Raw genomic sequence first — 232,717 nt, 5'->3', positions numbered from 1 at the left:
TTTGGGTAATATGGTGTTAAGGGGAAAATGTGGTAGGTACGCACTCTAAGGTTTGAGACATGGCAAACGGGCATCTGGATGATACTAGTAGTAAGCATAATGCACTTGGGCCACATAAAAATAGAGCTGGAGGTCGGGGACTCCAAAGCGCCTCGCTCATAGGGGAGTGTGAGGACCTCCCAGCGAATACGAGGCAGACAACCAGCAATTATTATTCGAATGAGCAGCCCACATAGAGAGGCAAAGAAACTACTTGTGAGAGCAATAGGTATGTTTAAAAAAAAAAAAGGAAGCGGGGTAGCACTATCATTTTAATAACTGCTACACGCCCAGCCATGCCCAGCAGAAACCTAATCTACTTTTTCCACCTATGACTTGAATTTCACGAAAGCAGCAAGCCCGTAGTTGAAGTGGATTACTTCCGAGTGGTCCCTGTGAATAAGAATGCCCAGATATTTGACAAAGTCTGTGCACCATGGCAGGGATAAGTCAAGATCACACAGCACTGTGGCGTCCATGAGTGGAAATAACTCATACTTACTCCAGTTAATGCCCGATCTGAAAGAATAAGCCGAACCACTGCACCTCGCGCACTTGGTCTCCCTAAGCAGTGAGGCAACTGTTACATCTGGTTGTCCACCTATTGGCGCCGAGATGCTCCCTGGAGCGATTGTTAGCGCGGTACAAATGAGCCTTACATTTACATTTACACTAGAGGGGGTAAATTGGCCACAGAGTCACGAACAAACAAAAGTATGTCGTCTACATAAAGGGAAGCCAATAGTGTCCGATGGGAAAATCTAAGGCCCCTATGAAAATGTATATTCCAATCTGCTTCGAAATTGAATGCACCATGCATCCGACAGGTGAAATGTGTTAAGGAGGTCTGCGAGGGTCTGTAAAGAATGAGGTTTGGAAATAGCAACAGAGCTAGTGGAATGAAGCTCCGGCTGTCCAGTGAGATTCAGGTCACAGCCTATTAAAATATAATCAGGCTGGTATTGGCTGATCTGTGACCGTAAACCAGCGAGGAAATCGGGAGGGTCGGTGTTTGGTGCTAAACATTGATGAGCAAGACTGTACGGCTTGCCAACTCGCCCATCACCAACAGGTATCAACTGGTAGGGTCCCTGGCAGTCCGCATCAGACGGAAGGAGACACTGCTATGTAGCAGGATGCACACCTCACGCAAATAGGAACCATAATGAGAAAAACATTAACGAGTACCCCATGGAGCTGCGTAACTAAAGTCTGACCCAGATGTGTTTCCTGATGAAAAACCACCTGGATCCTATAGTGACGCAGGTAGGTGAGGACTTGCTTCCCTTTACGGGGATTTATTCAAACTTCTAATATTCCATGGCATGCAGGAGAGTGTGAAATCTTGGCATGGCACTGAAAGCTAATATTATATAAAAAGAGAGCATGTAAGGGCGAACTTAGAGGCCTATTAGGATGGTGGACGGAAACGTGTCCCATCCTCCATGGTCGCGGCAAAAACACTCCCGACCGCACCGCGGATAATCCGCGGTTGCGATTAGGATATTTCTGTCAAGAAACACCGACCGCGGCGGACGGATCACAGCAAACACCATCCACGGCGGACGGATCGCACCAAAGACCACCGTAAGCGGACGGTACCAAAGAAACACCCTCCGCCGCGGACGAATATGACCGCGGAAACAGGGCCAACCGCCGCAATACCTGCGGAGGTTACGTCCGCACGATTAGGATAACGCCGCCATTCCAACAGAACTCACCACCTCCCTCGACCGCAGCGGAAACAATGCTTCGACAAACGGAGCATGACTGCGGAAGGACCAAACGAACAACATCCCTGCTGTCAAACCGATTCCAAAATGGCTGATGGAAGTAAATAGAAAACACACTAAACAGGACACACACCCACCTGAAACACCCACCCCCAACAACTACACGCCCCAATGACACCCCCTCCCAAGCACCGAAAAATGCACCCAAGTCACCACACCCACAGAACACCTGACTGGCAACAACCATTGGGACACAACCACCACACAGAGTATAACATTAGTCCCTCCCATTACCACAATCCTTTGCATCACAGCATAGCAGCAAGAAAGAGGCAGAATACCACAAACAGCATACACACACAAACACACATACAACCTGCACACAAACACACCCACCACACAAACCCCCACAACACCATCCCTACACACCACACACCTGCACACCCCACCCCACCACACCAACACCTTGCACATCACACACCATGGCACCCAAGAAAAACCCCAAGTTCACAGACAGTGAGTTGAAGGTCATGGTGGAGGAAATCATCAGTGTCGAACCACATCTGTTCTGTACCCTAGTCCAGCAGACCACCTTGGCAACCAAAACAAACATGTGGGACAAGATAGTGACCAGAGTCAATGCGTCAGGGAACGTGCCACGCACCAAAATCGAGATCCAAAGGCGCTGGCACGACCTCAAGGCAAGGGTGAAAGGCATCAGGGCCAAGAACCACCTGCGGGCACACCACACTGGCGACAGCACTCCCCCGGAGCCTATACCATTTGCAGAATGGGAGGAGAAGGTGCTGGGCATACTGCACCCTGAGAGCCTGGAAGGAATCGAAGAGGGACTAGAGGCTGGTAAGTACAAACCAATGACCACTATCACACTGCCATGGTCTGCCTTGCACAACTGCCAAGACACATCTCCCAGGCTCCAATCCATGCATGTGGGCAACATAGTCACCCAAATGTGAAGTCCTGGGCTCAAATGCACCCACCATGACCAAACACAAATGTTGCATCCTACGTTCCCAGCCTTGCATGTTGTCAAAGCAGCCAGCACCACAACTCCCAACAGGCCCCCATGTCTACAGGGAGGGTGGTGGTGGGTAGGGGGTGTGAGAGAGGTGGGTGGGGTGTGTGAGAGACCAGCACTACAACTGCCAACAGTCCCCCATGTCTACAGGGAGGGTGGTGGTGGGTGGGGGGTGTGAGAGAGGATTATGGGGGGGTGTGAGAGGTGGGTGGAGGGTGTGAGAGAGGTGGGTGGGGGGTGTGAGAGAGGTGGGTGAGGGGTATGAGAGAGGTGGGTGGGGGTGTGAGAGACCAGCACTACAACTCCCAACAGGCCCCCATGTCTACAGGGAGGGGGGTGGTGGGTGGGAGTGTGAGAGACCAGCACTACAACTCCCAACACGCCCCCATGTCTACAGGGAGGGGGGTGTGAGAGACCAGCACTACAACTCTCAACAGGCCCCCATGTCGACAGGGAGGGTGGTGGTGGGTGGGGGTGTGAGAGAGGTGGGTGGGGTGTGTGAGAGACCAGCACTACAACTCCCAACAGTCCCCCATGTCGACAGGGAGGGTGGTGGTGGGTGGGGGTGTGAGAGAGGTGGGTGGGGGGTGTGAGAGACCAGCACTACAACTCCCAACAGGCCCCCATGTCTACAGGGAGGGTGGTGGTGGGTGGGGGTGTGAGATACCAGCACTACAACTCCCAACAGGCCCCCATGTCTCATCCCAGAGCAAGATGGAGTCCGACCAACATTTGCTGACCAGTGCATCTCCTCCTTCAAACTTACAGGTAGATAGATATCTTCACAGGGGCACCATCCAATAGCAGGACCGGACCACACATATCCAAGTATTGTCTCCCCACCTCCACGCCACCATATTGCCCTTTTCTGTCAACCACAACAACATGATGACAACAACAACCATGTCCTGATTCCATAGTGATTTGTAATGTTACAACCAAAAACCTGTCATGTCCACAGCATTGATTCTGAAATTCTTGTCCCTCAGGTGATCGCAACTTGACAGGCGAAAGCAGCAACCGCCAGCACCAGTCGCCCCCCTCACAGCCCGGACTCTCTGATGAGGATCCCATTGACACCTCAGGTGCAGAGGACAATGCTGGGCCAAGCACACTCCCAGTGCCATCAGGCTCCCAGGACATCCCGGCCTCCACCACCTTGGCCAGTGTCACAAGACCAACACCTGCCATTGTGAGCTGTGCAGCTACCACCACCACCACCACCACCACTCCTGCCTGTGCGACCCTGCCTGACCCATCGTCCGATGATGGGCCATCGACATCTTGTTATTGTTATTTTAGATTTATAGCGCGCCCAATCACCTACAGGTCTCTAAGCGCTTGGAAATCAATGTTATTACAATAACTTGGCTCACTCCTCAGAGAGACACAGCTACAAGGCTACATTGCGATCAGGGCTCTTCCGAACAGCAGAGTTTTCAGTGATTTCCTGAACCGTAGGAGATTCACCTCCCTGCGTAGCCCCTCAGGCAGCTTGTTCCATAACTGGGGGGCCAGAACAGAGAAGGCTCTCCCTCCCTTAGTCACTAATTTGTAGCGGGGGCAGACCAGTAGCTGAGAATCCGATGATCTAAGTATTCTCTTTGGGTTGTATACTTCCAGACGAGCTTTGATGTAGGCCGGAGCATGGCCGTAGATCGCCTTGTGCGCTATACAAAGGCTCTTAAACTCAACCCTCTCTTTAACAGGAAGCCAATGAAGGTTTTGAAGTAGAGGGGAGGCCTTTGTTCATCTGAGCAATCCGAAGATCAGTCGTGCGGCGTCATTCATTATGACCTGGAGTCTGTTGGTCAGTATTTTTGGGAGGCCAAGATACAGGGCATTCCCATAATCAATCCGTGAGATGACGGTTGCTGCTACAATTGAGCGCATCATAGAATGAGAGAGGAAGGGGACTAGCTTTCTTAGTTGTCTGATGATGTTCGTGCAGATTCCAACAACGGTGGAAATTTGGCTGCACATTGACAGATCACAATCTAGTTTGATCCCCAAGCTCTTTACGTTGGCACTAGGCTTTGGGGCTACTCCAAGCTCTGCAGGCCAATACAGATCACTCCACGGTGAGGTGGTAGATGGAATTACCAATACCTCGGTCTTATCCGGGTTGATCTTTAGTAGGTTTTCCGTCATCCACCCTACGGTATACCTCAGGATGTTTTGAGCTTGGATTTGTGCTGTCCCTGTGTTATCGATACTCAGCACAAGCTGAGTGTCGTCAGCATAGTTGAAGACTCCACAGCCCATCTCGGCCAAGGATGCAATCAGAGGCTGCAGGTAGAGATTAAACAGAAGTTGGGACAGTGCGGAGCCCTGTGGTACCCCGCACTCTAAGAACCCCACCTCAGATATCGAATCCCCCAGTTGTATCCTCTGTGTCCTTCCCGAAAGGAAGGATTGCAGCCACTTAAAGGCCAAGCCTTTGATCCCAAAGTCCTCCAGTCTTCCCAGGAGCAGGTCATGGCTGACGGTATCGAACGCAGCTGACAGGTCTAATAAGATCAGGGCGCTCGGTTTTTTGCTGTCAGCCATGCCTCTCAGTTTGTCTAACACCGAGAGCATCACTAGCTCGGTGCTATGGTGTGCTCGAAACCCCACCTGTCGCTCATGCAGTAAGCCATGGGATTCGAGGTACAGGGACAGGGACTTCAGCACGTGTTGCTCTAGGACCTTTGCAAGGAAAGGCAACTGGGAAATCGGCCTGTAGTTCTTCAGGACAGCCGGGTCTGCGCCTGGTTTCTTCAGCAGGGGTCTAACTCGCGCCTCCTTGAGATCACCTGGTAAATACCCTGTTTCTAGGGACCTATTGAGGAGAGAGATAATCCGAGCTTCCAGTAGCGGCCGTGCCACACGGAAAACATTTGGGGGACATGGGTCCGCTGGGAAGCCAGATTTGGTTTTACCCATTAGCTGCTCTAGGCTCAGCTCATCCAGCTCAGGGAACTGTACTATAGAGCAGTGAGCAGGATTATGGGCCTCAGAATGTATAGTGTCACTATTCACCATACTATTCTTGATTTCCAGGATGATAGTCTTTACTTTTTCTAAGAAATACCCCTGGAAGGTGTTACAGTTTATGGGAGACTCAGAATTCTCCTGTTTTTTACTCAACTCCGACAGGATTTGAAAAGTCTCCTTCTGGGTATTCCTAGCCTTCTGTAGGCGAGACTCATAGTACTCCGCCTTAGCTTGTGAGATAAGTTTTTTATACAGATGGAGTTAGTCTTTATATTGGTTCTTTGCTGTATCCTGTTTAGTTTTCCTCCAGATTCTCTCCCGAGCTCGAAGTTTTCTTTTTTGTTCTCTTAATAATGGGGTAAACCATGGTGCCTCTTTACCAGGTCCTTTTATTAACTAAGTTTTTTCCGGCGCTATCTGATCAATAGCTCTGTTCAGGCTCTGGGTTAAGTCCGCGTATTCTACATCCATGCTTTTATCTGTATTCGTCAGACAAGCCGTCTTCGGGAACACCGAGGTCAAGGTTTTTAAATCAACCTCGATCCATTTGCGGAACCTTCTAGTACCTCGGGGTAAGTGCTTTAAGTGGTCTTTAACATTTACCTCACAAATCACCAAGTAATGGTCAGTCCAGACACAGGGAACCACATCCCTAAGAAGAACATTTGGGTCTGTGGTCCATACTAAGTCAAGCGTATGACCCTTGATGTGTGTGGGTACTTCCACGAGTTGACTAAAACTCAAGGCGGACATGATAGTGTCCAATTGGCGTGTTGGCAAGTCCCTTTGAGGGCTATCCCAATGCAAATTAAAATCTCCTAATATCACGATTTTCTTGTATCTTGTAAATAGGTCCGATATGATGGGGGCAAATAAATCATTAAAAAGTGGGGATGAGTTGGGCGGACGATAAATCGACAGAATCACCCAGCAGGAGTTGTTTAGGGAAATCTTTACTCCTACTAGATCAGCTAGATCCACTGTTTCTGATAATAGTTTCTCCACAGATAGGGTTTTTTTTTATAGAATCGCTACTCCACCCCCCCGTGCCGACCCAGCGCGGTTCTGCCATATTGCGTCATAGCCATTAGGAAGGGCAGCAATGATGTCCGGCATGGAGTTTTCACCCATCCAGGTTTCTGAGAGTGTCAAGACATCCAGGTCTCTATCCTGAAGTAGGGTGTAGATCTCCACGTGATGGCTGTGAAGGGACCTAGTGTTCAGACTGGCTATCTTTAGTACCGGATATTGGGTTCTAGAACTTCTGTTGTAAGGCTGCAGTATGGCATAATTTTTTTGCCTAGCAATAGCACCTTGATCGAGTAACAACTGACCATTATCTAAACAATGAAGCTCTTCCGCCGTATAAGTATAGCGATAATCAGGAGTCCGAGCCCCCCAGCCCACCCGTACGCGGACGGGCGCAGACGGGCTGGACTCTGGCGTGACTCCGGCGATGCTCTGGCGATCCCGCAGCGCGTGACCGCTGCGCGTGAGCATGGTCGGTTTAAGTACCGGTCTAGCGTCCTTGTGACGACTAGACCGTGCAGAGCCTCAGCCCCCACCCAAGATGGCCGCCGCTATGGCCGTCAATCGTGTGAAACGAGTGAAATGAAGCTGCTAGCTTCTCAAGTGGCAGAAGGAGCCACCCCAACGCGGTGTTTATTATTTTTAGTGTGCAAGTAAGTGGCGCTTTAAAAACAGGGTAAACAAATCAAATCATTCACCTAACACAAATAAAAACGGGAATATTAAAAATCAAGCTGTAAAAGCTCCTAGTGAGCGTAATGCGCTCTCTGCTGTCTTCTGGCTTCAGGGTTTGCCAAAAGCGTGTTTGACATCTCAGGCTAGCAGGGAGAGTGGACGGGAGAGGACACAGGTGAGGCCACAGCTCACAAACAGGAGTGCAGGTGCTAGGCGAGGTCAGGAACAAGACCCACCCCATCCTGGGACGGAGACCCTGGATGCCATCACCAGAGTCAATGCCTCCTATGAGCGGTCGCAGGCGGATCGGGCCCACCAAGACTTGCTACAGAGCTGCCAGCTGTTGCGGTCGATGGACACTCGCATTGGCCAAATTGTTGACCTCATGGGACAGCATAATGCTCTTTGGAGGGAGTGGTTATCCCGCGCCACACCACCTCCCCCTCAACCAAGTGCCCAGCGGGACAGGTCACCAACACCACCGCCACCATCACCTGAGGCCACTGACAGGGAGGTGGTCCCTGACCAACCTGACCCCACAGCTGTCTCCGCTCCGGCTGCAAGACGGAGGGGCCGTCCGAGGCTGGATCCAGCTGAGAGCAGTGGCAATGCACCATCTACCTGCTCGAAGAGGGGTCACCACTGACTTCACCCTTCCTTGAGCCTGCCATTCACCCTGCCAACTATCCTGCCCCACAATGCCAAGCATTGGCACACGTCTGTTGGACTAGTTGTACATCACACAATGTGGTGTCCCCACGGTGTTTTCATCTGCCATAACCTTCAACTCTCACTTCCCCCAACACCTACTTGTAAATATGCATTAACATCAATCCACAACCTGTTAATAAACACCATGTAAACACTCAATGCTGTGTGACTTCCATGTTTTAATCACATGTTTGTCTTATAAGTTGTCATTACCAGGTGCAGGGATCAATGTTCTTGAGAATCATGCCTCTGTGGGAGTGACCTAGCGATAATGAGAGAACAACAAGCATGGGTCAGGAAACTGAATCACACCCTTCATACCACACCGTACTGCAACATCCCACAAACCACACTCATCACGAATTAAGCGGATCACAGGACACACATCAGGGAGCATTGCCTGTACACCATCTCACACACCCATTTGCAAACAGAACATACCAGAACTGGCAGCATTCACACACCACATCCACACATCACCAGCAAACATACATCACACATTGAGCAGAAGCACAAGAGGTAGTTACTCACATTCATGGAAAGTAGCGATCAATAATCTGACGCCACTGGTCCACACCTTCTTCCTCACCACTATCTTCATCAGTGGACATGGGTGGGATAGGAGGCGGAGCAACCTGTTGGTCTTTAGGGTCCATGATCAGTTCAATATTATTGCGTAAGGCCAGGTTGTGGAGCATGCAGCAGGCAACCACTATTTTGCATACTTTGCCTGGTGAGTATGGCAGGGCCCCTCCGGTTTTATCCAGGCAGCAAAACCTAGACTTCAGCAGTCCAAAAGTACGTTCCACCACTCGACGTGTCCTCCCATGGGCCTCATTATAACGTATTTCACCAGGGGTAGTAGGATTCTGTATGGGGCTCATCAGCCAGGGCCAGCTTGGGTACGCAGAGTCGCCTATGTGGGGGGATAATAGACACATACATCATTACCAGGATTGGTGGGAACACCATGGCACACATACAACACAATAGTCCTCACAGCACACTCACCTACAAGCCACGCACCTTCTGGACGCAGATTAGCCATCAGTTGGGGGACAATGCTGCTCCGCAGGATGTGGGAGTCATGTGCGGACCCGGGAAATCTGGCACACACATGGGAGATGATGTTGTCAGCCAGGCACACCACTTGCACATTGATCGAATTGAAGTGCTTCCGATTGTGATATACAGGTTCACGTGCCTGGGGTGGTATGAGACCAATATGTGTGCCATCAATGGAACCCACTACGTGTGGTATCCGGCCCAGGGCATAGAAGTCCCCTTTGACTGCTGCCAACTCTGCCGGCCGTGGGAAATGGATATAATCATCCTTGTAAGGCATCATGGCATTCAGAACATCCCGCAGCACCATGCTGAACATAGATTGTGACATCCCCCCGGCATGACCAACTGTGTACTGGAAAGTGCCTGTTGCGAAGAAGTGAAGTGCCGCCATCACCTTTGCTGTGGGTGTAATAGCTCCTGGATATGTCCTGCGTGGCTGCAGATGAGGTGCTAATTGGGCTACAAGCTCCTGCAATCTACGACGGTCAAGGCAGAATTTGCGGATCACCTCCTCGTTAACCATGGCCTCCAGCACAGTGTATGGTCGATGCACATTTGGAGCCCTCCTGTGTGGGAGTAAATGGGAGCAGATGTCAATTGACCAACACCGCATAGCTGTGCCACACTATCACATCTTGACCAACACAATACATATAATGCATGTTTCAGACACTGACTCTATGTGTGACGTGACCGATATATAAGGCACTACAGCTAACTACACACACAATGTTCACCCACAAATAACATCCTGTGTGCAAACATGTCCAATGTAACGTGCACACATGTTGAAAGAACTGCCACCAACACATGACTGAGGGCACAAGTGTGGACAAGCGTCCCCACAGACACACATGGACGTGCACACACAACACGAACATGGAACACACCCTCCTTGTCTTCATGCACCCATGACCCCACCTACAATGCTGGGCATCCTCACATGACATGCATGGGCACACAACAGGCGACACACATACGCATACACAGAATGCATGTATACCCCCATCATTGTTACTTGCACACACATACCACACACTCACAACAGCTTCTGAATTTGGGTACACAGCCTTGATGTACTGTGTAGATGTGTACAAAAGGAAACGTGTGTCCGGAAAAACAAGACGTCAACACATCGCCATGCACATCTGACGCAACTTGGGTGCACATCACTGGCCTTTGTTAACCACTGGCAAGGTCAATAGTATGACCACACATGCAACAAATGGACATGAATGACACACGTGGACACAGGCCATTGCTTTGACATCATGATTCTTGATGCACTCCGGACATGTCCTGACAAACATGTACAACTATGAACATTACATGTGTACGGAGATGTTGGAAAGGCGATCCCAGGGAGACAGAGGATGTCTGACTGCCTACCCCGAGACCCACCGCTCTGTATGGAATAGGCCGAGCGCCGTAGGGAGGCCTCCTTGGCGAGGCTCCTCTCCTACAATCATAACGGCGGAGTAATCCCACTACCACAGACGGACACCACATGAAGGGATATTCTCAAGAATCTTTATATAAGCAATGAAGGCACGTTTCTTGTGGTAGCATAACACAGGGATCGAGGGATCCGTAAAGTCTTGGTTTCGGGGAAAAGGGGGTAGCGGGACAGTCTTGGCACCAACGGGTGCGCGGATAGTTCAAGGAGTCAGGCCGCGACAGCGTCAGCAGGGCCTCGCAGATGGTTCGGGTTGGTCAGGCCGCGACAGCGTCAGCAGGGCCTCGCAGATGGTTCAGCTCGGTCAGGCCACGACAGCGTCAGCAGGGCCTCGAAGATGGTTCAGCTCGGTCAGGCGGCGACAGCGTCAGCAGGGCCTTGAAGGTGGTTCAGCTTGGTCAGGCCGCGACAGAGTCAGCAGGGCCTTGAAGGTGGTTCAGCTTGGTCAGGCCGCGACAGCGTCAGTAGGGCCTTGAAGGTGGTTCAGCTTGGTCAGGCCGCGACAGCGTCAGCAGGCCCTTGAAGGTGGTTCAGCTTGGTCAGGCCGCGACAGCGTCAGCAGGGCCTCGAAGGTTCCAGGTGCAAGAGTTCGGATCAGGATCAGCCGCGACGAGGTCAGCAGGGCTTCGACTCCCAGATACAACTGGACTCCTAATCCAGGGCAGGCCCAGATATAGGACTGGAGGCCTTTGATGTCCGGACCCTGGTGCCTGGGGGTCAGAGGGGCCGGGATGAAGGTGTCCAGACACCCAGCAGGGGGGTGGAGCCAGCACCCAGGGAGGCTGGAGGGCGATCGATACCAGGCGTCCGGGGACGGCTGGAGGGCCATCGAAACTCCCCTCCTCCGGGATCCGCCAAGTGGCCACTTTACCACCTGGGAGGATCTTGGTGCCTCGATGTCGGGGCTTTGCTGGGGCCGGGGCCAGGGCGGCTATGGCCACGTGCTCAGGACGTGAGGGCCCAAGATGGAGTCGGGCCGGAAATGGTGGCCTGGCATGGTCGCCGGACCGGCAGGGTTGGCGAGCAGGGTCCGCCGGGGTCCCAGGGAGGGGGAGAGCCATAGGTTGCCAGGGGGGCTGCTCTCGTCGAGGTTTCGTGAAGGTTCGTGTCAGGGGGGTCGGCAGCAGGCCGATGGAGGGCCGATGTCGTCCTGGGCCCGCCATGCGGGAGGAGTAGGACCACGCCACGAGGCCGGGTCCAACAGGAGACATGCAGTGTGTGTACACACGCCATCTGGGTACGCCTTCCCCCAACACAGAAGATGATCCTTGATACTGCAATGGTGCATGACATATGCTGCATGGTCAGGTACCATCACGGTCACACCCCGCCAAACGCATGAGCGCACTACCGCGACGGTGCATCTTTTGAAAATCATCACTCATTGGCAGCGCAATATGCAAGTGGAAATGGCAGTTGGTACCCCCTTACAGTCACATTGCAGCACCCACCGCAGACCGCCAGCCCTGGCCGCTCACCCACTGCCGGGTGCTGGCCGGTCACCCACCGCCGGGTGCCGGCCGGTCACCCACCACCGGCCCTGGCCGGTCACCCACCGCCGGCCCTGGCCGGTCACCCACCGCCAAGTGCTGCCCGGTCGCCCACCGCCGGGTGCTGGCGGTGGGTGACCGGGCAGGGCCGGCGGGGGGTGACCAGGCAGCACCCGGCAGTGGGTGATCGGGCAGCACCCGGCGGTCAGCGGTGGTTGCTGCAATATGACTGTAAGGGGGGTACCAACTGCCATTTCCACTTGCATATTCAAATGTATGTGTTAGCCTGCACCACCCCCGTGGAATGCGTGCTCCGCCATAGTGACGCCAGTGAGTGATTAATTTCAAATGATGCACCATCGCGGTAGCGCGCACATGCGGTTGCCGGTGTGTGACCGTGACGGTCCGTGCACATGTAGCCAATGGAAACAGGTAACGCGGGGCGCGTAAGCGCATTCAAAAATAGCAAAAGCCGTGCAGGGCCAGTCATTGGCTCATTTTGAATGAGGCATCCAGGGAAAACCAATTGCTGCAGACGTGTGCCACTGCTATGAGCTCAGGGCCCTATAAATGTGTGAATTTCTGCAGCTCACTGCTCCCAGCCACTGCTGCCTGCGATCATCACCTCGACCTGCTGCTGCTGATCTATCCAACAATTGCTGCCTGCGACCATCACCTTGACCTGCTGCTGCTGATCTATCCAACAACTGATGCCGGCGACCATCACCTCGACCTGCTGCTGCTGAGCTATTGAACAACTGCTGCCTGCGACCATCACCTCGACCTGCTGCTGCTGAGCTATACAACAACTGCTGCTGTAGTGCCACAGTCGTGGACCTTGCCATGCAGAGAGTGCGAGAGATCCGGTCTCGTCCCTTCACCGCCGTGGAGCTGGATGTCCTTGTGGACGGTGTGCTCTGCCACTATGAACGGCTCTACGGTGCCCCCGGACAGGTGGTAAGTGCAGTGGGGAACATGTTGGTGTGCATGAGGTGGTCACTGACTCCTGGCTTCTGCAAGCTTGGCGGTGTGCTGTGGGACCTTCACATGTGTTGTACTGAGCATGGCTGCTGAAAGATACGTGTTTCTACCATGTTTGTGAATGTCCAACTGTCCACTGACATTCCCCTCTTGTCTCCCATCATGGTAGGTCAAGCTTCACCTTTGCAAGGCCGTGTGGAGGACCATAGCACGTGATGTACGGGCAGTGGGGGTGTGCAATAGACGACACACACACTGCCACAAGCGCTGGGACGACATCTCCAGGCTCAGCAAGAATGTGGCGGAGATGACACTGGGGCAGATTCCAAGATCAACCCGGCTTGCACGATGCACCATGACCCCTCTAATGCACCGTATCATAGCTGTGACGCATCCTGATCTGTCCCCCCAGCTGAGAGGGGATCAACAGCAAACTAGCGGTAAGCAGACTGTATGTGTCTGTGACTTGTGATTGCATGCATGTATTGGTGCTCAGACACAGTAGTGACATCCGTGGTGCGTATGTTCTGCTGCAATTGCATGTTGGTGCCATTAGCGGAGTGAGCGTTAGCATCCATGTCCGCCAGGTGGACATACCATTTGCTTTGTAGTGGAGGGTCCCAGGACATGCCGTTGAGGTCTGTGGTCCCATGGCATCACATGTGTGGTGGTCTGCATGCACTTGCCCTGTTTGTTTGATGTACATGTTTCATAGGCACCCCCGGTTCTTTGACATGAGGATGTATGGTAGGGGTGTTCGTGTGCAGGATGGGTGCAACATGTTAGTCGACTGTAAGGAAAGTTGTGATTGTGTAACCTTCAGTACGTGAGTGTGGCACTTAGGTAAACATCTTATCTCTCTCTTTCTCTCTCTTTCAGATTTGGCTGAGGGCACTGACCCACAGACGACTGAGATGAGTGGTGGCAATGCATCCGGATCCGAGATCACACACACACCAGACTGACACTGAAGAGGGCAGCCCCGGAGAGGGGGACAGAACCGTCCCTGAGGACTCATGTGTGGAGACACCATCGTCCTCATCTTCAGACAGTGTGGGTGAGTCAGCACTGTTGTCACACACAGGGAGTGGGAAATCCACACCTTCAGTCGGTACACAGCACACAGGGCCCTCACTGCCACCAACTGCAACAAGTACTGCTCGTGCTCAGAGTAGGGGGAGCAGAGTTGTCTTCGGTGCAGGCACCGCTGCCCCTGCCACTGTGACACAAAGTGCACTTTGTGCTGAAGCTGTTGATCTGCTGCGACAGCTGTGTGTAGGGCAGACCAACATGATCAATGCATTCCAAGACTACGATAGGAAGTTGGGGCAGGTGGTAGCATTCATGGAGGGGATGCATGGCGATGTTGCTGGTCTCCACAGAACAGTTCAGTCATTAGCAAACAATGTGTCTTCCGCCATTCTATAGTCGCATGGACAAGTGAAGGACTGGACTTTTTCTAAGGTCCAGCGGTGCCAGGGAACAACACCTGAAACCTTCGTGGGATACCTGTTCAGCGCACAAATGACAGAGACACGGGACACTTCCTTCGGCGTCAAAGATCAGCGTTTATTACTGCAGGGAGGCAAAAGTCACAAGAAGTACAACAGAGTGTAGGTTCTGAGACTCTGCGTCAAATTGCAAATGTGGATCGCTCCTTTTATACACATTTTCGTCGTTGCACAACATACGAACAAAAGGTTACAACTCAGTTCCCACAATAAACTTCAAAAGGACTTCTTGAAACCCGGAACATAATTACAGTAACATTGCCGGTTCCCAACTGTAAAAGCACATCTTCTCACCGTTAGGCACATTCCACTCTAGTTGTAAACGGACGAAAGAAAGAGACAAGAACAGCTGCAAGGAAAACAGACAACAGTAGAGAAAAGAGTGTGAGGGTAATATCGGAAGCATGATCACAGGATCAAAGGATTCGATCCTAGCACATGCACGGCTGAAACAATAGACCGGCACAGCAAGATTACCCTCAAGCGGAGCCATCTGCCTTTGCAATGTCATTCCCCTGGTCATAAAAGACGCATGAAAGGAATATGCGTCTTCCGTAAGGCTTGGGAACTAAGGGTCATGACGCGGACAGTTGCCTGCTAACTAACTACGTGAGGGCAAGAAACAAAATGGATGCCGTATCTAAAATGGAACCCGAGGGTTCAGACGAAGAAACGCGTAAATAAGGCGAACCCTTCCAAGTAGTGTAACGAAAACGCGTACACTTACTAAACTCGTCATTTACGGTTCATAGATACCAAACTTGCCCATATTCGATCATGCCCAAAACATCATAGCGATTCTCACGGAACCTCAGACGCTCCTTTTGCCCTCATGTAGGCAAGCACTAGTCGAAATCAGAATCGATTTCAATATTCATCAGATCATTCAGGTGTTGCTGGAACATTATCCTATCCATCAATGCCTCTTTGGTAACAGATGGCCTTCTTATACACGTAGTAGCACAAAGGCCACATAAGGCAGGACCACACTGTACACAAAGACAAAACGTGAACAGAAACGTCACAACAATCCCTATAATCATCAGAATCTTCCAACCCCAGGTCAACATCAGGCCCCAAAACCATCCTAGAAGCGTCCAATCTCCCTCGTCCACGTGTATGGACTCTGAGATTTTATGCAACTTTGAGATGGCTTGATAGACAGTTGGAGCATTATCAGGTATAAAAATACAACAACTCGAATGGATGACCTTACACACACCACCTCTATCTGCTAGTACAACGTCTAGAACCATACGGTTCTGTAGCGTCATAAGTCTATCCGCTTGAAGCTCTGCTGTCAGGTTACCAAGGGCGCTTGCAGTGATATTAGCAGTCGATTCAACCACACGAGTCAGCTGTCTCAAGTTCCTACTATTAACCATAGGACCCCAAAACGGTAGAAAACCCTTAAAGAAGTCTCCTGCCTCTTGACCAGCAGTATCCTCTCTACTAATAACGCCTCTCACAACTCTAGTCTTGTGATAGTCTGAGGCAACGGTAAAAGTCGGTGGTAGAAGATTCGCGATATAACAGGTGCCTGAGAAATCACGAGGCAACCATGTATAAGCACGATCGTAACACACAAAATAAGTACCCTTGGCAGTCAGAAAGACAGGGGAAGAGAGCATCGGTAAGACATACGTCTCAGTACAAGCACTCTTCCCAAACTGAGCTCTCGGATTTTGACCAAGACCTTGCAGACAGAAGTGACCAAGGTGAGGTACGATCCAAATCGGAGACGAGCTCTTAAGTTGTCTATCACCCACTGATATACTATACTCAATCTCACTCAGATCCTTATATGCTCGCACCTCCTCCTCTGGGATAAGCGATGCATCAAAAATGTCTCTATCTAAATCAGCAATAGCTATCGCCAAAGACTTGTGGTACGGGCCAGGACCAAGGTTTACTGAGCGTGGTTCTCGATGGGGGTAGGAATCTAGTGCACTACGGAACATAGTTTGGAATGCTTGCGCTGACCTCTGGGGACTATAAGGAAGAACTAAATACGGAATACCCTTATCCATGGTATGTGGCATTAACCCACACACCCAACAATTAGTGGTATTCACCACCAACTGATGCTGATGTAGGAGTTGAACAAAGGAATTATTCATAAATTCCTCACGTCTAACCTGTTCATGTTGGGGTAGGAGATGGAAAGAATGTGGAGAAATAGTGGGAACAAAATTCAAATCATGAGAAGGAGAGGTAGGTGAAATGGTATCCAATAGTAACTGACTCCCAAAGTACACTCCACCCCCCAATTGCATAGAAACAGTTAGAAATAATATAAAAACCTGAAACAGAAAACATTTTGTGCGAAACACCTTATGCAATTTAGATCTTTGCACCAACATTTCCTCTCCTTTCGACAGCATAGTAAATTCCATCCTCTAAAAAACCGTCCGTGACGTTCTTGACGCACTTCGTTCTGAGTGGCGATTATCAATTCCCAGGAGTTCCCAGAAATCGACAAAAGAAATCGACCTAGTGTCAATAACCTGCTAAACAGAAGGAAGTACCCGCACGGCCCTACGGCCAACCCAGATGATAGGTTTTAAATGAATTGAGCATTCAATTTAATATAAGTCTCTTAGCTGCACGAAAAGGAAAGGGTACACACAATATAAAATGTCCACAATATTCAAGGCAAATGTAAGGGGGTAATGTAAAATCAAAAATAATAAAAGGAATTTATTTGTCCTTATTGCGTGGTCGAAGAAAATATCGACATCTCCCGGGTCGAGTCTGTTCTTCAAACAACGGTTCAGATGGCAAAGCAGTGTTCGATTGCTCAGGTAATAATCCAGGACTCGAACTCTCCACTAGTGATGACGTAGGTAAAGTTTCGGTTGATTCAACAGGGATGTCTGATTGCACTAAATCGGTCTTTACAAGCTGAGCATCACTGAATGGTATAAAACCCGGGACCGTACTGGTCTCTGTCGAGGCGACTCCTTTCTTGATCCATGCATCTGCTGGCAAAGGAAACGGAACTTTCTTGGTGTGGGTGGCATGCACCCAATGCTTTCTGCCTTCCAGTCGAACCGCCGTCCTTGTTGCCAGTAACACCTGGTGGGGTCCCTCGAACCTTGGCTCGAGATTGCGTTTTCGTCCAAAGTTCCGGGTAAGCACCCAGTCACCTGGTTGGAGCCGATGACCAGGTCCCTCAGTTTGTGCCGGTAAAGCTTCAAAGACCTGTTGATGAATCAAACTCAATTTAGCAGTCAGATCATAAAGATAGTCAATCAACATTGGATATTCAATTCTGTTAAACTCCTTAGGCCTCGGAACTCCCCAAATATTCGCAGGACGGCCGAACACAATCTCATATGGGCTAAGCCCTACTCGAGAGTGCACGGTTGCCTTTGTCGATAAGAGAGCTAAAGGCAAAGCATCCGGCCACGATAAACCAGTCGTTGCCTGGATTTTGGCAAGTTTCAGTTTCAGGGTGCCATTATATCCTTCCACCAAACCTGCCGACTGAGGATGATTAGCGCTATGAAATTTTTGGACTATGCCTAGGCCACGACACACACTCTTCATCACACTTCCCACAAACTCACTTCCGTTATCTGACCATACAATCCGTGGCATTCCATACCTAGGGAAATATTCCTTGAGCAGGATTTTTGCTGTTGACAGGGCAGTATTATCCTTAAGAGGGTAGGCCTCAATCCATCTGGAGAACGCACAAACCACAACTAGAACATATTTCAGATTATTGCATCTCTCCATATGGATGAAATCCAATTGGATAACTTCAAAGGGACATGTAGGGGGAGCAAAGTGACCAGGTGGAGTGGGGGTGCCCTTACCAGGATTATACATCAAACATACCATACAGTTCTTAACCACTCTCTCCGCACAGTTAGTAATCCCATCATTCTTCCATACAGGAGACAACAACTTGCATATGCCTTTCGCGCTAATATGGGCTGTGCCGTGGGCCATTGTAACAACAGCAAGCACATATGCATCCGGTAACATCCATCTCTGTTTTTCTGACAAGTCAACCCAACATCCATTCCCGTCTAACTTCCCCGTGCTTTCTTTCCACTTAGTCTTTTCCATCTCAGTGGCCTCGTTCTGTATTTCCTTCACACTTTCGATTGTGTCTTCACACATGCTAGTCTCCGCTGGCCATCTCACTGAACTCGTAACATACATTCGATTTGTCAGATCTCTGGCTGTCTCTTTAGCAGTCTCATCCGCAAACGCATTACCACGGCCCACATCATCTGTCACTTTCCGATGCGCACTACATTTAATTATGGCCACCTGCTTAGGCAATGTAAGTGCATCCAAAAGATCATTCACAAGCTGTCCATGCTGAATCTTCGTGCCATGCGACGTGAAAAATCCTCTTTCTCTCCACAATCGACCAAAACTATGCGCTACACCAAATGCATACTGACTATCGGTAAACACATTCACCCGCTTGCCTCTAGACAACACACGCTCTTGTCAACGCAATCAATTCGGCCGCTTGAGCCGAATTCTGACTCAATCTCGCAGATTCCACAACCGTACTCAATGTCACTACAGCATACGCAGTCGTAACTTCACCATTCGGCAACTTAAAGCATGAACCATCAACATACAAAGTACCATCGGGATCTACCAATGGAGTGTTTTTCAGGTCAATACGACCTTTCGTCTCTTCTTCAGTTCTTAAGTAGCAATCATGTGGTGCTACATCACCTGATTCCGTGCTGACCGGCAACAATGTTGCTGGGTTCAACACATTACAACGTTTTATTCGTATATGACTTGCCAAAAGTGTCAACTCATACCCAGACAACCTTGCACTCGTCAAGTGTTGAGTTTTTGTTCGATTCAAGAGAGTGTCAACTGCATGCGGAACCTTCACCGTAAGCACATTATCCATGACCAGACCTGCGGACTGTCGAATGGACACCGCAGCTGCCGCTGTTTCTCTTAAACAACTCGGCAATGCTCTAGCTACTGGGTCTAAGGTCGAGGAAAAATATGCACATGGACGCTGTTTGTCACCAAATTGTTGCGTCAAGACACTCAACGCACAACCATCCCTCTCGTGAACGTATAGTGTAAATGGCTTACTGTAATCAGGAGTGCCTAACACAGGAGCCGAACACAACGCATCACGTAATTCAGAAAAACTTTTCTGACACTCTTCAGTCCATGGTAAAGGAGTCGGAACATCCTTACACGTGAGGGCTAATAATGGTTTCGCTAATAATGAAAAATTCGGAATCCATTGTCTGCAGTATGACGTAATACCTAGAAAGGCACGTACATCTCTCTGAGTTCTTCGCACAGTCATTCGAGCAATCGCTGCAATTCGTTCTGGGGTCAACCTTCTCCCCTCTTTTGACAATAAGTGACCCAAATAGGTTACTTCTTGACAACAATATTGCAGCTTAGAAGGTGACACCTTGTGATGTAGGTCACATAGATGTTGCAACAATGATACTGTAGCAGATCTGCAAATATCCTCGGTATCGGCTGCCATCAACAAGTCGTCAACGTATTGAATCAAAGCCGCACCCGTCGGTAACACAAATGCATCAAGTTGACTTTTAAGGGCTTGGCTGTAGATCGATGGACTCTCACAGTAGCCTTGAGGTGCGCGTGTAAACCTAAAACTTCGACCTCCTAATGAAAATCCGAATAGATCTCTGCTTTCCTCAGCGATCGGAATACTAAAGAAAGCATTCTTTAGGTCAATCACCGTGAACCAGGAGGCAGAAGCTGAAATCAGGGTCAACAAGGCTGTAATGTCAGGCACCACAGGAAACTGTGGGATCACTATTTTATTTACCTCTCTTAAATCAATTACAAAACGATACACAGGAGGTTTAGTTGTATCGGTTCGTTTCAAAATGGGTAACACAGGACTATTACACACATTTCCCCGAGTTTCTTCAATGACATCCTTTTTAAACAGGTCATAAACGATCGCTAATAGCGCTCGCTCACCATCAAGAGAGATACGATACTGAGGTATACGTGGTAATCGAACATTCGTTTTCAACTGAACCACATAGAGTGGAATGTTTAACAGGCCCACATCATTGGGACCTGTTGCCCATAAAGACGCAGGAAGAGAACTCAATTCCGGTGGGAACTTATCCATTGATAGGTACATAGGAGAGATAACCCTCTGACCTAACGTAAGCTCCACTCCTTCAGGAGAGCAATACAAAGTCGCATATAACCGTTTTAACAAATCCAGACCCAAAAGATTCTTACCCCACCCAGTGGATAGAATCAATGGAGCCTCCAGCTCACGAGAACCAATCGCAAGGGACAAAGGGCTAGAGACAGGATTGCTAACAGGGGCGCCAGAGAATCCAATGGAAACATTCGTTAAGCCAGACAAAGGTGCGCCAGGGAGTTTGGAATGCATGATGGAACTTTTTGCTGCACCAGTGTCCAACAGAAAAGGCTCAACTACGCCAGATGTGGCAACCGCAACGTAAGGCCCTCTCTGATCAACCGGAACTGACACTACTCCCTCTCTTTGTCGATGGCTGTCCTAGTAACGGTCGTCTGTAACAATCCCATGCTCAACATAATAATCGTCCACATGGTACTGTGCAGATTTATCGGACCCCGCATTTCGCTGGTCGACACAATTATTCGCGTCCGAGGAAACAGTAGAGTGCTCATGATTTTGAACGAAACCTCGACCTCTACCTCGAGAGGCCTGTTGAGGACCACCACGACCTCCCCGAACCGAAACATTATTATAACGATCACGTAAAGCAGGACAATCAAATTTTATATGGCCCTCTCTCCTACAATATGCACACTGATTATACCCAAGCGTAGATCTAAAGTCAGAGGAGTCAGAGCGCGACTGCATCCTAGTGGACTGTGCTTGTGTTCGATACTGCTGTTGTAAATCATTTTGATTTGAACGTGGAGGATATGCCTGCTGCAACAAAACCTTTGTTTTGAGCTCCTTCGTTTTCTTGTCTGAACGATCACTTTCTTCTTTTTCCCTATTCTCATAATATTGAGCCGTCGCTAATATCTGTGCAGTGGTTGAAACAGCCCATGCACTTTCCGAGTTTTTCAATTTATTGCATAGCTCTGGCAACAAATTTAACACAAACATATCAACGAATAACCGTTGGCCTCCTTCGGTGCTCATGTCCTGACCACTATGATCGACAAATGCCTCCTCGAATCTAGTAAAGAAATCGGAGACACTCTCGTCTTTCTTTTGCTTGCAAGCCGATAATTTATCCCAATTCACCCTCATCGCTGGCATGAGTGTTTTCATAAGTGTAATGATTTTCTGGGGTAGATCCAAAATTAACTGCTCGGGCTTAGCCCCACCAATTTGTCGTCCATCAGCCGCTACTAGTGTAGCCCAGTCACCACCTAACTCAACTAAATGATTCTCTTGGCGCATTTTTGCCCAAATTGGTTGTGGTACGACATTTCCAAACAGCATATCGATGTCAGCAAGGTTCATAATAGAAGCATCCGCCAGTTGGGATAACTCCTTATAATAACCTGCCGGATTCTTGCGTGGATCAGGCAAGGATTGTTTCACCTGCAAAACTTCTGATCGCTTCCATGGGAGGTGTATCCAAACTCTTTGGAAGTATGGAAGAATCACAGGATTAGCATTAGCATCACCTGGCATCCATACTGGCGGAACCTCTCTCATAGGATACTGACCAGAGTTCGTTTTCGTATTATCGGTGTCATCATCAAATGACACACGAGAAGGCACTGTGGATCTAAAGGCTAGCAATCGCTCTAGTGCACGTCGTACATCTCCACCTACAATCATACCGTTCGAAAATTGACTCTGAAGTTCAGTCATATCGGGCGGTACATTATCTAAATCATCATTATACCATTCTTCTCTCAAAAAGTTACACATTTCTTCAAACACGAATCTCTGAGTGGGCTCATTAAACTGAGAGAATGTATCAAAAACCATGCGCGGAGGGTAGTTAGCAGGGTGTCTTATCCATCTACGCGCCATAGTTACCAACGTGGCACTCTCCCTTCCACCAGGGATTTGACTTCGTCTCTGAGGAGTTTCAGAGACATCGGATCGAAATAACGATCCAGAAAGTGGGGAGTAAAGGGTAGCAACAGTATTAGGGATACGATTACGAACAGAAGGAGAAAGAAGAACTGGAGCAACAACATTAGAAGTGAACGTAGGGACAGCAGAGGTAGTCAGGACAGTTGAGGTAACAGGAACAAAAGGCTGAGGAGGTACAGGCAAAGGAGCAGTAGAAGGGACAATTACAGGACCAACAACAGGCTGACCAGCAGCCGCTGGAACAATAGGAGGAACTATAGGAGGAACTACAGGGGCTGTGGCACCCTGTGCATAAGGAGGTGGCGATTTCAATAAATAGGCTAACAAGGGATCCTCCTTCACATCTTCTTCCTTTTTAACATGATTAGATGGTAAAACCGGATAACATTTATCTACCTGCATGTGATGCAGTCTAGTAGAAACTTCTATCTCTTTTTCTGCTTTATCTCGCTGATATTGTTCTGCACCTTGCATCATAGTAATGATACCTTCTTTTTTATTTTTCTTAAGCTGTTTGATTTCTTTCTGCTTGGCCTCTTTACGCCATAACCGAAAAGAATCAAACATAGCAGGCCTAGCTTTCTTTTTAAACAATTTAGCTTCAAGATTATCTAATATCGTAATTTCAAAACTTCCATGCGGTGGCCAACTAAGGTCACCATCGTTTTTCGTATAACGAACCCAATATTCATTATATATAATAGGGCCTACACCATGTCGACTATAGAGCGCATAAATTGGAGTTCCAACTGGAGGTATCGGACACGAGTCCTCCAACCGGGAATCAGTGTTATAACATTTAAAGAAACCAAAGAAACCACTACGGCTAGGCATCTTGCGCACTAACCAAGTATCAAACTTCAAGGGTTATCGAAGCGCTAATTCTTCGTGAAAGACAAAACCCTCGGTTTTTGGCAATTGCAACTGTCAAATAACAACTAAGAACCAACAACTAAGCACCACAAATGCAATGGAACCATGCAAAACAACTAAGCTTCAACAACAACCAAGGATACTGGGAGCGACCCACAAATACTTAACTGAGAGTACAATGGCGTCACCAGGAAGGCCCGTTTATCGTCTCGCCGTACAAAGGACTACGCCAGGCGCCAAAACAGGTCGACAGTCAGGGCATCGGTCCGTCGCAGCCGTCAGGAGGCGGGAATCTTCGCGGGGAAAATCTTCGGACCACTTATTTCGACAACAGGATCGATGAAGCGGGGTGCACCTTCCCTCGGAGATTTCACACGAAGTTCCTCACAATCGTCAAGCTTTGGACCGGTACTGCTGATGTCGCCCCACGTTGGGCGCCAACTGAAGGACTGGACTTTTTCTAAGGTCCAGCGGTGCCAGGGAACAACACCTGAAACCTTCGTGGGATACCTGTTTAGCGCACAAATGACGGAGACACGGGACACTTCCTTCGGCGTCAAAGATCAGCGTTTATTACTGCAGGGAGGCAAAAGTCACAAGAAGTACAACAGAGTGTAGGTTCTGAGAGTCTGCTTCAAATTGCAAATGTGGATCGCTCCTTTTATACACATTTTCGTCGTTGCACAACATACGAACAAAAGGTTACAACTCAGTTCCCACAATAAACTTCAAAAGGACTTCTTGAAACCCGGAACATAATTACAGTAACATTGCCGGTTCCCAACTGTAAAAGCACATCTTCTCACCGTTAGGCACATTCCACTCTAGTTGTAAACGGACGAAAGAAAGAGACAAGAACAGCTGCAAGGAAGACAGACAACAGTAGAGAAAAGAGTGTGAGGGTAATATCGGAAGCATGATCACAGGATCAAAGGATTCGATCCTAGCACATGCACGGCTGAAACAATAGACCGGCACAGCAAGATTACCCTCAAGCGGAGCCATCTGCCTTTGCAATGTCATTCCCCTGGTCATAAAAGACGCGTGAAAGGAATATGCGTCTTCCGTAAGGCTTGGGAACTAAGGGTCATGACGCGGACAGTTGCCTGCTAACTAACTACGTGAGGGCAAGAAACAAAATGGATGCCGTATCTAAAATGGAACCCGAGGGTTCAGACGAAGAAACGCGTAAATAAGGCGAACCCTTCCAAGTAGTGTAACGAAAACGCGTACACTTACTAAACTCGTCATTTACGGTTCATAGATACCAAACTTGCCCATATTCGATCATGCCCAAAACATCATAACGATTCTCACGGAACCTCACAAGGTTCTACTTCAGTTCAGGAAAACATAAAAACGTCCCACAGGTATACCCCAAAAGATGGGTAGGAGGTAGAGTAGTAATACTTCAGTTCACCCATCCACACCACTTGATGTCTCAGAGGAGAGTGACATTCCAGAACAGGCCTCATTTTCTGGGTATTGCACTAGAAGCAGCCACAGGCAGCAAGGCAGCGCACCGAGGACACAGACACCATCCCCTAGGACAAGGAAATCTTTCACCGAACACAACATCAGCTACCCTGGAGTTGACACACAGGATCCTCAAGGGGTGTTGGGGGACAGGGATTCACATGTAACATAGGCATACCCCTCAAAAGATACTCCCAAGGCCAGGGACATTCCCAAAGACAAGGACACTACAAAGGAAAGGGCACCTCCCAAGGCCAGGGACACTCCCAAGGACAAGGACACTACAAAGGAAAGGGCACCTCTCAAGGCCAGGGACACTCCCAAGGACAAGGACACTACAAAGGAAAGGGCAGCTCCCAAGGCCAGGGACACTCCCAAGGACAAGGACACTACTAAGGAAAGGGCAGCTCCCAAGGCCAGGGACACTCCCAAGGACAAGGACACTACTAAGGAAAGGGCAGCTCCCAAGGCCAGGGACACTCCCAAGGACAAGGACACTACAAAGGAAAGGGCAGCTCCCAAGGCCAGGGACACTCCCAAGGACAAGGAAACTACAAAGGAAAGGGCACATCCCAAGGCAAGGGACACTCCCATGGAAAAGGACACTACTAAGGAAAGGGCAGTTCCCAAGGCCAGGGACACTCCCAAGGACAAGGACACTACAAAGGAAAAGGCACCTCCCAAGGCAAGGGACACTCCCAAGGACAAGGACACTTCAAAGGATGGTACACTACAATGGACAGGGACACTACAAAGGACAAGCCTACTCCCAGGGACAGGTTACCGATCACGGATCAGGCACATTCCAGAGACAGTTTGCCTCCTATGGGCAAGGCACCTCCCGGGGCCAAGGGTTCTCCCACGTACACGAGCACCATCAAGGACAGGCATACATCACCCCTGCCTGCCCTGAGGCTGATGTTGGTGAAGGAACGTAAGACACATGTGTCTGCGGTGGAGTCCCCCCATACCTCTACTCCCATCCACACCCCGCAGAAGCAGAGGAAGCAGTACACTATTGTTGCATCCCCATTACACACGATGCAGAGGGCAGAAGGCAGGCCCAGAGCAAACATCAAGCAGGGTGCAGCACGTCCCCAGAGAACAGACCCCCACCAGCACATGATCCAGCTTTGATGGGTGATGTTTCTGATGAGGCCACGCCACTTACCACTCCAGTAATGTCCGGGGTGCCCCTGCATATCCCAAAGAAACGGAGACACACACCAGTGACACCTGCCCACACCAATGTTGCTCCAGTACAGCTGTCCCCAGCTCCCAGAGCCACCCTGCCTCCTGGCCCATACAGCCCTGTGGCTCAACATTTCACTGGTCCTAGTGGGTCAGCTGCAGTTCACTCTCATGTGTCAGATAGTGCCACAGTGTCTGTTGTTCGATGTCATGCCTCATGTAGTAGCACTGTGTCAGTTGTGCCCTCTCCTGTTTCAGGTACTGGCACTGTGTGTGTTTGCCACTCTCATGTCTCAGATGCTGGCATGGTATTTGTTGGTCACTGTACAGGGACATGTCCTGGCAGTGTGTCTGGGTCTATAGCTCATGTGTCAGTCACTAGAAGTGTGGCTGTGTCTCAAACTCCTGTATCTGGTGTTGGCAGTGTGTCTGGGTCTATGGCTCATGTGTCAGTCACTAGAGCTGTGGCTGTGTCTCAAACTCCTGTATCTGGTGCTGGCAGTGTGTCTGGGTCTATGGCTCATGTGTCAGTCACTAGAGCTGTGGCTGTGTCTCAAACTCCTGTATCTGGTTCTGGCAGTGTGTCTGGGTCTATGGCTCATGTGTCAGTCACTACATCCGTGGCTGTGTCTCACACTCCCGTTTCTTGTGCTAGCAGTGTGTCTGGGTCTATGGCTCATGTGTCAGTCACTAGATCTGTGGCTGTGTCTCACACTCCTGTTTCTGGTGCTGGCAGTGTGTCTGGGTCTATTGCTCATGTGTCAGTCACTAGAGCTGTGGCTGTGTCTCACACTTCTGTCTGGTGCTGGCAGTGTGTCCGAGGCGACTAGGTCAAGCAGTCCACCAGATTCTGTGCTGTGAGGTGTAGCTCCCATCACTCACATATCATTTGACTTGGTGTCTAGATTGTCAATTGTAATGACACTTGCATTATTAATGTCCATGGGACCGTGCGCTTGACCCACGTACCTTTGTTGCCTCAGATGTACCTGCTCTATTCTCTGCCATGGACTGTTGATGCACTTAGCCCCTCTCATGTGCTGCCTCAGATGTATCTGCTCTGTGCCATGGACTATTGATGCTCGATGCCCCTCTCATGTGCTGCCTCTGATGTACCTGCTCTGTTATGGACACTGCCCTATTGCTGTTCTGATACTGCATTGTGCCCTCTCATGTGCTGCCTTTGATGTACCTGTGCCTTGCCATGGACTGTTGATGCACTTAGCCCCTCTCATGTGCTGCCTCAGATGCACCTGCTCTGTTCTCTGCCATGGACTGTTGATGCACTTAGCCCCTCTCATGTGCTGCCTCAGATGTACCTGTGCCTTGCCAATGACTGTTGATGCACTTAGCCCCTCTCATGTGCTGCCTCTGATGTACCTGCTCTGTTATGGACACTGTCCTATTGCTGTTCTGATCCTGCATTGTGCCCTCTCATGTACTGCCTCTGATGTACCTGCTCTGTTATGGACACTGCCCTATTGCTGTTCTGATACTGCATTGTGCCCTATCATGTGCTGCCTCTGATGTACCTGTGCCTTGCCATGGACTGTTGATGCACTTAGCCCCACTCATGTGCTGCCTCAGATGTACCTGCTCTGTGCCATGGACTATTGATGCTCGTTGCCCCTCTCATGTGCTGCCTCTGATGTACCTGCTCTGTTATGGACACTGCCCTATTGCTGTCCTGATACTGCATTGTGCCCTCTGATGTGCTGCCACTGATGTACCTGTGCCTTGCCATGGACTGTTGATGCACTTAGCCCCTCTCATGTGCTGCCTCTGATGTACCTGCTCTGTTCTCTGCCATGGACTGTTGATGCACTTAGCCCCTCCCATGTGCTGCCTCTGATGTACCTGCTCTTTTCTCTGCCATGAACTGTTGATGCACTTAGCCCCTCTCATGTGCTGCCTCTGATGTACCTGCTCTGTTATGGACACTCTCCTATTGCTGTTCGGATACTGCATTGTGCCCTCTGATGTGCTGCCTCTGATGTACCTGTGCCTTGCCATGGACTGTTGATGCACTTAGCCCCTCTCATGTGCTGCCTCAGATGTACCTGCTCTGTTCTCTGCCATGGACTGGTGATGCACTGAGCCCCTCTTATCTGCTGCCTCTGATGTACCTGCTCTGTTACGGACACTGCTCTATTGCTGTTCTGATACTGCATTGTGCCCTCTGATGTGTTCCCACTGATGTACCTGTGCCTTGCCATGGACTGTTGATGCACTTAGCCCCTCTCATGTGCTGCCTCAGATGTACCTGCTCTGTGCCATGGACTATTGAAGCTCGTTGCCCCTCTCATGTGCTGCCTCTGATGTACCTGCTCTGTTATGGACACTGCCCTATTGCTGTTCTGATACTGCATTGTGCCCTCTCATGTGCAGCTTCAGATGTACCTGCTCTGTTCTACCCAGTGCCCATGCTCTTGGATACTCTCGGATTATACCACTATAATGTGCGTTAAAGCAAGTCAATCGTGTGTAGTGGTTTGTCTTTGTCATTTCTGGTTGTCTCCTTGCATTGTTGTTATATTGGTGCTATCGTAAATGCTGTTTCCCCAACATGACCCTCCACCTCCCCACGTCACTGCCCCCGAAGGTACTCCCCTTCCCTGAGCAATTGGTGTGTTGGCGTACCTGCGTCGTCGTCGGCGACGGTCCATGACTTGCTGGTGGTGAAGCACGAAGAGAATAGGGAATGCGTGGAGCGCTGGGTCCATGACGGCGATCTGCCTGTGGTGGGTATCCCTGCAATGTTGGGCCTCTCCGCTGTGGTGAATCCGCCGTGTTCCGGCAGGTTGTTTTTCCGTAGCGATTTGATGTGTGTTTTCTGCCATCATGATTTACAGGACGGTCGGAGACGTCATTCCGTACGGCGGTGTCTCTGGATTGGTTACGTCCGCCTCAGGGTCGGGTGTAGTTCCGCGGCGGTACGTGCTCTTCCGCGGCGTACGGACATTTGACAGTGCTTCCCATCCTAATATGGCGGACGGACTGGCCGCGGCTGGCGGACTGTAAAAAGGTATTTTCCACCTATTCCAGGACGGCGGTCGGCCTTCCATCCGCCATCGTAATCGACCCCATAGTGTGCACCACAACAGTGGAAAGGCTTCAACGCAACATAATTCAAAAAGGCAAACAAGAATTTCGCCACCCACTCCAGCCAAAATATACGCTGGAGAACCCAACTAACCAAAAAAGGAACTACATCTACAAACACAGTGGTGTACACCATAGGGGTATGACTCCGCCGTTAATAGCAAAGCCCGAAGGAAACAATAACTGCATATTAGTAACAAGTACTGAACAAATGAGCAATATACAATAGTTAGCATATCACAGGACTATATAATGCATAGTCCGACAATATGAGTCAATGGAGGGTTGACTTAATGGGCTGCAATGAAAAATGTAATGGCAATGAGCCATCACCAAAACACCGGGGGCAAATTACTATGTGTGTGTCTCAGGCAAAGCGGGCGCCGAACCCCCAGGAGCCGCCGCACCAGGTCTCGGGCCAAATGGACGAGAAACGACCTTGATAACGAATCCATACAGCGTGTGTACTAAACAACGAATCCGGAACAACGACCTTTCCAAGAACAACAACATCAACCACTACTTTACCTGAACTACGACTAATACGAACAACGACCTCCTTAACCACAACTTCAAGATATTTAACTTTGTGCTTGGCACCTGGGTTTGTAGTGTAGTTCCTATATTCCCAATAGGCTCTGCGCATTGGAATAATATATTCAGCAGTGTAGACTTAGGACTGAGGTCGACTAGGTCTCTACTGACTATATTAGACTTAAGGTTTGCCAGCTAGCTCAGAGGTCACTAGAAACTTTCTCGAATAAACGAGGAGGAGTTTAACCTCTCTGGATAGACAAGAAGGGATTAGCTTCTGACAACCATAAAACATGACAACTTTGCTCCCTCAGGGTAAGAGTGTATCTCTAGAGTCGTGTGAAAACAATAGACAGCTATTTCACCAAGTCACGTGTGCGTACTTCGTTTCACCAGAATGCAGAGAAAAGAAAGACGGGCGTTTTCAATAAAAGGTGTGATTTATTGAGCAGTCTTCTTTCTCATACAAGAGAAATGAATTGCCACAATTGCAATACTCATAGTAAAGTAAACTGCGTACAGTAAAAGGAGGATTATAAAATAATACTGTAAAAGCATTGATATGGTTTCTTAGCCATATGATACTTTAAAATAGATAAAATATATACATACATATATACATTGACTAAAGTACTCAGTGCTTCTAAATACGCCTATCCCGGTGTACCTGACCTAAGCCTAATACGTGGAAAGGAGTAAGTAAGTAGCAGTTTAAGTTAAGTTTTTTTGCCAAGAATCTGACTCAAGAATTCTCCTCAAGGTTTTAGTCAGCTCCGTACCTGGGTAATAGAAAGCAGGAGGTCTGGTATCTCTCTCTCAGGACTCGATATCCCAGTAACCCGCGAAGGTATCTGGAAACACCGGAGTTGGATTTCTCGGCAGGAGAAAAGACAGCATCTCTCTCAGTGTGTCAAAAGGGAGGGGCAGCGTCCATGGGCTCTCGCATCAGCTGGGCTCTCGGGCAAGTAGATAGCTGCTCTGCTCCAAAACCACCACCGTGTGTTTGCTTAAGGCAATGTTGGTATATTTATACCTGAAAGGTGCCGGGTTTGACGTAAGGTTGGACATAAGACGTCAATAAAGATGTGACTAAGAACTGGCCGTTCTTACAGTGTTTCACCGGAGTTCTAGGACGAAATCAAAACAAAAGCAAGGGGGATTTCCCAGGTTGCTGGAGGTTTGGTTTGTTTAGAGAACTCGTTGTGCTTTCCAGGGGTCCGGGGAAGTAGCCTTGCTTAATGTGACTGCATGGGCTGCGACTGAATAGGGATATGATTACTATGCCTTTATAGGGATATTATTGATTATAACCAAACAAGGGCATAAAATAGAAATATCGATTCAGGTTCCTAGATAAAAACACAATACCCACTCCACGATCTAATGTCCATCATTACTAAAACTAAGCAATAGTAAACATTTAAAGGTGCATGTGTATTCCAACCCACCCCAAAATAAAAATTTTGCATTTGAAATGGCGTATGCGAAATACATGAAAATGATTATTGGTACTGTACGCTTTTCAAGCAGTGTAATCATTCAGTTTAAACGATGCATATATATAATTAGCTGAACGATTTGCGAAATTTACACATGAAATGGCTCCTAATACAGAAAAGAAGGTCGAGACCATTCCATCACATATAAATATAGTTATTGTAAATGTGCTAGAGGCTGAGGTAATATATTGTCTCTAGAGTTTCCTAAAAATAGAAGCTCTGTTCTCTAAGAATAGTTCTACTTTAAGCAGAGTACAAGTGCCAGGAAAAAAGGTAAATATTTTGGAATTGGGAAAAAATAATTTTGTTTTCAGGGAAAAAAATAGTTCCAAATATTTTCAGTAGCGTTTGTTTATCAAATCCGAAGGCCAAATACAGAGTTCAGGGAACGATGTGTGCTTGTTGCTTAAAAAGTTATTCTTTTTGTTCAGGGGAGAACATCATTTCAGATAGACTCGCAAAAAAGTTGTCTACGGCTTCAGGTGAAAGTTCAACCAAATTTGAAAATGCCGCAACTGAGCAGTCTCGAGCATGATTGCTATCGTCGATGTCAGGATCAGCAATGCTCACAGAAGGTCGTACCTGGGTGATGTTGCTCTCATCTCGTACTTCACTACCACCTAATCGTAGTGGCGAAGTCTCAACGAATGCCGTCATCAGGATGGGTAGCCGCTGGGGACAACACGAAGCATGAGCCGTTACAGGACTTAGCAAAGTATCTGTATCCATTGGTACTGCTGATGGTAGTGTAAGACAGACGTCCAACACGTATTCTTCTCCGCATAGCATACATCGAAGCACAGGTAAGATGCAGTTCTGCCAGATGGGTCTGAATGAAAGAAACCAGGTCATATTCAGATCTCTTAGCCAAGGACTTTAGTTATGCGGTCCCGATAGCGTATAGCTAGGATCGTTTCTTCTATCGTTGCTGGAGTCTTGTCTGCGACTTGGCTTGCCATATCGGAGCAGAAGTATCAAAAATAAAATTCCTGCAACGAGTCCCAAAAGGAGTGGTAGGCCGCCAAAGACAGAATGGACAAAATTAGGAAAAATGCCCAGAACTGTTTTGAAGGGTGTTAACAGTCCCGAAAAAATTGTCTTAAATACATGTGGGATACCACTGGTATCAGACATATTTAGGATTTGGCTTAGCATTTCTGTGAAATGCACGGGGCAATTTGTTGATAAAAGGCTATGTATCTCTGCCGTTGTCCTTGCAACTTGCAGATCATACGTTTCTTTTGATGACGTCAAGGGCACAGTTGTCTGTAAAAGAACAGACTTCATTCTGCTTAAAGTATCAATTCGAATAGAAGAGATATTCAAAGAAGGACAAATTTTCGCCTTCGTGTCTGGAGTGCTGTTTGGATACAATACTTGCATACAGCAAGTGACCATGGAACTAACGCTCACGAGATAAGCTTTCCCTGGCACCATGCCACAACAGCTGTGGTCCACTATTAGAGTATAACTCCCATTAGAAAGCCGTCTAAAGAATGGCACTATTTGTGTTGCAGGTGTGCCGTGCTGGTGAAATGAAAGGGCATTTGAAGTTCCCTCACAGGCCCCATGCAGGTTAATACCTTGACACAGAAGTATACCGCTTAGTGATCGTTTACAATTGTTACCACTAAGAAATACATTCTGTTCCTTTTCACTGTAACATGTGTGTGTGTAAGGCAATTTCCATGATGACTTAATGTACCCTTTACCCAACCTTTCATACTGGCCCGCTGGTATATACTCCTGACAGTATTTAAATTGGAAAGTTGTTATCGGAATTGTTTTTATCCCGTGTATTATCCATTCAATGACAGGTCTTTCTGACATTGGCAATTGTAATCTCTCAAGTTTTTCAATGCTCAGAATCGTATAGCCTGCTCCTTTTTGTGCCAAACTGATTTGTTTATCAGTAAGGTTAAAGATAGAGAATAATGACGTTGTGTTGATTAAATGCCATGGTACGTAGCCTGAACGCAGATTTTGCAACGTCCAGCCAAGCTGTACAATAGAACGTAATTGGGACTGACCGTGTTGTAACATTAGTAAGTCCTGCTCTATTATATCAATAGCAGATGATACAATACTGTCCAGTGAATAAATTCTGGAGGACAGAGTCATTAACCCATTGTCCACAACAGAAAGTGATTTTTCCAAATTAATATGATCAATTTCTCGTATTTTTTCTGCTGTTTCAATTTGCGTTTCTTTCCAAGCTTCGTTGTACGCAGCGTATATACCGGCCGCTATGAAACGTTTTTGACGCTGTTTGCGTTGTCCCATTATGAAATCACGCAAGTCAGCACCGTCTTGAAGTAAAGTCAAGTGTTGCTTAATTTCTGCCATTGTGGATTTCTGTAGCCATTCGAGGCAGAGTTTTCCTACACTGTATGTTGTACCTATCCCTGGATGTTGTCTCTGGAAGTATCCAGGGTCTGGCCTGGTCAATTTGAAACCCTGTATTTTGTTCAGGAATCTATCTTGACAGTTATTTGTGTCTGTGGGCCAGATCAACCATTTTTTCCAATCTGGATTTGTTCTGTTTTGGTTAAAAATATGGGCTACGTCTAGCTCAACATCTGTAGTGCTATTACTGTCAGGTGTTGGCTTTGGAATAGACGGTTTGTTCAAGTCTTTAATTTTGGCTAAGCCAAGACAGGTTGTCTGTTGAATTGTGTCATTCAAGAATATAATTTGTTCTGGGATCATGCAGGCTCTAAATAATGCTTCTAAACCTTGCACCTGCCAATCTTTGGTACCCCAGCTGGTTTTTGTTTCAATGTTGTTTTTCCAAAAATCAAAACCAAATGTAGTCATTTTTTCATAAAATGTTTCCGAATAGATTAATTTAGTATTTGTCAGCATTGTTTTTACCCCTGTCTTATTTAACAGTTTGAAATAAAATGTTTCTGCTTCACTTGTGTTAAACCCTGAGAAGTATGGGAATTTCTCGTAAAATGTTTTTGAACTACCTTTTGGTGGAGTTGCACAATGTTCCCATTGATTATAACTAAAATAATTTCTAGGTTGAGCAGATTTATGCAAATAATGGTGTGCAAAGTGATTGTAGCAGTACATTTCTTCATAATTAGATGAACCCTGTAAGTAATCTTGTTCTGTAAATTTTGCTGACATAACTAAATCTGACATCATATCATTAATACTTTCAAAGTCCCAATCATCAGAGAATGTGCTCGGTTTTACAAAGTCACTTAATGAAACCTTAAACTGGTGTGGATATTTCAAGAGCTCAACCGGGCCATAGATTTTGTAATCCATTTTATCCCAAGCTACCCCACCGGGTATTGGATTAGCTGTGACATTCACTGATGATAGTTCTCTTTTCTCGATGTGAGATGACTTGTGTGGATTTAGGACCAAGTTGATGTTCTGACTTGCCGTGTGTCCATTGTACTGTATTTTCCCTCAATGAATTTTCCCAAACAAAGAACCATGATGAGCCAAAGCAGGAGGAAAAGTACACCTAACACTTTCCAAAATTCAATCCATGGAGAAATCAGATAGGTTTCTTTGAGTTGATGAAAGAGTTCAGTTACTTTGTCTTTAAAAGTTTTTGTTGTTGGCGTTTCTTCAGTCTCGCTTGGATCCTCAGAAAATTCATTGAAATTGATGAAGTAGCCAGATGCAGTTCTGTAAATTGTTGGAATCGCTTCCGGATTTTCATTTGCTTTGGAATTTTCTTTGTTTCATTAGCATAGTCTGAGGCTACATCGTTGTAGACAGGTGTTTCTTGACGAACTGTTGCAATTTGGGTTTTAAGAGGTATAAGTTCCATGGCTTTGTTGCATCATCTTTTTTCAATTACTGCAGGTTTATCAAATGTGATTAGTCTTTCAGTTTGAACCTCTTGTATTGTAGCAAGTTTTGGTACTCTGCTATTTCTTGGGAGTCCACTGGGCCTACTACTTATTATTGGCCACATGATGGTGGTTTTACCAGGTCGATGGATACAACTCGGTTCTCCTTTTTACCAGCAAGGGGCGGTAGTACAACTGATCTTGTTCCGCTGACAGCTAAGACAGGTACTGCTTTTCTGTAAGAAGGCCCAAATTCCTTCTTCACCGCAATCTTCTCTCTGACCAGATCCCCAATCTTTGGAATCCAGACAGGCCTTGCTGGGACAGGTGGTTTATCTTCAGTGGCTGTTGGCTGTTGTTTTAATTTACGTTGCTCAGGGATGTTCTTGTTTAATTTAAGTCCTGTAAAATAGCCAAACGATCTTTGATATCTAAGCATTTTTCTTCTACCACTGAAGTCTGACTATCTAAGTCCTGAATATGCATTCTAGTCCCGAACAATAGTTTGTACAGACGGAAACCTTTTAGAGAATTTCTTGGCAGATTGTTAAGACTATGTTGGACACTTGTTAAATGTTGGACCCACCCATCACCCGAACCTAATACCCTCGCCAATATAGATTGCTTTATGTCCCGGTTTTTTCTTTCCACAATCCCATTTCCCTCAGGATGGAAGGGACAAGAGTACCGCAATTCAATGCCCATGCTGGTCATGGCCTCCTTATAAGCTTGAGAGCTAAAAGCAGGATCCTGGTCAGAATGTAGCATGCCAATTGCGTATGTGCCGATATAGACTCGCAAATCTTTTATAACAGTTCTGGCGTCAGCCGAGCGCTGGTGTCTACATTTTAAGTGAATCTTAGTCTTTAAATGTTAATGTGACGCATTTTTCCTACTGGGTTTTGTGTATAGATAGCCTTATCCTATCTAAACGAAGAGCCATGGCAATACACAGGCCGGTTCGCCACTGCGATCTCTGTTGCAGTCTGGACAGCTTATTGCAAATTTGTGATGTTGCAGGCTCATTCCCGGCCACCAGTATTCTGATTGCAATTCTTTCAGAGATTCCTTGATCTTCAAGTGTCTTAGACCCTCACCCATGTGTGCGTCTGCTATTAACAAGACTCTCCTGTTCGTGTTTGGAATTACTCTATCCCCCACTCCAGGGATTCGAGCAAAAGGAACGGAGTTTGCATCGATTGTGTATGTATAATTGAGTGGATAGTTCACGGGTAGTGCTGCACAGTCGCCTTTTGAAGACGTTTTTACCGGCAGCATAGTTTCCCCGTCTATGTATTTTTCTGAACGCTTTTTTGTGGCTACGGAAGCTTGTTTAGTTGCTTCCGCTGTGGGTGTGTCAGCCAATGAATTCCGTGCAACGTGAACGCCATCACGCTGATGACTCAGTGAATGTATCACGTGAGTCTTTTGTAGTTCTTTCTGTAAAAGAACTATTTGTTCCCAAAGCGTTTTATGCTTGATTGTGGCACCTGTGTCATCTTTGTAACCGTTTTGAACCCAGTTCTGCAAGTCATTATTGTAGGATTTGACGCAGTAATGTGAATCGCACACTATTAGTGTCGGGAATTCGCGATCAGCAATATCGAGCGCCATTTTTAAAGCCAATAATTCAGTTCGTTGACCTGAATTGTCTTTTACAGATTGAGACATAGTTACCAGTGGTCTTAATTTACCTCCGTGCCACCGTCATTTAACAACCTCGCACGTAGCATTGTAAGCTTGCTTTCCCCAAACTGAGGGTTGTGCAGATCGGTCTGTATATATTACACAGGCGTAAAGTCGTAGGGGCAGAATTTCGATTGGCAGAGGATATTCTTTTTCATATGTTAGATCTTTCAGTTTTTTCATGTTCGGGTCAAAATAGTATTTCACTTTTTCTGTAGCAAGAGAATTTTCCCATTGCATCCATTTTGGATCTAATGCCACGGTGGTTAAATTGCGTGTTAATGCCTCAAAGGCTGATTCTGCTGTTAAAACAGTTATCCTTCTGCCTTGGGCTTGGGCTCGTTCTTTTGCTACAGCCTTTTGAACTGCATTTACAATGTTTTCCGCAAGACTGAATGATTTTTCAGCTTGTGTGTACAAATGTGATTTGTAAGCTATTGGTACCGTTTCTCCCTCATTAGAGGTCAGGTACGTGAATCCGCATCTTCCTGGGATGACTCGGATTACAAGGTTGCGTGTGTTATCGCGAGTTTGCAATTTTGTTTTAGCTAACATGTCTGTTTGCAATGATCTCAACATTTCTGTGTGTTTTTGAGTCCAATTGATTGGTTTAAAATCAGGTTTTATTAATTCATAGAGAGGTTTAACCCTCTCTGCATAATTTAGAATGTAAGTTCTTCCGAAATTCAGGAAACCTAGTATTGATTGTAAGTTCTTCAGCGTTTTTGGGGCTTGGAGTACAGCGCATTTCTCTAAGAAATTGTCCGCTAGGCTTTTGCCTTCACTTGATAATTCATATCCTAAAAACAGGACTGTTAGATGGGCAATTCGTGACTTTTTAAAGTTGAATTTGTAACCCTCTGCTGCGAACCCAAGTATTATGGTGTTCACTTTTTTCAAGTGAGTATCCAAGTCATCATCTGTTAGATAGATGTCATCGACATAAGATAATGCCTCCTCATCATATATTTGTAGTAACTCTGTTACTCTTGCCGAGAATAATCCTCGGCTATTCTTGAATCCCTGTGGGAGTCGACAGAAGTTTCCTGCGACCCCATTATTGAGAAAGCGGTCAAATACCTGCTTTCAGGTGCAATGTTTTGACAAAAGAATCCATTAGAGATGTCTAATGTTGTTTTGTATTTTTTGCGCACGATGTTATTCATTAGTGCTGCACTGTGTGAGTTTTGTACTGCAAATGTCTTGCAACATGAGTTAAGATGTCTGTAGTCCAAAACTAGACGATATGAATCGTCTGGCTTGGAGACAGGAAACACAGGATTGTTCATTTGTGAGGTGCATGTTTCAATCACCCCCTGGTATTCAAGTTGATCTAAGATCTCCCTGACTTGCTTTTTCGCTTCTTGCTTAATTGGGTACTGCCTTTGTGCAGTTGGTTGACATTTTAACTGGATTTTGTGAGGAGGAGAGTCCTCATCCCATCCTACATGGTTTTTATATAATGCAGGAGCTTGGGCTACTGCCCATTTTCTTGCATATAATGCTTTTTTATGAGTTGAAATATGATTTGAGAAGGCAGGCATAATCATTTCTTCGCCATGTGGGCACTTCCTGACAAACTCTGGTGGCCAGTCTTTTTCAGCTAAAAGGATGTCATAGCCTTTGGAAAGGTTATCCCAAAATAGACCCCTTACTTTCCTAGTCTTATCTCCCTCTATACGTAATGTTATTTCGTATATTTTATGAGGTTTGCTAACTCTGGTATCTGCAGTTTCCACCTGAATGTATTCATTCGTGTCCACTGTCTCCAGATGATTCATCAGGATCTTGCGAGCTATGGTCACTTCTGCTGCGCTGTCTAGCATTGTCTGGGCCCACTCTCCATTTTTCAGTTGTGTCCTCAGTATCCTCGGCATGTTTAATTATTTTAATACTGGCTACCTTCTTTTTGGGAAATTGTAATTTTCTACTTTGATGAGCAGGTTCCTTGTCTTTGGACTTGACGTGCTCTTCCCTGTGTTCTGACCGTCCTCTTCTTTCCGATTTCTGCGAGGAAGTCTGAAAAGATCGAGAGGGACGTGTATCAATATCTTGATATCTATCAGGTTTCTTCAGATTATCCCTATTTCTAAGGTTGTTTCTTTTCTCAGAGGGCTCCCTCTGGGGAGACTTGTGTCCTTGGTCCGGAGATCTTTCTCTCCGCCGAGGAGAATTTCCTCTGGACTGGAATCTTTTTTCTTTGGGAGTGGATTGTTTATTTCCATCCCAGCTCTTTTTTGGAGTGTTTAGATTATTTTTAATAAATATCTTTTCAGGATTTTCAGTTAGTTGGGGTTTTACTGGTTTCCCACCCAAACTATCTCTTCCTAGTTCTTCATAGGATTTTTCTATGATTCTGGCAAGTTCAAATGGCTGTTCTGCTATATCTGTTTCTTTCAATTTTTGGCGGATCGCCACAGATGCTGCTTCTCCTTTTATGTTGGCTAATAATATAGCCGAGACCTGCTTGAAGTCTTTCAGTAATTTCATACCCAGGGTTAAAGCAGGTTCTGTACCGTATTCGTTTTGAATCTGTCTTAGCACATCTGGTATTATCGCCATAGACGGAACACCATGTGTTTTTGTGTAGATTGAAGCAAAGACTGTACCCCAAGTATCACAGTCCTCCACATGTGGTGTGATCCCCATTGGAAGGCAGATAGTCAGAATTCTGTGTTTCTCAGTAGGGGTTGTATCCGGAAATACTGCCTCTATTTGAGTGATTTTTTGTGCTAACCAGAATGGAATTTGTTCCCGTTTTGCGGGTACTTTACCCAGACATGATTGTATGTTCTGTGGTGTAATTTTGTTGGTGTTCCCTTGATGAGGGGTCAGCTGTGGAATGTTAATAGGTGGTTGGACTGTTGAAGTCCGCATTACATATTGGACTAATTGTTTATGTTTTTTAATCAGTTGTTTTAGCTGTGCTAAAAGTTCCCGGTCTGACATTTTTTCTATGTCTGGATGTGGTGTGTAGCTGGCTAGAACCGGCTACTTCGCTCCTGGTCTACCTAGTGGACCGAGACTGGTGATATGATTATTATGTTTTAGGGCGCCTTTAAACCAGAGCAGGTGCTCTTGGTAATTTAATGGGATTTCCACCTCCTCGAAAGGGGTGTATTCATCCGGAGGTTCCTCTATTTTGTAATAGTGGAAGTCGTGTGTGACAGCGTTTGCTGCTGGAAAGTTTATCTATGAATAGAATACCTCTGTCTGCCGATATTCATGGGCCTCAATTACAAATATGACTGTACCACCTCGTGATGTCAGTCCATTTTCTATAAGTTTAAGAGTTATAGTTTTTCTTATGGTGACCGGAATGAGTATAGCATCCGGGTCATTCTGTTGGAGACTTGTGTCATCCGCTAGGAGTTGAGCTGCTATTCTAGCTGCCTCCCTTTCGTCGTCACTTTCTGACATTTTTACTGACAGAAAGGTTTTTGTTGCAGATCAGGTTTCAAGGAAACAAAGATTAGGTGCACAATATTTTGGAACACTGTATCCTTCAACGTTGACTAAACCAAAAACTATACATAGGAATCTCTTCCTACTAAGTTCCGGCGGATTTTAACCTTTTACCCACTCCAGACGTCTTTTGGAGTATTTACGGGAAAAAGGGTCTGTGTGAAAAAGCACAACTGAGTTACTCTAACATCTTGCGTTAGATTTATCGCCTTACCAAACGTTGGGCGCCATGTAGTGTAGTTCCTATATTCCCAATAGGCTCTGCGCATTGGAATAATATATTCAGCAGTGTAGACGTAGGACTGAGGTCGACTAGGTCTCTACTGACTATATTAGACTTAAAGTTTGCCAGCTAGCTCAGAGGTCACTAGAAACTTTCTCGAATAAACGAGGAGGAGTTTAACCTCCCTGGATAGACAAGAAGGGATTAGCTTCTGACAACCATAAAACATGACAACTTTGCTCCCTCAGAATAAGAGTGTATCTCTAGAGTCGTGTGAAAACAATAGACAGCTATTTCACTCAGTCACGTGTGCGTACTTAGTTTCACCAGAATGCAGAGAAAAGAAAGACGGGCGTTTTCAATAAAAGGTGTGATTTATTGAGCAGGCTTTTTTCTCATACAAGATAAATGAATTGCCACAATTGCAATACTCATAGTAAAGTAAAGTGCGTACAGTAAAAGGAGGATTATAAAATAATACTGTAAAAGCATTGATATGGTTTCTTAGCCATATGATACTTTAAAATAGATAAAATATATACATACATATATACATTGACTAACGTACTCAACTGGTCCTTTTAAATACGCCTACCCCGGTGTACCTGACCTAAGCCTAATACGTGGGAAGGAGTAAGTAAGTAGCAGTTTAAGTTAAGTTTGTTTTGCCAAGAATCTGACTCAAGAATTCTCTTCAAGGGTTTAGTCAGCTCCGTACCTGGGTAATAGAAAGCAGGAGGTCTGGTATCTCTCTCTCAGGACTCGATATCCCAGTAACCCGCGAAGGTATCTGGAAACACCGGAGCTGGATTTCTCGGCAGGAGAAAAGACAGCGTCTCTCTCAGTGTGTCAAAAGGGAGGGGCCGCGTCGTGGGCTCTCGCATCAGCTGGACTCTCGGGCAAGTAGATAGCTGCTCTGCTCCAAAACCACCACCATGTGTTTGCTTAAGGCAACATTGGTATATTTATACCTGAAAGGTGCCGGGTTTGACGTAAGGTTGGACATAAGACGTCAATGAAGATGTCACTAAGAACTGGCCGTTCTTACAGTGTTTCACCGGAGTTCTAGGACGAAATCAAAACAAAAGCAAGGGGGATTTCCCAGGTTGCTGGAGGTTTGGTTTGTTTAGAGAACTCGTTGTGCTTTCTAGGGGTCCGGGGAAGTAGCCTTGCCTAATGTGACTGCATGGGCTACGACTGAATAGGGATATGATTACTATGCCTTTATAGGGATAATATTGATTATAACCGAACAAGGGCATAAAATAGAAATATCGATTCAGGTTCCTAGATAAAAACACAATAGGTTAGTGAGTGCTTTCATTTCTAAATTTCCTTCAAGTGCTGGGTTCATATCACATAGCGGAACTCTTTCGTTTAGATATGTACTCTATCAGGCACACTTTGGGGCAGATTTACTGCAAAGTAACGCAGCACGGTGCAGCGAGTCATTTTGCTATCATTTTGTCTATCAGGCACAATATAATGTCTAGCTGAAAGCGTATTCCAACAAGAGAGAAAGCCGGAACTCCCCGTGCCTTTCAAGACACATTAACATTGCGTCTAGCACACGAGGTTCCATGGATGCGCTCCAGACTTTGAAACCAGGAAGCCTCTCGGTTTCTCAGTCTGGAGCGCAGAAAGCCAAAGAAGTATCCAAAGGCAAATAAGCAGCCTTGGTTCCCCCCCTAAAGTTTGTATTTGGAGGGGGTAGGTCCCTACAAGCAATCTCTTGAAGTATAAGGAGTGGCATCCATGGAACCTCGTGTGCTAGACCCTGCAGGATAGCTGTTGCCACAGATGTATTCCTATCAAGTGACCTGAAGGTATACGTCAGGATCAGGTCATCCATCCTCACATGAGTACAAGTTTCCGTGCTAAATATATATCAAGGTGGAACCTATTTTAAGGCCAGACACAGATTTTATACCTAGTCCTGAAGAAGACCCCACACTGACGAGTCAATATCACAAGTAAGCCCAGGGGTCGAAACGTCGATGCTCTAATGACTAGTGTTTTTGATCACCCAGATTTATTGAACAGTAACTGGAGTAACTAATTACTGGGTTGATACTTGCCCTCAAAAATTGTACACTGTGATTTTTGTTTTTGGAATATATGTTAATGTGTATTGTATATAATGTGTTGTGTTATGTAAATATATATGTCATTTGTTGTGTTCACTTCACGTCACCAACATTGTGATTATTATATATAATTTATCTGTGTGTGTACATATATGTGTCTAAATTGTTTACACAAACTTATAATAATTTTCTATAAAATCATAGGGCCAGATGTAGGTGAGGGACATTTACCGACTCATAAATACCGAATTTTACCGATTCGGTATTTATGAATCGGTAAATATGAAGGAGGGAGATGTAGCAAATTTTTAAATTAGAAATACCGAATCGGTAACATTCGGTATTTACAGATTCGGTATTTCCTATTGATTCCTATGGGCTGTGAAGCCCATAGGAATCAATGGGAAATACCGAATCAATATTTACCGAATCGGTAAATACCGAATGTTGCAAGGGTGCAGGGAGTGTCACTTTGACACCCTCTAGCACCCGAAGTAAAGGCATGTGTGACATGTGGCACACATACATGCCCTAATGGCATGTCTGTGTGTCACATTGCACAGTGTGCATGCACAGATGTGCATGCACACCTGGATTCGGTATTTTACCACACAATAGGATTGTGTGGTAAAATACTGACTCTTAAGGGCCTGTGACACTCTCAGGAGTGTCACCTACATTTGGATTGACCGAATCGGTAAAATTACTGGTTCGGTATTTTACAGAATCGGTAAATTTACCGAATTGGTAAATTTACCGATTCTGTAAATTAATGGCCCCTACATCTGAAAACCCAAATACCGGTCGGTAACGGCCGAATTCGGCCGTTACCGACCGGTATTTGCTCTCCTACACCTGGCCCATAGTGTGATATTAGAACACATGAGTTTTTTCCCAAGTTCTTTCTTTTCTTTTTTGGTTTGGATATAAGTAATAATTTATTATCATTAATTGGTGGTCTCATCTATAAAAGAGAGATAAACTTGATTGAATGATCCTATGCTTTATTTAAGCAAACTACTGGAAGAACCACTGTTCCCTTGAAGCATTAATCCCCAGGTTCTGCACATAAACTGGGTTACCCCATTATTCTATACTGCCATGCATGATAAAGCGTCCCAGTTTTTAGGGCTAGCTTTTGAAGAGAGTGTTCAACATGGTAAGTTTACTGCAGGGCTCCTGCACTACCCGAATATAGTCAGTGTATAGTGCAATTGCAGAGCCTTGATATTGTAGGGATCCCTGTTGCGGGCCATGCGTAAGGTAGTATCACAGTCTCGGAAGTTCAAGAGCCTGGCAATAAACAGCTGGGGAGGCGCCCCCGAAGCAGGCAAAGGTTCAAGTGTCCGGTGTGCTCTCTGAATTATAAAGGCATCTGAGATGGACTTTCTATCAAAAAGTTCTACTAGTAATCGTTCCACAAAAAACAATCCTGTCTGCAAAGGAGGCACCCTTGCACCATGGTGCAAGGGTGCCTGCATTGGCGCTAGGCAGCAAATTGTGCACCAGGGCAGGTGAAAATAAAGGAATGCACCATATTTCATAAATATGGTTCATTCCTGCCGTACGCCAATTACTCATCAATGAGGTATATGGTAGTCATCATGGTCACTAGAATGAGATCTTCTCAGAAGAAATGCCCATCCTCAAGAGAAGATCTCCCTGGGATCCCGTGAACAGCGGCCATCATGTGCAAGCCTCCCCATTGGCTACAAGTGATATTTTATGGCTCCGAAGTTGGAGGGACTAGAGTGGCACTGGGTTTGGCAATAAGGTCTTGTCTTGTGGGGTCGGGCTGCTGAATGTACCGTGAGTACATGGTTGTAGAGCCCCTTTTGGTGATGGGGCCCGAGAGGAAACATTGCCACAAATACAAAGTTGCTCCTTGCCGCTTCGTTGCTGTTCTGTCGCCTCCTCATCGCGCACATTGTGCCCACCACGCTTTACCCTCCTTGGCCAGGCGAACCCCTCGGGGAGCTGCTCCACTGCTCCACAACTCCACTGGCCCCCGTGGCCCTGCGGCTCCCGTGACCTCACTGACCCTCGCAGCCTGCTGGATGGACACTGCTCTGGCATACGACTCTTGGGCACCGGGTCTGCCGACGAAACCTGGAGCAGACTGGTAGCTGGTACCTGGACAGGTCGAGCAGGTGCACAGTGCAGGGGGACGGTGAATGGAAAAGAGCCAAGAGTCGGGAGCAAGGAGCCGAGCTGAGGAGGAGGAGGAGCAGAAGGACTGAGGAGCAGTGTGTTAAGGTGAGGGGGGCTGTACCAATCCCCCTGAAACAGCAACTACCCTGATACTGCTATCCCTGACAGCCCGACAGTCCAGAGCAAAGCCCATTGAATGTTCTTCGTTAGATTCCGCTCTACTGTGCGAAATGCCATCCGCCGCTTCCCGTAGACCAGCCCAGCCCTACGCCCGCACCAACACCATACGCCATAAGTCAGCGGCAGTGCAAGCGCCAGCACCACCATTTTCGCGCTGACACCAACGCCGACGAGGAAAAGGAGACAAGGAAGAAAAGCGTGCAGACCCGGTCGTCTGGCAGTGGCTGCAGAACGCCGTTTCGGCTTGGCAGCTCAAATTGCTGTACTTCGTGATTCAGGCAGGGGTTCAGGGCTCGGAAAATCCGGCGCGCATGGCAGAGGTAAGTGTAGAGTGTGAGAGAGCCTGAGAGTGCCTGGAGTATAGACCGCTGGACGGATAGCCAGCTGAATTACAGCCGTGCCCTCCCTGAGTCTTCAAAAGAGCAAGAGCTCTTCTTCAATATCGTGGGGGCGGGTACCCCAGGGCCAAGTAGCAGGGTTGGCCCCTAAAAAACCCTAAAAATATTCCGGGGCACAATTTGAGAACAAGAAAAATTCCAGCAAAGCCGGGGCTCTCTGAAGAAAGTGGAGGGAGCCCAGAGTTGAAACCAGAGAAGGGAATAAAGAAAAAAACAAAGAGAAATATGGCTGCCAGCAAAAAACAGGATAGCACTGCTGCAAAGTCAATAAAAGAATGTGTGGGAAAACACTTTAAAAAAGTCTTCTCACCTGCAAAAACCCTCGACATAGAGATAATAGAGGCAACACCACTAAATGAGAGCGTTAATGGGAATATCTCCTACCCTGCGATGTGCATATAACTGAATCTTACTAGACCATAGAGTGATATCATCACCGCGCTTGTCCTCCTCACCACGGGATATTTTCTCCAATGACCCGGAGACGGATCCTCGGGATGGTGCGGTCTCAGAGGAGGATACAAGGATGGAGGAAGATGGCTCACCAAGTAGTGAGTCAAGACTGAGTAGAAGTGAAAGGCAGCGCCCGCTTGAGAGCCAGAAAGCTGTGACAGAACTAAGCGAGAAACTGAATCTAACCCTGGAGTCAAACCTGGAACTTTCAGCAACGACCGCCTCATCAATGCTTGACTTAATGCTAATACTACAAAGAACTCTACAAGGACTTTTAGAAGTCACATTGACGAACAATTATATATTAAAAGCGCAAAAAACGCATTTAGCTAAGATAGAGGGAGATGCCAAACACCATCTATGGTAAGACGAGTCCCAGACCCTGATCCACAGCCTCTGTTAGAGGAACAGGCCAAAATAGCTGTCCTACCAAAGGAAATGCATAAGATATATATTTCAAAATGGCCAATGAGAGTAATAAGGAGAGGAGAGGCGTTCAGATTCGGGCAAATGAATAGAGCAAGGCAAGTAACAAGGAACACACAAAAAAAGGGGAGCGTTAAGACAGCGAAAAGACCAAAGGTGGCAAAAGTGAGTGGTGAGGAAAGGGTACAAAAATCAAAGGCACTCAACCCCACTAGGTGCATAACAAGGAAAAAAACAAAGAAGCAAGACATAAGCACGCATTTAGAGGGAAGTTTAGGTACGCAAAGAAACTAGTTAGAGACAAAACTCCAATACTCTCTAAAGAGCCCGGTAGTCAGCCAGGTCTCGGTTATGGAGACAGACTACAACCCAGGGTTACCTGGGAGGTAGGAACTAGTAGGCCAATTAATCAGAAAAATAAGGGCCCCATTAGACATTTGGCATTAAATGGGGTATGGAAGGATGGTAAAGAGAATAAGTGGCTATAATTTGACCAATCTCATTAGGTAAAGGGGGTAAGAAGTTAAGGAAGAGGTTGCCGCTAAATAGGTCACAGCTCCTGCAAGTATTCGCCAAGTGCCGAAATTTGAAAGGTATAGGATCAAACGACCTAAGACAAGTGGGATTTAGGCAAAATAAGGAAGGAAAGGATGTGACGAGAGTTTTGATGTACTCGGACCTGATGAAGACTATGATAGAGAAAGCAGCAAGTGAGATACAGAAAGAGGGGATACGGATAACATCTAAAGAGGAAATACATTTAGAAGTAGAAGGGATAGAGCAGCAACGAACAAACTTTTTAAGGTGTCATGCAGGTTTAAGTAAGATGCAGGTAAAGATAACTGACCCGGAAGAAGATCAAAAGGAAGTAGCTCCACTTGGAAAATTTCAAAATAGTAGCAAACAACTCAGATGTGGGAAATTGGTGGGGAAACTGAAGTAAGGATACAAGCCACGTAGGTCCCTCAAACAGATACATTGAGGGGCGTGGGAGGAAGGCTTGTTAGATGACGTGGAATAGGTAAAGGGTACGCCGCATGGCATAAGAATAGCTTCCTGGAATATAAATGGCCTCGGAGATGAATCTAAACAAAAAAATATAAGGGATCTGGGATTAAATAAGAGATTATTTGTATCCAGGAAACTTGGCTATGTGGCAAGACCCCGACATTCGACGGTTTCTGTCAGTTCAACCGCTTAGCAAAGAAGCAAAGATTTGGCCGCCCACTGGGGGGAATAGTGACAATGCTGTCAACTAAAAAAGGGAAAAGGTTGACGGAAATACCTGTAAAATGTTAATGGTTACTTGCATGTAGGGTAACTCTATCTAAGTAAAACAAAGAGAGGGGGGGACCACGAGCTAGTTGAGGTCCAGTGCCCGTGCTCTGGATTCTAGTATCAATACCAAGTAAAGGGATCACTGTTCCATCCGCATGTGTGCTGTAATTTACACGCTCGCATCAGATAAAGAACGAAGGAGAGATTGGAAGTCCTGGAGAAGGGCAAAGAAAAGAGAACTAGGAATCTTTTTGAGTGAAGCAAGGAGGGACAGAGGGAGACATCCTTTGTCTCTTGTTGCCCTCACACACCCCGAAGGATGCCATGCTTCATCATCGGGCGGTGCTCCTCGTCGGGCCGGCGCTGCAAAGCCCTACGGGTCCCCCGAAGGGTCACTTTTTCGGAGATCTTTTAAGAGAACAGCCGTTTGATGAGTGTGGGTATGTGGGGCGAGTCCTACTGTGGAGTGGTCGTGTAGGATGGGGAGTGAGTAAAAATGGCTAGGGGATACAAAAGGGCAATAACTTTATTAGTGAAGAATAGGCTCCCCTGTCATATTAAAAAACCCGAAGGTTGTGTGTTGCAAAGTGGGTAATAATGTACCCTGGGTAACATAAGGTGTGGTCAGGTCGACATGTTTCACGCTATCGTGGTCAACAAGATCTAGTGCGCTTCATCAGGACCAGTGCAAATCGTGTAAACTAAAAAAGTGAGTGAAGGGGGTTACTAGCCCCTGTGTGTTACTGGAGGTACACGCAGTACTAAGCCCCTATTAGAGTGCCCAGTCAGTTTGTCTTATTTGCAGTTGAACCTAGTACACAGAAAGAGAAAAGGACGAACAAAAAGGAATGCAGGAAGCAGTCAGTATAGGGTATTTCTGAAAAAAACCATAACCTGAGTCACTGGTGAGGGTTGACTACAGTCCTATGGTTTTGTCATTATGTATTAGGGTGGTGGACTAGCAATCGTTCCTCTTTGGGCCAGAACACACTGTACAAATGGCCTCGGGCGCAGCAGTATGCTGTCACCACGAAAGTCTGGTACAGTGAATCTGGCGTTGTTGCTTATATGATGTCAAATTCGGATTGGTCAGCCGTTTTGAAGAAATAGGATACTCTAGCTCCCAGTTGATCCAAATGTTTATGAATTGACTATCCAAAAGACATAGGGGGTTGTCTTTGTTTACGCATTTCTCCTGTATCTATGTTTACAAAGTTTACACATATGGGTTTTTATTAACTGTTTTTATATATATATATATGTGATGTACATTATGCACTAAATTAGTGTGATTTTATTGTCTTTTTCATTAATAAAACAGTCGTGTTTTATATAACTCTATGTTTTTGAGTTTATATGTCTACCTTTGCAAAAGTTTTGTTATAGTTGTTACCACTGGTGTCATGTGAGGTATGTATGATGAAAGTGTCAAAGATTTGAGTATTTGAATAATAAGTGCAACCTTTGTTGTTTACTTGCTTATATGATGTGCCAGTATTACTCCTGTCACCCCAACATAACATATCAGAGCCAAGAACGCCTTGGTAGCTTAACATGAAGTGTATGGTGTTGCCTCCGTCCCCATGAGAAGTAGAGATAGTGCAGACCACACAAGTCACTCCTGCGGTTACCTTAGCTAGCTGCTACCCTCATATCATTTGTAACTCCTGATGTGGTGAACCTCACCTAATTAGTAATGGAGTATTACTCCATGAGCGGCGGCGTTGGTATCACCGTCAGATCAAGGTCTAAAAAAGTGGGGGAAAGAGGGTGTTGATTTTTAGTAAGGCTGTGTGTGCCATCACAGCAAGGGTTAAAGAATCCCTCGTGCCACAACATTATCCCACAGAGCGTAAATTGACTCTCAGCATGCCCTTTAGTAAAAGCAGTGTGTGCTATCCATTGCGAAATTTTAAAGAGTCCCTTGTGGCACAACATTCCCTCATAGAACATACATTGGCTTTAATCATGCCCTTTAGTAAAAGCTGTATGAGCTATCCTTTGCGAAATTTAAGAGTCCCTTATCACACAACATGTTGCCCTAGGACCTTCATTAAATCTAATCATGCCCATAGTCATGTGTTTAAATCACACATCACACAGCACCCCCATCTCGGTTTACTCACGGTTCTGTTGATACAGAGACACAGTTCTGCACCTACCCACCATACGCCAGCCCAGATCTTGAGTGCCTGGTCCGGTGTTGCCGCCAGATATACTCTGCCACGGCGGCGGCCATTGCTGGAAAGGCTGAGTCATTGCTAGTAGTACCGCGCATGCGTCGGGAGTGAGTGTCTCCCTCTGGCGCAAGTGCGTTCTCCCAATGTGCGCATGCGTCCTCTAAATTCACCGGAATCTAGGCAAAACACTACTGGGAAATATGTGTATATGCTTTGTGCTACAAGTTCTGGTATGGTAATGTTGAACAAGCAGCATCAGAAACTATGGGGTCTCGGGGCACCAATTCGGGCGTGTGTGTTAACAGAAACGTGCCAGTGCATTGACATGTCTGTTAGTAGACAGTGGAACCTCCAAAGATTTAGATACAATAGAATACTATGTACATTACCTCTCAACAAAGTCTTATAATGATGTGTTGTTGAGAGTTCGTGGGGCCCAGAGGGGTAATGACTGGTACTAGTGGTGTAGGTCTAGACCATTTTCCTCACAGGGTTGCTCTTAGATGGTATGTAGTTGGCATTAGAGATTATCAGAAAGGTTTATATGGATAATTGTTATGTGTGTCTAAGAGGGCTGATTGGTGTGCACAGGTTTCTGCTAAGTGCGAGCTGTCCCCAAGAGCTTCATACTAAACTTAAACGAGCGGGTTTTACAGCTACGTCCAGGGTATATCATCATTGAGGCCATAGATATGGGTGCCAAGGTGGTGTACCCAGCGTTGTTCACGTCTCAGGAGTGTGGTGTTATCCCATGAGGGGTTGGCCTCTAGAATGGTCCATTCCATTTCCTCACAGGAGTGTCCTGGCTCAATGAAGTGGTTAGTCATTTTTGTGGATGTGCGTCCTCTGCGTATAGTGCTCCTGTGTTCACTCATTCTGGTCTTAACAGGTCTGGTAGTCATACCCACATATCTCATCTGGCAGGGGCAGGTGATGAGGTGGACACAGTTCTTAGTATTGCAATTCGTGTGGGTATGTTGTGTCCAAGAGAAATTTCCAACTTGGATGGTTTTGGTGTGTTTGGTCGTTAGACAGGCGGTGTTTGACCCACAGGGTTAGTGGCCACATACCGGGGGAAGGTTCCAGAGAGTATTATCTTTGGGTTTCCTCTTCAGCTGGGAGCGAGTGTGAACCAGCTGATCTCGTAGATTGCTAGTGCACTTAAATGCGAAACGTGGTTGTTGGATGTCTAGGGTTCCTGTGTTCAGGATCTTCCAATTGCGTTTGATGATCCCTTTGATCTGGTTGGATTGTGGCATAAAGGTGGTGATACAGGTAATGGCTTCATTGGTCTGTTGGGACTTGGTCTCCAGAAGGCCTTGATGGTGGTTGTTTCTTCTGGCACGCTTCCTTGCCTTACGAATGACTTCTGTAGGGTATGCTCTTTCGTGTAAGTTTTTGATGAGGCATTCCGCTTGTTCATCGTAGTCCTTTATCTCGCTACAGATGCGCCTAATCCTGAGGAATTAGCCATAGGGTAGATTCTCTCGTAGCACTTTTGGGTGATAGATCTTGAAACTCAATTTCACCAGGACTTCCAATCTCTCCTTCTTTCTTTATCTGATGTGACCGTGTAAATTACAGCACACATGCAGATGGAACAGTGATCCCTTTACTTGATCAACTCTATCTGCCATTGATAAAAAGAATATGATAATGCTTTTAAATGTGTATAAGCAATGGGGTACTACAGAGGAATACGACGCCGAAATGGGGCATTTTAAAGACGATATGGATATCATTTGTGAAAAGTATGGTATGGATCTGTTTATGTTAATGGGCGATTTCAATCATAAATTACTCCCCAAGAAAGTAGATTGTTGGTTCCAAGAATTGCTGGAAGCCTATGATGTAACACAAGCAACTTTCCCAGATTGTGTAGCCACTTCCAAGGTTATCCAGATGGGAAACTACTTGGGGTCTAACAGCCTATTTTGCTTAAACGGAAGATCAACCCTAGACTGCCCAGCAAAGAAAACGTTTAAATTGGGCTCACAAAATTGTCCAATTGATTACCTTTTTACGATACCATGGAGTTTCCAATATATGAAAGATTTTAGGATTTTCAATAGAGAAGGGAGTGATCATAACCTTTTAGAATTGGAACTTGCAGAGATATATTTGAGGCTCCGTACCAAAGTTATTGAACAACAGGTGGGATACCCCAGGCAAACCACAACTAGGCTAACGGAAGAATATATTGCCCGGCTAATAAAATTGCAACAGAATCTAGACCTGGGCATAGTAAGTGATCAGTGCCTAGATTGGTATGTGTGCAAAATTGAAGAAGCCGTCCAAACCGTCAGTGATGGACTGAGGAAGGATAAAAATAAATAATAAAATGAACCAAAGAAAGCCGGAGAGACAAAGAAGGTGGTTTACAAAAGAATGACTGGAAAATAAGAGAGAATTGAGGAGAATAGCATGTAGTCTAAGCATAAAGAACAATCAGGGCAGGGGTGAGGTGCTTGCGAAATTAAAAAGAGAATATACTATGCTAATCAGGAGGGCAAAAAGAGAGTATAAAAAAGACTGTTGGTCAAAATTGCTCGAGGCAATACAAACAAAGAACGTACAGCAGTTATGGAAACTAGTTCATTCGGCTGCGGACCATCCGGTGGCAAAAATGAACTGTGTGGTAGAAGAAGCAGTTTGGGAGGAGTATTTGTGGGACTTATATAGCCCAGGGAGAGATTCAGTAGAGGGTTTACAACCGGATTGGAGCGGTCTGGTTGCAGATTTAAAACATGACTTCTCTGTCTCAAAAGTGAAAAATACGATAAATGTCTGAACTTAGCAAAAGCAGCAGGCCCAGACAACCTCCCTGCACTGATAATCAAAACCCAGATGAACTGGTGGGCATAATTCTATGCTAAAATGTTCTGAGCTCTCTTAGATACTGGGAGAGTCCCTAACAACTGGAAGGGGGCAATAATAAGGCCCATACATAGGAAAGTCGATATGCAAACCCCAAAAAACTACAGATTAATTAATTTGATAGATATTGGGGAGACGATCTTTGCAAAAATAGTTCTAGGTAACTAAAACATTGGGCAGACCAGAACTCAGTTGTACCGGTTGAACAAGCGGATTTAAAAAAGGTCATTCCACCCTAGACCACAGTCTTGCCCTCTGGGCACTTGCCCGGAAATCGATGGAGCAAAGGCGGAAAATGTATTGTTGCTTCGTTGATTTTCGGGCAGCCTTTGATTTAGTGGACCGGAAGAGCTTATGGGAATGCTTGGCAAAGTATGATATACAGGAAGGCCTACTGGCTATTTTGAAGGAACTACATAGAGGGAATTGGGCCCAAGTAATTAAGGACACACGAGGGTCATTGACAAAGAAAATAGCGATGGGAAATGGGCTAAGACAGGGTTGTGTCCTGGCCCCCCTCCTTTTTTTCAATTTTCCTAGCCGACCTACCAGCAGCTCTGGAAGTTGAAAGAAGCGCGAGCCCCAGAATGAGCGGTAGGAAAGTAGCAAGTCTCTTATATGCTGATGACCTAGTGATAATTGATCAAATGGAACTTGGGCTACAAAGAAAATTAAATGCTTTTAGAGATTACTGCGAGGCAAAACTGTTAGTTTTAAATATGGACAAAACGAAGATTTTTGGCAAGAGAAATAAAACTTTTAGCTGGTAATTAGAAATCGTAAAAGAATATAAATACATGGGCCTATGGTTTGACAGCTCCTTAAAATGGTGTACTCACCTAGAAGCCCAAAAAGCAAAAGCTTTTTCTTCTGTCTGTGGGCTAAAAAAATGTAATAAGGATTATGGAGACATGTCGCATACGAAGCTATGATCCCACCTCAAGTATTTTATGGAGCTGAAGTGCTCCATTTAAGCGGTAAAAGAGAGTGGGATCGGGAGGAAGGCAAGGCCCTAAAAATGCTATTGTTCCTACCATAATCTGCAATGATACAGGCAATTAGAATTGAGTTAGGAACAATAGCATAGAGTTGCCAGGTTCAAATGTCCCTGGTATGATTTTGGAAACGTCAAAACCCAGGGAGCGCGCAGAAAGTCTTGCAGTGGTGTAGTGAGGAAATCCGGCACAGTAACCTAAAATGGGCAAAGGAAGCGAGAAGAAAAATTCAAGCTATAACAGGGAGCTTAAATGTGAGCACAAAACAGTACCCCCTGGAGGCAGATTTTACCAAGAGCTCGCTCAGGTACCAAGGCATGGAGCAGTCAAGGAACCAAGACCTAGAATACCTGAGAAAGAAAATATCTCCAATCCATGATAAAATCATGGGAAAATGGAGCATGGTATCCATATCTAGAAACGCTGCCAAACTATTGGCTTAGATATGAAATCTTAAAGATACGAATTGGCACTAACCCATGGCTAATTGAGGGGAAAATAAAAGCTGAAATGTTATATCCAGATGGAACATGCAAATGTGGGCTTGGGTCTAAGTCTGATGCACTGCACATATTGTTATATTGTCTTGTGTTTTTAGACCAGAGAAAATTGTTTTTATGCCCACTATTCTTAAAATATGGAATAAGGTCAGGAGACCAAGCTATTGTGTTACTGACAGAAATGACATGCTGTGACATCGTTATTGCACTAGGAAACTACATGAAAGGTATAAACTGTTTTGTAAGGGAAAAGTTAAGCAAGGGCAGCACCTTTACTCATCCTCAAAATCTCCCTGCTCCGTGCACATAATCACTTAAAACCAAAGAATAGTTTCAGATTCAATGGTTTTAAACTATTGCTGCTATTGAAGAATAATTGGGATAAAGTACTCTTTTTAATCAAGGTTCAATGATATTACTGCATAATCTGCTTTTTATGGCATATTACTTTTTTTATTGTTTATAAATTAAAAATGTAATGGCGGCTAGGGGAGAAGCTGTTTACTGACTCATTACATATGTACTAAGCTACGCTGGATTTTAGAAATTGTGTGGTTTTATCTGTTTATGAGAGTTTTTGTGTGAATGATTTTATGTATTTATGAGATTCTTGGAGTTTAAAGACAAAGGTCTAAATAAACAGAGTTCTCTCTCAAAAAACAAAACAAAAAAAATACAAAGTAAGGTTCTACTGGTGGCACTGAAAATACATGTACAGGACAGCAAGCCATGAATACATTTTAAAAAATCAAGACACAATGAAGAATGAGTGCAACCAGGGGATTGCATACTGAGGGGGAATAAGCTAGCTGCAGAGTTCACATTTTTTCAGATTTGCTGCCTTGTCTTGCAACAGTGAAAAAATGTGGCTGTGAGATCTGAGCCATGAATATTTTTTTGTACACCATGAACTAAATCTTTGGAGCTAGTCAACCAGCTTTACGACAAAGTAGTATCCGGGAAAATGTAACAGCTCTCACCCTCACTCTAAGAAAGCTTCAGTCATGGATGTCTCTTCTCCGCCTCAGATAAAGTCATCAAAATGCTGAATTCTTAGAAATTTCCTCTCAAAAATAAAGCACAACTGTGCAAACCTGGCTGACAGCAAAAATATTCAATGGCAAATCAACCTTTGTCGAGATCGCAAGGCTTCCTTCTGGTTAACCCCTTCGACGCTCATGACGAGCTGGGCTCGTCATGAGGTAGCCTCCTCGCACGCTCATGACGAGCCCAGCTAGTCATGTAAAGTGCGATATGAAAAATCTCAGCACAGGAGCGGAAATCATGCCGCACGCATGCGGTTAAGAACCTGAACCTGCATGCACATATCGATGCCTTAGCAAAGAGTGCCCCAAAACATACTCGGTTAAATAAAGTCCCTAATTCCAAATGAGGATATTAAAAGAATAGCGTAAGCGCTGGTCCTCCCAAAACTAGACTATGGAAAGACCATACTGGCTAGCATTTCAAAATCTATATGTCCCGTCGAAAGATAGCCTTTAATGCTGCAGAAAGGTTAGTAACATGTGCAAGAAAAACAGATCACATCACTCTCATTCAGATCACTCTTAAGTGACTTCTCACTAAAGCTACATGCTTTCTCAAGCTTGCCTGCATCGTGCACAGGGCATTTCTTGAAAGGTCAGCTAAATATGCTTTATTGAAACTTGTCATCTCTTGTAGATCCAGATTGCTCCAAAGCACTGGCTTTTTTCGCCTCAAAACTCCTTCATTCAAAAGAGTGAGCACCCTTAATCAATTTGTTCTCTTGTAATACCATCAAAGTTTGGAACCACACCCAACCCCCCAAAAAACTAACTCCTAATAGTCTCCATCAAGAAAGAACTCAAAGTACTGCTCTTCCAAAGACAATTCGTGATAAGTCAGCTCAACCACCAGCATAAAGTCTTGATGGAATTAAAGTTTAACACTTGCCTTGTTCACTGACTTAGTCTAGGATCCTGACCACAGCCAAGTTTAAATACTGCCAAACATACTTCATAGACCTCACTTCTAGGGAACCATCCTGACCTCATAAAATAGTTAGCTTGTAACAGTTGCCTGTTAGCGGGGATGTATACATTGTTTTCATACACCTCCTTTGTTACATCAACCTTTAACATTTGAGCTCCCAAGTGGTCTAGTTCACACCATATAAAACTGCATATACATAAATACATAAATGAAGTACCATTCACAAGAGGATAGCTAATCATTTGCTATTGGGGATGCTATTTTCTGACTCTAGAGAGGCATGTGAATGTGGTCAGCCAGTACTTCCATATGCAGCCGCACACTAGCCAACAGGGCCAGCAGATCAGTAGTGTCATCAGTGAGACATGGAAGAACATCTAGTACCCATTTGTAGTAGAATGCAGAGGAGCAGATGAATACATTGGAATCAGAGCAAATGTGGAAACCAAAAAACCTCAACATTTTGCCTTGTTCCAAGAGGTATTTTCGTTGTCTGGTCTCACTCGCACAAGATTGGTCTCACTCGCCCATCTGGTTTGCCAGCTTCACGCAGCTTCACGCTGGAAAACCAGATGAAGCACTTGGAAAAAAAGCCATCTTCTACCAAAGAGAAGCTACAATGATGGAATTAGAAGAGAAGAGGAGCCAGCTCCCTCAACCTACCACTCCTAGTAGGGAAGAACTGATGTCAAAGGGACAACTGTCACCGTTGCATTGCCATAGCGCAGGACAACCAAACTTGCCAAACCGGCCACAGTCACAACAAAAGAAGAGACAACAAGTGGGACTAAAGACAGTCACTGCCTATAAAAGCAGGAGGATGCTGACAACCTATTATAGTCAGGTAACAAAAAGAGGAAGCAGAAGTAAATAAACTAGAGAGGAGTGCAGCAAAGCCAATTGGGTGGGTTCCACCCAGGAGGTGCACAGTTGGTAGATTACAAACATATAAACCACAGTTTGGATTTGTCACCAAGTTCATCACCATAGAAAAGATTGTACCCATTTTTCTACGTGGGGAAAGAATGAATGAAAAAATGAAATTTTTATTGTTCAGTTAATAAAAACTTACAATATGACGCATTTATACACATTTCATACGTATTATCTTTTTTTTAATTAATATGTCTATTTGTATACTTCATAGACAGAAAATGAAAAATGCAAAAGCAGTGTAAATCTGTATATACATTAATACATTTCGTGGTGCCAATATTTCCAAACTTATAACTGATGAAATTCACACAACAAAAACAGTTTGCGGCCACAATCTCAAAACGCCATATGGTATGAGCCAAAGCAAAATAGAGAGCAATATCATTTGAGATACAACACCAATAAAAAAATGATAAGAAAAAAAAAATTAGCAGGCTGGGCCTCTAGTACATCCTATCGCGCAGCAGCCAGTAACATTATTGATCACAGTATACAGATTAGCCATCCTGGGCAAGCACATTATCCCAAGCAGTTAAGGGACCCCAAATATTCTTTCCTTTAATTCTCCCTTTTTTACCTCTCCGGTCATTGAGTACTTTTTCCAAATTGAATATGTGTAGTAAGCGGCATTTCCACTGCTGAAAAGTCGGGGGAGAGGGATCTAACCAGGCTGAGGCAACGCATAATCTTAGAACTGACATCGCTATAATTATAAGCTCTTCATCAGGTCACCCATCTTGTTCGGTTACCCCATATAGAATGAGCTGAGGTGTTAGCAAGACATCTTCCTTCAATACATGCCTGAGAAAGCCAGATATTTCTCGACCCAGTGGCTCTAAAGATATGGACCAAATCTGCCCCATATGTCTTACACCTAAAACACTGAGTCCCTTCTATTCCTCCCCACTTAACAATTTTAGCAGGCGTAATATACAAATCATACAGAGTTTAGGAATGTTGTGCCGGCAGATTGGCAGAGCATAATACAGAAGTACCAATTTCCATTGATTTCACAAAGTCCAAGTCAGAGATACCTAGCCTGTCCTGCCATTTCAGCCCATGCTTTTCTAGATCGTCAGTCACACCTTTCAACAAACAACTTACAATTGCGAAATTGAAGAGCCTGATGCCCTAATTAATACCTCAATCAGAGGCACCAGAGCAAAGTCCGCCGCACCCCCAGTTTTTCTAAGAAGGAAGTCCTTAATTTGTAATAATATTAAATAATCCCCATGACCTATGTTAAACCTAGCCCTAACTACCTCATAAGACGCAATATGATCCCCTATCCTGCAAAAAACACCTTTCTCCCATCTTGCCAGGCACTTATCTTGCAAACCCTTAGGAAGCTGAACATTACCAATCAGAGGAGTATATCTGCTAAACCTGCCATGCCCTAGTTTTCTCCGAATCCCCACCCAATTGCGGAATACCGCTATTAAAGTCTTGAACCGAGTTTGATTTAAGTAATTTGATTCATAGATTTTTAACAGGCAACCATTGACCCGTGAGCCGATCAGGTTCTCAAAAATTGATGGGACAAAACTAGGATCGCTTACTTTCCTTGTCCTAATACCAAAAAGAGGCCAATAATATTGGAGAGCCGCTGCTAAATAGTATAATTTAAAGTTAGGTAACCCAAGACCACCCCTGTCCCTTGGAAGAGATAAAATTGCATTGGAACTTCAAGTCCGCTTATAAGACCAGATGAACCTAGCAACCTCCCTCTCGGTTTGCCTAAACCAATCATGTATTTCGAGGGGGATCATGTGGAATATATATAGTAATTTGGGCAGAATCATCATTTTAATCAAATTACATCTACAAATTATTGACAATTTTAGATTGTCCCATCGCCACATATCATTCTTAATTTTACCCATTATAGTAGTAAGATTTATATCAACAATATATTCCAGCTATGCGCTAATAAGTATACCTAAATATGGGACTTTCTCCACAATCCTGCTATCAGAAGCAATGGTGTATCTATTTATTACAATCTGAGTTTTGCTCTATTTAGTGAAAAGTTTGATTGGATACCAAAGTTTTTTGGCAACAGCTTCTACTGCGGTCATCGCTCTGTCAGGATCAGGGCTAACGATCGCAATGTCATCTGCATAAGCCAATACCTTTGTGTCCCACCCCTGTAGTCTTAATGGTGGAATATACGGGGAGGCCTCCAAACATCTAAAAAAAGGGTCTATATATAAGCAAACAACAGGGGAGAGGAAGGGCATCCCTGCCTTATTCCCCTACCTATTGAGAATGCCAGGGACTCTTCTCCCACAATTTGCAAACGGGCTAGCGATTTAGTATACAAAACAGGTATAGCTCTAATAAACCCATCTACCTAGCCGTTAGCTTTGAAACACCTCCACAAATAGCTCCATGACACCCTTTCGAAAGCCTTCTCGGTGTCTAAGAAGGCAACCCCAATAGGCTTCCTAAGGGCCTCCAAAATGTATTATCATTATTAAACAATTTTAAAAAACACAGTTAAAATAAGGGTTAATCTCACAATAAGAAACACTCAATTCGTCTTCTTAAAAAAACACCCAAAAACCTACATACAGTCGTGGTCCACCTACTATTTCTTTTTTGCCTAAAGTGCCCTGTTTTCTCTGTTAGTTACTAACGTGCTACACCCTATGAGTAAACCCAATCATTCCCACGGTATGGCCTACAGGGGGTCTTAGCCGGCTTATTTTTGGCACCGAGCGTTACAGAACGAGCTTATCAGGTGTAAAGCTTTAAAGAGCAATGTGCCTTTTGTTATAATCCTCTCAAAGCTTGACAGTGCCAAGCCCTAATTATTTCATGTTGTTCCAGATGCTCATGTAATAAGGACGTGGCTACACTTGTACAATGTCTGTCTGCCTTTCTAGGCGATTTGTTCCTAAATTATTAGGATAATAACAGGGAAAGCCCTTTACTAAGCACAATTAGCCAGTTTCCCCTCTTCAATGTCTACAAACTTTAAGAATCTTCCTGTAAATTGCTAAATTTATCCCTGCAAGTCGGCTTTTACTACTTGACGGCATGAACATATAACTTGATTATTTAAAATCCTGTCTTCACAGACTTCTGCGTTTGGCTGTTAAAACTGGGCAACTGCAGACTATATGGCGAAAGTCTTCTCTCTTGTAGTTGCAGAGACAACATGACATCACACTATACGTTTTTTCCAAGCTGGTGTATCACTGAAAAATTGAAAATCGCCAAGCCAGAGTCTCAAGAATTTCAGCTTTGCATTTAGACCGTTAACACCTCACCCAATGATTCTTGGGTTTTAGCTGGCCATATGATGCAATTACCGTCCACACATGAGATCTTTTTGCCAATGTCTCCATATTCAGTAGTGATGGCATTTTTTTACTGCTCTTGTTAATAACTCTCTTAAATGCAGACTGAGAGAGGTAAGGCCCATAGTTGTTCTGCCCTACACATGGATATATTTACAACAAGGGGTGGTGAGGGACAGAGTCTCTGAATTAAGCAGAATACTCTCAGCCAGTCAAGAGATCAGGGCTAGATCCAACACCGTTTTTTAGCTCACTGCACCATCCCAGTCTACACATGGATATAGCCACATTAAAATATTCATGAGCCTTCGTATGTTTACGATCACCCATTGCCTCCCAAGCAACTGACATAAGAGTGGTTATTGTTGTTTCTAAGTTTATGACAGATTTCAAATATGCCCCCAAACTATTTAAGTACTGTCTTCTCAGCCCAAACTCTAATGGGATTTGTGCTGGAGAGGCGTGCTGAGGGAGATTGAACAGGCAATGGTAAGTTCCTGTTACAAACATATATATGATATTATCAGCCTTCCCTCTTAAAATCTCTGCACCATATGGCAGAAATGTAACATGTTTGGTTGACATAACCTGTAGTAATGGGTTGAGGGACAGACCTTTCAAGCTATTCCAGAGGGAAGCAAATGCTTCAATTAAAGAGTTATTCCTTGTTTTTAATGCAGCACACTAGTTCTTAAATGAGCCCCTTGCATCTAATACTACCCCCAAATATTTGTACTCCAGAGCTGACTCCAGCCTGGTCCCATCTATGCTGAATTTTGGGCAATCTGCTATGCCCTTTGTCACCAACATGGTTTTTGTATTACTTAAATTGACCTTTAATCCGTGGGACGAGGCTTACACAGCAGTTTCACTGATTCTCCGCTTCAGCCCCACCTTTCTGTAGCTGAGCAGGACAATATTGTCAGTATACAAAAGATGGGAGACCTTAAAACCGACCACTGTTGGGAAGTGCAAATTAATGTTATTCAAACCAGAAGAAATGTCAACAAGATACAAATTGAACAAGATAGGGGGCAACAAGTGAGGCCATTCATTACTGGTATTTTTGTGCCTTGGCCCAACCTAACTCTTGTCCAAGTATTTATATACAATAATTGAATCACTCTCAGGAGTATAGGTTAAATTCCCAATTTTGAAAGCCTGTCCCAGAGAATGTTTCTCTGCACCGCATCAAAGGCATATTGAAAATCAATAAAACAGAAATTAAGATTCAGAGAGCGAAGCCTGGCAAGTTCTACTATTAGTGCTAGCATTTGGATGTTGATAATTGTACCCATGCCTTTAATAAACCCAGTCTGATTTCTCAGCAACAGGTTTTTAGAGTTCACCCAAGACGTTACATCTGCCAGCAAACATTTGGTGAAAAACTTGGCCTCACAGTCCTTTAGGGCCGTCAATTGTCTATCAGCTGATAGTCCATTAGGGTTATCAGCTGGTAGACAATTGACGGGGTCCGTGGTTTGACCGGCTTTTTAAATCAGGGCCAGGATTGGGCCCCTTCTATTATCCAGTAGTTATTGCCTCTCCAGGATATAGTTAAAGAAAATTTTCGGTTTCTTTGCCCAGTGTTGAGGGTTCTCCTTCTAAAGTGCTTGAGGGAGGCTGTTTGGCCCCGGGGCGCCATCCCGATGGCTATTGCTGATAATTGTCTCAACTGTTTTAGAATGGATCACAATAGGAAGATTTTCCTTAGAATTTTTTCGGATGGCTTTTTCTAATGAACCAGTTGCCATATCTGTATCCCAGAACATGGTGCACAGGTGCTTTACACATGTTTCACTTTCTTCAGATATATTTAACGCTAATTGTTCAAATTTCCTACTGGTGGATTGGTTTACTAATTTCCAAAATTCTCTTGCATATTTGCATTTAGAAACATAGAGGATTTTGCTCCAGTACTGTTCAATCTCAGTTTTTGTTTAGCCCCAACTGCTTTTTTGTAGAGCATCCTTTGTTTTGGTAAAATTTCATGCCGAACACTAAATGACGGGTTCTTTCTCAAGACGCTCAGATCGTGGGGGAATAAATATGGCTTAGATAATTAGACTTCGAAATACAGCCAAAAATATGTAGGGAAATGATACTGACTATGGGATGAAGATTTCCTTAGTGAGAGAAATGGCATTGTGCTTCATGCTGTCACCATCATCCTGCCAGGGAAGATTACCTCAATGGTGGCTAAGAAACACGGGCACGCTGCCCATAAGTACAATCTATACAGGGCTGCGTGACAAACAGATCAAAACAAGTACCTAGAATTGAATCTGCCCCACCAGGCTCAGGAAAAGAGTTTCTGACATAAGAGTTTGTGCCTCTACGCTAAGTACAGAAAGAATGTTGAATAATTCTGACTGACACTTCGGAATACTGGGTGCCGTGGCCCCCCTTTGAGGAACTCCAACAATTTGATGAAATGTATAGGCACTAGGGTGCACATTCGCATTGAAAACCCTGGCCAGATAGCTTTTAAAAAAGCTATAAAAAAATGTGTGAGAATGACTTCCTGTCTCACTGATAAAGCACTTTTTCTGAAACGTAGCCATGCCTGGGCCATGATAAATTCCTACAGACATCCAGTCCCAGTCTGTTATCTGGCCAGCACATACCCATTATACCTGAAACTCGGCTTTATTGCCATCAGAATGGGCGACTGGCGTTTCTTGCAGGACTTACCATCAATGTGACGTACATCGGAAGATCTCTCCTGTAGAGGGTGTGGGAAAACAGAGGAAACCATGTTGCATGTAAGTTGCCTCTGCCCAGCCCTTAATACAGAACGTAGGTCCGGACTAAAATTAGAATGGAACAGGCTGGGGGTTCGGACTTGCAGGCAAGCCATCATGGCAGCTGTAAACCCGGAAAATACAGTGCTAAATATAAAATTTACAAAATTTGTCCAGCGAGCATATTACACCTTTAACTTAAGGAGACCATGTTAAGGTGCTCAATCTTTTTCTCACACCGAAATCAGTAATAACTGGCATTATTCTCAGTAAGGCTAAACATAATCTGGTGATACCCAATTCAAGCTGGTGCCATGTTTCAATTTTTGTGATTATAAAATATATTAAGAGACAAAATCACTGTTTTTATAATGATTGTTAACGGACTGTGTTTTTATATCTATATTTGTGTTGTTATGTCTTAGAAGTTTTTAACCTAATATTTGGTCAGGCTGTGAATTTGTAAATTCTTTTAAAGATATGTTTTATATCTAAATAAAGATTATTGTTATTATTATTCGCATTGAAAACAACTTTAGGTGGATTGTAGAGTTGCTTTGTCGAAACACTGCCATGTGTTGTGAAAGGATGCAAACAGGAACAACCTACAAAGACAATGTATATCAAGAAAGCCACCCTGGAGTGTGCAAGAAGTATTGGCTGTAGCCCTGTTACCAGATAAGTGATATGTCCTCCACCATTAACTGAATAGGTATTTGGGACCACACACAGTGCTAGCTGTAGACAACCCGATCCAATGACACTGGACTCCCTGTGCTCTCCGCAATTTTCATTTCACCATCTCTATATTAACAGTGGGCTCTTCTGCCCAGTTAATGCAAAATGAAATTGCCGTTGAGTATGTGTCTCAGGTGCACCATAATTACTTAAAACATGTCAAATGTGCCATACACTAGCCCATTGATCTTATTCCTTAGCAAATAGGAAGCTCTGTTCTTCTCTCCCACCCATCAGTAGTGAGAGCCAGACTCCAGAGACACTGAGGTTATTGCCAGTATATACACAGACCGACTGGGTGGGTCTGCAGGGTATCAGCTGGTGAATGCCTGTGCTGGATTCGAGTCTGTGGAAGTCTTTGTGACTCGTATGCATTCAACTGCAGTCAAGCACAGAACTGTGCTTTGGGTCACTGTGGGACGGTTAGAGCGAACCGACTGAGGTGGCTGATACAAGATTAATGTTATCTTCTCTTGATGGTGGAACTTAAGACTGATAAATCTTGTGTAGATTACCTGATAGATCCCATAAACTGCAGAATTGTCCCAACTGTGACGTCATGCCATTGCGGTCTTTGTTATGTGTCAGACATAGACATGCAGACTCGCACATCATGGAGGTATGGTTGTATATGTACTCCACATATATATTAGATATAGCTAGGGTACACGACCACTGGATCTGGATAAGTTCATGCCTGTGGGATGCTTGTGGAACCTATAGCCAGATTGATGTGTGATTTAGAGACAGAGGGGTATCTAAAGACTGTTATGTTGTGTTAAAATCATGTATTGAGTGCACGTACACCGATTGGTTTCTTGGAGCTGTTTGTATGAGTCGCATGAGCCTTGGCGATTTATTCGTATGCCTGAGAGAACAGCCATATCCTGAGAAACCTCCTAAATCTCAAGAGGTTAGTGCAAGATCTAATGTCAAGTAAAAGGGTGTTCCAGAATCTAGGCGCCAGCACTGCAAACTTGCATCCGCCTAGTCACTTTAGTTTGTAGGAGGGTGTTACCAAAAGGTTCATGTGGGCTGAACACAGATTACGGTTGGGTATATGCCTTTGAGTAAGGCTAGAAACAAATTTTGGACTGGTGCCGTGCAAGGATTTAAAAATAAGGCAACCCACTTTGAAGGCACAGCGTTGTGGTATGGGAAGCCAATGCAGCTTCCTCATAAGAGGGGAAACATGTTGCCATCTGGGCTTCTGAAAGATCAGCCCAGCAGCCTGATTCAGCACAAGTTGCAGTCTTTTGATTAGCTATAATGGAAGGCCAAAGTATAGTTGGCATTGTCTATGTGCGACATGACGATGGCTAGAACAACCTGCACCAGCGCTTCCCTAGTGAGGAGTCTGCTGATTTTCCTTATGTTCCTTAGCTGAAAGAAGCAGGTAGAGATTAACTATCCGATCTGAGATTTCATAGTTAGGTCACACTTAATTGTGACCCAAGACTCTTAGCTGAGGGTATGGAGGAGGGGGATAACCCAACTCTGCTGACCAGAAGTGTGAACACCACAGATTCCAAATGCTCCCTGTCAGGATTAGTTCTGTCTTGCCCAGGTTTAATTTTAAGTGGTTGCTGTTCATCCAATTACGGGTGTGCAGCATAGTGGCTTGGAATACAGACACAGAGTCAGCTGTGTTATCAATGGAGAACATTAATTGCAGGTCGTCTGCATAGTTAAATGTGCACACCTTCTTTTCTTTCAAAGGCTGGATCAGTGGGAGTAAGTACAAGTTGAACAAGTGCGGGGATAATGAGGATCCCTGAGCTACTCCACATTTTGTTTTCATATTAGGTGCAATAAAATGGGATAAGCAAACAGACTGGGAGCGGTCTTCCAGGAACGACATAATCCAGCTGAGAGCCAAACCCTGGAGTCCTGCATCCCTGACACGGTCCACTAGGATACCATAGCTGTGACAAATGCTGATGAAAGATCCAACAGACTCCAAAGACTTACAAAGGTGAGCATCAGGCATGGCAATGTAAAACCCTTTGAAACATTAGGCCATGTGGTTGAGTCTATACAAGGCAGTGCAGAATCCTGGAGTGCTACTACAGTATATTTCTAAATATGTTTAAAGATTTTAGATTTGAGAAAAAGTTGGTTAAGTGTTATACAAATCAAAGGATGAGTGGTCAGATTTGAAGCACTGCTCTGCACAGGAGCACATCTGCAGGGCTGACAGTAAGCTGGGGGTGCGGGATGTGGTGGGAAGCAGTAGTCATAGGCCTCACACGGACCCCCCCTCCGCCATAACGGGACACCCACTCCTGATATCTAGTTCCAAGGAGTGATCACGATCAATCGCTCCTTGGTCTATCTATGCCCTCGGGCCGCGCCTGGTCCTCAGGACGTTCACTGAGCAACAAAGTATTGTAGAGTCCTGGTGGCACTCTACAGGTGACCAGTCCATATTGCACCAGCACCTGCACTCACCAATTGTTTCAGAGTCTCATTTTTAGTTGTCATTTTGATCATTCATTGGAAATATCAGAAATGCCATCACAAAATGACCGAGTCACCAGTATAAACCTTAACCCACCCTTTCATCGTTACACAAACTTATTTCCCCTCTTGTGAAGAGGGGCCTTAATATCTACTGTTTTTCACAGATGCTTATTGGCTGTGGGCTGTATGTGTGTGTGAGAGGAGGGAGGAGAGTGGGGGTAAAAGAACTAGGTGGCCCCCTGCTCTGCCCCCTACATAGTTGCCTCTTAGGGTGATCAACCGGCCGTAAATTTCACGGACCGTCTGTAATTGTGGTGTTCTGTCCTTTGACCATCATTATTCCTTTTACAGATGCCTTTTGTCCATAATTTAGGGGATTAATCACAGCAAACTGTGCTGTTCCCTGCGAGTATCCCCAAGAATTTAAAAGTTCTTGGGACCAGCCTTCTCTTCTACTACTTTACGACTCAAAAAACAACAACAGTTCAAGATTTTGGAACACTGTCAATAAAATAGATAATCCGAATGCCCCCGGAGTGAACTCCCATATCACAGAGGTAAGCTGGGTAAATTACTTGTTCAAACACTTTAACGATGAAACGCCAAGCAGGGGCCATCGAAATCCTGAATTCTGCAAGCAGACCGCGACGACTCTAAAGCCTTCAGTTGTGGACACCAACTTCCCAGGTACGATTGAGCAGTTGAAGGGACGAATTGCGAAAGGACGGAAGGAGGGAGCCCCAGGCACAAACGGTATCCCTGCTATTATCTATAAACAAGATCCAACTTATTGGGCTGAACAAGTGCTCCCGATCTTCATCGATATCTGGAAGGCTGAACAATTTCCATCATCCTGGAGGGGTTCAATAATAGCTCCAATCTATAAAAAAGGCAATAAGAACGAGCCTAAGAACTACAGACTCATAGCTCTTATAGATGCTAAATATTTTTCTGGGCTACTCTTGGAAGAACTAACGTCCTGGGTATCAAATAAAAAATTAATCCCCACCAACCAGACTGGATCTCAAAAAAATCTAGGGACCTCGACTAATATTCTAGCCCTTTCCCTGCTGATAGACGCTGCCATTAAACGCAAAAAAACATTATACGCGTGCTATATCGACTTCGCAGCCGCTTTTGACAGCATCGACAGAGGGAAATTGTGGTCAAAACTTTCAAAGTGGGAGGTGGACTCCAAACTGCTCAACTTATTGATTTTACGATACAGAAAAGGGGGTGGTGATGAACAGAGTGTCTGAATTAAGCAGACCACTCTTACCCAGTCCAAAGATCAGGGCTTGATCCATCACCGTTATTTATCTCACTGCCCCATCCCAGCTCAGAACCTGGCTATATGCAAATTAGTCTGTCCCTGGCCCAGTGCATCATGGGAACAGGGCAGACCAAACTACCAAGCCAATTCTTCACCAGAAAGGAGACAAGCTACCGGGGACCGGTTTCTGGCATTTCAGCCTCTTCGGCCCGGCTTGCTTGAATCCTGATGGAGCAGTGAGAAAGGGACTCATGTCTGAGTATACCCTGCCACACCTATAGTGGCCAAAAACGATACAGAAAAGGGGGTGGTGATGAACAGAGTGTCTGAATTAAGCAGACCACTCTTACCCAGTCCAAAGATCAGGGCTTGATCCATCACCGTTATTTATCTCACTGCCCCATCCCAGCTCAGAACCTGGCTATATGCAAATTAGTCTGTCCCTGGCCCAGTGCATCATGGGAACAGGGCAGACCAAACTACCAAGCCAATTCTTCACCAGAAAGGAGACAAGCTACCGGGGACCGGTTTCTGGCATTTCAGCCTCTTCGGCCCGGCTTGCTTGAATCCTGATGGAGCAGTGAGAAAGGGACTCATGTCTGAGTATACCCTGCCACACCTATAGTGGCCAAAAACGATACAGAAAAGGGGGTGGTGATGAACAGAGTGTCTGAATTAAGCAGACCACTCTTACCCAGTCCAAAGATCAGGGCTTGATCCATCACCGTTATTTATCTCACTGCCCCATCCCAGCTCAGAACCTGGCTATATGCAAATTAGTCTGTCCCTGGCCCAGTGCATCATGGGAACAGGGCAGACCAAACTACCAAGCCAATTCTTCACCAGAAAGGAGACAAGTTACCGGGGACCGGTTTCTGGCATTTCAGCCTCTTCGGCCCGGCTTGCTTGAATCCTGATGGAGCAGTGAGAAAGGGACTCATGTCTGAGTATACCCTGCCACACCTATAGTGGCCAAAAACGATACAGAAAAGGGGGTGGTGATGAACAGAGTGTCTGAATTAAGCAGACCACTCTTACCCAGTCCAAAGATCAGGGCTTGATCCATCACCGTTATTTATCTCACTGCCCCATCCCAGCTCAGAACCTGGCTATATGCAAATTAGTCTGTCCCTGGCCCAGTGCATCATGGGAACAGGGCAGACCAAACTACCAAGCCAATTCTTCACCAGAAAGGAGACAAGCTACCGGGGACCGGTTTCTGGCATTTCAGCCTCTTCGGCCCGGCTTGCTTGAATCCTGATGGAGCAGTGAGAAAGGGACTCATGTCTGAGTATACCCTGCCACACCTATAGTGGCCAAAAACGATACAGAAAAGGGGGTGGTGATGAACAGAGTGTCTGAATTAAGCAGACCACTCTTACCCAGTCCAAAGATCAGGGCTTGATCCATCACCGTTATTTATCTCACTGCCCCATCCCAGCTCAGAACCTGGCTATATGCAAATTAGTCTGTCCCTGGCCCAGTGCATCATGGGAACAGGGCAGACCAAACTACCAAGCCAATTCTTCACCAGAAAGGAGACAAGCTACCGGGGACCGGTTTCTGGCATTTCAGCCTCTTCGGCCCGGCTTGCTTGAATCCTGATGGAGCAGTGAGAAAGGGACTCATGTCTGAGTATACCCTGCCACACCTATAGTGGCCAAAAACGATACAGAAAAGGGGGTGGTGATGAACAGAGTGTCTGAATTAAGCAGACCACTCTTACCCAGTCCAAAGATCAGGGCTTGATCCATCACCGTTATTTATCTCACTGCCCCATCCCAGCTCAGAACCTGGCTATATGCAAATTAGTCTGTCCCTGGCCCAGTGCATCATGGGAACAGGGCAGACCAAACTACCAAGCCAATTCTTCACCAGAAAGGAGACAAGCTACCGGGGACCGGTTTCTGGCATTTCAGCCTCTTCGGCCCGGCTTGCTTGAATCCTGATGGAGCAGTGAGAAAGGGACTCATGTCTGAGTATACCCTGCCACACCTATAGTGGCCAAAAACGATACAGAAAAGGGGGTGGTGATGAACAGAGTGTCTGAATTAAGCAGACCACTCTTACCCAGTCCAAAGATCAGGGCTTGATCCATCACCGTTATTTATCTCACTGCCCCATCCCAGCTCAGAACCTGGCTATATGCAAATTAGTCTGTCCCTGGCCCAGTGCATCATGGGAACAGGGCAGACCAAACTACCAAGCCAATTCTTCACCAGAAAGGAGACAAGCTACCGGGGACCGGTTTCTGGCATTTCAGCCTCTTCGGCCCGGCTTGCTTGAATCCTGATGGAGCAGTGAGAAAGGGACTCATGTCTGAGTATACCCTGCCACACCTATAGTGGCCAAAAACGATACAGAAAAGGGGGTGGTGATGAACAGAGTGTCTGAATTAAGCAGACCACTCTTACCCAGTCCAAAGATCAGGGCTTGATCCATCACCGTTATTTATCTCACTGCGTGGAAGGGTATACTCAGATGTGAGTCCCTTGCTCATTGCACCATCAGGATTCAAGCAAGCCGGGCCGAAGACGGCTGAAATGCCAGAAACCGGTCCCCGGAAGCTTGTTTCCTTCCCAGTGTAAGAATTGGCTTTTGTAGTCTGGTCTGCCCTGTTCCCATGATGCACTGGGCCAGGGACAGACTAATTTGCATACAGCCAGGTTCTGAAACTGGGATGGTGCAATGAGCTAAAAAACGGTGTTGGATCCAGCCCTGATCTCTTGACTGGGTGAGAGTACTCTGCTTTATTCAGAGACTCTGTCCATCACCACCCCTTGTTGTAAATTATTTTGTCCACCCTAAGCGTGGAAGGGTATACTCAGATGTGAGTCCCTTGCTCATTGCACCATCAGGATTCAAGCAAGCCGGGCCGAAGACGGCTGAAATGCCAGAAACCGGTCCCCGGAAGCTTGTTTCCTTCCCAGTGTAAGAATTGGCTTTTGTAGTCTGGTCTGCCTTGTTCCCATGATGCACTGGGCCAGGGACAGACTAATTTGCATACAGCCAGGTTCTGAAACTGGGATGGTGCAATGAGCTAAACAACGGTGTTGGATCCAGCCCTGATCTCTTGACTGGGTGAGAGTACTCTGCTTTATTCAGAGACTCTGTCCATCACCACCCCTTGTTGTAAATTATTTTGTCCACCCCAAGCGTGGAAGGGTATACTCAGATGTGAGTCCCTTGCTCATTGCACCATCAGGATTCAAGCAAGCCGGGCCGAAGACGGCTGAAATGCCAGAAACCGGTCCCCGGAAGCTTGTTTCCTTCCCAGTGTAAGAATTGGCTTTTGTAGTCTGGTCTGCCCTGTTCCCATGATGCACTGGGCCAGGGACAGACTTATTTGCATACAGCCAGGTTCTGAAACTGGGATGGTGCAATGAGCTAAAAAACGGTGTTGGATCCAGCCCTGATCTCTTGACTGGGTGAGAGTACTCTGCTTTATTCAGAGACTCTGTCCATCACCACCCCTTGTTGTAAATTATTTTGTCCACCCTAAGCGTGGAAGGGTATACTCAGATGTGAGTCCCTTGCTCATTGCACCATCAGGATTCAAGCAAGCCGGGCCGAAGACGGCTGAAATGCCAGAAACCGGTCCCCGGAAGCTTGTTTCCTTCCCAGTGTAAGAATTGGCTTTTGTAGTCTGGTCTGCCCTGTTCCCATGATGCACTGGGCCAGGGACAGACTAATTTGCATACAGCCAGGTTCTGAAACTGGGATGGTGCAATGAGCTAAAAAACGGTGTTGGATCCAGCCCTGATCTCTTGACTGGGTGAGAGTACTCTGCTTTATTCAGAGACTCTGTCCATCACCACCCCTTGTTGTAAATTATTTTGTCCACCCTAAGCGTGGAAGGGTATACTCAGATGTGAGTCCCTTGCTCATTGCACCATCAGGATTCAAGCAAGCCGGGCCGAAGACGGCTGAAATGCCAGAAACCGGTCCCCGGAAGCTTGTTTCCTTCCCAGTGTAAGAATTGGCTTTTGTAGTCTGGTCTGCCCTGTTCCCATGATGCACTGGGCCAGGGACAGACTAATTTGCATACAGCCAGGTTCTGAAACTGGGATGGTGCAATGAGCTAAAAAACGGTGTTGGATCCAGCCCTGATCTCTTGACTGGGTGAGAGTACTCTGCTTTATTCAGAGACTCTGTCCATCACCACCCCTTGTTGTAAATTATTTTGTCCACCCTAAGCGTGGAAGGGTATACTCAGATGTGAGTCCCTTGCTCATTGCACCATCAGGATTCAAGCAAGCCGGGCCGAAGACGGCTGAAATGCCAGAAACCGGTCCCCGGAAGCTTGTTTCCTTCCCAGTGTAAGAATTGGCTTTTGTAGTCTGGTCTGCCCTGTTCCCATGATGCACTGGGCCAGGGACAGACTAATTTGCATACAGCCAGGTTCTGAAACTGGGATGGTGCAATGAGCTAAAAAACGGTGTTGGATCCAGCCCTGATCTCTTGACTGGGTGAGAGTACTCTGCTTTATTCAGAGACTCTGTCCATCACCACCCCTTGTTGTAAATTATTTTGTCCACCCTAAGCGTGGAAGGGTATACTCAGATGTGAGTCCCTTGCTCATTGCACCATCAGGATTCAAGCAAGCCGGGCCGAAGACGGCTGAAATGCCAGAATCCGGTCCCCGGAAGCTTGTTTCCTTCCCAGTGTAAGAATTGGCTTTTGTAGTCTGGTCTGCCCTGTTCCCATGATGCACTGGGCCAGGGACAGACTAATTTGCATACAGCCAGGTTCTGAAACTGGGATGGTGCAATGAGCTAAAAAACGGTGTTGGATCCAGCCCTGATCTCTTGACTGGGTGAGAGTACTCTGCTTTATTCAGAGACTCTGTCCATCACCACCCCTTGTTGTAAATTATTTTGTCCACCCTAAGCGTGGAAGGGTATACTCAGATGTGAGTCCCTTGCTCATTGCACCATCAGGATTCAAGCAAGCCGGGCCGAAGACGGCTGAAATGCCAGAAACCGGTCCCCGGAAGCTTGTTTCCTTCCCAGTGTAAGAATTGGCTTTTGTAGTCTGGTCTGCCCTGTTCCCATGATGCACTGGGCCAGGGACAGACTAATTTGCATACAGCCAGGTTCTGAAACTGGGATGGTGCAATGAGCTAAAAAACGGTGTTGGATCCAGCCCTGATCTCTTGACTGGGTGAGAGTACTCTGCTTTATTCAGAGACTCTGTCCATCACCACCCCTTGTTGTAAACAACTTATTGATTTTACAGCATTCAGACACCTGGGTCCAAATAAAACTGGGGTCCGGCAATTGTTTATCCAAAGAAATTCCAACCTCAAGTGCGGGTTGAAACAGGGGTGCGTCCTCGCACCGACCCTGTTCAACCTCTTTATGTCTGAGCTGACCTCTCTAAAGATTTGGACAATTGCAACCATCATGCTCCAAAGCAAGAGGGTCTTACATTGTCGAATTTATTATATGCAGATGACCTGATACTAATCAGCCACACCCCAGTAGACCTGCAATACCTTATTAACACAACTAGCACATTTTCCGAAACAAACGGCCTGACCATAAACATGGAAAAAACAAAGGTGATGGTTTTTAATCAAAAATTAAAAAAGCAAACATTTCAATGGTCTCTGCATGACCACAAAATTGAAACAGTTAAAGAATACAAATACCTGGGGATAACCTTTGATTCCAACGGCTCTTTCCAGCGACATGCAGCAACAATAAAAAACAGAGGGATTTCACTGCCCATTGCTTTAAAAAATATCAAGAATAAAATAGCGGGCCCAAACTTAATCCCCTTGCTGAACATATTTCGCGCAAAACTGTTACCATCAATAACATATGGCAGCGAATGCATGAGAGGGAGAGATGAAGACATTTTAGATAATGTGGTCAGCAAAACACTTCGAATACTTTTCTCACTCCCTCCGTACACCTCCCCAGCACAGCTAAGGCTGGAGTTTGGTTTAAGGAAGCAGCAAATTGCGCGCAAGGGCGTGAATGCAAAATGCTGGCGTAAAGTAAAGAACGATGTAACAGACTCCCTGAACGCCAACCTTTGGAAAGGGCTGGAGACAAACAAGGGATCCCCTGCAATGGTTCTACCTCCAAGCAGCCATAAAATCCCTTGCATTAAAAGACCTCTGGGACTCGAGCTATTCACAAAAGTGCTTCAAACGCCTGGTCAACAAGTCAGTAAAAATTCTTTCCATGGAAGAAGACAAAGCAGCATTAACCAGGAGATCACATGGGTGGTTCGTAATCCAAGGCTACACTAGCGCCTTACCTCAGTCATACCTCAGTACCAGCTTTTCAAGGAAGGTGAAGGAAGAGTTCCTGCGGCTGAGGATGGGGGTAATCCCGTCAAAAGTACATCTTCCCCCATGGAAACGCCTGGAATCTAATTTGAAATGCAGGCTTTGCGACAATCCAAAGGAGGATGTTTTACACTTGTTATGCAGCTGTAAAGCCCTAGATAGTACCCGAAGGGGCCAACTAACTCAGCTCTGGAATCAAAATGGTGTGCGAACTCGCAGACAAGCCCTGTTGATCAGCTTTAAGGGAGAAGATATCCAATTAGCCTGACTAGTGCGTTTCATGAAATCAGTCAACACGTTTCAAAACTCAGAGGCCAGTGATTGAACTTGACTCAAAAAGAACCGCTTTTGCACTTTAAGAAAACTCTTTTTTTTTTTTTAACTAACAAAGATCCATGATCTAAAACTCAGAGGCCAGAGACTGAACTTGACTCTAAAACATTTTTTCAAAAAAACAAATCCGTTTTTGCACTTTAAGATAACTCTTTTTTAACTAACAAAGACTCAGCAAATGTTGAATGCCTTTCTTCTCTCTTTTTACACAAAATCAATGTATTGCATCAGTTGACTTGGATCTTTTATCCATATTCTTAACTTTCTTTTATTGTTTTTAACTGTTTTTGTAAAATTCTTGATTGTGTATCTCTTCCAGCTTTTTTTTACAAAGAGTCATTGCAAAGATTTGTATTAATCATGCAATAAATAAATAAGCCTTCTCTTCTGAACTCCTCAGGATGCAGCAGCCCCTCCCCGACCTCACACCGGCTGTGGACAGGCCCATTATCATTCTGATTGAGGCTGATTATCACCTTTAAAATGACAATGGGCCATATGCCTTTAACATAACATGTGGCAAGTGAGTGCCTTGGAGGCAAGTGACACACTTGGAGCTGATAGACTGCAATTACTTATTACAGAGAAGCTTTCCCCATTCAGCATACAGTGGGGAACTTGCAGCCTTGTGCAGTTTGCCCATGTTGTTCATTGATAGCCCAACGTAAATAATTCACAGTATCCTAAATATCACTATACCACACACAGCAGAGCAAAGCAAATCTTGTTTGCCCCAGTGCTCACAAAATACTTCTGCATGTTACTATTGGATCACTTCACTTTTTCAGTTTGTATTTATTTTTTTCAACAGTAGTTAGTATAGCAGGAGCAGTGACTGAGCATGAGCAGTGACTGAGCAGGAGCAGGGATAGGGCAAGAGCAGTGACCGGGACCGAGAAGTAGGACCATATTCCTCTTTTCTCCTGCCCCTCTTCTTTCCCTCCCGGTAACCAGATGGCTCCGAACCTACACAACACCAAACTTGACCGTTCTAATTTGACTATCGAACCCCTCACAACTCCCAGCCTCATCGCCCTCCACCACACATCTCCTTCCCCATCTCCCCCCTCACACACCAGTCCACCCTCCGCAAATAACACAGACCGTGCCCTCTCGATACCTCACCTCACCTTAATTGCCCAGAGCCTACAAAACATTGAATGTGACCTTTCTAACTTAACTACGGTACTGGCCCAACTCAGGAAAGATTTCGTCCTCCTCAGTGCCAAAACCCTCCCCCACCATAAAAAAAAACTCCCATGCTCTCTCTAAAATCCCCCACACCACACACAACAGGTAGAGATTGCTCCCTCTCCTCTGTGGTATGCACAGACCTCACCGCACCTCTAACCATCTCTCTCCGTCTGACCTCGCCGACCTATGCAACTCCTACCTTCCTGATGTACCAACCAGAAACCCTCCACTCCCCCACGCCCCATCCCTGTTATTGTAGGTGCTAATAGAACCCCTTCCTCCCCTGCCTCCCCCAGACCACCCCCCAACTCACAAACCCTCCACTCCCCTACGCCACCATCCCTGTTATTAAAGGTACAAATAGAGCCCCTTCCACCCCAGCCCTCCCTAGACCACCGCCCCAACTCATGTCGATCCCCTCATGCCCACCCTCCATATACAACGCCACAGCACTGAAGTGCATGCTCGTCAACTGCCGATCCACTGTTTAACACGCCACGGAAATGTCGGAAACAATCCTGAGTGAATCCATTGATATCGCATTCCTCTCAGAAACCTGGCTAAATGATCACTCAACGAGCATACTTGACCTACTCTCCCCTCCTGGATACTCTGTTCTTAGAAAAGATAGACCAGACAGAGTGGGGGGAGGTCTCGCCATTATCTTTAAAATTGATTTTGAATTATCCCTAGTCACTAACCCTGGCTACTCCTCCTGCGAATACCTGGAAACTGAACTGACAACTCAAAATTCCATCCCAATCCGCCTGCACAATATCTATCGCCCCCTGGGACCACCACAGCCCTTCATTGAGGACTTATCTGAGCTCCTGACGAAATCTGCATTATCCAACTCAAAAAATCTCTTTCTTGGGGGTCTTAACCTCCACTGGAACGATACCAATGACCCCACTATCTCCCTCCTCTCCACTCTCCTTGAAATCAGTGAACTCAAACAACTCTGCTTATTCCCAACATACGCCAAAGGTTCCATACTTGACGTCATTCTGTCTAATCACTGTGACCAATATCCTCCCCATTGACTGGTCTGACCATCACCTTATACTGTTCGGCGTCGATAACTCAGCGAGCCTCCCTGCCTCTAAAGTTAACAGGCCTAAGAAACTGACAAGGAACCTAAAATGTATCCCCTGTGACGCTCTACAATCTAAACTCCAAGCTCAACTCCTTCTCATTCCCCACTCACAAAATGCAAATGAGCTCACTGAACTCTTCAATAATACTGTCACTAGTATTCTTGGTGAACTGGCCCTGCCTAAACTCAAAAACCAAAGGAACACCCCCTCAAACTCTTGGGTTAATACCGAGATTAATAATGAAAGACGGGAACTCAGACTAGCGGAAAGAACCTGGAGACATCACCCTCCCATCTTGCACGTCTCAGACGTGCTAGATCCACGTACAAAAAACACACCCTCAAGCAAAAGGCATCCTTCTTCCGTACTCAACTTGATCGTGCCAAAAACAGACCCAGGGAACTCTTCAATATCATTCGTAACCAAACTTCCCCAGCACCTCCTAATATGACAGCCTCCTCAGCCAGATGTGACGAAATTGCCCATTTCTTCTCTGAAACAATTGCCAAAATTAATCAATCCTTCCTTCCCACACAACCACCCTCCAAACCGCTCCCTAACAACCCTTCTCACCCACCCACTTCTCTACCCCCCAACCACTCCACTGGCCTCCCTACTACCACTTCGCCGGCTACCAACTCCCATTGCTCACAACTAAAAAACAATGCATCCTTGCTCAATTTCTTCCCCGTCACTGAGCTAGAAGTCCTCAAAATAATTGGCAATCTTAAATTGTATGCCCACACAAAAGACCCTGTACCCTACAACCTTGTCCCTACCCTTAAGCACAGCATCGCCCCATTCAGGACCAAAATCATCAACACCTCTGTCTCCACAGGCTGTGTCCCCACCTCCCTTCAACTTGGACAAATCTCGTCCATGATTAAAAATCCTAATTCTGACCCAAATGACCTAAACAATCTCCGCCCTATCACCAACTTCCCCCTTCTCTCAAAGGTCCTTGAAAAATGTGTCCTACTACAACTTGACAAACACATTGAAAACTTTGACCTACTTGACCCCCTTCAGTCTGGCTTCAGGAAGGCTGCAGCACCGAAACGGCAATGCTGAATGTCATAGATGACATCCATCAATCACTTTATAATGGCGAGACCTGCCTTCTTATCCTCCTTGATCTCTCCGCAACGTTCGATACAGTCAATCATTGAGTCCTACTTAATGTTCTTAGGTCCCGTTTCGGCCTTAATGGCACCACCTTCAAATGGTTCACCTCTTACCTTCAACACCGAACTCAGCAAATCAAAATTCAAAATTGTCTCTCCTATCCCACTCCAGTTTCCATTGGAGTCCCCAAAGGATCTATTCTCTCTCCTTCCCTCTTTAACCTCTTTATGCAACCCCTCACTCTCATTCTTAAACAAGCAGGTATCAACTACCACCTATACGCCGATGACCCACAAATCTGTTACAAGATTAAAACTCATGCTGACATCTTACACCTGAACAACACCCTTTACAAGATCCAATCCTGGTTCCATTCAAATCATCTCATACTGAACCCTAATAAAACTGAAATCATTCTTTTCTCCCCTAAAAAGAACCCTCTCCCTGTTCAATCATGGATTTCAGACCTTAACGCTCTCAACTGCTCACTCACACTGTCAAACTCCATCAAATCTCTTGGCATTACTATCGACAACACCCTCACCCTTAATGTCCACATCAAAAACTCTGCCAAATTAGCCCTCTTCACTCTCCGTCACCTCAAGAAAATCAATCCATTCATACCCACCGATGATTTTAAACTTGCAGTTCAATCACTTGTTCTTTCACGTATTGACTATGGCAACGCCATCCTCAACGGAATCCCAAAGGTCCACCTTGGTCCAATTAAAGCTGTGCTCAACCTTGCAGCCAGGCTCATCACCGACTGCAAACGCTTCGATCATATCTCCCCAGCTCTCAAATCTCTTAAATGGCTCCCTATCGAAGGGAGATCAGCTTACAAAACTGCCTGCATTACTCATAAAGCCCTCCACCAAAACACTCCGCAGTACCTCTCCAAGAAACTCCTCATAGATGGCACCACTCGTCCTCTGAGAAGCACAAACGCCCACCTTCTAATCCCACCTCTGCATAAAAAGAGAACCACACAATCTCGCTCCTTCTCTGCAAATGCCCCTACTATCTGGAATACCTCCCAAAAAACCTGAGCTATAACCCCTCCTACGCCAGCTTAAAAAAAGACCTCAAAGCCCACCTCTTAACTACTATTGGGGATCCTCACATGTGCCTGACTCCTGATCTCTTTTCACCTTACCATATTTGTTTCAGTAATATGTGTCCCTCTTCTGGTACTCCACTTTACCTAAATTACTTGTTAATGATTTGCTCCAGCTCCTGTTTTATTCCTTCTTGATTTGTAAATATGTTGTTTTTTACTTTGATATTTCACATTGCTTTCTCAGTTTTTATGCTTTGATACCATGTTTGCCTTATACTATCTTGATCATGTGAAGCGCTCTGATACCTCTGGGTCTAGCCAGCGCTATATAAAACTTTAAAAATAAAAAATAAAAAATAAATAAATGACCGGACAGCAGTTACCGGGAAGGAGCAATGACCGGCAGGAGTGGTCAGTGGGCATGAGCAGGAGCAGTGAAAGGCAGGAGCAGTGATGGAACAGGAGCAGTGATGGGACAGGAACTGTGACGGGACAAGAGCAGTGACGTGATAGGAGCAGTGACAGGGCAGGAGCAGTGACGGGGTGGGAGAAGTGATGTGGCAGGAGCAGTGACCGGGCATGAGCTGGAGCGGTGACCGGGCATGAGTAGTGAACTGGCTGGAGCAGTGAACGGGCAGGAGCAGTGAATGGGCAGAAGCAGTGACGGGACCGGAGCAGTGAATGGACAGGAGCAGTGGACAGGCAGGAGCAGTGAACGGATAGAAGCAGTGACTGGGTAGGAGCAGTGAACGGGCAGGACAAGTGACTGGGCAGGAGAAGTGATGAGACAGGAGCAGTCGACGGGCAGGTCAGTGACCGGTCAGGAGCAGTAACCAGCAGGAGCAGTGAACGGGCAGGAGAAGTGACTGGGCAGATCAGTGACAGGGCAGGAGCAGTGACCAGGCAGGATCAGTGACCAGGCAGGAGCAGTGACCAGGCAGGAACAGTGACAGGACAGGAACAGTCGTCGGGCAGGTCAGTGACCGAGTAGGAGAAGTGACCGGGAAGGAGAAGTGGCGGGGTACTATGGCACTGCTATCCTCGTCATAGTTTGAGGAGGAGAGAGGAAAACCTCTTTTAAGCTAAGATTGTGCTGAGATTGTGCGGAAATATGGGTTCATACCGGTTTCCTACGCTGATGACACCCAGCTCCTCTACCCTTTCAGCTCCCTTGGCCCCAAAGTCAAGGAGAATTTTGCTGTGGGTATGAGGGCGGTGTCACACTGGATGGCGAGGAACTGCCTCCAGTGCAATGTAACAAAAACAGAGGTCATGCTTTTTGGCAAAGCTAGTATCCTTTGGTCCCCTGACTGGTGGCCAATAGATCTCGGCTCAGTACCTGCATCCAAACCTCATGTAAAAAATCTTGGAGTGAAGTTGGACCAAAAGCTGACCCTGAAGGAACACACAAATTACATCGCAGGAATGTGTTTCCACACCATTGGCCTACTCAGGCGTGTCTTCCCATATCTCCCTGCCACCTGTAGAAAGACACTTGTACAGGCCTTGGTAACCAGTCGCCTGGACTACTGTAACGGCCTGCTGACATTGGCAAATGCAGATGCAGTAGGTCGTCTGCAGGTAGTCCAGAATACGGCAGCAAGATTGGTCATGGGTGCACCAGCCAGGACTCCCTCTAAGCCCTTGCTGAAAGAACTGCACTGGCTTCCCATACGGCAGCGCATCAACTTTAAAATCTGCTGCACGGTTCATAAATGCCTGTATGGAGCAAGTCCTAAATACCTATCTCAATCCCTGGAATTGTATCAGCCCAGCAGGTCTCTCCGCTCAAGCAACCAAGCTCTTCTAAAACCCCCTGTTACAAAGAAATCTAGACAAGGAGACCGAGCCTTCTCCTCTGTTGGCCCTGCCCTGTGGAACACACTTCCCATCGACCTAAGAACAACTACCAATTACCTGTCCTTCAGAAAGACATTAAAAACCCTTCTCTACCAAGAAGCATTTCTGTCCATATAACTTCCCAGGATGCTCTACCTGATAACTCTATAGCTGGCTAAGCGCGGAGATACCCTTACGGGATTGATTCCTGCGCTATAGAAGAAATTAAATAAAATAAATAAAATAAAATAAATAAAATAAGCAAAGTCAGATAAATCATTGAGATTGCAGAGGCTGTTTTTGGACACCCTCAAAGCTGATTTCAGGTTCCCCAGTCTGCCCTGCAAACTATTCATGTTTGTTGCTTGAGTTCTGAGAGGGACATGAATACTTGAGCTGAAGCCCTAACACACACTGGAGACAAAAATGAACAAATGAACCAGTGGAACCTGCCGACCACAATAAAGAAGCTGCAAAACACAACCACTGGATATTGCTTTTGATTCCACACCAGCCTGCAACAAATGAGGATTGTTTAATGATTTCTGCCTTTTGTGCAATTTGTGTGATACTTCATAGTCGGGTGGGATCAGCCTGAGCAATGACAGATTGCTGGACCAAGATTTCAGAGCAGGCGACAGCACTGTGCTATTGTGGCCAGAATGTTCGGGCCTTGAGCTGCAACACCTCGGGCTGTAAAACAGGTGAATGCAAGCAAACATCCAAAAACTTTAGACGGGTGCCTGTAACGCTGACAAATATTTGCATCTACTCATTCATTACCCGTGCTGGCCTCATAAGAATTTTTTTTTTACTTGAGATGGCGATAGTACAAAGCCTAGCAAGAGACGCACTCAAAAAAGCAGAACATGCTATAGTACACCAGTGGGATTTTGGAAGAAAACACCTAAGCAAACCAAGATTAGTCCACACTGACCCACATTCTGTGGCCACAAGTGGTTCAAAGACTGTCTCTCACCCCAGACTCTCCCAAGTATATTACCTGATGCATGAACCAGGACCATGAACTGTAAACAAAACATCAGACTGGACAATCCAGTGCAATAACCATATAAATAGATTATGATTTTATGAAATTTCACAAAAATACTTGCCCATTTGCTCAAAGTTGCGCCCATACTGGAAAACCGTATGAAGTACAAGATTGTTTCAACCTAATATAAACTTATTTTGACTTGTACTTATGTTCTTTGTCTATTTACTTATATGCTATTGCATGACCTCCTCTGATATGTTTGTAAAATTTATCTTTTGTCCCAAATTTGTGTCCTATTGTCCTGAATTTTTATCCTGAATTTTTACCCTTTGTCCTGAATTTTTACACTCACTGTCCTGAATTTGCACCCATGCCAGTTGGTCACCCTATTGCCCCTGCAGACACCGGGGTTGCCGCCCACTTCTCTGAGCAGGAAGTGAGCAGAGGGGTTGTTGACAGACACCAGCTCTTTGAGCCGCAGGCGCTCACCGCTGGACTGCCTCGCATTTCTGCTTTTTTTTTTTAAATCAGGTTGTACTGAACACGTTTCTGGGCGGTGTCACAAGGCTGCAGAGAAGCGTACACCTCGAGTTCCTTTTCTGAGGAACACAAACGAAGGCTGAATGCGGAAAGAGGCAGTGACAGAAGATGTCTTGTGAGTAAAGCGTTTGCAATCCTTTCCATAACTCGTTTAGTAAAAGCCGGAAAGCGCCGAGGATAAGACACGTGACCGGTGCCGTATGTTTTCTTTTGGTGTTTATGGAATCCATTTGCAAATTTGAAAGGCTGAAGGGTAAACTGTAAAACTGGTCTTTGAGAGGCAGTAGGCGGGTGAGAGAAGACTTTACCACGACCTCTCTGCTGCTGTACTACCAGGCTTCGTAGCGCTGCATCATGCAATTTGTTAAGTAAATCTCCACCAGTACAGTAAGTACCATGGAGCCCTAATATAATCAAGGAAAGTGGTCCCCTGCCCATGGTTGGTCAGTAAGAGGCAGCTTTAATTAGAGTGCAGCCCGTGCCTCGTAGTGATGGGCTCCGGTGCCACTGCACCCGATGCACTAATGATAGCAACTGATAGCATCTGTCAGTACTGATAAACTCTACGTATGTATTCACTTTATTCAACTAATGCACCCCCAAAATAGGCCATCCTGACTGAAGTGTCAATTTTGTTGTGTCAGGGATCACGGTCATTTAAAGGAATAGTGAGTGGCGGGTGAGTCACATACGGACCCGTTAACATGTTACACAACCTCTTTACTCCTTTACAAATAATTTTACATTTCCTTTTTTTATTGCCTGGCTCGCCAGACAATTTTGCGAGAAAAACAAGGACGGGGGCTTTGGCTCGGCTCACATGTTGGGATCGAGAGTAAATGCTTTGATTTGGGCAGAAGTTGTGTTCTTCCACAAAAATTGCTTGCCCGTCGCACAGCTGTTATCACTTCGTTTCAGGGCACAAGTCCTAAAAATAGAAGTTGGGGACTAACCTAGTTAATCAGTATGCAAATGGCATTGCAGCGCGTGGCATTGCAGCGTTCGACATCACGGCGTGTGACATCACAGGAACTGGCATCACAAGAAGTGATATCACATCTTAAGCCCTCACATATATGTTTAGCAGGTGTATCCTGAGTACATTTGAGCACATTTCGACTGTACTTGCAAAGCCTTCTGATTTAGGCAGAAGATTCACACTTTTGAATGCTACATATGTAAATGTGTGATACTTGTAAAGCGCACTGTTACTCTACCCGAGTGTCCTGGCGCTGTAGACCGCTGGGGAACCCGTCCTGGTTTTTCCCTGTGAGATGGTCCCTTTTTCTGGGTATCTCCAGGGTGAAACCAGGCATCCCCAGTATCTGTGGGGTGCCATTGTAGAGATGAGGCAAGCTTAATGCCCAGAGTTACAGAGTGTGTTCCCTGGTTAGAGTAGCCACTGAGGCGAGAATTATCGAGTCCGTTGACCCTGGTCCAAGACCCTGCCGCGTCTGGAATTGAACCCTGGTCCCGGCCCGTTCTCTGCTTACAGGTCTGCCGCCTCTAACCAGTGAGCCACACATCTCCATATAAAACAATGTTATCTTTTGCCAGCGTTAAGCTTTCTAGAGCCATAGTGCTTTAAAAGAAATAGTGATATTTAAATTATTACAACGCCTCCTCAAGGGTAATAACTGTATATAAATGCAATTTATTTTGTGCAAATACTGGGAAAGATCAACACATCTGATGTTAACAGTGCATGCAAATCTCCTAAACAGAGCCTAAACAAAGTGAAAACCTGTCTCTCCTAAGTATGTGTGAAGTGCTAACAAGGTGCAAGCCTTTGTTTCCCCTCTGCTGCATTTGCATCAGGTGTGAGGCTCCTGACTGCTGCCAGCCAGGAAACTCCAACAAAAGGAAGCTTGATGACCCCTGAGACTCGGCCTTTGTTATGGCAGAGTATCCCAGCAGGAGTCAGAAAAAAGAGAACCCCATCCCCACCTGCACGTTGTTACCATAGAAAGCAGACAATGTGCAGGCGCAGCTTAATGTGTCCTGGTGGACAAATTCAGCATATTTTTTAGTGGGGCCCAACTTCTAGGCAGGGTGGACAGCATCCACCCTGTGAAAGAAGTGGGGGGACGCGGTCCACCCGCATGGACCCCTGACCTGTGCCCTGCTTCTTTTATTGATCCAGCTGCCAGAGCTTGAACTTTAAGAGACACACAAATGCCACAGTAATGCTATTAAAATGTCTTAGAAAACTAGATAATGTATGCTGTTTTTCTCTGGCAGCAGCACAGATAGGAAGAGTATGCATTAATGTACATGGATTTTAAGATCTGGCTTGATAGTGCATTCATGAGCCTGGCCGATTGGCATTGCCAATGCTTGTCTTTCTTGTAAGTACTGCCACCCGTTTCTTTTCTGTCACTGTAACTCATTGCTTTTTTTCTCAGTCTCTTAATCTGCTAGTGTCACCTCCCTTGTCTTTCTTGTATATTCTCACTACTTTGTGCTTTGTTCTCTCTATCACCAAGTCCACAGCCTTGTCTCCCATTGTCAATCCATTGCCTTCTATTGTCACTCTTCTAAACTCCTTGAATGTAACTTTCCTACATTTCCCCTCTCTTTGTCACTTCACTTCAAGTTCAGCCCTGCTAGGTTTCTCAGGTCCATGTGTGACGTGCTGCTCCAGTCCCGGTTCTAGTAATTTTGCTTATCATTGTAAAACAGGAGTACCCATCCCAGATTTCGAAGGAAAAAACTTGGACTGGAGCAGCACATCACACATGGACCTAGGAAACTTGGCAAATATGCAGGTTCTCACTGAGCCACTCTTCAATCCTCTCTATCTCCGGTTCTTAATTTGAGCTGTTTTTTTCAGGTGCCCCGAACCGGCACTTAATTGTCAACACCGGCTCTTGTGACAGTCTGCCACAAGGTTGTGCTGTCCGGCTAATTTAGAGATTACCACAATAGCACTTTATTAATAATTCAATAGACATAAAAAATGACTATTACCTGCCACCCAAGCCATTCTTATAGCTTTGGGGCCTGAAATAGTCAGAATTGTCACACTTGTAGGAGTGTGATGGTTAATAGTTGTGTTGTTACTATGATTGGCAGCATAGCAGGGACAATGTGTGGTGCAGGCTGCACACATTAAGCACTGTCTACCTCTTATTGTCACACCACAGCTCTCTTGCACTGTTGTTCTTTAGTTCACTTGTCACGCCCTCCTGTCAATCTTCTTCTCACTCTCTGAGTCATTCTTTTTCTGCTTGTTCTCTCATAGGCATCCAGGTATCCTCTCTCTATGCTTTGCCACCTTCTCACTGCAAATCCAGTGGTCTTTTACTGCCACCACATTATTCCCTCTTAATGTAACAGTACAGAGCAAAGAATAGTAAGCTTCTTTGAACACATTGGTAACTAAAGGCTAGTTTCTGTATATTATATAGTGAATTTTTTAGTATTGCAATAATTAATTCTCACCACTTGTTACCCAGAACCAACACACCAGCCTCTCTGTTGAGAAAAATTCACGTTCACTAATGTGTTCTATGTGGACTGTCAACTTTGTCGCCCTCGTGCTTACATGATTTATCAGAAAACGTTACTGTTTCCTTTGATTAATCGTAACAATGCCATGTGCCATGATACATCATTGACTTGAAACCATTGTTGTTTGCATATAATTGTCCATACCCCATTTGGAATTATGGACTACACTATTTTTGTTGTTTACTGTATTGCAACAAATGGCCTTGATAAGTCCTTCTTCATATAGGAAAGGGTGTGTCCCAGTGGAAAAATGTTATGTTGCCTTGGCCTTCAAAAACCTTTGCACCTGAGCTGAATCAACATTAAATTAAAAGATGATTGTTAACACTTAATGGTCAAAATGTGTCATTTATAGTCCGTTCTGTAGTTGCTCAGTACCAGTTAACTTTCTGCTTTAACCCTTTCACTGCTAGGCTCCCCCCCCTGCCCATTGCCCATGGCAGGAGCACCAGCACCAGGGCCCGCCAGAGCTTCTGAACCCAGCCATGTGTACTTACATGTGCATGGATTAATCTTTGAGACAATCATAAGTACTGGCAGGATCAACCAGGTAGCCTCACCTTTTAGATGGTGTTGGGAGAAATGTGCCTTTCCTAGTTTGACTATCGCACCCCTCAAGAGACTGCTGGGGGAGCACACCCGCCTGGGGTGCTTTCTTGGGACAGGTGTGATCACATGGGCTCTGGTGATTTTTCCACGGAAGGGGGAGGCGGGTCAAGGTGCAGCCTGAGCGAGATGCAGGGGTGCTGGCATCTGCACCAAGGACACCCCACAAACAGCCGTTCCGAGCTGTTGCGGAAATGCACTAGGCGGAGAAGGGCAAGTGTGTGGTATGCGGGGGCCCGTACCACGAAACAGCATCCTGAACCTGGCGTTACTCAACCCTTTCAATCTGGCAGACCACTGAGAGACACATGCTGCTAAGGCTGCACAGCCTTTGTCTGCTGGGTAGGGGAAGGGCCTCTGCAAACGGCGGGCCGTTGATTCGGACAGTCCCTGGCAGGGTGGAAGCTCTTTGCTGGGGGAGACAGAAGTCAGAGTTAGCTGTGCAGGCTGGCTCGCTGGTCATCTTGTCAGTCAGCCCAGCAACCAGATGGCCTGGGACGACCCAGCGACCAAATGGCCTAGGACGGCCCGGGGACCAGATGGCCAGGCCCCAGACACATGGGTGCCCACCGACGACAAGAGTGGATGTGCACTCTGATGCCGGCTCTGGCCATCTTGTTGCCCTGTTGACCTGCCAGGAATTGTGCCCTGACTCAGCACCTGGTGGCGCAGGATGGGAGGTGTAGGCCCCATACCGAGTGGCACGTGGTGAAGGCAACCTCCCGCAAACCCCCACCACATCCCTCCTGCCAGCACGGGTGTAGTGATAAGGGATGCTGATGACACCCACAAATGGAGATGAAAGCTTGGGTCAGAGGATGACTTTCAATAGGTTGAAGCGAGGCAGCTGCTCTGCTACTTATTAAACCCTGAACCAGAATAAGGTAATCTACAAATGATTTAGCACAAGGTGCTCCACAAATATGTGGTGCAGTAAGGGCGATGGAGGCGGCCCCCTTTCATGTGCACACTGGGCCCAATAGTGAGAAGCTGTACTTACCAGCCAAAGAGGCCAGCTATCCAAAGCCAACGAGGTTCCACAGCACTGCCATATCATTACGGTTTAGTGGGGATTCTGACTTACAAGCTTTCAGTCATAATTCCATAGATGGCAGCTTTGCCCCATTGGCTCCTCAGCAAAGCACATACACCAAATCCACCACCGGGCTTGATCCATGCAGCGTTGCGAGCCCCTAGTTTGGGTGGCCAAACCATGCTGGGGCCTGGGCGGTAGCCTACCCATGGCCTTGTGTGAGGCTCTGTAAGGGAAGAGCCAGGTGGCTCCTCCCCATCTCAGAAGCCCCCACCGAGAGAAACAAGGGGTCCTCTGGCGGCCTAGGCTCCTTCTCATCCATGCTGTCCTACCGCACAAGAAGGGCCACTCCTCAGTCGTGCGACACCCAGTCAAGCTGGGATCAGGCACAGGAGAGCCTGAGGCAGCTTGGCATTCGGGGGGGTCGGTCCCAATCCCAATCCCGGGAGGCACTGCCATTTGGTTTCCTCGTGGGGTCATGCTGGGTATGCATGGGTTCCATCTCAGGAGGGCTTTCCATTGTGCCGCTCCTTGAGGGGCCAGGGCTGCCCCTATCCATTGCCCGTAAATCAGTCTTGTCTTTTTGGGTCAAGGAGCCCGCCCCCATGTTAGTTCCTCGCCCCAAAGGCGGCAGACAACTCAGCTGGCCAGGTGCTGTATCTACGGTGTGTTTTCCATCTGGGAGGCAGTCAAGGGTTTTGGCCTGGTGCCGTCAGTCGCCCGGGTCGCTCCACTGTTAATGATCCTTCTGCAGGTTCAACTACAGAAACCTAATTAACCACAAAAAGTGGTCCACCAACTAAGAACGGCCATGCACCACTACCCACAGAATCAAGAAAGAGCTATCAGTCTGTCAATCCTCTCTGTGTCTGGGCCGGGTCAGGTTTTCCATGTTGAGTCAAATTAAGCCTCAGGCTCCACTCCTGGTGGTGCCCTTTCATCAATTCCTGTATGTAGGAATCTGGTACTCTATATAGTGTACTTAAAAGAAGTACACTGTGCAGAGGGTCAAGAGGGTCCCCAATTGGTTTACAGAGGCTAAAGTAGTTAATACTAATGCTCTGTTATGTGGTAGTGTGGACGTGCAGTTATGGTTGAATATCAGAGAATAGTGCTAAGCATTTGTTGTACTCACAGGGGTAACAAATGAACACACACTCAAAGAATAAATCCAAGACCAATTTAGAAAATTAGCACTTCTTTTTATATATATTTCAAACTCAAGAACTTCATTCAAAGGTAAGTACAGTTTTCAAAAGAAACGTTCAGAGGTAAGCAAAATGTTTAAACCTGTGTGCTTTTTCGCACAATGCAATCCTATGGGAGGAAAAGCCAAAGATGCTTTTAAAATAAAAAAATTTAAAAAAAGTAGGTGCAGTCGGTTTATGGGATCACCCTCTGGGATGAGAATAGTAGTGGACCAAGGTTCAAACTACTACCAGCAGTTTGTCAGGAACTGAAGGTGTTCTACTGTGATTAGGGTGCTGGTGAGGCTTATAGCTGGTGTGCTACAGAGAAGGGGGGGCACCTGAAAAGTGGCTGCACAAGGGGACTTCTGGACAGTTCAGAGAGCTCCCAAATAGGACCTCAATTCACATGGGGTATTTGAGCAGGGGGGGCATAGCCAGTTCATCTGGCAATGGTCGCGAGAGGGCTGAGGACTGCAGGGATTTGCACCAGGGATGCTGCATTTCTTGCCAGGCAGTGACTGGGTGCGCACAGATGCACCTCGTATTCAGGGACAAGCCACTGGCAGTGGAAAATCAAGGCAGCTGGGCCGCTCATTAAATGGGTTTCAGTGATGCTGATGTCAGTTGACTTCTGCTTTGTTCTGGGACAGTGAGAATTTCAGACTGAACTCTCAGGGTTTGTTTTGGTGCATGGTGTCCTTGGAGACATTATGTAATTAATCTGACGCCAATTAAGGTAATTCCACACAAATAAATGAATCTAGACGTGGGCAAAATTTACTTAATTTCCTTTTCAGAAATTCCGCAAAACGGCCCAAAATTTATACAAACACGCTAAAATAAATAGTGCAAAATTGCATGTGAAGCGAACAATATTTGCTCGTTTTCCGGTCATTAATGTTATACCTGTGTTCCTGCAAAAGGATTTTTACCAAAACCCAATCTGAATGAGCCATTATTACGTAATGGTATAATCTCAGACATTTTGCGTAATAAACGTAACTTGACATGGCAGAAATTGCGTCAGATCACCCCAGTGTGAACAAAATGTTGCCTAATTCTATAGATGACTTGGTTTGTGATACAGCACTTTATAAATGTTTACCAAATAAGGGAAAGCTAATCCCGTTGATTTCCAAATCAATCCTTCCTTGTCTGAATATTTAAATTTACGGTCACGAGGGAAACCCACTTGAGTATTGACTCTTAAATGTTCAACATAATCATTTGGCACTCTAATGGGTGTCTTTCTTTGTTCACAGTTCAGCTGAAAGCATGCGAACTGCACCTTACGACAAATAGGGCAGAGCATCACACAGAGCATTACCACAGTCCTGGACTGATAGTGAGGAGAGGACAGACCTTCAAGATCACTTTGCCCTTTGATGGTGACCTGCAGCCCAATGAGAGCATCATATTTACAGCATCGACAGGTAATAAAAACTGAAGCAAAATTTAATGGATCAGTGATCTCTATAACACATTCGGTTCACAAACAGCTCCTGTTCATTCCAGTAGTGCACCACAGTCCTGCAGTATCATTCAGACACTTATTTGTCACACAGCGATTTCCATCACACACTCACCTCATTGGTCATTCATTTGCAGCCTGTGTCCAGCTTTTACGTGAAAAAGTCTTTTATTGTTCGATTATTTAAAATCTTTACGATATACTAACAATGTAAAAGAATTATCTAAAAAACAACCAAGTTAAATTCCCTGCTTGTTACTACGAACTAGTGGAGCATAAAACCTTAAAAACAGTGTCGCATTCTAGATATACAACAAAGTACATTGTTTTTTAAATGGGCGGTATGTCCGCGGCACCCATACTTCCGGGCCGTCTGTTTTCTTTATGGGGCTCTATTTTCGCGGGCAGTGCAGCTCGAATTAGTTCTATGAATTTCCCCAGCCGTGCAACTGTTTGAGTTGAGGCTGGCCTGTAGCCAGCTATCTAAGGTAGCATCCACCCTCCGATTACTTCTTATGGAGGGACTCTCAAACACCCACTCACTGCTCAGATAATATCCATCATACATATCACACACATATAATTTTTCCATCACACATGGCCATATGATATGCATCACACTTTATGAAGAACTGCCACCTAAAGTGCATTCTCTTAACAGAAAAGCAGTACCCATCACACACATACTCAATTCGACCAATTTACACTCATTTCACAAGCATGAAAATTGACCCTGCGTTTTCTCCAGCAGAGACACTGTGCACAAGACACTCTTCCAAATTATAGGTGATCTTCACCCCAAAAGTGCACCACCCACAGCAAGACACCGTAGAAGAAATTGTACAAGCAAGATCATTTCCTCTGTGCCATTTTCTGTGTGCGATGATACACATTTTGTTAGTAAAAATGTTTTTTTCTCTTTCAAAGGACCCGCGTCTGCAAAGCCTGAGGATTCAAACCACAGTTTCACTCTATCCAGCTCTAAAAGTAACAATGCTTGGAATGCTGTTCTACAGGCGCGTAACTCAAACTCTTTGGATGTTGCAATCAGTAGCCCTGCCAACGCGGTGATTGGTCACTATGGGCTGAGTGTGCTGATCTCTTCTGATGAAGGATCCGTCGACCACCCAATTGAAAAATTTACACTGCTCTTCAATCCTTGGTGTTCAGGTAAGTGTCTGTAGAGCTCCCAAAATGTGAGTGTACCCAGTAAAGTACTAAATGAGATGCCGATTATTTGTAGGTTTCCTCAACACAGACTTGGGCTGCCTCAAATCATTTACAATTCTCTACATTGATTTAAACACAAACCCAGTCTTTATTAAAGATGCCAATGCTTCAGTGGTCACCTGACATCAAGTGACTTAATAGCTTCTACAAATTGGATCCATTCTATACTGTCACCAAAGACTGGTGGTCATTAAAATTTAGTAAGTCAGGTATCACAAGATAGAACAAATTTAAAGTGCTCTGCCATCTTCTCAGACTTTCTTTCCTAAACATGGTGCTGGCAACGGATACCGGATTCACTTCAGGGTAAAAAGAGAGTGCCCGCAGATCAGAAGAGTGGCCTCTCAGCATGGGTCTAGCTTGGTGGTGTGATTTGTATGTCCCAGTACGTGTGAAATATTGGTGCATTTATCTGTCTGGTACAACCACGCTGTATATGGTGGACCCAGTTAAGAAAATGGGCATCGTCTCTGACGCCACTACCACCAGCAGCATAACGGTGAACATAACCTTCCCTATAACATAAACGCATGTGTCATAGCCATCGAGTAAATCACCAACCCCTTCTTCCTAAATGAGAAATAGGATGCAAGAGGTAAGTGGATGAGACACTTGCCAATCATTGGTGGGTTTCCTGTTACCACTCACCTCTAAATGAGTCCCTCGTTTATTACTTTTAACCAAAAGCAGTCTGCAGAATCTATTCACAAATGCTATATAAGAGCCAAATCATAGAGTTTTGTTGTCCCTATACTGGTTATTGACTTATGACATATACTAGCATCTGTGTAAATTCCAGTCCTTGGACAGCACACCACCACTTTTATGCATTTTGCATTGCATTGTAATGGTTTTGGTTGATGGGTTACCCACTGTTCGGTTGTGTCTGTTTGGAAGAATTTGACTTTATAGTGTGTGATTTACATGTAACTGCTTAAGAGTAAAGGGGAGCAGATTATCGAGAAACAGAGTCTACTGTGCTTTTACAAAGCAGCATTATGTTTGTGTGGGTGGGTCTGGGTTTATAGTATGGCATTTGCTGAAAATGTTTTATAGATTTGTGTGCTGAACAGAGGGCTCCTTTATGCTGTTGGGTCAATCTTCTGGATTGTGTAAAATGGAGTGAAGAGCACTGAGGCATGCAGGGGAAGAGAAGGAAAAATGGATATAGTAAAACCGATAGTGCATACATGGTGAACATTGTTCAGTCAGTGGTTTTGACTGCCATTAACTGCAAAATGCAGATCACTTAGAGGGCCAAAATAGATGCTTTGTAATGAGATGTACAAATGCAGCGTGAACTATGATTTTTCTAAGATTTCGCATCAGGTTTGCATCACTTTTGTGGTGCAGCCCTAGCGAAAAATCCATTTGATAAGTTACTGAGCTATACAAACTCGATTTGTATAGTTTAGCAAATACAAAGTAATGCAACACAGCGCATAGCACTGTCATGCGTTAGTTTGCATCGTATAGGCATTGCATGTGTGTAGCATGGCGGTTCCCATGCATTTACCCATGTATTTTGACACAAACGAATATTTGCAAACACTTGTAAAGCTGGGTTTACACCAAAAGGCTGCATCTACCCAAAGGAGCTGTATCGAGGAGGAATAGCCTAATTTCCCCTTGTTATTTTCTTTTTCCATGCATTCTGAAGCACACATAGAAAGAGAAATATGATTCTGAGGATTGTTTTGTGCAAAATGATGTCGCTGACAGAAAAGAGAGCCAATGGCTGAAGTGGACAGGCTCTTTGTCCTATGCTACATTCTGTGGTGTATGGAAGAAAATGTCAGTGACAGTTGCAGTAAGTGAGATTGCTGTCAGCTTGATTATGTCAGTGTGATAGTGCAAGTATGATAGTGCAAGTGTGGTGAGGGTGATGCAGATGGTGCAACAGCAGTTATGATGGTGTGTGCCGATGATCATCATGTAATTGCAAGTGTGATGTGGTGAATTTAATGCAGTGAAATGCAAGAAAGGTAATGTGTCAATTGCAATAGAAATAGCAGTCAATGTGATGATGTTAGTGTGATGCTGTGTATGTAATAGTGTAAAGGTGGCACATGTGGTGTGATGAGGACTATGAGCTAATGCAGTTGCAGTCAATGTAGAGGTGTCATATGAATGTGGTTATTTATGTGAGGCGTAATAATCAGATCAGTTGGTGAGTGTGATGCAGTCAGTATGATATCAGTGAATCTGATTGTGTAGCGTTATAGTGTAATCCTGCTATTCGGTGGGAGCTACCTGATTTGGAATGTATCCTGGTGGCCAGATATGTTGGGCGAAATGCCTGCTTGGCAGTTCGAGCAGGACTGTTCCCATGAGACACAGGGTCAAGATTGATTTGCATACGGCCAGATCTAAACTGGGGTGGCATGGTGATCAAAAGAATGATGGATTTAACCCAGATCTCTTGACTGGGGGTGAATGTGTTGATTTGTTCTGCATTCCGCCCATCAGTTGTGTGTCTTGCCCTCAAGAAATCAGTTAAAAATCTATGAATCATTATAGACTATAGTCTTTTCATGCAAGATCACGTTAGGGAAAATTGCGGCAAATGCTTTTTGCATTCTGTAGCTTCTAAAAAAACTGTTTTAATGGATTCCTATTGCCTGGTGAGAGACCATTCTCCATGCCCTGGTGACTAGCAGACTTGACAATGGCAATGCCCTATTTTTTGGCATGGCCATATATCTGTCTTAGAGAATTCAGGTAACCCAAAATGCCGAAGCTAGGTTAATCTGTAATATGGAAGGATTTTACTCAGCATCCACGAGCTTGATTGCTCCATTGTCTTCCTGTGGGAAAACGAACAAAAAGAGCAAGCTTCAATCTCGTATGATATGTACAGACAGTACAAGATGGACTAGAGATTCAGCAGAGGAGGATGGAGTTTTACAAAGCCATCCATGATTTAAAATCCAGGAATGTAATCTTGGCCAGAAAAAAGCGAGTACAGACAATTAGGTCAGGTGGCCAATTGTTTTCCTATCGGGCAGCAGTCCAGTGGAATTCTTTACCCCTGGACATCAGTCTCACTGATAATTTCCATCTGTTTAGGAAGAAACTAAAAACATGGGGGCAGATTTACAAGGCCCTTGCACCACTTTTGCGTCATTTTTAACATAGGAAAAGTGACGCAAAAGTGGCGCAAGGGCCTTGTAAATAAGCCCTATGGCTTTTTTCGGACTACTAGCTTTATTGTTTTTCTTCTTCTTCTCTGACTTTGGCTGGCAAAATGAGTCTCTTTATGGGTAGGCAGTTTCCAGCACCGTGACACCCACAAGGGGATAAGGGTTGCTCTTTATAAATGCAGCAAATATATAAATAAATAATCTGAGGGTAATGGGTTATAAAATTAGTCGATGACTGAAATCAGTGTTCCCCAGGAGTATGTGCACAGTTGAAAGCTCTGGAGAGTTCTATTAGTGTACCTTCCATTATTATTTGTCCCAAATAATGTGTTTGAAGTTTTGAGTTAGGAAAATCACTTAGTGTAAAACAGAGTGCCTTGTAACCACAGTTTAACTACCTATACTGCACCTTAAAGACATCACCCACTATGTTCCTGCTTGCTAGGGAGCAGTTTACAACCAGGTGTTACCTTACACCTCACATTGGTAAACAAATGAAATATTGAGCGAAACAGGCCTTTCATGGAAAGACCTAGTTGTGCACACTTGAAGTTAGTGATATCCCCTTATTGCTATATTTTTGGATTAAAGTGAACAGTACTTGGATTGTCATCTGTGCTCTCACACTTGCCTGAATTATTATGCTGTTGGGCGAATGATATGATAGCATTGTGCATCAGTGCCATTACCAGATAATGGTTGCTGTAGATTGGAACACTTGGTTTATGAACTATGTAAAAAACTAAAACCTTCAGTTTTGTACCTTTCTGCACAAAAAATATCCTGAAATTAATGCAAACACCTTACTGCCACTGCACAAGTGAGCCTGTATTTGTTCTAGGCAGCCCAAAGGGAACCAGAGTAAGGAGAGAGCTGAATTGCTCCAAATCTTTGTAAATATTGGGGCAGATTTATGAGTTCTGGCGCATCTCTGCAAATCAGCAGAGATGCGCCAGAACTGATGTGTCACGCAATTCCCTCCTTGCGGCACCACAGATGCGCCACATTTACAATGCGGCGCACCAGGGTGCAAGGAAGGGCAGATGCGTGACGCATCTTGTGGTGTACGGGCGGCGCATTGCTGGAGTAGCGTCGCAAGTGCGACGCAACTCCTGCAATGTACAGAGGCCACCCATACATAACGTGGTGCGTCACTCCTTATGCCTGCTTCAAGCAGGCGTAAGGATTTGACCTAACAGCGTCGTAAAACTGACTCAGTGAAATCTTGTAGATTTCACTGCATCAGTTTTACGGGGCTTTCCTACGAGGGAACGCCCACCCTGCGACAGAACGCCCACATGAAACCTGACGCAGGTTTCATGTGGCGCAGGGCTTTACAACGTGACGCATCTGCCCAGATGCGTCACGTTGTAAACAGGTCGCAGGGATGCGCCACGTTTCCGCGCCGTTGCGTGACGCAACGGCGGCGTAAACGTGGCGCAAGTCCGACATAAATCTGCCCCAGAGTGCAGTTTTACTCTCTCCCTTTCACACAACACAACGGAGAACCGCAACTGTTCTGTTTTGCATCAAATCTCAGTAAATCCAGCCCAGAGTGTCTTGTGACAGATGTAGAATGGTGTTATGTGATGGGCAAGTTCTTACATTGTCCCAAGTAATTGGATAGGTATCATAGCTTCTACTATGAGTTTAAGCTTGTAATGAGGTGACATGAGGGAACTGTAGCACTGTGAATGTACCTGAAAAAAGCACAGATTAATGAAGAAGTCACTGAATGCTGCACAGCAAATAAAGTTGCTGTGCTGCACTGCATTGTGTGGAAGGGGAAATAGCACCATCTCTACTAAGATATAGAGCTGTTCTGCTCTTTCCCTGAGCTGGTAAACTTTAGCCAGCCATACGCCAATGCAGACACCTTTGCACCATGGATATCTCCTCAAGCACACAGTCCATTAAAGTTAATCAACAACATAGTATATAATCAAATGGGGGTGGGGTCGCACACTACTCACACACCGGCGGTGTCGCCCCTAAGGACTCTGGTCAATGTAGTAAAGTGTTCGCGATGCATCATCTTTCGATCTTCTGCTATCTTCGCTGTCTTCGCCATCCCTGGACACGTGTTTCGGGGTATTACCCCTCATCAGCAGGGATAGGCCGTGTACTGGGGTTGCCGATGGCTGCCAATATCTGCCAGGTATAGTACCACTCAGGCGCGTAGCTGCGGGCTCCCAGGCTCGTCAGCCCGCTGCTCAAGGGAGCTTTAAAGTTACAATTGGGGGTGGGGTCGCACACTACTCACACACCGGCGGTGTTGCCCCTAAGGACTCTGGTCAATCTAGTAAAGTGTTTGCGATGCATCATCTTTCGATCTTCTGCTATCTTCGCTGTCTTCGCCATCCCTGGACACGTGTTTCGGGGTATTACCCCTCATCAGCAGGGATAGGCCGTGTACTGGGGTTGCCGATGGCTGCCAATATCTGCCAGGTATAGTACCACTCAGGCGCGTAGGTGCGGGATCCCAGGCTCGTCAGCCCGCTGCTCAAGGGAGCTTTAAAGTTACAAATGGGGGTGGGGTCGCACACTACTCACACACCGGCGGTGTCGCCCCTAAGGACTCTGGTCAATGTAGTAAAGTGTTTGCGATGCATCATCTTTCGATCTTCTGCTATCTTCGCTGTCTTCGCCATCCCTGGACACGTGTTTCGGGGTATTGCCCCTCATCAGCAGGGATAGGCCGTGTACTGGGGTTGCCGATGGCTGCCAATATCTGCCAGGTATAGTACCACTCAGGCGCGTAGGTGCGGGATCCCAGGCTCGTCAGCCAGCTGCTCAAGGGAGCGTTAAAGTTACAAATGGGGGTGGGGTCGCACACTACTCACACACCGGCGGTGTCGCCCCTAAGGACTCTGGTCAATGTAGTAAAGTGTTCGCGATGCATCATCTTTCGATCTTCTGCTATCTTCGCTGTCTTCACCATCCCTGGACACGTGTTTCGGGGTATTACCCCTCATCAGCAGGGATAGGCCGTGTACGGGTGTTGCCGATGACCCCACCCACATTTATAGTATATAATCAAATCTTGTATCCTTTAATTTCAGCATTCAAAAAGAAAATTCTTGTTTCTTAAAGGCTGAGATGGTTGCCACCTTTCCTTCTTGAGCACTGTACATTGAGAATGCAATTTTATGATTTTATAGTGCAGCCGTAGTTGTGTGCCAGAATTGAACCTTTCTTGCTTTTACCTTTGCGCCATGGTGCAAGGGTGTCTGCATTGTCTGAAACAAGGGTTTTGTACTGGAAAGGGTCCTTTTCAGTACAAAACCTACGCTTTAAGGCTGTTCCCACTTTGTATGTCTGTTATACAATGCAGAGCACATGCAAAGCAAAAACAACAAGGAAAAGTGAAAACCTCCTTGTTGCGCGTGGAGCCTCAGGATGTTGTAGACTGGGATTTGCGTCAAAACCGCATGGGTGGTTGCACAGGTAAGTCAATGCCACCACCATGGAACGACCCCTTGAATCAAAGTAATGCAAGGAAACGCATTGCACAACTTTTTGTTACTTTGGGTTACAATCCGATTTCCGTTGGATAATAAATTTCCCCTGAAAACTTTGTGTCGGGTTTGCGTTAAAAAAGTAACACAAACTTGATGTAAAGCATTTGTAAATCTAGGCTAAAGTGCTTCTATAACCAACACCGCCTACTGTACTGGGGTGCATATGGAATGGCGACAACAACAGCGACTTTTTGGTGAGAGAATTTTGAAGAATTAAAACACCAACTACAAGACGTTGTATCTTAAAAAACACGAAAGTGTTCATACTTCTTTTAGTATTCTATGCTTTATAATTTTTTAATTAAACTGAACTCATATTAACAGTCTATATTTGATGACTGAAGCACCATTTGTTTCTGAAGGTGTTAGAGTAAGTAATACCTATTCCAAGCATAAAGTGCATACTCCTTTGACAGGTGAACAATAGATAAAATATGTCCCTTTCGATGTACACAAATATCACATATGGCACAGCATTGGCTCCTTGTCAAAGGCGCCCCACTTTTGGGCTGCATGCCAATGCTCCGTATTTTTAAGGATTCTTACAGCCACATGTTCCTATAGCATAGACAGATTTACTTAACCTGCGTTTGGATATATTCTTTACAAAGCATGTAACCTTAACAACCACTAGGTGTCGCAGTAAAGCAAGAAAATGTGTTTGATAAATTATAGACCCGCCTCGAATATTCAGGAGAATTCTCTTCACATGCTCATTCCCTTGAGCCATCTTATTTATGGTTTATCGAGTTATTAACCCAAAATCACTTCCAGGAGAGACGGAATATGAAGTGGTTTATCATCAGAAACTTTACAGCTAACATAAATATGTCGTGGAATTAAAGTGTACAGGAAAGACACGACGGGGCGCCCTTGGATTAGACATCGGTGACAGCTTTTGAGGTGTAGTGTCATGCCTGGAACGTATTATATGGATTGTGTCATAGCTTATATTAGAATTTAAAACTCTGGGTGGACCTGGACTCACAACACGGTGGCACAGTAAACGTGCATTTATTAAAGTGTGTCTGTTGTCAACACCACCCATTAAATTGCTTGAATAATAAATAATAAGCATGACGCCACGTTTAGGAGAACGTGTGCTGAATAATTAAAGCCTAAAACAGGAGTCTCTTGTAGAGGAAAGCACTTGATTGCCTTGCAGGGCCGGACTGGGAACACAATAGCAGCCCTTGCAGTTTTCTCGGACCAGCCCCTGGTGAACCAGTGCATGGTCCCTGGGGGCTGGCCCGAGTAACAAAACCAGCCCCCATCACTGCAAAACTGGCCCAACCCTTCAGTCCCCCAGGGAAATGCCCAGGGAGTACCAGGGTACAGCCAGTCCGGCCCTGATTCTTTGGCAACATGTTTGGAAATAGAAAGTACCCCACACCCTGCTCTAGTACCCTAAACAAGGTGCCTGAGCATTTACTAAAAGTCACTGATCCCTTAAGAAATCAACATTTAATTTGGGACTGGGGAGTTGCAGCCCATTTAAAACAGACCAGGAGTGTGTTAGATAACACAATGAGGCACTTTCTTTATTTTTGTGATTAAAGTTATGTTATGTAACGGTATGTTGTTGTGATAAATTGGCTTGTGGTGGACTGGGGTGTGAGCTGTGGTTAAGCAGCAACCACAATCCGATTCAGGGTGAGACACAAGCCACCCTTAAATTTAACTGTGCTCAGCCCTCTAGCTTGGCACAGTGTTTTCAAGCTTAACTTAGAGGCAATGTGTAAAGTATTTGTGCAACACTCCAAACAGTAATAAAGTGAAAACACCACACAAAATGGTTCCCACACTAGGTTACAAAAATAGAACTTTCTGTCAGAAATAAAATAAGATTTAAACAGAAAAAAACAAAAGTAGAACCAGAGATTTTCAATTTGAAAGATTTTAGTGAAAATAGTGCCAGAGAGCACAAAGCACCAAATGTATTTATCTGGTTGTGCCAGACTGGGACAAAGTCACAAGATCATGCCAACTGTAATGAATGGCAGCCCGGCTACAGGGACCCAGTTAGGCCTGTTGTACAAAGTAACTCAAATCCTGGTTGTGGAGTGTTGCAAGTATCCACGTCGAAGATGCATCGTGCAGTCAAAGCAATTTTTCAGTGTGTGTCGAGCTTGTGATGCGAGGTCCTGCATCATTGGCGAGGGTCCCGTCGTCAAAGCTCATGATGTGAAGTCCCGCGTTAAGGACGCACTGCGCAGTCGTGGCTATGCGTCGTTTACGAGGAGCTGTTCCCCAATCACAATATAAATCACTACAAATTTCACTTTGCATTGTCATTAGACCATGCCATTTGTGGGGGTAGTTGTGATTCATGTGGTCATCTATCAATTGGCTGACATTGATATATATTGTTTCAGATATCGGTAGTCCAGATTGTTTTCATGGATTAACGTGGCACTTAGAGATAGTGCATCGTACTCGGGAGATAGATTCTCCATCAGACACATGGTCATTTTAAGATAGATCTTGCAGTGGATATACAAGTGTTATAGTTTTTTCACACATACACTTCTCGTGTATTTTGGTGAGTTATTGAGCAACGCATGAAATATACTACACACAAGCAATACTGATTTGCTAGACAGATTGATGGTTGGTTTGGTTTATGTCTCTCAAAACATGCAGATAACAAGCCAGGTGTTGAAGAGACCCTCCCGCTCATAAAGGGACATACTTCTCCATTGGTTCTGTGATTATTTGTTATGCACATTGTGCTATATTGTATGCACATGCTTGTTTGTACTACTTGACATATGAAGGAAGGACAATTTATTATGTCTTTTGTATATATTTTTATGTTTATACACACATTTAAGCACTGCATCGTTTGCACTTTGTATGAGTCACACTATTATTCGCATTTGTATTGTAGAAGATTACACAACAGTAACAGAAACCTTTCCAGTCTCAGTGTCTGTTTTATGAAACCCAAATGAGAACATTCCATTAGGCTGCTGAAATAATGCATTCAGTGTGGGTTTCCCCTGCTTTATACTAAGAGGATTCCATTTTGTTACAAAGAGTCACACAGTGTATTCTGTTCATATAACGTATCTTGACCCTTGTCCTCGTGGGAATAAAGGGTTGTCCTTGTGACACTGTACATGATGCTGAGTCTAGCAGTGTTGTTGAGGCTACCATTAACGGGGGATGCTAGTGCCTGTGCCATGGATACCTCGCACCATCAGGGCGATGCATCAGTTCTGAGGACTGTGGAGGAGATGCAGGTCTTTGTGACAGGTCAAATCCACGAAGCAGAGGAGATGTGTCAGTTCTGCTGGATCCACAGAGGCTGTTAGAGCACCTTAAGCCTACTTCTAAAGGTCCAGGACTGGGGTGGCACTACTTGGTAGGGTATACTCCCAGGTGGTAGAGTGCAGGGGCAGCTGCAAGGTGGTAGGAAGTCTGTAGTGTCCATGAGGCTTCAGATCAGGAGGCTAGCCATCTATCTATTTGAGTCACTCTGTGTTCTGGGTTCTATTTCTGTAGGTCATGTACTTATCAACTAGGAAAGAGCGCAGCAGCGACACAGGGCAGAAGTTATTTCAGAGCAGCAGTCCTGCAGAGTGGCAGTCCTTTCAGCAGCACAGCAGTCCTTCTTCCTAGCAGAGTGTCAACAGGTCCAGAAGTGCACTTAGGAAGTGGTGTCTAAGGTCCAATATGTATATCTAGATGTGCCTATGAAGTGGGGAGAAGCTTCTGTAGGCATGCCTTTGAAGTGTGTAGGTGCCTTTCCTTCCTGGCCGAAGACTACCTACAGTGGGTATGCGCCCTTTGTGTGGCTTATTCAAGTGTAAGTGTGGCTGGGTCCAGCTCCTCCCACTCATCCTGCCACTGATGGCCTATCCAGTCACACCTAAGCCCGCCATTGTGTGTGGCTGTCTAGGAGAAATACACAAAGCAAACCTTTGAACTAGACCAAGTCATGTGACCAAAGACAGACTGCAGACACCACATGGCTAAGGTAAGAAAATGCCAACTTTCTCAAAGTGGCAATTTCAAAATTGTAATTTAAAATCCAACTTCAACATAAACTGGAGTTTAAAATGACAATTCCAGAGACACCAAACATGAACTGGTTCCTATTGTCTCATTTGAAACTTACACTTATAGAAATGTAATAAATTATCTCCAATGTTATCCTACTGGTGCGGTAGGCCTTGCAGTAGTGAAAAACGAAATTCAGAGTTTTCCACTACCAGGACAAGTAAAACTTTGTAAATACATTGCACCCTGCCCACTGAGCTGCCCATGGCCTACCCTAGGGGTGTCTTATATGTATTAAAAAATGAAAGGGTTGGAGCTGGCAAAATGTTTACTTTACCAGGTCGAAATGGCAGTTTAAAAATGCACACACACACATGCTGCTTTGGCAGGCCTGGCACATGTTTCAAGTGCTACTTAAGAGGGTGACACAATCAGTGCAACAGGCTCACTTATAGCTTTTAATTTACAGGCCCTAGGCACAGTTGGTGCCACTTTATTAGGGACTCATAAGTAAGTTACATTTGCCAATTGGGGTACAAGCCAGCAAAAACAGGAGGTCAGAAGGCAAACAGTTTGGGGGAAATTGACGCCTAGGATTCCAGGTCTTGCTGTATCATATTTGATGTTATCTTATGTTATATTATCTTACATGTTTATAGTTTATTTCAGAATTTCAGGACAGTGCTGGCAGCTTTAATATGAGGGGGTAGATTGTTCCAGGTTTTAGGAGTCATGTACAAAAAGGTGAAGCTGCCGGCTCTGGGTCTCTGGATGTGAGGGACAGAGGCGAGCAGAAGGCTGACAGAGCCAAGCGGGGGTGTTAGAACTGATGTGGCGGTTCAGGAATGCAGTTCCTAAATATTGCAGAGCTTTGTATGTGTGCATGAGTAGGTTGAAGAGGCCAGATTTGTGGATGGGAAGCCAATGGAGGTCTTTGCTTGAGTGGATTGGTCGGTGCGAGGTGGGATAGTGAAGGTAAGTCTGGCCACAGAATTTTCTATTACATGGAGTCTCTTGGGGGCATATTAACAAGGGCTTTATCTATGCTTTTTTGGCTTTAAAATCCAAAAAAGAATAGATAAAACTAGCGCCCTATCAGCAACAGGGTGCTAACTCGCAAATGTACATGTTAGCACCCTTTTACTCTACGCTCCCAAAGGGGGCGTTCCAGAGTAAAATAATAGGAGAAATGTTGCTAAGCGACATTTTTCCTATTATCAAGGATATCGCTAACCCTGTTAGCGATAAAAAAAAAGCAGCGCTAACCGTGGTTAACGCTGCTTTTTTACGTCTGGTATTTTTCTGACTTAGCCATAATATCCAATGTAAGGTGGATATCATGGCTAAGTATGTCTATCCCTATCAGCAAGCTATCACCAAACCTTGTGTGATTACCGCTGTATTTCCAGTGATAATCTCACAATTGGCAGCTTGTGCTCTGAATTTTATCGCTTTGGAGATAAGCGTTGCTGATAGCACGCTATCTCCGCGATAAAATTCAGAGTTGGCCGGCGATAATTATCCTAGCGTTAAGTGCGCTTATCGATAATTATCGCCTGGCCTTGTTAATATGCCTCTTGGTGACTAGAGCAGAGATTCTCATGTAAAGATTATTTCTGTATTCTAGCTTACTGGTGAGTAGACATTGAATTAAAAGCGAATTCAACTCTACAAGAAACCTTTTCCAACAAATCTTAAACAAGGGATTGTTATGAAATCTAAGTAACATGGTAACCTGAGGAGTGGAGAATAAGAAGTGAAGTGCATTTTGATCAGGTTCTGATGCAAATATTGCAGAGTACTTCCCGCCATTTGTAATACTTTGCAAGACATGTTGTTGATGGTGTATAGTAGAATAATTAGTACCGAGGAGATGTCCTGGAAAGGCAGATAAGAAAGAGTCACTTTTATGCCACTGAGGCTCAGGTGCCTTCTGTTAAGGTTTTTTCACAGGATGATTCTGCTGAGCCACCTTAAGAGTTGGCAAGGCATTCTCCCTTCCACTGGCAGTCTGTAATGTGTAGGAGTGGTGGGGTGGGCACTCACGCATTCTCTCTTCGACATGCATACCCCCATATACTCACACCCATACTTATACACACTCACTCACCCATTCACAAGTGTGCACTCTTACACCCACTATTCATAAACATGCATGCGCCTATTTACAGTACACATGCACATACAGATACATTTATTCACACACATGCATTCAGTATTCATTATGGACTTACCTGCTGCCGTGGTGACATCAGGTGGAGGGAGCGAGAAGCAGAAGCCTAGGTTGTTCCCTTGAGTCTTTGAGTAAGGAAGGGGCCGCCTCTTAAACAAAAACGCTAAAACCAGACACATAAATGTCATTGTGTCAGCAAAGTAAATACATTAGGAAACAAACAGTGGCTTCCAATTAGAAGCTGCAATTCATGTTGCTTCTTAAATATATCAAAAGGACTACTTAATGCCACATCACCAAAATAGAATGGGAACACACATGGTACAATATTGCAATATGGCAATGCGGTTGACATACAACCCATCCAAGCAATAACAAACAATGAAACACATTTAAAAGCCAAAGGCTAAACAGGGAGGCCCTCAGTGTCCCAAAGCTCACTCTCTTTCGGCAGTTTTTATCAATGTATGTAGTACTATTTTAAAAATTGATGACATCTAGTCTCCTGAAAGATCAAGCTGTCTTTAGTCACAGCTAAAATCATCTGTATTATTGATTACATACTCAAGAAGCATTTGAAATGCAATAGGTCTAGCATTTATGCGAGTTTAAGCTATTGGCATTGTAAATGACAATACCTTTTAGTTATGTTTTAAAAAGCAAAACAACACAAAAAAGGCATTGTCGTTTAGAATGCCAATAGCTCAAACTTGCGTAATTGCATTGCAAATGCTTGTTGACATAAGTAACCCAGATGGGTGTCATGTATCATAGCGGTTAAAAGCCACTCAAATGCACATATTTTGTTTGCATTTATTTAGCGCTTACTGTCTGTCAAAGCGTTGATGTACTTTAGATAGATTGATATCGCTGTGCATTTTTGTAAGTTTGGCAAGTGGACTATTTCTAGATATAGAAGCACAATGCCTGCCCTTCTTGTGCCGCCGTGCCCCCGCCTCTGGTGTACAACTTTCACCCTGTCCCACCTCCAAGCCCGCAAATCCAAGAATCTCCGACTCATTCTCCCCTTTACCTGCTACAGTGAAAGGAACGGATCCAAAAGTGACTCCAACTTCTCAGACCACCGCAGATCATCCTCAGGGCAGAGCAGGCCATTGCTTAGTGCCACCAGGTGATTGTCTACAGTCACTCGTGAACACCTGTCCCGAGATCCTCCGCACTCCACTGAAACCTCCTAATCTGCTCGGAGTGATCCCCTCACTCTCCTACAAACGCATCGATAATGCCTGAGCACCGTCGGGCACCTGCTAGCTCCACAGTCACCACTGAGCTTCCCCAGTCACCTGCTAGCTCCTGACGTCACATGCAAGCGCCTTTTGTCACATACGAGCTCCGTCAGTTGCCTGCATGTTATCTCATTCACCTGCAAGCTCAGTTGGTCATCTGAGAGTTCCTTAAGCCTCCCGCAAGCTCCCCTTGTCACACGCTAAATCCCCAGTCACCTGCAGTAGCAGATCACACGTGGCTCTCACCTTTGCGCCCCTGTGCCCAGCAAAGTTTTCACTAATCATGCCACGCCTTAAACATTCAAATCAGGTGTGGGCTTTTCTACCATGCACTCTTGACCCCCGCTACACCAAGTAGAGTTATCCTCAGATAACCCTCAATTCGGTCTGGGCAGCTCTGGTCAATTGCAGGCTCCTCCGCTAGTTGCTTGTTGGCTCTCACAGTCAGTAGCTGGCTTCGTCACTCACTGATCCGCTCCCAGAGGACTTCCTAAACCTCTTGACAGCCCCACAGGTTACCCAGATACATAAAGTTGCGCCAAGCGCCCCCCCAGTCTTCACAAGAACCCACATACTTTCATCAGCTCCGAGCAGGGAGTATCTGCAAATTTCGATCCTGAAGGGGATTCCAGCAGAACAAAAGTCTCCTATCGGGTGGTCCACATCTACAGTGCAAAGGAAAACATGAGAGGAGAAGACCTGTCTGCAGATTATGGGGCACGCTGACTGAGGCGGGACGGAGCATCTGCGAAAAAAAAGATGGGAAATAAACTTGATTTTCTATCTGACCGGTGAAGGGGCCTGATAAAACAGATTTTCAGAAGTAGTACCCACTCGGTCCACCAGAGGCACAACTAGAGTCAAATTTCGGGGGGGGGCTGGATAAAAAGTTCGGGGGGGCTGAATCTTTAGGCAATCGGCAGAGTCGAGCTGCGGGGGCTCTTAGAAGGGGTAAATGTAAATGTAAATGTCATGGTACTTATAGAGCGCACTGTCACCAGACGGTCACCTTGCGGTGTCGCCTATTCGGCTTCCTGGCGCTGATACTCATACCGCTGTGGAACCCCTCCTGGCTTTCCCTGTGAAGTGTCCACTCCTGGGCACCCCCATGGTGAGGCCAGGCATCCTTAGCGCTGTTGGGGCCGGTGTGGAGGCTAAGCAAGCTATTGCCAAGAGTTGCAGCGTGGGGCCCGTGATTAGAATAGGCACCGAGGTGAAAATTAACTGGTCCGAGGAAATTGAGCCCAAGACCCCGCCGAGGCGGGAATCGAACCCTGGTCCCTGGCCAGAACTCTGCATCAGGGTCTGCCGCTCTAACCATTGAGCCACACTCCTCCACAACAACAAAGCCCCATTAACATGCACAAGGTCTTTTAAAGACCTGTGAAGTGCTCGGGTGCGGCTGTTAGCAGGCCCGGAAAGTGTCTCAACCCGGGATGCCACATACGATGTGGGGGAGCAGAAACCCTTTGAGGCCAATGGGTGTTGCGCGCCTGCGGTCCACACACACTGCCTGACAGATGGCACAGTTTGTAGATCGCCTTCAGAGACACACAGTACTACAACTAGAGAAAACAAGCAATAAAAACAGCAAGCTGTTGAGATTGTCCCGGCAGCTTCGAAAGTTAAAGCGCGCACATCGTGCTAAATGTAAACAAAGCACGCTGTCCTGCCCGAAGTAGGACAAACTCAAAAGTGTTTACAACACCAACAAGCATTTGCAATGCAATAGGTCTCGCAATTACGAGAGTTTGAGTTATTGGCATTGTAAATGACAATGCCTTATATTTACGTGCTGTTTATATTTTTTTATGTTGAATTTTTTATTAAATTTTACAATAAAATATATGCAACAAAGATAAGGAAACATCATAAAATCATTAATAAATATTCAAAAAACATTTTAAGAAGGAAAAATAACATTAGCTATATAGTATTTGTTGATAAATAGGAACGTGTAAATAGAGAATATATAAATAGGCGTATTGTTAAAAGATAATTAAATAAATAAATAGACAAATATTGGAAAATGACAGAAATAAGAAAGTGATATAGCATAAAACATTAATTGATGGATCATAAATAAGTCAAATATAACAATAAGACAATGGCTATACATGAGATCATCATAAAAATAATAGAGAAATCAATTATCATAGAAAATATGCACCTTTGAAAAGTTGTGAACACAATAAATTTGCAAAAGGCTATTGGAATAATGTAAGGGGGGAAAGGGAAGAGAAGAAGACAAAGAGAAGATAAAAAATATGAAAATGAAAAAAGTAAAATAATAAAAAAAAGGGTGAAGAAGTGGAGCCAGAGTACAAAGAAGGAGAGAAAAGAATAGAAAAGAAGAAAGAGTAATGGTAAAAGAGTGTAGAAAAATGAAAGAAATGTAGCAAATCATAATAGGAAAAACTTATTGTACTAAAGTGTGAAGTGATAAATTAATCTGCTTGTCTGAATGCATTATGAGTGACAGAGGAGTTATCAGTGTCAACAATATCGTCAGCTTTAGCTTTTTAGAAAACGTGACCATGTCTGGAGAAACATATAAGCTTGATCCTGAAGATTATAAATCGTTCGTTCATGTGAAGCCATCTGTATCATAAACCCTAGCCATTCCTCCTCTGAGTGTGGAGTTGATGACTTCCAATGACGTAGGATACAAATTTTAGCTATAGCCAAAGCAGTGTGGAAGAGACGTAGCTGTGATTTAGAATGTTTTGGAGAATTACGTAAATCATGTAAAAGAATGTTAGCAGGTGTGAATGGTAGATGTGAGGGCATCGTAGAATGTAAAATTTGACCAACATAGTTCCAAAAAGATTGTATTCTTGGGCGTTCACAAATAATATGAGTTGTGTCACAACCAGAGATGTAACACCTCCAACAATCAGCGTGCAAAACTCAACCAGCTTTATGCAATTTGACCGATGACCAATGCCAGTCATGGAAAAATTTTAACAGACAAAATTTAAGTCTGGCTGTATGGACTGCTTTATGTAGACCCTCCAGTATCTGAACTCATTCAGCATATGTGGTGTTTTTAAAACAAATAAATAAAAGACATTGCCATTTACAATGCCAATAGCTTAATTGCTCACAAATGCGAGACCAATTGCATTGAAAATGCTTTTTCTGTTAGCACCCGGTGCACAAGCTTAAAGATGCCCCATGGCGCAAATAGGAAAAGTGCGCCCTATTTATAATTGGGCCCTGGGTTTGAGAATGAGTTGGTTCTGACAGAAGCATTTTATATGTGCTCGGCTACTGCACAGCTCCTGAGGATATGAAGGGGAGGAAATGGATGGGAAAGCAGAGGACTGCTGGCCCTCTGCACACCAACCTTGTAGGACTAGTAATCCTCAAAATTGCTCCGGTAGACGAGTGGTCCCGATCGGTCTGTTATTGAGGTACTATTTGCAAATCCCAAAGGTTAGGGTCAAGAGTCATGTATGGATTGAATGGTCATTATATAGACTCAGGCGGAAATATTTCAAATATGGGGATACGCTTGTGTTGGGCTGCTGCATGGTTTTTGGGGTGGTTGTCCTTTGAACAGAACAGGCCAGTGTCATCCCAAACAGCATTGACCCTGGGTGTTTGTTCTGTGACAGGGTGGCAAAGGCTACACTGTGAACAACATAAGTTGCCATAATATACATAACCTTAGAGGAAATTTAACATACCCCGGGAATGTAGCAGCAGTTCAGATACCTACACTTGTTTAAAAAAAGTGATATTTTTGAGAAAGAGTCGGAAAATCGCTCTTCGTTGTCTTTTGCCGTTTGTCTCTTGCAGCTGTTCCAAAGCCAACAACTGTGCCAGTCTCATGTGCAAAAGAGAGCGGCTGGTAAATGTACTACGTCACAAAAGTGTGTACGATAGCTCAGAAGGTACTACGGTTTGTTGAGTCTGTGAGAACGCAAATGCAGTAGCACCAAGGGTTCATGCTGTAAATTAACTACAGCATCCCAATTGTGGCTATCTTGTACTATCGATCCAGGAGGCGCGTGCTCATTTTTCTTACTTGCTTTAGGACCTACAGATGATTTGCTAAGCATTTATGAGCAGGTACACACAAATGTCAAGTTTTCTGAGAACGGCTCATTCATTTCCGGTTTCTACTCTGCACTCCGGTGTCCAGTTTGGGAACACTACAAGTACCAGAATGCAAAGCAAAAGCACCTCTAGACTGAGCTCTCCATTTACTGACCTACAAGTAGAGTCCAGCACTCACTGAGACGCCGCCCCTCATTGGACAGTGAGAAGTCTTGAGGTTGTTAGGTCAAACAGTAGTGCATCTCCACCCCTACCCACCCCACCCCCCCGACTCGACCGCCGCAGGGAACACCTGTACCTGACTCTGTGTGCTCTTGGGCTCCACTTGTCTCCAGAGTCCTTGATGAGCGGGGGTGGCACAGGGGTTAGGGGGTCCTGTGCTGGTGGTAGCACCTGAGGTCAGCAACGCTGAGTGAATATCCTTTCCTGAAAGTGAAACTCTTGGCTCTGCTGACTAATAACATCTGTCTGCAGCAGCTGCCCAGCCCACACCCCGGGGCATGATGGGAAGGGTAGTGCTTGCCATTGACGTCATCCTGGTCACTTGCACGGAGTCTTGTCAGCCCTTGCAGCGTACATGTGTATTGTATTTATGTAGCGCCTACTATCCTGCCCTTCATAGGAAGGTCCCATTGCCTCGGGTGCAGTATTTTTTGCCCATGTGTGATGAGGGTCCCAGGTGCCCCCCCCTCCCCTAGTAACTTCATCACAGAGCGCAAACCGGGCAGGAATCTAAACTAAGTTTGATGTGACCTTTGCACTCACGGCACCTTTGTGCAGTCATCCCAGGGTACAGGTTCACTCTGGATGCAGGGCTTAAAGTGGGATGAAAACTTTGGGGCATACCCAATGTAATTAAGGGCGTGGCTTAAAACATGTAGGTTAAAAATCTGTTTGTGCTTAGCATAGTGTGCCTCCAGACTGGCATTTTGCTGCCTCTGTCATTGCATACAGATATGTGATATAAGTAACATTCCGCCTATAACAAGCCAGGACTATTGGCTTTGTCAATGTTAGTTATCTCAGATAAATAAGCAACTGTGACTTTGTTGTATATAATATTTAAAATGCTTCAGTTCTCAAATATTATAAGCCTGAAAGAACTATATCGACTGTCTGTGAAGTTACCTCCAAGGCAGTGATTGTTGGCACTGCTGTAGAGGGAAGATTTATTTTTCACCCTAAGGTTAAGGGCAAAAATTGAGAGCCCGATAGGGACCCGTCTCGGCACCTGCTTTTTACAACTGCTCCGTCAGGACCCGGCCCACTTAAAGGCCTGCCCAGGTGTAACTTCAATGTCTTGAAAACCTGATCCATTTTGGGGAGTGCTAATTACTGTGTACTCCTTCGAAGAGTTTATGTACTCTTAATAATTCAACAGAGAGGTGAGGGACACACAGCCATCACGTAGTGCAAAAAAAGGCAGGTCCATTAGACAAAATAGTTCTCTGAAACTACACATCAAGAATTGCAGCGAAGGGACACTGAAGTTAGGCTGTTCTGCTCTGCTTAAAACGGAAGTGACGTTCACTTATGTGAATCACTTAGGATGCTGTAACTAACAGAGACACTGAAGGCAACCAATCTCAAGCAGCAGGCGGTAGCCGGTGGGATTACACCCTGTATAGTGTTTACTTTAGGTCTTCCAGACAGCGCATGTGCGCTGCCTAGGCAAGACCTAAAAACGACAGTACCATGTAAGAACCGAAGTATAGGGGCCTGAAGCCAGGGGAGGTTACAAATGACGACATGGCCGTATTAAGGAGGGACAAACAAGCCTCATAATGAATCAGAAGACAGAATTTACAAAGGATAAACACGCAAGCCAATGAAAAATAAGGGAGGGGGAGTGGGCCGGGCTTCTCTCCGTACTGAACTACCACAGCTCTTCGCAGCTTTCTGCTGCTGTCTGTTTTTAAAGTGTGATTTTTGCTACTGAACAGAGCTAAAGAGAGAAAAAAGAAAAAGAGTGTGTATGTGTATGTGTGTGTGTTGGCGTGCGTGTGTGTGTGTGCATATGTGTGTAAGAAGGATGGGTTGTATTATTCCATTCTAGAAACAGGGATGGAGTGATCTCTTTTCCTTTTCGGTTAATTAGTCAGCATCATGGCCTCTTAATTTTATTATTATTTTTCTTCTGCAACACTGTGATAATCTGTCACCAACAGAAGAAATATTTAGAAAATTATGTACTGATCGTGTGTGGTGTCAACTTTAATGTAACTAAAATACCCTTTATTTTGACCATTCTTAGATCCAAATGGGCAAAGAACATTTAAACACATTCCTGATCTTCAAAAAACAAATGTAGCTGAGAATGAATAGAAGAGATGCTTAGGGCTTTTGGAGGTCACTTTGTTATAGTTTGATGCAGCTTTAAATAAATAAACCATTTCATTTCACAGACAAAATGTTACAAATGGCTAAAGTATCCTTTTTAATGTGTGATTGCTACTACCATATTAACAAGTGTATTTGACCAAGTGGTGAGGATTTCTCTAAATATTAAAAAAAGGACCTGTTTGGTTACACAAAAATCCCTCCTTAGACACAACAATTAATATTGGCTGGGGGGGTGCATCAATGCTTATAATCACAGAACAGAGGGCCAGATGTATGACCCTAAATTGCATTCACAAACGGGTTAGCGACTCGTTTGCGCATGCAAAAACGAATAGTGCCATGTACAATTCCTATTTAAAGAGTCACAATTTTGTTTGCGAATTGCTAAATAGGAATTGTGATTCGCTATTAGGAAGGGGGCTTCAAGGGCGTTCCTTCCTAATAGCAACTCTCTACCCCATGTATGAATGTTTTGGAACCGCAATTGCGGTCGTAAATCACTCGTAATTTACCGGCCTCTTCAAGAGGGTGGTAATGCACTTAAAAATGGGAAGGGGTCCCCAGGGGATCCCTTCGCCTTTGCAAATGCAGATGAAAATATTTTTTAGGGGCAGGGAGGGGTCCCAGGGACCACTACCTACCCTTAAAAAATGAAGGAAAACGTTTCTTTTTTGCTTTTTAAAGTGCATCCCCTTTTCCTTTTAGGAAAACAGGTTGCATTTTTTTTTAAAACTGCCTTATTTAAACACAGTCCCAGACATGGAGGTCTGCTGAACCCAGTAGGCAACCATCCCTTGGAGGGCCAACCATTCCCAATGGGGTCGCAAATTGCGAGTGCCTCATGAATATTGATGAGGCATGCAAATTACAACCCCATTGGGAATCGCAAACAGTGTCTCAAACTCTGTTGTACATGGCATTTTTGCGACTCACAAATTGTGAGTCGCAATCGAGCGCAATTTGCGAGTCGCAAATTATCATGGTCGTACATCTGGCCCAGAAAGTTGTGCAGCATATTGTGGGAGTACAAGCAGTGAAAGAAAGGGGTCTGATAATAAATGAGTGATAGGAATTAGTGTACGCAAAGGCAACAACACGTGGCGCAGGTATTGGTCAAGTATTAGTAACACTATAGCTGTTGGATTATCCAGTACTTCACCAATGCTAATACAAAAGGGGATGATGCTAAAACATGTCCTTCAGTGTGCTATTGCAGTGGGGGGTACAAAGAGCATCATATCTAAATGAGTAAAATGCCAAGTAAATGACGGAATCACATAGGCACTTGCTGCAGTAATTTAGGTAAATATAATGAATATGTCTAACATTATATGTCTCATTGTTCATGATTGTGATTTAGAGTTAAATGGAATGGCACATAAGATATTTACTGACTCTAGAAACAGAATCATATTCATCTTGAAGACACCATGGGCAAGTGCCTCTATAAGTTTATAGGCGTTGTTAAAACTTTTATTGTGACAAGATACAAATTATCTTCCCTACCTGAACGGGGTTCAAATCAAGAGATGGCACGGTCCAGTTTCCTATGAACGTTGACCTTGAAGACCAAGAGTTGCCATTACAATTTTAGCATGATGTACCACCCAAATGCTTTACTTTCATAATTCCAGCCACAGAAGATGTTTGAGTTTAGAGTGGTCTAAAACCGCATTGGCTACTTGGACATCATCTTTTGATGTTATGATTAAAGTGCAGTCATTGAGCAATGAAACACTAAAAAGTTTTGGGGGGATTTTATTCAGAATTGTTTCTGCAAATGTAAGTGGAGACAGGGGTGTGTGAACGATCTCATACTTTCTTGAATGTGCGATAAAGGAGGATTAACTATGAAATCTCAGATAGATGCTGGAGATGTTGCTGTAGCCATGATGTACCAGCTGAATAAAAACACCTGCATAACAAAATGGATTGTGTCCTGCTCTTTGAACAGCAGGCCCCATCAGAGCATCACACACCCATAAAAGTTCAGTCGTTTGGAGAAGAAAGTAACCCTGCAAGTCCAGAGTTGTCAATAATTTTGTAGGAAGCATAAAATGCATTTACAAAAAACAGCGATGCAGTAGACGCTGGTGTTACTTAAAAAAAAAATATGGTTCTACTTGCACAAGTCTTAAAACTAAAAAGGCTGTGGGCTATAAACGAAAAACAAATGCCTACAAAAAGAGCTGTCTCAAACACATCATGTGTTGTCTGCCCAAACAACCAAGTAAGTGAAGAGCGTAAGATATATATATATATATAGAATTAGAAGAGAAAACTCTCAACAGAGCAACGTATATTTTGTACCAAAAGTGAATCAAGGTACCAAGGTGTGTCATATGTTTCCTGACCCAACCTTAATAGTCAGTGGCACAGGTATTTGGGAAATCCTGAGAAAATAGCCATTTGTTCGTTACACTGTTAGATAAATTCATATAGAAGTGGGTTGTAGTGGGCCCCTTAGTCTTCTTGACCCTGCTGCCACTGCACTTGCTGTAACTATCCTCAGCTGCTACTATGGGAAGTGTTGAATATTCATGAGTAGCTTTATCAAACACACAAGAGCATTACAATGGTAAAGCAAAACTTACTCATGATTTGAGCAGAGGCGAGTAAGTCACACTTAACAAGGAGAGGACAAAGGACTGTCTCACTTCGTGTGGGAAGCAAATGCAAGAATTATGAACCACTGGATATTATTGGATACACGTTTGCTGTTTGCTTGCCAATATCGACTCCATTTGCTCACACAATGATCAATCAGAATTGTCATTTGATCAATTAGTATATCGGCTTCAACTCTCTTCCTTCGACTTGGCTACATATAGTGTGTCACACTGTAGCGCTTTCAGCAGCGCCACCCTAACAGAATATGTTTTACTTCTCTGATTACTGACCAACACATCCTGTGGTATGTACTGAACAGTGGTGAGGGACTCACCCTAGCAACTTCAAATTTTACTTTATAATTCTCAATGTTTATTCTGTTAGGAGGGGTGCTGCAGCTTATCTCCTCTAGGCGTAGAAGTCTGTGGTGTATCTTAGGATCTGTTCTAAGAGAGAGTAGATGACTGGGAGCTAACAGAGGGACTGTGCAGAGAGGCTAAGTGGACAGGGGCATAAATCCTGGACAAATGTCTGTCTGCCTTCAGTAAAGCTATTAAGACTTTTCTGTTCCCCTCATGTTAGACTCTGTAAGCCCCTTTTCTTTTTCAGCTGTTTCATATCTGTGTGCCCCTCGCTGGGGCAGCTGCGCGCTCTATAAAACGGATAACAGAACATAACATAACATAACATAACATAACAGGGGCATAAAAAAGGACCCGCAGCCCCTCCAATTGCGAGCCACCACAGCCCTAGCTGGCCTCTAAAGGAATGTAAACAATTCTGCTCCACAAATGCCTTTTTTTGCGGAGAGGCAGGTTCCATTGTTGTGGATACACTGCACACCTCTGGATTTTCTGGCTTTACCTGGTGGGTGAGGTCCCTCAGTGGCTTGTGAAGCACTTAACTGTGCGGTGAACTAGACTGATAATCTGCTATGTTCATCGTGCAGTCAGCCCTTGGAAGGCTGTATCAGTTCCAGCCAGGGGGTTAATGGAGAGCAGAGAAGCCCTTCGCAGGACAGGGCCCATTTTCCCAGGCAGAAGACACAGAGCGGGATAGGTTCGTGCAAAAAAGCCTCCCAGCTTGCTTTTTCACTTTTTTTTAAAAAAAATCAGATTTTTTTTCATTTACTACTTGCTAATTAGGCAGTTTGATCAGCCCAACATTAAGATGTGCCGAATGGCGTCACAGGATAGGGAAGGGTGGTACCACCCTACTCCTAGACCTAGGCAGTATGGCTTCATTCCTCTCCCCCCCTTTTTTTTACCCCATTAATCCAGTTTCTAAAACCACTCGGTCCACTGTTCATTTGGGCCCTTAAGGACTGAGCAAAAGGTACTTTAATGTGAAGCAAAACTCACAATTCAGTTGAAGTGTTCAGAGCTGTGCAACATATAACAAGAGGAGTCCGTTTTATTTTCTCTATGCAGCTGTAATTTTGTTGTACCCCGAAGAATCTCTGGAACATGAACAGGGGCTTTGAGGACAGTGTTTGGGGGCATTACCTGGCCGCTACTGTGTCCCGCCGCCGGTCTCCCTGCCCCTGCTGCACTTTTCCCCCAGCGCAGCGCGGCCGAAGGGGGGACCACAATCCCCAGGTGTCTTTGCAGCGGAAGCCGCCACCACCTACACCGCGCCCAGAGGCGCTTAAATTTGAAGAGAGCCCCCGCATCGCGGGACCGCGCGCGGGCAGCGCCGGGCTAAGCCCGGGCAAAGGGCGGGCCGTTCGGGGCCGGCAGAGGCCGGGCTGGGCCACCCCCCTAAACCTTGAAGCAAGGTGAGTGCACAGTAACATCATGGGGAGACGTACAGCCACCACAACTTCCCGGGCCCTAAAAGTTCCACCACTATTACTTCCTCATTTGGAAGCAAGCTAGAAAACGCTTTCAACATGGTCACCTCAGAGATCGAAATCACAAAGAGGAGACTTTCTATGGGCCAACTAGCATCCCATATGCATATGTCTGATGAACCAGAGCGGGGTGGTTCCACGGCCCCTCTGCCACTATCACCAAGTATAATGATTGATAATTCGATTCCTCAAGGCAAGTCATCTGTGGGCCCTGTGTCGGACACTAATACCATCGACATCCTGGAATCCCAGCAGGACTCTCAAGTAAATACTAGTGTCACCAAACCAGCCGTAAATACAAAAAATGCGGGGGAGAAAAGGAAGAGAGGCCCCTCAAAAATGACTATCAATAAGAGGAAACAACCACCCCGCAATAAAACTCAACCAACTCTGCTGAGTATGTGGTCACGTGGAGCAATTGGAACAGGTGGGTGGCAGTCAGCACGACTGCGCAACTAGATGATAGCACGGTAGACTTAACTGGAGTGACATTTAATTCCATTAGCACACAAACTGAGTCAACATCTGTAAATGGTATACAAGGAAGGCCAAATGAAAATTTAATTGATACCATAGTGGACTCCACTTTTAATCGTTTGAAAAGTCTAATGGATAAACAATTTAATACTATTTTTAAACGTTTGGATAGATTGGAAAGTTTGGTGAAGAAAGAGGATGCCAAAAGAAAAGGGGCTACTATTATTGATCAGATTAGGGGTGAACAGCTTTTGAAGGACAAGGAAGCTATTAACAAGGGCATTGTGGGGGGAAGTGACAACTGTATTACATCTGGTACCAACATTGTTTGTGAAAAATGTGATGGTAAAAAGAACAGCCTGTCAACTAATCTCACGCCCAGTACTGTGGTTAGCACATTGCCTTTGTTAGAGGCACCTGTTGTTAACAGGCCCCTGAGTCATACTTCCTCATTAGCAAGAGCACCACCTGCTCTATCCGTGTTAGCCCCCCTGAAAGTGGTGTCAGGTCTTAATAACAAGTCTATTCCTGATACACAAGTCAAAAAACATGCTGAGGCTGTTCTGCACTTTCCCCCAGAAGCTTGGCCTTATGTCATAATTCTAGCTGGAGTACCTCCATTAAAAGAAGATCAAAGGGAGTCCTGGGTCCAACTCAAAAACAATTGTATTGACTGGTTATCTAAGTACAAGGGGATGGGTATGGAACTTGCTAATGAAATTTTGATGGTGCGACGGGTGGGGTGGGTCAGACCCTCAGTTAAGAATATTACGGGCGACTGTATAGTCGTGAACTTTAGGCATCCTACCCTGGTGAAATGCATTCTGAAAAGCCATACTGACCACTTTAGCATTCCAACCGTCATAACCTCACTACCACTTGGTTTCTTTTATAGACCACCCCAGAGACCTTGCAATCTAGCTACTTCAACTTATTCTATACATAACCGGTTCTCCGCTCTGTCGGACTTAGAGAGACAGGACTGACTACCAAGTAATCTATTAAACAGTACAGAGCGACCTATGGTTGTACAACTGGGTAATCAGGCTTTGATAAAACCTTGGTTTTACGGTACTCCTCAAAAAGCTTCCCCGGTAGAATCGTTACTACCCTGTCCCATCATTAGCGACTCCTGATTTTTAGACCAAGATTTAAAAATACTTAGCTGGAATTTTGCAGGTCTAAAATCTAAAGTAAAGATAGCAGAGTGGACTGAACTGGTTTGTAATTTTGGCATTTTAATGTTTCAAGATACATGGTGCACTAGTAGCTTGCTTCTTGAGGGATTTGTTTGCTATAATAATATTGTACCCAGCCCCGAAGTTAACCGACCCAGTGGGGGATAAACCCCTGGAGACAAATAATGGCAACTTTCAGGCCACAATCTATTCATTTGGGATTACGTTATGTTTAATACATTTTTATAATAATGATTTTACATCACAACCGAATAGGAATTTTATTGATTTATTTGAATGTGTTGATAATCTGGCAGATGAACATAGGTATGGCAAATTGGATGGAATTTGCTTGGGGGTGATTTTAATGCACATTTGCATAGCAGAATAGATAAATCTGTTGTTACATCGGCTCGGGTAATTCCATGTAAAATAGGGGAAGAATTGCATAACCACCTATCCACTCGGGAGTTAACTAACGTAATGGATAAAGTTGGCTGCAAGTCTGATAAAGGTCCACTGCCTACCTTCAGAGGATGTGGTTGTTCATCTACCATTGATTATGTTTTTATATCTTCCTCCCTCGAGAATTATTTAGTCAAGGCTGAAGTTTTATGCACTAGCTACAGTGACCACAACCCAATTCTGACAACTATTAGATTTGTTAATAAAATTTTAAAACGGAAAGAAATAGGGGCAAAGAACCTGGTAGCATAAACCGACAAACTCAAAGTGATTTGGAAGGGCATAGATAACAAGGCCCTACTTGCATGTACTATAAAGTCCTATCCCCTTTTTGTGGATACGTGCTTGTCTAGTAGATGCTCAGGCATAGAGATTATCCAGGCCTTCACCGGGTTATGTGGTGGTATTAAACACAAAATTTCTAAACCTGTCGCAAACTCGAGTAAGAACCCTAGATGGTTTGATGGCACTTGTTCCCAGGCGAACAGAAAACTCAGTGAAGCATTAGCTGGGGAGCCCAGGGACATGACTCTGGTTAGAGCCCTGAGAGAGCGATATAAGAAAGTGACTAAATTACGCTCAAAGGAGATAGTGAAGGCACGGTGGGATTCTCTTGCACGCGCCGCTGCACTTAAAGATGTAACTGGGTTTTGGGGTGAGGTAAAAGCAATTAGGACCATGGGACTAAACATCACTCCCATAAATTGTAACATAGCTAGCAAGTCATGGGAGGAGCATTTTCTCAAGAATATACACAGCCCCGATAATGACTGTTGGTAGCTATCGCCCAGTTAACAAGGTTGCTATATCTATAAGCGAAGTTGAAGATGCGATACATCAAAGCGCAGGGAATAAAGCGCCGGGTTCAGATGGATTATCCATTGATCTTATTAAATCTGAACCAGACTTCTGGTCCCCCTTTATTATGTAATGTTTTTAATAATCTGTCCAATATCACAATCCCAAAAACCTGGTCAACTAGTATTATTGTGCCCATTTTTAAGAAGGGCGATAGACTCAACCCTAGTTGTTATCGCCCTATATCTTTGATAGATAACACTGTGAAGATTTTGGGCAGGGTTGTTTTTAATAAGAACAGGGATTGGGCAGAAGAGAATCATATTATAAATTGCTGTCAGTTGGGTTTTAGGAGCAACGTGGGAACTGTAGAACAGTGTTTGAACCTAAACCTAATATTGGGCAAATATACCATCGCTAAAAAAGTCCCACTATATTTGGGTTTTATGGACTTAACTTCAGCCTTTGATTTTGTTAACCGATCACGACCTGGGAGATTCTTTTAAATTATGGGTTGGATGAAGCACTTGTTCACTTCTTGGCCAATTTGCACAGAGACCTAAAGGTACGGGTAAGGATAAATAATGATAAGGAGAGGTATCCGGGGATATTTTAATCGGTAGGGGGGTTAGACAAGGGTGTGTCTTAGCCCCCCTACTTTTTATTCTTTACATAAATGAATTAAATAATTCCCTGTCTAAATTGACATATGACCTACCAATAATTAATGACAAACTGCTTCCCGTACTTCTATATGCGGATGATGCGGTCCTGATGAGTCGCACACCAAAAGCACTTTGCACTTTAATTACGGGTTTTGTATCTTTTATGGCTGATTTGCACCGCCTTCATTGTAGGGGTTACTGTCCGACTGCTGCCCCGACGGGCTCCTTGAGCCTGTTGGAAGTGGTGAACATTCCCCCCGCCCGCTGCGCTCGGACCACCGACATCTTAATCTATCGGTCGGACCGTTTCTCTGATGTCGGGCAGATCGCCACCGACGGCTTGTTGTGGTGGTCCGCCTGACATCCTAATGTGGCCCTTAGTGTCTTGAAGGTGACTGGTTGACCTCTATCTACATTTCTAACTTGTTTTACTTCAATGAAATGACCTGCAAACCAGGTTTATCATGCCATCTCCCATAATTATATATATTTCAAACTATACTAGAATAAAATGTAAACATACTTTAACATGCACCTATTGAATCATGCATATCTTAGAAAATCTACAAGGTTAAATGCTTTAACGTTTTAAGATGTAGACTTTGTATGCATTTTCAAGATTACAGTGAAACTGCACAACATTTGTTGCCACTTGAAAAGCATATGTGCCTGCTGTCACTATTTAATTAATACCTTTAAGAATGGCTGCCTGAGGATGTATGATGGAACAACGCGTGTTATTACAACGCGTGCTGTTACATCGCAGTCATTACAAAGACTGCATGTTACCACGCTATGCATTTAGAATGCAAGTCTTTACATCGACTTGCGCTAGGTGGAGTGCTAACATTAAAAAGTGTAATTTACTATTCCAACTCCAGTCCACTTATCAGTAGAGAAGCTGTTGGGATAGTAAACTACACAATTTTTAATGTTAGCACGCCATCTAGCGCAAGTCAATGTAAAGACTTGCGTTGTAATGGCATAGCGTTGTTACATGCGGTCGTTGTAACAACCGCGATATAACAGCATTGCGGTGTACTGACCGCGTTGTTAAGGATGCTTCCCCTGCCTGATACACTTTACACAGTTGTTAAATAGGAAAGCAAATGACAGCTATTCAGCTAACATCACATTGAATTTTCTGACTGGCAGCTTTACTATTATAAACATTGGCTTACATTTTCAAGCTTGCAAGGTGCTGTTGGATAAAAGTGAGACTCGCTGAAGGGGTTGGACATGGCACGTGGTCACTTGGCAGGTTTGCACAACGATACCTTCTCTGAGATTCTGTTTAGCTGCTGGCCATTGTTTATCTGTTTTGTAAGGCATGCCCACTTGTTCGTTTGCGGAGTGTGAGGAAGTCGTGTATAACTGCTATCCTGCTTTTCGTGTTTTATGCACAGCAGGCGTACAAAGGCTTATTCCGCTGTGCCTGTTTTGCGAGGATGTCTTGGCTTGTTACTTAAAGTGTTGCACCTGTTTTGATAAGGGAGACTTGCAGTGCTACTTCTCACACTATACATGTTTTGCATCAGGGAAGATTGCACTGCTGTCCCATGTGCTGTGGATATTCTATGCAAAGAAGTTTACATTGCTGCTGTTGCTGCTTAACCTGTGCATTGCTGCTGTTGAACCTGTGCAGTGTAAGGTACTTTGTTGGCTGCCGCTGTTTGTGATGTACCTACACTGTGTGTACTGGGCACGAGGGACCCTGTAGTCCTGCGCTGTACCTGTACTGTCAATCCATGAAGCTTGACAGTCCTGACGAAGCGCCAATGACCTACGGGCGATAGAGGCGCGAAACATGTTGACCTTGACTAGTGACACCCAGGCATAGTGGGCCTTGTGGGGTCAGTCATTTTTAAGCAGTACTTTTAATTGCCAAGGGTTACCTAGACAATCTTGTCGCTGCTTCCATACCCTTGATTTTACTACACTATCATGTTTGCACGTAATTGATTTACCCTCCCTTACCCTTCCCCACACACCCGCATGCAACATCCGGCTAATCCTCTAAAAGATCTCCGATAAAGTGACCCTTCGGGGACCCATAGGGAATTGCAGCGCCGGCCCTACGAGGAGCAAAATTGCCCGATGATGAAGCATGACATCCTCCGGGGTGTGTGAGGGCAGCAGAGGATGTGTAATGTCTTTCCCTCTCCCATCAGGGTACTTTTTACCTAGGATCACTTTTCCTCATTCTTCCAATATTTTAATGTATAGGTGACTATTTGCACCCAGATACGTGGGTGATTTTTGCACCCTGGTATAGGAACTTTTTCCTCTTTTTGTGAACAAATCCATGAAGCTTGCAATGTTGCTAGCTTTGTTGTTTTATGTGTGAGTTAAACTTTCACTGCTGCCACTGTCCATGGTCTCTGAGAGCTAAGCTTGCTCTGGTGTCGCCTTTGCTACTGCACCAAGGAGAATGGAAATGAAGTGAAAGATAAAAGACAAAGAAGAAAGAAAGGGAGAAACTAAAGAAGGGTCAAACATGACAAGGAAGCCAATAGAAGAGAACTAAAAGGGGAAAGAAAATGAAACAAAGTGGTAGCAGGAGCAAGATATGAGATATCAAAAACAATAACAACAAAATGAGGACCAAGAAGAGATTTGAAGGGGAATACAGGAAAGGTGAGCGAACTAGTGGAGAGGGAACAACATGGGGCAGAAAATGAGAACAAATAAAGGAGGGGAAGAAAAAGAAAATGAGATAATTCAGGATTTGCTGATGTGAAAAATATTGCGTCTGGACACTCTGAAAATATATAGACTACTATGAGGATTTGTTAGTTTATTTGTAAAATGCAGCATTTGCCCTCATTTCTGTCCACACTTCTTGATAGAGAGAGAACCACACCTCCCAGCTGCCTATCAGGATTCTAGATTGCTCACCCATTGCAATAAAAGAGTCATTTATGTCCCAATTTATTCAAAAGCACATCGGATCACTCCAATCATTAGCATATTGTGTGAAACTGGGTTGTTGGTTGAGGGGAGAGAAACCCTTCTCAGTCAAAAGCCGCAATCATTGTCAGGATGAACCACCAAAAGTAACTAAATTAACATGCGCTCAATCCTGTGGTAGCTTGGAACAAAAGAAGTCAGACTTAACTTAGAGGCAATGTGTAAAGTATTTATGCAGCAAATAAACAATTAAGTGAAAACGCAACACAAGAAAAACTCCACACATGATGCAGTTTTAAAATTCTAGGTAAAAATAGTGTTTAAAAACACAAAGCACCCAGTGCGGTTATCTGGTTGCGCTATACTGAGATAAATTCACAAATTCAGTGCACAGGCTGGATGCAGGGCCCAGGCTAGGCCAGCTGAGAATTGTACCTTATGTCCTTGATGCTGGACATTGCACCTTGCAGCAGCAGTTTCAAGGTGCAATGTGGGGTCATGCATTGAAATGTGTTGTGCAGCATCGGTTCCTATGAAGAGCTGAGAGGGCTGCTAGGAGAGGTATGTGTTGATTTGGGTCACTCTGCGTGGGTCCCGATGGGGAGCTCAGCTGGCATGGCAGAGCACCTATATCCCCACTTCCAAGGGTCAGTAACTGGGGTGGCATCACTTTGGATTTATTACTCACAGTAGGCAGAGTACACGTGCAGGGTTCAAGATGGTTGTAGCCTTTTCTGGGCCTGAGGCTCTGATCAGGAGGCCAGCCAACCAGCCCTTAGTGTCACCATGGTGGTCCTGGGTTCAAGTTTCAGGTCAGCCCTTATTAGGCAGGCAGCAGGACAGTTGTGCAGACCTTCTTCCAAGATTTCCACAGATCCAGAAGTGATATGAATAGTGGGCCAGAGGGTCCCTTTTCTATACCTGATGCCTTCTTCGAAGTAGAAGGTTCTAGAAGTCCCCCTTTCCGAAGTGCATTGGAATTTCCTGCCTCCTCACCCTGAATCCAGCCTGGCTACATGCGCAACAGACTAGTGTGAAATCTTTTGTAAGTGAGCAGGGCACCGTCAATTGACTTGCAAGTGGGGGGGCAGCTCAGCACTTCCATCTTGCCTGAGATGGCACATCCAGGCACACCTAAACTCTCTATTGTGAGGCTATGTGGGAAGAATGTACAAAAGCCAACTGCCGCTCACACCTAGTCATGTGACTAAAAATGGTATTTTCAAAATTGTGACATACAATCTGACTTTACAATTAAAGAGGATTTTCAATTACAATGTTTCAGACACCAAAGAGACGCCATATTATGCTTCTAGAGATGGGCATGGATGACAATTTGGTGGCGTTTTTGCATTGGTCACACTCAAATATGGAAGGCTCTCTTAGATGTAATAAAAACGGCTCTCTTTCAGCTTTCTGGAAGGTCAAGTGGGGGGTAAGACAAGGATGCATTTTAGCCCTTGTTTTGCTTACCCTATACATTAATAAACCTGGGGACGTTTTGTCAGCTGCATTTAAAGACATCCCCAAAGCAGACTCTAAACTTGTCCCAGCTCTGCTGTATGGCAATGATGCACATTGTTAGTTGCCAGAACGACTGTGGGGTTGCAAAGTCTTGTTAACACTTTTATAGATTTTATGGTTTCACTTGACTGTTCAAATAATTTTTTTAAGTCACGTTTAATGACGACCGTATGAACAAAGTTTTCCAAAAGTAGACTACTGCGTAGGGGGGGGGGTGAATTTACTTTAAGTTTCTACATTCCCATACTTAGGTGTCTTGTTTGATGAAAGGGGGTCTTAGGTGGCTCAGAGGGCACTAAAAAACACACTGGCCAGAGCAGTTGTAGCCACCTTGGACTTTGCCAGGAGATTGGGAGCCAAACCACTACCAGCCCTATTGAAGGTTTACAACGAGAAATGTATACCCATGACCATTTATGGTAGTGATGCCTGGGGCTACGGAGATGTTAGTGAATTGCAGGTCATTGAGGAATAAACATCTCCGCAGACTCCTAGCAATATCCCTTTGTATTCCAATCCTTATGGTACATAAGGAACTTGGGCAGGGTTATATTTCTGATGCTATTTCTATGGCCCCAGTAATACGTTGGTTGACAATATGGTCCAACCCTACTCTTACGCTGAACCATCTTATTCTAGAGGACTGTATAAAACTTGATGGGGCCCTTGATATTCCATGGCTTGGTTACATCTTAAAGCAGTTGAAAATCCTAGGTCGCCCCGACTTGTTCACGAATCATAGGCCGATGTGCCCCAGTGAGATTAGATACAATAAATCACTGTTTTCAGAAAGAAGGATGGTAGAAAAGGAAAGCAGTGAACTCACCGAGCCTGCAATAAAGCAATATGTAATAGTGAGCCCAGGAACCCTTGGACATCCTTACTGGACGTGTATTAAGAGCCAGTATCATCTCTCTCTTTTAACCAGGTTTAGGTTTAATATTATTCACAGAGGTCTATCTGTTCCTAGGGGATCCAAGATGGAAGCCTTAATGCTTTTTCCTTGTGATAATTTTTTCAAATCAAGACCTTTTACACTTTATGTTTTTTCTGTGATTTTTATGGTAACTTACGGAAAAAATATATTCTTCCATTGTTAAAGCAATGTAACTTTTCAGAAGTGAAACCAGCTCTGATATAGTTGCAAATGCTATCTTCCCCTCTGATTTGCTATGGAATTGCCAGTTTCTTATCAGGTGCATTAGGACAAAGGAAAATACTGCTCACAGCTTAAGTGGGTTCGTTTTTGGATTATCTATTGGCTTTTTAGCACTGAGTGGTTTTAGTAGTTTTATCGTATTTTACCAGTGTTTTTTATATATATATATCTACTGCACTATTTTGCACTTTACAGGGCAGATTAAATTTTGAGTCTCTGCATCTTCTGAGCCATATACCTTCAGTCGATCTGAAACAGTTTTGGTACTGTGTGTTTTATCTGCTTTTATGGCCTACATTGGACAAATAAAGTTTCTTTGACTTGAGTTTCCTACCTGTTCCTAATCACAAGTTAGCACTTGCTAAATGTGATAAGGTAACCCAATGTTATACTATGGGAGAGGTAGGTCTCACAGGAGTGGAAAAAACAACATTAGCAGTATTCCCCCACCATGACATGTAAAACTTAAGAGTACATATCTAACTTTTTTATCTACACTGCACCCTTCCCTAGGGACTGTTTAGGGCCTACCCTTTGGTTGCCTTGTATGTATTAAAAATAGTGTTACGCTTGACAAAGAGGCTATTTTGCCAAGTTGAATTGGCAGTATAAAACTGCTAGCAGGCTGCAATAGCAGGCTGAGGCATGTTTTACAGGGCTACATACGTGGGTGGCTGCAGGTCCACTAGTAGCATTTAATTTACAGGCCATGGGTATATGGTATATCACTTTACTGGGGACTCATAGGTAGATTAAATATGTTAATCAGGTGTAAGCCAATTTTACCTTGTTTTAGGGGGTAAACACAAGCTCATTAGCACTGGCTAGCAGTGGTAAAGGTCACAGAGTCCAAATGCCAACAAAAAACAAGGTTGCCAAGTTTACACAGTTTGTTGAAGGTGCAGCTGGAGGGTAACCCAGCACTGTGTAGCTACTAGGCCATATCTTGTCAAAAACAGACAATGTTTGTTTAGTAGTTGTGCAGGAATGGCACTTCACCCCATGTATTTTATAAAAAGCACAATATATATATATATTGGGAAAATTGCATATTGGAAGGGGGAAATACAATTTGTAATCATGGGGAGCAGATGGGGGTGATGACCATTTCACCTCTTAACAAATGAATTTAAGTTGCTTCTCCACATGCCTTACACAGTATCCTGCTAAATACCTTTTTCCTAAGAGCTTTGCTTATGTGCCCTTCTGTGATATTGGGAGAACACACTTGTCAACACATCAACTCCCATTTTGTGAATTAAGAATAATGAAACAGGTTTTTGATGTGCTCTTCTATCATTCAGACCACTTGCATGTGGATCAGTTAGGGTTATTAGTATACTCTTTTAGGCAGTTGTATCATAAACTTCCTATTGAAGGTATGTGATGTGTGGCAGGAAGAGGATAGGTAGACACTTGTGCAGAACCAGTGTCAGCGTGAGGTTATGGGCAGCCCCCACCATATATTGCGGGGGGCCTTAAGACTTTGTTAATGCACTACACCTTCCGGGACAAACTCAGGAAGAACCCCATAGCTGGTGAAGTCCCAAAAGAACAGTGGCAGATGATAGTTCTGGACTGCAAATGCTCCATTTGCTTGGCATCTGTGGCAGTGGAAGACCTGGTCCTTAGATATTCTCCTTCCTGAACTGAAGATACAGTCACTCTTCCTCTAGGAGCATCAGGAGCCGGTCTGCATCATTTTATCCTTACAGCCCAAGGTGTGCTACTAGGGAGAATGGCAGCAGCACTGTGCACCACCTCTTGTGGAAGGACGTGCCACTCAATGGCTTGCCTGAGACTCTACTGAACCCTGGGTGTACTGGGGTGGGGGTTGGTACTGCACAGTTTGCAACCAGATGTGCCTGCAGTCAACTGCATGGAGCAACTTGAGTATCAGCAATTGGTATGTTTAGATGTTTCCATTATAATTTTAAGATGAATGAGACAGGGTGGTCACTTCAGTAGCTGTAAGGAGCAGCCAGCTGCTGTATATCATTGCCCTTTTTAGGGCAAACCCTGAGCCAGCGCGCAAGCACTGCTCTGGGGTTGATATGAGCTAGTTGAGTATGGGAGAGAAGACACGCCCCTGCCCATCTTTTTCATTGGCTTGTGTCTTTGTCCTTTACTAAATGCTGCCTCCATTGGTTTATAGGCCTGTTAGTCCCTCCCTATGACGGCCATGTCGTCATTTGTATCCTTACGTGGCTACTGGCCCCTTTACTTCGAGTACTATGTTCTGCCGTGCCTCCTCGCCCCCCCCCCCCCCCACAGCACTCCCGTTGTTCGTGCCCCCGCCCTGCTGCCTGTCCGCAAGGCAATAGGTCTCACCTAAATGTGAGTCCTATTGCATTGCAAATGCTTGTTTCATCTGTTAGGGCTGCAGGCAATTATGAGGAGGCCTTATTCTTCTTTTCCTCTGGACGGTCTCCACTCTCTATTCAGAGTTAGACAAGTAAACAGGCAAATGCCATCAATCTTTATAAGTGACACTTCAAATACTCAATCATTTTTCTGCTGCTTGATCCAAGATGTAAATGACACTTACAGTCAGAATTGTCTGCATGGGTTTAACACAAACTCACTCTCTGTGTTTAATGTGTTTTATTATTTTCCTTAATTTCATGGGATTCAGCAGACAGCCAAAGATGTCTATAAGCAATGGATAACAATTCACAAGATTAAGCAAAGCAAAAACAAGGAAGTTAGAAACCAAATTTAGAAAGTAAAATACAGGTGTGAAAAAAGGATTTGCAGCATAATATACAAACAGATGAATGAGAACTAGTAATGGGAGTGAGAGAAATACTAGAAAGAGAACACAGATGTGATTAGGAGTAAAGAGACACATAGGGCCCGATTTGTATATTGGAGGTATGTATACTCCATCGCAATGGTGACGGAGTATACAGACCACCAAAATGAAGGTCCGCCCACCCAATTTGAAAACAAGTGGTCCTTCGGTTTGGCCACGGCGAAACCTACCCTGTCTCTGCCATGGCTAAACGTCTTCTACAGCCTTGGGGAGTAAAGGCCATCGGAGAAATGGCCCGCCTAATTTAGATAGACGGACATGTAGTCAATTTGTACTGTTGCTTACCGCAGCCTGCTTGTCAGTCATTTATAAATTAGGGGGTTGCCTCTCCACCACGGAGTGGGGTTACCTGCTCTGTCCCCATTTATTTGAGAAGCTGGTGTAACCACCTCTGTGCCATTTGATTTCAGATGATGAGGTCTACATGTCTGATGAGTATGAGCGCAATGAATATGTACTCAACGACCATGGAATCCTGTATTTGGGGAACATTAAGTACATTGACCAGCAAGGATGGAATTATGGTCAGGTAATGAATGTATTTTCTCATTCAACTATTTATTTATTCAGGTGTTTCGTAGAGTGCTCCCATGGTTCCCTGGGGCTCCTGAAGTGAAAAAGCTTTCTTAACAAACGATGAACATGTTGAGGTGGTTGCTGAGTGCTGGAATGTTAACAAATTGGTGGTGACTGCTGCTACCTCAACAGAGAACGATAGTGGTCACATTCTGTCTGCAAGGGAATGATCTCTATGTCTTGGCTATGCTACCTAGGCAAGCAAGAGCATTAGAATGGCGCAATGGACACTCTGAAATGATAGTGGCCTCAATCTGTGATTCATTTGCATGCAATGACTTTGTGGTGGGTTCACCCGAGTGCTTTAAAGACCCAAAGGGGTGCTTCACTGTAAAAGATAGGCACCATTCATGGTCAAGCTCTTACATGCATTATTTTCAAATGTGACCTCTATCGCCCACTACAATATGGTGCAGTTGAAGAATACTGATATGCAAATCCGAAGCACATAGGGTGATATGTCTGTTTACTCAGATGTTTTTTATTTACACTGAGGTGTGCTAGGCCACGTGGAAATTGTAGTGCTAAGAGTGGATGATTTACTCAGTGAGCGAGTACTATTTCATTGCATGGATGCCTTTTATAAAGGACCACAATTTGGCACTCCTTTATTCTACAACACCATCCCATTTACGTTCACCACTGCCAAACATCTTTGTGCGTCTCCATAGGCTAAAATATAGGCTGTACTGAACTTCTTCTGAACATAGCTGGCAGAACACACAGAAGTGCTAAAGATTAAACAATCCCATTGGTCAGAGCAGGATCTCAACATCCTTAGAGTCAGAAGGTATCTCACCCTCTCCAGTGTGTATTTGCAACTACAACTATCAATAGCCTTTTGTGTATAAAATTCTCAATCACAATTGTCTCTGTACACCCACAGCTCTCGAGTACTGTGTAATCTAGTGTATTCAGACCTCTTCTCTTAAACTTAACATTACACTTCTACCTCACTACTTTCTCTCTTAAGCATAATCTTCATTTTTGCCACTCACTTCGCTCTTCCCCAGTATCTAATTGCATCAAGCATAGCAACAGAAAACCAGTACCCTCCAATATCTTGAAACTAGTTGTGTCATCACCGCTAGGATTACAATTTTTGGATCTAGCACCACTTGTGACTAAACACAGTCATTATATCTCTGTGGATTCACTTGCAATAGTCTGTGATTATTGGACAACTCCATATCATTCGTAAAAAGATGCATCTTTCATTGGCAGAGCATGGACAACTAAGGGATGTAGCCCTACAAATACCTCCCCTTCGGCTTGGTCAATGACAGAGGTACCGACGTACAGAGCGGGCCTCCACTACCGAGCAGTTGCCGGGTGAGGTGAGATCCACTCCCACACAAAGCTGGGAATGAATGGGCACCCTACATCCACTGGATACCTGGACAGAGTATTGTCCACCAGCTTTGGGTAGTGGGTACCGTAACAATGATTGGTAACTCTTGTTATTTTTTCTTATGATTTTGGCACATTTTCACTATTATTGTTGCAGTAGTGTTTGTCATACTAGGTCCTGACGAAAGCCGGGTTAATAACACCTTTTTGGCTGAAACATGTCGACCCAGATCCTATTGCTATGAGATAGTTATTTTTTCGAACTATCAGCTAATCACCTTTTTAATCTTGACGCCTGGTTTACACTTAATAAAGTATGGTTGTGTTCACCGGTAGTCATTCTTATTCTCACTTAGTACTGCACTGCAAATAAAAACTATTTTTCAGCACCACTCTTTTGAGATCACACCAGGGCGGTCCAGTTGTCTTCTTTGAACATAGTGCAAGCCAGTTCCCCCTGTCAAGGGTTGGGCTGCACTGGATTCATTGGTTTGATTCCCAGATGACGAGGCTCCGCCAGTGTGGTGGGCTGATGGGATTCATCTCAACATGGTGGAGCTGAATTCACACATCTTTCTACACACAAAAACTTTCTTCCTGGTTCTTCTATATTCTTAGTGTCACTACGGTTTGACAAGTTCTCTCCCATTCTTTTTTTGTATGTTCTGATAAATGGGGGTTCGGAGACTGTCTGGTCATTAAATATAAGCCCCTTGGACCCTTTGTTATACGTTGTTTATTAGCCCTACAAATACGCCACAATCTGCTGGGATGATAGTATACTGTGTGCAAGCATTTGAACTGAATGAGTCTTATTCGCGAGGAGATGATCAGGGTAGAAGGGGCCATCCTAGCCTCTATCCACGCCTTGTCAATAATTGGACCCACATCTCTCTGCTATCACTCTCTGTCACCAGGGTCCGTATTATGCAATGCAGCACATTTTCCCTGTTAGCGCCGGGCGCATCTTTCAAAAGGTGCGCTAGGCCCTAACAAGGAGAGAGTGACGTATTACATGCAATGCGCTGCTCCTAGGGCAGCCGCAAACTCATGCAGCCCTGGGGGCAGGGCATTCAACTGAAATACGGAGCAGCTCCAAGATTCATTGTCTAGGTGGCACCCCTCCTGCTTTTTTAAGGGGGATCAGAGATCCTCTTGCAGGCAGGTGCACGCCCCCATGCAAATGAGGGAACAGCCTCTGGTGATAGCGCTGGCACTATATGTACGCCGGCGCTACTTGTGTTACAGAAAGGGCTGCTCAAGCATGTGGCCCTTTCTGTAAGTGCGAAAAAAGTGAGTGCACATGCCTGTTGTGCCCGAGGGCATTTTCTGTAATACGGCCCTCAGTAAGGGGTTAGGGACGTTGAGTAATAGTACTCTGGGAGATCCATGCAGGCCACACCGCCAGCCAAGCGACAGTCCGAGCACACTGCTAATCCCTAATCCCTAGTCCCTAGTGGGGTTTCTGCCATCACTGGGGGGGGGCAGAAATACTGTCTATACAATTTCATTTGGGTGGGGGCTTGGTCTTGTCCATTGTGGGCAACCCCACTTCTCTTTTATAATTAAAAAAACACTGGAGTTTAGTGGGCTTTCTGCCCCCTTTGTGAGGCCGATCGGGGGAAATAACTACCATCTAGCCCCCAAGGGGGCAAAAAGACTATACAATTTGTGTTTGGGGGTGGCGCTGACATGCCCATTTTGGGCAGCCCCCACCATATGTATAAAAAAACATTATCCCCGGTGACTAGTGGGTTTTCTGCCTCCTTGGGGGGGGGCAGATCAGGGTCTATTACCCCCATCGGCCTACTGGGAGGGGGCAGAAAAACTGTAGCTTATTTTTGGGATGGTGGGGGCATTGGCAAAAATAGTCCCTGGCTTTCAGTGGGCTTTCTGCCGTCCGGGTCAGATCGGGAGCTATTCCATCTGCCCCCAAAACGGGGCAGAAAGACTGTCCAATTTGTGTTAGGGGGATGGGGCACTGGCATGCCCATTTTAGGCAGCCCCCACCCCTACGTATAAACATTCCATACTCCCTGGTGCCTAGTGGGCTTTCTGCCCCATCAGGGGCAGATTAGAGGCTTTTGCCCCATCTGCCTCCCAGGGGGGCATAAAGACTGTGTCAATTTCCCATGCCCATGCTGAGCAGCCCTCACCCCAGAACTACAAAACAAATAGTCCCTGGCTTTGTAGTGGGCTTTCTGGTCCCGGGGGGGGGGGAGCAGATCAGGGTCTATTATTCCCATCTGCCACCCATGGGGCAAAAAGACAGACTTCTTCCCAAACACTGGGGGGTGGGGCAAAAGCCCTTTCCCAAGGGGCCACTCCAGCCTCCCTGGTGTCAAGTTAGTAGATCCCCAAGCAGGGAGCCACTAGGGAGGGGTACCATTGGAAAGGAGAGATTATTTCCTTTCCAATAATACCTTTCCTGTCTGCCTGTGTGCTCGAGGGGATGAGATAGCCCCACAAGCACATAGGCAGTGATAGTGAAAGGAGCCGATCGGCTCATTTCACTTTCGTTTTCAGTGAAATGACGCCAGCGTGCTGTGGGTGATGATCGTCATTTAACTAAAAATGCAGAACAGCCGCAAGCTGGGGAAGCTGTTCCACAGCTCCCAAGGCTGTTTTGGAAGAAAGGAAATCCCTCTTGTGCCCTCACCAGAGAGTTTTCCAGTGCCGTGTGTGGGGACTCACTGGAGCTGTCTGACTCACACTAGCACTGTTGCGTCAGACGGCGCCTGTGTGTCTGACACATTGAAGGGAATAAAGATGGTTTATGTGCAGGAAGGAGTCCCTTCCTTCACATAGCAATCATTCCCTGCAATGCAGATCTCTTGTACCATGGTGCAAGGGTGCCTGCGTTGCAGGGAATCATCCCTGCAATGTAGGCACCCTTTGTCTATTTTTAGTGCCAGCGCAAAGGAAAACACAAGGGTGTGCCGTATTCTTGTAAATATGGCTCATCCCAGTGTTTTTTAAATCGCCCAGTGCGGCTGAATTGCTTGCAGCGCCATGCCATTTTCTTGTAAATATTCCCCCGTAATCTCTACAGGCAAAAGATCAAGCCCCCCTAATACTATAACTATCCTTATAGGCCTTTGACTAACTCTTCGGACGCAAGTGCCCCCAACACTCCTCATTTACCAAATATACTTTACCTGACAACACACATCATACCCCAAATTGATACAAACTCTGTCCTACCGTACTGGAAATCTATTCCTTACTATCTTTTAAGTTCTACCTTCTCTATCTTTATTTTTTATATTTTGTTATCTCAATTTACTGTTTAATGTATCATATACATTGCTATTTCTTCCTGCATATGGTGAAGGTTCGCAGGACAGTCACGGGCATATTAGCAAGAACCTCGTTAAAATTATCGCTGTTTTAGCGTCAGGAATCTGCCGCTAAAACGACGATAATGGGCTTGCAATTAAGCATTATAGAATTCCAATAGAAGCCCAGGTTAGATGTCCTGCACATCTAACCTGAGCTTCTATTGGAATTCTATAATGCATATTAGCAAGCCCATTATCGCTGCTTTAGCTGCAGTTTCCTGCCGCTAAAACTGCAGTAATTTTAACGAGGTTCTTGCTAATATGCCCCTCATTTAATCCCACCACACCTTGCAGCCTTCTCATGTTCTTCTTGATTAATTTAGTTGTTATGCAGATGTGTGAACATTGCTGCTCCTTTGTTTCTGTTTTTGTGATGCATAATATAAGATTTCGGTAAAATAATTGAACACAAAATACAATCTTTCCTTATCCTCTTGTTCCAATTCCTCTGCAGAAGCCCAATACAGTCTTTACTTGGGACGACAACGGAAGAAAATTAAAAAAGTATATAAAAAAGGACTTACCTGCCACCCGCTGCATTGCGCTCTTCTGCTCCTTTCCCTGCAGGCACTGGCTCCCAGATGTGTCTGCAGCCAATTCAGACACTGCTCTCAGGCTGCTGGCAGCATGACAGCAGTGTCAGGATTGGCCTAAGTACCCTTGATTTGTCCAACCCGACAACGCAGCTCGGGTTGGAGACAGCTCAGTGCGCATGTCGGTTTGGCCGGCCAAGCTGATATGTGCACTGACAACAGGGCCCAACACTCCCCCTCCTTCACTGATACCCAGATGGCCCCGCCCCCAAAGACTGGGTCTGGAAAGTAAAAATAAAACGAAAATAAATAAGTTTTATTATCGCTTTATTTTTCAATGTTTTTAGGCTGATGGTGGGGGGGCAGGGGGGGGGGGGGCACCACTCCTCTATCATAGCAGAGGAGCTGCCGCTGGTGGAAATGAGAGGAAAGTGCTGATGGGTTGAGTGATGTGGGTGATAAAAGTGACGCAATAATAGACTCAGTGTTGGTTTTCAATTATAGGAAGAGCATCAACAAAATATATGAACAAATATCCAACTTAAATTAGCTTGTGATTGTGATGAATCTGCCAGCATTGAGGTGAATAAGTCATGGGTAGAAGGAATGCGCAGAGTACAGTAGGGCTACAAACAGCATGTACAAGGTTCACAAATTCCTTAATCAATTTTTTAAAACAAACTAATGGAACACCTGGTTTTACTCAACATACAGCATGAGACACCTTAAAAAACAAACAAGGAATTGGAGAAACAGTAGTTAGCGCAAATGCACAAACAACCAAAGAACGTCGCAACAATAATACTCACATGGTAAAACCAACACACCCACCAAAGCCACCGCAGTTTTCCTATAACCTAGATTTAGCCAGAGGTCGGTTAAATTAAAAATGAGCCTTGGCAGAGCCATTTAGTTTGCAATTGTCTGTTGACCTTTTAGCTTTGTTTATGCTTATTATGTTTGTGAATAATCATTGTATGAAGGCATGCAAAGTTTTAAAACAAGCATTGTCAAAAAACAAAAATATAGATTTTTTTTAAATGTAAAAGCACACATTGCACAAGTAGACCCTGGCACTGAGGGGTAATACTTATTGGGCGGATATTAAAATTGTGCAAGAGCAGAATGTTATCAGTGACAGTCAGGTAAGCCAATAGCTGAAGTGGGTTGACACACATGCTATGGTGGGTGGACACAAAATGTGAATGCCACCACAGTAGTCCAATGGATGAAAATGGCTAGTTGAAAGCCCTGGTAAGTAAGTATGCACATCATATATAGTTTTAGTAAATACAAAAGCTCTTGGCTAATGCCAGAGCTAAAAATGTATGTGAGATGTGGGAGACTGTGCCCATTCCATGTGTACCTAGATATTAAATACATAATGATGTATCATCTGCATAGAGTGGAAGGAAAGAGCATTGTAATGCTTGATATGTTTTTCAAAGCATTTAATTTACTTTCAGTTTGAAGAAAACATTTTGGATATCTGTCTTGACATTTTGGACCATAATCTGAACTACTACAAAGACCCAGCCAATGACTGTTCCCACAGAGGTGACCCTAGCTACATCGGCAGAGTGGTCAGCACCATGGTAAGTGATTGTATAATTATCTCTCTAAAAAAGCAAACATACACATCCTCAGAAGTCTTCCAACGTTTATTTATTATTGGCTCACCCATTTCATCAATTCTTGAATAGTAGGGGAATTGCACAATTCTACATTTAATTTCAGACAATTTTTCCTTAAACTTCTGGTAATTCAGAGAAAACAGTATGTTACACTCTTGATCACACACTCAAACACACAAGCTCACAGTCAGATAGAAACACACATACACACACACAGATGCATACAAACATACATATAGACACAGAGCCATATAAATACACATGCACACACGTTTACACATACAAACACAGAAGCACATGCATACATTACACATAGACACACACATACACATACAAATATAGAGACACATGCATGCAAACACGCCATCATATAGAACATTTACACATTCACATTCATGTTTTTTCATACAGGATTCAACATACTTACCTTTCATGCACTTTGAAAACCTAGACAGCAATGAATCAGTTTGTAAACAATTGCTATTTAAATTCTTTGCATCAGAGCACAGTTGAATATGTCAAAATCAATACATTGGAACCAGAACCAACTATTGATTTCACTGATTCTTAAGTATTGCACATGGATGCCACTAATTATATACCGGTTACTGCCTGTCCTTAATTCCACACTACCATAGAGCAACTTCCACATTATTAAATATTCACAAATGGTACTGTCCTTCTATGCGTAAGTGTTAAGGCAAGAGATATAGTAGCTATATAATCTAGGGGTAGAATGCGGGCAAAAGAGCATAGAAAGGCTGATTTGTAACATTGGGATTGTGGGATTACACAGTCAAACAAAGAGTGTGATATTGTGGTCTAATGTGAGGTGTCTATAGTGGGTAATCTGAATAAGTGGCACTAATGAGTGGCAGGTAGGGGGGATAAAAGGGCACAAGTGTAAGGAGATGAAATGGGTTTTACAATCAAAGTTAGTTGTGTCTATTTAGGTCGAGCATAGCAGCGCGAATGCACTGTCTGCAAGACCAGTTGTATTCCATAAATGACTTTGCTCCTTCTGCAGCTTACCATTGGCCTGAATCACAGTGTCACTCTTCTTTGCTGCTTCCTAACTGCTTCATGCAGCGATATGTCACTTCCGTTTTTGACCAAGGACCACCGGCCAAGTACAGTTTCTTTATGCTTTCATTCCTTTACAGTTGCTTTTGGGAGAACTATTTTAATTATTATGAACCAGAAAGATGGAGGATTGACTTTTACTTATTTCAGGCTTGTTCTAAAAGGTACGTTCACATATGCTAGCAGTCACAGCTGCAGGTGGCTTCACCGTGCAGGTGGGGCCTCCTTCTGTAAAGCCACAATGCTGCCCGAGTGATTTGCCCAGATCCACAAGATGTTGAGCCCACGCCGGGATTCACAACTTCATGTCCGTTGCCAAGAGCAACAGTTGGTTTTGCCATGCAGCGGGGGTCATTTCCATAAAGACATCATGCTTCCTAAGTCATTTGCCCAGATTCACAGGATGTTGAGCTCACGCCAGTACTCAAACCTTTATGTTCGCAACCTCCCTTTGCTTTTTCCCCCACTTACCCGACATTGTGCTGTTTGTTTACTTACCATATTAGAAGGCAATAGTGCGCCTGCTTCATATTTCAACCTTGCAGTGCTTTTAGCCTGAATAATTAAAATATTACAAGGCGTCCAAAGATTTATTTGTCTGCCTTTCATTTTGAATTACTTAACCAACTTACTGATGCACGGTGTGTTGGAAGCCTCGAACTGACACATCACTGCTCACCTCTCAACCTAGCCTGGTGTCAGGAGTACATATACTCAACCAATCAAATTGCTGATTTGACCACTCCACAAGCAGTGGGCGGGTTGTTTTCGGTGGTAGATGTGTACAAACCGGATGAGCTGTGCAGGTAAGGAGGAATGGCAGAGTAGAGAGATTTGTTCTTGTCAAATGGTGTAACTCTCAGTGGTAGTTTCTTTTGACTCCCAATCCAGAGTTAGAGCAACGTGTCCAACCCGTTCACCCAAAACAACTCACACTGAGTGACACTGACCTTCCATGCAGGCATCCATGACTGCTTGCTCCCTGTCTCGTCAAGTCCAGCTGCAGTTGCTCTGAAACCACACCCATTTCCTAGCAGATTGGTAATTTCACCTTCTGCTTGTCTACCCTTCAGGGTTGCCTCTAGCATCTGTCTGCACCCCCTCAGAGATGCCTCCCAGTGTGCTTGTACTGTCTTTTTACACCCACCTGCAACCTTTTCCTGATGACACACATCTGTGACGCCCCCTCCTATCTGAACCTCCTTAATTACATCGAATTCTAACTCAATTTCTTGTCTGATTTCACCTCGTTGTGACTTTATCTCCTGTGTCTTCTCGCAAGTGTTACTGCACTCCCTATCTTCCTGCATGCACTCCAATGACTAGATGGGCCAACGTTCTTAGTTTATGTAGGTGACTTTTCACTTGGTTAGCGTAGTCTAATAAGGACTGGGCTTCCTTAACGCTGCCCTTTTCCCAGCTCTCCTTGGTGATCTCAAGCAGCATGCGGGGTTTCCGACCGAAGAAAAGCTCAAAGGGTGAAACCCCAAGGCTGCTCTGTCCTTGGCTTCTAAGCATGAATAGAGCCAAAGGGAGGAGCTGGTCCCAGTTCTTACCATCCCCAGTTAACAACTTTTTCAGAGTGAGTTTAAGATTACAGTTTCAGCGCTCTACAAGGCCGTCAGTCTGGGGATGATACACAGATGCTTTTATGTGTTTTATGCTCAGCTATCTGCAAACCTGCTTCATCAATCGAGAGACAAAGGAGGTTCCTTGGTCTGTGATTATTTCAAAGGGAAACCCCCTTCGTGAGAAGACTTCTATAAGTCTCTGTGCTATTGTGGTGGTTGTTGCAGACTGCAAGGGAAGGGCTTCGGAACATTTAGTGGAGTAATCTACTATTACAAGAACATAGAGAAAACTACGACTGGACATAGGAAGGGGATCTATAAGGTCCATGCCTACGCGGTCAAAAGGCTTGCCAATGCTAGGGAGGGGATTTAATGGGACTTTTGGCGGGGTATACAGGTTCCTCAGCTGACATATTGTGCATTCTTGGCAATATTTGTTTATTTGGGCGTGGACTCCGGGCCAAAAGAAGTTTTGTAATATGGACTGTGTTGTTTTTTCTATCCCACAATATCCTGCACGTAGGTGAGAATGTGCAAAAAAAGGATCTGGTCCCTAAATCCCACAGGAACTCGGAGTTTTGGCTCTTCACCTTCCTTGGCTACCCTATACAAAAGGCCATTCTTCTCGATGAAGCAGGGATATGTTCTGTCTGCGGAATTGAGAGTCTCTTAAGCACTTTGCCTCGCATTTGCTAAGGGTGCCGTCATTTAAATGGCTGGTTCAAAGTTGTGTATCCATGGCCTAAGGCTCAGATGTTAGGAGGCTGATATGGGGGTTTTGGTTTTTTCACTCTTCTCTAGGTTCTCTAAAGGGAGGCTAGCAAAAATGGGGTTGTCTATCCCTATTATGAGCGGCTCAGGAAGACAAGGCAGAACCCCTACTTCTGTTATGGTTTCTATGCCCTGCATAGTTTGGAGTTGTATCCTGGCGACCGGATAGTCTTTTATGTTCCCGTGTATTCATCTAGTGCAAACACTTTTCCCTGGAATGACCTGAGACAGGGGAACACGTTCCTTCCTTATGACTGAATGCCTGCACCCAGAGTCTAAGAGGGCCATTACTAGTTGGTTGTTCATATACAAACTCACATAATAGACAGGACCCGTTTCCTGATCATACCGGGGCAAGTAACTAACATCCATGGGTTCTTCCTCCGTTTTCTCTTTTCCCTTTCTGCAGAACTTGTCAATGTGCCCCCACTCCCCGCACTCGAAACACTGGGGTCCCAAGGAGGGAAAGGCCTCTGGTCTTCCGGGTCGTGGTTTTAGGGGCTCAAAAGGAGGCTTAATGGGCTTTCTCTCGGACTCCTCGGGTTGGGGTGGTCTTTGACCACTCTCAGGCTCTCTTGAGACGTTGCGAGCCTGTGCTCTTGCATACGAAGTGGCCATCTCGACCGCATGCTCAAATGTCAGACCAGCATGCTGACGCAGTCACCTTTGTGTCTCGTAAGGCAACGCTTCTAGAAACTGTTCCAGATAAATTTTGTCCATAATTTCTTCACAGGTGGATTCCAGGGGTTTGAGCCAGCGGTCTGCGGTGTCTTTTAACTTATAGAAGAGTGTCTATGGAGTGTCATGCCCCTTTCTTGTCTAAATTTAAAGCGGTGTACCTTATCGTCTACTCCCAAGTGATCCAAAACGTACTGCTTTACATGCCCGTAGGCAGCAGTGCAGTCCCTGTTGGCGATCTGGTAGGCTGCCTGGGCTTCTCCAGTGAGCAGCGGGCCAGATTAAACAGCCGGCGGTCTGGGGGACAAGCACTAGCCCTTGCAGCTCGTTCGAAGTTAAAAAAGAATGAAATGGGATCGTCTCCTGGGACATACTTTTGAAGAGGAATTACAGTTCTGTGTATTGAAGGTGCTCTCCCATGACCCAAAGCGACCAGTAGTTGAGACTGTCCTTCTGCCAGCTTAGACATGTTTTCTGCCTGTGTCTGAATGGCGGCGTAAAAACAGCCCGATCCATCTCTGCTTGGCTGGCGCTCTTTTCCACAGCCCATTCTAACTTGCATTGTCCTTCCCTTATCTGGGCTATAACTTGCTCCATCTTGTCAGATGGAAGATGCCCACATTCTCCACCAAACTTTGTCAGGGACCCCCAGCGGGGAAGGCTATGGCAAGTGAAGATTCAACCTATAGGAAAGGACAGACGCCTTGGGGTTCTCTTAGAGGCTCTTTATTTCTAAGTGTAAAGAAAATCGGGTTTGGTTGCCAGGTATCATTTCTGTTCCTCGCCAGTTAGGGCCAGGCCAGGTATGTATGCAGGGATCTCCGCCGCCCTCCAGCCAGTCTTGGGGTTATGGAGGCCAAAAAAACAACAAAGAAAAAGAAACCACTGGTCAGTGGAACGTACTCCTGGATCTCAAGCTCAGGGGAAGGAAGTGCGAGGGACCACCGGAAAACTGCCACCACTTGAAAACTCAAGCCCAGAACAGAAAGCGGTGTCCACCCTCAAAGCTACTCCTTCCCTCCCAGTGTATTAATGAACCCCTGTAGGCGACGACATACCTGCTCCAACCACGCTCCTCCTGGAGTGTGGCGGTGCGACGCGTGGTGTTGTTGGCCTCTTGGCGTTGTCTTCTCTTCTGGGTCCTCTTGCGGGGCTCTGAACTCTTCCTCGCTGCACCGGACTCTCCACAGCTTCTGCGACACTGGTCTTCCTCTCTCTGCTTCTCCGGGTGTTTCTCCTCGGTGCACACACCCTCCCTCACTGGCGTCCTCCTTTGATAGGAAGGCAGGGGTCGATGTTACCCCGCTGGACTCATCCTACCGGTTTGTCCAAGGAAAGTTAAAGGGGCCATCCACGTCCAGTGTACAGAGTAGCAGGACATCAGAGTCACGACATGGTAACGAGTCCTGTTCCCCGTGCTCCTCCTGATAAATATATAATATTTAATGTGCCTAATGTTTCAAGACTATATGTTCCCACTGCTTTAAATACCTTGCATTTGTCACTACATTAAATTGCTTTCCAATGCACCATTTGTCAATCTTTTTTCAATTTTTACCCAGGAGGAGGACCCAACGTGGACACCACGTTTATCCATTAAGCTTCCTCGTTTCTCTAGCTACTTAGTCATATCCAACATTTACACCCACCACTTTTAAATGTTACCAGTTGCCACTGCCTGTACTTTTATGTTTAGCATGTCCTGGTAGTGAAAAACTACTGTGAGGCCTTTCTGTCCCATAGAAATATATTGGGTTGCCATATTACATTTAAAAAGGGATAACTTTTTCTTGGGAGCAGGTTGGGATCTCATGTTTGGTTTCTTAAGAATTGTATTTTAAAACCCTCTTTAATGGTCCCCAGGCCCAGCTCTCTCCTTTACTGTCGGGCTCCCAAACAGCTACAACCCTCAGCCCCCCTGTAGCCTTTCTGCCATCTCTCTCTCTTATTCACTTTATCCCCTGTTTACTTCTTGATCCTCTTCTCACCTCTTGCCGTTTGCTTTTCTTTCTGTTCTATACTCTTCTCCTGTGTTTGCCTCTTTATCCTCTTTTTGCCATTTGACCTTTTGCCTTTCTTTTTGTTTTATACACTTTAACTTCTTGTTTGCCTCTTTATCCTCATTTCACCTCTTGCTAATTGCCTTTGTTTTGCCTCATTTCCACTGCCATTTTTCCCCTTTTTTCCACTCTAGCTCTACCTTGTTGCTGCTCCCTCCTTATTTATGCGCCTCCCTATAGCTCTGCCCATAGCCACTCAGCCCCCCTACCTGGACCTACTTAATGGAGGCTGCATCTCGACCCCATTGACCAAGTCCCAGGCCCAGCTCTCTCTGTCGGGCTCGCAACAGCTACAACCCTCAGCCACCCGACTGCCTTTCTGCCTTCTCTCTGTCCTATTCATCCGCTGTTTGCCTCTTCATCCTCTTCTCACCTCTTGCCAATTGCCTTGTGCCTTTATATTCTTTGTCCTCTGTTTGCCTCCTCACCCTATTTTTGCCATTTGCCTTTTTTTCTGGTCTATATACTTTAATCTCTGTTTTTGCCACGTTATCCTCTTTTTGCATCTTGCTAATTGCCAGTGCCTCTCTTACTGTTTTGCCCCATTACCGCTCCTGTTTCCTTCCCTTTTCCCAACCTTGTGCTCCCCTGCTGCTGTTCTGCCTTCCTGCCCTTCCCCTCTATCGCCTGCCCACCGCCACTCAGCACCCCCCCACCTTCCACAACCTGCTAAATGAAGGTGGCAACATGACCCGATTGAGCAGGTCCTCAGTCACAGCTCTCTCCCTTGGGCTCCCGAACAGCTACAACCCTAAGCTGCTTCATTGCATTTCTGGCTTCTCTCTGTCTTTACACTTTATCCACTATTCACCTTGTCATCATCTTCTCACCTCTTGCCTTTTGGTTTTCATTTTGTTCTATTCTCTTTATCCTCTGTTTGCCTCTTTATTTTCTTTTTGCCATTTGTCTTTTTATATTCGTTTCAGTTCTATACACGTTACCCTCTGTTTTGCCTCTGTTTTGCTTCTTTATTCTCTTTTTCCCTCATGCTAATTGCTGTTGCCTCTCTACTGTTTGCCTGATTTCTGCTGCTGGTACCTGCCCTTTTCCACGCACTCAGGCTTCCCTGCCACTGCTTCCCCCTTTCTTTAATGCAAGCCCCACCCACTGCCACTCAGGACGCTTCCCACCTCCCAGTACCTGCTTAATGGAGGACGCTACAGGTCACCAATGGCAAGCTTGTCTGCATCTGCAAGAAACCCTGATTCCATGCACATCTTCAATAACAGCAAAGAACTCGTCAAGATTTTTAGGAAAAACCCACTGCCACAAGAAACAGCATAACCCCCTCTCAAGAAATCTGTGACAATCTCAGAATTTTTTTCTACAATACAATCTTCACCATCTACAGAAATATCAAACTCCATCTGCACCAACAGACTCCCTCTACTTTCATCCCCTCACAGCAACCAGCACGGACCACCTGCTGACCACATGGATCCCCTCACCTCCCCCCAGGACACCACCACCATCATGAACACCGTTCACTCATGAGCTGTCACAGACTCTTGTCCATACCACATCTTCAATCTCAGAAGCCACAGGATCAGCCACAAATTCACCACCTGGTTGAACACCTCACTAACCAGGGTCACTTTCCCCCAAAGACCAGGGACACTCAGAGGTCAAACCACTACTTAAAAAGCAATCAGTCGACCCCAGCGGACTCCAAAACTACTGCCTCAACTTAATGCTCCCCTTTCTGACCAAGGTCCTTGAGAAAGCCATCAGCAATGCAAAACAGAAACCATCTGGAACAGAAACACCTCCTTGACACCTCTGTCTGCATTCTGCAGCAACCACAGCAATGAGACTGAGCTGAGAGCTGGGCAGGTGACAACCTTGACTTTAGAGATATGGAAGCACTGATCTTCCTCAATCACGCTACAGCATTCAACACTGTATCCCACCACATACTGATTACAAGACTGCTTCACATCTGTATGCAAGGAGACACACTCATGTGGATTACCTACTTCCTCACTGAAACACTCAGAAGATCCACTAACTACCTTGAACCTCCGAACCCTAAAACATCATAAGTGGCGTCCCCAAGGATCCTCAGCCTCACCCTCTTCAACAACTGCATGACCCACTTGCCCAACATCATCGGATCCCATGAAATAAACATCATATCCTACTCAGAGGACACCCAACTCATCCTCTCCCTCTCCAAAGACTCCACAACCACCAAAACCAACTTCCACAGGTGGATGACGAGTGTTGCAACCTGGGTGAAGGACAACTGCCTGAACCTGAACTCTGACAGAATGGAAGTACTCCTCTTCGGCAACAACACCACTCCCTGGAATGACTCCTGGTGCCCCCCCTGATGTAGGAACATCCCCCACACCTACTGAACATGACAGAAACCTTAGCATCATCCTGGACAGCAAACTGACCATGAAGTCTCAGATGAAAGCTGTCTCATTCACCTGCTTCTTCACTCTGCATATGCTGCAAAGAATTTTCAAGCAGATACTAGAGGACACAAGAAGTACTCTTACACAGTCCCTTCTCACTGGCCAACTGGACTATGGCAACAATCTCTTCTCAGAGACCTCTACCTACCTCCTACAGAGATGTCAGACCATACAGAATGCCACAGTCAGACTCATCCTCGATGTCCCTCATTGAACCCCTATCACCCCCACATCAGAAAACTCCACTGGCTTCCCATACAGAAAAGATGCCAATTGAAACTGTTGATCCACACATACAAGGTTGTATACACCCAAGGATCTGCTTACATCAACCAACGCCTCATCTTCCATATTCCTTTTGGACAGCTACGCTCCATGTCCCTCTCCCCGCCCTCAACCCCCACATCCACCGTTGCGGCAGTGGAGGATGCTCCTTCTCCTACCTTATGGCCAAAACATGGAAAATGTTTCCCCTACAGCTGCGGACCTCATCCTCTCTTCTAGAATTCCATAGGGAATTAAAAACCTGGCAAATCGAGCCCATCGCACCTGGATACCCCCGCCAAGTTATTAACTGTGCTTAATAAATCCATTGATTGATTGAATGGTTAAGTCAGATCTTAAGTCACAATTCTGAAAACGCCACTTTTATAGAGTTGTTTTTCTCTTGTCCTGTTTGGTGCCTGCAGCCTGTTTCCTGACACATGACTAGGTGCGGTTTCCAATTGGCCTTTCTGTATTCATACCAGACAGTATCTGAATAAAGGGCTGGGTGTTGGCAGGATGGGCCATCCTGACTTGATTTGGGGGCAAAGCTGGCACCTACCACACTTGCACTTCAAAGGTACTGGCCCAGAACTTCACATTAGCCTATTGTGCCCCCAGACTTACTGGGAGCAGGGTAGGGAGGCAGGAAATTCCAGACACCTCTGTAAGGGGAAGACTCCAGAAGCTTCTCCCACTTCAGAGGGGCACCAGGTATAACGTACCCTCAGACTCACTCTTCAGTACACGCCTGCACCTGTGTTTACTACAGAAGAAGGACTGCCCTGCTGCCAGAGGGCTTCCCTGCTGCTTGAGGCCTGCCCTGTTGTCTGCGAAGGAAGACTGGACCTTTACCCTTCAACCCAGGCTGAAGTTACTCCAAGGGTCAGCTAGCTGACATCCTGCTCTGAGCCAAAGAGACACAAAAAGTTTCAGAGGCCTCTCTACAACTGCACAGCTGACCTGCCACAACTGAACTTGCAAGGACCTTAAGCTAGACCTGCCTGAGTCCTGCTGGCCTCTGCTGGAGTGAATACCTGATCCCCAAGAGGTGCCTCCTATGTCCTGGGCCCTAGGTTTTGCATCAATTGAGCTACTCCTTAAAGAAAAGAAGAAATCCTGAGGTTCTCTGCCCTTAGCAACTGTGAACAGGCTGGTTTGTTACAAGATCTTGCTGCTCATACCAACTGCCAACATGAAGCTTGGGGAATCCAACTCTTCAGGCTACAGTGACCACCAGGGAATTCGACAACGCGAGGTCGCTATTTCAAGGTACATAATTAACAGCTCTCAGTGAAGGCCAACATGAATCTTCAGCAACGACAGTCCATGTCGCCTAACAGGATCTTAGTGCTATAGTGACACCTGTCTATGACACCGGGCCTGTTCTTCATGCTACAGTGATGACCATCTGCAACACTCTCCTTGAACATCACATCCTTCTCCATTGCAAACGGAACCCTGCTTTCTAGATTTAGAAAGCAACTATTTCAGTGGAACCAATCTGATCCACGCTCAATGGTGATCATCCCGAACTTGTGCTTTTCACATGGTCTCCCATGACCACATGACTGTGAGTGTCACTTTGTGCTTTTAGGCCCTATCCTTACTTGGAATCTTAAATAATGTATATCTGTGGATCTACTGACTGGATTTTTGTTATTTTGGTGTCAAATAATGGATTACACTTTGCTCTATTTTTCTAAATTAGTGTGGAACTTTTCTTGTGTTTTCACTATACTGCGATTTGAATGCTGCATAAGTACTTTACACATTGGCTCTAAGTTGAGCCTGACTGCTTTTGTACCAAGTTACCAGAGGGTTAAGCACAAGTTAATTTAGCGACTTTTTGTGGTTCACTCTATAAGAATTGTGGCTCTTGCTTGAGAAGGGCCCACATCCCCCTCAACTAACAAACCAATTTCTCACAGCAAGGTCCCAACATTCCATTAGGTTACATAAAGCAGCACCTTCTTTTCATCTAGATCCTGTTAGCTGTTCCACTTGATGCAGCCAGCCTGATTTTCTGGATGTGATCCATTTTTGTTTTTCCACACGATTCCGCTGTCACATGAAGTCAGTCCTCCCTTAGCTACATCTCTCAGTCTCACTTTTGATCTGTCCATTTCAACTCACAAATACAACCTCTACTCTTATTAATGCCCTTCAATCCTCTTGAGAATCACTGTCTTACATTACTAGAAGAGTGACCAGTCAAGTGGCAATACACACACCACATTCAATCAAGATCTGACATTCCATTAGAAAATAAATGAAGGAACTAATCACAGACGGAACCACTATAGTTCACATTCATTCTATATAGGACTTTCATCCTTTGAGCAGTTGCTAATCTAAGTCAGAATATAAAGCATTTTAGAGCTTCCTTTTTATAACTTCACAATTGTGGTTCCAGTAGGAGAGAGCAAACTGCCTACAACAGGGTCTACTTTTCTGGCATAGCTTCCCCTCCAAGTGCTTTATTGTTAAATGTAATGAACGTACAAGCCTTTTAGTGCTAATAGATATCCCCTTGTCCCACATTGCCAGTTCTAGGCTCAAACACACTGCTAACTAGCTGGTCGGCAGACAAATGCTGAATGATAAAAAAAAAAGCTTCCACACTAACCCACAAAAAGCCATAGTGATTCTAACTCACTCAGCAATACATAATACACCATTCACCTTTCATGAGAACTCATCAATCGCTTGCATTTATAATTTTGAATTATACTAACATCTACCCTGTATATGCATAGCATACACTCTCTCCTGGTACTGTACTGAACGCTGTTATGATTAAGCCAACCCTAGGATGCACATTTGATCAAGCTTGTAAAGATGACAGTTGTGCAATGCCAAGATGCTGACCCATGAGTTTAACTTTACAGAAGGAGCCATCTTTAGAACCCTTTACCTACAGAAATCTGTCACCGGTCTTAATTTTTCCTTTTCAGGTGAACTGCAATGATGACCAAGGAGTGTTGATGGGGACGTGGAGTGGTGACTACTCCGATGGAGTTGATCCTATCACATGGAGTGGAAGTGTTGACATCCTGAGGAAATGGCACCAAGGAGGATACGAGCCTGTCAGATATGGCCAATGCTGGGTCTTTGCAGGAGTCATGTGCACAGGTGCGAGTGTGCATTGCCTATGCTCAATTGTGTGTTGCTAGTATTTGCAGTTTCTGTTGAAGCCTTTGTGATTTAGTCAGTCTCATAGCAGAGCTTTTGAAAAGTAAGGGGCATATTTATAATAAAATGTCAGAGCTCAGAGCTGAACCAAATTTGGCAGCGCATCGCGCCTATATTTTAAAAATGCCGGGGTGCGCTGGATTCACAATAATACAGCGCACTCCTGTGTTTCCACTGGCACAAATAAAGCTGCCTGGTGCCAGTGCAAACAGCCTGCTGCTATGTTGCAAGGACGCAGTCGATGCAGGGACGATTGTTTATGTGCAGGAAGGAACACCGTCCTGCACATAAATAATCAATAATGGCGATTTGCACCTTCTATGTGTGCTGCAGAATGATTTCCTCTTGTTTCACTATTCTAACACCTGGATAGTTGTAAATCTGGGGCGGCGTCAACAAGCAATGGATGTTGTGAGGGAACGCCCACAGGAACACCCACTCCACGCCCCTCTGCTGCAGAGGACTGCAGTGGAAAGGGGTATATTTACAAGGTGGAGTTAAGCTACACAAAGCGGCTTAGCACCACCTTGTAAATATGGAAAATTGCGCTGCGCCACCGGAGCTTCAAAAAGGTGACTCTCCTGTGGTAGAGAGGGCCTGTAAATATGCCCATAAGTTTTCTTTATCCTTCCATAGTTTTAGTCAACAGTTATTTTGACTTGTACCAAATCAATATGTATTCAAATGATGTTTTTTCCACCTTTTAAAACATATTCAACAGCTCTTCAGCTATTCAGCTATTGTATGATATATAGAAAAATTTATTTAATTTCTTTACTTTATTTTTTCATTACATTGCCATTGGCCATTAAAGGTTGTGCTATATGAGTTCCAAAATTCATCTGTGTTTCATTTATTCATTGCCAGGGCCGAACTGGCCATAGCGGGCACCGGGCAATCCCCCGGTGCGCCGCACAGGTGGGGGCCGGTTGTGGGCCCCTGGGGGCCATTTTTGCAGCATATCGGCCCTGTACCAAAATCGGCCTTGACAAAGAGCTCGGCGGCACTCCAACCCCCCGAGTGAGGAGGGGGGCCGGCCGGGCACTTTGCCAGGGCCGGTTGTGGTTCCCAGTCCGGCCCTGTTCATTGCACTAATGACAGAGCTTGGATGGCTAAATGTAGGAGTCCCCTTTCACAGCAACTGGGATGTGACTAAGGTAGAAACTATGTATGACATGAAAATATGTTCATCTTCAAGATTATATCTATGATTCTAACCATACAGCGCACAAACTGGACAATGCATAGTCTTTTAGGATCAAAGACTGCTTCGGATTGCAGAAATGTTTAGGGGAATACAAAACTGTTTTGCAAATCATTTCTCTGCACAGTGAAAAAAAGTCCATCTTTACAGATTGTGGTACCAGGCAAAACAAATCTGACCAACATGTCATAGTGAATGAGATGTGAGCGAGGGTAATTAAGTGTGAGTCATAGTGCAATACACAGACTTTCTATGCTTAAAACAGTCCACCTTAAGTCCATTGACCACTCTGCCAATGGAAAGACATTACAAACTCTTCATTACTTTCCATTTAAATAAAAAAATATTAGCTTTATAACAATCACTGCAAACAAACACGTTTTGTAAACACTGGATTATACAGTTTTTATTTATCTTGGGGTTAAGCAGCTGAATAAAAAAACGGACAGGCCCTGATTTCAAAAGGTTTGGAATACAATGAAAACAGGTTAGCCTGCTTATCTTACACAACTGGGACTGGACAATATCAAGCATTCTGCCGAAGGGACTCATCTACTATTTGTTCTGCTGGAGATATTAACTCATGCACTTGTACAAAATGTTAGAAAGCAGAGACCCTGACTCCCCTCCCCATCTCGTTCCCTTGCTCTGCTCTTATATCAATAACCTAACAAACTACTGTAGGAGATGGAAGACCATGTCCTTGATGGTGGCCAACGGGGGCACCTCAGATGAAAGAACTCAACTGATCCTCCGAGCCATTTGACCTGGATGCCAAGATGATGCTCATAGCAAATTGTGAAACTGATTTTCAGAATGCAGAACCGTGGTCACTTTTCTAATGCATTTGTTTTTTTTTCTCCGAATAATGCCCAACCTGTCTTGGTCGAGTCCTCCCCAATGACAGGGGGGCATACAAATGGGTGGTGCTTATCCAGTGCCTAAACACACTGTATGCTTAATTAATGCTTATGGTTTTGAATATACCCAACATGTAACCATGTTCTTTTAATTTTCTGTTGTTAGCAAATGAGGCAATTATCTTTTCACTTCTCCCAACTTTTACTGTCATACCACTTATCCTCTACTTACCCCGGACCCTTCCCTCTCTTTAGTCACCTTCCTCTCCTCCCCCATATTTATCATGCTTGTGATTTATTTGTTAAGGATAGTTAGGAATTGACATCTGGTTAAAACATGTTTGGGAGATATTTGTTTTCTGTATCATCTTCTATGCTTGATCCTTACCTGTATGATTAAATATTTAATAAAGAATTGCTTTTAAAAAGCAAATCTGACAAGAAGAACAAAAAATGGGTTTGGCTTCAGTGTAGAGTTCGTACCTTATTGTAGTACATTCACGAAAAAAATATTGTGAGATATACACCCCCAAAGGAAAAAAGTCCTTTCTCCTGACCTTTATTGTGTTGAAAGCACAACCAGATGTTCATTTGAACATCTAATTAAATGTGTATCAACACACAACATTCACCAGCCTTACTATAGTCATTTTGATATCCTCCAAAAAAATAGTTGTTTGTATAATGCTATCCAATGACGGGATTAAGTCACATGAATCTTTCAAGAAAGTCTTGAAGGAAACCTGTAGGAGTGCAAAATATCTGATGAGTTTTTAGTTAAGGCTGTAGGACTTTACTAGCCAATGAGCAATGTCTTGTTCCTTCTTCCATCAATACCGAGGCTTGCACAAGAGCACACATAATGCTCCTGGTGAAGAATGACCTTCACCATATTTCATGTTGATGTGGTTCCATCTTGAGTTACAACTCCTGTAAAAATGAAATCCTGACAAATGGGAAATATCAGGGAGCTATACCCCCAATATATGGCATTTATTAAATTGCATGAACAAATATTGCATCCACTACATTGCCATAACCGCTAAATTGAAAGATAAGTCTAGTTAAGAAGACCTGCAATGAAAAATGGTACCTTGTGATTTAGTTGTAGGCTATTTAGCAGATGCAATATTATTATGGGTAAAGTGAACCCAGCTTTATGGTAGCCTTTTCATCAGTGCTTGATTTGAGCCAGTGTTTTCCGGTGCTCAGCACTGGCACTTAATTGGCAGCACCGGCACTTATGACCTTCTGTCTGTCTGATTTAGAGTGTGCACAACAACAGTTGTTTACTAATTCGATATATGTTAAAAATGACTAATACCTGCTGCCCTTGCTAATCTTATAGCTGGACCTGGAATAGTCGGAAATGTCACACTTGTAGGAGTGTGATGGTTAGTAGCTGGTTTGGTACTGCCATTGGCAGAGCTGGCAGGGACAATGGGTTATGTAGGCTGCAATGGCCTCCTGATGAGGGCCCTGGCACTTCATGTTTTTTACAAATTAAGCACTCCTTTTCATCTATACACTCATATGCATATCTGTCTTTACAGTTTTTGATTAACCTTGTATAAAATTACTAAAGTAATTGTTTTTTTGTTTTTTTTAGTTCTGCGCTGCTTAGGGATTCCAAACCGTCCAGTGACAAACTTTGTCTCCGCCCATGACGCCGAAGGAAATCTGCGCGTCCAAGAATATTACGATATTTCAGGAACAGTTCTGAAGAAAAGCGGAGACAGCGTATGGTGAGCCAATACACTTTACTAGAACTATTAAGAATGATATCTTATTGGCTTGTCCCTACCCCAAAAAGATGAACTTTTAGTACCTCAAAAATGTTAACTTGTTCAGATTTCTCAGGAGCTCTAGGTGCCTCAGGGACAAATAGGTGCAGCCCAACTTCCTTTGGCGCTGCCTTTGCTGCCTCTGAGCTGTGACGATGGCAGCTATAGGAAGAGAATTTAAAGAGGGGGTCTAAGGGTTTTATATATATAGAAAAGGAAGCTTCCGAGAGGCTAAAGATGTGACATAGGCCAACGCTAATACATCATTGGTGATTGGTGTTGATTTCACTACATTTGGAATTTTGGTGAACTGATGACGATGACATTTTTGGGTCCATCAAGAAGAAACAGTGACAGATCTTAGTTGACTTTTGTCACGCACCTTGGTGCAAACGACTGTCTGCAACGTTTCTACTTGCTTCCTCAGGATCAGGTTATGCTGTTGATATAGGAACTGGCATTGGTTTATTTGAATTGCTGGTTGTGAAGGTAGGGTCTTTTTTTCAGGACCAGGTACTTCTATTTAACCATCAGATTTTGACACGGAAGAGGTGAGAGGAGGAGGAATTTAACGACAGAATGTGCCAAATCGAGAAAACAAGGATAAAGAAGAACTTTCAGGGGTGAGCTAACGGGGCAGGGAGAGTATGTTGGTGGGTGAAGAGGCTTGAGATGAAATAAAGACAGCTTTCCATGGTATTTGGTAAATCGGACATTTGGTAGCCACGCTGGAGGGCTTTCGAGAAAAATCTGGGTCCTGTACTTATTGTTTGACAAATAAAGCATTGGTTTATTTGCTGACAGAAGTTTGCATGGGTCAAATTTTCGACTTCCTAACCATTGCTCAAGCAACATACAATTTGGATGCTCAAATCTTAACAGCAGATTTGGCTGTCAGGGTGGACATAATTTACAGTTCAGGCTTTGGCCCGTCATTTTTCATGAACCAGCTTCTCTTGACATATCTCACACAGGTTTCTGGCTCATTCCCCTAAAAATGCCAAATTCATGCAACAAAATCAAATCAGAGCTATTCCTCCTGTGTATGGTGATCATACGTAAGGGTATATATATCTCAGTTTATAATGTCTTTGTATTAACCAGCTTTAGCAAACAGTGCTGGCTGTCATTGTAAATTTGCCTAATACCACATATATCACAGCTAAATGCTAGGGGGCAAATCATGAAGGGTTATACTTAGACTGCAGAGAATTTCTTCTGGTTCTATGGAACTTTGAGGACCACTCTTAACACAGCATTCAAATGTTACATTATGTTATGCTATGCTACATTAACGTCTATTGTGTAAATGTGCTATGCTTAACTATAAAGGTACATTGGTACTCCATAGCAGTACTCAAGAAGAGCGTGGTGGGAGAGTAGGGAAAGGTGGTTCTCACCAGAGAAAAATATATGTACAGTATAAAAAAAAGATAACTTGGTATGTGTGTATTCATATGAACTAATGAGCATGTGCATATATTTTTACTTGGAATCAAAGCATTACAAAAAAATCTTTTCGGGATTATACCAGGAAAGCTGGGTTGCAGGGGAAATCCGGAAAGGTTTTGTGAATTTTAAATAGTCAGAGGTCTGCATCTGTGAATGGGATAAAACCTGCAACTGCAGATTTCAGACCATATTCAAGAATCAGGCCTAGAAGGAAAACAGCTATGTTCAGCCATAGCCCTCACCATTCCCGTATAATATCCAGTGATGCCACTGCAAAGTGGAGAACAGATGTTTGCTCTAGGATGCTCACAGATGGTGCAGGCCATGGTTTTGGAAACAGTAGTTTTCCAATTTCAGTAGGATAACGTAAAAATGAAAAATTGCCTTAGAATGTTGACACGTATGGCACAAATGAGTAATAACTAAGTGCATGATACCTATAGGCAATATAGATTCAGTGCCTGGAGGAGGCTTCCCACAATTTAGTTCTGTCCAACTGACAGTACTGTATTGATTACTTATCGGTAATTGTGTTATTCCGCGTCCATCTCTAGCTTAGATCCCTTACATTGTTAAAACCTATGTGACACTCCTCCAAAAGCCTTCAAAAGACCCTTCACCCTCCTCACTTGCTGTTTTGTCGCCAAGCCCATTATATACTGTTGACCTGCTTTCACGGAGTGGGAGGGAGGGAGTAATACATTTGTCTGAACTGGGGTGGCTTGGTGAGCAAAATAACGATGGATTAAACCCAGGTCTGTGACTGGGGGTGAATGTTTTGCCATTGTGCAACATTCCGTCCATCATCTTGTGTGTTTTGGAGTAATAAATTTGAGCATGAGATGGACTCGGACTAATGCAATTACTGCTAAGTAATCGATGTATCACACTCAATCTCTCTCAGTTAGATCCATTTGATAGTTAGGGTGTACCCAAGCTAAAAAAAAAAAGCCAGGACAACTGCAAAAAGGAGATTTATTGTAATACTTCATACTAGTGCTACTTCACAGCAGACAGAGCTTTAGAACCAAAAACCTCTTCCATTGTCGAACCATGCATGACCCTATTGTGTTTAATATATTTATAGGGAACTGCACTTGTGGCCACCCTCTACAAATCTCAGGCAAGGAAGCTCCCCGACACTGAAATAGGGAAGTAGACATACCTCTAGTGGACCTGTCCTGTACACCTAAAGTCGAAGGAACTCTGTTATGCTAGTATGCCAAGGAATTCAAAGACCAAATCCATCTGCTGAGAGTCTGGGTGGATGGTTTATGACCCTTTAGAAGTGGCATGCCTAAAGTACTTCACACTTAAAAGGTACACCAGGACTGCTTCTGTACATCTAAAAAGTGAATAATGATCCATTCAGGAGACTTAGGATTTGTAAAGAAAACTGGCAAAATGGCCTATTGTTGGGTATAGAAGAAATATTTCCCTTTAGGAATAAACCCCAGGCCTGGTCCTAACACAATCCTACCCTCAAAGACCCTAAAGAATGGGACTTTACATGACAAAGCACAAAGTTCACACAACCTCCTGGCTCAAGTAATGGCGACTTGCAAGAACACTTTCAACGTCAGAGTCTTGACATCAATTGAATGTATAGACTCAAAAGGTGAGTGTCTCAAAGCCTGTAAAGCAGAGGAAGATCTCAGACCAGAAACAAATAAGATACTGTGGGGAAGATATTAGAAAACTCTGAAAATAACTTCTATACAAGGCCTTGGAAGTGCACCAAATTTCCCCAAGGAGCCCAAAGGTCCTTATTGCTGCCCACTGAGTCTTCAGAATCGAATGACAAAGTCCTAAGGAAAACCCTCCCTGAAGGTATTGTAAGGCTTGAGGGAGAAGGCTGAAAGAGGCAGTGTTAGATCTGTCAGCATTAGGGTGCTCCTTTTGTGCTGAAATTAGTTTTTATTGGCCTTAGGACTCTAAGCACTTTACCAGTGCTAACCAGTACTAAAGTTCTTATGCACACTCCCCATAACATTGTGACTGGCTTACTCCTGATTGGCATATTTAATTTACTGATAAGTGTCTTGTAAAATTGTATACCATATACCCAGGGCCTGTAAATTAAATGCTAGTAGTGGGCCTGCCGTACTTATTATGCCACCCACATAAGTAACACTTTAAAACATGTCCTAGGACTGCTTTTGCAGCCCGAAGCCTTCACACAAAGCACTTATCACCTGAACCTTGTCACTGCAGCCAGCTTGGAGCCAGGGCAGGAGAGTTGGGAAATTCCATGCACTTCAAAGAAGCCTTCAAGACGCTTCATCAGGTATAAAATTAGGAGCCTCAGACCCACTCTTCAGTTCACTCCTGGGCCTGAGGAAGGACTCTTAAAGCTGTGACCTGCTGAAAGAGTGCTTTGCTAAACCTGGAAAGACAGCTTTTCTGCCTGGGTCCTCAGAGGTCATCCCTGCCGTTGAGGCCTGCATCGTCACCTGAACCCAGGACTACCACAGTGACTGCAAAGCTAGTTTGCTGGCCTCTCTTTCAGATCTACAGGGACACAAAAGGCTCCCACCATCTTAAACCCTCACCTGGACCCGGCCTGAGTGTGTCCTGAACGCCCAAGTGCTGTCCGACCAGTCTGGGGCCTTGGTTGTGGTGCTAAAGGGGCCCAAATGGGCAAAATCTAAAACTGAGGACTTGGAAAATGTGTGGCCACAAATTGCATTGAGAACCAAGAAGCAACCAGGAACTGCTAACTTGTCTATCCACCTGAGGTGCTTCGCCAGTCACATTGACTTCACAATTTCTCCTACTATATTCTTCTCTACAGCCGCAAATCCTGTTTACCGGTCCTTTGCCAAAGGGTTATCCAAGCCCCTGGAACTGTCTTCAGCTACAGCTTCCTGCTTCGTCCCCCTAGAGTTTTTTGTACTTCCAAAAAAGAGACTAAGGGACCAATTATGATGCAGATGCAGCTCAGAATGCTCTGACTGATGGTCGGAGCCTTCCAAACAGCATCACAATGGGCTCCTCGGTTTACTTTCCGACCGCCAAATTAAGATATAGGCGGTTGGAAAGTAAACTGGCCGGTCATTCCAGTAGACTTATGACGGAATCCAGACAGTAATCTCAAGGGCGGGCCTTCCGTCCTTGAGATTACAATGCACGGTTTCTGATATGGTTTCCATGGCAGCCCCATGTCAGAAAGCATGTTTGAGGGCCCCCAGCAGGGCCACCTTAGGTGCATCCCCTCCAGTTTGAGGCAGAGGTGCCTTCAGTTGGAGGCAGAGGGGGCACCACAGCCACCCTGAGGTGCCTGCCACAGAGTGCAGGGATGAACAGCACCGTCCTTCTTTACTTTGGGAGCATGCATTACAGTTGGTTTACAGCTGTAATGCATGCATCCATGGTGAAATATAGGAATGCAATCGAACAGTGTTCGGTCGCATCCTAATGAGGTGTCTGTCAGTCCAAGGACTGAGTTGGTGTCGGGCGGAAGGAATTCCGCCGACTTCGAAATCAGGCCCTATGTCGGAACATGGAAGACTTTATCGCAGATTCGATCCAGGGTGCCCAGACAGTGACATTCCCTCCTTGGTGCGAGGGTGCCTGCATTATCGCAAGGTAGCACACAGTGCACCAGCAGAAGGAGGCAGCAGAAATGTGCCATATCTTAGTAAATACAGCACATTTCTGATGTTGACCTTCAATGTAATGCAGCACAGCAAGTTGCCTGGCCGCAGTGCATTGCATGAAATTTTAGTAAATCTGCCCCATGATTTTAGTATCTGGTGCAAGGGACCTGGGCATTTTTCTGAATATGATGTGTTTATTCACCTGGTCTTTTGTCTGCCTGTTTCACATAAGGGGCAAGTAAGAAATGTTGCTAATATTTACTGCAACATCAGGGCGTATCAACAATCCATTATCATTATCGATGATGTTTGGTGAAGTACAAACAATTGTAGATGGATAGTTTTAAGGAAAGGGAAAACCAGCAGCAGGGTTATTTCTCACTGTACTATGTACCACAGGTCTGTGTGAAGGGATTTTATTATTATTTGCCTAGATACTGGCAAAATATGAGATATGTGATGGGAAGAGTATGTGTTCAGAGGAAGGCTGGAACTTGTTGCTTAGTTCAATTAATGCGGTAACTCTCTTGGGAGGTGCTTAGGCTCTGCTGGGGAGTGACAGTTCCACCTGGGTTTGTGAATGTATTTTGAGGAAACATGATTGTCGCACGCTCTACAGAGTTAGAAAAGGAGGACTTTTATATAAGGTATTTTAGACCTGAAGGCCTTAAGGTGTCTCTTCACCAACTTTGTGCCTGCTTGCCTCCATTTTTCTAAAGTTGTTTTTGCTTGCTTTAGTACTCTGTGTACTTTTGTTTAAGGCTTGTTCTATTTTTTTGCTGAACATATAACCTATTTTGTTCCCAATCTTAAACAAGAAATTGGACTCTGTACACTTTACCACTGCTAGCAAGTGCTAATGTGTGTGTGCTCTTCCCATAAACATTTTAATATTGGTTCATCCCCAACTGGCATATTTAATTTACTTATAAGTCCCTAGTAAAATGCACTACATGTACCCAAGGTCTGTAAATTAAATGCTACTTAGTGGGCCTGCAGCACTGATTGTGCTACCCACATAAGTAGCCTCTTAACAATGTCTTAAGCCTGCCACTGCAGAGCCCGTGTGTGCAGTTCAACACTGCCATGTCGACTTTCTAAGTAAACCTCTTTGCCAGGCCTACACCTTCCCTTTTTACACATGTCAACCCTAAGGAATGCCCTGTGTAACCCACAGGACAGGGTGAAGTTTATTTTTATAAAACAGGACATGCACTTTTAAATTTTACATGTCTTGGTAGTGAAAAACTCCCAATTTCTTTTTTCACTACTACAAGGCCTATCTTCGCCATAGGATAAGATTGTGGTTACCTTATTACATTTTTTAAGTTGGATTTTAAATTCCTCTTGAGCAAATGCCACTTTTAGAAAGTTGGCATTTACTTAATTTACAAAAAGAACAATTCATGGACAGAATGCAGAACAATGTCATACATTCTCCCCAGTACAGAGATCTGGGCCTAAACCAATCATTTTTTTGTTCACCATGCCATTCCAGTTTGGAACCAGCCATGTGCAATTCAGTATTGACCTTGCGCCCAATGGGAACATTCCAGCCTGAACTGCCAGGCAAGGTCCTCCCTGGACTGGAAACAAGCATCCTAGGACTGGTTTCGGGATTTCTCCCATGAGGCACAGGGTCACGACTGATTTGCATATAGCTGTGTCTGAACTTGGGTGACAAAGTGAGCTAAAGAACGATGATGGATTCAACCCAGATCTGTGAATGGGGGTGACTGTGTCTCAAAAGTTTCAGCGCTCCGTCCATCATCTCCTTGTGTTGCTTTGTTCGCCCTAAGTTGGCAGGGTATGCTCAGGCGTTGGTCCCTTGCTCACTTTGCCACTGGATTCAACCTAGCCTGGCTGATGAGGGCTGTTAGCTTGAAACCAGTACCAGGATGCTTGTTTCCGGTCCAGGGAAGACATGGCTTGGCAGTTTGGGCTGAACTGTGCCCATGAGGCACAGGGTCAAGACTGATTTGCATATAGCTGTGTCTGAACTGGGGTAGCAAAGTGAGTTAAAGAACGATGATGGATTCAACTCAGATCTGTGACTGGGGGTGAGTGTCTGAAAAGTTTCGGCGCTCCGTCCATAATCTCCTTTTGTTGCTTTGTTCGCAGGGAATGCCCAGATGTGGGTCCCTTGCTCACTTTGCCACTGGATTCAAGCTAGCCTGGCTGTTGAGGTCTGCCTATTTCAGGAAACATGGTCTGCAGTTCCAGTTTTCTGCCCAGGATATCTAAATGTTGATGCCCCAGCCATCCCTGGATGCAAGGGTCGTCCATCAAGGGGGCTGACTGTCTGGATTCGCCAAGGAATTGGTTTCATGATCTTGGAGCTCCTGACAGGGAGCCTTGACATCATTACCATTCGTCTGATGAACAGTGCACTTGGCAATATCGACATTTACAACATATATGCAAGAGGGGTTAGAGATGGGAGGAAATCTGACACCATAGCAGCCCTCGAGGTGCTCTTGGACAAAAGTGCAGGTGAATCCTCTGTTATACTAGCCGGTGATTTAAATGAAACCTTCGAGCAATTGGACAGTGAGGATAGTTACCTTACAGCAGAAGATGACACTGTTTGGGTATTCCCAAGCTGGAGTTATTGCCAGTAAAACGATGGTCAGAAGTAGGGTTACAATTAAAAGCATTCTGCCTGGAAAGAGGTATCAGGGCGGCTAATGGTAGAACAACTTCCGATAGGAAAGGGGTTAGCACATTTAACAATGTCCACTACTCCAGCTGTATCGAATACCTCCTTATTGAACTAAAGCTATGGCACAACCTTATTGAGTGGAGAGTGACCCTAACCCACTTTCTTCTGCCCTCTGCCGCCTGCATTTGGAAGACCCAGCTCACCCTCCCGTTTTAACATCTACCAGAGATCTACTGGTTAGTAACAACATTAGGAGACTCAAATAGTCTAAAATAATTGAAAACCCTGAAACACTGTCCTCTGTCAGCAGGGACGTGGATGACGTGGTTGCCGCAATAGAGGCCCACTGCGCTAGTACTCAACCGGTGTATCCAATAGCCACTATGACTCTTTATTTGATAAAATGCAGTCTCAATTTCAGAGACAATGTAGTGGCAAAGGTACGCATTCCCAAACCCATCAAAATTGGTATAATAAAGAATGTAGGTTGGCTCGTAAATCTCTTGGGGAAGCCATCAGAACCAAAAACCTGAATAAAATAAGGAATGCTGGAAGGTTTATAAAATTGCCCAGGCAAAAGCAAAAAAAGAGTGGGATGAAAGTGGATTGCAGGTGCTGAAATTAGCATGTTCAAGGAGTAACTTGCAACACTTCTGGGCTCTTGTAAAATGGGGCAGGGGTGTACATGCCCCTCCCCCAGATAACTATGTTGTTCCAGAATCTTGGGTAACATTTTTACAGTATTAATGTTAAGGAGGAGTGGGAATTACTAGTACTGACCACATGTTATCCATCGGGCCTGGTATTTGAGTCATCAGATGTAATGGTGGCCCACAATGCAATTCCCGGGGGAGAGCCTCGGGCATTGATAGTGTTCCCGCTGACGTATTTTTATACGGTAAGGTGAAGTGGTGCAGGTATATAATGATGTTAGCATATGTCATCTCTCAGGGTGCCCCCATTCCAGATACGTAGAAAGGGGCGGAGATCATACCAGTCTGTTAGAAGGGGGATAGATCCATGCCTGGGAATTACCGGTACATCAGCCTCATTGACTCAATTCAAAAGATGGTAGCACGCCTAGCCCTAAGAGAGGTGCAAGAGTGGATACATGACAACAACATGTTTACCCCCCACCAGGCAGGGTTCTGTGTGCATATAAGCACTATAGGCCAGGTTTTTTGATTATTTTGATATATTGGCGAACAGTTGCACTCTGCAATGGCAGCATGTAAGCTGTAATGTCGATTTAAAATCTGCTTTTGACCTAGTATCCCGTTACAAATTTTGGGTGGTACTACGGGACCTAGGTATGCTGCCTGATCTGCTATCCTTTGTAATCCGCCTTCAGAAGAACAACTTTGCTCAAATACATTGTGGCACACAAGTGAACATCACTGATCCATTCCCGGTCAAAAAGGAAGTGAGCCATGGATGCGTTCTGGCCCCTACGTTGTTCTCCCTTTTCATCAATGAGGTTACTAAATTCTTATCTCTCACACCCACTGATGCCCGACCTAGCTGGTTCCGAAGGTCTTATCCTAATGTTTGCTTACGGCACGCTTATTATCTCAAAGACACCTAGTGGGAAACAGCGTGCGCTGCCTTCATTTGAAGATTTCTGCAAGCTTAGAGGGTTAAAGATAAATGCAGAAAAAAAACCTCATGATCTTTAACAAACATTGATCTTTTAAGGGGAAAATTATTATGGATGATGTATCACTAGAGCAAGTGGATGCCTTTACTTATTTAGGCATCACCTTGGAGATAAAAAGATATGGAGGGCCCATATGGAAACAATGGCACTGAAACATAGACAACTGGCAGGAGCCCTAAGCAAAGAATTTAGTACATCTCTGACTAAACCAATTTGTCCTACATTACAGATTTATAATGCTGAGGTGGTGAGCTCAATCTTGTATGGCTCTGAGCTTTGGGGGTTTGGAAATATGACAAAGCTAGCTTCTGCTGAAAATAGGTTCCTACGATCAATCACCAGTCTCCCCAAAAGCACTCCCTCTCTTCCACTGCTTAGTGATATGTGAAGGCATTCCCTGGTTGACTCAGCCAGGCTTCGTCCCTAATTATGGGGCCGATTATGATGGCAGACGGACCTGAGTCCGTCCGCCACCCCAGAGTAGGAGGGACCGTCCGCAGGCGCAGCGGCGGTCCCTCCGTGCAAATTAGGATGTTTAACATTGTGGCGGGTGCTGCTTGAAGCAGCACCCGCCGCAATGTTAAAAATGAAAGCTGTGCATTTGCATGCACAAAGCGGCAGGCACCGCGCAGTGCCTGCCGCTTTGTGCCCGCAAATGCAGGGGGGTACCATAGGTACCCCCTATGTGCACCCCCCACCCCTCCCCTTCACCCCTGGGGTCCCGCAACGGGCCCCCAAACAAAAATCCGTATGCCTTTGCACGGCGGAAATGCCGCCGTGTAAAGGCATAGAACTCCAGACATCCTAATATGGCTGGCGGTGTCTGATAGACACCGCCAGCCATGTTAGTGCTTTTCTGCCGTGGACGGAAGGCGACCGCGGCGGAAAAGCTGCGGACGGAAAAAAGATTCCCCAGCCATCCTAATCTGGCGGGGGGGCTTTTTTCAGTCCGCAGCGGTTAATCCGCATCCTCCGGGCCGGCGGTGGCTTCCGCCGGCCCAGAGGATGCGGATTAACCGCAATCCTAATGTGCCCCTATAGTGACGTAGAATATGGAGTACCGCCCAGCGGACCATCAATGCAAGCGGTCTTGGGAATGTTATAGAGGTAAACCGCTTTCAAAAAATAGGCTGGCTCAGAGACATCAAATGGGCACTTACTGCATTTGGCCTGTCCAAAATGTGGGACAACCCATCTAGTCTGCAAGCTCTATCCAAAGAAGCTTTAAAGGAAAGGTATTGGGAAAAAAGGGGCTAAATAGCATTAGGTCAAGTGACAGCACTACATTGACTGGGAGGTTCATATTAGAAAAACCCTGCCCCCGCCTTCAACCTTACTGGAACATCATATCCAAGCCCCTTGACTGTAAACTCTATTTTTAATTTAGAGTGGGCACCATGCCCCTAAAAGCCTTTACTGCAAAATGGACACCATTACGAAACAACAAAGGCCCACATTGTATTGAACACGCAGAAATGCATGATTCTTTCTGTATAGCATAATCTGCTACTTTGAACATGTATTATTTAAAGCATGAGCAGTGGTTGTGGGTGCTATATTTAGTCATTGAAGGCCAAATTTGATCTAAGTGCCTAAAGTAGAGATTTCACGACCAAGATTTTGGACTTCTAGAAATTTGCCCTGAACAACTCATTCCACAATAACCATATCTGCAACAAATGTAATAGTAGCATGCCCCTACCAAAAGGACAATATCGTCTTGCTAGAGCCAATTTTTCAAATTCACATTTTGTAGAGTTACAGCATAGCAATTTTGGCAACATCTGATATTGTGGCTTCACTAAAAATTGTCTTTGAAGTATCCAATACGAAGCTCAGTGATTTGGTGCTCTCTTGACATTATAAAGCCCCCTTACTGCTTTACTGCTCATGCTAGATGCTATATGTACTCAAGTTTGGTAAAGAAACTTGAGGGGGGCCCCCCTCTGGACTCAACCAACGGCTCTCAGGCAAGGATACTGTGCTGTGTGGGGGCCTTGGAACTCCCCCCCCCCCCCACACACACTGCAGGGCCTGCGGGGCCTATGTTATGACAACGATATACCCCCCTCTAAACCAGTATTTTTTTCTTAAATGCCCCTGTAGATTTTACATTATTCACCACTTTATGTCTCATGAATAATATCATTGAAGCGTGATCCAATTCTCTTATTGGAAAAATAGGGGGTGAGGAGTGGTTTTGAGCCCCAAGCACCAACGCTGCAACCAGAAATGATAGGAGAATAGTGATGATGCACAATAGATTATAAAGTAAACTTCTATCATAAGCCATGTTCCATTCACCAAGTATCCACTAGGATCCCGATTCTGATGTCGTTCGTATGCCTCCAAATCGGATTTGCCTTTCCCAGATCTGATTCGTAGCCCTTGTTTATGACTAAATTGTACACCGGTCCGAACAACCAAGTACAATGCGAAGATCGCACACGTGCTGACTAAATTGTTTCCAGGACTTGAACTTGTCCGTATGACTCGTTCGCAGCCAAATTGTGCCACGATATGGAGCAATATTCCGACCTAGTGAGTACGATGCATGATTTGTTGTCACATAAACTGAGGCAAATCAACACCAAACAAAGTCTATCATCATCTGAATCATCGGCAAAGCGTTCCTCAGTCCCAGTTTCCAGTGAAAGATACAATAATAAGTGTGCGACATTGATGTTTACCTCAGAAAGGCATGCACATGTGGGACTGTTTTAATGTGAGAAAAAACTCAAAGTGAAGAAAAATCGGCATGAAGAAGTACTAAACGCATTCTCAACATTGTCCGAATATCACTCTTAAAATAAATGGGTGTTTGATATCATTCATAATTGATAGTGGTGCGTCGATAAATATGCTTCAGGAGAAGTATCACGAACTGTCTCCGTTACCACAACTTATTAAGTAAAAAAAACAAAGTATACACATGAGCTGCTTCGAATCCCTTGAAGAGTCAAGGATCCTTTGTAGCCACGATGAAATACAAGAAAAATGAGGTACAAGCACCTATTCATGTACTTCAAGGAACAGCTTCAATTGAATGTTTGCTGAGTTTTAATATTGCAGCTGATATGGGACTGATATTAGTGAGCTACAATCTGAATGTTCATCATGAAAATGGAAGTCAGTTTCCTTCATTGATTCATGGGCTAGGAAAACTCAAAGAGATTAAAGTGAAGTTACCGATAAATGAGAATGTTCATCCTCTTGCTCAAAGATAAAGACAAATTGTGTTTCACTTGCAAGACTCTGTTTAAAAGGAATTTATTTAGTTACTTAAACATGCCAACATTGAATGTTCCACTGGTCCGATGCCATGGGTTTCTCTCATTGTAGTAGTGCTCAAAAGAGACAATGAAGGAGCTGTACGCATATGCGTTGACATGCGTCAGGCCAACAAGCCCATTGAGAGAGTGAGACATCCCGGTATTGCTGATATGATAATTCAACTGAATGGTGCAAAGTTCTTCTCTCAACTCGACTTAAAGGATATCACCAATTGGAGCTTGAAGAAAAATACAGGTACAATACAACCATTTCTAGGCATAATTGTCTATTTCGCTATAAGCTATTGAGTTTTGGTGTATCATCTGCTGCAGAACCTTTCCAAGGTGTTGTTCAACTTATCATGGAGCCTGTAGTAACTGCATTTAGCTATAATTATGGCATATTAGTTTTTGGAACCCCACAGAAAGAACATGACAAAGATCTCATGCAAGTATTCTGGTTGTTGACCAATGCAGGCTTAACTCTGAATGCCGACAAATGAGAATTAATCAAGAAAAGCTTGAAATTCCTTGGCCATGTCTTTTCTGATAAGATATGAAACCTGATCAAGCAAAAGTGCATGGATTGTCTACTGCAAATCCCCCACAAGACATTTCTATGTTAAGATCCATTCTTGGACAGGCCAGTTACTGTTCGAGATATATACAAGACTTTGCTATGGACAGAGACATGTATCTTTTTATTTGTCACAATAGTGTGAAAAGAGCTTCCAACACATCAAGATGAAGACAGCCATTGACAGTGCCACTGAAATGGCCTACTGTGATTTCAAACAACATACAGAGGTTGAAGTTGATGCTAGCCCTGTCAGGAATCCTTGCACAACACAGCAGAAAGCCAAATGCCAGAGACATAATGTGTCATACACCAGTAAGAGCCTGTCACAAATAGAACATGCTTACTTGCAACCTGAGAAAGAAAGTTTGGCAGTGGTTTGGATTGGTGAACACTTCCATGTTTTCTTGTATGGAAAGCCTTTTACTATAGTTACTGATTATCAAGGACTGTTGACGATAATTGGCAATACAAAAGCCAAAATACCTCCTCAAATTGAACATGAGGGCTTGAGGTTACAGGAATATAACTATACAATTATTTATCCTCCAGGGGAAGATCAGAATCTGGCTGGATGTTTTTCGAGAGTGCCATTACAATGCTCTTGTACCCCATCTATAACTGTGGAGGCATACATCAATTTTATTGTGCAATCTAGCACACCAACTGCCATGCCATTAGAACAAATTGTCACTGCCACGAGCAAAGATAGTGACATGTTAATATTAAAAGACATTGTTAACATTCATGGACCCAGCTCTCCAGACCTTTCACCAATGAGTATTTGAAGTTCAGAATTGTAAGACATGAACTTTCAGTGACCCAAGAAGTCCTCAGTCTGCGAGTTACACAAATTGTTATTCCTGAGAGTCTTCGACAACAAGTAATAGATTTCGCCCATGAGGGACATCAAGGAATATTTGCACCATGAGAGTTCTCCATGACCGAGCCTGTTTTCCATATCTTGACTAAAGGGTCGAAAAGGAATTAAAGACTTTTCATGTATGCACTTGTCTTTCGTCTCGAGTCATTCAGCACCCTTTGAACATGTCAGACCTGCCACATCATGCTTTGGAGAGAATTGCAATTGGCTTCTTTGGTCCTCTTGAGAATGGACATCATCCTCTAGTCATTGTTGATGATACTCAGATTTTCAATTGGTGGAAGTTCTTCCATCCACTACACTGAAAAGGTCATTCAAAAACTAGATGCCATCTTTGCGACATGGGGTGTACCTTCAGTATTAATGTCTGACTATGCCCCACCTTTCAATAGCTGTGAGATTGAAGACTTTCTAAATTACCTCAATATAAAAGCCCTCCTATTAGGCCCCAGGCCAATGGCCTGGTAGAACGGTTTATGAGTACTTTAAAGAAAGCTTTCCAATGTGCTGCATGAGAGAAGCTCGACCTCAAAGCTGTTTTGAAAACTACTCTTCAAGCTTACTGTTCGACCCCTCATTCAACAACATGGGAAAACCCTGCTACTTTCATGAGGATGACATTCACACTACAGACTTAGGTCGCAAGCAGAAGATGGAAATATATGCTGACCGACATCATGCAAAGGACAACACTTTTACAAGAGGAGAGCGAATGCTGGTTAGACAATACAGAAGAAAGAAATCTGATGCTCCTTTTGAAGTTTAACCTTTTGCAAGAGATTCCTCTCATTTTTGACCTGTGGCCCCTCACTTACCAAACATCGATGCCTATGTAGAGACTGGGTCCAGACAGACTGTTGTTGACTCTGTATTTGCTAATAATTTCATCTCACCTGTGCATATCACTGACACTTCGACTGCCAGTTTTGGTTTCCAGTGACCCGATCAGGACGGGTGATTCAAGCGCCACAATCTAGTTAAAGAATTGTAATTGCTTGTGTACCTGTGTATCTATTCATGTATTTATTTGTATATTTATTTGTGTATTTATTTATCTATTTTTAAAAGTTGTGACTTTTTATTTAACAAAGTTGGAAATGTAGTGTCTTGTAATAAAAGAACGCTGGAACTCTTTTGGTTCCTACTGTATACTATTGACCTGTGATGTAAGTGTAGGAGGGGTGAGTTGAAGGCAAGCGTGGAATGTCGAGTTCCTACTTACACGCAGTGGAATAAAGATGTGGAAAATTACTCTCTGTGCATGGCGTACTTATTGGCGAGTGCCTAGGATTGCAGGATGCTACAATGGCGACGGAGGCATTTTTATTTTTTATTTTACTGCCACTTACTACCAGGTTTACCTGATGGTGACAGGCAGTAAAAAAAATGGCAGCATGTCCGCACATCCAAATTAGGCAGGTGAAATAAAGACAATTCTCCGGCTGCCCTTATTCCATCAGGTTGTTGTCAGAGTTTTGCCACGGTGGAGACTGAGTAGTCTTCACCATGGCAAAACTATGGTCATCCTGCTTTGAAATTCAGTTTGCAGACCATTATGTTAACAGCAAGCATAGTCTGTCAGAGTTGTGAAAGAATATGCTTACCACCAACATAAAAATCTGACTCCAAATCTTTGAGTCCTAAAATGGCTGCCATCACATCTTTGTTGATCTGGTGGCAGCCAATCAGATCTAATCTCTAGATCTGTTGCACATCAAATAACAAACAGCATGCTTTCTGGACCAAGATCCAGCTTTCTGCCAAATTTGGTGTAATTCCGTTCAACCATTTTTGCAGTATCGCTGTTCAGTTTTCCTATGAGAAATAGCATGGGGAAAATTAGTTTTGGAGCACCCCCTTTTTTCTCGGGCCCCTCCAGATGGGAGCAGAATATTGTTCCCTGCCCCCACTTCTATGGGCAAAGAAACGCACATTGTCCTGCCCAGCGGCAGAAAGCACAAACAGCTGCTCCCACGAGAGGAAGCAATCTCTGCTTCTGCAGCATTCCGGAGCCAACTGGGGTTGCCGGGGCCCTTTGTCCTCCAAAGTACTGTTTGGTGGATGCGCTTGGTAAGCTCCAGGGCACCCACACAGGAGGTCTATACGTCCCGTGGATGGGGTCCCACATCCCCCTCCCCTTAAAGTTAAGTGCTACCCCAGGAGAGTGTGTCCCTGGGACTTACTAAGGCTCGGGGAGGGGTGTCTGCTCACCCCTCCCCTTAAAAAAATATGTTTTGGCCTCAGGAATGGGGTGCTGGGGCCACTTGTTGCTAAAAGATGGGAGCCATGGGCCCCCTCCCAAACTAATAGTTCTTGAGGGGATGCCATCTCACTGGGACAAAGCATGTATATCAATAGGCCCAGGGACCCCATTTCCAGGGGCTGTACTTAACATTAAGGGGAGGGGTGCATGCAACACCCTTCCCCGTGCCTTAATAGGCCTGACTACCCTATTCCTGAGGCCATTGTAACTTCCAGGTAGGCGCCCCGTTGACCACCTGGGGCACCCACAAAGCAATACTTTGTGAAATGCAGAGGAGTTCAAGGGCCAAACGACACCAACTGGCTTCTTGCATGCTTAGGGAGTTGGCATTGTACCTGTCCGAAGAGAACAGCTGTTTGTGTGTGCTTCTGGCGAGAAAGAGTGCGGGAGGGAAACAAAAAGTCTGCTCCCATTTGGCAGGAGAATTATTAAAGTTCCCGCCGAGACAGTGAAGACAGCCCTTTCTGGACTGCGTTCTTCCAATCATGAAAGGCATGTCTGCTCACACTTTGTGGAAGCTTTAAAAATGCATCCACCAGGTGGGAGCAGACACGTTTCCCTGCCCGCATCTCTGATGGTATGGAAATGTCTGTATCTGTAGGTGGGCTTCTCGTGACATAGTAATTGACTCAGGCCCAGAGGATTGGGTCTCTGGGGCCTTTTAAGGCTTCGAAGGGGGGCCTGGTGCTTCTTTCCTTTTTCATTATGTTCGACCCTGGGGATGGGGCACCTGGGGCCTATTGAGGCTTGGGAGTGGGGCAGCGTTCTCCCTCCTCTTTTTTATGATTGTATGATTTAACAACTACTGCCTGAACCACGACTTCTGGAACAACGAAGACTAAACCACGAAAATCACTTTTCCACTACGTTTTAAACCACTACCCCCTAAACCACGAAAAAATTAGATGTAATGTCATTTTGCCATCTCCTGTCATAAACCGGTAATTTTTATGTAAACTAATTTATTCAACAACCTTTGATGTTTTATTTTTAAACTATTTCGTTTTTAATCTTTACGTATATTTCTATCTTTATATATATTTTTACTCGTACTTTTGGGGGGAATCCCCCCATCAACCCTTTAAAACGTTTTCCTAGCATGCTCCAGTGTTCTAAAAGTCGTGGTTCCATCCTTCGTTGTTCCGTCGTTCGTGGATGTTACCTTCGTGGTTCAGCCCTCTTCGTTGTTCACTCTTCGGTGTTCTGGTAAGTCGTTGTTTATAAATCGTGGTTAAGGATGTTTCCCCTTTTTTATGATGTGAACTCCAGGGGATGGGGTCCATGGGGCCCTTGGAGGGTCGGGAGGGGTCCACATGCCCCTTCCCCTTTATATTGATGACGACACTGGGGTAAGGGGTCCCTGGGCCTGTGGAGTGTCGGGGAAGTGGGCATATGTCCACTTTGCCTTTATATTGCTGAAACCCAGGCGAAAGTGTCCCTGGGGCCTCCCAGAACCTATAGGAGGGGGTCCACTTGGCCCATTATGCAGAATGAGGTTTTCCACAACCCTTTTGGCCCACCCCAAAGGGTATCCTTTTGTGTTTTTTTGTTAGTTTTGCCATGGGTTTGGGGATTTTACACAAATGTGCAGCAACAATAAAAAAAAAAAAGAAAACATGTTTGGCCCCAAACAGGGTCCCTCGGGCTTTCCCAGCTAGGCGTGTAGAGTTAGGGTATCCCTACCATGCCCCCTTTTCTCTTTTTTACATTACTTTTTAGGGCACGGCCCTTAGTCTGAAGACCTAAGATGGCTGCTCCCACATCAGTGTTGATGTGGTGGTAGCCAAACAGAGCTCAGCTTGAGATCTGTCGACCCAAGGGTTCTCTGTGGCATGAAATATACAAAGTTTTTGAGCATTAACTGCTTGACAACTACTCAACAGGTTTATACCAAATCAAATAAATCATGCTTTTTGGAACAAGAACTAGCTTTCGGACAAATTTGGGGTAAATCTGTTCAGCGGTTCTTGCAGTATCACTGTTTAATTTTCCCATGGAAAAGTGAATAGGGAAAACGCGCTTTGGGACCCCCCTTTTTTGCAAGCCCTTGCTTGATGGATCTACCCTGAAACTTTCCATGAAGCAGCAGGAATGGATGGGAATTTCTTTCTGGAAAATGTTGTTTTGTGAAGAATTGTCAATTGGAACCAAAGTTATTAGGATAGGAAAAGAAAAAATGCTTTTTCAATAGAAATGCAGACCTAATTATAACAACTCAGTGGGTGTGTATATATATACATGTATGTGTGCAGGAACCTCCTTAAGAAAAGAAGAAGAGTCCGCAGTAGGGGAGGCAAAGGAGGCTTCTTTATTGAAAACAACACCACATGATGGGCGAATGCATTTCGGCAATCTCCATGCCTTCCTCAGCGCCAATAGTGTAAAACAGGAAATGGGCGCCAATATCGATTTAAATATCCTTTAGCCCCATCCGGATTGGTGACAATTAACTCCGCCCATAAAGACGACAGTTTGTGATGATGTATGTTCACGTTGTAGGATGCCTCATGCATCAATACTAAAGTCCCAGAAAGCTGTGGGATATTCTGGTAAAAGTACGGGGGTAGTAGAAAACCTTATGCGGGAAATTGAGCACCTTATAGTTCAAACGCTGTAGTCTCCTCTGCTCCCCAGACCGCATCAACTCCCGAGTCCCGGTAATCCTGTCAGCAGGGGCAGATCTGGAAATCCATTCCGCCCGGCGTGAAGTCAAATGACTCCAACACTGCCTTTTCTCCTCCCGGGCTCAGAGATGGGCCCTGGCCCTCCCAGTCACCTGGAAACCAACAAACTCCACCAAGGTAGATGCCAGCATGATCAGGGCCAGCTTGCGACGCGGGGGCCTCTTGAAGCGCGACTCTGGCACTCGCGCTGACAATGTGCAGGAACCTCCTTAAGAAAAGAAGAAGAGGCCGCAGTAGGGGAGGCAAAGGAGGCTTCTTTATTGAAAACAACACCACATGATGGGTGAATGCATTTCGGCAATCTCCATGCCTTCCTCAGCGCCAATGGTATAAAACAGGAAATGGGCGCCAATATCGATTTAAATATCCTTTAGCCCCATCCTGATTGGTGACAATCAACTCCGCCCCCCAAAGACGACAGTTCGTGATGATGTATGTTCACGTTGTAGGATGCCTCATGCATCAATACTACAAGTCCCAGAATGCTGTGGGATATTCTGGTAAAAGTACGGGGGTAGTAGAAAACCTTATGCGGGAAATTGAGCACCTTATAGTTCCAACGCTGTAGTCTCCTCCGCTCCCCAGACCGCATCAACCCCCGAGTCCCGGTAATCCTGTCAGTAGGGGCAGATCTGGAAATACATTCCACCCGGCGTGAAGTCAAATGAATCCAACACTGCCTTTTCTCCTCCCTGGCTCAGAGGTGGGCCCTGGCCCTCCCAGTCACCTGGAAACCAAAAAACTCCACCAAGGTAGATGCCAGCATGATCAGGGCCAACTTGAGATGCGGGGGCCTCTTGAAGCGCGACTCTGGCACTCGCGCTGACAATGTGCAGGAACCTCCTTAAGAAAAGAAGAAGAGGCCGCAGTGGGGGAGGCAAAGGAGGCTTCTTTATTGAAAACAACACCACATGATGGGCGAATGCATTTCGGCAATCTCCATGCCTTCCTCAGCGCCAATGGTGTAAAACAGGAAATGGGCGCCAATATCGATTTAAATATCCTTTAGCCCCATCCTGATTGGTGACAATTAACTCCGCCCATGTGTAAATATTTATATATTTATAATGTAGTGCTTACTATATTTGATGTTTTTTTTTAATGAATTCTATTGATATTCTTTTCCTCAATATTTTGGGCCTCATTTGATGCCCGTCAGACCGCCACCGATAGCCTGTCGGGTGCAGTCCGATCAACTGACAGCCCTTCAGTCCGACTGCTTGATTATGATACCTAGAGGTGGACCATCTGCTGTAGCTGGAAGACCACTGCCTCCGACAGGTTCTAGGATCCCGTCAGAGTGGCGGTCGGACTCCTATCCAATGCCAGCGTAATGAGGGACTTTGTTTTTGCTGGGTATTGTTATGTTCAAATAGTACTTATGTTGTAATGATATTTTGAATGTGTGTTTGTTTTGTTTTCGTTACTGGATTTCTTTCATCTGTTTGTCTGTTACTCTTGCATCAGTTGACTCCAAAATGCTGACTCACTGTCTGTTGTGTTTTATCAGTACCCATTACCTTAATTCCTTCTGCCACATAAAGGACGTCAGCTGTAGGATGCTCTAAACTTAAACTCATCCCAGATATAATATATTTAGTATTTCCTCCTGACCCTCCTTGCCTGAGCCTGCTTTGACAGCGTCTGTGAGTTTATAGGCAGCAGAGAAAGCCATGTCTATACGGAAGCACTCTCTTTTAAATCTTTGTCCAATACAATTCATTGCTTTTTGCTGAACTGCCCATGTGGTCCATTGGCACATTTAAGAAAAAGTTTACTGTAATTATAAAATTGCAAAAGATGTTGAAGGCATGACCATGAATATACAAAAAACACCATTATATAGAAATGTTTAGCCTAATATAACATCAAAATGAATGGTAAAATATTGTGCTTAGTGTAAAAATTTTTTAGTAGATATTGGGGTTGAACCCATATAGTCAAAGGGACCTGGGTATTTATTCGGTATAGGAAGAAAGGGGTCCCAGACACAGCACAACAAATTCCACAATTCGAAGTAAAGTACATGGGAATATTTCACAAAAGGTCAAGTCAAGGTGCAAAGTGTTTTAATTTTCACAGCACCGGTGCTACACATTCATTAGCTCATTACTCACAGTATGAATACACACATATTAAACATAATTACAATAAGCCCGGAAGGGGGGGAGAGGGGAGTGCAAGGGGGAAGAAATTATCAATTTTTGCTAGTTAGACATCACTATTTCAAAAGACATATTTACAAATACATGTGACCATGTTTGGAAATTCACAAGAGAGAATATACACAGATCCCGAAGCGCGGGGTCTACAACAGCGTGTGAGAAAACAACATCATGTTTTGTTTTGTTATTGTCTTTTTTGTACAGAATCTCCTATATGGCTGTATATATTAAACCATTCCGTGGGAGTTCAAAACAGTAGAGAAGTCTACGTTTCGACCCTAGATTGTAGGACAGTGTATCCTTACTAGGCGGGTCTTCGTCAGGACGTGAGGGAAGGGGAGGAGTGTAGGGCTGTTCCTAAAGGTGAAAATAGAAAAGACTTTAAAAAGGTCTCCAAGGGGAGTCCCTATATGATACATCAAAAAACGAAATTAAAGACAAAACGTTTCTCAGAGAGTTAATGATTGACAAGGAGGTATGAAAAGCATGTTACCTGCTCAGGAGTTATGTAAATTCCTGATTAGCACATAGTTCTGGCCAAAGCCGGGCGAAATGGTGGATCGTTAAAAGCCAGCGGTATCTGGGGGCCTAATAATGAGGAAAGGGGACCATCATTCAAAGTGCTAGTCACCCAAGATTAACAGACACATAGTGCTAATGGAGAAAAATTGTGAACCAAAACAGTGATCGGATAAAATTAAGAAGAAAACAGCATAAAGACTGTATATAATTCAGTGGAACAGCACTTATAATTGGCAAAGTTCATAGAAATATATAGTTCTCTTGCAGGTATTTTACCAATTCCCCACGGCTGTCCACCCTATCTGAATATATGAGTCATCACAGGACCGTGAATCAGTTTTTCTGAGCACAGGTATCAAAAAACACTGTTATTTAGAAAATAGCAGAAATCACGGTCAATTCACTGGGAATGATGGAAATGACCTGGATAGGTAAAGGGTGGTTGATATGGTCTGCATGTTATAGAAAAACGGATCTGCAGATACAGCCTTAATTAGTATTCCTGAGCCAGCCTGCGTCAATGAGATGTAATTGCTAGGAAACTGCAATAGCCGGAAAGCATAGTAGTTACAAATAGCCGAAAGGAATTGCCTGAGGGGTTGAACAATCTAGGATACGTGGTCATGGTATATCTTCATCGAAGAGAAATGTTGGCGTGTTGGGAGCTTAAGGACATATGTACCACCGCTCATAAGCACTCATTGGGCCACATCTACAAAGCATTTTTTAGGTCAGAAATGGCTGATTGGACCGTTTCTGACTGCAAAAATGCTTTTACATATGTACAAAACACAAATTGCATTTCGGTAGCGTACTTGAACCGCAATTTGTGTTTGCAATTTGTTATTTGGAAAGGGCATGTTTAGGTCTTCCCTTTCAAACACAAAAGCTAAATGGGATGTATGAATGTTTTGCGACCGAATTACAGTTGCAAAACATTTCTATTTGACTAACTCCTTGAAGGAGGCGGTAAACCATTTGCAAATACAAAGGGATCATATAGGGACCCTTTCCCATTTGAGAATGGAAAACAAACATTTTTAAGAGTAGGCAGTGGTCCCAGGGACCATTGCCTGCTCTTAAACAATGAAACTGCAAAGTTTCATTTTTTCTATTTAAACGCATACTGTTTTCCTTTAAGGAAAACGAGGTGCATTTAAAAAACAAAAAAATATTTCTATAATAAAAAGCAATCACAGACATGGTGGTCTGCTGACCTCAACAGGCCCCCATCCCTGTGATGGCTGCAATTCCTAATGGGCCGCAAATTTCAACCTACCTCATTAATATGCATGAGCGAGGTCTATTTGGGACACACTAGTTATCGCTAATGAAACTCAAAAGAGTTTCATACATTAGGAATACCGGTTTCCTAATTGAGATTCGGAGAGAATCACAACTAGGAAATCGGTATTCCTAACGTTAGTGAGTCTGGCACATAGTACTCTGTGAAACTCAGTTTTCATTGAGAGCATTTCAAACATGAACACTGCAGTTATTAAAACTATCATCTGTGACATAATCTGTGATTTCACCAGAGAAGGTCCTCAACCTGAATTTCCATCAACTGCACCTTCATGGTAGACTTTTTTCATTTTTTTATGTTGCCTTAACATTATTTTTGTGATTTATTATGTGTATGGAAAAGCTACACTGGAATAGATGATACCTAGGATGTGCATCTTCTCTCATACAAACTGTTCAATGAAAGAAATAAGATGATGATGGACAAATGGTCCACTGGCCCCATGACATATCGACTAATAGCATATCCTTAGTAAGTAGGGGTAGATTTAGAATTTGAAGGGGAAGGTATTCCATCACAGAGTGACAGAGTACCCTGTCCACCAAAATAGCAGCTGTTTCTCTCCCTATTTAGGGTAATGAAGACCACCAGCTTTTAGTCAACAAATTCCACTTTGGCTCTGCTGAAGCAAAGCTTCCTCCAAAGGCATTATAAGGTAGGGGTGGCCCAAGAAAGGACATTAAACCCACCAGCCGATGTACTTTTTCTGTCTAGTGGTGAGGGGTGGAAAAAAACAAATAACCCAAAACCCAGAGAAAAATCTTCTAGGGGGAGGGCACCATTATGAAGTTTGTGGTTGAAAAACAAAATGTTTGGCAAAATTTAGTGACTAGCCATCAAAACCAATGGTGGTCACCACCAAAAGATTTGTACCTTGACAGAAATGGCCATGATGGCCTTTCGTATCAAGGTACAGAGATCACCGCTGGGCCACCAATGATCTCAAACTTTGGTGGATGGGAGTCCATCAGGATGGCAGACATAGTGCTCTACACCACCCTGACAGACTGTACTACATCCTCCAAACTGGCCAGGCCATAGGTTGACTCCCTTATGGCTTTCCTATGAAATTCTGACTCGTTTATTTACCTCATCCTACTGTATTTAACAGGCTAAATCCTATTTTTAACAATGTACTCTGTGATGGCCATATTGTGACATGTTTGCTTAATAGGATAAATGTATGAGTGAAGAATTAAAGAAAAGAAACAAGTTGTTTGTTTCCTAAAGTGTTTCACTGTCAACATTCTCAAACCATTACAATTGACTGATAGTCTCTTCCTACACACTATAACACAATTTGTGAGTACCAATGGCCTGCAATATGATCTCTTCCCAGTTCCTATTAAGGCAACCCATGCTTTATTGCTTTTGACCAGGTAGCCTTTTTTAACCTCCAGGAAAATGTTCATATGATCTAATGTCTTCCTTCTTCGTGGAACCAGCATACCAGGCCACGGAGAATCATATGTGAATACCAATCATAATCAACACTATGCAACCTTTATATAGAACAGAATATGATGAAGATTAATCCAGTCAATTTCCACTGCAGGACATATCATGTCTGGAATGAAGCTTGGTTCACAAGAAAAGATTTGGGACCATTTTACAATGGGTGGCAGGTTCTGGATGGTACAGCCCAGGAACGGAGTGAAGGTAATGGTAGGAACAGAGCAAAGGTAACACAAAAAAGAGAGCACAGTGATAATCAAGCCCTTATTTCTGCTGCAAATAAAATGCTAAAATGGTATAGAGACCTGGTTTCTGATGTTATTCTCTTTGTTGTATAGGGGTGTATTGTTGTGGTCCGGCTTCTGTCAACGCAGTGAGAGAAGGAGAAGTTGGATTGACCTATGATGGACTCTTCGTGTTTGCAGAGGTTAATGCTGATGTATTAACCTATATCTGTTATGATGATGACGTGACAGAGGAGGTGCATACTGATATCAAGATGATTGGCCAAAGTATTAGCACCAAGGCTGTAGGCAATAACAACCGTGTGGACATCACACATAACTACAAGTATCCTGAAGGTATGGAAACCCTCATGAAGCTTCATGTTTTCCAATCATGTTTGTTGAAATCAATAAAAGGAAGCCATATGTTGCCTGAATGTTTAATAAGTGAGAACTCGCTTTTCTGTTTTGTAAATGGTGACTAAATAAATATGTAGAAGTGTTTTTTGTTGTTTATGGCTCATATACAAATTAGAGATTAATAATGATAGGCTTTTTGCCCAGGCTCACATCAAGAACGAGAGGTGTTTAAAAAGGCCAGAGAATTAGCATTTAAAAACACACCAACAGATGGAGAGAACAGAAATGGAGCAAATCTAGAGGAGGCACCGAGAATCTCTGGCAAGTTTATGCTGGTAAAGTCTCCTGTGGTTGGTCAGGATATTCATCTCATGCTGATTATTAAAAACCTGACAACCTTTGAGTGCACAGTTCAAGTGAACCTCAGCTCTTCTTCAATCCTACATAACAGGAAGCCCAAAGACATGATCTTGAAAGCCTCAGCTTCTCTTACTCTTGACCCTGAAGAAGGTAACTGTAAATCACTTCTTACTTACTGTTTACATGTTTAAACATGTGCTAATAAATGAGTGCATTCAAAGTTTTTGTTGTCAATTATCTTTATTTTTTTGAGTCACAACAAAGGGCAAATGTAACAAATGTTGTAAATGGATGCATTACACTGGTTGCTACAAAAGCTTGTTTTGTTCAGAGGGTTAAAATGGTGAGCATTCGCCCCTTTGCTTTTGGGCAAAAATCATCTGGCCAAATCCATTTCTCGTTTGAAAACTCTGTTGTAAATAGTCATTAATAGAATTGATTTAGTTAAATCTCCCCTGATCCTCATTGCAGCCCACCGTTGCTGGCAATCATCTTCTCATCATTGATAATCTGTCCTTGGAAGTCGTGGCTTACCTCATTCCTGCTGCATACATGCTGTCTCATCTTTGCTGCGATATCTGTCAAACTGGCTCACAATCTTCATGTATTATGGATGATTTTCATGGGTGTGCTTGCCAAGCTCTCTGCCACCTGTCCCTTTGCTTTTTGAAATTATGTTCTTTGCCCTTTCAGAACAACTCTTTCTCAACTCTCATATGCAGGACCACTGGACTATGCTGTTCAGAATGTGGTATATGGTTGGATAGCTCCAGTATGGCATGTTAGATGTGATTTTTATATCCATATTAGGATTATGAATGTCGTGCAGCCATCATGATGACCCCACAGTGGTGCATTTGTTTATTCATCATAAGGTGATGGTGGTATTGTAAACAGGTTTTGGGTGTTGCCCTTTGCTGGTGCACTCTTTTGAGCATTTGTATTCTGATGTGACAGTGATTTAACACAATGATCTAATTTCTCTGACTGATGCAATCTTCATAAACTAGATGGGATATAATATGTATGGATACAGCATTTCAGAGGTTTTGTCATGTGTGTCTGTGTGCACCACTTGTGTAGTTAAAAGGCATTAGGTTCCATACCCCAGTATTTTTTATGGATCTCTGTTTTATGTCTTGAACAAACACTGTAATGTTTTGTCTGTGTATGGTACCAGTTCAGTGTTACTCCACATTATGCCTGATGGGTTATATTTGCTCTGACATATATGCTAAAGGGGATCTTGCTTTTATATTGTGCTATTTTAATAAGTGCTACTCCTGATTGGTCTGTCTATAAACTAGTTTCACCTTGTAAAATATGTACTTGTGGTGTACGTGCCTTATATTGCAACGAATAATGTGTCTCATGAATTACTGATATTTATTGTGTATTTTCCTGAAGCTCTTTACAACTTAGAATCTTATCTTTGAGGAAGGAATTGAAAGTCTTAACATCTGATTATCCTATTGCTGTTTATATCATGGTGGGTGGTTACAATGCCGACATGCATTGTACACACATATTGATCACTCTTATTAAGATGCAGCATGGGGCCTTGGTGTACCTACCTAATAAGTGGAGAAACTAGTAAGGTGCTTCCTTGCTTGCGTGGCATATAGAGATAAATGTGACTCTAGTAAATGTGCGATGGCAAGACATCCCAATAGACAGATTTATATTGAATAATATGCTCAGTATTCTTTAATTAATACAATTCTATACCGTATCTTAGTTAGAATGTGGCGTTTTAGTATTATTCATTGAATTTAAAGCCAAATCATTCCAGTGATCATTTACAATTAATACTGTCTATGCAAATGTTCTCTACCTGTTATTATGATCCTGCTAGCCCTCTATATACCTAGTTGCCATACCCACTGTTTGTATACGTGGAATGAGATAACCTTTTTTTTTTAGATTAGCCATCATCAGGTAGATGACAAATGTTACATCAATGCTGAACTTTTACAATAGATAGCAAAGTGTTATAGCTTCTAATTACTTACAGTGAATTAAAACAAAATTGCAGCCAGTGAACACATGCTTCATACAAATGGGTTTACCTACATTTTTTAAAGTTTTAGACAAGAAAGACTGCTCACTCTACGTTTCTAAACTTGCAGCCTTTGCCTTATATGATATTGAAGACCAACAGTAAGCCACTAACACTGTAGTGGACAGGATAGGGTTCCAACATTTAAAAACATTCTTCTGGGCAAGATAAGCTTCTCCAGTTGGAGATTTTGAGATGGAACTGGGCTCCACCTTGATGAGTTATGGTGCTGTCCCTTAGGTTGTATGCTCTTTTTATAATGTACTAGCAGCCCGTCCTGACGTTGTCCGGGTATGAATTGCTGCCGGCCAGTAGTGTATTGTTTTGTAGGATTTCGTTTTGATAGCATTTCTTATCTGTGACAGGCCTGTGAAACGCTCCGATTCACAGTGCACTGCTGATGCACTTAAGAGTGCCCGTTCAGTAGTGTGTGAACTCGAGTTTCCCTACTTTATTTTTCCTTGCAATATTATATAGCACGAACTCGACAACATGGCATGAGCACAATTTACATTCCAGAAGAACACATTCATTTGTGGTAGGCACGGGGAGACAAAGCGATTTGCCTGGAATCACAGGATGTTGAGCTGAGGCCGAGATTCGAACGTTGCTCCCCAGCTCTAAAGTTCGCAATTCTAGAACTTGTGGCTGGAGGTGTGTCTAAAAGTGTATGTCGGTGCTGCCCATCAATGAGAGAGACCTGTGCATTTTTCAAATCGGTGGTGAAAAAATATGAGTATGTTGCTGGAGATGTGCGCCGCCGTGCCACCAATGTACTTACCGGAGGAGGGTAAACACCCATTATTCCGCAACTTTCTTTCCGCATACCATCACTTCGCATACTTTCATTACGAAAGTAGCATGACTCCGCAATGCCATTATAACGCATGGCATTACATTTTATATGCTTTTACCACGCATACATTTACAACGAAATTCGTTGTAAATGCATGAATGGTAAAAACATGTTTTTTTTAAATGTTTGGATAAGGTAAGTATAGGTATAGGGGTATATGTTTTGGGGTACTGAGGTATATGTTTTGGTGTGTTTGGGTATTTTAAGGGTTCAGATATAGTTTTGGGTTATGGGGTACAGGGGTAGTTTTAGGGTTTAGGGATAGTTATGGGTTTTGGGGTACAGGGGTATTTTTAGGGTTCAGGGCTAGGTTTGGGTTTTGGGGTATAGGGGTATTTTTAGGGTTCAGGGGGTAGGTTTGGGTTTTGGGGTACAGGGGTATTTTAATGGTTCAGGGCTAGGTTTGGGTTTTGGGGTACCAGGGTATTTTAGGGTTCAGGGGTAGGTTGGGGTTTTGGGGTACAGGGTTATTTTTATGGTTCAGGGATAAGTTTGGGTTTTGGGGTACAGGGGTATTTTTAGGGTTCAGGGCTAGGTTTGGGTTTTGGGGTACAGGGGTATTTTAGGGTTATGGGGAAGGTTTGGGTTTTGGGGTACAGGGGTATTTTAGGGTTCAGGGCTTGGTTTGGGTTTTGGGGTACAGGGGTATTTTTAGGGTTCAGGGGTAGGTTTGGGTTTTGAGGTACATGGGTATTTATAGGGTTCAGGGCTAGGTTTGGGTTTTGGGGTACAGGGGTATTTTTAGGGTTTAGGGATAGGTTTGACTTTTGGGGTACAGGGTATATTTATAGGGTTAAGATGGGTTAGTGTTTAAGGGTGTTGGGGTATTTTAAGGAGTAAGGGTGGGTTATGAATATGGGGTGCAGGGGTATTTAAAGGGAGCAATGTGGACACCCGGAGCTCGCTTTTTTTTTCCGTAATCCCGCGCCCCGCACACGCCCACAGCACACGATATGAGACATGGCATGAAGGGCGGAACGTAAAAACAACAGTTGATGGACAGAATGCAGAACAATGTCATACATTCACCCCAGTACAGATATCTGGGCCTAAATCCATTGGATTTTTGCACTCTTCACCACCGCAGTTCAGACATGGCCATGTGCAAATTAGCCTTGACCCTGAGCCCAAGCTGCCAAGCCATGTCTTTCCTGGACCGGAATCAAGCATCCTAGGACCGGTTTCTGGCTACCAGCTGTCTTCAGTCAGGATAACTTGACTACAGTGGTGTGGAGACCATGGAACTCACGTCTGAGCATACCCATCCAACTCGGGGTGACAAATGCAAAAACAACAGTTGATGGACAGAATGCAGAACAATGTCATACATTCACCCCAGTACATAGATCTGGGCCTAAATCCATCGTTTTTTTACACTCCACACCACCCCAGTTCAGACATGGCCATATGCAAATCAGCCTTGACCCTGCGCCTCATGGGAACAGTCCAGCCCGAAGGGTGGAACGTACCACACGCCCCCAGCGTTTGTCACGCCCCCAGCACACGCCCACAGCACAATGCAGACACGCCCACAAGGGACTACTTTGCTTGCACGGTTCTTTTACCTTTTAAATGTATAAGGTGGGAGTCTGCATAGCCTATGTCCTTCTGCTGCAACTGCCCTTTCCAACGCTGTATTGGGTGTTGTGATTGGTGCTGTGGTTCCTGAGATTACCCGCCTCAAAGGTTTGGGCTCTCTCTTTATTATATTAGTATGGATCTAAGGACCAATAGCATTCTTAAAAATATTTTATTGAATTAAATTTTAAGCGATGTGCATCAGAAGTACTCTTTTTCCAAACTTATTTGTACTTCTCTGGAGGTATGGGGGATAACTGTGTACAAAACCTGTAACAGCAAATATTTGGAAAACAACCTTGATCATTGCTTCAAAAATAAACAATTATATTTCAATTTTACTTTTGTGAAACTTAGAGAAGCTCAGTTTTATTAAAAAAAAAAGTTAAATACTGTTTTATGAGTTGTATATTGGCTAACTTGCCTGTTGTCTCCTCTGGAACTGCATGACACAAGATCTAAATCGTGCACTATTTTCTTTCTGGGGTTTCTGCCTAATCAACTCTCAATTAAATATTTAAACAGAACAAAACAAAGGTTAAAGTGACGTTATAGTTAGGTGAATGTGTCAGTTATAAAATGGAATTTTCTCAGTACAAAAACACTGACATTCACAAATTAGTTATCTCCGCTAACTATAACTTGTGCCCTAAGGTAACTATAACTCTCGCCCCGCCATGCACAGTTTTCTTATCAATAATTTGATTGCAAATGTTCCAGTGATATTATTAATGATGTCATAGAAGAAGTCATGAGTGTTGTAATATGCGGGGTAATTAGCAATATATGACAAGGGCGTGGGTTATAATTAACTTGGGGCACGAGCTATAGTAACTTTAGATAACAGTCAATATAACTGGTGAATTGCTGTGGCTTTTAGAGATTAAAAAGATACGGTGTTGCTGAACTTTTCACTTAACTAGTATGTTATATTAACCTCAGGATTCTTCAGAGAATATATATATATATATATATCTCAAACACAGGTAGCTCTTTAGGAAGCACTCGAGACAAGCAGCAAAAGGTTACCAGCCTTTATTGAAAGGGTATGGAGTAGTTTGTTCAGCCAGTAGATTGAGGCAGCCTTTCATTCCTCTAATGAGTTTCAAAAATTAATTTTTTAAAGGTTCCTGGAAGGTGCGTGCTGTGGCGGAATGCCTCCCCAGATTAATTAAAATAACACACCCACAATTTCAGCTGCTCTAATGAGACTGTGTTGCATTCTGGGGTTGTGAGTTCCTGTAATCTTCGTAATTAGTTGCAAATATTTACTGCCAAAATGAAGCCCTCAGTGAGCCCCAGCTGGACGAGCTAGTCCTAAATCCCACATGCTGCCTCTCCATATCAGGGTAAGTATATCTTCTCCCCGCGGCACCCCAGTGGTTCAGGGGTCATCCTGCGGCAGAGCAGCAGCTCTTCAATGACAAACACAGGAATCTCTTTAGGAAGCACTCAAGACAAGCAGCAAAAGGTTACCAGCCTTTATTGAAAGGGTATAGAGTAGTTCTTTCCGTTAGTAGACTGAGGCAGCCTTTTATTCGCCTGGCGCGTTTAAAATATTTCTTTTTCAAAGGTTCCTTGAAGGTGCGTGCTGTGGCGGAAATCCTCCCCAGATTAATTTAAAACACACGCCCACAATTTCAGCTTCTCTAATGAGACTGTGTTGCATTCTGGGGTTGTAAATTCCTGTAATCTCCGTAATTAGTTGCACTTATTTACTGCCAAGATGAAGCCCTCAGTGAGCCCTAGCCTGACGAGCCAGTCCTAAATCCCACATGCTGCCTCTCCACATCAAGGTAAGTATATCTTCTCCCCGCAGCCCTCCAGTGGGTTGGGGGTCATTCATCCTACGGCCAAGCAGCCGCCACTCAACGACAAACACAGGAATCTCTTTAGGAAGCACTTGAGGCAAGCAGCAAAAGGTTACCAGCCTTTATTGAGAGGATATAGAGTAGTTCGTTCAGCCAGTAGATTGAGGCAGCCTTTCATTCGCCTGACGCGTTTAGAAAATTTATTTTTCAAAGGTTCCTGGAAGGTGTGTGCTGTGGCGGAACTCCTACCCAGACCAATTAAAATAACACCCCCACAATTTCAGATGCTCTAATAAGACTGTGTTGCATTCTGGGGTTGTGAGTTCCTGTAATCTCCGTAATTAATTGCATTTTTTTACTGCCAAGATGAAGCCCTCGGTGAGCCCCAGCTGGACGAGCCAGTCTTAAATCCCACATGCTGCCTCTCCGTATCAGGGTAAGTATATCTACTACCTGAAGCCCCCCAGTGGCTCAGGGGTGGTGCCTCTCGCGTCCGAGCAGCTGCTCTTCAATGACAAACACAGGTAGCTCTTTAGGAAGCACTCAAGACAAGCAGCAATAGGTTACCAGCCTTTATTGAAAGGGTATGGGGTAGTTCTTTCAGCCAGTAGATTGAGGCGGCTTTTCATTCGCCTGACGCATTTCAAATATTTCTTTTGCAAAGGTTCCTGGAAGATGCGTGCCGTGGCGGAACTCCTACCCAGATCAATTAAAATAACACGCCCACAATTTCAGCTGCTCTAATGATATATATATATATATATATATATATATATATACATATATACATATATATATATATATATACACAAAATCGCTGCTCCAATGCTGCCTCCAAGAAATGCTGTCAGCAAGCAGACACGGACCCAGATTGCGTGCATAAACTTCAACGTTTATTTACCAGGCGGCCATTACGCGTTTCACCACCAAGGTGGCTTGATCATACTTGCAACGGGGGCAGCGACGCCCACTTTGGTGTATTTTGGACAAACCTGGGGTCTTTACAAGCATATAGACTGCATCTACCACAATGCAATGCCTGGTTACGCCCATTGGGGCAGGACCTCAATCAAAATAAAATGGTTTCCAGTTACTGCTACTGCCTCCGTGACTCAACTTGCACCAGTGATCAAGGGCTCACCGCCCGAAACGCGTTTGGTGAATAGAGGGGAATGAGCTAATGCAGCAACTTTGTTACCACCGGATACGAGTGCAGTAACAGTAACTCTTCACTGAGCGACATCTCCTGTGAGGGCAAACTTTCTTTTCTGATATATATATATATATATATTTATTTTCAAAACAAAACAACGACGATACCTCCTTGCACCATAATAAGACACAGCAGTCCAAGGTGAGTTACTCCAACTTCACTTTATTGCAGATATGAGGGCTATGACGCGTTTTGGCAGAATCCCCTGCCTTGATCACATGTGGAGCAAAACTCCCAACCTGAATATAAGTGCTTTAAAATCACCACGTGATACACATAGACATAAACAAGCCACTGCATCATTTAGATGACCGTCACTACAAAAATCATTGAACACTTTGCATTTATCAGCCTGATTCATGTACGGGCCGTTTTGCGTGGCCCTAATAGCGAATCATAGCGACTCGCTATTGAGGACACGCAAAACGGTATTCATGTAGGAATTGCTAAATAAATAGCGATTCCTACATGTTCTCTATTTGCGAGTAGAAATTTCCTACTCGCAAAAAAAGGAATAACTCCCCATTCATTCCTATGGGCCAAAAGGCCCATAGGAATGAATGGGGAGTATCCCTTATTTGCGAGTAGCAATTTACTACTCGCAAATAAGATAGCGATTTTAAGGGTGCCAGGGGTGTCCAAAGGACACCCTGTAGCACCCCTAAAATGCACATTTGAACAGGTGTTGCGCACACACATGTCCAAAGGACATGTGTGTGTGCAACATGCAACTTAGAAAAATGCTTTTAAAAGCATTTTTCTGAGTTTCTGCTATTTACCGAGAGGTCTGACCTCTCGGTAAATAGCGGCCCAAATTTGCAAAATCGCAATTTTTGAAAGTGTCATGAATAGCATTTAAGGAATCTCTAATAGAGATTCCTTAAATGCTAATCCTCGCATATTAGCTAATTCTTCATTAGCGATTTTTGCATTTGGGATTGTGAATCCCAAATGCCAAAATTGCACTCGCAAAAGGCAAGATTCTGAGAATCTTGCCCTTTGCGAGTGCAATTTAGCTTCATGAATCAGGCTGTAGTTTCTTAGTTTTCTTATTTTTTTTACATTTTGACACAGGTTTATGTATTCTGGCGCTTGAAATAGCTTTGCATTTCAATATATGAATTTTAAATTAGATTTCTGCACGCAAATTCTCTTTCCCTGTTCCTTTACTTGTTTTTCAAATTCATTACAATGAACTTTATTGTTCCTTGACAGTCATGCCCTTCTTTCATGTTCAATAAAGACATCTCACTGCTCTGAGATTTTTAGTGTTATACCGGTTTTAAATTTTGGAATGTGGTCCTTAGTGTGTTTACCACCTTACACTTGAGACCACCGCGCACCAAACAATCACACCATGTTCAATTGCGTTTTTTGCACTGAATAACATTCCATATCCATGGAGTGACAATGTTGACCATTACAAAAATGATGATTATGCCACTGTCCAGGCAGACGGGGTAAAGTGCTAGTACTCCCTGTGTTAAAGCTAAGTTATAGTTAGGAAAATGTTATTTATTTTTTAAATACAAACCCAACTTAACCTATACAAACATTAGAAATTCTACACTTATCATTATAACTTAAAAGTATGATTTATGCACCACTTACGTGCCTTTTTATTTCCTATTTGTAACAAACCCAACTTAAACTACACAAACATTAGAAATTCTTAAGTTATAGTTATATTTGTAATTTCTCATTTGCACAGCACTTTCAAATTATTTGAACACATACTTATAACTCGCAGTTATTTAAGTGCTAGTACACTCTGTGTTAAAGCTAAGTTATACTTAGGAAAATGTTCTTTATTTTTTAAATACAAACACAACCTATACAATCATTAGAAATTCTACACTTATCATTATAACTTAAAAGTATGATTTATGCACCACTTACGTGCTTATTTATTTCCTATTTATAACAAACCCAACTTAAACTACACAAACATTAGAAATTCTTAAATTATAGTTATATTTGTAATTTCTCATTTGCACACCACTTTCAAATTATTTGAACACATACTTATAACTCACATTTAGAGTTACGCACTGTCTCATCAGGGGTAGTAAGCACTATATAAATGCAAGTTAAACACACACCTTCAAAATAATATAACTCGCACTGCTCCGTAGATAGTCTTGTCACCTATCGCGCCACCCTAGAGTAACTATAGTTCTTCACTGGACCATGCACCGTGTTCTGGCAAATCATGTAATGTCAGATGGCATAAGTGTTAATAATGCAATGATTAAACATACTGTAATTTATGTAATAGTCAAGTGTGTAGCTTGTGCATGGAGAACGGGCGAACTATTGTTACTGTCGTGCTGAGAGTGAGATGACGACAGAATACGTAGTTGTGCAAGTTATATAAATGTGAGGGTGGTGCTTCTGTATAAATGTGAGTTATAAGTATGAGTTAAAATAATTTGAAAGTGGTGAGTAATTTAGAAACATAAGAGATAACTATTAGTTAAGAATTCCTAATGTATGGATGCGACACCTTGTATGGATTCCGATGCGGCGATTCCGTAGTGAAAGAAGCATGCCAAGGCAAGATGCGATGATCTTTGGAGTTGCGATGATCTCCGGGGCGACGATGCGCGGATTAGCAGGCGATCTTCTTCTCGCCGCTCCTCGATGCGATGGCTGTGCGACGACACTAGCACCGACGTGATGCGGTCCGCAAGCAAGCGGTGCGACGATCTCACCCAGTGTCGATAGGCTCTGCGACGCCACTCGCATCGATGGTAATCTTCCCGCACCATTCTGGTGCGTCCCGCAAACGAAGGATGCGACGACTCTGGCAGTGGCAACAGGCGCTGTGAAGATCTTGGCCTTCGTGGCAGCGGGAATTTACTCGCACTGTTGGGGATGCGCTCCGCAAGCGAGCAATGCGACAAAATTTGCAGAAAGTCTTTAAAAGCTTGGTTTCCAGCTTCCCAAGACAGGTACAACTTCCAGAGGCACCACAACTGGCCCAAGCACTCTAGGAAGGACAGAACTCTCTCAGCAGAGTTCAGGGAAGCTGGGGGGGGGGTGAAGTCCTTTTGTTCCTGAGACTTCTTAACAGGGAGCCAGCTCTTATCAGGTCCTTGGAGATTCCTTCAAGACAGGGGACACAACACCAAAAGCAAAGTCCTTCCCCTCTCCTTGGCAGCAAAGCAATAGCAGGTCAGTCCAGCAGAGCTACAGCAGGACAGTCTTCCTTCTTCAGTTTCAGCTTTCTCCTTGGCAGAGGTTCCTTCTTGATTCCAGGATGATCTAATTTTCTGTAGTCAGCGCTGTTCTCAAACACAGGATTTAAAAAGCAACCTTTCCTAAAAGATGTGTATTAAATTCTGAGTTCAGGGTACCAGACTTTTGTGTCCTATCTTGCTCCTATGGAAGATATGCTGGTAGCCACTGTAGCCAGCATCCCCCATTATAGTCTATGGGACAAGATAGCCTTACAATAGTGAAAAACAAAAATGGCTGTAATTCACTACCAGAGCATGTCACCTGCACAAGTACATGCTCTACCTTTCACATACACTGCACCTTGCCCAAGAGGGTACCTTGGGCCTTCCATAGGGGTGACCAATGTGTACAGAAAGGGAAGGATTAGGCCTGGCCAGTGGGGGCACTGACCAGGAGGAAATGGCAGTTCACAGGCTGCACACAGGCACTGCGGTGGCAGGCCTGAGACATCATTTTAGGGCTACTCGTGTGGGTGGCACAATCAGTGCTGCAGGCCCACTAGTAGCATTTGTTATCACCAGCCCTGGCACACTCAGTGCACTTTACTAGGGACTTCTTGGTGACGCAAATATGCCAATCATGGATAACCAATCAAAATAACTATTTATACAGGGCGCACTTGCACTTTGACACTTTGACACTGAACAGCAGTGACAAAGTGCCCAAAGCATCTAAACCAGCAAAAATGAAATCCAGCACAGCATCAAAAATACAGGAGTTAGAGGCAAAAAGATAGGGGAAAACATCGCCAAAGATACCAGGTCTAACAGTGGCACAGTGGATTAGAGTGGAATGAGGTAGTCTAAAGTAGTGTATACTAAATAAGCATAGAGCGGAGTGGCGTAGAGTGGAGAGGCATACAGTTGAGTAGTGTACAAAGGAAGAGCATATAGTAGAGTGATATAGAGTGGAGTGGCTAACAGTTTTGTGATATATAGTGGGATAGCATACAATGGAGTGTGGTGCAGTAGAGTTATGTCCCATGACTAATGTAAGGTGCATTGGCATAAACAGAAGTGCCATACACTGGAGTGCTGTACAGTGTAGGGACATATATTGGTATATCGTATACTGAAATAGCATACAGTGCATTCGGATACAGTGCAGTGTGTTAAAGTGGAATAGTGTAGATGGAGTTGCGTAGAGTGGAGTGACATAAAGTGGAGTTGGGTACAGTTGACTGGTGTACAGTGGCTTTGAGTGGAGTGGAATGTGGTGTAGTGTAGTGCCGTAAAGTTATATACCTTTGAGTGGAGTGGTGTACACTGGGGTTGTGCACAGCGGAATAGTGTACACTGGAGAGGGCTAGAGTGTAATAGGGTTTAGTGCAATGGGGTATAGTGAAGTACCATCGAGTGGAGTGCCATACAGTGGAGTCGCATACAATGGAATAGTCTCGCGTGGATAATGTTGAGTGTAATGGCATTAAGTCTTGCAACATATAATGGCGTGGCAAAACGTGGAGTACAGTGGAATAGGGTTAATTGCAGAAGGTTAATGTGTAGTCATGTACAGTGGAGTGGCGTTTAGTAGAGTGGAGTGGAATATATTGTTGTAGAGTATAATAGCACACCGTGGATTGTGGTAGAGTGAAGTGGCATACACTGGAGTTGAGTACAATGGAGGGCCGTACAGTAGAGTGGCGTACAGTGGAATACCATAAGGTGTGATTACATACAGTGGAATTGTCCACAATGGATTGAGTATAGTGTCGTACAGTTGATTGCCATAGACTGGACTGTTGTACAGTGTAGCGATATTCATTGGAATATCATATATATATTGGAATAGCGTACAGAGCAGTGGTGTACAGTGGAGTGTGTTAGAGTGGAGTGGTGTAACAGAGTACAGTGGAATAGTGTACAATTGAGTGGTGCACAGAGTACAGTGAGGGATGGTATAATGCAGAGGCAACCAATAGAGTAGCATTCAGTGGAGTAGTGTGTAGTGGAGTAGTGTTGATTGGAATACCATTCAATTTTGTGGTGTTAAGTCTAGTTATTTACAGTGGACTGGTATGTAGTGTAGTAGCGAACAGTACAGTGTCAAACAGTGGAATAGGGTTAACTGTAGAAGCGTGCAGTGTAGTAACACAGAGTGGAATAACATGGAATTTAGAGTTGTAGAGTGTCATAGCATACAGGGGATAGTGATAAAGTGTAGTGGCATATACTGCAGTTGAGTACAATGGAGGGCCACAGTGGCATATTGTGGTAAAGCATAGAACGCAGTGGTGTGCCATTAAGTGGTGCTGACTGAAATTGCATACAATACAGTAGCGAAGAGTAGAGTTACATACAGTGGAATACTGTACAGCTGCGAGGAGTACAGTGGAGGAGTGTACAGTTAAGTGGCATACCCTGTAGTGTCATAGAATAGGGTGGTGAACAGTATAACAGAGTAGAGTAAAGTGATGTTGAGTGGATTGACAAAGAATGGAGTGGCATAGAGTGGAATGTCTACATTGAAGCAGACGTACCGCGAAAGATTATGAAAAGATGTAAAAGTTATGTGGCTGTAATATACTTTCTAATGTATAAATGTTAATTTTTGGTAGTACATATAAACAGTGCAAGTAGTTGTAAAGGTGTACGCTTTTTAAAAACGTAGTTATATATTGTGCCCCGGTACATAGTGTTAAGTTTACAGTATACCACGGTACATGTAGCTGAGAAGTGATTATGTGATTGGCTAATGCCTGTGTTTACCAAAATAAAAGGCAGTCATGTAGTTCTTATCACACTTTTGATGTGTTCTGTGGTCTCCGTTTCTCTGCATTCTGTGTTAGGGTCTTACATGTAGGTAAGTATTAAGGGGCAGATTTACAATAACTGGCACATCCCTGCATATCAGCAGGGCTGCACCAGTTATTTTGCGTGACGGTAGAAAACCCCTTGCGCCACCACGGATACGCGGCATTTACAATGCAATGCACCGTGGCTCAAGGAAAGACAGATGTGTGACGCATCTGACGGCGTAAAGGTGACGCAGTGCTGGATTTGTGTCGCAAGTGTGACGCAACTCCAGCACTGCTCAGGGGCGCCCTGTACTTGCTGTGCTGCGTCACTCCTTACGCCACCTACAGGCAGGAGTAAGGTTTTGACGCAGCGGGGACTTGCAAAGTGAATCAGTGAAATCTTGTAGATTTCACTGCGTCACTTTTATGGGGCTTCCTTGCGATAGAATGCCCACCCTGCATACATTATACCTGACGCAGGGGACCGGTTTCTGGCATTTCAGCCGTCTTCAGCCCGGCTTTCTTGAATCCAGTGGCAAAGTCCCAGGATGCTTGTTTCCGGTCCAGGAAAGACATGGCTTGGCAGTTCGGGCTGGACTGTTTCCATGAGGCACAGGGTCAGACTGATTTTCATATGGCCATGTCTGAACTGGGGTGGCTGAGTGACCTAAAGAATGGTGATGGATTAAACCCAGATCAGTTGACTGGGGGTGAGTGTTTGATTTGCTAAAACGCTCCGTCCATCATCTCCCTTTGTATCGCTTTGTTCGCCCTAAGTTGGCAGGGTATGCTCAGGCGTGAGTCCCTTGCTCACTTGGCCACTGGATTCAAGATAGCCTGGGTGATGAGGATTATGAATCCAAAACCGGTCCCAGGATGCTTGTTTCCGGTCCAGGAAAGACATGGCTTGGCAGTTCGGGCTGGACTGTTCCCATGAGGCACAGGGTGAGACTGATTTTCATATGACCATGTCTGAACTGGGGTGGCTGAGTGAGCTAAAGAATGGTGATGGATTAAACCCAGATCAGTTGACTGGGGGTGAGAGTGTTTGATTTGCTCAAACGCTCCATCCATCATCCCCTTTTGTGTTGCTTTGTTCGCCCTAAGTTGGCAGGGTATGCTCAGACGTGAGTCCCTTGCTCACTGGGCCACTGGATTCAAGATAGCCTGGCTGATGAGGATTTGCATCTCAAGAAATACCTTGATGAGATGTTGAGGTTAGGGTTAATTCAACATGAGGATTTGCATCTAAAGAAATACCTTGATGAGATGTTGAGGTTAGGGTTAATTCGTCCCTCCTGCTCGCCTGTTTCATCAGCGATTTTTTTCATTCCGAAAAAGGAAGGTACCCTAAGAGCGTGTGTAGACTATAGAACACTGAATAAGGCAACGGTGAAGAACAAATACCTGCTTCCACTCATCCCCGTGTAATAATCTTGTCCAATATAGTTTTTAAATAGGTTGTATTTTAAACATTTTTAACATCATTTTTAAACGTATACGACTTCCTTGCACTGCATTTGCTGAAATTTGTATGAAATGTAATCTCAATTTTATCATTCATTTATACACATTTATGTGCTTTTATATGTTTTTTTATGTGTTTGTAGTATACTTTTATGATTTTAACTAATCGAATAAAGTATTTTTGACTCTGACTCTGACTCATCCCCGTGTTGTTAGACCAACTCCGCAAGGCAACGGTGTTTACCAAGTTGGACTTGCGGGGTGCTTACCATCTTGTACGTGTTCGCCCCGGAGATGAGTGGAAGACGGCGTTTAAGACCAAATATGGCCTATTCGAGTATTGTGTGATGCCGTTTGGGCTCTGCAATGCGCCGGCGGCCTTTCAGTTCTTCATTAATGAGGTTCTCAGGGAGCCTCTAGATGTTAGTGTCATCGTCTATCTAGATGATATCTTAATCTTCTCAGAGACCGGTGCTGAACACCAAGAGCATGTGACCCAAGTGCTACAGAAATTGCAAGATCATCATCTGTATGCAAAGCTGGAAAAGTGTCAGTTCAGTACTCCTACAGTGGAGTTCTTGGGGTTTATTATTTCAGCTGGAGGTGTTCAGATGGATCCTAGAAAGATCGCGGCTATTGTTACCTGGCCTATACCAACGTCGGTTAAACACATACAGGTCCTTCTGGGGTTCGCCAATTTTTATCGGCGGTTTATTTCCCACTTTTCCGATATTGTGGCACCTATGACCCGGTTACTGAGAAAAGGGGTTCCCTTCGTGTGGTCCGCTGAGACTCAGGATGCTTTTCAGCAGTTATTGGGGAAGTTTACTTCTGCGCCTGTATTGGTACATCCTGACCCTGCTCTGCCTTTTTTTGTAGAGACAGATGCCTCCTTGTGTGCTGTGGGTGGGGTGTTGTCCCAAAGGGACGTAGAGACCGGTTGTATGCACCCTATAGCCTTTTTTTCTAAGACCTTGCTGCCAGCGGAGCGTAACTATACGGTGGCCGAGAGAGAGTTGTTGGCAGTTAAACTGTCTTTTGAGGAATCCCAAGCCAATGTTTCCCACCAAAACCACCGTAAACACATCTCCTTTGTTTTCTGCATCCCAGGATGCGCCGCTAATGACGAAGAATGACACCATTCCAGAACCATTTCTCTCAATGTAGGAGGAACAAACAACCGACCCTCATGATACAGTAACCCATCCTGGATCAAAACCTGGGGCAACGACAACCATGGGGCCAAATCCAACCGACGCAACTGTTCTTTAACCAAGGACGGAAAATCCTCCATAGTTACCACCCCAACAATCCTGTTACCCTCAATCATGGGTCTATCTTCCTTCACATGTCCCAATTCTCTGGGATCTACATGAATCCGGGAGAGTGCGTCTGATTTTATCTGCTGCGCGGCAGGTCAATAAGTGATAACAAAATCAAATTCGTTAAAAAAAAGAACCCAACGCATCTGGCGTGGTGTCAAAGCACGGGCTGAACGAAAAAACTCCAGATTTTTATGGTCGGTGTATATCGTGATGGTGTGCCGAGCTTCCCATAAATAATGCCGCCATTCCTCAAAAGACAGTTTAACTGCCAACAACTCTCTCTCGGCCACCGTATAGTTACGCTCCGCTGGCAGCAAGGTCTTAGAAAAAAAGGCTATAGGGTGCATACAACCGGTCTCTATAGGTTCCGATAGGGCATACACACGACTGCACGGCAACGGTGTACCAGGTACCAAATCAATCTTACAGTCAAAAGATCTATGGGGGGGGAGAACCTGTGCTCGGCCCTCATCAAACACCTCCTTAAATGCGACGTACTGTAGAGGAACAGAACCCACCTCAGTCACCGCACATGACAACGGGGACACCCACTCGCTCGCCTCCTTATAAGAATGCTTCAAACAATGGGGAGAGTCCAGGGTCACCAATCGCTGAACCCAATCAATCTTAGGATTGTGCTCCTGAAGCCACGGCACCCCCAACACTAAGCCAAAGGACGGGGCGTCTATTAAATCAAAACACACCATCTCAGAGTGTCCATTCTCGCACACAAGGCATAAAGGTACAGTCCGCTGAGTGATGGCACCTGATGTTAATTCCGTACCGTCAATCGCCCTTACAGGCTCTGGCTGTTCTTTCACACAGCAGGGTATCATCAATTTACCTGCTAACGTGATGTCAAGGAAATTCCCAGTGGCACCAGAATCCAGTAGAACTGACACCGGCACTCTATTATTACCCGAAAGCAATAGATTGGCTGTGATGATAAAATGTCTAGGCACCCTGTCTACAGCTCCTAGGACCTCATACGTCCTCTGTATTTCTTCCCTACGTTCAGGACCACCATCATGGTAAATACAAGCTACCTTCTTACAATAAGAGGCACCAGAAGGCTTCACTGGACATTCCCTAGCAAAATGGCCACCCTGACCACAATATAGACACAAATTCTGTTCCCTACGTCGTTTCTTTTCGTCAAAAGACAACGGACCTCTGACCCCACCAATCTCCATCGGTTCAGACACATTCTTGGCTTCCACAGCGGTCTTCACCTCAGGTTTAACAAAACCCCCGCGGCACACCTGAAAACGATTCCTCTCCCCACATCTCTCAGACAATCTATGGTTCAATTTAACCACAAGGTCAATAAATGCCGCACAGTCATTCGGGGGATCCACCACCTGCGATACCACATCCTTAAGATCCTCAGAAAGACCTTGATAGAACAGAGAAGTTCTTTTATCCATGGGCCAATGGTTTTCGGACACTAGGCGGTTAAATGTAGAAATGTACGTAAGCAAATCCTGCCTGCCCTGCCGCAGCTTAGGTAATTCTGCATCGCTAGCCTGCATAAATGCATGTTTTGCAAACAATCCATGCATTAATTCCTTAAATGCGGGATAATTATATAATACTCGATCGTCACTGTCTATCAAGGGAATAGACCATTGGGCAGCAGTACCAGCCAAATACGAAATCGTGAAAGCTACCTTGGCCATGTCATTGGGGAAAGCAGTGGGCCTACACATGAAATGGAGTTGGCACTGATTCATGAAAGTGCCAAACATTTCACTATCCCCTGTGAATCTCTCTGGAGGAGCCAAGGGCACAGGAACAGGTGAATTAACGGTAACGGCTAGTGGAACCCCGCCACCGGGACTCTGACCCGTCCCCCCGGCATAGTGAAAGGTTGCGGGCTGCAGAACAGGACCTTGAACCCTAGACTGACCCTGTTCTCTAATCTTCATGGCCCCAAGTTCCTGCTTTAACCCTGCATTTTCCTGTCGTAAGTCCTGCACTTGGTTCTGTAAGGCAGCTGTAGCGCCCATGACATCCTGCATTGTCGGAGCGCTGGCTCCTGTTTGATCGTCCATTCTCGTCCAGGCAGTGCTATTATCTACGTGGGCTTGGTATTCTGTTGAGTTCCTCCTCCAAAGCCCGAACACTGCAGGAACGAAAAATGGCCCGATCCACTACCCTTGCCCATAAGCGACTCACTGGACGTCATACAATGAGTCAGCAAAGGGGCAATAGACAGGGGGCAGGAAAGGGGAATAGACAAATAAGGGGCACCCGGACTGCTTCCTTCAAGTATGGTAAGAACAGGGGATTTCTGCCTCCACGTTTCTGCACCTACAAAACAGATCATACATTACACTCTAATACACTGCCTTCGATAACCCCCATAGCCTCCCCATCCATGACCATGCCTGGCAACACACAAACACCTCCTTACCCGTAGTTGGTACACAGGAATCTTGTGGAGGGATCCGACACTGTATATCAGCAAAGGGCAATCCAAGGGGAGAAATGACAGGACTTTGATGGCTCTTTCCTTTATATCGGAGCCTTCAATAAAAGGGGATAAAAGTCGTTCTATGACAGAAAAAACCCTGTTATGTCCTCTAATTACCGAGGAAGGGTCAAGGTTTTGGGAAACAACCGGCATGAACGTCCAGCGAAGACGGCTTCCGCTGCTGCGTCGACCCGATCCGTAAGCGTCTGTTTTTTGGGTCCGCCCCACACAACGAAGCGGATGGTAACACAGGACGCGGAAGTGCGTCTCGAATAACAGTCAAAGTTCGTCTCCACACACACACAACAATCCCGCCGGACTGCTGCTGTTCATCAGAAAAGAGGGCGCTGGAGCCCCAGCGATCATTATCCCGTCCGGGCTGAAAAGTCCAAAAAACAACACAAAAAGGGGCAAGGCAAGGGAAACAACAACAGGAAAGATAGGGACAAGAAAAGGAAGGGCCAGAGGTTCCTAAGTCCGTGCCTACGAGCCTGTAAGCACGGTAAATCCAGTAACGACCAGAGCCCAGAACCAGGAACCAAACGAGTAGATACCAAGCAATATGGGAAGGGAGAATCCAGCTATTAACTCCCACAGGTAGGTCACGTGATCACACAGACATGGTCATGAAAAGAGGACTAGGCCAGATCCCTAACACATAGTGGTGCATTGTTCCCACTGTCACAAAAGTGACGCAACGGCGGCATAAAAGTGTCGCAAGGGGCTTATAAATCTGCCCCTTGGTTTTTTGCCATTGACGACCTATTACCACTTTATTTAAGTGGTAATAGATTAAACTTTTAATGTATATATTTTTATAGCATTTTAGGATGAAAAGCCTTTTTTCCAAGTAGTGCGGTAATTTGTAATGATTTATGAGCTTCTCCATACACTTTTTTGAGCACAATTAAATATGTTAAAAAAACAAAATACACTTTATCACACTATATTTGTAGAATATGGTGTCTTTTTCAATCTTAAAACCATTTTATTTTATACTACAGTAGTACTGTAGCACGTTATTTAAAATATATATATATATATATAAAAATATAAATATTTTTCTATACCTACTACCACTTTACTAAACTGATAATAGGCATGAGAAAAATACCAAACCTAATACTTACCTAGATCGGAAGGTGTAACGCACAACATAAGCAAATTTGCCCTAAAAACAACATGGCTCCCTTTGACTTTTGTAATGGTAGTCATTACCCAATCACTAAATGACTTGTCATCGCTATAATCCATAATACTTCCGCGAAATTTTATGAAAACACTATGGGAACAGATATCACTACATTGAAAAACCTCATAACTTTAAAAAAACGTATTCTACTTACCTGCAGTACCCAAAAGAATCTTCTGCATACCCTAATATCTAATGCTGCCAAATCTCATCAAAACACGATTGGCCGTTTTTGCGCTATGCAAAATAGCAAAATATAGAATTTTATGTAAAATGCACTGGAAATCAAGCCTGTTTTACCCCCCCCCCCCTTTTTTGCACTTCCAAGACCAAACGCTGCAAACCTTTCAGTCTCCCCACAATGAAACGGGTGCACGAGGTCTGCAAAGTTTCACAGACTTTCGGCAAACAAGTGCAGTTATTAAGGGATAAAAATCTAAACAATCCCTATCTCTGGTGACCCTAACTATAACTACAGAGTGACTACTGCCACTATGTAATATATGTCACATACTGTAGTGTTAGATTTCATAAAGAATTTCAACACACTTTCTGATGTACACTGACTCTTTTGTATTAACCAAAAATAGTGGATGATTGCTACAGCTTTTAAAAACAGTAACAATGGGGGGGTCAGATGCTTGAATTAATCTCAGCCACTGGCAATTACTCGGGTTCCCATCCAAGTCCACCGTTTTTTGCCCAACATGCCATCTCACATTAACCCCACCTATAAGCAAATTAGCCTTGATCCTGCCTCAATAGGAACAGTCTAGATCAAATTGCCTGGCTAGGATTTCAGAACCAAAATAGAAGCAACCTAAGAACTGTTTCACCTTGATTAGGGCTAGTCAGTACAAAAAAGCTTGATTCCATTGGCACAGTGGGCACGGGAAACACGCCTGGCCATGCATGTTGCAACTTTGGGATCAATCTGAATAAATGTGATAGGTGGGATGCTTGAATTAATTTTAGCCACTGGCAATTACTTGGGCTGCCTCCCAGTCCATCATTTTTTATCCATAACCATATGCTAATAAGTCTTAGCCCTGTCCCAAGACTGGCCAAATAGATAAGCTATGTCCCTTCTGTACAGAATCATAAGCAAGTGAGGAATATAAGTTTAAAGTTTAATAATCGAAGAGAGAGAAAAAAATGGTGAATGCAAAGGAGAGAAATGCAATGTTAAAAATGTAATGCAGTAATTGTACTTGGCAATCAATCTTATCACTTACCTAAATCAGCTATGTAGCCTAATTCGAAAGCAAAAGAATCCTAACCTACAATAGTCAACTGCACCACTTACCACACTAGCATACATTACTATAAACCAATCCTTCACCCTCATCCTTCTCACTCGCCATGATCCATAAGTATAACTAACATCCTTATGCTACAGAAAACATGAACCTTAACACTAATACTATAAAAAAAATCATTTAACAATCCTAAACCTCTTTCAGGCCTATAAATGTGGACATTTTTGATTATATTATTTTACTTCTACATGTAACACCAAGCCCAGATGTGTTTCTACCTTGGTGGGCCTCATTAGTGACATACGGCTTGCATTTTATGGCCTAGTGACCTTTGATACCCATGTCTTGGTATACTTATCCCATGTAGGATAGCATCCCTGACAAGAAAAGAAAGTGATGAATTGATTGGCTACTGTGATTGATCTCAGCTATTGGTTTCTATTTTGAGCTGAATTGCAGTCCATCATTGTTTGCTCACTATCAATCTAACTGAACTAGCCGTATACAAAATGGACTTGACCCCACCCCAAAAGGATCGGTCCACCCTGAAGTTCTAGGCAAGTGCCCTTTGTAGCTATCCTGAAATATCTTGAAATGGTTAGGCATCCTTAATATTATGCAGCTTGCCTAGATATTTTGGGCGGGGCTCTGTCTATTAGCGCAGAGCTAAGGATGACTTAGTTTTGGTTGTACCCTGTCTGTAAAGGCAGAGAAGAGCTAAATAAATTTAAGAATGGAAGTGACTCAGAGTAATTACTAGCGGGCAGATTAATTCAAGCATTAAAACCAATTATTTTTGCTATATTAGTTAGTCCCCCCTAATTTGAATGTCAATAACTACATAGGGGCCTTAGTTTGTTGTGCCATACGGCTTAAAATGCACCTCACTGATGAGTCCTGACACTGATGAAAGTGGTCTTGAGTTAATCTGAACTAAACCTGGTTTGAAAAGGCAGAGATGAGTTGAACAATGCAAGTTAAGTAAACTCATTTATCACCTTTTTACTGTTCTACATAAAAGCAGTTAGAGACAGATATACAAAGCATTTTTATGATAATTCAAACACTCAAAATAGCAGTTTGTGACGCAAGAAATGCTTTTTGCACTGTACTAAATCCATTGAGTCAGTACCATTTTTTTTTCTGATTAGTAAAATGGATTCAGAAATGGACAGAGGGAAAAAATGGCACCTAGGAAACGGTCGAATACCAGTATGCTGCCCGAGCTCCCTTAGATCTCACATGGCTTGCCACAATGGAGTGAATACATATACCTGCTTTCTCCAGTGTGTGACTTCTTGCACTGTTTTTTTCTGGTTTTGAGAGACAGTTACTGCCTCCCAGTGTGTTAGCGGGGTTCTGGTGTCAGCCTGATCTGCACTGGCTACAGTCTGTGAAGACTTTTACCCCTGTAGGATGGGCATGGAAGAGTAAAGAATTAAAGGAAGAAAAAGAACAGAGAGGAAGAACCAAGAGAGGAAAGAGGTTGCCTAGCACAGCACAGGCTGCTATTACTCCTGGAAGCCTCATGGATATCCAGCCTGTAAGGGCTGCAATGCATACTGATGTTTCTCCACCACTGTGCCTTCACCCGTAAAAACCTCTTCTTATCCCCATATAGAGATAACTCAAGAGAAATTAAGTGAGACACTAACCACCCAGTAGGAGTAGAACCTGCCTAGCCATGCTAGAGAGACAGGCAACGGGGCCTACAGATGTAAGACAGCAATCTAAAGGGGGCCTTCAGTGTCTTGGAGCCAGGGAATAAAGGAAGCTATACAACTCTGCAAGAAAACTTGATCCCATTGACAGATAAACATTTTCAACAAGCAGCAATTAATTCCCTATGTACCATAGGGCTCCTGGGTGCCATATTCACTGCAGAGGATATAGATACCCCAACTATGATGCCACTTTTACCAGAGCAACTGCAAAATGTCAATTATGTTCTGGATCCCATAGGGACCAGAGAAGTTAACAAAATGCAAGTACCATGCACTAACAGATTAACTGCACACTCCGTAACTGGGAATGTTGATACACCAGAGAACGAAGATCCTCAAGTGGCCCATACCCCAATAAGAAGTGTATCTGTAACTGACCCTGGAGTGAATACAGAATGAGTTTGTGTTAGCATGGAGATCTGGTCAGAGAAACCTGCTGAATTAGATAGCTCATATACATATAACTCATCCTTAAACGTTAATAAACAAATGCTCGGATGTATCTTGAGGGAAATCAAGACTGTCAAGAAAGTTCATAAGGAACAACCCCCCCAAATTGAATATTAACTAATAAGTTGGACATTCTAGATGAAAGGTTGACCCTTTTTATGGAAGACCAACAAGAAAAGGAGGTCCTTCTTACATGGCTTGAGGAGTAGGTCAAGGCAAACACAGGCAGATATGATCACCAGCTTCCAACACTGGCCAGAAAAGAGCAAAGACCTTGAAAAATGGGTTCAAATTCTCTAACTTGTAGGCAATTGGAGAGACGTCAGAGATTGGCCATTGGGAAATGATACAAAGAGTCTCTCAGTTGCTTTTAGATACTATTGGCTCTGACCTAAAATATTTTGCCTCAACTAAGGACCTGTCAATCGTCAGGACTCATCAAGTCCAATCTGTTTCACCTAAAGTGGGTGCTAAACCTTTGACTATTATAGCCTTCTTCCAAAACTTCATTAGAAAGGAAGCAGTGCTGGCAGTGGGCAGACAAAAAAAGGGAATTATCACAGGACAAGGTTTTTAATTTCCTGTATTTCAGGGTCTGGCATGAGAATACTCTAAAACGTAGAGGGAGCTAAGAGCCACGATCCCGGAGTTGAAGGGACATCTTATTCCTGTCTCAATGAAAGGACTTAACTTAAGAATCAATTGACATTGTGAATTTTAAAGCATTTCAGAGCCGCAGGACACACTGCAGTTTATTGCAACCTAGAATCAAGCAGTACCCTGGCAATCACAACCTGCTGAACGATTAAGTTATTGAACTATATGACTCCCCTTGTGTGGGTTATTTGTCTTTCTCTTCTCCTTTTCCTATTAGTGGGCAGTACTGGGCGTGGTGCCAGTTTTACCCATTAGATTAATTAATTAGCATTCATTATGAAGTGGTGGAGTAGAGCTCTAAAAGCCACCAGGCATGCCCCAGAGGTTTTTCTTAGGGGTAGGGTAACCAACCTAAGGCACCCACGGTGTGGAGGTGGTGAGGGTGTGAGGACACCAAAATGGAACACCAAGGTGGAGTAGGGGGTAAGGAGAAGAATAATTTAAAAAGCAGAGGGCATCAAAATTTCTGTTTTATATAGACAATGATTGCTTCTAATATTAGGAGAGTTACACTCAAAGTCAAAGGGCTAAACTTCAGATTACAACAGAAAATCATTGTTTTAGAGTTGAGCAGATTAAAGGCAGATATAGCCTGTCTTCAGGAGACTAAATTATCAGTAAAGGACAAATAATAATATCAGTGTGTAGGGGCTAAATTAGTATATAAGATTTCAATCACCCCATCAATAAACGGAAGCGCATCAATTTGTTTTTAAACACATTTTCAAATAACACCTCAAAACAGATGACGCCACAAGGAGGTGAATAATAATTACACTGCATTCAGAAACCACTACACTTAGCATATGCTTCTTATATAGAGCAAATTCAAATGATCTAACCATCTTTATTGAACTATACATATCAGAGGACTATTTATTTGCAGGTGACTTTAATTACATTCAGTAACCTGTATTCAACACCACACACATCAATGGCCATCTGTTGGACTAGGAATGCAAACAGTCCACTAGTGGATCAAGATAAACTTCATAGATCTGTGGATATGGAATAGCCCTACGAAAATAGACTAGACAGTCTATTCCCATGTTCATCATCATTACTCTAGGTTAGACTTTTTTATTAATTAGTGGAACACTAGTACCTTTGTTGAATGTTACATTTATTCCAACTTGACTACGTTCCCCTCTCTCTGCATCTAACAGTCCTTAGTAGTCAACCTGCCATACAGCTGTGGACCTTCCCAACGTATTTACTACAAGAACAACGATACCTAAAAGAATTACGCATTCAGAGTACATATCAGTTAACCAAGGCCCGACCAGTGGAAGGATTGACTGGGACACAGTAAAAGCTTTTATAAGAAGGTTCACCAAAAAATGTGTAGCTCACAATAGACAGCTGAAACAAATCAAAGAGAATAATCTTATCACTCATACCCAATCCAAATTAATCGCAATTCCTGAAAACGCAATCTTAAAAACAATAACTCGGCAAAAGATTCTAAAACTCTGTTCACAAATTAAAACCATTCCAGGAAATATAAACATCTATAGTTTGTGCATTGTGATAAAATTAATGCTTTTTTGGTTGCTCAAACATGAATCAATGCCACTGTGTTAAGGGTGTTACTTACTAAAACCAGAAAGGGGGAAGTTATTACAGATCAATTTGGTATTGTTGAAAGATGTTGGGGCTATTACTAAGTATTATACTCCACAAATAACGTTAATATTCCCATGTCTGAAACCTACAAAATAAATTTTATGATGGTTGTCAATGGGCAACAATTTATCTATACTTTACAATCTTGATATCGTAGAAATATCTCAACCTATTACTTGCCAGGAAATGGCCAATACTATTAAATTAGTTCCACCAGGTGAAGCTGCAGGCATTCATGCAGTCCCTACTAAATTATACAAGCTGATACTTCCAGGAATAGCTTCTCTTTTTTCCAGCTGCTTACTAAATTATGGCAACAGGCATCTGTACCGGAGTCATGAAACAGTGCCATATTATGGTATTCTTTAAGAAGACTTTTTCTCCTGATCTTGTCAGCTCTCACTTTATTTATTTACTTTATAGCTATTATAAAATAAGACAAATCTGTGCTAAAATTATTGCAATTCTTGCAACAATCCTTAATAGCAAAATTGACAGTTTAATATTGCCTTGGCAACATGGATTTGTACCATGGAGGGACACCACCATACACATTAACCTAAGCAACGATACTCATTGAGTGGACAAAATCCTCTGCACAACGATTAGCACTTACAGGTGCCAAACAGGCATTTGTCAGGGTGGTATGGTGTTTCTGGTATAGGGTTAATGCAACATGTGGAAATCTGGGCACTGATTGTTAAATTAATTAAAGAGATCAACCTCTTGTCACAATATCAGTTAAGAGGTTTAATTTGGAGAAGCTTTCAATCATATGGGACACACGCCATTGATGTCCTCTCTCATCCCTTCTATTTGCCTTGTAAATGGAGCCTCTTTTGTGAATGATAAATGATATTTTCGGTGTTGAACCTGTTACTCTACCTGGTCAAGTGATTAAATGAATGGCCTATGCTGACAATGTTCTACTGGTTACATGGAGTCTTTTAAGAATGTTTTTGTGGTGCAGGAGATAACAACGGAATTTGGTAGCCTTTCAAGCTATAAGCTTAATGTCAACAAAACAGAATGCATTTGCATAGGGTTCTCTGAACTCCCCTCCATCTTCACTCAAGTATGAGATCTTTAGGGGTGAGGCTCACAAATACATGCATGGTACTTTATGATGTGAATTATAATCTTCCTCATATTGAATAAATGGGAAAAGCTCACTATCACAGTATTAGGTTACATAAATATTATCAAAATCGTAATACTCCCCATGTTATGCTATTTTTTTATTTTTTAGATCTTTACCAATAAATCTTTCTCCACCCCCTTCTAAAAAGTTAGATAAACTAATATCTTCTTTCATCCATGCCCATAGAAAGTCATCTAGGGCAATGTGATTTTTACAACAGCCCTATGCAAAGGGGGATGGGCTATACTGAATTTTCATTTGAGTTACTGGACTGCTTTCTGCAAAAGTTTTTTTTTTTTTATCAAAAAAACTATCAATACTTCAATATTTATATCGGTAATATTGGTCCACCCTTCATATCTATAACTCTTCCACTTTGCAGCTTTTCTGATCATAAATACCAACCAAGACATGGGTGATGCAAATGTTTCATAGGTTTCAGGTCAATTTGATAATATTGCTAGAAGGCGGTAACTGTTACAATGAGCGCACAGCAATTGTAGGTATGTATCCAACAAACAAAGTCAGTTTGGTGCTCCAGGAAGGAGAGAGCCAGTTACCATGACTCAACAGCTGAGCCAGCACGTGGTTCAGTTTCACAATGTAGATAAAGTCCTTTCCGAGCACTCAAGATATCAATAAACAACAGTCTTCCAGTATAGTAGAAGGTATTGCTTAAGTGTCGCAGCATCCCACCATTTATTTAGCTCAGTACGTTTAAGTGACTCTAACTTGATGAACTTGGCTCTAAGACCTTCTTTCTTAGAACTAGTTGATGGTCCTACAGCTGATCCAATGGTGCCACCAGCTACTAAATTCTTGAACAATAGCTCTACGTTCTTATCCCTATTCATTTTACCTATGCGGCTGCTCACAAAACAACTTAAATTCCTAGAAGGCGGTAACAGTTACAATGAGCGCACAGCAATTGTAGGTATGTATCCAACAAACAAAGTCAGTTTGGTGCTCCAGGAAGGAGAGAGCCAGTTACCATGACACAACAGCTGAGCCAGCACGTGGTTCAGTTTCACAATGTAGATAAAGTCCTTTCCGAGCACTCAAGATATCAATAAACAACAGTCTTCCAGTATAGTAGAAGGTATTGCTTAAGTGTCGCAGCATCCCACCATTTATTTAGCTCAGTACGTTTAAGTGACTCTAACTTGATGAACTTCGCTCTAAGACCTTCTTTCTTAGAACTAGTTGATGGTCCTACAGCTGATCCAATGGTGCCACCAGCTACTAAATTCTTGAACAATAGCTCTGCCTCCTTATCCCTATTCATTTTACCTATGCGGCTGCTCACAAATACTGATTGCAAGATTACTGGAACGTAGTTGTAATTTACATTACACACGCAAAAGTGGTATTTATTTAAAGTGTTCACTTGTACCAGGTGCCAGTTTGAAAAGGCAGACAGACTACACATGTTTGCAACATGCCCAGTGTATTTCGGGAGGAGGTGCTAACTCAGATATCTACTGATGTACAAAATGTTTTTAAGTTTGACACATTTTCAACATGACGGGATTTATTAGTGAGGTGTGTATCCCATTTTTGTCTTGCCATATTATTGGCAAGAACACAAGTAGCCAATTAATAGACTAGACTATTTTACCTGATGTTTCTTGGGTCCAGGAAGTTCTAGAAGTATATTATTTTCAAAAAATCAAAAAATGCGCTTAACTCCTTCAATAGATTTAGGAGAGTATGGGAACATGTACAGAGGGAGAATATGATATAATATTATATGATTTCATCTAATTCCCCTTATAGGATGGTATGCCTGCTGTTATTAATTATAAAACGGACGATCCAAAAGCATGAGTCTTGGGTAAATGTTTATGAATCTGTGAATTTGGATATTGTAGTACTGCTGTCTGTCCTGATATTAGTATTATTTTTTTTTTATTTTTTTTTTTAAAACCTTTATTGAACAATGAAAGCTCACAAATACTGGCCTACAACCCCACGGGCTGGCCAGAACAGAATGGTCAAATAACCAGCATACAAAAAGAAGATCTGCACAGGATATAACATCAGGAGCACTGGTGAAGCAATAAAAACCATCGAGCGTTCAGCAAGAGCAGGATAATAAAGGTTAATTTTCTAGCACGGGGAGGGGACCAAAGGAATAACGGGCCGTATATGAGAGTACAAGGGAGGGACCGTGGCAAGCCGCCATTTTATAGACACAACGTAAGAAAATGAAACCATATAATCAAATCTAGCAAAGGACAGAAACAGAATCAGACCATCAAATAGCGACAGTGGCAACAGTCAATCGAGCTCACTCACCTCCGCCCCTACCCGAACAAAGAAGACGTGGTCAAAAAGCCCCATCACAAAGACTACGCAATACGTACCCCAACGGAAAAAGGGAACCTCCATAAAGGAGGAAGGGAAAGAGGGAGAAAAAGACAACAAAAGGAACACCCGCCAGACCATGCACCCCCAGGGGGAAAAACAGGACAATAAAACCGGCATGCGATGTAACAGAAACACGATACCAGAATAGGCAGCGAACCACAATCAGCCACACACCGGAAGAAGGACAGAAAACCCCCGGGGGAGATACGAGGTGACAGAGTCCCGAAAAAGTGAATACACAAGAGCCATAGAACAAAAAAGGGGAAAATAAGGGGGGAAAAAGACCCCCCGACACAAACAGACCCCCCCCACCCACCCTTAAGCCCACCCTGCACCCCTGCAGAAGGCTACGGCCTACCCCCCCCGCAGCGTGCCTGTCGCCCTAAGTAGAACCCGAAATATAGTGGAGCAAGAAAAGTTGGAATTAAAAGACAAAAAAAAAAAAAGGGGGGGGGGGAAGGAAGGGAAGGAAAGAAGGGAGTAAAGACATACAAACATACACACGGGGGAGGGCCAAAGACAGGAGTAAACGCACCCATCCACCCGCCCGGGTTAAAGGTCCAAGTCCTCGGGAAGCCAAAGAGTATCAGGCCAAAGTCCAGGAGCACTAACCAGTTACACAGAACCATATCAGGACACAGAGATCATCCAAGCCGTTCATGAGCTACCGCATATAAGAGTCAGTTTTCATCAGCCCTGACCCTTTTTATCCAAAGCAATAAGGGTCCGATCCAACGAGGACCCTGCCAGAAAGAACAGAAGGCAGGCAGCAGGAGAGTCCAACGGCAGTCCAAAAAAGTCACAGGAAGAAAAGCACGGAAGATCCAGGAAAATCACAGAATGTAGCAAACGATGCAGGCACAGTTCCAAGGATATATCCATAAAAACCGACCCATCCGGGCCGGCACAGGAGACGTCATCGGGCAGTGGTGATTGAGAGGGACCAGGAGAATCATGAAAGTCCGGCAAAACAAAATCCAGCTCCCGGGCCAAGGGCAGAGGAGGCAGCACAGGAGGAGAAGGCGCCATCAGGTTACGCACCTCCGGGGCGGCAGCCGGGACCGAGTCCGCCAGGAGAGTACCAGCCAAACCCCGCGATATCAATGCCTCATCCGGTCGTGGGGGCCCGGGAGGCCCGAAGTGAGGAACCGTCTCCAGAGCCAGGAGTGGCGCGGCCACCGAGAGCCGCCAGGATAGCAGGATGTTTAAGATCCCCTTAAGTGCAGGAAAACCTTCACAGTATCCGACACCCGGGCCTTGCGGCGGGCCCCCAGTGCTCGTCCGGGCCCGGCCCAAACAAATGGGGTTGGTCGCCATCTTGAGAGCCCGAACAGGCCGCGCGGCCAACAACCTCCGCCGGGGCGGCAGTCAAGCAGATGAAGTCCCGCCGACAGGCAGAAGAACACCCCGGACAGGAAGGGGGGCCACCAGAAGAAGGGGATTCGCCGGCCCCCCAATGTCGCCAGTCCCGATCTCCGAGTCCGGGCGGCAAAGAACAAAATGGCCGGACCGGAGAACAAAGGGGGAGGAAGCTGAACACACGAGGAACCCCAATAATGAAGGGCAGCGTCACCATCCAAGGCTGCCGCCACACAGGAGTCTCTCAGCCAGGAACCTCCGGCTCACACGAACAGCGGCCCTCCAATCACCTCCAGTGCGCCCCGAAGGGCAAGCCCGCAGGCTGCATCCGGCCCAGGAGCCGGGACGAAGAACCAGGCCAGTCCGCTCTCGAGTCCCGGGAATGGTCGGGGGCACTGCACCGGACCCACAGCAGCCAGGACAACCGGAACAAGTGGTAAGTGCCTGCAGTGCGTCGTAGTAGTACCACACAGCAAGGAGGGCTTCCCGGGGCAGGATAAATGCAGGATAAATGTGAAAAACACAGGCGGGCGAACGGAGCCGAGCTAAAGCGCGGCCATCTCGGTCGCGAGCTAGGCTCCTCCCCCCGATATTAGTATTATTGTGTAAACCATCCAGAGTTACTACATTTTTTTAGGAATTCCACTAAGCTGTTATTAGATACATATGTTAATATATTCTTTGTAATTCTTGGTGAGCCCATTGACAAACTAAAAATAACATAGGTTTAGAAATGGATAAGGAATCGCTATTTGGAAGGAGCATGTTATAGGCGTACCTTCCAAATAGGGATTCCTATCCATATATATCAATGGCTTAGGACAGAAATAGTGGACATAAATTATTGAAAAATTACTGACCTCCAAGTTCGGGTATGAGCATTTAAATAATGTTTGTGTAGAAAAGTGCCCTTTTTTGTATGGTCACCCCTCGCCGTCACTTTATGCTCCAAATACTGATGGTTATGAATCTGCTGCCCAGACCTCAGTGCCCGTGCTCTTCCCCCAAAACTGTTATATTCAACTTGTTAATCCCAAATTGGCAAAGACTTTACCCTCTTATAGGTCCCCAGTATATAGTATCAGGGGTACCCAGCACATAGGTGATAAAGGGGTTTCCAAAGCTGCAGCACAATTGTGTGCCACCCTGAGTCACCCAAGTAAACTGCTGATAGCAAGTATTTTATTACAGATTGCAGGGGCAGTGCATACTGCTTGAACTCGACTGTCCCCTCTCCATGTGTGGCACAGTCAATACACTATTTTTAATACATGTCAGACACCCCTAAGGAAGGCCTCCTGAGCCCAGTAGGCAGGGTGTAGTATATTAAGTGTGAGGACATATAAGTGCAAGCCTATATGCCCCTACAGGGGCATTCCCCTTTGCAAACTACTTTATGTGTTAGTGGTCCATATGATAACATGGGCTGCTACTTGGGATTTCTGGGGTATGCAGCTCCATTATGCTACCACCGAAATATGTCATGTTTGGTATCATGCAACGTGCCTTCTCACCTCTGAAACAAATCTTGTATTTTAGGAATTGTGGTACCTTAGCGGTTGCCCAACTGGTTGCCCCATCTTTTCTGTGCTCTGCCTGACCAGCCTGCGCTTCCCGTGTTTGCTGCCACCAAGACAGGACTCTGACCTCCTGCCAGGCAATGTGATCACCTACAGGAGTCAGGAAAAACATTTTGGGCATGGATAAGGTCACACCACCCCTCTCCCAAGGAGGCTAATGGAGTGACACATCAAGACAGTGAGCTTCAAAGGCTGCACCACCTCTGATATGCATCAGGGCTGACTCTCAGAGGAGAAAACAGCGCTCCTCCTGCGGCAGGCACATTTGCACCTGAATAGTCTGGAAATTAGTTAGTCAAGGAGGTGTACACCTGTAGAAGGCTAGCCACACCTCAAGGGTGGGCAGCCTGGTTTGTTCTCTACAATTTGATTTCTTGCCATGTTTAGAAGTGGATGAATAGAGTGCTCTGGGTAGGAAAGTTTACCCGTACCTCTGAATGTGGTCACCTCGTGTGAATCCAAGGATCATCTTTGGGATATCGTGATAGTATTACATGGTGAGGACTAACCCCAATAACCATATAATACTCCATTTTCCAACAGATTGTTTTGTGGTTGTGAATGTTAAAAAAAATGTTGTTGTGGAGTATTTGGCAGTCCATAGGGCCACTAACACCTCTCAAACAAACCTTTTTTAAAGATAACTTTTCTTTTTAAAAGCAGTCTAATATCCATTAAGAAAAATAGTTAGAATTTTAAGAAAAGGTTTGCTATATTGAAAATCAATCACAAAACTCGTGAATAACTGACCATTTCAGTCTACCATCCCTGTGATTGTGGCCAAGGAAATTGAATTGAAATTTGTGACCTAGGTAATGGAAATTAATTAGATAGGTTTGCAACTAAATCAAATTCTGTTTTGTTATGAACGTATCTAATGGTGCATAGGTTGGTTGCTTAAAATATGATATGTTTGCAAAAATACTTTTTACAAATTGAAACCAGTATTTTGCGACAAGTAAATTGTACATCTAGACACATGGCTGATTGTCAAGAAATTGCTTTACATAAATACTAGAAATGTATTTTGTACTTAAATGCATATACATTTGCTGTTGATTAGTGGACATTTTCGTGACAATATTGAAACTTTGGCATTAGGGAATCATTGTGTGTTTAACAAAATATTAATATCAACAGGAAAGAACTTACAAATAAAACAACTGTAAATTAACCAGTTATAGCGGTTGAATCATGAATTTTCAAAGGATTCTCAACTTGTACACTGAATGTTAAAGAATGCAACTCGGCAGTAATGATTGCTTGGAAGACTCCGAAGGTGTTTGTAAGAGGGTGCTGTCTAGTAACTATGAGCCCAATATCGAGTTTGCAGGTAATCCGTCGCAAATGTGATGGTGTACCCTGATTGTCAAATCCTCGGTCACCTGCATCATTTAGGGATGGAATGACCATACACATTCCTTTGATGAACCCTGTGGGTCTTTTGACAGAGCACTTCCTGCAACAGCCTAATGTGTTAGGGTCCATCAGAGGAAGGGCATTACAATGCCTGCACTATTTAGGATGGTCAGTGTGATGTTTTTCTTTTCCTGTTCACCACTGCCGGGAAAAACCTGGTGGTGAAGGGGGAAAAAAAATACCCCCTCTGAACCCGGGAGAAAAGTCCCAGAGTGAGAGGGTCATTAGTTTTTGTTTCTTTGAAACAAACTCCCACTTTAGGAGTTTGATCTGAAAAACAAAAAGATGGTATAAGTTTGGTGAATGGCCGTCAATTCTGAAAGCAGGCATCTACCAAACATTTTGTAAATTGAAAGGAACCAAGGATGATGATGGTTTCTTTCAAGGTACAGATATAAGCGATGGGCCAGTAGTCACCTGTAAATTTGACTGATAGTAGTCTGTTAGGATGGCTGAGACAATGTACTCCATCACCAGGGTGGATAGAGTACCGTCTGTCAACCCATAAATCAGGCCCTAAATTTGAATCTCAACTTTGTGATTAGGTAACTTGGTAATCACAGGTCACTTTACTACCTTGGGCTTCTATCCATATACATGCCAAATAAAGACAACACTTACAGGTGATTCGCTTTGCAGAATGGGTGTCTGTCTTTCTCAAGAGAAACAAAACTTGATCCTATACTGTCAAACCTGTAAGTGGAGTCTTTGCAAGTGGGCAGGTTGCAGTAGCCTTAGCCTTCCATGTGTTGCACCAGAAGAAGGTGAAAAAAGTGTCTGCTAGGACTTTTGCAGACTTGTATTCACTCAAATGGACGATTGTCTTCATGGCACATCTGCACAAACCAACAAACTGACCTTTCTATGGAAGTTAAAATGTAGGAGTATAAGAAGCAGAATCCCACTCCAAAGGGATCTAATAGTCTGTCAGAACAACTACACAATTGGTGGTCCTTTCAAAAGGTTGTTGGTGCTCCTAGAAAGTATGCAAAGCTACTAGGTGTAATGTAGTGTGTGTGCAGTGCAAAGGGATAGGAATACAGAGAACCACACCTCTCCCCAATAAGCCGTAAGAACCACAAACAGATAAACACAACAGTCCCATGCAGTCGCCTGTAGCGTAAAATCAAATTAGTTCAGTATAGTAATAACAGTGGGATATTGTCAACAAGTGTAATTGTGTCATACCTACTGTAGCCTAAGTGTACATTTGTATGTTTCTTAGCCCTGAAGAAGTCGCGGTATACTATCCTGAGACTCACAACGAAACACATGTTGGCTAAGGCTAAGAATAACTGCATAGAAGAAAAGCATTAAATTGAATCAAAAAACCGAGCAGAGTACCGTTACTATTACTATACTGTTGCTAATTTGATTTTGCACTGCAGGCATGTGCAGGGGTCTGTCAGAACAAAGCCATGAAAACTTAGCGGATGATTGTTCGTCAGCAATTTGAGAAATCTTTTAACATAACAGCAATTAAGCTACAAAATCATTCTTTGTTTGGAACAAATCGGTTGTAACAAAGACTTTGTTCAGTCCACTCCATTTTTAGGCCGAGCCTAGAGGCAGAGCGCATGCGCTGCTCTGCAAGGCATGCTCTATTGAAGTATGCACATGAAGCCCCTCCCACTCTCCGCCCATATTTGTCATTGGCTTGTGTCATTGTCCTTCATAAATGCTGGCTTCTGATTTGTAAATAGGCTTCTTAGTCCCTCCTTAGTACCGCCTTGTCTTCATTTGTATCCTCCTATGGCGACTGGCCCTTTTACTTCGGTTGTTACACGGTACCTGTGATTTAGTCTGAAAGCACCTTTTTCTTTATTGAATTTCTCTTACTTCAGACAGGACCTGCGCTGCTTCAGCTGGAACCGCTCGTGTTTTTAAGCAGCACAGCCCGCTTTATCTTAACTTATGTGTTTTTAAATTACCTTAGCATGGGCACCCGTTTCACTGTAACACGGGCGCCTGCTTTTACTTTAACCCTGCACCCAGCATTATCTCAATTCCCCACCCAGCCCGTCACTGATTAATCTCGCTCCATTGCCCTCGTGTCTGTTTCTCCGCCTTCTCCCACCAAGCAGGCCTAAAACCCCGCTTCGTCCACAAGATCATCTACATTGCCTCTCTCCTTGCTTGTGTGATTTGCCCAGGATTGCAGGATGTTGCAACGGCCGGGGTCGGGATTCGAACCTGGTTCCCAAGTAGACAGCGTTGGTTCTTAATGATATGGAAAAGAAGTTAAAAAAAAAAACAGAATTCACCGGGCCCAACAACTATAATGTTGCGCCCCTGTGCGTCAAGGTCTGTGTAACCACTCAAAATATTTCAATGCATCTTGCTACACGTTGCTTGCTTTTCTGAAAAGCTTGCAATCGATATAGTTCAACAGGAAAAAAGATGCATTTCTGACAGAAAAACGAAATATTCCTCATATCTGCAGTGACAACACTTTCTAGGAAGCCTCTGCAGTTAGAAAAACACTGGAGGCCACGTCATCGTGAAGGAACTACCAAGCACAGCAATAGCCTTGGTTCCTACGAGAGGGTGAAGTGGCGCCCAATGCATGCGACTGTTTGCCTGTGTAGTGAAGTGAAGAGAAAATGGTAGTAGGATAATGTTTGGAAAATGTATCAGGGCCATGCTAAAAAAGAAACTATCTCGGCCGCAAGGGTACCCTACAGTGTTTTACTTGATAGCGTTTATTTGGCTCTGATTAAAAACTGCTGTACCGCAACCATCTGTTGGGGGGGGGGGGAGGGGGGGGGGGGGACATGCCAAATTTTAGGGTGGACTAGAGATCATGCAAACAAGTTTAGTTTTGCCTGACAATGGGAAATTTGTAGAGTGCGCATTCTAGTTTATGCACGTCACGTCAGACGTGACGTGCGGCGGCCATGTTGGCGCGCTGCGCGCGCATTCCTCATTGCGCGCCGGGGAGAACACAGAACGGCAGCGCCGGCCGGCGCTCCTCTATAAAGCTCGTAATTTAATATATAAATAAATATACTTACTGGAACATAACTAGTGGTCCTCCAGTTATTTAAACCTGCAACTTTACAGTGGCGACGAGGGTGGGATGCTCCAGCTGACCACCCACGTGGAAAGAAAAAAAACACGGACCCCCACGTGGACAGCAGCAGGGTAGGCAACCCCACACACTACTACAGCAGGAAGCTGAGCTGCACCACACAGCCCACATTGCAGAGGGTTCATGGGAAGGCACAGCTGAGCCACCACACGAGCGGAGGAGCGTGGCAGTGCCACAGACAACCGAGAGGCGGCGAAGAGGCTGGAGAGGCTGCAGCACGCCCCACAGGAGACAGCCCACGGTGCAACCCTTACCACCACGCCGGGCCCTGGAGGTACAGCGCTGGCTACCAAAGAGGAGGAGGCGGGGACTAGCACTGAGAGTCCCCTGGAAGACACCACCACAGAGGTGAAGGACAGCACCCCAGGGAGTCCCACCAGCAAGGACGTCAAATCGACAGCGATCAGGGAGGTGAGGATGAGCACGCCAGCAGGCTATGCGATTGCGCCGGTGCAATTCCTACCGAAACCAGGGGACCCCCTGATGAAGTGGGAGGACTGGAAAGAATATATCGACAATTTCATAGGGGTCTTGGAGGATGAAAATGAAGAGTCGTTCACCCCCCAAAGGAAGAAACGGATCCTATTACTGAACCTGGGCCCGGGGGTCTCAGGATTTACAAGAGCCTGGTGCCCAAAAAGAGGGACGATGCAGACAAGGATGTATATGCACACGCATTGGAAGATCTGGACGAACGTTATCGCCCCACTATATGCGTATCAGTGGACAGGTTTAACTTCCAGCAGAGAAGACAACGGCCGGGAGAGAACATTGAGGAATATGTAGCGGCCTTGAGGAAGCTAGCTGCCCCGTGCAAATACGCATTGTGGAAAGACGAATTCATAAAGGACCAGATCGTGATGCATACCACTAGCACAAATGTCCAGGACAAGTTATGGGCAAGCGGCGACACCACACTCAAAGACGTAATGGTCATTGTAAAAAGGGCGGAACTCGCACGGAGATGTGCCGATGCGACAAAGAAAGACATAGCGCCCCCAACGATGGTGAACAGGATTCAAGAGGGAGACCACCGGAAAGACCAGAGAGGCAAAGAACCGATGGCCACAGGAACCAACAGATGGCAAGGGAAACAAGCAGGCAATGAAGGCAAGAAATCGTGCTACAGGTACGGCAGTTGGTCCCACGACGCACGTGATCGAAGATGTCCCACGTTCAGAGCTAAGTGCCTACACTGCGGCATCTTGGGCCACTACGAGAAGGTGTGTAGGAAGAAAAATCCCAAGGGAATGGTGAAAAGCATAGACCAAGGCGAAGAAGACCTAGAGGAGATCGCAGAGGAAGAGGTGATCACAGTCTTATGTATATACGACCAAGTACTAAGCGTAGAAGGGAAGAAATCCACGAAACCCATTCTGGACATGTCTATGGGAGGAATCACAATCACGGTAGTGGCAGACACCGGATCCCCTTTCACCATTGTCCAGCGAGCAGTGTGGGAAGAAATGTTCAGACCCAAGTTGGGCCCAGAGCTGGAGAAACTAGACATTCGGCCGGTCACTTACAATGGCAACCGCATTCCAATGATGGGGTTCCGGCGCTTGTTGTTTGAATTCAGAGGCCGATCAGCGTGGTGCAAGCTATATATAGCGGAGAAAGGACCCTCCGTCCTTGGATGGCTGGACCAGGGTGACTTGGGGATAAAGCTGGATCCTGGTGGAAAAGAACAAATACTACTCGCAGAACAAGAGGAATGGCCGGACTTGAACAAGTGGAAGGAGAGCTACCCAAAAGTGTTAGGAGGCACGGTGGGACGGATGGAAAAGTTCCAACACAAGATCGTGCTCAAGGAAGGGGCCATACCGGTAGCTCACAAGGTGAGAAATGTGCCGATTGCGGTACGAGAGGCGGTCCAGAAGGAACTTCAGGAGTTGGAAAAGAAGGGGATAATAGAACCGATAACATGTGCGGAATGGTTGGCGCCCCTGGTGGTCGTGATGAAGCCCAATGGGAAGGTCCGGCTCTGCGTGGACCTGAGAGAACTGAATAAAAATATCGTGGTGGAGAAGTTCCCTCTCCCCAGAATTGAAGAAATGTTGGCCAAGACCAGAGGAGTGAGGTGGTACTCCACTATCGACTTGACATCAGCCTATCACCAAATAGCACTCCACCCGGACAGCAAAAGTCTCACCTCTTTCATCACCCCGTTTGGTTGCTACCAGTTTTGTCGCATGCCGTTCGGGCTGGCCTCGGCGGCTGCGGTTTTCCAGAAGATGATGCACCAACTATTCAGAGACTGCAAAGACGTCCAGTATTTCCAGGACGACATCCTGATGATGGGCCGAGACAAGCAGGATCATGACCGAAAGCTGGAACACGTGCTACAGACGCTGGAAACAAAAGGCCTTACAGCGGAGTGGGCGAAGTGTCGGTGGGGACTACAGTCGGTAACGTACCTAGGACATGAGATCGGTCAGCAGGGCGTTACACCCAAGTTGGAAAATGTAAAGGCCATCGCTGATGCTCCACCACCCAAAAGCAAGGAAGAGGTCAGATCATTCCTGGGGATGGCGGAGTATTACAGCAAGTTTGTGGTCCACTTCGCCTCAAAGACCCACAACATGAGGTTACTGACCAGGGAAAGCACTGTGTTCCAATGGACACCGGAAGCACAAGCTGAGTTTGAAACGATCAAAAGGGATGTAATAGGAGCTGTTCCCCTCCAGGGCTATGATCCACAAGGCACCACTGTACTGACGACGGATGCCAGCGACAAGGGCCTGGGCGCCGTGCTCATGCAAGACAGAGGAAGAGGAGAAATGGAGACAATCAGTTTTGCGTCCAGGGCACTGACGGATACAGAGAGCAAATACAGCGTGATTGAGAAGGAGATGCTGGCGGTTGTGTGGGCCATGGCGAGGTTCAGGCAATTTCTGTGGGGAACACATTTTTTACTCAAAACAGATCACAAGCCATTGGTGAAGGTGCTGACATCGAGTGGACACGCCAGTGCCACTCCCCGAATAGCCAAGATGTCACTAAAGTTACTCGAGTTTAGGTATGACGTGGAGTACCTTCCCGGGAACCGGAACCGAGTGGCGGATTTCCTGAGTAGGGCGGCCGCCATGGAACCAGGAGAGGAAGACCATACAAGCAAAGGAGAGTTGGTAGCCCTTATAGAGGACCAAGAAAGGTTGATAAGCTTGCAAGAATGGTCAGAGTCCTATGAGGAAGACACGGACATGCAAGAAGTAAAAGAGAACATTGTTCAAGGATGGCCTGAGAAAAGGAACGTGAGGGCGAGCCTCAAGCCGTACTTTGAAGTCAGAGAGGAACTGTCAGTAGGGGACAAGGGAGTATTCATCTACAGAGGAGACAAGGTGATTCCCCCCAGGAACCTCACCTCGAAACTGTTGGACCTGCTACATGAAGGACACCTAGGCATAGGTAAACTCAAAGCAAGGGCAAAGCAAAACTACTGGTGGCCAGGCATGGACATAAAGGCTGAGAGGCATGTCAGGGAATGTCCACAATGTCAAAGAGCAGATAAGACCTTAAAACCCTTGAGACCAGCAATAGGGAAGTTTGACCCTCCCGCTAATCCATGGGAAGAACTATCGATAGACATTTTGGGACCCGTCCTAGATGACCAAGGCACGCAGAAATATGTGTGCGTACTCATGGATCGATATTCAAAGTGGCCGGAGGTGAAAATAGATGAGTCCATGGACACAGAAAACATCATAAAGTTCCTGTCAGAGACTTTCACCCGGGAAGGAATACCCAAATCGATCTTAAGTGACAATGGGCCCCAGTTCACGTCGGAAAGGTGGAGCAAGTTCATGCAAAGGAATGGCATCACTGTCAAGCACACGGCGATCTACCATCCGGCCGGTAACGGCCTAGTGGAGAGATTTAACCGGGTAGTGATGGGAGCCATCCAAGCCGCCATATCCAGTGGACAGAGTTGGGAAAAGGCATTAGAGAACATGGTGTGGGCGTACAGAATAACCCCCACTGGCATGGGGTACAGCCCATTCCAAATATTGAGGGGACGTGAACCCTTCACCCATGACAACAGGATCTGGAAGGAAAAGGTCGTCACCAGTGAATGGTCCCCTGCAGTGGTGCGGGCCAACCTGGAAAGAGCACAGACAATTTATAGTGACCACTACAATAAACGGAGGAATGTCAAAAGTACAGGATTGGAGAAAGGAGAGTGGGTGAGAGTAAAGTTGGCCACTCTACAGAAGAAGGGAGACAGCAAGTACAGCAAGCCGATGCAAGTTGTGGAGGTGTACGATCGAGCCGCTTTGCTGAGCGATGGAAATGTGTGGTCCCAGGACCGGATGGCTAGGTGCAATAAGGTTTTGGGCTGGGAGCAACATGGAAATGAATGGGAAGACATGGAAGGTGCGAACGTGGAGAAGAGACAAGAAGCCGGCGAGCAGCAAGACAGAGTAAGGGGAGAAATGGATAGAGAAGAGGAAGAAGAGAACGGAAGTAGAGGTATGGAAATGGACAGGTTTGAGAGAAGCATGAGTGAAGAGGGAGCTGTGAGAGAAGGAGCAGAGAGCCAAGAGGAGGGGAGCCAAGAAACTATGGAGAACCCGGTAAGGGTTACAAGAAGTGGGAGGCCGGTGGTAAGGCCCTCCAGATTGAGATTTCGAGTTGGACACTGGACTGTAAGTGACTCAGTTAAGTTTGATAAAAAAGGGGAGATATGTAGAGTGCGCATTCTAGTTTATGCACGTCACGTCAGACGTGACGTGCGGCGGCCATGTTGGCGCGCTGCGCGCGCATTCCTCATTGCGCGCCGGGGAGAACACAGAACGGCAGCGCCGGCCGGCACTCCTCTATTAAGCTCGTAATTTAATATATAAATAAATATACTTACTGGAACATAACTAGTGGTCCTCCAGTTATTTAAACCTGCAACTTTACAAAATTGTTTAGTGCTTCACTGCAGCGGGGTAAGTCCTGGCTTCAAAGGTGACACGCCTCTCCGTGGATTGACACTCTATAGCGGGTCTGACGTGGTGTGGCGGCCCCTTTTGGCCATTTTCTTCTCCCAACCACTACTGCCCATACCCCAATGAGCTCTTACAGTGTGTTCACGGATGGCTTTCAGCCACCTCTTCGCCTCAATAAAGGTTGCTCAGTGGCTGCCTTTGTCCGATGTCCATTGTTTACTCTCTGTGAAAGTATTTGAAATGATGTGCCTAAAAATATCAAAACTTCGTTCCATCAGCACCTAAAATCTAATTTCTGAGATGACTTTGCTATACACTTTTGTATAGTTTTATAGAACCAATAGCGTAGCAAAGTTGCAACAATTTTAAGACCTCCAGGGCGAAATAAAATTTGCCTGTTAGAACGCTCCCCAAACGAGTGCTTATGCAATCAATCAGTGCTACCACTAGATGAGGCCGTGAGGCTACTGCCTTACTTGCCTTGTGGGGGCGCTGAACCCAACCTGCTCAGCATAATAACTTGTCCACGCCATAAAACAAAATGCTTATCCAATGAAGTGGGTTTGATCTTGTTCTGACATGGACAAACCTGAAGTGTCTGGGCCTTATAAACATAGCTGCTTAGTGGCCCAGTGTCACAAGTTTCATCTCAACCCAACCCTGGCTTTTTTAGCAAACAATCCTTTTGATGCTAAAACTTTGAGACCCTTTTAGTGTATTAAAAGTGAAACTACAAATCCCAGAATGCAAAGTGCTACTTATGAGTAGTAAAGACTGATTAGAGGAGTCACACTCGACACAGTAATTACTTGTTTAGGGCTAAGGCTCTGGTCAGACTTGCTTTAGAGCTTCAAAGGTTAGACGCAAAAAAGGTTCGAAGACTAGCAGGGCACCTCAAACTGCCTTTTTTGACAAATATTCTGACCATTTTCTGAGCAGTGTAGTTATGTTTTCAGGTCGAGCCTGCCAGCAGCGCGCATGTCCTTCTTTCTCTTCGAGACTGCTGTAGTAGAGCATGGGAGAGAAGCCGCGCCCACGCTCCTCCCATATTTTTCCTTGGCTTGTGTCATTGTATTTCATAAATCGTGCCTTCAGATTCGTTAATAAGCATGTGAGTCCCTCCTTAGTACGGCCTTGTCTTCATTTGTACCCTCCCATGGCGACTGGCCCTTTTACTTCAGTTGTTACACAGGGCCTGTTATTTGGTCTGTGAGGACTATTTACTTTATTGAGTTTCTCAGGCGCCTGCTCTCAATCACTTAAACCCGGCATTATTTTGTGTCTGTTTCAACCCCCCAAGTAAATGGATTTAGAAATTATTAGCAAATTAAGTCATGTGAATGCTGTGCTAATGGACTGAAGCTAACAACAGCACATCTGTGTTACATATCATCTGTACTAAAGTCACCTGACGAGTTGTTTTCAAAAGACTGTTTTATTAACAACCACACCACCACCAATACCACCACCACTACCAATACCACCACCACCAATACCACCACCACCAATACCACCACCACCACCATCAACACCAACAATATCACCACTAATACCACTACTACCACCACCACCACCAATACCACAACCACCAATTCCACCACCACCAATGCCAATTCTGCCACCAATACCACACCACCAAGACCACCACCAATACCGCATCACCACTAATACCACCACCACCAATACCACCAAAACCACTACCATCACCACCAATACCACCAATTCCACCACCACCAATACCACTACTACCAAAACCACCACCAATATTACCACCACCAATACTACCAACAATACCAACACCACCACTATCAACACCAATACCATCACTGCCATCATCAATACCAACACCAATACCACCACCACCAATACTACCACCACCAATCCCACCACTACCAATACCACCACCAAGACCAACACAACCAACACCACCACCAATATCACCACCACTAATACACCACCAATACTACCATCAGCAATACCACCACCACCAATCCAATACCACCACCACAACCAATACCACTGACAATACCAATACCACCACCATCAATGCCACCAATACCAGGACCACCAATATCACCACCAGCAACAATACCACTACCAATACTACAACCACCAATACCACCACCAGTGCTACCACCACCATCAATGCCACCACCGTCAATACCACCACCTCCACCCCCACCAATACCACCAACACCACCACCAATACCATCAATACCACCACCACCAATACCACCAACACCACCAATACCACCACCACAATACCATCACCACCAGTACAACCACTACCAATACTACCACCACTACCGCTACCAATACCACAACCAATACCAACACCACCAATGCCACCACCAATATCACCACCAATACCACCACCACCACAAATACTACCACCACCAATCCAATACCACCACCACCAATACCACCAATAATACCACCACCACTACCAACACCACCACTACTACCACTGATACCACCACCACCACCAATACTACCACGATCACCAATACCACCGCCCCCACCATCACCAATACCACCCCCACCAATACCACCACCACAGTACCATCACCACCAGTATCACCACCAACAATACTACCACCAATAACAACACTACCAATACCACAAACAATACCAACATAACCAATACCACCACCAATATCACCACCACCATTACTACCACCACTAATCCCACCACTACCAATACCACAAACAATACCAACACAACCACTACCACCACAAATATCACCACCACTAATACCACCACCAATACCACCACCACCAATTCTACTAACACCAATACTACCACCACCAATCCAATATCACCACCACCAATACCATTGACAATACCAATACCACCACCAATACCACCACCACCACCAATACCAAGACTGCCACCACCAATATCACCACCACCAGTAACAATACCACCACCAATACCACCACCAATGCCACCACCACCATCAATGCCACCACCGCCACCAATACCACCAGCACCAATACTACTCCCACCACTACCAATACCACCACCAACACCAATACCACCAATACCACTGCCAATACCAATACCACCATCAATACCCCAGCACCAATACAATCACCAATACCACCACAACCAATACCAATACCACCACTAATACCAATACCACCACCACCAATATCACCACCATCAATACCGCCCCCACCAATACCACCAATGCCACCACCACCAACACCCCCACCACCAAAACCAGTACCACCGCCACCAATACCAATACCCCAGCATCAATACCACCACCACCAATACCACCACCACCAATACCACCAATGCCACCATCAATAGCATCAATACCACCACCACCAATACTAGTACTACCACCACCAATACTAATACTCCCACCAATACCACCACCACCAATACCACATCCACCAATATCACCACCACCAATACTACCACCACCACCAATACCACCAATGCGACCACCACCACCAAAGCAGCACCACCAATATCACCAATACCACCACCTCAGCGCCTCATCTCAATAGTAATAGAAGGGGCACTGTATGTGGCCCGAGCTGCAGCCGTGACCATCCCTCCCTCCCTCCATTCCTACTGTAAAGCACAGCCCACCCTGCACCAGGAGGTGAAGCCAGGGCCCTACTACAGCTGAAGTACTTTTTATTAGACCAAATATAGCAATGACATTGCGCAATGCCACATTACACAGTCAAATCACAAAGAGGGCAGGAAATAGCCCCCCTCCCGCGCTTCCTCTTGAGCCGCAGCAGTGTAATCACAGAGCGAAACGTGTTGGAGCGCCTTGTTAGTGGTTATAACTAGGATCATATGTAACTCTCACTTCACACTTTGTGTCTGTGTAATTTACAACACTCACACATCTTCACTGCAATATTTATCAGTACTTTGACGATGTCGCAGGCCGGTCTCTTCCTCTGATATTTACAATCTACCAAGCGGTCGAGAAGGCCCTTTATTGCAATTTTTATTTATTTTTTTAAACCCAAAACATAAATAAAAGGCATTGTCATTTACAATGCCAGTAGCTCAAACTTGCGTGAATGCATGACTTATTGCATTCCAAATGCTTGTTATTATATGTTAGCATGCCTTAAATAAGAGTATCCAATACGCAGCAGTAGTAGATCTCTTGATTTTAGATTATACTTTGCATAAATGGCATTGCTTCTGATGCATCACATTAAGGTGTTGGCCTCGTTTGCTACCTGCCTTCCTTTCCTCTTGCCACATGTTCCTCCTCTCTCTCGTCATTTTCCATCTTTCTCTACATCTTTCACGTTCCCGGTAGACCTATATTCCATTCAAGTCAAGTCAAGTCAATTTTTATTGTATAAAATTATTAAAAATCCTTACAAAATGCATCTAGATCAGCTTGAGACATAAAACACGTTTTTTTTAAAAATTGCCAAATAAAACTGTTTGTAAGAGGCAAGTAAGAGTCAGTTATTTCAGGTTGGTGGTATAATTCCAAGGTCAGCTTGCTGTAGGAGAGATTGGGCTTTCCATTCATTCTCTACCCTATTGCTTTCTGTATGGGTATCCCCTTTCACTCTTTTTCTTTTGGGCATTTCAATTTTTATTTTCATCTCAATCTCCAATGCCCGCATTTGTTTTTGCACTTTTAATTCCCAACTCCGGCATCTCTTTTTGAGTATTTTTCTCTCTAGCAATAACTGTCCTTGAGCCTCATTGTCTAACCTGCATGCTCCCTTCATCTCTTCGTTATATATATATATTCCCTTTCCAATGTCGTTCTTATATTTCCATCACTCTCAGTCTCTAATGCCCTGTTTGGTACAATGTTCATTTTCCATTACTCTGAGTCTCTTATGCTCTGTTCAATTTAATTCTTCCGTTTCCATTACTCACAGCCTCTTATGCTTTCACATTCTCATTGTTGAATTCTTTTATTTCCATTACTCACAGTTTCTGATGCTTTTTCAGTCTCATTCTTTTATTTCCATTACCCTCAGTTTACTTCGGCTCTTTCAGTCTCATTCTTTTATTTCCATTACTCTGTCTCCCATGGTAGCTGGCTCTCTGACTTGATCTTATCCTCCTTTTATGTGCCTATGGCACCATATATATCATCTTCCTGTACCACTGAATTCTCCCTGGCCTCAGCCTCTGTGCTTCGCTCCCTCTTTCATTTTCCATTGTTCCTTTTCTTCAATCTCTTGCTTCACACGCTCCCTACAAGTCTCTGTCCATCATCCTTTCCATAGTCTAACACCTTTGTTCTTCCATCACTTTTCTAGTACTGCCAGTTTTTTTCTATCTGAACTCCCTTGTGTTTTAACGCTCTCCTTCACACACTCCCAGTACATGTATGTGTTGCCTCAGTTCTTGTTTCTCTATATCATATGTTTCTTGCAGTTTGCAGCAGACATAGACCCACTGCAGTTTCTGCAAAGCAAACTTTTTGACTCATTGTCTGTGCTGAATACTATGGCAGCTGCGCGCCCAGCAGAGGTAAACACAGTGGGGTGGGGCGTGGGTAAGTCGACAGACGACAGAATAGGTATAATTAAATAAATAAATAATGCCTATTCCATTGTCTGTCGGCTCCCCCCGCCACGCCCTGCCCCGCCACACTATGCTTACCTGAGCCGCCCGCCGCTGTACTTCGGCCTCCTTGTCTTGTTTCCACTTCATGCTTATTTCTTCCACCACCCTACACTTACTGTCTTTTTGTCTCTCTGATGCAGATTCTTTATCATTCACGCTTTCATCTTTAGTTACGTATTTCCTTTCTTTCTCTTCCCCCTCCTTTCCATCTGTTCTGCCTTTCTCTCAATCTTCTTCAAAATCAGATGCTGAAAACGATCCAGTCTCCAAAAATAAGTGCTGGCGCTCACAGCCTTTACCACCAGCAAAAATGAAGCACAGCAGATATCTTAAAGGGAATAAACAAGAAGAAAAGGCGATCAGTTCATTTAACAGTCAATTAGTCAATAAAAAGCCCATCTTTTCAATGCTTTCTGTTGGAAATTTGCCATTTCTGTAGGGTCACCCAAGGTTTTTGCCGTCTGCTGCTGAACTCATTTGTAGGTCGAGCCTGGGCAGTGCATGCGCTGCTCTGCAGCTTGCTGTATTGGGTTATGGAATAGAAGCCCCTCTTACTCTCCGCCCATATTTGTCATTTGCTTGTGTCATTGTCCTTCGTAATTGCTGGTTTCTGATACGTTATTAGGCTTGTTAGTCAGTCCTTAGTACCACCTTGTCTTCATTTGTAACCTCCCATGAGGACTGGCCCTTTAACTTTGGTTGATACGTCTTTTTTTAGTCTGTATGCACTATTTTCTTTAACGAGTTTCTACTACCGCAGGCACGACATGCTTTCCTGCAACATTCGGCGCTCCATGCGTGCTTTCACTTTCTGAGCAGCCGGGATAATGACGGCCGCTTCTTTGAATAGGTCTCACATTTACAAGAGTTTGAGCTATTCACATTTTAAAGTGACAATGCCTTTTATATATGTGTTAATCAGCAAAACAGACCAATAAAAGGCATTGTAATTTACAATGCCAATAGCTTAAACTCTCGCAAATACGAGACGTATTGCACGGCAAATGCTTGTTTTTCTTTCTTTCCAATGGTTAAGAAATTGATTTTTGTCATGGATATACATTGTGGGGAAGTCCTGCCGAAGAGTGTATGTTTTTCTAATGTTTGAACCCATAGAGGGCACCCTTCCAAATGTTTCTGGGCATGGTATTTAGTTTGAATCAAAAGATCTATTCCAAGCCATGTGCAAGTGAGGGTGTGCCCCACTGCACTTTGCACTTCTATAGACAGAAATCATGCGCCCACATATTTCGCTTTGTATCTCTTTCTGGTTGTACTACTCAATCAGGGCCGGACTGGCATAGCGGGCACCGGGCAATCCTCCGGTGCGCCGCACAGGTGGGGGCTAGTTTTGGGCTCCTGGGGGCCGATTTTGATACAGGGCCGCTTTTGCAGCATAGCTGCAAAATCGGCCCTGTACCAAAATCGGCCAAAAACCGGCCCCGGCAAAGAGCTCAGCGGCACCTCCAACCCAACCCTCCCCCACCCCCCACCTCTCCCCTGAGTGGGGAGGGGTGGCAGCCGAGCACTTTGCCAGGGCCGGTTGTGGTTCCCAGTGTTGGCCCTGTACTCAATCAGCACAATCCAGTACCTTTGTCTGTTTTAAGCTGGTTTTGTTGTCTTGTTATACATTTTCAACAATCAATCTATGTTGCTTTCTTTAAATTGAAATCATATAATTAACGCTTTATCTTGATCACATATTTGTTTGAACTGTCCTTTTTATCCTCTACCCTGCTTCAATGCGTTTCAGGTTGCTTAGCCCTTCTTTAGGTGCCAATTATTGGTTACTTCGTTTGAAACCAGAAAACAAAAGGAAAAAACCTTTCCAATTATCTGAATAAACATCATATTCATAGTATAATATAATACTTTTTTCTACATAGAATCTATAAGCATATAATTAACTTATCTGTGAACAATGAATTATGTTTAGTCACCTCTATGCACATTGACTCTACCATTGATGTGATTTGATGGAGACATAAACAAGAAAGGGATGTGGTGTTAAATGACGTAACCCCCCACGCCCCATTAAGGAAGGATGATTTGTTTAGGAAGGATTTCTCCAGGATGGTTTTTTTCAACCTGGTAAGACCCATTCTTTATAAAAACGATTCATCAACAACTGGTTTGACGAAAACAGTTTGTCATAACCACTTTTATGAACTCATACCATTCCTTCCTTTTCTTTTGTACCTTCAGTTCTCTGATTCTACAGGTATCCAGAAAATCTATGTATAGCCATACTTTCTGCCACTTCATCTAATCGGGAACAAGTTTTTAATTGGGTTTTCTATCCATAACTGTACAAATTGAGTATTTTCTGTAACTTGATGTTGTATGAGACAGTAAGCAATCAAATGTTCTTTAATTTCATCTGTCTATTCTGACTAATATTTTTAGACACATACACACACAGAGTACAATCCTTTTTTCACTTGGGGCCAGCTGTACGACCCTATTTTGCATGCGCAAATGGGTTTGCAACCCGTTTGCGCATGCAAAATACAATAGGGCCATGTACAAACCATATTTAGCAAGTCGCAATATTTTTGCGACTCGCTAAAAGAATTTGCGGCTCGTTATTAGGAAGGGGCATTCCAAGGGCCCCCCTTCCTAATAGCAGCTCACCCCTTACCCTTTGTAAATGCCGGGGAAAATATATTTTTAGGGGTAAGCAGTGGTTCTAGGGACCACTACCTGCCCTTAAAAAAATTAACGAAACGTTTCATTTTTCTTTTTGTAAATGCATCCCATTTTCCTTTAAGGAAAGCGGGCTTCTTTTTTTAAAAAACTGCTTTATTTAAAAGCAGTCCCAGCCATTGAGGTCTGGTGAGCCCAGCAGGCCACAATCCCTGGGAGGGCCAGCCATTTCCAATGGGGTCGCAAATTGCGGTGGCTGATTAATATTCATGAGCCTCGCATTTTGCGACCCCATTGGTAATCCCTAACAGTGTCCCAGACACTGTTGAGCATTTGCTTTTGCAACTCGCAAATTTCGACTCGCAATTTTTCACAATTTGCGAGTCGCAAAAGCAATGGTCGTACATCTGGCCTTTAGATACGTGCACATTTGTGTGGAGCAAGTCTGTACTCTGTTGTGAGTGAGCATTGAATCAATAAAACCTCTCTAACAATACTTCATCTAACAATTTAATTACACTCCTAGTTAGAATTTCAGCAACACACTTAATTTCAGTCCAGCTAGATAATAAGTCTGACACAAAAGTTATGTAAGGAAAGTTTACTTTTTCCAGTAAAAGGTCCCACAATATCCAAGTGAGCCTCTTTCCATGGTCCACTGTGGAGCCGATAACACTGCCTAAGTTAACCTTGTGTAATTGAGCCACAGGAATATTAATATTAGATTCATGCTTAACTTGTGTCAATCTATATTAGATTTACATGTGCTATTACACATTTAGGGGCCGATTAGGATGGCGATGAATCCGCATCCTCCGGGCCGGCGGAAGCCACCGCCGGCCTGGAGGATGCGGATTCACCGCCGCGGACATTGGAAACACCCACCGCCACATTAGGATGGCGGTGGGATCAGCGGCGGACAGCAAGTCCGTCCGCCGCTGATCCGCGGTGTATGCAGGCAAATATGGTGGCGGTGTCTGCAAGACACCGCCAGCCATAATAGGATGCAGGCTGAAACATGCTTTTCCACGGCGGCTTTTCCACCGTGGAAAAGCATGTGGTCTTTTGTGTTTGGGGGCCCGTTGCCGGCCCCCAGGGTGTCGGGGGGGGAGATGGCACATGGGGGGGTACCATGCACAAAGCGGCAGGCACCGCGCGGTGCCTGCCGCTTTGTGCATGTAAATGCAAAGCATGCATTTTTAACCTTGCGGTGGGTGCTGCTTCAAGCAGCACCCGCCGCAAAGTTAAAGATACAGGATGGCGGTCACATACTAATTGGTATGGAGGGACCGCCGCTGCCCCTGCCGACGGTCCCTCTACCTCCGGGGTGGCGGACGGACGCAGGTCCATCCGCCATCCTAATAGGCCTCTAAGTGTGCATCGATGAGGGAGAGTCATTTCACCCCCTCCATATAGCCCAACTGGTGATGTTAGGCCTTAGTTTTGTTTATAGGAAGACTTGAAAACTTGCAGGCAGCTTCTGGTTGGCATACTTAGGATGAATCAGGGGAGAAGGATGTACTAAATCGACACAGTATTGTGCCTTATATTCTTTCTTCAGGAAAAATATTAATTTAACTTTTTGATGATCTTCATATATTATTGGTTTTATAATTTAAGTAGTCTTCAAATACACAAACATGATGGATTGAGTGACTGCCTAAGGATAGGATAAATTACCTCTCAGACTGCTCTCTGCTTTTCATTGGTGATGGGTTGATGTTATGTTTTTTTTGCAGAGATGAAGATTCCATTTGAAATACCATACTCTGAGTACGTCAAATCTTTAAGCAGTGACAACCTGATTGAAGTAGCAGCTCTGTTTGAAGTGGAGAGTGGACGGAAATTGCTGGTGCGCAGAGACATATCCCTGGAGAATCCACCTCTTATTATTCAGGTACCTATATAAGTCCTACTGGAACAAGAAAGCAAAAAAATGGGATATTGTAAATTTTGCTATAGTATTGTAGTATCTTTTATTTTCTTCGAAAGTCCTTCACTTAATTTTCTCAAACCATATCATATGAATGACTGCCATACGCTAAGGATACCTTCCTGGTATACCATCAGATCAGCCTGTTCCCTCATCAGTATTTTTTTTCCTCTCTGAAAAGTACAGCCATATCTATTTCTGTTCTTTTTGTAGTTCCTGGGAAATGCTGTCATGAACCAGCCAGTAACAGTAGAAGTTGCATATACCAACCCCCTGTCAGAAGATGGGATAGGCTGCGCGCTTGTGGCAGAAGGTAGTGGACTGATTGAAGGACAGTTGCGAAAACGGTGAGTGAAATTGTAACTTTTCTTTGGTACAGGCAAACAGAAGAGTGTTAAGGCTATATACATATTTGGTTTCTGATTAGGAGTCATAGGAAGCAGAACTATCCTCCCTCTGGAATTCCACTCGACGACATGTGACCCACACCACACTTTTCTGGGTGTTGGAACACCAACCCCAATTTTAATTTAGTGCAATAAAATTGCACGAGGTTTTGGCTAGAGCTACCTCCATTTTTGTTTTTGGCAGGGTGCAACATTCCAAACTCCCCACCTGACCTTATCTGCCACTTCAATTCCCTTCTTCCAGCTCGACTCCACTCTGAGGTCCATGTATACATTCACCATCTGCTTAACAGAGGTGGGTAATGCATGTGTTAATCTCCATGGAATTGGCAATTCTGTTTGGATTTAAAACTCGTCCCGCAGAGTAATTGTCCATTGCATGGGATCCAACTCATAATTGCATACCATAAGTGCAGTGTTACTGCACATAGGTTAAATTCTGGTTTCAGATTTACCACCCTGCCATTACCTTTCTGGGACGCTCCAGCCACTCAATTTGCTGCATCATATTTACAAGGACAGGAAAAGCCACACTCCGTGGCTCTTCTTGCCCTTGTAAATACGACCCCTTCACATGGAGCACTTTGAGAGCAAGAGGGGATCCATGAGTGTTGCTGTTGGTGTTCCCTTGCAACACCCATGGAACCTGACACATTTCCAGATTTTCGAGAAATTGTATAAGTGAAAATGCATCTGAATGCTGGGGGTGCAACTAGGTGAAATGTTTTCATTTATCCTCTGTTTTATTCCTCTTTCTATGCATGCTGCATTCTGCGGCACACATAGAACGAGGAAATCTCCTCTGCTGATTGTATATGTGCAGGAAGGTGGCACTTCCTGCACATAAACAATCTTTAAAAAAATGAAATTTTTCAACTCCTATGTGTGCTAATGCAGCGCACATAGGAGTTTAAAAATCCAATTTTAGATTGTTTATGTGCAGGAAATGTAGTGAAAAATTAGTTTCAGTAGTCTGAATTGAACACCTCTGAGATGGTGAGATACTGGGAAGGCTTCCACTAAGTGTCGAGGACAGTATGCAAGACCAAAGAAGCAGCAAATTCCAACCTGTCGATTGCTAAGGTTATTGTGGATATCAGTCAGGGCCAGGCTACGTAGTTCATCCTATGGTGATTATTTCACTGTTTTCTCAGACGTGCAACCCTACTCATTATCCATCATATATGCATATGTTATGCAATGAATGGAGTGTATTTTATTTCATTATGACTCAACCATACCTGTAAATTGCAGTACCTTAGTGATCACATAAAAGTCCAATGTGATTAGATCTTTTTTCTTACTTAGGTCTTGCTTTCTCTTGTCTGATTTGAAGCATCTCGCTTGGCTCAAATTCATGAAGACATTTATGCATTAATAAATGTGAAGCAATATCAATCTTACCACCTGCTTCAAACCCCACTTTTGTCTTTCTTGTTTAGGTTGCCACCTCTGAATCCCAGAGAGAGTTCTAAAATGCAGTTCAGCATCACCCCTTCTAGGAGTGGCACAAAGCAGCTGCTGGTTAGCCTCACATCAAAGACATTTCCGACTATTAAAGGCTTCCAGGGGATAGAGGTTGAAGCGGCTTAATGAGATTCCAGCACTGATCCAATGCAAAATATGTCACTGTTTTCTCCATTTATATATTGAATCTTTATTGTCATCTGGTAACTATCATGACCAGCACTGCTTTTTGTTTACGGTCCATCTCAAGTCATTAAATTTAATGTCTACTCCTATCATAAATCATTGGTGTTCTTGGGCTATACTGTTTATGTGCGTTCAGTGTCTCAACTGTTGGGAGGTTTTGATGGTACAAAATAAAGCATATGTGTAAATCGTCTAATTGTTTTCTCCCTCCACTATCTGGCATCCCTTGTGTCCTCCATATCACTATAATTCTCAGTTATCTTTTTTTGCCAACATCTTCCCCACCCCTGGTACTCTTTTCAATTCACTTCACTGGGTGTCTCTTCTGACCTATTTCTTTTACACTCCCCAGAATCCACTGACAAAAGGGCATTTCATTTTAAATCAGGTTCGTTTTTCTTCCGCTATCTCGAGATCCGTTTCATAAATCAAAAAAGAGAATGAAAATCAATTCAACTTACACTCAATTTTATGTTAACTTCAAGAAACCAGTACATACAGGCTTATCCATATTCTGTGACCAAAAATAAACATAAGCACAGTTATGGCCTTGAATGACTGGTCCCTGCGAAAATAAGACTATTGTTTCCAAAATTCGGCGAGTGAATCCAATTGTTTAAGAGATCTCAGAGTGACCTTTAAGTTGCACTCAGGTGGTCAAGTTGCTGCCACAACCATTTTATGTGAAATATGTCAGTGTTACTGAAATGTCTAACAGTAACATGTCTTTTGCTTTGCTTGAAACTCTGAAATACTACATTGTACTAATACTGAGCAGGGCAGTAACCATCGAAATGCCTGAAAATGGCTCAAGGATTTTACTGGAAATTAATGTGTGGCCTACAAGAGAGGAGAGAATATGGAAGGTGGGTTTTAGACCAAACAATATGCGAGCCACATATTTTTTGGCCCTATGACGTTTCTGTGTCACTAGGCCAAGAGACCTAAGTAGGCAGATTCTCCACAGTTCTTCTTGGATATTAACACATTTAGGAAAAGGTGATCTTGTGAGCTTTGATTAGAAAAGAGATACACTTACAGTAGCAACAAAACAGGAAAGTGTTTTGGTAAATGGTTTCTTTCATATGCAAAAAACTCATAAGAATCAAAGATCACTTTGAGGTTGTTCACCATCATTGTTGGTGTAAGGGATCCCATCAAGATTGGCAGCTAAAAGGTTGGGCAGTTATGGTCACCTGAACAAGTCATAATATCTCTGCTGGGTGACAAAGAGGGTCATTGAGTATGTCCTGCAATTACCACACTCATGGTTGTCGCACCTTATTTTGAGGAGGTGCAATTGCAGAGTTTCCAATTAAAGACCTTCAGCTGGCTCTGCTCTCAGAAATCCCTAGCTGGTGCCCATGTGTCACAGAACTGCCAGCTTCTCAGTGTTCCAGGCCTAATGAACGGAAACATGAATATTCCCAACAAGGGTTCAGGAGGTAGAAAACTCTGCATGTCAAGGGCATTGCTTTCTCTTTGCAGAATTGGTTTTGTTCATATGCTTGCGAAGGCCTATCTTAAAGCCACTTAGGATAAAACCAAATTGAGCCACTTAACAACAAAGAGGACCTAGGTGAAGGCTTATATGTGAGATACAGCATAGGGGATCTTGATGGACATAACAAAGGTACCGTGAACGCTTTTCTCGGTGGCTACCGATTGCAGGAATTATAAGAAATAGGCAGTGCACTTACGCCATCTCTGCCAGCCTGTTCAGGTGATTTATCAGCGCCTCACGGTTGATGGTGTCATATGCAACATTGAGATACCATCGTGACAGGGTTTATATCTTCTCTTGTACATAGGGGTAATTATTTATTCTCTATGGTAGAGAAGCAGACCAGAGTTGCAAATGCCCAAACGTCACTACTTTGTAACTCATGTCAGCACGCACTACTATTTGGTATGAAAGGGGAATCCCCACAAATAACAGCTGCTTTCATAACATTTTATCTTAAAGCCGAAAGATGATTGACTGCAAACAGTCAAACGAATGTAACGTAAGGATGTCTCCATAGTGACTTTATTTTAAACATGGCACAATTGGAACTCCAGTGATGCTCAAGGAAACTTTCA

The 232,717-nt window shown here is 44.5% G+C and overlaps 1 protein-coding gene across 1 annotated transcript; it reads left to right on the top strand.

Moving 5' to 3' along the window:
- Positions 1-81,987: 81,987 nt before the first annotated feature.
- Positions 81,988-230,828, top strand: LOC144768426 (protein-glutamine gamma-glutamyltransferase E-like). Its single transcript, XM_078652073.1, has 13 exons — positions 81,988-82,199; positions 89,689-89,859; positions 90,825-91,067; positions 128,488-128,606; positions 135,344-135,472; positions 147,319-147,496; positions 151,230-151,365; positions 176,002-176,105; positions 176,240-176,482; positions 176,690-176,995; positions 228,382-228,539; positions 228,789-228,922; positions 230,425-230,828. Exons 1-13 carry the CDS (start codon positions 82,193-82,195, stop codon positions 230,573-230,575), a joined length of 2,079 nt encoding a protein of 692 aa, XP_078508199.1. The 5' UTR covers positions 81,988-82,192; the 3' UTR covers positions 230,576-230,828.
- Positions 230,829-232,717: the final 1,889 nt, after the last annotated feature.

Source organism: Lissotriton helveticus, chromosome 7 (assembly GCF_964261635.1).
Source record: "Lissotriton helveticus chromosome 7, aLisHel1.1, whole genome shotgun sequence".
NCBI classification, from domain to species: Eukaryota; Metazoa; Chordata; class Amphibia; order Caudata; family Salamandridae; genus Lissotriton; species Lissotriton helveticus.
Note: the sequence above shows the minus strand (reverse complement) of the source record. Positions and strands in the feature narration are given on the sequence as shown.

Bases quoted from the DNA above. Each gene is read 5' to 3' on its own strand.
- LOC144768426 (XM_078652073.1), top strand. The intron at 151,366-176,001 runs GTGAGCCAATAC...TTTCCACTGCAG, and splicing joins AAAAGCGGAGACAGCGTATG to GACATATCATGTCTGGAATG. The intron at 228,540-228,788 runs GTACCTATATAA...TTCTTTTTGTAG, and splicing joins ATCCACCTCTTATTATTCAG to TTCCTGGGAAATGCTGTCAT.